Source organism: Netta rufina (genome assembly GCF_964035555.1).
Source record: "Netta rufina genome assembly, chromosome: 4".
Lineage (NCBI taxonomy): Eukaryota > Metazoa > Chordata > Aves > Anseriformes > Anatidae > Netta > Netta rufina.
The window spans coordinates 52,058,808-52,347,165 of NC_140127.1; the positions used below are offsets into that span (position 1 = coordinate 52,058,808).

Below are 288,358 nucleotides of genomic sequence, written 5' to 3' on the forward strand. Positions count from 1 at the left end.
TAAGTAATAAGTGCCACTGTTGTAATATACTAATTAATGCATTCTCAACTGCCCAACTGCTCCATACAAATTCACTGTTTATTACTGGTTTCTTGGTAAGAAGTGTTTGCAAAACAGAAAAAGAAAAAGATTCAAAAAGAGCATAATTTTGAATGACATCAGCCCTAGACTGATCAGGGAGAAGCTGGTACAAGATTCAATTGATTAAAGATTACAGGAATCTAATGAATGTCAGTCAACGCAGTTGTAAGTGGAGTAAATTAGTTTTGTCAAGCAAGTCTAACTGCACCCTTTAAGAGCAGAAGTTTTGTTGATTGAACAGATGTAATCCCCTCAGCTCTGTAAGGTATTTTACTTCTTGTGACATGACAAAATATGACCACAAATCATTATTACTCAATATGGATAAAATATATAGTAAAAAGATTTAAAAACAGCTAACAAATCTAATTTAAAAGAAAAAAAAAAAAAAAAAACAACAACCACAAAAAAAAAGCCTTAAAATCACAGCTCAGCTCAGCTGAATGCAGTTTTTTACATCTAGAATAAATAAATAAATAAATAAATAAATAATACAAACTATGCACCCAAAAGAATCAGAAAGGTAACGAAAAAATATTTCTGAACAATACTAAATTCAGAAATTCATCTAGACTGTTGGATGAGTATAAGTATAGTGGATCTGGTATTGATAAACACAGTGTTAAAGTATGGTAATAAAGTTCATATGCAAGTTTGTGTACAGTGCAGGAAAGAAGGAAAGAACTGATTCAGGACAGGAGGAAATGCTCTAGAACAGAAGAATGTGGACAAGCTGCAGCACTGGCCAGGATACCAGTCAGTGTTTGCTAAGTTAGCACTGGGAAGTCATACAACTGCACAGTGAAACAAGCCCAGGTGAGGGTCGAGGGTTATTTTCTCTCTGTGTCTTCCTACCCAGGTTTTGTGCTAGAACCCCAGCAGAAGGTTGCCCTACATCATGAGCACATGCCAGCTTGCTCAAATATAACCCAGGGAGCACTAACCAGGCACAGCACCACATTATTTCAAAGTGACAATATTCTGCTGAGCTGTTGGAAAGTAAGGTGGAGAGGTAACTTGTTAAAGACACCATGGGATATGAGAAATTGAAGTCAAATGCAAATTAATGTCCCAAAATCAAGTTGAATACCTTTCAGGATCACCCAAGTGACTGGACTTAGTACAGGTGTAGACAAAAGAAACATAATGGCGTGAATGGTGTCTGATGCATTCAGGATGTTAAAACAAGTGATCATGTGTCCCTGCATCACTGAAGATGGACATATGATTTCATAAAAACATAGTCCCCCCATTCCCAATCTGCGATGACCACCTGTCACACTGGAAAAATGTCAGTGTGATCACTGAGTCTTGGAAAAAAAGTTATAATTATTGCTTTTGCATCAAGCCTGAATTTAATATTTTCAGACATATTTTTATATCATATATTGATCAGTAAATAGTCCCAGTAAAACATGAATTTCTCAGTAATGGCAAAGAGAATTCTGAAATGTATAGAGGAAACAAATTTATCCAGCAGAACGTTATTTCATGAGAGTTAAATAAGAATTCTATTGTCATGGGTTAAGAATACAAAGACAAATATCTTGTTACTGTCAACTATTAATTTTGTAAAACAGCAGCACAAATCATCATATTTATGATGCTTATCATCTCCCCAGACCTGTTGACCATGCTAGTTTTGACCAAGTGTATTCTTCCTCATTCATTTATGACTGCATGGTTTTCCCATCTCCCTCCTAAGGAACGTATGTTACAAAATGCAGCGCAAGTAAATACACATATATTCAAAGCAGTGACTGAAATATTTTGCAATGTTGTTATTACAACATCCAGTCCCATCAATGCTGAGGCCCAGAATGTGCCTCAGTCCCTCAAAATAGTTCTAGGTTGCTTTTAAAGCAATATAGTGAGTTATGAACAGATTTAAAACAAAGATATTAGAAATACTATCATAGTCACTACAAAAAAAAAAAATGTGGATCAAAAATGTAATGACATTAAAATATATTGACATACCAAAAAAAAATCTTTTAGCCAAACATATACACAGGGCTTTCAGAGAGAACAAATAATTACAAGATGATCAGGAATTATGCTTGTATCAATCATGATTCATATTTGATTCATATGGTAAGTGAAATTAATTTGAGTCACATGCATAAGTGCAAATACTTTTTTTCCTGTAGGAAACTAAGAGTTGTTTGGACTGATTGATCATGATCATTCCCAAATACCTGGGGAAAAGTAATAACCCAAAAGGCCTAATTCAACTCTATTCAAGCTTGTTGAAAGAAGCAGGAAAGTTATTGAGCAGGTTTTTTTTCCCCTTTCTTCTGTAGCCAGTCTTCCCTGTAGATATCTGTCAGATCATTTCTGTGTTGTTGAATTTTGCCATGGAATTGGCAAAGGTCTCTTAAGATTTCAAATTATTTTTTTTCGGTAGCAATTGCAATACATGTCTTCTGCCACAGGAGGGCACACATCCCAGTAAATAAACACGTTGAAGTGGTGACTCCATCACAAACACTCTTCACCAATTTTTCTGGTTAGGATGACCTTGACGGGACTAGAAGCTTGGGGTACTTTATGAAGTCAGCAATATCTAAACCCCACCAGCTCTGTGTTAGTAGCACAAACAGATCAATCACAGCACTGCAGCTCTCAGATGAAAACAACATCTTGCCATTGAGGAGGTGACCATGATTATTTGACAGCCTCAAACAAAAATCTATACCTCTACATTCACTTCTGTGAAGAGCAGATAGATGAGAGTGTAACAATTTCATGCAAGAAAGGCAGTAGATTTTTTTTATTATTATTATTTTTTGATATCTACACTTTCAAATGCTGAACAAGCTAAAGGGCTACTGTTACCTACAGTTCAGCCTGTTTCAGCCCAGAGTTAACAAACCACCTTCCCAATACATGCTATAGATCTGTGTAGCTGATGGCACAATTCAATAATGTATGTATTTTTTCCCAGTTCTCTTGTATAAGCATACTGCATTGTTCATTTTCAGATATACTGGCAGTTAAGCATAAAAATAACAGTAGCTGTGTCTATGTAATGTGTGGAGTGGGAGGGAAAGGGGGACTTTGAAACAATTTCAGAATTAATAATGATGTGCTATTCTAAGCACTGCTATTTTATACTGATTTCACAGAAAGTTCAAATTTGTTTAAATGCTTTTTGTCAGATTAACAATGCTAGCTGCACAAAGTATCTCATGTTCTTCTCAGGAGGAGGGAAGGGGATTGCTCCATTTCACTTCCTTTCCCCTTCTTTCCCAACCCTCTCCTGTCCTTCCTTCTTCCTCCATTTCTGTGTCTTCTGTGTCATGTGAGAGATAACTGCTACCTTCACAAACTCAATAGCACTAAGATAATAGCCGGCACTCTAGTAATCACCTGAGCAACCAGCTGTGACTTTGTTCTCACCAGGGATTTCTGGTTATGTGCTAAACACTAGGAGTTTGTTCCCAATGAAGCCCAGCCTGAACAATAGATCTCACCCCTAAGTGTCTAAGTGAGATACTTCATCAACTTGACCTGACAGCAATCATCAGTCATGACACAGAAAATATTTCAGACTATTTACTGCTTAGACAGGTTGAGGTCTCCTCCATGATTCCAGTTAATCCACAGCATCAGTTAGGTAAATTTAGCTTCATTTCCAAGAATAGAGAGATGCAGGTTGTCCTGTCTCAGATTGTTCCAGGCAGCTTGAAAACAAATCTAGTAGATCTAAAATATAAGATACAACTTTGTTGGGATATTTCCCATTAAAGATGCAGCTACCCAGAGACCATCAAGATAAAATAAGTAGTTAGACCTTAGATTTCTTGGCAGAAATTCAATTCAATTCATCCGTAAGATGCCACATTCCCAGCCTGCTTTCATTGTCTCTTTCTCTGGTCCAGATATAATGTGAGCCAACAAACTGATCTTGTTTCCTTCTTTCCAGTCTGACACAACAGATACCATAGCATGCTCCATTGAGAAATGCTATTTAAAATATGCAGAAGAGGATTTCTGAAAGCTTTTTTGCTGGTTAAAAGTAAACATAAGGAACTGCAGCTATCACCATGAACAAGAAAGTGAGAAAGCATCAAAATTTCACTTCTTGTCAACATGTCTTTTCTCTCCAGTTTGTGTTTAAGCACATTGCTAAAATGAATGCTCTTAAGCCTTGTTTACTCAGCTTTTGTAAATTCAGTGTCCTCTCAGCAATGAGAGAGTAAAGGTTTGAATGTGTAATGAGAACAATATCTTTTTTTATTAATTACCTAATTAAAGCTAATAGCTCTGTAATTCCTATGATATATACAGCTATGTAGCTGTTACAAATTGATTTTCTTTGTGCCATTTGCTAATCACTTACCTCTCTTCAGGGGCTGCTGACATGATAGCATGTAGCTGAAAAAGAGAAAGGCAGCACCTGATAGAGAAAATACTCTTTTCAAGCAAGCTTATTTTTGTCCTACCATGTTTCAGATATTTTTTGTCATCTGAAATAAAGGAATTCAACTCCAAAATAAGTGGTTGCTCTTTAAAATTAACTGGAAACTCCAAAGAACACCAAAGAAAATAAAATAAATAAATAAATAAATAAATAATCATCATCATATTCTGTCTTTAACAAAGACATCTCATGTGGACCTGCAGGTGTGTAATGCCTGGAATTTCAGGGCTTTCACTTTGAGAACTCTCATGCTGCATGAGAGCTCCCTTAGAGAGCATGCTACTCTCTCTCTCCTCTTCATGCCTCCCACAAGTTAACATCTGCTAGCATTAGTTAATACCAGACAGCAGCAGTTGACATTCTCTAGAAAAGCACTAGCTTCTTAAAAATTTCTGCCTGGTGCTTCAGCAGTCTGCAGAGGTCTGCTTGCAAATAGAGCTAGCACTCACCTTCTCCTCTCCTCCCCAGATTTCAGTCCTACAATGTGCTTGCTGAGGTCCTACTACAGCCTCAGTAGGAATGTACCACATCTCTCACAGCTTCATCTAATGATGGCTTGTCCTCACCGCATACTTCTGTGGAGACGATGGTCCAGGCCAGGCACCAGGCTGTGCAATCTGCTGGGTTGTCTTGATGTAGACCAATGAGAAAATTCTGCCAGAGCACATTTCAAGGCTTCCTTCTAATCTCTGTTTTTGCTAGACTAAAATCACAAGTAATTTCCATAGCCCCATTAGGCAAGGTATTTCAGAAAGCACTGACAACCTATGCTATATGATTATTGCAATAATTATGTCTTTCATCGGGAAAGTATATGAAGAATTAATTCTAATTAAGTAGCTGATAGACAGAGTAAATCATTCATCAGTGCTAAAGTCCTGTAATAATTGTTCTGTTAGCATAAATGCTGAGGAAGAGAGTGTAATCAATGAAAACATTATTAAAGGTTTGTGTCACTGCTAGGAAACAAATTGGATAATTTCTTTTCTGCCTTTGTTTTCCTTACTTGCTTTTCCAATATTAGGCAGTAGTTGTCCTTGGCCAATGACTCATTCTACTGCAGCATCATTTGAAAAATAGGAGTGAAAGCAGTAAGTGCAACAATAGGAGAAAGAAGGAAAAGAGGAAAACAGATGAGCTATAGTCAGAATGTGACTGGTCTTCTCTGTTAAGAAAAGGGAAGAATTATTTTTTCTAGAAGGTGCCAAGCCAAATATAATGGACACGGCAAACTTATTATTCTATGGACTGTCGTCACACCTTCTGCATTTAATTCAAACCTTCAGATTTATAAAATGGCACATTATACCTAATTCTGGGATCAGGTACCCCTAAATTGTTTCAGTTCTGTTATTAAATTCTGCAAAAAGTAATTCAGATTTGAAAACTAATGGTAAAATCATTGTGATAAATATGGTTGTAATTACATATAGAACCACAACACAAGAAATTATAAATATTAATATAGGATTCATGTTAACTCAGAGCTATATATATATATATATATTTGCTATCTATGTTAAACAGACAAAGTTCTTAGAGCCAAAACTCAAACCCTGTACAAAAGAGGGAACCAGAGAGCCCACGGATACATTACAGATGAGGAGATTCCCCATGAAGAAATGGTGGTTGAGCAACCCATCTCTTTCATAATTGTTGAGCCTTTAGACAGACCGGTTTAAAACTTGAGTTAAAACACCACTGAAGTTTTTTACTTTGTGAATTCTAGAGTTTTTGTAGTCCCCTTTTTTTTCTCCAGATAGAGAATCATAATCTAACTCCAGGAATGAAAGCTTTATTGAGATTCTCCTTGTGTCCTGAGACTACGTATAAAGCCATAAAGTAACAGCTTAGCGGTTTAGAATTCAGTCAAGAATCCAGGTTTTATGTGCATATGATATGAGATGATTAAAAACAAGCAAATAAACAAACAAACAAAAAAACTTTGTTGCTATATCCAGTGTGAATGAAATGGAGAAAACTTATCAGGCTATCTAATTTTAGAGAGAAAAAAAAAATACAAAAGGCAACAGCAACAAAAGTAAGAAGTAATGAAAAAAAAATACATCAAGAACATTAAGGATTTAAAAGAATTTAAATTGCCAAGTTTACAAGGAAAGAGAGAAAGAGAGAAAGAGAGAAAGAGAGAAAGAGAGAGAGAGAAAGAGAGAAAGAGAGAAAGAGAGAAAGAGAGAAAGAGAAGAGAAGAGAGAAAGAGAGAAAGAAGAGAGAGAGAGAAGAGAGGAAAGAAAGAGAGAAAGAAGAGAGAAAGAAAGAGAAGAGAGAAAGAAAGAAAGAAAGAGAAAGAGAGAAAGAAAGAGAGAAAGAGAGAAAGAAAGAGAGAAAGAGAGAAAGAAAGAGAGAAAGAGAGAAAGAGAGAAAGAGAGAAAGAGAGAAAGAGAGAAAGAGAGAAAGAGAGAGAGAAAGAGAGAAGAGAGCAAGAGAGCAAGAGAGCAAGAGAGCAAGAGAGCAAGAAGGAAAGAAAGAAAGAAAAGAAAGAAAGAAAGAAAGAAAGAAAGAAAGAAAGAAAGAAAGAAAGAAAGAAAGAAAGAAAGAAAGAAAGAAAGAAAGAAAGAGAGAAAGAGAGAGAGAAAGAGAGAGAGAAAGAGAGAAAGAAAGAAAATGCTCATAAAGAAAAAAAAATGTAAGAATGTGGTAAGACTACTATAGGAGAAGTATTTGCTCAATATTTTTCCGATTTTGTAAGCATTTTTAGTTTATGACGACAGCAATAACTAAAAATACAGGAATTTAAATAGATATCTAGAATTTAAAAAATGGGAACTCAAGTAAAATCAAACTCAAGAAACAGCAAACCTGCAAACAAAATGTTTAGATTTTATGACACTGTTTCTCTGACAGGATACTTGTCAATATTATGTTTTTGCGGTACTGCAGTATCTAGTGCCACAGGAGACATAGAACATCCTGTAGTTACATTTTTCCACTACTGTGAATTGTACCCATCATCAAACTCATATATTCTTATCTGAAAAAAAAAAAAAAAAAAAAAAAAAAGTATATATATATAAACCTAGATAGAATGCAAGGGCCTGCTTGCTCAGACCTGCAAGTATAAACATAATTTTGGTCATTATGGGAAGTCCCACTGACTGCAAAAAGTATATGACACTCCCATCTGTCTTTGTAGAATCAAGGCTGAAAGTTGCCATAAAAAAAAAGATTTATGTGGCAACTGGAAGAAATGAAAAATTCTACAGTACACTTTTCTGATGTGAAATTGCAATAAAACAGCAGTACCTTTCTTTCCTTTCCTTTCAGTGAGTATACACTTTGCCATCACAAGTTATAAACCATCACTAATTCTGAGATAGTTTTTCAATTTTCAAATGTCTCATACACCATTAAGCAGGCTATCAGTTATCTGCAATACCTGGACATAGCTCAAGGTGGAACTCTTTTATTTTTTGGAACTCTTGACAGAAAAAAAAAAAAAAAATAGTAATGGTGATATATTTTGATAATATGAACAAAAATATCAATGTACATGTGTCATTCAGTAACATTTTCTTAAATTCCAAAACAATTTATTTCCCAAGAGGAAGAATGTAAACCCAGAGAAAAAGGATAAAACACCATTTTAATTCTTTTCTCTGACTTTATTTTTGCCTGTTTGTGGCCAAGTGGAATGATTCAGGAAAAAAAAAAAAAAAAAGAAAAAAAAAAAAGTTCTGATCCAATCCATGAAAACCAATGGAAATTGTCTCACTGATTTGATGACTATTGAATTCCACCATCTTCACACATGAGCCAGAGTAATTGTAGGTTAGTTCTATTGACATCAGCTTACTGGCAAAAAAAATATAGTTTTTCCCTTGAGAAATTCCACTGATACATTTTTTTTAAAGTTTCATTTAATAGAAGGCAGGATAATGTCAATATGACAGAGCTGAGGATGCAGCATGTGCCTTCTTGACACTCAGGACAAATGTTTTAAGTGTGATAATCTCTTTCATACAAATATTTCAGAGTTGCTGGCTCTCTGTTTCAACCTGTGGAAATAAGGTCAATGTACTGGAATTAAATTTCTGACATCAAAAGTCTTCTTAACTTCTTCCTTTACAATCCTAATATGAGATTAGAGAATGTTTGTTGTTCACAGCAATGCTACTTACTGCCTGTTTCAGTCACAATGGGCAGGCAATGTTTCTTGCTGCTTCATAACAGAGAAGGTGAAGGTTTTGTCTTTCTTGTGGAAAATTTCTTGCTATATAAAGCAAAAATTAATGTATCACTGGAGACTATTTTGCGAGTGATTATGTTGACACGGAATCATTGATTGCCGTACCATTTCTTGGATGACAGCAAAACTTTTCAGTTTACAAAGTATGTAAATAAAAGTGTACTTTAAAAAAATGCATTGTGAATTTGAATACAATCTGAATTCTGATTTGGTTTCAAAGTTGTGATCTTTGGAATCTTTCATCACTTTTCTTTCTTGGAGTGAGCCCTGGTGGACAGAAATCACTGAGTATGTCTCCCCTCCATAAGAGAAAGCAGTATAATCATAGAATCATAGAATATCCCGGGTTGGAAGAGACCCTTAAGGATCATCGAGTCCGACTCCTGGCACCACAAAGGTCTACCCAAAATTTTAGACCATGTGACTAAGTGCACAGTCCAAATGCTTCTTAAACTCTGGCAGGCTTGGTGCAGTGACAACTTCCCTGGGGAACCTGTTCCTGTGTGCGACCACCCTCTCTGTGAAGAACCTCTTCCTGATGTCTAGCCTGAACCTCCCCTGCCTCAGCTTGACACTATTCCCGCGGGTCCTATGTGATTAATGAATAAGGTGTGTGTGTGTTTAAATACAGGAAAATTCAAAGCCACTGCTCACAGTGAAAGTGTGTGTTCCACACAGAAGCTCTAATTGAAAAACAGTTCTTCATCTGCAGTACTTCCATGGTCAAGAGAAAAATTATTTGATCTTTTTTTCTGCTGTTACTCTTTGGTGGATGTTCTGGAGACGAATTCTGAGTTCAGAAAGAATTGGGGCAATGATCTTTCTTTCAAGCCCTTGATGGATATACAAAGCTTTCACATGCCACCAAATTAAGGACAGGCTTTTATGATAATAACCAAAGGCAGGGATGATTCGAAAGCACAAATTCAGGAAAAAGATGACTCTTCATAACAATAACCCATAAGTTCTCTAGCTACTGCTTCCCTCACTAAGCACTATGAAGTAAGATCTACAAGATTTTCCCCCAAGAAAACAATTACCTAGTTATCTACCTATGGGATTGTTGCTGCTCTTCCTCTAGACATTGACCTACAAGAATCTCTTTTCTAAATGTTCTTAAGTTTGGAATGAGACACCTTAAAATACTGCGATAACAATTTTTGCTTATAACTACTATATACTTTTTTTTTTTTTTTGAAGGAGGAGGTAGTAGTAGTGGTAATAGTTATGTCAGTGGTAGTAGTTATAGCTTTGCTTTTAAAGCATGCCTGTTCTGCTCATAGATGTCAGTTTACCTTTAAGCAAATTTACCTGCTTCCTGAATGTTCCTTGCAGCTTAGTGTGGAGTCATCTAATGTGGGATCCCTATGGGATCCCTAGGCCAGTTTTCACATTATCATTTGCCCATCTTCATTGTCTACGAAAGTGGTGGGAGAACGCTGTACAAGTTTGTCTATGGCATAGAAGATATGAGCCACAAAAGAGCAGTAGGAAATGAAATTATAATTTAAAAACAAAACAAAACAACAAAAAACAGTTGGGTTTTCTACAAGAATGTGTTCTGTGTCTTGAAGTGAAAAACACAGCAGGTTTCTCTCATATGCTTTTAAGTTGTTCATCTTGATATTTTTACCTAGTAGGAGACTGCCTTAGAGTGAGCATTATAGTCATTTTCAGATGATTTCATCTCATCTTGCAACATTTTTTTCGTTGTTCCAGAAGCAGTGAATCTTCTCTGTCTTTGCCACATATTCAGATCTTTATCTCCTCTTTTCTCATGACTGTGCTTTTTTTCCAACCATCTTTAAATATGTTATTTTATAATCATCCTTCTTTTTCTTAGACTCTTATTCTAGAGGTCAGCATCTCAAGCCAATGAGAGAATTGTCCAATTCTCTCCAATTCACACTAATTAAGGGTGAAATACAGCCAGGAAAAAGAAGAGGATCAGAGAATGAAAATTCAACTAAAACTACAAAAATTATGAGGGCAAAATGGGAAATTAAGGAAGAAAAGGCCCAGAAAAAAAAAAAAAAAAAAAAAAAAAAAAAGAGAGAGAGAGAGACAGAAAAAAAGAAAGTTCGTTGAAGTTAAAAAGGATTACAAGAGTCAATTTAAATCCTCACTGACATATGCCGACATCACCCTTCTGGGAACAGCACTGGAGCTGTGTGAGAAAAAAAAATTACAGCTTAAGGATCTTAAAATGGCAGCAGATCAGGGGCAAAACCATGATGATAATTTACACACAGGGTGAAAACAAGTCCTGGAAAATCAAGAGAGACAATCCCTGTTTATTTGGAGAAACAAAGCTTGTGATTCACTATATGAAATGTAGAAGTGGTGGGCCAGGGCTCAGCAATAAATCATATATCTAGAAACACTGTGCTAACATATGGAAGCAGACCTGGGGAAAGTAGTGAGATAATGAATTATGCATAATCTTTCTGTAATATTATAAGCATTTAAAAAAAAAAAAAAAAAAGGAAGTATAGTAATGAATATGCAAGTAACTTCCTACTGAGATGTGTATTGTAAAGTCCACTTAACAGCCTGATGTAACTGAAACCCTGCCTTTCACCTCAGTGAGCCCAGGGCCTATGCAGGGCGTTAGCTCAGGAGGAGACATGCTGCCCCATGCAAAAGAAAGTGCAAGTATGAGACTGCTGGTAAGCATCCCTATAATACTCCCCATCCTCTTTACCCATACCCAATATCCTGGCAGTGTGTCCCTGAAATCTTCACTAGGCTGAATTCTGCAACATAGATATATACATACATACATGTATATGTGTATTTTTACATATATACACAAGGAGCATGCATATATTCACACATATTTTAAATTGTTACTATGACTGAAAAAAACCTTGGAGCATATCTCTACCCATGGATTTTAAGTCAGTGGAAGGTCTGTACAAAGAGCTTCATACAGGATCAAGATGTAAGAGTATGATTTGTAGGAACTATGTGCATCCAAACAAATATGTCATTTCAGATATTTAGGTATAGATTTTGCAACTTAAATATTCTCCCATTCAGGAAAAACAAATAAATAAATAAATGACTTTAATTTTTCATTCTCTGCTAAGTATACATAGCCTAACCACTTCTGAAAGATGCTTTATAGTCAAACATGTTAGGTGTGTGTCAGGTAGGAACATAGCAGCAAAGTGTCTCCCATCTAGAAACGAGAACAGAAAACATGGGAGTTGCAATCACAGATATTTTTAAGAGAATACATGCTCTGCAGGCACATAGGCATTCAGAAAAAAAATCATTGGGTTTTTACTGAAATCTCTCCTTTTTCATGTGAACATACACTCCTGGCATCATCAGCCATGTTGTATTACATATAGGTACAATATAAAGGAGAGACAAGATTAATATCTCTGCTGAAATTATGAATATTTTTGGTTAAACTTTAATCTGTGCCATTTAAATTCATGAGTCACTCTTATGTGTAGCTGAGATTTAAGGAACTACATTTAAATCAAAGACAGTAAAATTACAATATTTTGACACAGAGAAATGGTTAGTGTTCAAAGTTTTCTACTTCAATAGCACCACACTTTTTTAATATGTTAAAATTAGCCACCAACTGTTATTAAAAATTATTCAGTGGTTTTTATGGCCTGATTTTGTCCCCACTAAACAAAAAGAAATTTAAACATAAATCTACTTCAAATAAACCCCTTAAACAGAAATTAAATCTCCTTAAAACCCTTACTGTATGTTTTATTTCCATTAAACTTCTCCCCTAAAACTTCAGCATAATGGTGATGAGTATTGGCTGGGATCAAATCTTCCCCATCCTTTCCATGCTTACATGTCTGTGGCACTATATCCAACTCTTTTCCACCTTATCTCAGAATTGGCCAACATCTGGCAATTCCTCTGACACCCCAATTACAAACTATCTTAGTGTTTATTCCAATGATTTTCCAGATACAGGTAAATCAACCCTATCATTTCTCTCCTCTTTTCTCTCTTCCCAGTATCTAAAAACCCAGAGTCCAAGTAGTACTTGGACTTGCAGTACAAGTAGTACTGCAGATGGCTAGTTTCCAAGACAGTTATCTTCCTAGTTAAACAGAAATGTGGGTGATGAATATAGGTCAGCAAAGCCTCTATTCTCTGAGCAGGTTGAGCCTTGTGGAAGATAAGGTTTAGTAGACCTTTAGTTTTCCATGGTAGAATGAGGAATGCAGCCTCACTGCATGCTCCTACCTGGATCTCAGGTGGGCACAATGTCTGTGGGGGGTGAAAAAAAAAAAAAAAAGATGCAAACTAGTATAAGTCAGTATTTCAGGCAGATGCCTAATAAATAGCCACCAGTTCACAGACTGAAGTAGTGATGAAAACACTCCAAGAAATTTCATCCTAACTTGACCTTGCTAATGAGCAGTTTGAAGTATGTGTCTATGTCAAAAAGACAATTTCATTACAATTTGTCTGAAAAGCATATCCTATTCTCATTGAGTTTATTTGTCCAAAATTATACCTCCTGGTCATTAAACTACAACAGGCAGCTTCTATTAATAACAGTATCAGTCTGTAGAAGCAATTCAGGTCTCTCCACTCCTCCTCATGGCTGATTTCTACTCCTTGTGCCTGTTCAGATAATTTGGTCTACAACCTGCCTCCCGTCACCCCTCTTCATAATAAACTGTGCATTGTTCCTGTGTGGCTCAGCCATCTTGCTCAATGTTAGTTGATGTAATCAGTAAAAACTGATCCAGGAAGAAAGGAGAAAGCGAGTATATTCACTGTTCAAGAAATATTATATATATAATAAAATAAATAAATAAATAAAGTCATTAGTTTGCACCTGCATCAGTTAATAGTAGATGGATGGGTTGTATGGCAGCCCTGGCATAAAGTCCAGACAGAAATGGTATACTGATCTGGGGGGTTTTGTTTGTTTTTGTCATCTACTGCAGCTTTGCCAAAGACCTCCTGCAATACAAAAGCATTGTCTCTGGTTTTGACCCCACTCCCTACTGTATAATTAAAGGCACTGGAAAATTGATAATCTGTTAATGAAGGAGTTGTGAGGCCAGGAGATACAGACACGGGTCCTGCAGAATAGGGAACTGACTCAGCAGGACTGGCACTGGTAGCAGAGATTAGAGCCAGGAGTGAGAAATAGTTCTTTCTCAGCAGCCACCCTCTCAGCATCAGTAGTTTCTAGCTTATGAGCCCCAAGAGAGAGAGATGGATCGACAGGAGCTGCAAGAGCTGTTTGTCAGAACCATTAGGTCTGATCCTGAACCTTCCCCTGCTCTTTGCCATTTACTGCAAAGGCTGTATGACAGAAGTCCTAGGAGATCCTAGCTGGTTTATGGGAAGGTAGGGATGGAGGTACCGCACTGGCCTGTCCCTCAGCTCTCAGGCTCCTGGGAGGTGCTGGGCATGACTGGAAACTTCTCCTGGACAGGTAAGAGAGCAGGATTCAGCTGAGCATCTAGTCAGTAGCTGGGCTTGGACACACAATGAAAGTTTTCAAGGCATGTTTCCAAGCTCTCCTGGGCCTAACAGAGGTTCTCACATTTGTCTCTTGTCCTGATTCTTTTAGATGGTCTTTATTTTTCTGCCCTGGAAGAAAAAAAAAAAAAAAAAAAAGGCCATTTCTTAAACCTGTTTTCCCAGAGGCACCATCATATTGGCTGCTGAGCTCAGCTCTATCCTCTGGTGGATTCCCTAGAATCGGCACAGGGCAGCCCTTTGTTCTGCCCTGTCAGAGACCACCCCTGCAGCCCCCCATCGCCAACACCTGGACACCTACACCCAGTGCACCTGGGCTTGGCAAGCTCATAGTATGGTACCAGAAACAGCCAGAGCTGCCTCAGGTGGCATAATGGTATTTGTCAAATGGATGTTCTCTGCAGGACCTCAAGAAACCTGACATGTACAGCACAGAAAAGGCACAGATTGTTTTGTTTTCAACTTTTCAGATATCTCTGTTCACAGAGAACGTGACAGGACATAAAGCCTATTCAAAACTCTCCAAAGAAAAAGGTGTTTTGCTTCTACAGCTGGTCTGGGTACACACATTGACAAGCAGAGACAGAGAGTCTTAGGAAACGAATTAACAGGTTCCCCCAGCATAGCATAAAAGAGGTTTACACAGTGGATGTTAAAAGTGAAACCAACAGCATGTAACAGAATGTCTAGAGAGTTGCCTGCATCTAAGAAGATAAAGAAGATATTTGTAGCATTTTCTTTACCCACGATGCCTTTTTTTTCTTTTTTTTTTCTTTCTTTTTTTTTTTTTTTTAACCTTCAGTGTCTACCTGGAGAAATCACTTTTAACTTTCCTTCTAGCACCTTAGAAAAACCCATCCCTGCTTCTCTCAGGCAGGCAGAGAAGCCTTTGTCATTGTGACCACAAAAACTGGTATGTAAAAGATCTCAAAATCACACCACACAGCATTATTTCACAGTCTAGACTCACCACTTTCGCACCAATTCAAGAGAGGTTACACGAGTTATATAAAGCTCTTCATTATAAGAAGATAAGTCTTACCAGAGTTTCATAATAAAGCATAGTGGAATATACTGATGTTTGGGGAAAAAAAAATAGTTTCCATAGCAATAGGAAAAATGTGAATAGTTTTCAACATCATTCTTTCTTTCCTTTATCGTTACTTCTAGTTGTAAAATACGTGAAGGAGGAACAGCTAAGGTGCCTCTACTCCCAAAAGAGACACGAGAATCCATCATTCGAACACATCGTCTGTCAAGGGCTGGTTTCTAGGACACGGGATTGGTTTGGCTTTAAATATTGCCTCAAGCAGTTCACAGGTGGCAAGGGACACATATAGCAAGAAGAGCAAAGCAAATGCCAATCTTCCTTAGACCAGCAGTACTGAAGAAAAAAAAAAAATCCAGTTTAATATTGTCTCCATATTGAAATGCTCCAAAGGCTCATTCTATTGTAGACATCAATCACACAGAGCCTCCTGCTACCATGGTTAAAAACCCACTACCTTGAAGTCTCTGTGAAGCTCTCCCAGGTATTGGTTGAAAGTAGTTTGGGACCATTCACTCCCTTTGTACAGCTGTGCAAGGCAGAGTCATCAGCATACAGGCATCCCAGAAGAGGTGAAGAGAGAGAGCTGCAAAGCAGCACCTTCCCCAATCTCCAGCAGGCAGTTCCTACTCTACCATTAAGGCTCCAGCACCAGTCCAGCTGCTGGATGAAATTTATAAGATCGTGGGGCTTCTGGTAGGTACCTGGCCTGAGAAATTTTGGGGGCAGCCAGCCTTACATCACCAGAAAAGGATGCTGAACCCCCCAAATCGTCTTTAGGCAGTCCCAGTCACTTTACAGAGTGTTCTCAGGAACATGCAACCCACTGGCTGCACAGAAAGATGGGACTGTGGAGGGGATGAAAAACTTGATTGACTAGAAGCTGGGAGAGGCTGTTTGCCACATGGTCTGTAGAAAAGGCCAGCTTTACTTAATGCTTGGCCATGATGTAGAGATACTTATGTAATTAACCTCTGAAGTTATAAAACCTTTGGAAGGATTTTTATTTCAGTAAAAACATACTGAGTTTTCTTCCTAGGTTGAGCTAAGAGGGTAATTATGTTTCCTATCATGTATTGATGCTGCTGTGATTTTAAGTGCATTATGCTACATCAGTATCTTCTAAGTATAAGCTAGTGCAGATCATGGGTATTTGTTTTTTCTTGTCTTCTTGAGAATTGCCTTTCTCTACTTTTTCCCTTTTTATTTAACCAATTTTCATTGCCCCTTTGCTCTCTTTAAAATGGTACATAATTACTTAAGGTCTGGGATCCAGCAGAATACTTAATCAGTTACTAATGTATGAGAGTTACACATTTACTAGATGGTAGTATAAAATTTAAAAATGCCACTTGGCTGGCTTCTGTTGCTAATTCTTCAATAATAATCAGGCATAAATTGTGCTACATTCTGCCATAGATGCTGATGAAACATCTGAACAGCTCTGGGCAAGTTATGGAGAAAACCCACTTGTTTAAGGATTCCTTTCCTCTGAGCATGCCACAGTGCACACAGCTTGGACAGGAAATCTGAATATATGCAGAGCAGACAGAGCTGGTAACATCATCCATTGTCAGGCACATGGCAGTTTCCATTGCAAGATCTTATTTTGGTTGCTTGTATCTCTCTCTTAACTATTTGGACTAAAATCTTCTATGCCAGGTTTTCTGCCTCGGGCTGAGTTTTATTGGAAGCAATGCAGAGGAAAAATGCTCTACTGTGTCTGAGAATAGAGCTGGTGGAGGAGGGAATGCACAGCTTTTTCCACATTAATGAAGCAGTTCAATTAACTAGACAGGAATCTGCTTGCCATTGTTTTCTGCAGCCATTGAGAGGTGCTGCAGCTGATCAAGGGGTTGGATCTGAGTGAGAATGGGAAAAAAAAAAAACAAAAAAAAAAACAAAAAAAAAACACCAGGATGCTGGAAGATACAGTGGTTAGCAGTGCTTGAATAAAGCAAGGTTCAGGTTTCTGCTTTGGTTTCGGGAAGACTATCCCCAGCTAAAAGAGAAGGATGAGAGAAATTGATGTCTCAAAACAGAGGAGGAGAGAGTATGGGGATGAGACAGAAAGAACCTACACTTGATGGGGAGAGAGGGCAAAGGGGCAGAGAGGAGCAAACTCCTGGGCTTGCACAAGGCAGCACTTCCTTTTTAGAGCCTGTTGGAGCCAGAGATCACCAGATTCCCCAGCCTTCATCTGTTAGCAGAAGCTCATCTTGTTCTCTTCAAATGGCTGCTCAGCAAGCAAAGTGACAAGCTGTTGTCTCACCCAGCAACAGTCAAGAGATTTGTGTGTTTGATCTAAAATGTTCAATACATAGATTCAACATGATTTTTCTATGGCAGTGTTGGTTGCCTCAGTTCTCGGAGAAATTAAATCTAGGAAATATGTAGGGGGGGGGGAATCATACAAATAGTTGCAGAGTCAATGACATCAAAGTTATAGAAAACTAGATTAAAAAATGACTTTATTTCCTACTACATCTCACATGGGATGGCTCCATTACACTTCTCTCAGCTTTTAGCTGCCAAATTCTGCTTACATGCTTTGAGTAGAGAGAAACCTCAAGTGATGGTCTCGAATGGGCAGAGGAACTGAGAGGAATGGCCTGAGCCACCCTCCTAGCATCGGGCATTGTCAGTCCTTTCTGCTTCCTCAAAAGTAAGGGGAGATTTGGTCTGGCATCTGCTGTTTAAGACTAAGCAGTTGGCAACCTTACTGTTAACTGTATGTGTGTATATATATTTTACCATTGCTATTAATTTTAATCTTCCCTTTTAAGCTCTTCCAACAGAAACAGATTTCTTTGAACAGATGTTTTATTTCCTACCTTTACAATTTTTCAGAGCAGCGGGCAGTGAAGCACTAGAGCCTTCTCTTACTCACCATCTGACATGGAGGATATATTTACAAATCACATTTTACAGGAGGCTTCCAGGCTCTAAACACCCGTAAGCAAAGTAATGAATCACAAGACATATTACTGTGTGCACAGGAAGCAACTAAAATCACAACCCCTGAAGAAAGTAACTAAAAAAAATAAACATTTCCGTGGTGGGGTGGGAAGTGATGGAGAGGCAGGAAACTCTAATTTCTGAAACTGTTTCAAGCTCACGCTGAGGTATTTCAAGTGTTGAGAGGAAAACAGGCAGCAATGCTACCTCCATAGGTGAAATCTTTCATCAAACAAAGGATGTTAGGCAGAGGCTAGCCACTTCATCAGGCTTCAGGTTCAATGTGTTCTTCCCCAGCTCTAAAGGAAATGTGTTCTGCAGTCACATTGGATAGAAAAAAAAAAAAAAAAAGAAGAAAAAAGAGAGAGAAAAAGGAAAAATAAAAATAGAGAGCAAAGGAAAAAGAAAAGAAAAAAAAAAAAAAAAGAGAGAAAAAGAAAAAGAAAAAGAAAGAAGGTGTTTATTTTAGTGATAACCATTTGAACCATAGTCAAATCTCCCGCAATTCACAGGCTTGTGTCCAAGACCTAGGCCCTGGGCAGGTGGAGATGCCATGTCTCCAAGATGGCATGTTAGCCAGAGAGGAGGGACGAGCCATCTGGCACTAGGAGAGCAGCCTCGGAGGAAGGGAGCCACTGCTTTTTCAGATACCAGGATGAAGGACTGGAGGAGGGGAAAAAGCATTGACTAGCCAGCCAGTTCATATCTAAATGCCTGCTGTTCCCTTTCATCAGATGGATGATCAGACTTAAAGTCAAAAGCAGTTTTCTTGGATATTTTTCTGCCCTAATCAAACAGTGGATTTCAGGACAGCCTGAACAAATGAATTCTAACAAAGAAGACAGGCAAGGCCATTTAGGGAGTATTAGTATTGTCTTTTTGTGCATCCTTCATGTCAGACCTACCTCTCCAAGACTTGCTGTCTATACCCCTTTAGCTCCATGTGCAGCCAGGTCTGCACTATTGAAATGTGCAGTCAGGGGTGTGACTCAGACCTAGTGATCTTATCAGAGATTTAACAATACAAATACATTAGGAGGACACAGATTTCAGGGCATATCAACAGTCACCTGGAGCACTGCACAAGTCTTGACATAAATGATGTTCATACAAGTGAAATAGCGTGAGAGCTAAAAATCAGCTAACGGTAAAATGGAGAAATACAATGGAATACCACAAATAGAATCCATCTCTACATTGGGCATATTTCTCTTTAATGAAGAGAAGAGAAGATCATTTCCAGAAGCTGCAGGAGGAAACAATAGTAAGAGTCTGCCAGACAATCTGTGACACAAAAGCCTGGAGTGGAATGATAACTGGAGAAAAGCACTTTATTCCATTTAAATGAAGTATTTATTTTTCCACCAGAACTCACGCAGCCATGATAAGCTGCAGATAGGATTTTGCAGATCTATCCTTATGATGGATAGTTAATGAATGGAATGCATCTTTTTTTAAAAAAAAAAATAAAACTGCCTTACTTTATTATTTTAGGTTGAAGCCTAGCCATCCCTGGCTAGGCTCCTATGTAGGACTCTCCGTGCTACATAGGCAGCATCTCTGGGGTGTGAGATGGCACATGGCAATAAACTCATGCAGGAATGCAAGTAATTCTGGTAACAGAGAAAGCACTTCCTGGAGCTCATTGCTATTCTGGGACTGCAGTTGTTTTGTAGTTTTATAGGAAGATTAATTCCTCCACTGCAATTTCCAGCAGATTCCCTGGAAAAAAAAATTAAAAAAAAAAAAAATCAGTTGCTTGAGCCATGGGTGACAGAGAGATTTCGCTCTTAAATAGCAATATCTGACCTAGAAACCTCTCAGAAAGGAATGGTGAACTGAAGTGGGAAAGGTATTTTTTATAAAGCAATGTAATTGCTATGACGTGCACAAGTGTTTTCCATACTCTCCAAGCCCACAGTGAAAAACAGTCCTCTAAGAGGCAAGAAACAGCAGTAGCAAGGCACAGCACTGATCTTAAGTGCACTATTGTGTGTTTATCCAAAGTGGCAAAGTGTTTTACCATGCAGCAGAACACCCAAGGCTTGTGTTTCTCAACCACGCAAATGACAAACATGGTGAGAGGCCCAAACGAACCTGCTGAAATTTAAGTAAGCACAATATTGTAATGATTTAAATTGACAATGAGACTACCTGTAGCAGTCTTTCATAGAATCATAGAATCACTGAATCAGGTTTAAAAAAAAAAAAAAATCAAGATCATCAAGTTTAACCACAAAAAAATAACCATTATTTTTTTCTTAAGCACACTTAGTACACTAATTAACAAGCACAATCAAGATATTATTTTTTTGTGAGTGAAGTTCCTTTCAACAGATATTTCCAAGCTGCAGAGAGAGATGGTTAACTATGTTTTCATTCCTTCTTTGTTTTGCTGTTAAACATAAGAGGATACAGCAGATGAAAACAGAGAAGGAAATTAAATAAACATGTGTGTGTGTGTTAGTAGAGAGCATACTTTTTCTTTATTACCCAATAAAAGTTTTAAAAGAAAAATGCATTATTTTCTAATGTTATTACATCTAATCTTTTCTTGTGGTTATCAAGGGGATATTCTGAATTATGCATAAGAGGAAAACCATTCACTGGAAATTGGAAATAGAAGCATTTCTCTGAATGTGGTCCACACTTTGAAAATCCAGAACTTTATGCTACATAATGTAATGAATAATCTTTGTCAGTACTGAATTAGTGGTACCCATATTAATTACAGTGGGCTACACCATAGATTTGCTCTGAAAGTTGGTGACCAGATTATTTTCTCTGCAGCTGCTCAAAAAGAATAACATAATGAATCACAACATATTGCTTTTTCTCTCCTATTTTTTTGGCATATGAGAAAAAAAAAATGAGAGAGGAAATAAAAGCTCTTTCAACTCTTTCCTAACCAGTGTACACCAAATAATTAAAGTTTTGTTTGACACTTTTACTAAAATTTGAATATTACAATTTAATATCATCATCATTGTCACTGTTTGCTGTAAGGCTTTTATTGGATACATCAGGCTACTCTTAGACTTTGTCCATCAGGAAGTTTACAAAATGCATTGTGAATTTTGAAGAAATGCAGTACTCAGGGATGCAGGTTTTGTAAAACTCAGTGTGTCCTTTTGTTTCAGAGATGTGCCAGGAAGCTTCTGCCTGAGGGTGAAACCCATTTCTTTAGGATGCAATCTGAGTAGAAGTTCTGTTCCTCATGCTTTGAAAGTAAATTGCTCCCAGTCAGGCATAGAGTTTGTTTGGAAGGTGCCATCAGACTGTAACCGAGAGTTACAGTTAGAACTTGTAAACTATCTCACAGTGCACGTTTCTGGCCACCAACAGAGAAAAAGGAGCCTGCCCTAGAGAGCCTCTATTGTAAACAGATATAGCTAGAAACTGCAAAATGTGAATTGTTGAAATATATATATATTTCACATTAATGCAGTTGTTTAATCTGCTGCAAACTAGTAGAACGTTTGACCAAGACCCTTGGTCTTAGATTTTAATAGTATATGGCAAATATGAACTTCTGCTGACTCTTTAGAAAATCTTGGAAATGTTTACACCTTGTAATAGCTCTTGATTCCTTCTGCTGGCCTGGTAGAAGTAGCCTATTCAAAATATATGTATATATTAAAAAACAGAAGGAAAGAAAAAAAAATGAAAGAAAAGAAAAGAAATAGCATTAAGATTCAAAGTAGTAAACCTTCAGAGAATGACAGAATGACTGAGGTTGGAAGGGACCTCTGAAGATCATCCAGTCCAAATCCCCTGCCAGGCAGGATCACCTAGAACAATGACCTTCTGTCACTGGTTTCAACTTCTATCTAATATAAATTTATACTTTTCCCCCTCTGCAGTTACAACAGTGCTCAGATCCAGGTCTCACTGTGGACCCCTGAAAGCACCACTTGCCTCGGTGTGATCACAGTAGAGGTATGGAAGAAAACTGGTGCAAAAGCTTTATTTTGTCTTATAAACTAATCAGACGATCACACTCAGGACACAGCTATGTTGAAAGTCCTGAAATTTTTGTTTGACAACCTTTAGCTTGAATGACCTTTAACTTGAAGCCAGGTGAACTTTAGCTTGAAAAAAAAAATCTCAAACTACAGGTGGATCATACTGTACGGTAACTTAGCCAGGTGGCATGTTCCTTGTCAGTGAATCTCACTGAGTGGTACAACTTTTTAGCACCTGCTGTTCAAGGCTCTATGTTTTCCTCTGGTAAAGACCTAGCTGTGGCATTGTGCTGCTAAATACATAAAAATAGCTATCCTGAACAGCTAGACTAGAAAAGTAGTCTAAACTGAAGGAAAACATGTCAACTCTTTTGCTCAGATCTTTCTGACAAGTTGTGGGAAATGCCATACTTCAGATCTGGGTCAGCTTAATGTTAACGCTTTTCACTGCCCTTTGGCTGACTCAGACCTTCTTCCTACAACATACCCACCACCGTCACGTTGCAAGTATAAATTCTCCTCCCCAGTAAATAACAGAAGGAGAAACAAGGAAAGTAAGTACATTAAAACTAACAATGTTAGCCCTAAAGTTCCACATTGATTATGGATGAGAAAAGAGATATATACAAAATAACAATAACACAATGACAATAACACAAGGCTGACAACAGACCCAAAGTAACCTGTGTTCTTCTGAAGAGAAGGCTGTAGTTCCTATATCATGTTGATCATGGACCTGACAGAAGAAAAAGAAAAAGAAAAAAAAAAAAAGAGAGAGAGAGAAAAAACAACAACAACAACAAACATTAAGAAGTACTATTCTCTCTCCCAGCTTCATGTCTTTAATGACCATACATTCAACCCAGTAATCCAGGGTGGCACATGACACAAGATGGCACAGAATTGTTTCAGATAAAGTATTTAATACCTGACACAGAGAGAACATCTTAGATCAGTGCTTAAAATTTAATTTCCTAGACATTTCAAATTATTCTTCACTTAATGCTAATTTAATACTTAAATATAGCTCTCTTCAGGGAAAGGGAGGAGGAGGAAGTGTGAGCGTGATGCCAAGAAAGGACAACTGTGTGATTAAAATGAAACAGCTAATGTAGAAAGTTAAAGCAATACATAAAACTGAACTTCTGGCAACTGTGCTTATTGATTATACTGGAAGCAAGTTACACAGATTACTCCACTGTCTTGAAAGTTGACTGTTAAATCAAATGTGATAGAAGTTAGTGCTGGCTCAGAAGGTAGGGGTGGTGTCACTGTGGCCCCAACCCATATAATCCTAATTTGCTTTTAGCTAATTCACATAACAGGGGTTTGGAATGCATAACGACTGCAAAATCAGGATGAAATGTGGTGGCCACTGCCCATTGAGCAGACATTGAACAGGAGAGTAGGTCAGCATAGTCTGTAACAAAATAAACATTCTACCCATAAGTAGATATATGTGAGTTAAATATCTCAGAATGGACCAAATCTCTAGGAAAGGAATGCATTATCTGATTACAAATTCTGCTCTGCACTACAACCATGGAAATACCATGAGAAATTGAAAATATTTTCTTTCTTTCCATCTGGAGTTATAGAAATTTCAGTTCTTCCAGTCAGTAGGTATTAAGAAAAGATATGTTCAGCCTTAGCTAAAATATTCAGTAAACCTATTTCTTAATAATATCTATTCTATAAATAAAATGGGTTCTAATTATTTTAAGCTGAAAGTGTTTACAGAAAGATGTAATGTTAAGACTTTTTCTTTTCAGTGGGCTTTGACATGGGCCTACAACAGAGTTGTGACATCCAAACTGCAGGCTAGGTCATAAACCAACGACTAAGCCAATCTAGAGCCTAACTGCCCAGGAAAAAGATGTAACTTTCTCTCTGTTTTCCAACTACACTTCTGAAGTGAAGCCTAAAGTCTCATCCGGATCCTCCACTTGGATGCAGTCTCACCTCGGACATACTAGACACAACAGGGATTGTAGTACAGGGCATCAGATATCCTGAGACACTTGTCAGTCCTACTTCTGCAAGCATACAGACACAACTTGATTTTGACAGCGCAGCAATTCTGTGTTTGTATCTGTCCTAAATGTGAGCGAGCACAAAACTGTACATCCTCTTACCAAGACCCTTGAGAAGGCAGAGTCACAGAAAGATTTAGTCTCATAGCATATCTAATATTCACCAGGATAAGGCTTTCTAAACCAAAAAAAAAAAAAAAAAAAAAAAAAAAAAAAAGTGGTGGCAGCTACTTTTTCTTAGAACAATGAAAGAGGCTGTGAGGGAGGAGTACCTACCAACATAACTCTGAGTCACTTACTCTGGAAGAAGGAGACAAAGGTACAACTTTCTGTTCTGCCTGAAAAGATGTAATGCCATATTGTTTATCAGAAAACCAGAGCTACTAAAATTACTCTGGATGAAAATTAACAATAGTAATAATCCTCAAACATGTTGCCAAATGTGAGATACTGAAGAGAAAAGACTTAAAAGGAAGTGAAGGAATGAGTGTACAGCCAAAACATTTAAAGTTTTTTCTCCTGTTCCCTATGCAGGACCCAACAGAGAAAGAGACTGCAGTGCAGGCTGGTCCCCAGAGCTTGCAACATCTGTAGTAGCCACTCAATCACTAAGGTGGATACAACGGCTCAAAAGCCACATTCTTTGTAGATATCTTCACCTTTGCTGATTTAATCTGAGAAGACAGATTCATTCAAATTAACTCTGCAGTGGGGCAGTGTGTCCTGTGCTGCATGCAACACACAAAATCTGGGGAAAGTTAGGAGACCAAAGATAAATTCCACCATTCCCCCAGCAAACAAAATAAAGAAAGAAGAAGTCTCGGCACTTCTATAATGGCTTAGCAGGAAGCTGCCCTGGTTAGCAGCCGAGTGAAAGTGTTCTCTTCTAATCTCAGAGAAGCCTGTGTGATCCAAGTTTGCTTCTACTTTATTCCTCTTCTGGACCTCAACAACACTGAGAATATCTTCTGCTCTCACACATGCTTACCATTTATCCATGGAAGCTGTTTTTTGCAGCACAACCCAGTACCTACAAGGTAGGTTTCCTCACGCAGAAGAAACCCCTGCATATTTTCAATGGTGACATTAAAATGTAACTGTAATTCTTGATCACATTGTCAGGAGAGTTTTCCATATTTTTAGAAACTAGCCAGCCAAAAATAGAAGAGTAAGTCTAATATTACTCTTCTTTCATGACATATAAGCTATTATTTAAAAGAAAAAAATATATACTGTCTAAAAATATTTTTTCTTCTTTTATTTTATACTGACAATTGCCAAATTAAACTGCAGATTGTTCTATCTTTTGATAGAACAATGTACAATAGAATTTAAATTATATGCTATTCCCTTTCAAAATTCAAGGCAGTGAAATAATCATCTGCTAGACACTTAAAAGTACAGGAAAGGAAAAGAGAATTTATTTTTAAAAATTGGAGGGGAGGAGAAAACTTCAAATTTAGTTTTTATTGTCTCTATCCAAAATTGTTTATGTTGGATTCTCAAAGATGTACAAGGTTTTGAAATGCTAAGATCAGAGCAAGAGGGGGAAATCAGGATGGATTCCAAGGAGAATGGAACCAGCAAGGGTTTCAGACTGGAAGTGTGAGTGCAGAGCTTGTGCAGTCAATCTTGATGCAACCAGATCCCCACTCCTTTCATGATATTGCTTTACGAAGGTCACTCAGCAGTTAGCTTAAAAGAAAAATAAAAAATAAAAAAAAGTGCTTGAAGTAGAACAGAATTTCAGTGTTATGGCTACTGCCATTATGTTTGGGAGACAAGCTCAAATGTTATCCCATTATCTTAGATTCTCAAGGCATAAAAAAGCACCATAAAAGCCAGGAGATGAGGCAAAATCACTACCCTGGAAGTTCAGTTCTTGAATTTCTAGACTGAGACTTTCATTTTTCACTTACCTTTTTTTTTCCTTTATCTGGTATAGGGTATATTATGTAATATATCACAGTATATCTCAAGAAAGAACTCGTGAAAAGTAGAAAAAAAAAATGGAGGAAAGAAAAGTTACAATATAAAATAGCAACAGGAAATGAGAAAAGAAAGATGCAGCATTTTTAAAACTTAAAGCTTTAAGTGTCCCTCCAAAAAAAAAAAAAATAAATAAATAAATAGAAAATAAGATAAAATAGAATCAGCTGTCCAAGCAAAAATTCTGACATATTTGACCAGCTTTTCTTCTAGTGTTCTAGGTCATTCAAATGTGAAGGGTTGGGGAAAAAAAAAAAAATATATAGATATATATAGATATATTATTTATTTATTCCTATAAACAGAATACAAGAGTTCTCATTGTGTTGGAACATGTGGCCTATAATGGCAAAGAAAGAAACTAGAATAACTTCTACTATTAAAGGGGAAGTAAATGTCTTTAAGCTCTTCTAATTCACAGCAGCAAGCTTATCTGGGTGAATTATTATGCCTGCCAGCAGAAATAATTTGAGAACTATTCCATAAGGTGAGTTAATTAAACTTAACCAACCAACAACAATGGATAAAAAGAGAAAACATGGACAAATAAAAATTTGGCAAGGTTGGAAAATGCATGATTAACTTCCTCTTAAAAATGTTTAATGCAGGGAGTGCATTCAATATCCCTCAAGGACGGAAGGGAAAGACAAAGAGCGGTAACGGAAGCAATGCAGTTGTGCAGAAAACACATTCAGCACAGTGCTGGTGTTCTGGTAGGGAAAAGTAATCAAGTGGGAAAAAGCCTAAGAATATTTCAGTCCTTCTATAGAAAGTAAAGTTTGACCAAAAAATCCTAAATCCTAAGCTAAACGAAGCCTGATCTTACGTATTCTTGCACTGTTGCATTCTTAAGGTAGTTTTATTAATATGTCACCTAACTGGTAGCTCAGACTTTTCCAAGCAGGTCCAGTGCTGACCGCCAGAATATCTTACCGTGGAAAGTTGCTAGGCTAAACAAAGTTAAATATTAGGCAAATATTAGGGCTTCTATGGCTGATTTAATTTTGTTTTCTTTCCAGTCTCTATTTCACACTGTGAAAATAACAAATACATACAAGAGAAGTAATCAGGATGAAAATAACTCTGTAGCTCCATTGCCAAATGAACTTAATGGTGTCATAAAACCAACATGCGCAAGGAAGATTCAGGTCAAGTGGAATTATAATAATGTAAAACCCAGGAGGAGAATTCAAGACCTACTCATAAACATGAAGGGAAAACTATCATTGTATTAAAGCATTGATCACTCCCCTTCTTTTCTCCACAGAAATGAGAATTTACAGATAATAATGTACAATTCTAGTACCGCAGTTTTATATACATGTACAATTCAGAAAATGGTTTGTAAGGTGTACCTCTGATAAACTACATTTTATTTGAAGCTGCGTTTCTTTTGTCTTTTACCACTAATGATCAACACCTGAATTCTTCCTTCTCTGTTTTCATCAAGAAATATAGGCCTATCTCTAGTCCCTCCCCATGCACACATATACATATACACAATCCATTTTAGACGTTTTTTGAGGGTTCAGCATTTGCTCTTTTTATCATACTGAGACAGACAACGCTTTCAGAAAGATTTTAGCCTGGAAGTAGGGATGTGGAGGCCTGACAGGGCCTGTATTCGTACACAAACAATGTTCACTAGGGTGGCAGCTAACCTTGCCTATGCACAAGGCCTGTGGAGAAACTGTGTTTATCTTCTATTAATGGAATAGTCATCTCTTGTCACTGAAACAGGTTCTTGAATATATCCTATTGTTTTGCTGATTCTAGCCTGTTTTCAGGGGGATCATCGGTTAGATGCTGAATACTTTTACGTGGTTACATCTGTAGCAGCATTATCAGCCAGTATGTATGTCCATATATTTTCAGAACAATTGGTTGCATTCACATCATGATGCTGCCAGGAAATTATTTCTGACAGGCAGCTTGCCATGTTTTCCCAGAGACAGGCTTCATGTCAGATTGAGCAAAACCTCAGGTCTTTCAGCACAAGTGCAACAGCAGATTAAGCACACACAGAGAATGAGAGACATTTCAGGAAGGAGCAGGGGGGATGAAAAGGACAGCTTTTTTTCCTAGAAAGCGAGTGCCTAGGAAAACCACCAGTGTTTTGTCAGTGTGCTGACAAGGGTGTCTGTTCATCCCACTGCAGCTTCAGGCAGGCAGTGCAATTGCAAGGCTGCAGTGAAATGGTGGAGTTCCCAGCATAGCAAAGTGGCTCTTTGGCCACTTTTCTCTCTGCTGTGGGTATAAAGGGTTGCAAAATTAACAGTTGCATCAGGTAGGGGTCATGTCCCATTTCACTGTATGATACAGAAGAAAGTTCTTCATTGCATCCCTTTTGCTCCCATTGTAATCAAGTCATGATTTCAGTTAAGGAAGGCACTCACCAGAGCAGTGCCATTTTCACTTTAACCATGTAAATACTGGTTTTGAACCAATATACCAATGCTGAAATATGAGCAGGAATGGATCATCTATAAATCCATGGGCCATTTAAAAAAAATGCAAGACACATTCTTCCAAAGCCTACAGAAGCACAGGGCTGCAAGGACTGCAGGCCTGAGGAAAGCAAAGGGTAGCAGCAATCTGTGCCAGAAGGCATCGCATGGTACTCCTGCAAGCACTTTAAAATCATCCAAACTTTTTTCACCAAAATGGATAATGAGGATTCGTTCAATACTTTTCCAGACAAATGTATTGATTCCATCAAATGTATTGATTTATATAAGTTCACGGACATCTAACAGTTTGAATTTTGCACCAATATCAACATAAGACTTGGACCAAAAGTAAAGTTTAATCCACAATCAAAGTCTTCAAAGGCATGAGAAGAGCCCAGATAAGCTGTGCTTACTTGGTCACTGACAGACACTGTTAACATCTAAGACAGAATGTCTATAATACATTTTTACAACATAGAACATTTTTAATTGATTCATTTCAGAAAACTTGTCAAGTAGAAACACAGATGGGGGTGGTTCTTGTAAACTCTGATAAGAAGCAAAACATGGGAACTAAAACAATAATGTTTGGCATTCTGGAAAAGCAAACTTGAAGACTGTCAAATATTGAGCTAAATTAATAAATACCATAGCATGAGCTCTTATAGCATACAACATTTATCTCCCCAGACAGGATTAAGTGAATAATTCATAAATGCTGCAGAATGGGGAATGAATGAGTGTCCTATACTAATTCTTGTAAAAGAGATTACCAGTATCTCATGGGGTTCCCACTATTCTCTGTTATGCTATGTATGAATGTCCTACTTTAGTTTCATAAATGACCACTCATGATTTTTGTTTTCTTTCTGTCCCATTATTATGTATTATAATGAGATGATTGTGTCCTGCAAAGTTGTTTTTTTTTTTTCACCTTGCATTTTAGATTTTTTTTCAGAATTGGTGTGGTATTACAATCAGTCATTTGTCATCCATAGAAACTGAGGTTTTCCTGCACAGAATTAAAACCTAATTCTCATTTTACAGAATAAAAAGCATACTAAAATCACTGTTTGGATCAGAGATTGTGAGGATAAACTTATGACCACTTCCTTTATTCTCAACTATGTGAACAAAGGCAGGGACTTCAACCGCTAATATGAATTTTATTACCTGTCAAATGAGGTTTATAATAGGTGCTTTTCATTGACAACATCACCATCCCCAGAATTATTTAATCACAAAGCCAAGTGAAGAAAATACTGTCATTCATTCAGCAAGAATCCAATTACTGTGTATGTCTTCTTGGTTTTATCTTGACTCTTCACGCATGAAAAAAGGGCTCCAGCTTTTGGAGCCACTGTGTCAGCCTCTGTGCAAGCAAACATTTCATGAAGCAGTGGTGCTTAGCACTGACTGACACAGTTGATATACTTGTACCATGCAGTGCGTTTGCATGACTCTGCAGCTTCCCCTTTTAGACTTTTCTGTCCATGGGTGGCCTGTGCCCAAATGCATCTGACACCTCAACATGCCGATTGCAGCAGGGGATACAGTTTTCTCCCCGATAGCAACACAGAGCTCCTGTCAGGAGGAAGACAGAGCAAAAGTGACGGAAGCAAAGCTACCAGCCACTCTCAGACAGAGAACTGAGACAAGGGGAACAAGCCTGCAGCAGCATTAACAGGTTTCTTTTCCTCCTTGTTCCTCCTCTATGGGAGAAAGGAATCAATTTTTTTCACTGCCACATTTTATTTGGGAAAGGAAAGTAAGGGAGGGATCCTGTGCTGGATGCTGAGTCACTGCTTTGATTTATGAGGCTGTTGCTGTTTCATCACTGCATATTGAGTAATGATGAAATGTTACCAATCGTTAGAGTAAACCGAACTCCACAGCCAGCATGGTTCTCCATAAATATATATGAGTGCTGAGCATGAGTCTAAAATAATATTCATTTTTGTAAACTGTTATTTTAAACACTTGTTTTAGTTAGCTTTTTATATTTGCCCTTTACTAGAGAAGAATGGAAAATGTGTAGTACTTTTTATCTGTTCTAAACTAAGAATTTTATAAATGCTACCAAAAATTAGTATCAGCTATATTTTACTGGTAAAGCGACAATTTTGGAAATCACTAGAGGAAATGAGAGGAATTATCTGGAGCTAAATTAATGTCTGCTTTCAGTTTAATGAAGAAAACAAGTCAATAAAAAGGGGACGCTGTCAATGGAGTGCATACTGTTCTGTACTGGAGGTGGAAAGCCTTTACTTTTCCATCTCTCCCTTCCTAGAAAAGCATTCAGTTTAGCTGAAACCCATTTTCCTTCCTGTTTTTCTTGCATTTGTCTGGAAAGAATGTACAGTTTGCCCTAAAATCAGCTCTGCAAAGACTTCCATTTTCTTCAAGACCTCTTTGTTTTCTGGGTCCTAAGCAGACTGCAGCCGTGCCTAGTGTTGCTGAAACATAAACAGATTACTATCTCAGCAGGTTTTAAAGCAACAACAAAGCTTATTAAAATTGAAACATTGCACAAACCTCATTCAATGTATTAATTCTGATCTTTATGTTCACGAACGCTGAATTTGGTTCATTGCAGAGCACTGCAGGGAAAATGAAGTGATAGTGAAAATGATCTTGATGGACTTCAGCTCACAGCAAGTATTCCCCTGAGAAGAGCCTACTTTTCAGCAGGCTAATGTTTGAGATATAAAAAGAAAAGCAGTATGTTTTTGGATTATTGGAAGTTAGTCATTATATCTGTATATATACACAGATATATCTGTGTCAAAGCAACTTGGTAAAAATGAAAGCTGTCATTACTGAACCTGATGGAATTTTGCAGCTGGCAATAGATGGGCTAGTTAAACTTCACCCATGATGAATATTGTATTTCAAAATCAGAATAATCTGCTTTTAATCTCTAAACATCTAACGCAATAGTAAGTCATTTCAATTGATAATCTACATTTTCTGTTTCTTTTCTCTCAATTAAACATGAGATTAGTCTCATGGTGTCTAAATGGATGTTGGTACCTCTAGAGAACTGAAAAAAAAAAAATAAACAAAAAAAATTGAAAAGCAATACTTAGAGAAAGATGTTTTTTTCATTTCCCCTTCATTTTTCCTTTTCTGGGGTAATGGAGTGTTTTTACTTCTCCAAAATCTTACCAACCTTCCACTCTATTTGCATTCTGTTACTGATTTATTTATATTTAGCATTTTTATTTGGCCAGCAGAACAAGCTATGATGCTGGATTAGAGCTTTATTCATAGTAGGATTTCAGATGACTCACAGATATATCTCTGCAGCAGCTGTTGCAGACCTTGTAATGCCATTAAGCTGTGACTCACAGAGAGATGTTGCACTGGAGCACTGTGGCTGTAGTCCTAGTGATCTCTACAACAGGGAAGTCACTTACTGTAGGTGATGGGAAAGCATCAGTGCAATTTTGATGCAGACTATATCCTGAACACATAATGCACACAATATGCACTTCACAAGTTTGAGACCTTTGCAGCAGTTATGTGGAAAACCACTGTAGAAAATGAGGAAATCCTGTTTTCAGAAGTCTGTAACTGCTTCCTGTCAAAAAAAAAGATTCTATTCCTTAGTCATAATAAAACAAACAAATAAACAAACAAAAATAAAACACTCATAAAATAGAAAAGAAACACTTCCTCACTCATGATTAAAAAATAAATAAATAAATCAGCCTTGTAGACCCACTCAGGACCATTAATATCCATGAGAACATTTAGAGGTCCCAGGAGAAAATAGATTGAATGTGATACCAAAAATTCAGCCAGTTTAATCTGCAGAGGATCAGAAAGCATCTTATATATTTCCAACACTATTTAAAAGCTACAGTTTCTGAGTTCTGGGGAAGAGTTATCACATGCATAGGCACAGATAATGCTTGGCCGTTTCAGCTCCAGTGCCAAGAACTCTACCAAGCTTCCACCCTTGACTGATGCCATCTGTACAGAAACAGTTAGCCCATCTTTACCCCTGAGCTGTCATATGTTAAACGGACACACTCAGCTAAATTCAGATTTAGAGCAGATAGACTGCTACCCCTGGGGATAGATACATAAGTACAGTCACTTGTCTGAAGTGCTTGGTAAGTATGAGCTGTGATCATCTTGTTTCTGCCAAGTCATCCAGTAAGACAGCAGGCATTATTTTAGACTAATGGAAGACATATAGCTGGCTCTTTGCACACCTTTCTAAATATCCACTGGTCAGCCAATTCTCATTTCATCTGATTTCATTCCACTGCCTTCATCAGAGTATATCTGAAATGAATTTGGCCTTTTTAGATATAAACAAAGCAATAAAGGACATACAGAGATTTAACAGACTAATCGTGTAACAAGTTATGTTTCTGAAACCCAGAAATAGCATGTAATTGTTATAGTGCAAAGATACAAAAATAAAAAGGGAGCAAAGGAGAATGAGCCAAATCATTTGTTACACTGTTGATTACCCAGACTGATAGAGATTTTTTGGCACGTCAAACATCTCAAAAATAAAACATGAATTCTCACCTCCCTAACACAGAAGAATGGGCATCTGTCATGTTACATTCCCTCTATCTACATAAGAGCCTTTCAAAGCCTTTCAGAGGCTCCTACCATGGAGCATTTTTTCATTCTGTAATGAACCCGGTACAAGGACATTATTTAGTTTAAAGGTCATGCAAAACATTAGCTGAGTACACTCTTCAAGAAAACTATTTCATAAATGCACATGGTTAGAATATTTCATAAGCAGCTAGTGTTACAAGGGTTTGAGTACACAGCCAATGACCTCATTCCTCAGACTTGTATGTATTTATTACCTACATAAAAGCACGTATGCGTTGTAAATGCTCACAATTATATCAGCATGACAGATCGATCTATCCAAAATAATGCTGTTCTATAGCAGTAAATATTAGCTCTGGGCAACTATGTATATGCCATAAATGTGTTCAAACAAATGGGTACTTTTAAACTGAACACAGGATGTTTTCGTTTGTTACATCAATTGTTCATAAGCTCCTGAAACTAAATATGTCTGAAGCTTCTCTTTTAAATGCATTATGGCTGCCTTTCTATCTAGCTAGTCCTGTAGCTCTCTTCCCTGTGATTCTGCAGAGCTAAATAAATGATCGAGACAGACTTTTTATTATATTAGAAAATAAAATACCATGTCCTGTACATGCAACATAGACTATACATAATCATATTACTCATTTACTAATTACATCATTTTAGAAATGAGAATGCCCCTCTGCCCTTCATCTTTTTTTTTTTTTTTAATTGTTCCAAACTACCATGCTTTAGAGAGAGCAGAAAGAAAGCAGGTAATTCAATAGGCCAGGTCATTGCACAAAAATACTGATTTACAGCATAACATTATTTGGGACTGTGTTTTGTTTTGTCAGAAGTGGGTTCTTGGTTTGTATTTTACTGACTACATACTCATATAACAGATTTAAAACTACTGAAAAAAAATCTGGGTAGTATTATTGTACCCCTAATTTCAACAGCAAAAATGTCTAGGATTTATCTAGGATTTCTTTCTGAGCTTTTCTTTTTACTGAGGTGTGGAAGATGTCAAAAGAAAGTTTTCACAATAGCATCATGAAAATGAGACTTATTTGGAAGCTCACAAAAAGTGGTGGGTGTGTGATAAACGTCTGAGATGGGCGGTGTGTCACATGTACACTGGAGCCTATGCAATTCGACAGGCCAGTTCTGTGACTTCCCACTCGTGACACTGCCTGTGTAACCTTTACAGTGAAACTGCCTATAGTTTTAAAGGCTTTCAAGAGCCAAAACCAAAAAATTCCACTCTACCGGTTATTTTCATTTTTCATGAAAACTATTATATAGATCATGAGTTTCAACACCTATCAGTCGCCAGAGGTGTTGGACATTTGGTTATTGCCCTAACAGTCTAAGAACTGAGACTCCAAAACAAGATTTGGACAAGCACCTGCACCAGTGCCAACCAGAACATTTTCCATGAGTCTCTTGAAAGCATGAGCTTCCTCATATACTGAATGATGTGTACTTTGGTAGCTAAAGACACTTTATGGATTGTTTTTAACTACTAGCCCCTTTTCTTTTGACTTGTACAGTGTACACAACTATTCCTTGCATAAAATTGTCACCAAATTTACTTCAAAAACATAGGAAATTTATTTTTTTTTTTGGTTGAATATTAACCCAGTGATTGCCCTTCTAATGCCTGGGGAGACATGGTAAAGGTCTAGCACAGAGGAGAATCCTGCTCTCTTCCTGTGGTCCTGGGTCAGGCTATCTGTCAAAATGTGTAATCTTCAGACACTGAGCTATCAAACTCTGACCGTATTGAAAATGCACGAGGCCAGATTTTCAAAGTCATGATTTGCCCAGTTTCAGCTGATTTTTTTTTTTTTTTCTCTGAGAAATGTCATAAAGCATTTCTCTGATGATCAGGTAAATCTCCTGCTTCTCTGCAAAGGCTCTGCAGTTTCTCAACTAAATGATTATTTAGCATGTTTGACACAAGAATTCCCCTACCGTGCACTATTTTCTCTCTCTCACGTGGCTTTCTGCTCGTATTTGGGTGCGGTGAAAACAGGGAGAGACAAGAAGGCATGCAGATCTGTTTCCAGGCTGCAGCCTACCACACTGCAGTACATGCTGTACTGCCATGATACTACAGAGAGTGACACCTGCTTGCTTGCCTAAACACAGAGCTGACTCGAGCAGGTTATTGCTTTGTCTGACAGAGTCTAGCCTGCTTTGGGTGGATTTCAAAATGATGATGCATTTTCACTTTAGGATTTTTTCTCTTTACTAACATTTGAATATTCCTGCCACCCTAGCTCCTGGTGCTATCTATATGGAAATTTAAATCTATTACAAGTACTTTTTGTAGCTGGCTGCCTGAAAGCATTTATCTTGACAGAGGCTCTCCCTATTCTCCCTTCCCATTCTCTTAGAGACTAAGATCTAACTGGATATCAACATTTTACGGATGCTATCAGGAAAATATCTGCAGCTGTTTTAAATCTAAACTTCAGGGGTCTAGTTCACCATCCAGCTATTCCATGTTTACAGTGTCATAACATCTTTAAAATCAAAAATGTTAAAGCCAGCATAAAACAGAGGAATGTAGCAATCAACTATACTATTGCCATCAGTGTAAAGCCATGTAACTTACATTTGCACCTACTTCTTGAAAGTGAAAACAATCACTGACTAGCAGAATTAAATGGTCACGCTTTATATTTTAAAGACCCATGTAATTCATTTGTCATGACCCTTTTCACATTTTCTTTCATGGTTTGTACTCACAGAAGAAACCAACCTAATGTAAACATCTCCGTATTGTTCTTCCTCTTTTTTTTTTTTTTTTTTTTTTTTTGTGGTTTTAATCAAATATTTGCATAAGCTTGTGATTAGCCACAAAGAGGAGATCTGGTTGGCCAAGCTCTTCCTGATCCATTTTATTTATGTGCCAACAGTGTTTTTGCTCCTGTGCTTTTTCCCTTCTGTGACAAATCTGCTTGCCAGAATGCCATACTGAAACCACCAGCACAGCTCTTTCACTTTCTGTCTGCTGAGCAATGGGTGCTTGTGTGTTTGTCGCAGCTTCACAAACATCAAAGGATGCCTGCAGAACCTTACGGCAGCAGTGAACCCAGTGTGAATGCCAAGTAGCCTGGCAAGAGATTGGATCTTTGCCTTGTTTTCTAGCAGAGAATTTATTTCAGGCATGGTGTTCTTTTTCCTCATAGTTTCCACAGCTGTGAATAACTGTCAAGAAAGGCACACGCAGACCTGAACTTTCATGTCCTCCTTTAGCTGTCTGCTTTTGTATTACTTTGCTCTTCTTGTATATCTTGCACACAAGGTCCTGTGGGTACAGCAGTTAGGTACTGGCAATCCTGTAAGAAATGGTCTACAAGATGAGAGACATCTTGGCCCACTCTTGCAGTGTTGAACACCTCCTGTAAAATGCTGAGCACTGTTGTTAGCACTATTAGTGGTGTCAGGATCCTGTTGCAGGGGGGCTGGCATTACCCAGATGAATATCAGGAGAAAAGCTTTGCTGCAAATAGCTCAAATTGCAAATAAATGGCATTAAAGCAGCCAGCAAGTGCTGCTTATGTAAGGTCACAAAACAATTCCCTTGGCAGGTTCAGGAAGACAACAGAAGTGTGTCACGTGTTAACGTATGCAATCCTTAAATGCATATCTTTCTAAATCATAAAGTTACCCTAAAATCAGTTAAAAAGGTAAAAGAAAGCTGCTATATTTGAGAATTTGGAAGCCAGGGTGACAGCTATAGAAGCATATGACACAATCAGAAGGAGACAATAATCAGTAATGGCAGTGGTCTCCAAGGTTTTCTTCTCATATAGCCTCTCTCTCTGCCTATATTTATTCCATTAGTATTATGTCTAAATCAAATTATACGAAGCCTATTTTGGGAAAGGATATGAAATGACTTCCCCTCCCTTCACATTTAATAAATAAATAAATAAATAAATGAAATATAATGCCTACCTGATTCTCAGAAAAGGATAATGGGGTAGATTTTAAGAAGTACTGGTACATTCACTGTCGTTTACCAGAATGAATGTTCCTACCAACACACTTGATTTCCAAGTGGCACTGATTTCCAAGGCCAAGATATGAAACGGTGAAAAGTTGACCATACATGCAGTGCACTATTGTGGACATCTATATTTGGATGCTTCCAACTAGCACAGTTCCTTCTTGCAGATGAGATCATTTTTGGGAACTAGCATGTCTGATGTTGACCATTCGATGCTACCACAAGGGGATATAGGAGGCATACCAGAAATCTTATCCTTGCAGATTTCTACTGCAAGCAAATGTGAGTCTGGGTCTATGCTATGGGATAACGTATCCCTAAGTCTTTTCCCTCCAGTGCTGTGAAAGTGAATCTAACAATGTATAAAGGAAATTTAGGCAAAGGAAATTGATGCTGTCTTTGTGTCTGGTTTGTTTCTCTTTGGTTACATTTCGCTTTCTGGTGCTTTGTTTACACACTCAGAACAGCCGACTCTGATACAGCAACTGAGGTGGTAACCCACAGAAATGCCTTCACAGGCTTCTATAAAGCACCCCAAAGGCTGAATTCATCTGATGTGTTCTGTGTGTTTAAATATCCACTTCAGGATTCTGAGGTTTCTTTTACTAAAATGTCTTCCCCCAGGAAAGCAGAAGTTTTGTCTTTCACAATGATAACGGATACATACAATATAAATTTACATTCACTTGTACGGGTCAAATATACTTTGTAATGAAAACCTCAAGTCTATTTCCACAGGTGACTTTTTAAGCTAGACTAATGGGGGTACAGAACACGTAATGACAAAACATCAGCAAATAGCAGCTAAATACTTCTTTATATCTTGCAGTCAGACATTAGTAAGTACATATTTATATTGAATAACTTTGCTGGCTTACTGCATGTATGTTAGTCCATTTTGGATGAGCTGATATAGCAGTCCATGAGCTGGGGATCTCGAAAGCATTTGCTGTCACTCAGCTGAGTAAAAATCTTGCTATAATAATTATGCCTTTCCTTATGTACAAGCCCATAGAAACATAACACATTCTGTCTAGAATTTATCTCTCTGAATTTGATGTTACATTTAGGCAGAGAAAAAACTCATTGGCTTGTCTGAGCTAAAATGGTTCCTTCCCTGTACCTTTTTAAATTTTAGATTACTTATTCATAAAATTTCATTAAAAACTTCCCATACCATGAGAGTATTTTATATATTAAACTAAAAACATATTGATTAAAATATTACAAGAGTTTGAGATCAATTGTACAGCCTCCAGTTGCTGCAATATCTTTTAAACAGAAAAAGATTCATGATGGAAATCAGCAATGGAAAGTAATTTCTTTCTAGACAATGCTGGAAAAGAAGCAGCAGTTACAGTATTAATATTCACTTCCACTATTGTATGAAAACTGGCCACCTGTTTTCTGACAGCATATCAAAAAGGAATATTGCACTACTTCATATACACTAATAGCATTACACAAAAAAAAACTTTGGATTACATTTTTTATATGTGTCAAGTTTGTGACAACTTCAAACCTACAGACCTCGTTTTCCCTTACTAGAAATGCATTCATCAAGCCTACAGCCCACATTTTCCATGTTTATACATTTACACATGCATTCATTTTAAAGGGAATAGTTCTTATGCTGGGACACTGCTAAAAAGTAGGATTGGTTTATCTTAAATAATGGAAACATATATCTTTAAAGTCCGAATAAAAAGAACATTTCTACCATTTGCAAGAACAGATTTCAGTTGGGTTTAGTAGTCTTTACCTTTAAAGGCCATCAGACATGAATTGGTCAGATAAGTTTGGCTCATCATAGCTAAGTTTAATCCATTAACTATAAAGTACTATATATTTTTGCCCTATGACTTGTAATCTGTCACAAGTTTCTTTTACTAGATAAACACTTCAGCTGTCATTGCAAGGCTTTTTCTCCATCTGAAACAACTTGTTCTTCATGGATATGCTTTTCTGCTATATTTTAGAAATGAAGTTCTGCCTTCTCTTGTGCCAAAAGGTAGTCTTACATTAAAGTAATAATAAATTGTTATTGATTCCATCAGAACTTCAACGTGTTTCAAAATACACATTGAAATCAAAATGGAACTCATTGTAGAGTATCATCCAATCTTTAAAGTATGGTATAGGCATACTGTTTATTTTACACCCTAGCTGGGAAGCTGACTGGCTTGCTTCCTTTTTCATCCCTGTCGTGCACATTACAAGCAAGTGATGATCCAGAAAAAAATAGTGGATTCCTTAAATATAGAGCATACTCTCAGCTTTAAAAGCTGCAGAAGCCTTTTCTGACCTGTTTCTATCAAAACAAGAATGGTGGCATGTGGAGATGGAAACTGCATTAGTGACACAGAATATATTTACCCTAGATGAGGTGAATGGATGGAGCTCACACCCTCATTTTCCAAAGGAAAGAAAGACAGAAAAGGGCCAGGTTACTCTGCCTGCAGGTCTTGTGGGGTGAAGAGACAAAGGGTAGAGGCTAGTAGGCTTCTCCTGGAGTAATCTTGCAGGTGATGGTGACTGTTACAAAATAAAGGAGTTTTGAATTTCCTACACTTTGGAGACATCTGGATGAAGTGACCGTTGCATAACTATATGGTTAATCAAGTTTAGCTTACCATTGAGACTTTGTAGAATAAAAGCTGCAAAAATGGAAAATTCCTTCAAGTGATAGAAAAAAATAATAGAACTTTATTCCTCGTCTTTTTTTCCAAGTATTATTCTTACTATAAATTCAAAAAAGACTTACATATATATATACATATATGTATATACATATATATGTAAAGGACATTGATCGTTCACAAGCCAGAGTAAAAAAAAAAAATATATATATATATATATATTAAGAATAAAGCTACCAATTTTGTGGCTGGGATGCTTTTTTTGCAATGTGGATAGAGATTGTATTCACAAATACGAACAAGCACTTGGCAGCATTGTCTTAATATCTTATGTAATCAAGTGGGTAAGTTTCCAGTTGTCCAGAGGTATCAGTAAAAGCTTTTCTTGCCAGGGGTCTTACAGAAAGAAAAGTTTAGACATAAAATTGGATTTAAAAGTGGATTTCACTGACAATCTGACAATCTTATTTATCACCAGCACTACAGTGATTTTGAGGAAAAATTACACGTTCACTGGCATGTATATGAATTTATAGTGAGTTTCTGTCTGCTTGCATCCTTTTAACAATGATGTATCTCTTATGAATTGCAAAACAAACACACAAAAAAATACACAATGTCCTTTGTCAGGCCCTATTTATGCTGGGAGAGTTATATATATACGCTGAGAATCCTAAATGACCAATTCAGTCAGGTTTCTATGGAATTTCAACAGAAAAATAATGCTGTTTCTTCTTACAGAGAAAAACTTGCTTGGCCAAGCCTCTATCCATGGCTGTAAATATGACCTATAGGAAGTATTTCTTCAAACTGGATGAGCATGTTCTCTTCATGTGTTTTGTTTTTCCAGTAGTAAAGCACAAATAGAAATATTTCTACAGTCTTTGTTCAGCAAAGCACACACACACAGATTGCTGCAGAAGGTGATGCAGAAGAGCATTATCTTGTAAAGAGGAGCCTCCAGCAGGTTTGCTGGCCTCTTGAAAAAGAGCTGCATTTATTTCCCAATGCAGTTTTCTGTGAAACAAAATATTCCCCTTTCCTTGTATCTGAGCTAGGCATTGAATAAAAACAATTTCTTGGTTCACTTTTCTCCGTGAAGCGCTACCTACTTAATCAATTTACAGAGATATTTACCAGCTTTATCAAACAGAAGACTTTGTTGTTGTTTAGAAAGAAGACTTTGTTGCTGTTTAGAAAGACTACATGTATCTTTTCATAGCATGTGTGCACACTCCGTAAAGATGCAGAAATCCCTCCTCTGCAATCTGTCTGTATTGTCTACTTTTTGGAGGACACGGTGTTGACCTTTAGGGGTCGTGTCAGACTCAAAACCCCTCAAGACCCCTAGGCCAAATGTAGTGTTTTTCTATTTCATAACTTCCATCTTCCTCTATGCAGGACTGTGCTTTTTGGCAGACTGCAATGGATGCAAGCCACAAACACGACAAGAAGACCTGCAGCTCCAAATACTACCCCCCTCTCCTGTTTTCTTTTCCATCTTCACACAGCGAGGGTGGCTGTTTTCACCGAGGCGCAGGCACAGCACGCCGGGGCCACGCTCCTCAGCCTGTTGCAGCTGCACAGAACAAGTGTCACGCCAACAGCCTCGAAGTAAAACCACCACTGCTGCCTCAGCCCGAGGCACCTGCAGCTGGGACCTCCTTTCCACCAGCCCGCCCGGCAGGGCAGCTCGCAGTCACAGCGGCTCAGGGCTGGCAGACTGCGACACTGGGAATTACGAGGCTGAAAACATATAAAAAAATATAATAAATAAAAAAGCTGGGCGACAGTTCGGAAGCCTCCCGTGAAGCAGGGCAGCACCAGCCCTCCCTCCGCAGCCTGACCGGGGCTCTGCAGCCCACTGCTGCCCCTCAGCCCCCCGCGGGGCTGTGACAGGGACAGGGACGGGGGCGGTGACAGGGACGGGGGCGGCCATTCCCCGCCCGCCCAGCTCGCCCAGCGCCGGGCAGCGGCCCAAGGCTTGGCACGTTCCATTCCCCTCCCGTCACGGGGAGGGGGCGATTTCAGAAACCCTCCTCCCGCTGCAGGAGCGGGTCCCGCACGCCTCTCCTTCGGCTGCTGCCCGCTGCTGAGGCCGAGCCGCCGGCTGGGGGGCGTGAGATGGCGGCGGGCAGGCGGCGGAGCCAGGAGGCGGCGTGAGGGAAGCGTTTGTGGGGGGGACGGGGCGGAGTTGGTAGGCTCCGGAGGGGCCGAGCGGGGAGCGCTGGCGCCGCGGCGGTCGGTTGGGAGCGGCGGCGCCTGAGGCGTGAGGCTGCCGCCGCCGCTCTGAGGGGAGCCCCCGCCGCCGCCGGCCACGATCGCAGGGCAGCAGGTGCAGGGCGGCCGCCTCACCACCGCCACCATCATCCCCACACGGCCGCCACCGCCCCGCGGCCATGCCGGCGGTGCAGAAAACGGTGTCGGAGATCCGCTCCCGCGCCGAGGGTAAGCGCCGCCGCCCGGCAGCCGCCTCCCGGCCGGGCCGGTACCGCAGCGCCGCGGGGAGCCGGGCTGAGGGGGGCGGCTGTGCGACGGGGCGGCGGTGAGGGGGGCTCCCGCCGGGCCTCTGCGGTGGCGGCCGGGTGCTGCCGCTTTTTTCCGCCTTGTCGGCTTGTCGTTGTCCTCCGGCGGCGATCCCAGCACGGGGAGACCCTACCTGAAGGGCTCGGGCTGTGCCGGTGTCTGTAATGCCCGGCCGAGGGTCGGGGTTTAAGCCTTGAGGCAGCAGCAGCGTGCCCATATCTGCCTTGCAGAGAGAATTGCTGCAGTGAATTATTACAATATAACGATTATTGCATGCCGAAATAAAGCGTGAAAATCACAAATACGAACGCAGCAGCGCATTGGGATAGCTTATTGTGTTGTGCTGCTGTACATCATGACAGTCGTGTCACCGGAATGACACGCGCTCGGTGAGGTGGGCATGCAGCCTTTATCCCTTTGGCTATGTCAAAGGTTTTGCACATAAATCAGGCCATTGCGCTGCGTAGAATAGCCTTTGTCTTTGTTTGCTCATGTAGGAAGTAAAAACTTTCTCCTTGTGTCTTTCAACCTTCTTCCAAACAGATTATTTTTTATATATATATTTGATTTTTTTTCCCTATGCTAGCAAGAGAGTGAAGAAAAAAATTGGAAATAAGATGTTATCTTGACCTTCTTTCCTGTTTATACCATCTTATGTGCCTTTCTTCCCCAGAAGTAGGTTTGCAAGGTTTCTGGCACTACCTATTACTTCCTAGGCAAGGTTAGCTGGCCAAGAAAGTGGAGGAATACATCTTTCTGAAAAGCAATAAGGAAGATGCATGCTTCCAGGGATGCTTTTGAAATGTGCTTATGGCCAGAGCAGCTGTGATGCAGTACCCACTGTCATTAGCAGAGGCGTATAATGGCACTGGCTAGAGGTCCAAACACTGCTTAATTTCAGTTTTTTTCCAGTCATTCTTTCCAGGTCAGTTGGTTTTCACTGAAAACTTAGCATCGATTTTCCCAATTTATTTGTGTTTTTTTCTTTTTTTTTTTTTTTTAATCAAATAATTACAGGAATCTTGAGGATTATTAAATGAGCAAACGTGACGTTCCATAAATGCGAATGTCTTTCTAAGAAGTACAGATGTACTGAAAAGGGGAAAAAAAAAATCTAGTTTATATGAACAGTGTTCAAGGTTGGATGACTGTAGAACAGGGATAGAATACAGGGATTAATAGGTTTCTCCAAAACACCTTTGTTAGGACTGAAAATAGATATGAAATTTCTTTTAAGAAATACAACTTTAAGGAAATGATGTGATAGCTTTTCACCATAACAATAGAGCTGCTACATTGTATCATGCTGTACTAGCCATACCATTACTCAAAGAGAAGACATTTAAAAATGTTACTGTGTCTCCACTCATAGATCAATGTGAACCTTCCTAGTTTGTTTCGTTTCCATTCAGTTCATTCACAATGGAATCGATTTCCATGAGATTTTTACTCTTTTTTTTTTTTTTTTTTGGTTCTTTTTGGCGTAAATAGCTTCCAAATTTATTCTGTGTGGACAGTGTGGCTTGTGGTTCTAAACAGTGCTTCATAAGTAAATGTCACTATTTTCTAAGAGGCTTGAGAGTTCTGCAATGTGAGTGATATCCCCAGCACTTGAAATTGACATAAAGTATCTGTAAGACCCTGGCTCTGGCCATGATCAGAGTCTCTTAGATAAGCACTGTGCAAAGTGATGATAGCGCAGCCTTCTGGGACCTCCACCGAAGTCTTATCTATGGCGTAGAGTAGGAAACTCTTTGTTAATGGCAAGGTCATTGTACATTCTTTGGAAGCCACTGTTAATACTGTAATCACAAAGAGCAGTGTTCATAAGCGTTGTAATAGCATGGGCCATTCCTTAGAGTAGCCTGAGACAGGAGGGGATCTGATAGAAAACCTAATATTACCTTCTTTGTTCTAGAATTTCTGTGTTGTATGGGGTTAAAACCTCATTTTTCTCTCCTGGCACTGCAGCAGCTAATTTCTGCCTCAGAGACCTTTTCCATGGATCATGAGTTACCTTATCAGTCTGGACTGCCTTGACATCATCTCAGAACTAAGCCCTCTCCGGCATAAAGAGATAGTAATACTGTTATTAGAGAAAATAGGCTGCTGTGATCAGATAGAATAAACCAAGACCTGTCAGAATGATGCACACATGTATCATTCCCAAGAACTGGTTGGCAGTCACAGAGGATGCAATACTATAGTCTGTAAATTATCACAAAATAAAAATTGTAGGTGTGTTAACGTCTGTAAGACAACACATGACCTGCATCAAGAAAAGAGCTTGGTTAAAAAATAGCTACTGTTTTGGCAGTATTCTGCCAAACCTCTGCAGGATCTTTTACTCTTTGTGGCTGATAAAAGATAACCAGGCATGCCTATGATCCTTTTTAATAGATTTTTGCCTATTATTCCTGTTGTAAAGAACACTTGCAGTTCACCTTAGGAAACACTGCAGTTCTACACAATTGGCATTTGCACCAAAGAAGTCTTGCTCAAGGCATGGAAGGTCTGGCCCTCCTAAACTGATTTAGGAAATCTCTACAATGTGTTCCCATCACCAGTAACCTTAATTCTGAATCTGTCCCGGGCTTCAGATGTTTGGTGCTATAGACATAGCATCCATGTCATGTATTCTGCAGTTGCAAAACCCATGAGGAAATCTTTGAGTAGTGTAGCTGACGTACAGTTAGTTAATACAGTAATTAACTATGCTTGTTTTAACTATTTATAGCTACATGGTTAATATATGCATCTATTAAATAATACGAGGTTGAATTATTCAAAGCTATTTTTTTTTCTTTTGATGTATTCTGGGAGAGTGGAATCGGGGTTGACAGCTTTTATTAGGGTTCTCTAATCTTCTGAAAATAGAAGCATTAATCCTTTCCTTCAAGTATTGATAGAATTCAGTGAACTATATTAGATTGTAGAGAAATTTGAGTTGCTGTTGTGCTGTCTGCCAGCAATATTAATAACAAATTCTTTGTATTGTTGGAGGAAAATGCCTGTGTGAAAGGTAGGTGAGGCTGAACTTGTGCAAGTTGCGATGACTTCCATAAGAAGAGTGTGATCTGAAATTCTGTAGTAATCATCAGATTATTTTCAGCAGACTGTCCAGTTTTGTAATTCCTAATATATCCTCAAGCATTTATACTACTGGACTGTTGGACTATGTAACATTTTATCAGTGTAGTGCTCATTATTGTCTCTTGAGTCTGTTCTTTTTCTTAACAATTTTGTTTTGCAGACCATGTTGAGATTCCCAGTGCTTCACGACTGGAAAAATTGGGTCTAGTTATCATGCAGGCTTGTCAGCCTCAGCGGTGCTGGCAGGTTAGAGCAGCTGATTGCAATTCCCCTCCTGTACTTTGACTCCTCAGAGGTACAGAGGGCAGCTTCTCAGTGCCAGTTGTGTTATCAAAGTTTTATCATGGCATTGGGACTAATAGCTCTGAAGGCACACTTTTCTCATAGTGATACCATCTTTAAACTGTGCTGTATTCTACAGGAACATGAGCTAGCAGACTTGCTAGTCTAAGAATTTCTTGGCTACAGAACCAGCTTTCAAAGCTTTTGAATACCATACTTTGAGAATAAAATGATTATAAAATAAATGATTAAGAGCAGTGTATTAAAATCTTTTTGGTGATTTGAGTGAGTTTTTTCTCCCTCCACTTTCTTTCCATGGTATGATCTATCTGTATTTATGGTCAAGGAAAAATTGGAAATATGAAAATTTTTTGTACAGTGTTTACTGTTTAGAACTTATTGTTGTTGTTTTATCTATTGGTTTAGAAACGTCATTATCAAAACTGATTTAGAAAGAGTCCCTGCAAATACCGTATGATGGAATATAGTTGCCTGTTCTGGTTTTTTCATCTTGGAAGCAAAGTATGGTCTTTAATGGGTTCTCTTATTGGAGAAAGCGCAAGTCAGTTGCTTGGCTTGTTGTTGTTGTTGTTTTATTGGTTATTTTTGTTTTGTCCCTGTAGCAGCATAACTAAAATTTATATATATATATATAATCAGACGTGATTCCCAAGTGCAAATTAGCTTTAAAACTTGCCAGTTCTGCATAATAAATTGTCAGAGTAGTGTGACTTGTTCCAATTCTTCCATATTTTCCAATTATTCTTTTTAAAGTGCTGACTTGCAACTTTTTTCAAGTCAGATGCTTTTCTGGCAGTGGGACAGATAAGGGGTATGCCGTAGAACCTGTATGATAATTCAGCTCTGGTTAAATATCAGCAGTGCTACAGACTGCAAAAGAGGAAGAAGGATCTCGCAACGTATTTATTCTTCCCAAATGACAGGTCTTGCTTAGAGCAGCACCATGGTTCCTGACTGAAGTGTGATAATTGCAGTTTTACTCCTGCTGGCTAGAAGACTTCAAAATTATTGCTGAGTGGTACTTTAGGATTTGCTGTTACCTTAGATAAGAACCAATATGGAGTGATGCTACTTTTAATGCTAAGCCCTCAAACAATGCCTTTCTGATCACTTGGTGTGATGAACAGACAAGAAACAAGTTAGGTGGGCTCCAGTTTAACATCTGTAGCACAGCAATAATCATGTCCTTTTTCAAAAGAAGGTTAAAATGATTGCTTCATTGTATGTGCTTACTCATAAACTTCACAGTATTTTTTTCATAATCAGATATATGCAACAGCTGATGCTTTGCTATTGACTTTGCATGCGTTGTGGTTTTTAGCTTTCCTGTCTGGGTTCTGTACTTCACAGTTTTCTATTTTTTTCACTGTCAACTTTCTGAATATTTGGGTCAGTGTTCTTGGAACTTTCTAATAGATTACAGAATGGTAGACAACTTGATTATTTATTTATTCTTACTGTGTGTTAAATGCATCTTTTTACACCCCCTTTGCTAAAAATGTAGCTACTTTCACCAAGAGGTGATCTGGTGAAATTTTCCTTCCATTCTCAAGCATGGATGTCCTTTCACTTGTTCTTGTGATTACTTGTATGCAACATTTTTGAGACAGGCATCTGCTTATTTCATTAGTAGGCTGAGTTCATGCAGATTGGTTTGATGCCAGTGGATTCTCGCTCTCCTTGAGGAAGAAATACAGCACTTAGTAGCTTCCTTTTTGCAACGTGGTCAGCTTTCGTGTAACCTGCTGCACTGAAAGGCAGTCAGCAGTTGAGCTCTAGCCTGTTTTTTAAAATTTCATAGAGATGTAGCTCTTAAAAGTCTAGGTGTGATATAATACAGTTAGAGTCAAGTTTGTGAGCGTACTTTGATGGATGTCCTACTTCATATTTGAATGTGAGTAGTTTAAATAATGCACATCAGACGTGATTTCCCATAAGGTGCTAGACTAAATGAAGCATTGTAATTGTAGAACAAATTTGTGGACTTGGTTTCTGTCACCTTGACTGTAGGTTGGCAGGCATTTCAATTTAATGTATGTACTACCATGGTGTGTAATACCCTTCCTTTTTAATTTTAGTGCCTGACACTATTTTGGGCCATTTTTTGTCAATTTCAAAAACAACTTGTTGTCAAATTCTTTATTCACCTACTGTAAATAAAGTGTCCTGAAGATTTCCATGCAGGTCGTATTTGAATAAGTTACTGTAATTAAGGAAAGCTTTTGGTGACTTAATCTGTTTATACTAGATGAGTGTGGGTGAGACTGCAGAAACTGGAAATGCTTTGTGATGGTTTTCTGAAGAAAACAAACAAACCCTGGAAATGAGACAGATATTTAATTGTAATTCTAGTGGATGCATCATAGAGAAACTCCCATTCACACTCAAGGTGGTAGCTATTAAATACTTGGTCCTTTGTCTTGTGAAACTAGTGGGAAACTTCACCTACATAACATAATGTGTAGGCTTCAGAAAAAAAAAAAAAAAGAAAAAAAAAAAGAAAAAAAAGTTCTAGGCTAGGTCTGCCTCACATGTAGGCTAGGGTGGTAGGGTGTCCCCAAAGATGTTTGGCATGCAGAGAGCCCAGAAACAGTGCCTGAGGCTTTGTTTGCTGTACAGCTGTGCAGCAAAGAATTTTCTTTAACCTCGGGCAGTTGTGAAAATGAGCAGCTTCACAGCAAGAAGAGCGTGTCCGATTTCTGACCAGGCGTAAGGCATCTGGTACTAACCGGGAAAAACACACAGCAGAGTAACTGAAACCTGGGTGTGCTGACTCTTGACAGAAGGTTTTGGGTAGGTAGTGGAAGCAAGACATAGTGATACTATTCCCAAGAGTGGTATATTGTAAAGAAATGGCATTGTGGGAGGGTGGGATGTAGCAGCTCTTTATCAAATGCTGAATTAAAATTTCAACACTTCTGTTTTCTCTGTACACTCTTTCTGATAATCACATCTGAAAGTAGAGCGGTTCAAAACGATTTCTGTGTCTTTTTTGCTTGGAAAACATTTTAGTCACTTAAATTAAGCATATTTGCCATCTTAGTCAACATAATAAGTTCAGTAATATATGAACTCTTAGGAGTCTTTATATGTGTGTACACATACAGACACAACCAAGGAAGAAAAATTGTAATTTCTTGATACTGAGTTTTGTGTGGGAGTGTAGCCTGTACTCTAGTGGATATATTTCAAAGTTTAGGCAAAGTGGGAGAGATGTGTAACCTTTAAAGCTTTGAAGATAGTCTAACACGCCCTTTGCTGGGCTACAAAGGGCTGCATGTGAGGCTCAGAACTTATTCCAAAGATATATTTTTAAGTAAGGATTGAAGAACGTGAATTCAAGATAAAAGAAAGGAAGTCAGTAAATGTTTATGAAGCTTCCAAGCGCCTTGTTGATGACCTTTTGTTTTAAGAAGAACAAATAAATACGTTATTACTAACATACAAAAATAAATATCTATAGTTCCTTTGTCTTTTAAACAAACAGGTAATACATGTTTGTTTAGCAGGTAATGTCTGCTAACATTTGCTTTAACTCTATCACTGTTAGTACTCAAGGTTTGTACTTCCAGAAGCTTTAAAACTAATGCCGCAAAATCGAAATAGTATTTTAGGAATGTGTAAACTCTTCCCTTATTTCCTGAAGTTAGTCAGGCTAGGTTGGTACTGAGAGAATAGTTTCCAACTGATCCACCAAAGTTCTCCCAGGATCTATTTGATATGTTCGTTCCTTCAACTGGAAGGTGTTGTATATCTGGGATGAAATCCATCACACTCGCCATGTGATGGATTCAGACTTGGTGTGACTGGTTGTGCCTCTGTGATGACTGACAACCTCACCTTCATGGTGATGTGCCTGTGTCCAGTGGTGTTACACCTGTGTGTGCTCATGGAATCGTGTACTGGAGGTCACGCACAGGAGGTGCCTTTCTATGGGTGGGTAATGACTGAAATAGGAAATGTTTGGAATAGGAATAGTTCCCTGTCTCACAGGGAACTATTTTTCTAACATTGAGACTAATGGTTAAACTTTTGCAAGGTTTGTGTAGGAAATTTACCTCTATTCTTATGCAAATTCTTAATTGTTACACTACAATAGTTGTGTGTGTAACAATTTAGTTTAAAAGAAGCATGAAGAGGAAAGTGTGTTATATGTATATGTGGCAAAGCAGGAAAATAGATCAAGAAGTATGGAATGAGTCATGTAAAACCTATAGTAAATGTCCCTTTATATATTTGATTTTCTTTTAAATTCAGCAACAAGCAATGCAGAAAAAGCTTACATGCAAAACTAGAAACTAATATGCTGAATGATCTGTTTACAATATGAAGATTTTCTGAGTTTACATTGCATACTTGTCAGATTACCAATAATACCAGTAACGAAAAAGCAGTTTAGCCCTGAACTTCTTGCTCTTTCCTTATGTTGCTGTTTGTGTATTTCTTTTAATGTCTACCTTTTTAAATAATTACTTGCCCCAGTACTGCAAGTAAGATCACTCAGATGAGAAAGGGGAAAGATATATTTATATTGTTATTATTTTGTATGCTCTCTTCTGGATTGAAATGCATCAACAGACCATAGTTAATTTCATATTGCCGTGAAGTGGCACAAGCTATTTGAGGGTAATCATTAATTGAGCAGATGTTACAGTTATTGTTCATTATCATAGCTTTACAAAGCTTCTTCACTACATACCTTTTACCTTCCTTTCTTAATCACATCTATAGTTTAAGTGGCTAAAACTTTATTTGTTTAATTAACATTGCTTTTATTGTAAGAAACAGATAGAGTTCACAGTCATGATAGACGTATTTTTGTTATTATGAAGTGCTTTGAGTCTTCTGTGTGTATGTATTCCTGTCCATTTATCTCTCTATATTAAAAATCCTTCCATGTCCACAGGCTATGAGAAGACAGATGATGTTTCAGAGAAAACTTCTCTAGCTGATCAAGAAGAACTGAGAACTATATTCATCAATCAGCCCCAGTTAACCAAATTCTGCAATAACCATGTCAGGTATTAACTCGTGTTTTTGTTATACTTTTTTTTTTTTTTTTTTTTCCAGAGTGTTGCATACTGCTTAGCAAAATTTAAGAAAAGATTCTGTTTATTCCACCTCTGCCATTTCCTCCAGCCACTAGTAGCAGTCACTGACTCTGGAGGGAGGAATGAAGTTCAATGACTATAATATCCAACCTGTTTAATATACAAACCTGATCTTCAAAATTTTTAAGAACTGAGTGGGGAAAGTTCTGCATGGGACCTTTACAGCTGCACCATTGGCATATCCCTAAGGGTATGGGTTAGTTGAAGTTCAGTTTATCTTTGATTTTCAAACATATTTCTGGTAGCTGGATGCCAGTGTAGGTGTGGTTTGCTTGAACATGTAATTCTGTGCTTTGGAAACTCTGCTTTTTATCAGTCAACCAACTACAAAGATGCTGTTGCTGCTTATGAAACTAGTTTTGAATTTCCAGGTTGGTCTTTAGGACTCTGCTGATTTTATTTTTTTTTAATTTTAAAATTTAATTTTATGAAATATACTGAATGCTCATAAGTAACATATATCTAGATCTGATAATGTCCTTCAGTTCTGTTGTTAAAATTCAAAGTAATTGAATGGCAAAGATACTCCTGTCTCAGGCAGGTGTGTTTTCCGAAGGTACATTTGATACATGCAGAAAATTTATAGATGTTAAGAATAATGTGGTGTCTTTTTGTCATGGACTTGAGATACTTTATAAAGCTTTTTGTTTGTGTGACTTATCTTGATTAAGTCACTCTTGACTGAGTCACTTACCTTTTCTGCCTTTTTCTTTGTTTCTTGACAGTGTTTAGCTCTGTATATGATATATCAATTCCACCTTTAAATTGAGTATTTTATGCAAAGTTAAAGTAAATGTTATTAACTTTAAAAGGAGTCCAAAATACTCTTATTAGTCTTTTGTCTATCATTTTTTGGTATCATTGTTTTAACTGTTATTTTTTTAGGATGTTAACAGTCTGCTCTTAAATGAGTGTAAGGCAGGTGAAAGGATGGGTGTTCAAATATTTTGTGTTGATGGCTTAGCCAAGATACTTACACAAGGATAAGCTATATTCTGCTCCTCCAGGCTTCAAAATTACGCAATATCCAATATTTTCATTTTTTTAAAGAGGTAAAATTTCAGTTCAGTGAAAGATACAGGGTTTTATATTTAATATTTTGATTTTTATTACTTTCTCTAATATATTGCATCATTTAAATACAGTTGATCCTATTAATTTTTTTTAGTCTTCAAGATGCATTAAATCATGAAAATTCATATGCGGCACAGAAGCCCCCACAGCTCCTCAGTTTTGATTTAGCACCCTTCTCATTATGCTGGCTTGACTGATAACTCTTGCTCAAGAATTTTGTCTGCACTTGAGTCATGGTGCAGAATTGCTCACCAAGTGCCTGCCATAGATTGCTGGGTAAGGTACTGTTCTGAGACATCAGAGCTGTGAGCTTAAGTCTTGTATTACCTGCTTCCTCAGTGCAACCACTTGCCTCTTCCTCTTCATTTTTTCCCTCTCCTTGTTGCCTGTAACGGAGTTGCAGCAGAGCTTGACTGCTGTCCGCAAAACACACAGAGGTGACAAGGAAATTTCTTACTTCAAAATTAAAACTCACAACATTTTTTGTGGATGATGGGTGCTTTACTTGGTTAGCTAGATCATAGAAGTGCGTGGAAATGTCTATGGAAGTCTTCAGATTTCTTTTTTAGTCAAAAAGAATCTGTTTGCTCACATGGAAATCACAAAAGATCCTGCTGTATTTGAAAGCTTGTATAACTGAGAGGAAAGGAATACATTTGAAATTTTTTCTTACTATTAAAATTGTACTTGGTTTTCTCTTTGTCTTTTAGCACTGCAAAGTACAACATAATCACATTCCTGCCAAGGTTCCTTTATTCCCAGTTCAGAAGAGCTGCTAATGCATTTTTTCTTTTTATTGCATTACTTCAGGTAAGATCAACAACAAGATGCTAATGTTTGAAACTTACTGAGAGCGCATTAACAAAACAAAAATTCCTCCTTTGCTTTAGATGTTTCAGCAAATGAAACATCTCATACAGACTTCTTTGCTGTTGCTCTAAGTGCTTGGAACAGCTTTGTAGGATGCTTCTGCAAAGGAAGCTCGCACTATTTTATAGAGGGAAAAAAAGAAAAAAATCAGAAGTTCAGGGTTTCGTTATCTTTCTCCATCTGGAAATCTGTGGTTTCTAAACATACAACCTCTTGACCCCACCTGGCATCTCAGCTAGTCCAGTAGTCCAGCAGCATTGCTTGTGGTGCCACTGTACTTCAAGCTAGTAGATGTAGAATGTGAGGCTGAAACAGTTTGAGACTTGGCATTATTGGATGAGAACCTGGCAGGTGGGTGATTTGGGTGTAGGAAGAGGAATAATAGGAAGTAATCATGGAGTTACAAGACCAGCATCTGCTATCAAACCATCAGTGACATCACAGAAACAGGAGTAACAAATACAGTGTAATGGAACTGAGGTATGAACTGGTGCCCCTTTGCTTTCATATTTTGCCTGGAAAATAATGTGTAATTGGAATGGGGTGTTTGGGTATATGTGTATGGAGGAATGAAAGGGCAGAAATAACTGGAGAACTGATAGGTCGCTTTGACCTGCAGCTGACTTATAGACAATTACTAAGTTTCTGCCTGGTTTCCATGTAAGTGCTTGAAAATGTAATCTAGAGTAACTCTGAAAACAGATATATATTCATCTTATTCCAAGAAAAATAGCATACATGCATATAACATTGTGGTTTCTTTCAGATGCCCATTGTGGCCATAGCAAAAAGAAATTTATATAATTCATAAATAATACTGTCGGTTTTTCAAAACCATTTATGTTTAGTTGAAGATGTGTTCTAACCACATCAAGGACTACTTATTACTCTACTCTTCTCTTGCAAAATCTTGTAGTCATATGGGCTGCATTGCCTGTTCTAAACCTATTAAGGCGGGAATACTCTACCCTATCAATGTAGCCTTTAACAACTCTAGTCAATATAAAGATAATTATGAATAGCTATCGATATATATCGCATAACTAACATCTTCTCTGCATTCATTTTATGCACACATGCACTTGCATTATCTATGCCTATACCTGCTTAGCAAAAGCTAATTTCTTCTAGTCTTAGCTGTTTGAAATTTGTCATATAACACATTTTTGTCATATAACACATTTTGTATAACACAAAATCTTTTAGAAATTGAAAACCAAAGGAATTTAAAATACCTTAGAGTAGTGTCCACTTTAACAAAAATCTAAACTGAAAAGAAAAACAATTGTATGTTACGAATAAGTATTTAAATTTAATTTGAAATACAAAAAAAAATGAAGGTGAATCTTCTGCAGATACTAAACCCTCTGAAAGTAACTGCTGAACATTGTTCTATCTAAAATGTAAACATTGTTTTGTTGTATCAGCTTTGTTTGATTAAAAGACAATACCTTACTTGGAAATAATCATCACCCTGGCCAAATAATGAAACCAGTTTTCATCTGTGTTTGCACAGAAAGTTCTGCTTCTTGTATTAAAGCATGTTTTGAACCAGGAATTCAAACAATTTTTTTTTTCTTTTTAATAGCAAATTCCAGATGTATCACCAACAGGCCGTTACACAACATTGGTCCCTCTTTTATTTATTTTAGCTGTAGCTGCAGTGAAGGAGATAATAGAAGATATTGTAAGTATTTAATAGCAATATTTTCTAAATGTTTTGTTGTTTTGTTTTGTTTTGTTTTCATAGATCATATTGGAGAAAACCTGTTGAATAATACTCTGCCACTTTTAAAGTTTTAAAAACAGCTTTTCCGCAGCTGTGAAATCCAGGTCAGTGCATCTGATGAGTCCTTTTTTAAGGTCAGATGCATAAAATCTGTGGTTTCACTGTTACAATTTTGCACAGTTTTGTAGACAAGCAAGGGGAATAGGCTTTTCAGTTTTTCCTGTTGTCCTGGCCCAGTGCAATTTATTGTTAGTCTTTAATATCTTGTTGATAAATGTGATACGTTGATGTTTCATGGCCAGGAACACAAATGGAATGCTTATCTTTGTTAGGCAGGTGTCCGCCTATGCCGAGCTTTCCTGGAGTCACTGTATACAGTAGTGGTTGTTTTGCTTTCTTGTTCTATTGAATGAAAATTTTAAAAGAGCCAGGATATTGTCATGGCTTGGCAGCGTCCATTCTAATTTCTCTTATTTTGTGGGTAGGGAAAGGAATGTCAATCTTTGTTTCACTTCCAACAAAGGTTGTTGAGGTTTTCTCAGTACCTTCTTGCCCGTTCTTTTTTGAAAGCATATCACAGAATGTCTCTCTAATTCAGGTAATACAAATGAGTTAGCTTTAGATTGCATCATTTGTATCTAAGGAATTAGTCTTGATTTGCCAAATCATTCTTCAGATATCAAGAGTTTCTTCATCCTTTTTGGTTCTGTACTAGTTCTGCAGATAAATTATATGGAGGACAAGATTTTAGATGTAATATATCAGAGAGTGCCTTGTCATGTGGAGGACAAGGTTCCTCGTTGTTGGTATTGTGGGCTGCTCCTCATGACTTTTGTAAAGCGTTGCAGGTAGTGCTATCTTTATAAGCACAAGAAGAGTAAGCTTCCTGGGAACATCAGGTGTATTGTGTTTGAACAGAATTACAGTGTATGTGTAGAAACGTGTTCAGGAAGAGGAGTGAAGAGCTACAAAGAAGTTCTGAAATGGAGAGTGGCTGGGCACTCAGCAGCCTTTTCTGCTGACACTCCACTTAGTCTACTCAGTTAACTTTGAGAATGGATGGTAGGCAAGATACATTGCTCCCCTGGGTTTTGTGAAGTTCCTGGGCCAAAGAGTTGAGAGGTCCAACAAGAGACAATGTTGTGTCCATTAATGTGTTCGTTCTGTTTTGCATTTACAGTGTTTGCCGCCCTATAGTCAGCTTCCCCTTAAATGTCTTTGTTGCTTTCCATTTACATAAACAAAATCCCTTTTAAAAAGACATAAAATCAATTCATGCTCTTTCAGATATTTTTAACAATTCTGCTGTTCATGCTTACAGACTTATACCATCTGTCAGTGTCTAGGCAAATATAAAACTGAGGCTCCTGCTACTGTACAGAGTGTCCTTTTTAAAATTATCTCATCTTCCTCCTCTTTTATGTCATTTTGTTTCTTTCTATCATTACGCTTTACAACATTAATTGTATAGTTAGGCGTGGAGCAGAAGTCAGCAACATGTTGTGGGTTGGGTCTTTTATTTGGTTGCTTTTGCCATGTATCAGCTTAAACAATTAAAGTTCTTATTACTAGTTACTACAGAATTACCTAAAGACAATTCACATATTATTTTTCCTTTTGTTAAGTTTACATTGCCTCAGCATGTAGTTAATTCCTAGAGTGCTTAGTTGAAACCGAATGAGTTGAAGTAGCTGACGGGGAGAACTGAGCTGCTAATCAACAGGCTTTGTGTGTGTGTGTAGCTGATGATAACGGGAATTTCTCACATACACAGCTGAGTTTTACAGACCATTGTCTGAAAAAGAAATCTTATTTTTTTCTAGTGAAATAGATATGAAATGTAACATTGCCTCCTGGTTATATCATGCAGGAATATTCAGCTGTGACAGCTGTACTTTTTTTTTTTTTTTTTCCTGGGAAAGCTTACCACTTACTCCATAGTAAAAAACATTCAGTATGTTTTCCTTCCATCCTTAATTACATTTTACTTTCTTTACACAGTGAGGTATCTCAGATCTTCAGGAATGGTTATCTTCATCTGATACTAAAGCAGGATTAATCTGCTTTTAGATGACAAACTTTATATATTGATATTATTTTGATAAGTGGATTTATTTATACTTTCAACTCAAGAACCAAATGTTTTCTTTTCTAAAATGTAATCCCAAGAAGTAGAAGATATAAGCAGAAGACATTATTCACTAACAGCATGTGTTTTCCATGTATGGTTCAGAAGCGGTAGCAAAACTTGTGATGTGCAGTGCAAAATTATTGACAGTTTCCAATGATTTTCACCCAGCATAGCTCAGAAAGCAACTAAAATTAAACTGTTACTTTTCAAGCTGGAGGAGATTCTCCCTCTGGGCAAATAACTACCTGCTTTGGTCAACTTACTGTGTCTTCTTGTCAATCAAAGGCTGTTTATCAAAAATCAGCCATCTTTTTGCAAAGAGTCTGATGATAATCTGTGACAAACATTTCAAAAATAATATCTTACCTTAGTCTTTGTAAAGTGATAAGGTGCCCTTTTAAGACCTGGCAGCTCAGAGTTATACCAGCATTTTATTAGAAATATGGCTCTTAAGTAGGTCAGCTTATTGTCATTTTCATTTACAATGTTGCTTCTGATTTTTTTTTCTGTTTAAGAGGATTGAATTCTGTACCTCTATTGAAAAATCTGTTTTAGTAGTCTCCTAAGCATTTTGTAGCTAATATGAGTTTGATTATATCATGAAAATGCTGCTGTTAGTAGCCGCATCAAAAGATTTTTATCAAAAAGCTTCTAATACCTATATGAAAACTGAGAGACATTGGGGTGAGGGGTTGAGTTGATTTTGTTTGTTTTTTATGTCTTTTTCCTGAAGTCTGCAGGTAGTTATATAGAAGTAAATTTAATTTACTCAGTCATAGCTTGACTATATCTGATGCTTACCTGAAGAATTCTTTCACGATCCTTGCTCTGTTAGAGTTGTCTCCCAGTTGCAAGGAAGGGCAAAGTTACAGAACGTAAATACACCACATTCTTGATCAAGGAATTTGTTCAAATAGTGATTGTGTATGTGAGAGTTACTAGAACACTTTTAGCCTAGAACTGAGTATGACTTTCTTGATGATCAAGACTATGCAAATAATCTATAGTTCTGTCTAAAATGCTTTAAAATCTGTGTATTAAATTGATAAATAGGAGGGAGTAATAAATGTGTTTTTCATCTTAAGTGTGAAAGTTTTATTTCAGCAGAAGCCTTTAACCACTGTGCATTTTTAATTCAGAAAAGGCATAAAGCTGATAATGCGGTGAACAAGAAACAAACTCAAGGTAGGAAATTTTTTAAAGCTTACTGATTGTGGTTGTGTAGGGGGGTGATCTTGATGTTTTTTGTGAACGTTAATAATATAATCCTAACTGTTGAGTACATGGTAAATGAGCTGGAATTTGATTGTGCAGATTTCGTCAAAATTGGGCACAAAAGTATTGCTAGCGCTGAGAAACTAGTTTAAGCTAATGCAGGATTCACATAAACATAACACTGATATCAGTGTACTCTCAAAGCAATATTTGAGTGTATTGTCAAATACAGTGTCAAAACAATAATTAAGAAGTTAATCAGTACAGTAATCCATAATTTTGCTTTCATCTATTCAGCAATTCTGTAACCCTGAAAAATAGCAATGTCAGTAGTGTGTTATATATTCAGCTCTACCTTCAGTTGTGTTTTAAACGCACAAAATTGTTAATGAAATGACACATGCCTGTATGGATTCTGTATATGGGTTTTCCTTCATATGTGTGTTCATAAAAGACCGTCTGTATCTCAGTTAACATTAGGTTATTAACTAATTCTAATTTTTTTATTAATTCTAAATTTTTGTTACTATTTGAAAAAAAGAAGAAAAAAAAAACTTAGAGGATTTTAATGTGCTAGGCTGCATTAGGGACAACTTTGCTTTCCCAAGCTGCACATATAGACACTAGACACTGTCATGCACTCTGATGTGATGAAGCAATGTGGTGAAGTAATTTTGCATAGGGCAGATGGAGCATGCTTTTGAAAGATATTTGTTAGAGACAAAAGAGAAAAATGGGAGACATGAATGTGAAAGCCAGGCTCAGAAGACTTTATGGGGCAAGTATTCTATAATATAAAAATCTCACAGCAACACCACTCTATTTTTTTTCCTCATAAGAAAACAGATTTAATTTAATGTCATGCATGTTAATTATGGTTAAAAGCTTTTTTACTTTGAAACTTTTTATTCCGATTACTAATTTCGTAACACCACATTATGATACAATCGATACCAGATTTAACGGATAATTAAACCCTCTAAACTGTTCTGATTCACCTCGTAATAAGTTTCTGTGGTACAAAATATATCATATAAAGAAAGTGTTGTATAATTTGGATGCTTGACCTGAACTTACAGAAACAAAGCATGCTGTAAATTTTTCAGTAAATGTGGTATGTTTTCATGGCATTCCGTAAGGAATCTGACACATACTGCAATTAGATTATACAACTGGAGAATTCTTTCTTTTATACTATTTTTTGTTTCAGTACTACGAAATGGTGCATGGGAGATTGTCCACTGGGAAAAGGTGTGTATTTACATTTTCAAGGTAACTTTTGGAGCAGAATACAGATCTAATGTTTGCTTTATTTCTCCAAATGTGTATCATTGATAAGAATTAACTGTTATGACGGGAAATATATCATCTTTTGTACTTTATTTTTTTGTGTTTGTTAATATTTGTCTCTTAAAATGTACTTTTAAATTAAGTTAGTTTTGACATCATGAGTCAGGCAGAACTACCATTTAAAGGCAGCCTTTAAATTCAGTGAAAAATCACCTGAGTAGTATTACTGGTGTAGGATTATTCATATATGGCAAAGCTGTACAGTTCCTTAGTATTACTTGGAGTTCCAAGGAATAAGCTTCTTTCTAGAAGCTAGTTACTTGGTGTATTTTCAGAAGTACTTGATTACTTCAGCTTAAAGCATAAGAAAGGCTGTTAAGTAGTAATTAGAGGAGGGGACTGTTAAAGGTAACTTTCAGGGAGTAAATACTAAGCTTTCCATCTAGTCTCTTGGTTTTGTTGGTTTCCAAACCTGAAAAATTGAACAAAAATTTGATCCACAATAATTTGGAGATAAGATTCAGGTGAAAATTCTGATGAAACCTTTATGGAAACCAGGGTAAGGGCTATAGCATTAGCACTATAGATTAATTTGATCTTTAACTCAACTTAAGTATTCTAAATATTAGATATATTTATTACAATAACTAACAAAATAAAAAAAATGAATTGGCAACAGCAAGATAAGGCCTATTGAAGAGATTTCCAAGTAATTCAAAGGCTTTGAGTGCCTGATGCCTATAGGCTTCTCTGGAAGTGTTTTAAACTTCTAACAGTCTTTCTAGCAATTCAGCAAGGTAAATATTTACTATGCTTAAAACAAAGGGATAACATATTTTGTTTGAGACCATTAACCAATTCCCAGTTTTCTTTCAGGTAGATGTTGGAGATATAGTTATAATAAAAGGCAAAGAGTATATACCTGCTGACACTGTACTGCTCTCATCAAGGTAGAGATGCCCACTGATGCTTATAGTGTAGAGGCTGGTTTCTCTACCCTGCATTTATTTATTTATTTATTTGTTTGTGATTGCTCCAAGGAAATAAGGAATAAACAAAAATCCTGCTTCTTTTGAGTATAATCTTTCATTTGGGAATTTATCATTTCAGGCAGTATTTCATTAAGTTGTGTCAATTGCAATTCTAAAACTACGCTGCCATTCTGTTTACCATTCATTTTTTTCTACAAAAAAAAAAAAAAAAAGAAGTATGTTATTTTGTTACTGAGTGTAGTGCAAAAAAGGTTGATTTGTCTAAAACTTGGACATCAAATTCTGTATTTTAACAGGCTGGGTTTTTGATATGTACATAACAAATTGTATCTTATATTTAAATTGAAATGAATATATTGCGGACAACAGAAATTTGTTTAATAGATACAGTCACCCGTTTGGTAGTTGAATCAGAGGGGAAAAAAACAAAACATGAACATAAAAAATGAATCATCAAACTGGCTTTGTCTTTGAGCTGAACAATCACTTTATTCATTAAGATATTTTTTGAATAATTTCAGCACTGAAAGCAAGACTTAATGTATAGTGTGTAATATAACTGTTTTTACATGGATCAGAGGTTGTTTATCATCATTTCCTTGGACAGTTTTATTTAAGAAATCCACATCTTACTATGTGGAAGATGAACATTTTTCAACATCTATTTGATCAGGTCAATTGACAATATGTTCTAAGATTTTTTCTTTTTTTTATTTGCTTTAAGATTATCTAAATAGGATCAATTGTATTTTGATTTAGTACTCAATGTTTACTATGCAATGACAGCTACCTTTTTCTGGTATGAGTGGCAGCATTATTGTAATATGTATAATTATGGCTTAGTTGTAAACCATCTACCACAGAAGTTAATGAATAGGTACAATTAATTAAGTTAGAATCCTACACATTTCTGTGACAAATTGTGGTGTATACTACATTATTTATGTCATGTTCCATAATATCTCAAAATTAAGTGTAGTAGTTTTGAAACATTTCTATTATTATCATGTTAAACAATTGCCAGATAATTCTGTAAATTCTCCCCCAGTCTGTCTTTGTTCAGTATTAATGTTTACTTCAGATGTTTTTCTATTCAATAGCCTCTATAAAGCTTTTACTTCTGCATTTTGAGAAGCATTTATAAGTTTTGGTGGTGCTACTCCACCAAGATCTTCACAGACCGTATACCATGCAGCAAGAACATTTTGGCCTAATAACAGCTTCTTTCATCCTAACTCTAGTGTCTTGCAGGCAAAACAGATTACATCCTCTCAGAGCACATTCTTTATAATCCTTCTGAGTAAACTCCTACATTTGTTTCTTTGCCTAGATTTCTTCCCTGTTTTGCCCTTTCTAATTTTTAGGGTATTTGCATTACAGTGTTCTCCAGCTGTAGTTGTAGACATAGAAAAATCCACCTATCTGCAAAGCTGCCTTTCCAAGCCTTATCCCTCGATGGGAATGCTGTATCTTGCGTTGATAAGTTGAAATAATACTTAGCTGCTACTGGGCTTATTGGGAATGTTACCTCTTCGCTTCACCTCGCTTTGCCTCACTCTTGTCAGAACAAACAATCCCAACCATGACTTATTCACTTTGAATTTTCCAGCCAGCTTTTCTTCTAGGATCCAGTTTGCAAAGGTGATTTCTTTAATACTGATTGCTTTTGTGGGTCCAGTTCTGGCATTTTGTTCCAGCTGAAACATATTCCTTAGTTATGTAACTGGGGGTCTGTGGAAGCTCTCCTGCCAAGAGACGACCTTGTGCTACTACATTACCTGCAATTCTGTGTGTGTACCACCACATGCTCTTCTTTTCCAGCTCTCATCTCCCCACGGCCCTGCATTCTGCAAGCAGACAGTCTCATCAGTTTTGCTTTGCAGGTGTTTATTGATAGTCATTTGCATTTTAGGCTTCAGCAGCAATGCAAGTCTGTGGGCTTGGTTTTATATCAAACTAATATTATTTGGTTCTTTTTACCAATAATTGCAGTTTCTGGAGAATTACAGTTTCCTAAGATAATTAAGATCCTGCTATTTTTTACAGTGGAAAGGCACAAACCTCTGAGACTTAATTCTGTTTTGTTCTTGCAAGTTCACTGAAGATCGAAAATAACAAAACTGAAACCAAATACAAAATCATTTTCTGCAAGCTGACTGGAAGGGTTCTTGTCGCCTGACTTTTCGGAAATGTTGGTGTAAACCTTAATGGTTTTTATGTACTTATTTTTGATAGCATATGGTGTGGCTAGAAACTTTGTCAGGTCAGAAATAACAGCTTTTTGTTTGTACTGTTAAATGTCAGTGTTTTCTACAGCTTAAAGTTGGTACCTTAAAGTAAAACAATCCACTAGAATAGAAATGGAAATATTTTAGTTGTTTTGCTTCTTTGACCTGATTAAAATAGATTTTGAAAAAATTGTCATCAGATGTTTTAATTAACATGTATTGTTTGTATAATAATTTCAAACTCTGTCTTTTTGTCTTTGTCCATTTGTTTTTGTTTTGTTTTGTTTTCCCCTATCACTTATTTTTCTGTTCTAATCATTTTCAAACTGGGATGTGTAGGTGGCAGTAGGGGAAGTAGTGAAAGTGACCAATGGGGAACATCTCCCAGCTGATCTCATCAGCCTGTCATCAAGGTTAGAATAAACTAGTTGCACAGGATACGTGTATGTGGGTCCTCGTATACCAAATATGAAGAACACTGATATGTTGATAATCTTTGCTTTACTGTCCATCTTTCTTGGACAAAACCCACACATTTATAAAATGAGAAAAAGTTCAGTTGATAAAAGTGCAGATCCTTTAAAGTGTAAATACATGGTAAGATTCCAAGAAATGAGAACTTGTTTCAGACCTTATTTTTAAACTTTTACGCTATCCCCATGAAATTTTATCAGACAAGCTGTCATTAAGTAAATACACAGTAAAACACTGGGATAAGTATGTCTAATTCATTAAAGCAAATTAAAAACAGACACGTTCATACCAACTCATTTTCAGAAAAGAATATAGTTCATTATTGATAGGACTGGTAGAGGACCCTCTGCACAAACATGAATGTTGCACAATCTCTGCCGCATGCAATGGCAAAAGCAGCATTGTTCTTGTGTACTGTGTCAAAATGCATGTTTCTTAGACATGTCAGCTTTATGCTATCATCTACGCTGTTGCTGGACTTTGTTTTTTTCCTAAAAAATCAATGGGCCTGCCTTGATCTAACTGCAATTTGTTTACTTTGGAGGTCACTGCTATCTGCTAAAGTAATTATAATTAAGCATGTGTATCACTTGAGACGTTTTTGCTGCTTTAGTCTTTCTTAAGTGCTCCACAAAAATATCGTGTTTATTACCAATTAGAATGTTAGAATTGTAGTAGTGTTTTACACAGGTGATGCCAGCCAAACAATCTAGACAGAAGCTATTTACATTTTTAGAAAAGTTTGCCAAGAAGAAAATACTTTCTAAGAGGAATTTATGATAATGATTTTGCACATTTTAGTGGTTTCATTTTGCAAAAATACTATGTTTGAATGTTTGAATAACCAACACCATTTTAGAATGATTCGAGGATAAAGTCACTTACCAGTAGCCACTGTTGCATTAACAAACTCAAAAAAACTCTTGATTTTTGAATTCCTTGCTAGAAAGAAGGAAAAAAAAATATTATCTTTAAAGTGGTATAGAGAGTAAATATTAATTCTTCTAAGTTGTAAAGGTTTTTCATGATAACTGGTCCTTTGCAGGATCTTAATTTATATCACAAATATAAATATTAAGTGCTCTGTTCTTATGCCCAGAAGATGGGAGCTGAGTGGAGTCTGAATGGATCTGATCTTGTTTACCATCTACTTGCAGAAAAGTCATTTTGTCCTTCTTTTTCTTTTCCTAGTTATCACCTCTATAATGGTTACATGTTTTCAAATCTATTAGTGTTATGCAACACATGAGATCACTTTTGTGTGTTACACACCAAAAAAAAAGTTTTCAAATTGCATGGAAATAATGGATATATTTCAAAACTGAAAAAAAAAAAAAAAAAAAAAAGCCCATAATATGAACTTTTATTTAAGAAAACCCTTTACAAGAAAATGTTCATATCTATCCTACTGCTGCATGCAGTAGTAGGCACTGTGATTGCACTTCATTCGTACCTTTGTATAATCTCATGTAAAAACTTAAAAATGAACAAATAAATAAAATCTATACAGCATTTTTATGATATAAGATGATAACTTTTGGCAAACTTTTCTGACAATGTGAAGTATTAGTAGTAGTTTTACAGATTTGACTATACATTATTCTAGTTCTGAAGATTTGATAAGGGGAAAAAAAATGCTGATTGCCTAAATAGATATTAAAAGATTAAAGAAAGTTCATGGATTTTGGCATTATAATATAAATTTAAGGATTTTTTTCTCTTAATAGTGAACCACAAGATATGTGCTACATCGAAACATCTAATTTAGATGGTGAGACAAACTTAAAAATTCGACAGGTAGGAATTTCATTTTTGAGAATATTACCAATATTTTACGTTATTATTGCTTATAAAACATTTTAAAACATTGATGTTCATTTTAGAAGGCTCTGAGATTTTAATAGATGAAGTTAAAAAAGTTATTGGTTATTGCTATCTCATAAATGTTTTCGTTCAATGCATTAAATAGAAGGAATGAATACTTATTTCTAAGTCATTTCTTGGACTTCAGGGAATTTCCTTTGGGAGAAGAGGTGGATTTGTAGTCTGAGTTGTTGCTTTGTTTTTAGAGGATAAAAGAGTGAGAAGCACTGCAGAAAGAAGCTGCTAGTGCCAGTATTGCATTTGAGGAGCAGGTAGGGGATGGTAGTTTTTGGCTGAGTGTGCAGTGACTGTGCAGGGACATTCTTGCTGAGTTATATGATTGGTTGTGACCCTGTCATCTTCATGATATTTTAAGATACCAAGGTGACTTTTTTTACTCTCTCTAGCATCCAGCAATATGACAGCAAAATGTAGTGGTCCTATTCTATTCATGTAGGAATGCTGCCATATCAGATTTATAATACATAGAATTTTATATTGGAAAGTGATTTTTAATGTCATGACAAACGAATTTTGTTTACAGGGTTTGCCTCTAACATCAGATATAAAGGACATAGAAAGCTTGATGAGACTTTCAGGCAGAATTGAATGTGAAAGCCCAAACCGACATCTCTATGACTTTGTTGGAAACATCAGACTGGATGGGCATGGGTATGTAAATGCAAGGGAAAAGATCTTAATAGATTCAATCTATCACTAGATACGTAAATGTTGTTAAACTACTAAAGTTAAAATATAAATTATGAAGTCTTTATTCTGTTAAGACTAGAGAGGTTAAAAAAAATATTTCTGATGTATTCTGTGCTAGTCTTCATTCTTCACAAGATTACAGGGGTAAAATCAGATGTCTGCAATTTGACTTTTTATACTAGGTGACCTTCAGAAACCAATAGATATCAATAATAGAGGAGTATGAATCAAATTCTAATAGTTTGGGGATTTATAGCTAGTAACTCACTTTGTAAGGGTCTCATTTCTTGACTGTCTCTATTATTGAAGCTGAATATAGGTAGTTTCTTATTTATTTTTTGTTGTTGTAGGGTTTTTGTTGTTCTTTTATTTGCGTGTGTATATAAAATATGTTTTTGGAGGGGAACTGAAGTAGTATGTGCTTCAGACTTTTCTAGTTTAATAGGTTTTCCTATTTCTCCATATGCAATATTATCCATGTTTCTGTTTTTAGACTGATATATATACTACTAACTATTTGTTAAATACCTTTTTTTTTTATATTCCATTTTTTATTTACTGATTTCTTACAGATGCATTCCGGGAGTTGTCAGTCGCAAGAGTGTGGATCTATTATAATTCCACTGTACTTGTCGTTAAGAAGAGAAAAACATTTACCTGTAATTCTTCTCTGAAGGTAATAGTTATAATAGATCCACACATCTGTCCTTCCTCCCTGGCTAGGGAGAAAACATGCTTTTATTTTTAATTGAATTATTTAATTTTAAATTTGAGTAAAAAGAAACATTAAATGTGCTCATGGCTATTATGCCTCAAGAATGTGTAGGAGCATGCCATCTGCTGGTCAAGCAATTTGTCATTTGAGAAATTCAGTTTAGAATATAGTTCCTGTGCAGTAGAATAGTTCCAGAAGTGTGGTTCTAATATAATACTTACCTTCAGTGAAAAAGAATTGCAGGTAAGTAACTCTTTTCAGACACTGACCTTATTTCCAAACTGACAAGTCAGGGATGAGTTCTCTTTCTCCCTATATTGACTGAGTCATTGTCCCTGGAGGTGTTCAGAAGACATGCAGATGTCTTAGAGGCGTAATTTAGTAATAGACTTGGCAGTGCTAAGTTGACAGTTGGATTTGATGGTCTTGGATTTCTTTTTCAACCTAAGTGATTCTCTGATTCTATAACTCTTACTACAATTTTTGGCTTCTTGGCTTAATCTGTAGACTAAAAGAGGCCAAAATAGTTTTCCTGGTATCTTTTTTTTTTTTTTTTTTTTCTTTTTTTTAGTGTGTTAACTTTCTGCAAAGGGTGCAGCTCTTTGTTATGCTCATAAACATATAGAATCATGTCAGCTGGTTTTAGGAGATGAAGACTGTTATTGGGAGAACGGAGAAAAGTTCTTTAGTCTGGATGAATTTGAAATTATGATTAAACAAATGACCCAGAGAAGGAGGAGTGAACAAGTTAAAAATGAGGACAGACCTAAAATAAACATTTTCTTGAAAGCTATTTTAAGGAAATTGTATACATGTATAACAAAACGCAGTCTGCATGATAACAAAATCACTTTGGTATATAGGCTTTCAAACTGTCTTAGTTAGTAGCTCTTAATATGGCTGGATAGCGTGCTGAAGAGACTGAGAACATCCCTTACTAAATATAAGCAAAGTGTGTTGCAGAGGGACCATTAGTTACAGAGTATAAAAGAAGAATCAGATAAGTTGGAGCAGCTTTGAGAAGGCTGAAGCCATGAAATACAGATCTGAGAGCTCTGTCAAGTTGTAGCAGTGTAAATAGCAGAGTAAATAAATAGCACAGCTCTGACAAGTCATAGCAGCAAGCCATAGCAGAGCAGTCACAGTGATGGTCAGTAGCATGACACCTGGCAGATCAGGGCTTTCTATGTTCCTGGTTGTCTTGCCGTCAATCTTCATCGTCTTGGTCTGTACACCAGTTCTACTGGAAACAACTGGCTGCAGTCATCATTCTGTTTTGATTGTATTCCTAATAACAGATCCTTGAGAATAAATTCCTGTCACAAGAGGTACCCATTTGAAGGCAGTCTTAGAACTCACATGAGTCTTGCTTAGAGCAGTCTCAGAACTCAGGAGGAATCTTAGAACTCATCAGACTCTTTAAGGAAAGACAGTCTTTTGGCATTTCAGAGAAGGTCCATATTTGAAAAGCTTTCCAATTTATCAGTAGTTAACTCAGTAATAACTTTTTTGGTTATATGCCTTTCATCTTTTATCTGTTCAATTCCTGTTAGTCTTAATAGACTGAAAAACCTGGTTATTTTTGGAATGACATGTAATCCATTATTTAAATGTCTAGATTTTGTGATGATGGGTGATCTAAAAGACTCTGAATCAGAGCAAGGGATGAACAAAAAACAGTGCAGAGCAATTTTTGTTGAGAACAGGAGTCTCTCTTCATGATTATTGGATAATTCAGACCCCAGCAGTTCCTTTCATGCCTGAAAGGAAATTTATTTTCTTTTAATTTTACCATGATACGAATACACCACAAATACAAAAAGAACACAGTTCAAATTTAGATAGCAAGTCAATTTCATTATGTTGTATATTTTGTATTTTTTCCCTGATTCTTTTTATGATGGCGTACATGCACCTTGAAGTATCCCCTGTTTTTGATGGTTATGTCATTCAGCACTTCAGTGGGAGGGGCAAATGATTCCTTAAACATTCAGGATGTTCCACAGTAATGTCCTAGACAGTACGTTGTGGTGGGGTAGAGTTTGTTCTTTGTTTGCTTTATATGGGAAAGCATTCAAACATGTTTGTTTTTTGTTTTTTGTTTTTTCTGGAACAAGTTCTTATCTAATTTCTGCAAGAACTTATTACAAAAAAAAACTTTACTCTGTTAATAATTGACACTGTTAATTTTAGCAGAGGAAGAATGTGTTGTTTTTTCTTTACTTGCAGTCTTTGCATCTTTAAAGCTTGTGTATGAAAAGAGAGAAGGGACATGAGGGTCCAGAAGAAATTACTATCTGAAATTTGCTGAGACTGACCGTATGCTCTCTGTGCTACCAGAAGTGTTACCAAATCTCATGGCTTCTTCAATTTATATCTTATATATCAGAGGTATAGCTGCTGTCTCTAAGCAGCTTATATGCTCTCCTAATAACATGTTGGTTTCAAAGAACTCTAAAGACGGTGGATCTAAGTGAGAATGGCAAACACTAAAGCACTATTGACAGGTCTGAACTAGTAGCTAGTTTTTATAGAAAGAAAAGGCCAAAAATAGGAAATGTATTATCCCAGGAAAAGACTGATAATTATCTAAAACTTCTTTATTTTAAGAAAACCTGACCTACAGTATATGAATAAAGTCAGTTGTCTACATTTAAGACCGTGGGACATTTCCAACATCTTATGATTTTTTTTATTCCTCTTTAGTTAGTGCAGTTCTAAAAGAAGAGCACAGGAAAATTGCAGTTTAAAGAATATGCAGAAAATGTTCTGGAAATTTTACATAGTTAATCATGTTGACAAAGAGAATGTGTTTGACTAGAAGAATGGATTAAGATGAGAATTCAGAGAAACCTAATTTGAGAACTACTTTGGAAAAACCAATTTTATAAGAGTAATTTTGTTTTGGCATACAATTAGAAAAGACTTTGTAATCTTAAATCCGAGGGAAAATAACTTTTGTAGTTTCAGTGTGTTTTCTAAGTGGTACCATATCTTTATCATCCATAGTCAAAATTAAATGGTAAGTAATATTACTACAACTTGCCCTAAAGTCTCAGGTTTTCTCTAAGTCAGCATACCAAAATAGTTAACTCTGAAAATGATGTTCTATTTACAAATGATTTTGTATTTACAACAATCATTGAAATTTTGAGAAATAAGCTAACAATTTTTAACAACTGTTCTTTGTATTTGTTAATTGACATTGATTTCTTTGATGCTAAAATACAAAACTGCTTCTTTCTAGTACTGTTCCATTGGGATCTGATCAGATTCTTCTACGAGGAGCTCAGTTGAGAAATACTCAGTGGGTTCATGGGATCGTTGTCTATACAGGACATGACACAAAACTCATGCAGGTTTGTCACTTGGTCCTATTTTGATTACCTGTTTTGTTACCTTTTTAGACTGCTGTTTCATAGAACAAAAAATTCTTTAAGAAAACATAGCTAGAATGAATATAGTAGATATCAGTAACAGTGCATCTTTCTTATGAAGTAAAACCAATAAAAACAAAGCAGTTACTTGTTAGAGCTGTTACAGTTACCAGTTGCTTAGTCACAGAGTAGTTTTTCCACCAGTAAGCATATTTGTTGATTTTCTTTTGTTACTTATGTTTTTGAAAACTATTCTATTAGCAAATTGGATCATTATAGTTTGCCTGTTCATCTTTTTTTATTTTTGACTGCTCCTAAACTGTCCCCTTGTGGAGCTTTCTTTCAAGTACAAAGGTAAGCATTCTTGTTAGAAAATAAAGTGAAACTGTATTTGCAAAATAAGAAGGGAAGAGAAACATTTTTGAATTATGAAGTTACTTTTCCTAGTGATGTTTGAAATATCAAAATTGGTTGAGCAAAAAGAATGTTTTCAGTTTGGTCATGCATGTTTCATTGCTTTTCTGATTTGTAAAGCAGTAATTTGAAAGTTAGATTGTATTAATTCACAATGGTTTTCTATAGCTCTGATAGAATGTACATATGCACATATATTTTAAATGTTTACTGTTAGCTGTTGGTGTTATGAGTGTTCTGTGTGATTGTTTAAAGTGCTTGTGACACAAATCTAAACCTCAAATTCCTGGGTTTATAAGCTTTCTTTCTTTCTTTCTTTCTTTCTTTGAGTGAAACAGTTATGCCATTTATGATGATGATATATTTGGGAGAATGCTTAGAAATAAGTGCAATAACACTAAATTTGGAGAATGAGAACTGTGTGTATGTACATCTTTTAATTTCAATAGCCACTGTTGTTTTTTGTCTCTTACAGAATTCAACAAGTCCACCTCTTAAAATGTCTAATGTGGAACGAATTACAAATATTCAGATTTTGATTCTGTTCTGCATCCTTATCGCTATGTCTTTGGTCTGCTCTATTGGTTCAGCTATATGGAATCGAAGGCATACTGAAAGAGACTGGTATCTTGATCTAAATTGTAAGCTGTAAAATAATGTATTAATGTTTTACTGTTTAGTTGTCCTGAAATCTTTCATATTTGGAAAGGTGGATGATTACCATCCTTTACGTGGTGTTGTTCTTTTTAATCAGTTTTTCTTTTTTGATTGTTTACTAAAGTCATTAGTAGTCATATCACAGCACATATTAAATTTACCTGATTGTGCAATGTAAGTTGCTGCTAAACTCAGGAAGGAAAGCTTCGTTGTTCAAGCCTCTACGTCTCTGCAGCTCAGCAAGTTCTGTATCAGCATTCCACTAACACAGTCAACTTCCTAGATACCAGACTGAAGCAGTTTTCAACTATTACTGATGTCTATATTTAAAGCTGCAGTGACTTTTAAATTCCCTTATCCTGGGAAATGATGTTGTGACTTTATAACGTTTTACTATATGAGAATCCAAGTATTGGCTGCCAAAGTCAGATCCTAGCGGGCTGCTCCTAAAAAAAAAGAGAAAACAGGCACATCTAACTTAAAAGAGAAAACAATCTCATCTAACATAATATATGGACAGCACTACTCACAGTAGATGCATAGAATCACAGGATGGCCTGGATTGGAATGAACCTCATCAGCCATCCAGTTCCAATCCCCCTGCCCTAGGCAGGAAGGCCACTCACTAGATCAGGTTGCTCAGGGCCTCTTCTAACTTGGTCAGAAACAGATGGCATTTAAGCTGTTAAAATTCTTACACAGAAAATTGCTATTTTCCTCTACTGCTTTTTTATAATTGTCATTTCATGTCAAGACATCTGAATTCTGCAGGACTTACTTTTAAAGGAATCAAAGCAGGTTGCTTTCTCTTAGTTACAAATACAATTATTTTTTTTTGTCTTGTTTTGCATCATCAGTTTAGTGTTGTTGGCATTGTTATAAACTTAAGTATTTTAAGTACACTGCTGATTATTGTAGTATTCTTAACAGTGTCTGGTATTCTGGACACTGTTAAAGCACCAGAATAGCTAGAAATACTATAGCATTTGTGTATTCCAATAAGTTTTAGGAAATAAATTTTAAATTCCAAGCTACTAGTGTTACTTAAAACTTTAAAAGGGAGAAGGAGCATAAAACTGCTTTTTTATTTCTGATTCTCCAAAATGTTTCATTAATCTCTAATTTCATCTCTCCTTTTCCTATGGTTTGGACTTACCTTTTTCATAAAGCTTTGTTGTTTTTATTGGGGGAGGAAGTAGAAAGGTGTGCGGATAGAAGGAGAATAATTTCATTCTGCTTGTTTCCCACTTAAAAAAAAGTTTAAAAAATTTGGTTCCTTTCTATAGATATTCCTCGATTATTATCTTAAAATTTAGGAAAGGCTGGAAAGTTTGCTTTTCAAAAAGTGGGGAAGATAGCAAAAATCTCCAAATTAGAACTCCACTTTATCTTAATAGAAACCCTTAACTGTTATCAAGGTTGTATTTATAGGCAAGTGATATTATAATTCATTCTCAAGTGTCTTTTTAGACGTAAAACATTATAAAAATTAGCAGTTAAGACAGTACACTGAATGTACTATATACACATGCTTTTAAGGATGGTCTTAAATGTTGTTGTGTTTTGTGGTTTTTTTTTAATTTGCTTTGTCTTTCGGCAGATGGTGGTGCGAGCAACTTTGGATTGAATTTCTTGACTTTTATCATTCTCTTCAATAATCTTATTCCAATCAGTTTGTTGGTTACACTTGAAGTTGTTAAATTTATCCAAGCATATTTCATAAATTGGGTAAATATTTTTATAATATACATTGATTTCTAGAACCAAATGATTTACAAGTTAAATGATGTCGTTTATGTATACATTTCTTAATGTAAATACTTAAGTATGCAGTTTATTATAACTAGGATCAGAGAAGGTCATGGTATATAGCTTTATTTAGTGTTTTTATATAAATACAGTATAGCTTTTTGGAGAACTTTTTCCAGTGCTTTGTACATTCTCACTAATACTGAGGTCTCAGACCTTCAACCAGAATGACCAGAAGAAAGTACAGTCCAGTGGAAGTGGAATTTTTGTCCAGTTTCATTTCTTTCTTCTGAGTTAGCTCGTGTTTTTCCCTCTTTTTTTTTTTTTTTTTTTTTTTGTACCACTGTAATTTGTTGGGTTTTTTGTACAAAACCAATGACTTTTTATCTTTTAAAAAATAGCTACAAATCACTTTGGTGTCATCTTTTCCCCCATTAAAAAAAAGGGATTAGTAGTCTTTAAATCAATTTAATCTTAATCCTGGACTATAGACTTCTACTATTTTAGACATCATCTTTATGTGTGCGTGTATATGGTGTTGGTATAGGGAATTTAGTCTGCCACAATTTGTAGCACTACGCTGCCATACTCTTGCAATGTTTTAATATTTTTTATTTTATTTAAAAATAAACTCTGGTATTTTTTGTGTTTTTTGTTTTTGAAAACGGGGAATAAAAGAAAGAAAACTTACAGTGTACTGTAAATAGTACCATTGTGTACTATTAAATTTATCTCAAGGAATATTTATCATATTATTTAGAAAGGATTGGTTGCAAATACATTAAAAATATTTAAGACTGACTTCCCACTAAGTATTACAATGAAGTATTTCTGCTTATTGCCAAATCTATTTTAGATACATGGGTTTAACAGTTTTTTGTTAATTCTCAGATTACTTCTTTATTACCTGTAAAATCTTAATCATATAGATTCTTGTTTTAAAGAGGAAATCTGATTTCTTTGAGGCATTCTTAGAAGTGATCTTCTTGTGTCTCTGTTTATTTCAACATGGCAGTCACAAAGTAGATACCTTATTTTTATGTTCAGTCTGCTGTTGTATATCTTTCTATTTACATACTAGATTTATTTATTTTTTGTAACAAGTTATGGAAGACTAATTTTAAAATATATATATAGTATGTATTCTATGTAATATATATATATGTAGTATATATATAGAATATATACTATATACATGTATATACACTATATAATATATATATACTTTTTTTTTTCTTTAGGACATAGACATGCACTATGAACCTACAGACACTGCTGCAATGGCCCGCACTTCCAATCTCAATGAAGAACTTGGACAGGTAGAAAAAGTTACTGGTTCTAACTCAGTGGGTTTTACAATCCAAATTATTAAGATCATGTGAGGACTTATTTCAACAAACAAATAAGAATTATATTCTTGCATTTTTACATGTTTACTTATTTCTTTTCTACTAATTTTGTCAGATTAATTCTTTATTTTGCTTTAGAGTTCCCTTTAAATACTGTAAAATCAATTTTGCAAGAGTTCACTCATGAAAGCTTGACTTCTGTAGAACTGTCTAGGGTATAGGGCACACTTCTAAAAGAACTGCATGTTACATTTGCTTTTTCAGCCAATTGTATTAAATATTTTGTTTTCTGTTACACTCAGTGGTGCTGGTAGACAGATTGTGTGGAAAAAATATTACGTGCTCGTACATGTATAACTGAGCTTCATTATAAAGCATATATAAGCATAGGTATACACGTTCTTGCATTTCCTAGCCTACATGTGTTTGTAACTAATTAAGTCTTTAATTTATTGTTTCGGGATGTAAAAGTTATTTATTGTTCTAGTAAAGCTACAAACAGAATTTTAACTGTTTAGCGAACAAGTCTCAGGGACTAAAGCTTAAGAGATCTGCCTCTTTGGAAAACAACAGTTGTAGGTTAACATGTTCTGACATTAGACTACAAAGAGTGGAGGACAAGACCTTTCCTTACTGGATTTATGAAATATGTACAGATAGCAAAAAACTTGGTTCTGTTCCTGACCTTAAAGGAAAGTACAATCTCCCTTAGTGGTGAAGAGACTCCAAATCTTAGCTTTTTTTTTTTTTTTTTTTTTTCATATTCATTTTAAACTGTTTTTTTTTTTTATTTTTTTCTCTTTGGAGTTTGGTTGTCATTCATATCCCCACTTTTCCACCTCAGCAGTTCTTGTCTTCTTTTTTTAAGTTTCTCATCAGAATTTCATTCTTTACCAAGGTCTAGTCAGATTTCTTTGGATCTCTGTTTTCACTTTTTCAACAGATTCTTTCTTCATCAAACTTTGTAAATTTCTGTAGGGAAATCTACCAAAGGACAATGTGCTAAAAAAAGAGCAAGTCTTTTCTCTGAAGTACATGTCAGCTTCACATAATGAAGAGAAGATTCTCCACAAGACGTCTCCAGGTTTTAAGAAAGGCAAAAGTTTAGTTTTGAAAAAAAGTTGAGAGTTTTTAGCTGCTGTTCCTGCCTTTTTTCCCCCATTGTGCCCACAAAGAGAAAGTGCATTTTGAGGTGTAAACTTGGCATGGAAGGTTTCTCTCAACTGCTGATTTGGCTAGATCATAATCCCTCAGAAATAGAATCTTTAAATTGGAGACGCTGAGTATATTTTAGTAATTTAGTACCAGTAATCTAGTACTAGATCTAGTTTTTAATCTAGTAATACATACCATTACTAGTTCCATCTATATAATGGATAATGCAGTTAACTCTTAATTAAAAATACAGAGATTTTTCATGAAAATAACTTTTAATGAATTAAAACTGAAGTTTGTCTTTGATTTTAATAGCCTTCACTGAGCCTCCATTGAGAATTTATGAGCCTTTTGTTTCATCATAGACCATTTCATTTCTTCATATATAAACTTTTTTCTTTCCATTGCATTTGAATTAGATTTAAAGATACACAGATCCAGTTCTTTTAGCTTCAAGTATTCAAATACTTCATCTAATATTTATGGAGTACTAATACTTCAAGAGAGGAAAGCTTTATGATGTTAGGGAAATAGGAGACCTAGAGCAAGTAAAAAGGTCGTTGATCTTTGCTAGTTTCTTGTATTTTGAAAGTATGTAGAGTAGGAAATAGTTAAGCATACCACCATGTATTGAAGTTAGCATAAGTTTCAAGTCACGTCAATCGATTGCCATTTTGGGAAATTAGTATCAAGACCGTGCATCTACTGCATTTACATACTATATATATTCATTTCCTATAAATTCAACAAAGACACAAAGGGTGGAAGCAAGGGATGAATGCAGAGAAACTGTCCAAGCAGTCAGGGGTCAGGTGAGGAAAGCCAAAGCCCTGTTAGAATTAAATCTAGCCAGGAATGTCAAGGACAGAAAGAAAGAGTTATGTAAATATTGATTTATTTGACCAGTGGACAACTCAGTATATAAGGAATTAGCTGGGTGGTGACACTCAAAGAGTTGTGGTCAATGGCTCAATGTCCAGGTGGAGTCCAGTGACCAGTGGTATTCCTCAGAGGTCAGTACTCTGGGACCAGCACTATTTAAGGTCTTTGTCAGTGACACAGACAGTGAAGTTGAGAGCACGCTAAGCAAGTTTAACGACGACACTAAGCTGTGTGGTTGGCATGCTGGAGGGAAGGGATGCCATCCAGAGTAACCTAGAAAGGCTTGAGAGGTGGGCCTGTGCAAACCTCATGCAGTTCAACAAGGCCAGGCAGAAGGTCCTGCATCTGGCTCAGTGCAATCCCAAGCACAAATACAGGCTGGGCAGAGAATGGTTTGAGAGCAGCTCTGATGAGAAAGATCTGAGGGTGTTGGTTGATGAGAAGTTCTACATGAACTGGTAATGTGCACTTGCAGTCCAGAAAGCCAACCGTATACGGGACCGCATCAAAAGTTACATGACCAGAAATTTGAACCACCAAAGGTGATGGTTCTTTCCCTCTGCTCTGCTCTCATGAGACCCCCACCTGGAGTACTGCATTCAGACCTGGTGCCCCCAGCACAAGAAAGATTTGGACCTGTTAGAGCAGGTCCAGAGGAGGGTCACCATCTGAAGATGATCAGAGGACTGGAATACCACTCCTATGAAGACAGGCTGAAAGAGTTGGGGTTGTTCAGCCTGGAGAAAAGAAGGCTTCAGGGATACCTTATTGCAGCCTTCCAGTACCTAAAGAAGGCCTACAAGAAAGCTGGAGAGGGACTTTTACAAGGGCCTGTAATGATAGGACAAGGCGTAGTATCTTTAAACTAAAAGGTAGATTTAGATTCGATATTTGGAATAAATTCTTTACTATGAGGGTGGTAAGGCACTGGAACAGGTTGCCCAGAGAAGCTGTGGATGCCCCATCCCTGGAAGGGCTGAAGGCCAGGTTGGATGTGACTTTGGGCAACCTGATCTAGTGGAAGGTGTTCTTGCCCATGGCAGGTGGGTTGGAAATAGATGATCTTTAAGGTCTCTTTCAACCCAAACCATTCTGTGAAGATTGTGGTACTGGTTTAAAAAAAAAAAAAAATATATATATATATATATATATATATATATATAGTATGTTAATAGCCTTGAATTATACTAGATATGTAAATAACTGTTGAATATTAACATATAATGAATTTATCATTCATTTAGGTCAAATACATATTTTCTGACAAAACGGGTACCCTGACATGCAATGTCATGCAGTTTAAAAAATGTACTGTGGCAGGAGTTGCTTATGGGTAGGTATTTTAATATATACTTATTGCTTTATCTGTATTCCTTTTTTTGCCTATATATATGTGTACACACTAAATTAACACCACAGTTAAAATAAACTTACACCTGGCAGTAAATACAAATAGGAGTCAATTTGTGACTATCAGATGGTACTTAGAGGAAGTATGAACATTTCAGTCATGGCACATCTTTTTGTAAACAGGAGCAAAAATGAAGTTTAGATAGGCTTACTGCTGTAACACAACTTCAGTATGCCTATTATTTTTTCTGTTGCTGTGTCTGGTAACTGTTGATGTTTTTTTCTTTAAAAAAGGTTTTTCCTCATATTTGAAAAAAAAGCTACTTTAGTAGTCCATGCTTCCTGTTTTATGTAGGCACATGCATTTGCACTAGACAAAACACAGGATGAACAAGAACTTGAATTACAATGCTCTAGCATTTAATCCAGATGGCTTTTATGAATGGTGTTTAAGTGTTATAATTCCTAGTATCAATACTGCTATTAAGAAACCTCTTGAACTAAATGCAAAGCGTTTTATTACTTACTTGTCAACAGTTGCAGCCAACTTCTTCAACTGAGTTTGTAAAGGCCTCAAACTTCTAACGCTTTTTACTTCAGAGAAATTCATTAGAGCAATGAATAGAGCTCTAGCACCTACATTGTAAATGTCAACATGCCTTACCAGTACATGAGATGCTGGACCTAGGCTGATCAGTAAGCAGATAATTAGACACCCGTAGAGCTGGGCAGAAACCAGGCAGAGGTTGTGAAATTAAGTTTTGGACTTGTGCTAAAAGTGATGTTTCGGCTTTTTATCATTTGGATCCCTTTGAAAATACTAAACTAATTTTGCAAAGTCTAACGTAAGCTTTCTGTTTTTAAAAACTTAGATCCTTAATGCATTAACCATAGATATTTTTAATTAACAGCTGTAATAAAATAAATTTCCAACCCTGATGTTTCATACACACACCTATATGTATGTCTCAAATTCAACCATGTGATCTAAGATGAAAAAAATACACTAACGGTAATGGCACTTAAAATCAATATTTGGTTTGTTTTATATCTTCGTCTGCAGTAAGTATAGCACAAATTCTGAAATTTCTCCTTTACAAAACCTGGATATGACTTTACTTTAAAAATAATAATAATAATTTGGTCTGATTCTTTTCCTGTACTTCATAGCTCCTATCCACATCTTTTTGAAAATATATAGATATCAGATGCTTGTCAGATAAGCATCACTGTTTGAAAAGCTGAGTTTCTTTTTACAATAAGTATCCACTGCAGTATCATATCTGTATTGATGCAGATGAGAGACTGGAAAATGGAAAAGGATAGAAGTAGTTGTGTCTCCTATGCCTCTTCTTTCTAATATATTCTAAATTGTGATATATTCAAAACTGTGTCATCACAGGGCTGAATCCCAATGTGCAATGGCTAGCTGTGTTTTTAAACATTTTGTGAACTCAGCAGATAAGCTGCATTACTGTAGCTTTGGATAATAGGGAAAAAGAAAAAAAAAACAAAACATACTTTTGCTTACAAACAAAAACATTATTAAAATGTATACTGAAATATAAAGCTAGAATTGTAAAGTGGGCTAATGCTTTTATATGAGGTGGTATAAGTTAGTAAATAGACATGCTCCCAATCAAACAGAAATGATCATTTATATTTTGTAGTCTCAAGAGAAACATAATATTTTTGCATATTTTATTCTTTTTAGGCACTATCAAAATAGTTGACATGCTTTTAAAACTTTTCTTGGTCATTCAGTTTCACTAACTAACTTCCCTATTATACGTGATCAAATTTTTGTAGCCTTTGTGATTCTTTTTATCTCCCTGTTTCTATTCTTCCTTTGCTTCTTGTGCAGCCATTGCCCTGAGCCTGAGGACTATAGTGTTCCTTCAGATGATTGGTAAGCTCTAAAAGTCATTTAGTATGTGGCGTTTAAAATTCAAGCTTAAAGCTGATGAGATAGATTTTTAGAAACACAGCTAAATGTGAAGTATGTTACTCAGAAGCTATGTTTCAAGTCGATGCAGGCCAACCAAGTATTACATAAATTTATGACATAAGAATTCTATGGTGTTAGGTTGTGTGCTCTGGAGAAGATTTGTTAGTATGGTTATTGAGGGTTACTGCTCCTATCCTGTGCAAGTCAGAATTGTTTGTGGGAGAGACTTTTGTCATTTATAAAGGTAGTTGGTATTATGGTAGCTTTAATCACAATTTTCTACTGTTATCTAGCAATAGTTCAGTAATAATCTCTAATGTGTTTGAAAAATAATCTGTGTTTGAAAGTGGAAAAAAATAATAGTTAATGTTTTCCTTCCTGCTGGTAGTTTTAGAGTATTAGTACTGCCTAATTTTTATCTGAAACTATAATTAAAATACACAATTACACTTGAGGCCAACATTAGTCTCTTAACAGGGACTTCAGGAAATGCTAAGTACAGGCATCCTTTCTGCTGCCATCTGCATGATGGCTTACACTTCCCTCTTATTCTTTCTTAAACTAAATATTTACAATCAAAACAAAGTGAGATAAACCCAGGACAAAATTTTATTTACAGTTTTTAAATAATCTTAATTGTATTTGTTGAAAGTCATTTGCAAGATACATCATCCAAAACTCTGTAATATGTTGTCTCCTTATATTTAAAAGATTTGCAATAAATAGCTTGATTTGATAGCTTAAAACTAACAATTTTTTTCTTTAGATTTTTTTTTTGAAAATCCCTCCACATTTCCAAAAAATTGTACATATACACACCCTAAAATCTTACCTGATCTGATGATCCTTATTTAATGTTATGACATGATCATTACAAACATTCTTATTTGTAATTACTTTTTAATCTTTTATTTTATAATTTAATAATATCACATTATTGTTTATTACAAGCAAAAGTGTTCTTAACTGTGCACAAATTAGTGGTTTCATTAATGCAATGTTTAAGTGAAATAAAGCACGTTTTTGTATAAGATATTTATGCAATAAGGCTATTTTCGATTAATACACATCAAAATTCCAATAAGCACATCTAAAATAGGAAAATGAACCTATGCCTGAATACTAGTTAAAAATAACCCTTTTGTAAGCTGTTAAATTTGTGTAAATATTTACAAAATAAATTACTTAGGAAAATTATTTTTTTTATATAAATATATTATAATTAAATAAATCTGACTAACATTTCTAGACTTAAAATGAATAATGTACCAAATTCCAAAGCTTTTGAATATTTATTTTTAGTACTAGAAATACATTCTGTCCTACTGGAAAACAGCAATATCTGCAAATATTTTTCAGTGTTTTTGGTACTGAGAATCTGAAAAATGTCCTGAAGTCTTTCAGTCAGAAAGCTTTAAACAGTCAAAGCTTGCCTTAAGCTCTAAATAAATGTAATGTATCTGAAATCTTTAACTTCTAGCACTACAATATCCAGCTGCTTTGCATAAAAAAAAAAATAGAAAAGAAAATCTTGGTGATTGAGGATGCTTTGAATTCCTCACTTTCATAATAGGCTTTTGGAAAAAGCAGTCCTTGAGTAGTTATACAGAGTGCTGTCATTTTGTATTCCTTTGTGATAAAGCAGGACTAAAACAGCTCACTTCGTTTTTCGTAGATCTTTAGACTGCTGTTGAGACAAGTGTGGCTTATACTTAAAATCACTGAATATATTCAGTTTCTTCTAAGATTCAAGGCAAAATCCAAAGTAAATGAAAAATAATGAACACTTTCCTCTAAGTGGGTTCACTTTTCAGTACTGTATTGTTTCACTGAGATTCCAAACTCAACTGGATTGTCTTGATACTCAACAATCAGCTGTAGTAACAGATCTTGCTAGAAGTAACTTCTTTTGAGCTCTCAGCTTCAGCCACAAGACTTATGCAATATGAAAGTTAGTGTGTCACTTCATTTCTCAAGAACTGTCTCCACCTTGTGTCTCTTCAATCCTTTGCTACTTCACCATTGTTGCTGTGTCTTTATACATCAGTTTAATAGTTTCCTTTTTGGTCACAAGCAGTAGGAAACAAACCATCCCTGCCCAGGCTTCCATAATGTTTGAACTCAGTTTGCTTACCCCTTTCAGGTACCTGACTTTCTTTTCTACAGACACTTGCAAACCTATTCCAAAGCTGCTAATTTCTCAAAGTATAACCTATCCAGGTGTATGTTGTTCTGAATTGTTCCAATAATCTTGTCCTGTGGAGATCAGGAGCCAGTCTTATAGTGTAGATTGATTTTTACTTGATCCTGCATTATCTAAAGTGAGCAGAAAAACTTCCCTTGATTTGATTGTACTTATATAAATCAAGTTTTATTAAAATTAGATAAAGTTTGGGGATATGAAACAAATTCCTTTTCGCTTCATTTTCTCAGCATGTGTGACTGCATCCTTTTATTGTGACATCTACAAACTAAAATTTGTGTTTTGACCCTAGCATAGTAACATAACAATTCATATGCAAATCATGTAAGAATATGCTAATGGTGATCTTTTTTTCTACTTTATTATTTCTAGGCAGGGCTCACAAAATGGAGAAGAAAAGACATTTAGTGACTCATCACTATTGGAGAATCTTCAGAACAATCATGTAAGTGATATAGAAACAATTAGTGTTGTTTTATGAAATTAGAACATTGCTCTCACTAAGTCAAAACATTATGTCCTCTGTAGGAAAATAAATAATGTACTTACACAAAATCAGCATGCCCTCATGCATACTTTTATATTATTCATTGTTGATATATGTTAATTGTATCCACTTCGAAATAACATCTAATCTTATCTTCTGTAGAGTTGATTTAGAATTTTCTAAGCCTGAAATACAACAGTCTTACATTCTTCATTCTATGGGTGTTTTATCTTAAGTCATGCTGTGCATACAATGTCATGATCTCCATCAAAGCTTTCAGGATCAGTCAATTAAGTTTCTTGCATGACATGACTAATTATTTCAGTGCCCAGTCTCTGGCAAGAATCAGGAATTAACTATATACATTGTTTTTATGTACACGCTTACATAAGGTAAGATCATCAGCTCAGATGATGAGATGAAACAGATGGCTGAATATGAGTGATCACTTCTTTAGTGTGAGGATGACAGAGCACTGGAATACGTTACCCCAAAAGGTTGTGGAGTTGCCTTCTCTGGAAATATTCAAAACCTGCCTGGATGCCATCCTGTTCAGTGTGGCCTAGCTGATCCTGCTCGGCAGGGGGGGGTTGGACTAGAGGATCTTCAGAGGTTCCTTTCAACCTTGGCCATTCTGTCATTCTGTGACATGTTTCTAGAGACCAATCTTTGTGCCAAAGAGGAAATACATATAACAGAAAGTTAGTAGGTTTATGATATAAAGTTTATGAACTTTATAAGTTCATAACTTATAAACTCATAACTTATGAACTTTAAGTTCATAAGTATAAGAAGCAGTACCACCATTACTATTTATTTTTTCATTTGTACAAGTGATGTTTTTTTTTCACACTTTACATTTACACTATTAATGTAGGTGTTCTTGTTCTATATTTGAAGAGTGTAAATAAATTACTCTTTTTTCCTTAAATTTTATCTTTCCCTGAGGGTAATTTCAGGGTAACTGGTAGGCAATCAAGCATTTTATTCGTACAAATGGGGCAGCCTTAAATGCCTGGTACGCTAGTGCAACCCTCAAGCGTATCTAAACCAGAGGGGGCTCTTTTATTTACCTGCACGGGCCAGTTTCAGTGCTAGTTATGTGGACTGTGTTGAAGACGCATCATCCTTTTGGTGCTGTTGTCCAGAAAGTCCTTGATGCACAGGTGATTGAATCTTTAGAGTTTTCTGGTAGATATATAGTATTAAGTCTGTATAATATTAGCAAGATCTAATGAGCTATTTGCCTTTTTTTTAATAAGAGAAAAAAAGCGTTTGTGTATATCTTTAAAATTCAGTCACAAATTAAAAGAATTCAAAGAGGTTTCACCAATATATGTTGAATGTGTTTGTAAGTGTTTTGGAAAAGAATCTGTAGTTCAGCCTTTTAAATACATCGTCAGAGCATCTGAGGGCCCTCAGTGGATGAGGACAGGAAATCGACTCCCATGTTTGATTATGAAAATCTTTGGATTCATCTGAGTATTACAAGTCACCCATTAGTGTTTTTGTACTGTAGAATTAGGTTAGGTTTTCAGATATTATTATATTTTATAAAGTAATATAAAGAAATACTACAAATATGCTATGAGAAATCTTGGTTGTGGTAGAATGCTGTTGTTTCTTTTCAGCAATCGTTCAGGGGTCAGTTCATTCATTTTGCAAACTTAGCTGTACTAATAAGGGGTATTAGTTCTTTTTAGTCAAAAACAGTCAACTATTTCTGCTTAGATACATTCTTTTCCCCTCTCTTGGTTAAATCATGTGAAATTCTTTCAACTTTGTAGATTTTGAAGTGCCTGAGATAGTCATCTTATTATCTTCCTTTAAAAACTGTCTGCCTGAACTTGTGGTATTTTCCAAATGGCTTTCAGGTTTGGTTGCTACATCTTTCCAAAGGTTTTAAGAACCTTTGTTAAGAAAGTATGTTAAGAAATAAGGTGTTAGGCAAAAGTAATGTTAGAAGGAATAGTTTCTAATAAGAACAATAACATTCAAAGAGACTTCAGTAAATAATAAAAATTATCTATGGAAACATTTTACATTTTCAATACAGCATTCAGATTTACCTTCCCTATAAAATGCGTATTTAAATTATTCTGGTTTTGGTTATTTGCTTTTGATTGTATGATAGTGAATGCCACTAAACTCTATCTACATTGCCTGTATTAAAGTACAGAAGCAAGAAATTATTTTGCATGTTGAAATTGGTGTACAGATAGATAATGTCTGTTTTATTTAATTGTTGATAGTTTAAAAGGGAGAGATATCTTTCATTAACATTCTCTTGGTTACTGTTTATCCATATTATTACATTTTAATTACTTATTTGTTAAATTATTAATCATTTCCTGACTTCTTCTTTTAGCCAACTGCACCTATAATATGTGAGTTTTTGACAATGATGGCAGTGTGTCATACAGCAGTTCCAGAAAGAGAAGGTGATAAGATTGTATATCAAGCAGCATCTCCAGGTGAGAGTCAAATAACTGAGTGAAAGTATAGTAAAGTTTGAAAAATAATAAAAACTATTTATTCAACAAGCAAATTTTATTTAAAATGTATTGTTTATTTTGATGCATCTTCTGAAATTAAAAAAGAAAACATAACCCTCAAAAAAAAAGTGTCAGCTAGAATCAGTTTTGTCTAAAAATATGAATGTAGATTTTTCTGATTTGCTTTAGAATATATATACAGATGTCCTGTGGATTATATGAGGACAAAGGGTAATTAACCATATAGCATTCATGTGCTGTCATCAGGTTGGTGGAGAAGTCCAAAGGAAGTGCTCAAATGCAAACCAGGAGATAAACTGTCCTTGCTTGTGAACCTATGCTATAACCATGGTAATTAGCACAAAGACTGTTTGTTTGTAATCAAAAATGAACAAGAAATGGGTTAGTAGGATAAAAGTAGTGATCAAGTCTACTAGAGACTGAGAAAAGATTACAGCACAAAGGTGTAGTTGAAGGCTACCTTGGTTTATAGACAGCTTTTGAATTTGGGACACAACGCAGCAAGGCAAAATCTTTGAAATATATGACTTGAAGTAAATATTCTTCAGTCTTCGTCATCCCTGTCTGCCCCGACTCCTAGATTGCCATCCATCTGGAAATTCTATCCTTCAAAAATTGAAAGACACGAACAGTGGTAGGGCCATAAATAAAACTAACTGGGCCATGGCAGCATTTTTTTTAGCAACATTGAACTAGTTCTGTTCTGATGTCTTAAACCATTTGGAGAGAACCAATGCCTATTGGAGACTGGGTTCCTGAAGGTACTGAAGTTATTATTATTTCCTGGAATGATTTATCACTCTTTTCTTCTAAATCACAACTTACATAAAAAGGAAAGTACCTTGTGCAGCTCCCTAGTGAATAAGGCACTTAGAAATTGTGAGGTTTGTTCTCTAAGCAATGTTTAGTCAGCATCCAAACAACTGAGTCCCTGAAAGTATGCTTAGGGGTAGAAAGAAGGCTGTCTCTGTCTTGTTTTGCAATGAAGCAGTGTCATTGCATCTACCGGAATGCATAATTTATTAGTTTGCAAGTTAAAATTTTGGAGAGTGTGCTCTTTTTGGCACAGCAATGTGTTCTTTTGGGGGCTTATTTTCTGTGAACTGTAAATTAATTTCATCACATTTTTAACAGGAGAAACAAAGAGTACTTACCAGCATCAAGTCTAGTCTTACAAATCTTTAAAGGAAAAAAGAAATTGAAAACATCCATTAAATTAATCCATTAAATCATGGGGTAAGCTAACAGTTTTCTTGTACATCTTGTAAAATAAGTACTACTGATTGACTTGTTGCAGATGAAGGAGCATTGGTCAGAGCAGCCAGGCATCTTCATTTTGTATTCACTGGAAGGACACCTGACTCAGTGATCATAGAGTCTGTAAGTATTTTGGGGTACCATTATAATTTGTTGTATTTACTATTGCCATATTAAATAATTTCTGAATAACTGCATCATAGTACGTATCTATTGAGAAGTTCTTTGCTTCTTTTTGTTTGTTCTGCTTTAGGTTTTTTTGCATTAATTTTCACCTTTTTTATTTTTCAGCTGGGACAAGAAGAGAGATATGAACTGCTAAATGTGCTAGAATTTACAAGGTAAGCAGCTTGTTGAGCACTTATTGTCTTTTTGTGAAAATTCCTTATGAATTTACCTTATGGGTAAACATTTGCATTTTTGATACTTGTACAAGCAATGTGTGCAGGCTTGGCTTTTATTTCTGTAATGAAACGTATAGCATGTGATCATACCATAGGCAAAATAGTGCACTTGATTAAGATCACGCTTCTGGTTTTCTTCCAAGGTATTTCCTGAGGCATATATTTTTTGTCATCTCCTTTCTGTCTAATATTTTCCACTTTTGCGTTTGCTCAATTTCAAAAACATTTGCTCTCAAAACCTCAAAAACTGATGTGAAAAGGCAGTACAGTAAAATATTTGAACTTTTAAATATATTTTTGAAAGCTCTAGCACCATCTGAAATAGAAAAATAATTGATATTTGCAAGCAGGGGAAAGCTTAAAATGTTAGAAAGAACTTGTGTTTGACTTGACTGATAGAGTGTAATTTTGCAATTACATTTGGCCTTGAATGTACTTGTTTATTACTTCTTTAAATAATCTAGACTAAAGACCAGTCCTTTCTGAGCAGCACCACTAGAGCACTGGCTAGTGGATTCTCTTGGAAAATGAGATTAACATATATTTTACTCTCAGTAAAAATTTCCTGTCCAAGCTACTGGAATTATAAAGGCCTGCATAAGATGCCATTTCATTTGTTGTATAAATCTTTCTAAATTGTATCTATGAATGCAGTCTGTGTTTTAAGTATTCACGTAGTTCTATTGCTTACTTTGGCACAGGATGGGGAAGAGAATTGTACGTAGAGGAAGCTCTTCTTTTATTAGAAAACTTCCTTCTAATTTTGCTTGCAGAAAGTGATCATTGTTTGCCTTTCCTTGTCCCCTTACATTTCCCTTGAGTTTACGTTGAGGATTCTAAAAGATCAAATAATAAATAAAAATCCAAAGCAATAGAAAAGGAAAGGAGCTGTAGATGGATAGGTTGTGTGAAATGAGAGAAATAGTTGCCTATAGTTGTAATAATAATGTAATAATTATAATAGTAATAATAATGCATAGCATAACAGAAGAATCAGCAGAGTGGGGAAAAAAAGCAACAGACTTGCTTTTAGTTCTGAATGTATTTTAATGAGTTCTTGCAATTAACATTAACAACTTCTATATTATAGAGGACATACTTGACATTTTTCAGACTTCCGCCATTGTTTCATTTTCCTGTAGGCAGTTTTTTCACTTTCTGTTCTGGAAATTTAGCAAGCATGTTGCACATCTGCTTGTTTATTGGTAGTTTGACATTTGTGTAAGTTCATACTTTATTCATGGGATAGCAGTAAAAGATTCCTATTTTGTTCCTACTTTTGCTCTTTATCTTCATTTCATAGATCTTAAAATTCTGTGTCAGTCTAAAACCATATTTTAAACAGTGATACTTCATGGATAATGGAGCATTGCTTTTGAAGCTTAGCCTCTGGAGGACTGAGCTTTTCAGTGGATACCAATCACCAAAACTTTACCATGCATACTGTTTTTATAGCTGTTTCGGTTTATTCCAGATTTAGCTTTGCTTGGAACTGACTTGTTGGAAGCACTAGAGGTCACCCTTGCTCCATAGCAGGAGAAATTTTGACTAAAAAACCTAACACCATATGTATGGGTAGCAGCATCTACCTTCAGAGTAGTAATCTGACAATTAAGTCTCCTCCTGAGTTAAGAGCTTCCAGGTGTTCTAAGGTGTTTTTTTCCCCAAGAAATGCAAACTAATTTCTTATTGCCTTCCAGTACAAACCAGATAAGACTCTTCAGCAAGAGTGCAACAGTGTCAATATTTGATAGAGTAGTCCTTCAGAGAAGTTACAGAAGTAAAACTTGCAGGAATGCTTGATAGAGTTGTGTTTTATGGTACTCAGTCTTTGCAGTGATCATAGGTGTACCTGTGAAAACAGAAGTATACAAAATGCTAATTATCCTTCGTAAGGCAGTAGCTTTTAGTCAGGCTTGTGAGCATACTGAAAACAGCTGATAGTTCTAAAGCAACTGGCAATTATTCCCGAAATGTAGTGCTAATGTCTTTGGAGTAATCAGTGTCCTTATGAGTTATACTCAGTTTCGCTTGTCTCCAACAGATACTTTGCTCAGATGCCACAACTGCTGTGGTACTCCAAGTTTAAGGAACCAAAGAGTTTTTCAAACCCCTTCTAACCTTGTGCTGTTCATGGCTCCCCATGCTGTCAGGAGAAGGAATTGTGAAAGGAAACGCTGTGCGCATTCTCATATTCTGTCACCTGAAATTATAAAAATAGAAAAACTGCAGCTATCTCTTGGGAGCCAAAAACAAGTCAAAATCAAGTCTGTCGTGTCAGTTAAGGATCCAAAAGCAGAGAAAATCTTATGCTTACTCTCATTCCTTTGCTGAGTACATGCACTGTCTTTTCACCTGGGCTAGGTAGCGTGAATTTCAGTATGTGATTCCTTGTTTCAGCAAGCATAAGCTATGTCCGTTAACAATGTAGAAATTGCACATCAGTGCAAGAATGTGTCATTATGCACACAGTTCTACTGATGGAGGTTTTGATTGTATCTGTTTTGTTAGAGGAATGAATTGAGTTTTTAGCACCAGAATTAATTTCACTGATGACTATAGACCTAGTAATTGTATTTCAATATCTGGAGTATGCATCATCTATTGATTTAATGACTGATCTTCCTCTGCATCCCAGGAGCACATCTCCATATTCTAGCATAAGTCTTCTGTGGTAGCTACAGGGTAAAGCTCCTTGTCTAGAGAAAAACATTTTTGATGTAGAATAACACTGTAATTTGTCTGAAATGCATCAATAGCTTGACAAGTCTTAGACCCAATCAGTTTTATGAATAATGTATATTGCCTTGGCTGTTGTACTGTGCAGACAGAAGGCCACCTTCTAGAGCATTTCAAATCTTATCTCCTCTCCATCATTGAAAGAGGGACAGAATGTACTGATCGTGTTCTGACTTCTGACTGAAGACTGATACTTGTAAATGTAAGGAAAAACAAACAAACAAAAAAAAAGTGGCTGACAGAAGAGGTACCAAAACCTTGGTAGCAATATTTGGTTTTTGTGTTTGTGTGGATAAACTCTGATGAAAATTTCATCTTAAGCTGTAGATAGGTCTTGCAAAATAACAAAGGGCCCATCAAGACTGTAAGACTGTTTTTGTCCCCTCACAATGATTCATCTGTGCTGTTACCCCTTGACAATTCCATGGGAATTACCAGCTATTGTCTCTCCTATGTGAAGAAAGTAAAACAAAAAAAATGGTATTGCATTGAGTTTCATGTAATAGTGCAATTTTATGATTTCTTATTTTACCACAAACCAGACATAAGACTATCACTGCAGTGAAAAGGCTCATAAAAAGAAGTCCTTGACAGTAAGTCCCACTGATAAGCTTTATTGCAGTTTTGTTAAGAAGAGTGTATGTCAGTCAAGATTCAATGTCTGTCTTCACAGCTCAAGTTTTGGAAAGCTACAGGAAAACATTGATTATTCTCTGGTGCATCTTCAGTAGATTGATAGGCATGCAGCTGTATGCAGAACTTCAGGATTGCAATTTTCTTGTATTACAAGACAAGTAAAAAACTGCTTAGTTTTTAGTTGTGAAGTGTGCATGTGTGTTTGTGTCTGTATAAACAGGAAATATATATATATACACACATATATATGCACATATGTTTAGAAATAAATAAATAAATAAATAGCAGGTTAGGTTCCTCCTCTGTTCCTTAGCTGAACATTCAGGCTGATGTAATGAATTAAGATAGCTATAAGCTAAACAATTATACCGGGAATCAATTGAATCTCAGGATTTTAAAGAAACTTTAAGCAACATAATTGCAGTTTAGATTATCTGAATTTCTTAATGGTTATCTTAGTGAATCCCTAACTGGACGCTGTCTAAGGGTTTTATCTGAGAGTTTTTAGATAAGAGATCAAGTAGAGAAAGAGTTGCAGCAGCTAAGGTCTTTTTATGCTGTCTTATGCAATAGTCACAGTAGAAATGTAATTAAATATTGCTGCTCAGATCGCTGCTTGAAGTAAAGTGCACACATAGGTGGAATAGGAAAATATTTTCATGAAGATAATATTCAGGCAGTTACTTCACGAGTAATTTTAAAATTCTTTCCTTAACCTATCTCCATATATTCCACTTATGGGATGTTTTCCTTGGCAGTCTGAACTTCAGAAACCATTCATACAATGCTATTTGATGATCTATAAATGGGATCCAGTTCCCAACAGGAACTGAACTTATAAAAGGACCATTTACTTCAATCTCTTTTGTGTATTTTACTGTGAGCTCTATGCATGACAAATTATTTTTGTTCCCTAAATAGTTCCTGTGGAGATATTAAAAAAAAAAAAGTTTGAAAGAATTATGGTATAAGTACACATTTTGACTGGATACGATATTGAATCTAAAGTAGGTTTGTTGGAGGCTCTCAAAGGAAAGACAAAGCAAACGTGACCATCTTATCCATCTTTTCTTCCCATTCCTACCTTGACTTCAGTCATTAGGACTGAAAGAAAAAAAACATAGATCTCGTTAACAACTGAGAGTCAGAGAGTAGTGAGGCAAGGCACCTTCTAAATCTCATCATACTTAAAATAATGTGTGAGGAGTAGGACTCTGAAGTATTTGATGACAGTAATGCGGCAATACCTGGGACACTTTATGTTTGGCTGGGAAGGAAGAAAATGCTGAAGTGGTCTTTATGATCTTCGTCACATATGCTTTATGCCATAAGATGCTTTTCTGCGATCAGTAGACAAGGTAAAGGTTCTTAAATTCCTTTTTGCAGGAAAAAGACCTACAGAGAAGTGCACAGAAAGACTGAATTAATTCTAGTTATTAGACAGCGAAACTGTTTTTTCCATCCCAGTCACCTGAAAACATCATTCAGAACAGCCTTGTTCCTTTTCTTTTGAATTATCACAGAATCACAAAATTGTCTAGATTGGAAGAGACCTCAAGATCATCGAGTCCAACCTCTGACCTAACACTAACAAGTCCTCCACTAAACCATATCGCTAAGTTCAACATCTAAACGTCTTTTAAAGACCTCCAGGGATGGTGACTCCACCACTTCCCTGAGCAGCCCATTCCAATGCCTCACAACCCTCTCAGTAAAGCAGTTCTTCCTAATATCCAACCTAAAACACCCCTGGTGCAACTTTAGCCCGTTCCCCCTCATCCTGTCACCAGGCACGTGGGAGAATAGATGAACCCCCACCTCTTTACAGCCTCCTTTAATGTACTTATAAAGAGTAGTAAGGTCACCCCTGAGCCTCCTTTTCTTGAGGCTGAACAAACCCAGCTCCCTCAGCCGCTCCTCGTAGGACTTGTTCTGCAGACCCCTCACCAGCTTTGTCGCCCTTCTCTGGACTCTTTCGAGCACCTCAATGTCCTTCTTGTAGCGAAGGGCCCAAAACTAAACACAGTACTCGAGGTGCAGCCTCACCAAAGCCAAGTACAGGGGGACAATCACTTCCCTAGCCCTGCTGGCCACACTGCTTCTTATGCAAGCCTGGATGCTGTTGGCCTTCTTGGCCACCTGAGCACACTGCTGGCTCATATTCAGCCAACTATCCACCAATATTCCCAGGTCCTTCTCCACCTGGCAGCTTTCCAACCACTCATCTCCCAGCCTGTAGCTCTGCTTGGGGTTATTCCACCCCAGGTGCAGGACCCGGCACTTGGTCTTGTTGAACTTCATGCAGCTGACCTCAGCCCATCGGTGCAGCCTATCCAGATCCTCCTGCAGAGCCTTCCTACCCTCAAGCAGATCGACACACGCACCTAACTTGGTGTCATCTGCGAACTTACTGAGGGTGCACTCGATCCCCTCATCCAGATCATCAATAAAGATATTAAAGAGGACCAGCCCCAGTACCAAGCCCTGGGGAATGCCACTAGTGACCGGCCTCTAGCTGGATTTGATTCCATTCACCATGACTCTTTGGGCCCGGCTATCCAGCCAGTTTTTAACCCAATGAAGCGTGTGCCACTCCAAGCCACAAGCAGCCAGTTTCTTGAGGAGAATGCTGTGGGAAACGGTGTCAAAAGCCTTGCTGAAGACAAGGTAGACCACATCCACAGCCTTTCCCTCATCCACCCAGCGTGTCACTTTGTCATAGAAGGAGATCAGGTTCGTCAAGCAGGACCTGCCTTTCAGAAACCCATGCTAACTGGGCCTGATCACCTGCTTGCCCTGCAAGTGCCGCGTGATGACACTCAAGGTAATCTGCTCCCTGAGTTTCCCTGGCACTGAGGTCAAACTGACAGGCCTATAGTGTTCCAGGTCTGACCTCTGGCCCTTCTTGTAGATGGGCATCATGTTTGCTAGCCGCCAGTCAACTGGGACCTCCCCCAATAGCCAGGACTGGTGATAAATGATGGTAAGCGGCTTGGCCAGCTCCTCTGTCAGTTCTCTTAGTATCCTCGGGTGGATCCCATCTGGCCCCATCGACTTGCGTACATCCAAGTGCCATAGCAGGTTGCCAACCATTTCCTCATGGATAGTGAGGGCCACATTCTGCTCCCCATCCCCTTCCACCAGTTCAGGTATCCAGAGAGCAACTGGTTTTGCCGCTAAAGGCTGAGGCAAAGAAGGCATTAAGCACCTCCGCCTTTTCCTCATCTTTTGTGACTAAGTTGCCCCCTGCATCCTGTAAAGGCTGGAGATTCTCCTTAGTCCTCCATTTTGCATTAACGTATTTGTAAAAACATTTTTTGTTGTCTTTGATGGCAGTAGCCAGATTGAGCTCCAGATGAGCTTTGGCCTTTCTAATTTTGTCCCTGCACTGCCTCGCAACATCCTCGCAACAGTCCTGAGGCGTGGAGTCGACTTCCTTGCCCTAGGCATCCTCCTGGGTAGACTTTCTACCTCTTCCTCAGCTACCGGTCTCTCAAGCTCCAGGGCCTCAAACCTGTTGCATAAGAGCACCTGGGAAAGTGGAGCCAGTGGGGGGCGGCATCACCTGCAATGTTGAGCAGGGACCTGTTTCCATTCCTCCTCAACTCCTAGGTCCCCTGCCTCTGCCCGACAGCAACAGTGCAGGGGGTTCACCCCCATTTGGGGGGTCTCTCCCCAGTACCTGTCCTTCAGCCAGCGCAGGGAGTTGCTCCACAAGTCTATCTCCCGCTCACGCTCCCCGATATCCCTCAACCTCTCGACCTCCTCCTCGAGTTCTGTCACGAGGCGGACCAGGTTGTCCACCTGCTCGCACCTCACGCACACAGTCTCTTTGCCCCCCGCAGGTAGTAGCAACAGGCTCAGGCACTCCCTGCACCCGGAGACCTGAACTGCTGCAGTTTTGAGCAGGCAGTCTGGGTGTGTACAGACTTCCTGGAGAGCGCACTGTGCCTGGTGGAGACCATTGCAGTTTAGCTAGTTGTAGATCACTGTTAGAGGAGGTGTTCATATGGGCAGGGGGGAACATTCTGCCCTTCCTGCTCACCCTGCCTGTGTGAACTGCCATGCTAACTGCTGCACCCTGTTTCCCCATCCTGTTAACTGCTGTGCCATGCTCTTCTTACATGCCACACCCTGTTTGCCCGTCCTTTTAACTGCCGCGCCACTCCCTTCTGACACGCCATGCCCTGTTTGCCCGCCCTATTCGCCGCACTCCTGGTCTCTCGCGCTCCCTAGGGGCAGCTTTTGAACGGCCTGGGTTGGGGCGCTGCTGGCTCCTCCTACACCTCCTTCTCTCCTCATTTACCTCCCTTGCGAAAATGTAACTTATGTGACTTATATATTAATATTCGTAGGTAAAATGTTGTTAAATATATTTATGAATTACCCACTTACTGGGCATTTATTTCTCTTTCAGCTCTAGGAAGAGAATGTCAGTGATAGTTCGCACACCAACAGGAAAGTTAAGACTCTACTGCAAAGGAGCTGTGAGTTTTACTGTATTTTCACTTTATCAAAGAACATGCACTTACACGTACAAAAGCAGAAAGTTGTTAGAATGGTAGAATTTCAAAACATTGAAAATGGTGAGGGGTGGGAGAGGATGATGCCTTTTTCAGTTTACATGATTTTGTTATGTAGTTGTTTAATGTGATGAACTAGTTTATTTTTTTCCTTACTAACTGCGTAAGAAGGTAAGAGACCTGTGCATTCTGTACTTAGGTGTTCTTTGTACTTTGACTAATGCCTTTATACTTCCTATTAATTGTTTCTTTCTGTACTCCAAGAAAATAGGTAAAGGTATGGTTTCATATCATTTACTTGCTGGGGTTGTTGAGCATGAATCAGTAGGTGGGAATAGTAATCTAGTATAAACAACTAGGTAGGAATTTTAGCCTATCATCGGTGTTATGCCAGAAGTAACTCCTGAAGATAAGATCAGAAGATAGCCTAATCACACTTACATATAAGAATGGTCGGGTTTCTCATTAGTTCTTGGACCATATCTAAATTCATGTTTGATAGCGGGAGGAGGGATGGTGATGCAAATCTAATTCCTGAATGGTTTAAAAAGCTAAAGTTGATGGAATATAAATGTCCATTCTGCATCTTCTCCAGAGAAGACAAAAAGCTTTCGTTAGCATTCTGTATATCAAGACGGTTACAAAAGGCTATGAATGACAGTTATGCAAAGCTAATTTTACATTTTGAGCTCAATATTGAAACAAAGACAGCATTTTAAAAGATCAAAATAATCCACATGGCAAGACAAAAGATACTGTACCTTTCAAAATGAAGGGAAATTACAGCAAAATATGTAGGAGAGACAAATTCTGCTGTGATGTAATTTTTAATTTTAGAGATTCAGAGGGTTTAGAGTGTCCTTTTTTTCTTCCACTGAAATAAATTTATTTATTTATATATTTGTACTGAAGTAATCTAATTCTGCATATTTTTCTGCCACTTTTTCCTATGTGTTTTTATTGTCTACAAAACACATTTTTCTATTAAATTGTTTTGTGTTCATTTTATTTATGTTGTAGGATACTGTAATTTATGACCGCCTTGCTGAAAGTTCAAAATACAAAGAAATCACCTTAAAACATCTAGAGCAGTTTGCTACAGAAGGTGGGTGATACTATTCAATTTAAAACTAAATTCAACTGTGGTTACTGTTCAACTATTCAGTTTTTCAATTTTCTGATGCTGTAATGTTTTCTTCACATGAAGTTAGAAAATTACATTTTACTAATACCTCCCTAAAAGATAATCTTCTTCTGAAAAAGCTTCAGTAGTAAGTTTAAAAGAAAGAAAACAACACTTCAGAGGCTTTTAAACAAAATATATTTTTCCAAAGAGCAGAAAACATATTGTACGATTTTTGTCTTAGTGAATGTTTCATCTTCCGTGATCATTTTAGTCTCCCTCACACAATGAATGCTGTAGCATAAGAAACAGCAGCCAAATTGAATTGAATATACCTGCATATGACTAGCACAGTGTTTCTAAGGCAGCTTTACAATATATTTTTTCTGTCACGGTAAGAGGAATTGTAATCACTAGTTTTCCATATGCTACTTTTTAGCAACCAGTCTTTCAAAGCACTTGCTCCATTAGGGCTCATGAAGTAGGAGTAGTAAGTAAAATGTAAGAGACTATGAAATTGGAACTATCGATACAAACAGCCAATTATTAAATAAAAGTGAATTCCACGGTATAGATGAGAAGGAAAGCAAACTGGAAAATTTTCTGTTTTGGTATTAGTTTTTCCATCAATGCTCCTAGTTCTTCCTTTTTACAAAGATAGCAGAAAGGGGAGGAGAAGAGGGAGGGCATGAATTATAGAGTTGTGCTGTGAAGTATCATAGTGTTTTCATTTATTTATGAGTTGGGAGAGAGTTATGGTAATCTGAAATTCAATTTTTTTTTTTTATCTCATCAGTTTTTTTCTAATACATTGTTAATGGAACATTAAAAGTGTTTTATTGTGTTTTAAGAAATAAGCTTATAGTTGAAAACAAACTTTAAAATATTTTCTTTACTTAAAATACTTTCCTTACCTTTTCATAACTGATGTCTGAACAAATGTTGTTATATCAGGAGAGATCCTTTTTCTGTTTGTTATTTTTATGGCTTTTCTGATTTTTTCTCTTGTGGTTTATTGTGGAATTACGCCTTTTGTTTGGTGTTGTAGTCACCACCTTCAGGCTCTTGAGTTTGTTGGTGACAGCAGAAACAAGCCAGAGATCTTTCTTTTGCTTGTTTTCTGTGTCAAGATCTCTACAGGAAACACTTGGTTAACCTTAAACAATCTTAGAGAGTTTCAAACTTAAAATAAATTTATTTCTTTAGAAGAATAAATTTCCTTCTTTGCAAGAAAGCTGAAAACACAACTAAAACCAAGTAAATTTGACTGATAATACAACATGAAGCCTCAGATGTATACTTTGACCTTATGAATCTAGTTATGTGAGCTAAGTGTCAAATTTGGGACAGTTTCTTAACAGTCAAACCACAATCGGTTAGTTTGGGTTGTAAGACTGTATGTTTGGTTACAGAAAAAATAAAAATATATCAGGAACTGTTATCATGTGTGAATTAATATGAGAATTTAAATCCAATTCTTAACTACTGTTTTCATTAAATCAGTGAAACAAATGATACCATTTTTCTTTGGCAGTCAGATTGGACTGAATGAAATAAAAATAAAAAGTGAAAAATCCTGCCCTTCTTTAAAACCAGTGCTCATATCTATTAGTGTTAAGAAATTTGTTCAAATGCTTTTTTATACTTCTTTTAAAGAGATGAAAAGATTTACTGTTCAGAAGTGAATTGCTAACCTTTCAAAAACATTAAACTTAATATTTAAAAAAAAAAAAAAGTACACCTCTCTCTGGAATCGATTAATGAAATTGGTATTTATTTTTGCATCAGATTTAAATTACAGCCAATGACGTTGCAAAGTTTCTCATGTGTATCCTTTCATGTGGCAGTACAGTATGTCCTTGGCATTTGCTGCATACTCTTGGTGTGTTGTTCAAAAATGAAGTGGTTAGCATGGCTGGCATTTATATTTAAGCATTTATTAAGCTTGAGTGTTAATGCCTGCTTGGATAAATAGAGAAAGTGTATAATTTTTCTGTGTTGTTGTTCCAGTCTGTTAAGAAGCAGACTTAATGATATTCTGTTTTCCACTTTTTATTTGAAAGATTCCTTTAAATTAAAATGAAAAGAGACTTTTTTTTTTTTAAATTAAAATAGAAAAAAAGGCTCTGATTTAAAAGGAAAAATGTGTTGAGTAACATGTTTGCTGATATTGTATACATGATGATTTCTTCTCTTTGTTTTATCACCTGCCTAAAATATTTTGAAAGAATCGTGGAAACCAAATTGCTATGAGTCATAATTCTCCCTCATGTCATTTCTCACGTCGTATTCATTTATTTGAATCTTGCTAACATATTCAAATTAAACAAAAAAATAAAAAATCATCTGATTTTTTTGTTCTGTAGGCCTATATGGTAAAAAGCAGTGTTCCTAATACTGCTCAGTTATTAACATATTAGAATTACAAGTGATTTATGTCCTGACAATATTATATTATTATCTTAAATTTCAGACATGTAATGCCCAGCCTCTTGGATTATTTCAGAATTGCTGCTGATGCTGATCTGTGCACAGCAGAAGCCTGTGAACAAATAAAGATTGTGTTTAGCCATCCCTAGTTAAGATGCTCTTCATCTCCTGGGAATAGTGGGTAAATAACCAAATAGCCAATAGTCCTGCCAATCCCCCTCCTCAATCTCTCTGCCTGCAAACTGTGGCTTCAAGAGATTTCATTTGGCTGGAGCAATGCTCTTCTCCATATATAAAGAGTTAATACAACTTCATGTGCTAGAAACATAAGAATCTCATGATACGTGAAAACAAACTTAGGACTTTGACACCTGTCTCTTTAAATGGAATTTAAGTCTGTATTGTCAGAAAAGAGATTTATTTATTTTTATTTTAGAGTCTCAGATTATCACTGTAGTGTTCAATAATAGGTTTATGGTGAAGGAAAAATTCTGTTACAAAGTATAAGTAGTACATATATGTGTCTGTGTATATATATGTATATATATTTACATGTATATAGTATTTACTAGATTAAACGTTGCCCATATACAAAGATTTTATTTTAAGAATTTGGAAAGCTGGAATAATCTGTGATACGGGAAAATAAATGTGATGGGATTCACAATTGGTTTCTAGATGGCAAATTTCTGACTTCAACTGATAATTTCATAAGGACCTTAGGGAAGAGGTAAAGGAGGGGGAAATTGTAACATTGTGGTGATGTATTTTAACACTCATTATAGAGTTATTACTTCCCATCATAGCAAAATTAAAGTTTATAATGTTTTTGCTCAGAAGTATAATTCAATCTTACAGTTATGATGTTCTTAAACATCTAATGTATATTATCTGTTCAGCAAGTGTAATTGGCTTCATGTTTCTTCTACAGTTTAAGATAAGTTGAACGTTTTGCAAAATTTTCATCTTTTCCTGAAGAGTAACACCTGTGTTAAATTCAGCTTCTTTGGAAGAGTTACTCTCCTGCATAAATTTCTCTTTCTATCACATTTTATATTTTAGATACATGAAATAAACTTCTTCAAGATGTGCAGCAATATGTTGAAAATCAGACACAAACAAACATCAAATACAGGAGAAAAAAACTTCTAATAGTTACTCATTGTAGACATATCAGGGAAGGAACTAAAAAATATTGAATCATACTATCTGCTTTCTCTTTAGGCTTAAGAACCCTGTGTTTTGCTGTAGCTGAGATTTCAGAAAGTGATTATCAAGAATGGTTAGATGTCTATCACCGGGCTTCTACAGCTATACAGAACAGAGCACTCAAACTTGAGGAGAGCTATGAACTAATTGAAAAAGTATGTGCATTTCTCTGGGTTTTTGTTTTCAGGGGGAGTAGCTTGTTATGTTTTTTGTGTTTGATGTTTTTTTTCTGAATTTGTCCTTACATGTACCATGAAGTCCAAGTCATTGAGAAAAAACGCTTTGACAGAAAAAGCTTTAGCAGTATACTGACAGATACATCATGTAGTCCTAGCAGTTGAGATGGTTGAAATGAAGGAAAGATTAATTTGATAAAGTTTTTGCAGCAAGTAACTTGCTTCCCAGAAAGTACTGATTTTGCATTGAGCTACTGTTAATTATTTTTTTCAAGGTTGCTGTTTTGTTGAATAAAATGGTTAACAGAGAAATAACATCTGCTTTGTTGTATAATGTTGTATAATGTAAAGTATAGTGAATGAGAAAAGTTAAGATTAGAAGATCATCAAGTCATAACCCACTGCTTAAAAGAGGGCTAATTCTAAAGCTGTCCAGCACTTTAATGAAATTGCGAGTGTCTCCAAGGAGGGAGTCTTCCCAGCTACAGTAGACAATTTTTATTTTTAGTGCTGAACTGTTTTTCTCCCCCTTTTCAGGAATTTATTTTTCTTTTGTTGCAGAAAGTGACTATTTACACTTGTTCTTTCACTGTTTACATCATGGGAAAAAATGGCTTCTCTGTAAGCCCTCTTCAGTTAGCAGAAGACAGAATGTGAATCACCCTGTTAGCTTTACTTTTGTGTCCCTGCACTGGGACAGCTTTTGCAGAACAAGATATTCAGCTATAATTGGGTGAATTTGTAGTGTTCATGCTATACAGTTCACAGTTTATCACAATACATAGATATTTAACACAAAGTTCATAAGAATATACTTGAAGAACTTTATTAGTGGTTACCTAATCTGATTCATGAATTTTAAGAACATTAATCATTTCATAAACATGAAAAGCTAAACAAAGGAAACTGAAAGATTTAAACTGAATTTAAACTGGAAAAAACTTCAGGTACCGAATATTTTTTATCCACAGAATCTTCAGCTACTCGGAGCAACAGCAATTGAAGATAAACTACAAGATAAAGTGCCTGAGACCATAGAGACACTCATGAAAGCTGACATAAAAATTTGGATACTTACTGGGGACAAACAAGAGACTGCCATTAACATAGGTATTATATATGCTTTTACTTAATGACTTTGTCAATAGATTTAGAAATTTTAGAAGTTGCTGGAGTGAAACTGCTTTCAGAATGGAAAGGTATCTTGTAAAAATAATGCTATTATATGGCTTTCCAGAATTTAAATACTATTTTAATTTTCAGTCTTCCAGTAGGGAGAGAGTGGGGAATGGTAGATTCTTCCTCCATTACAACAGTAACAGCAAGAAAAACTCATGTTATCCTAAAGAGGAGGAAAAAATGGGCATTTGTGCTTTTTGTAGCATCTAAAATGATGAAGAATATATGGTTTGGGTTTTTTTTTGCCAATGAAAGGGGAATAATGTTAAGAAAATGTAGTTTCCTTCCTATATTTCTTGTTCTTTCAAGGAAAGCTGGTGATGACCATGATCTTAACTAAGTTAAAGGATATAGTTAGTTCACCGGAATACTATAATCTTTACCATCAATCAGAGGTTTCCTTTTGTGGTTTCTTTTCATTTTAAATTGGGGGGGGGGAGAGAAGGAAATAATGAATTAACTAAGTCAAACAGTGATAAAGCTTTGTTTTTAAATAGTAATACATGAAAGCTGCATTTAAGAGCTAATACTCTTTGCATGTGAGCCTATCAGTATTTCAGTAATAAGTAGCCTAAGCGTGCCCTAAAATGTAATTTTGACTATATGGTTTCTTTTTATTAGTATAATTATCTTTAAACTTAAATAACTTTATATGTGCCCATGATACAGTTAGTCTGTGGTTATTTTCATTAGTACTTTGAGGTTTGAGGAAATACATGTCATACCGATATTGTCATTTTTTTATGAATAATAGCATATATTTATTTGTCTGGGCAGCCTGCATCACTAGCTCATAGCACAAATTCTGCTTAAAGCATCAAAGATAACAGAAAAGAATGGGAATGCAGTTTGCATTCCAGAGATTTCCAAAGTTAAGGGAGATCTATTTGCTGTTTTCAACTACCTGAAAGGAATTTACAGAAAATATGTGCCTTAGTCAGATGTGCTCAGCACAAGGACAAGAAACAACGGTCACAAACTGCAACAAGGAAAGTTCTGACCATTCTGGTATACTACCTACATGTCTAATTCTTATAGAATGCAAAGTATTTTTTTTACCAGTCATTTCAGATGGGGCCGTCTTCTGTCCCCCACAGAGGAAAAATAAATAATAAAAAAAATGCTTTGTTACATTTTAATGGACTTAGTTAAACAAATTGTTAAAAACAAAATGTTTTTATTAACAGGTCACTCCTGTAAACTCTTGAGAAAGAACATGGGACTAATTGTTATAAATGAAGGCTCTCTTGACGTAAGTAAAACATGAAATTTTCTGTGGGTTTTTTACTGCTTAAAATATCAAGATACCATGTTTGAAGTGGTTTGAAAAATAACTTGGAGCATTCATATATCTGGACAAATACAGAAAATTCTGCTAAACCAGTCGGGGGGGGGGTCGGGGGGGAAGGGGGACTTTTATTTGTTTGTTCAGGGTGGGGAGGGGGTGTTTTTTAATCTTCTCTGTTTTGGATTGCTCAACTGGAAGACACCATGTTCTCTGTTACAAAATGTTGATGAATAACTGCAAAACTTTTCTATGGCTGCCAGAAACAAAGTGTAGCTAATAAACAAATGGACTTCAGAATGATTACTGAGCTAATTCCATATAGTATAATGACTCTATCCATCCAGGCACAAAGCTAGGTGCTTGTAGTAGTACTCAAACAAACTAATCCTGAGTTTGTTTCCTGGTCCTTACATACCTAGTATCTGGCAAAAGTACTTGTGTGGTTTAACAGCTGGAATTGTAATCAGATCTTGAAGTACAGGTAAGGGTTAAAACCACCAACAGTGCTTCATAGAGAAGAGATTCTTTCGATAAGGTAAGAATGCAAGATTAAGTGAAAAATCCCATGAGTGGGAGGGGGAAATATAACTCCTGTTGCTACCTCTAAGGGAGCATTAAATGAGTTTAAAAGTGGAAGAATTCCCTCATCAGGAAAACTTACTGTTGAAAAGGCTTCAGGAGAAACCATTATACTAAGCTTGCCTTACTCTATATTATTTGGGTTGCTTAAGACTGGACTTAGGGAAAGAAAGGGAGAGAAAAGTGAAAGGGAAGTATGGGAATCAGCAAGATGGGAATGCTTTAACTGTACCATTCAGTGCTGGCATGTAAAAGTAGACTATAAAGTGAATTAAAAATACTTTGTACATTTTTTTTAATTAATAAGTATTTTTTTAAATATTTTGAGCAACTTAAAATAACATGTTTTCAACTTTGAAGTGTGAACTTAATCACAGTGACTTTATTTTAAATACGACTTATGTTAAGCAATATATTTTTCCTGATAAAAATTGAAAATAAACCCCCAAACATAGAACAGGCAGCAGCTATTGATTAATGTTTGGAACCAGTCTGATATAGTAAGTAACTTCTGACACTAATAGCTTGTGAGAGGTGATTTTCTTCTTTTCTTAGTTTACTTACTTGAATATCTTATGAAGGATTGTGATCACTGTTTGTTGGTATGAAAAAAATATTCTTTTTTTGATTCAAACCCTTAATTTTTGAGTTTTTCACTCCTCAGCCAATCTATAAGAATTAATAATACATTGACGAATGAATTTCAGAACTACTGCAATACTTAATCAATGGATTTGAAATACAAAGAATCGACTATTTTGTATGCGTCTTCATATGGCATGAAATAAAGTGAGGTAGTTTTATTTAACTGTTAAAAGGAGTCCAATAAGAACTCAGAAACCAAGCATTGCATGTTAACTATTTCTAGTGTGATGACTAAAAAAATCAAATGAATATATTTTAAGCAATGTATTACTTTTTTTTATTCTTAAACTGAATTATCTAATATGATAATAGTACTCAAACTGAATTTGAATACTGAATAATGATATTCAAACTTAAGTATCTAGATTGTGTAGAGATCTTTCTCTACATGCATGAAGTAAGTTCCCATTACATGGAAATGGAGATGTCATGGCAACTGAAATTGCATTTGCAAACTGGTCACTTGCAAATCCATCTGTGTTGAAGATATATGTCATGTTTTTTCAGGAATAAGTAAATGTGGTAATCAGTTTCAGGGCAAGAGGTGAGGTTTATTTAAAATAATAATAATAATAAAGTACTTTTGTGCCAATATTTTAGGAAGTAACTGTGTTAAAAGTTTTCTTCCTTGTTTGATGGTGTTTGTTTTACCATTTGGTTAATATATAACTTGTGTCCTACCGGTGGGTTTTCCCTTACTGGTATGGTTGGGATTAGATGTCAGTCTCTATTTTTAGCGTGACTAGTTGAGTCAAAATTTGCCTTGAAATCTCTGTGGGAGCAAAGTGGGCTTTAGTAGATGGTGAGAGAGGTTCTGTGATCACAGAGCCTTCAGTCAATGCAGCTGAAAGGGTGGATACAATTTCTATTTCTTTTCTGCATGCCAAAACAGCTGTCAAGAGACAATAATGATTAGTTGTAATATTATGTGTTAAGGGATATTGGCCAAAACTTTGTCTTTTTGCAGCATAGATCCACCCTTCATACTGAGACTCTGCCCTAATGTGCAGTGGAACTGTAATTCCATATGACTGCTGGACAGCCCAGCTCCCTCAGAACAGGGGGAACCGAGCAGCCATGAAACCTTGGAGAACAAGTGGTATCATGTTGTAAGAATCATGGACTGCCCAGAACTTCCCTGCCCCACAGTGTAACCTGTGTGGTTACAACCTTAGAGAACTGTTTTATGGCATTGCAGTGATAGTGGATTCTTCTTGACTTTGCTGTTATGTACCAGTGGTGTCTTCTAAAAAGGAACTAGCTCAATGCTGATCCTTCAGGGAGAGGCAGAGTCCCCTGTCCCTAAGACAGTTAACAGAACAAATGTATCCTCAATTTGGTCATTATTACAACCTTAGCGTGCAAAACACAGGAAATCAGAGTTAAAAAAAAAAAAAAAGTTTGTTTACTTTTGTCCCAGATTCATGAACTGTCTCCAAAAATAAATAATAATAATAATAATAATAATAATAAAAAAAAAAAAAAAGATCTCTTCCAACCCGAGAGATTTTTTTATATGAAGAAACAGCCTCATTTATGGAATTAAAAGAAAAATAAGTTCATCCACCCATTTTAGCATCCCTTAGGTGAATTAGAACTGGAATCACTTCCAGAAAACATTTAAATATTTCTATTTTTTTGCAACATTTGTTTTGAGACTCTGCTCCCAGGAACATCATCTTAGCTTCACAAACAAAATGTGGTTTCGGTAGTGAGTTCTTACATAAAAGAACACTGGAATTGATTTTTGCACATTAACTTCATTTGCTGCTAAATGTCAGTATATTACTGTTAGTCGTGGACAGAAAACAGTTTTATTCTTTTAATTGTGAGCTTCAAACTGAAACTAGAAAATAGTTTGATTACCCTTCAGTTTCATTGGGAAACACTTCATGGGAGTGGTGTAGAAGTAAATGAATGGATGTTTTGGTAATGCTTTTAATTGAAAGAACTGAATTTCAGCATAGATCTGACATAGAGCATAGAGCCCACAAAGGAATTTTACGGTTGGGGTAAGTGATTTGTATTGTTTGGAGGGGGCTGGTTTTTTTAACTTGTAGCATGCCAGGAGCTGCCTGACATCTCGTCTGTTTGTGGTTAAAAAACAAAAAATAAAAGCAATTTAAACAGGAGAGTTTATACTGCATGTATGATGGAGAAACAATAGATAAGAAGAATATGAAGGTACAGGCTATTGCATTGCTTAAGTGTTGTCAGAAGCTAAGCAAGCCATGAAGATAAAGAAAAATTGATACTTTTTTGTACATTGCAAGATTTCTTAATTTAAGAAGGCACTCCGCAAAACAGTTACAGAAGTTGTCCATTTTTAACACATGGTAATGTGTTACTAAAAAAAAAAAAAAAAAGTGTCACAGTGGCACCTCCTTTCCCTTGAAGTTTCTACAGAGGGGGAGACAGGGAACTTGAAGTGCAGAATTTCCCATCAGTCATATCTTCTTTTAGATAAACCAGTGAATCTTTAGAAGGCCAGTAGAAGCTAATTAGGCCAAGACCACAGACAGCAGCATGTCGAGATTATGGGATTGAGTTGGGTGGGAAAGCAGTATCATGCAGAATGCTTGAGATTTGTAATTCTCCTTGATGTTTTCTTTTTAGATGGTTACACCAAATTCTATTTACATATGCCTGATATCACAGGAGTAGCACAATTGTTTGGTTGTTATGTTGTTGTCATAGGATGTGACAATTTGTCAGATTGAATTTTTTTATAAGCACAAATTTTCATTGTTCTTGAAGCATATGTTGTATCTCTGTGAAGGCCATACATTGAAAAACATAAAACAAGCAACTTTATTTATTTTTTCTTCATGACAATCAATATAGAACTGTATTGTAACTATCTAGACCTACGCAAAGGCTAAATACAAAATACTGCTGTATGAATACAGATGAATACTGAATATAATCTGAAGTTCTTAGTACTGGCTCACAAAACAGAGACGTGAGCACGTATGAGTCAAACCTTCCTTTAGCAATTGAAAAAATGCGAAATATGACATGTAGTTGACACTGCCTTACCTTAAAACGTAAATTTAATCTAATGGGTAGAGCTTTTGGTTATAATGCATGTACTTGTATTGTGAACTATCTTTGAAATTTCTTTTACTTTTTTTCTATGTGTTTAGGACTGTTTTTTTTGTGTTTGTGAACAGTTTTTTTTCTTGCAGTATCTGTGAGTTTTCCTTCCCATAGGTATAAAGAAAACGCATTTTAGTAATATCTTTTTGCAGTCATTTATGCAACTGTTATTGCCATTCAAAGAGCATTAAAGGTTCCACAGCAATTTCTGGCAGTGTGAGAGCAATCCTACATACCTTTTGTACTGTGGTTTCTAATGGCACGACTGTTGCAAATTTGCAAATTGTTTTTTAATGGATACTATCTATTTGATAGCATAATCAAAAGAAAATTTCCTCAAGTGTATGCCAGTATTTCTGATTGCTGAAGGAATTATTAGACCTACAAATAGTAGGAATTAAAAATAATCAACACATTTTTTGTGCAATAGGGAACAAGAGAGACGCTTAGCCATCATTGCAGTACTCTTGGAGATGCTTTAAGGAAGGAAAATGATTTTGCTCTCATCATTGACGGTAAATCCCTGAAATATGCTTTGACATTTGGAGTGAGACAGTATTTCCTGGATTTGGCTTTGTCATGCAAAGCTGTTATTTGTTGCAGGTAAGGTTTACATTATTCTTTCACTACAATATATTTATTGAAAAATAATAATTAAAAATCTGTTTCTGTGTCAGAGCAAATATCTATATCCAGGTCTTCTAACCATGGAATAAAAAAAAAATGTAGTTGCTAACATTCTCAAATACAATCATTCAAGCAAAGTATTTCTGCAGTGAAGCCTGAAACAGGAGTATACCTGCCAAACCAAGTTACTGAGGTTGCATATATGCAGGAAAATCATATTATCCATAAAGAATAGTCTCAGCAAGATTAAGACACTGATCTTAACCTTAAATTGTTACTGCAGTTAACTGCAGGTTTCAATACATCTGGTTTCTTTTGTAGAGTTTTCTCCATAGGCAAGATTTTATAACCCTGCCTTTTCTCTAAGCCACAGATTACACTGCACAGAAAGTGCACAAAAATGTTAAAGGTACTATGTTGAGTGATTTGTATTTCCTGAAGTTGATGGAAACACCTTTTTATTATTATCATTATTATTCCTGGTTGTTTTGGAGTTCTTGTAATGCAATCAAGCATTTAATCTTTTCCTGTAAACATCTACTATTGGAGCTCTACGCTTACCTTAACAAGGGAAGTTTTTTGTGATTAAAGAGAAATATATACATTTTTCAAACATAAACAATATAAAAGCAGTTTGGCTTGCCTTTTAACATTCTTGTATTTATATTAAGGACTGTATAATTGATAGCTTGTGCGTTTTGGGACCTACTTGCATTTTTATGGCTTTAAACACAAAAACCACAAACATCTCCTGAGTAGTACATCACCTCTTCTACATTCAAATGACTGAACTAAAAGGGAAGTTGGGTGATTAGTAGCTAGATAAATACAAACTGCTCCTGTTGACTTTCAAAGAACTTGGCTTAGCCCAAGCGATTTATCTATCAGAAAGCAGAAGCGAGGACTTTTCTTTACAAGATCATTGGCAACACAGATAGGATATCTTTATTAGAAATGCAATAAAAAAAATCCAGAACTGTGGAAATAGCTGTTATTTTCATCAGTGTCTGAGGTAACTATTAGAAGGATTACCAGTTAATGCTCTCAGAACATTTTTCAATGTTTTAACCTCTGTAGTAGTATGGAAAAAGCTGTTGGGTATATTAAAACAGGAGCAGTAAATTCAGAAACAAAGTATTCAGGCTCATCTACAAGCCCAATATCCTGCTGTTTCTCAATATAAAAGTGCCGTAAATGTGAGTTCTTAGAGTTCATGTACTTCTGAAAGTTTTAGAGATGTCTGTGTATTTGTTACATGCAGTTCCATTTTGTTTTATGTAGGGTACTCTGATAATAATTGCTTTAGAAAAAGAATCTATGGAAAAGGAAGTCTGGATTTTGTACAAGAACAAAGTAATTCTTGGAATTCGGCATCATTTCTTCCAAAATTCAGATCTTCCTTCAATAAATTAAGCTTCTTGCCTATTATCTACCTATTTATTATCTATCTAAAGGAAGAGGCCTGGAGTGCATAAAAGTAAAAACTGTTGTAAATACACCTTAGTAGGCTGTCTTTTGATTAATAAGTAAGTAGAAGGTGCTTGTGTTCAGGTACAGAGTTTAATGATATTCATTAAAATAAAACATTCATCTCAAAATTGCTGTGTTCAAAGTAGACCTATTTTTCTGCCTTGCAAAAGGAAAAGTAAATGGGTTTGTAGCATCCAAATAGATACCTGGATCATATGATCTTCCTATCCTTTCTGTCAAGTAGTGTGTTCTGTTTGTGATTTTTAGTGTTGTTTTTTTTTTGTGTGTGTGTGTGTTTTTATTATTATTTTTATTTTTAAGCCTTAGCTTTGTAGTCAAGCTCCAAGATTCAAGCACTTCTTCAAACTAAGGTCTTACACTGATCACAGTTTATCCTGTGTATAAACATGCTTGTCATGGCAATGAGGGAAAGTTGGAGTCTTGTGCTTGTTTTGTTGTTTCCAGTTTTGCTCATTATAACAAATAAAAAGCAGTAGATGGGTGTAGAACTGCTATTTCAACACTGTTCCTTTTTCTTCTTTCCTCGATTTGAAACTACCTTTTGTGCTGTTTGAAGAGACATTATTGTTGTTTTTATTGAACTGTGAAACCATTGTAGGGTATTTTGTACGTATTGTTGCCTTTTATTGCTAACTTTTCTGTGATAAAACAACAAAAGGAAGGTTTCTGTTCTAGTAGCATTTTCCTTACCACTTCTGTATTTCCATAATACATTTAGATCATCTGGTTTCAATGCATGTCTAGGTATATGCTCTGACATACTTTGTGGTTGTTTAAAAATTGGCTGCAGGTTTCAAACTAAAATATTTGCTTGTAGCACTCACTGTTCCAGTATGTGCGTTTTTAATATCACATGTTTCAGAAAAATCAAAATTCTATCTTTTTTTTTTATTAATGCTCCATCTTCCATAAATAAAATTGCCTCTCCTTGTTTCTGAGCATGAAAACAAAAAACATTTTAAGTTTTAAAAAAACATTTAAAAATACTGATTTTTAAATGTTAAATGTTAAAAAACATTTTAAGATAATATAAATCACTTAAATATGGCATCCTGACTAAATGAAAGCATAGGCCTCTTTTCTATCCATGTAAAAGCACTGAAAATTTTAAGCAGTCGGTTTTAAAAGTACAAATTACATCACTTTCTTTGAAGTTTTCAGACTGTGTTCACTTGTTCAGAGGCATTTATTACCAATGAATTCTTAATAAGAGTAGCCATAACACAGATGAAGCTGACAAATACTCAGTAGACATTTCACTTCAAAAAACTGCGTATGTTATTAATTCCAAGCAGATGTTTGGCTTAAAGACTTAGACAAACTAAATTCCATCTCTGTATTGGCTTCTAACTAATGTGTGCAACAAGAATGTTGAATTGATTATTCTGTAGTAAAAAATGTACAGCTAAGAGTAAACAAATTGAACAGAAGGTATTTTTTATTGGTTTCATAAATTCAGGTGTATCCAGTGAACACTTTTGCTTTCACCTGGCAATGAAAGTGCCATCCTCCAGCTGCCTCTATAATGTTTTCTGAAAGGGAAATAGGCCACTGTTCCTGGAAAGCTGAAAAGATTAAAAAGTTCTCAGTTAAAGAATCTTCTGCAGAAGCTGGCTAGGGCTGGTCTTGAGACTCATCAGCAGTGTTCAAATAAAATTTAAAAAAATCTTAGAAATACCTCTTGATATGGTTAGACCATGAAAATTCTTTTGAAGGATTGTTGTCCAGAAGCTTTCATCCCAAGCTCACCACAAGGTTGTACTCATCCCAAGTACCCTTCTCAAAAATCTAATAGCATGTGTTACATAAGCTGATGAATAAAGTAACTAAATAGCTACCTTCTATACAGAGTCTGTATTATTTTTCACTTGTTTTATTTTATTTTTTTACAATTAAATTTTATGAAACCTCTTTCTGACTTACTGCACTTAAAGATTAAGAAATTTTACTTAATTAGCATAGAATAGGAATTGGGTTTCTTTTCAGCTGATGGGGCATCACCCACATTGATCTTTGAGGAGGTGTTCTCTGGTACATGGAGAGGAGAACTAGAATTACTACAAGGACATTACTGAAACCCAATGGGGATTAGAATACTGTATGTGAGCAAAGGCAAGCATAGACACACTTGTCATTTGTTCCTGTTTATTCTGACATCTCTTTCTTAAAAATCTTATTGTTTATTTATAAAATAAATATTCTAACAGAGGGAAATAAAAAGCATAAAAGTTAAATATGAAACAATCTACAGTTATGCAAAGTTAATACTGTTAGTGGCAGTGTTGGGGTTTCTTCCAGTACTGCATTTTAGGGGCCCATTGCTGTTTGATTTGTGTATCTCTAGTCCTATTAATAGCTTGCTTCCACAAATCCAAGATTTCTGTGAATTTTTTAGGAAATGTGCTTTTAGCATATAGCCTAAAGGCCAACAACAAGATGATGTCGCTGATTGCAATGTTAGTTAACCTGTTTTTATTGCCTTTTTGAGAAATATGTATGTTTAGCAAGTGCATTCATTTGAAAGTTCTGTGTTATTTTTTTCCCCTGTTATACTTTAGGGTATCTCCACTTCAAAAATCTGAAGTTGTAGAAATGGTCAAAAAACAAGTTAAGGTAGTAACTCTAGCAATTGGTGATGGAGCAAATGATGTTAGTATGATACAAACAGCACATGTTGGTGTTGGTATTAGTGGAAATGAAGGTCTACAGGCTGCTAATTCTTCAGACTACTCAATTGCTCAGGTAAGTCATTACACTGTAAAATACTACAATAAAGTTTAATATTGGATAAATATCAGTCTATACGTGTTCTAAATGTATGTTTGTTTCCCATTTTTTGCAGTTCAAGTATTTGAAGAACTTGTTGTTGGTTCATGGTGCCTGGAATTATAACAGAGTAGCTAAATGCATCTTGTATTGTTTCTACAAGAACATAGTCCTTTATATTATCGAGGTAATTTTACAGTAAAGTAAATTTTACTTTATAAAATTAAAATCTTATTTTGAGCTTCTGGTTATTCTATATGATTTTTAAGAAGCATTTAAATGTCAGTAAACACTAATACTGAATCTTCAATAAACCGATATTAGAATTATTTTTTTTTATTTTAAAAAATCCCAGCAGTAGTCTTACTACTAAGTACTAAATATCTAGTATTAGTACTGAATATTTGTACTGCAACATACTTATTAAAATTCTGTGCCTTTCACATCATTTCAGTACCTAAGTAGCCTTAAATTTACCAAGAGGTTTGTACTCTTAAGCTCTTTATAGAGCAGGTGTCATTAACTGTCTAATTTGCAAACTGAAGACCTTTTTCAGGTCACTGTTGAACTTCACAATGCTGTTCAGAACAATCCTTAGGGTTCTTATATGCATGCTTAATTACACAGAGGCATACTTTATACTTGTTGTTGTGGTAACCATGCCTCTTTAGACTCTATTTTATGAATTGAATACTTTACTTAAGGTAGCTGGCCTAGTTTTCTCACCTGAGATTTTAAGCAGAATGGGATCTTGTGAAAAATCCTGTAGTACGAGAGGACTGTACTGTGATAAACATATGCCTATTGGTTTGTATAGTTAAGACAGCATGTACAGCTGTAGTTTTCATGACCACATTGCAACCTTACAATTTTCAATATACCATTTAACAGTTTTATTAAAATGTTTTTCCCCCTTCATTTACTGTTCTTCTTTCAACAGTCTCTTCCTTTCTCCTTCCTTGCTTTCTTATAACCAAATATGTCTAATAACAATATTTATGTTTGATTGAAAGTTTAAATTAACAATGATGCTATGGGTTAAAAATGCAAAAATATTTCTGTTAGACATGATCTAAACATTAGGTTAATACTTTTGATTTTGATATTTATGCAGGTGATCTTATACTGTTGCAATATCTGAAAATACTTAAAACTTGGTATTTTATTATGCTTATAATAAATATATTCTGTGTAAGTGTAACCAAAAAGTATGCATTTTTCTTAACATGTTTTTAAATTTTTCTAAGTTTCCCTTTCTTCTTTATCATGTTATTAATGTAAATAAATTTCAATGCAAGTAGCAACAAGTTTATAGACTCTTTAGAAAAACTTACAAATATCTAATTAAATGATCTTACTTCTAAAAGTAAGCAGTAGCTCTTATATCAATATTTATTTTTTTCAAATTGTTCAACTTTTTAGTCAAAGCACTATTAATGTATATTTTGCGTTTATAGAAAAAGTTATTAAACTGGGCTTTAGAAAATATTCCTTATTTTTCTTAATTTGTCTAAATGTCATTGTCACCCGCAAACATTTATATCTTATTTAAGTTAAAAATTTAAATATCTCACCACTTGTATTCTTTCTGATAAACTTAAATGCAAGGTACAGGCATCACAGAGTAAAAATACAAAATACTAGAAAAAGTAATCTCTACTTGCTGAACAGATGGAAAGGCAAAGAGATCATTTTAATGTGGATTATGACCCTTTATATATAATGCATACAAACATTTTATCATATACTCCTTTTCTGGAAGACGAGAAGACTTCTACTTCAATTCCTACGTACCCAACATTTGTCAGTTCAAAATCTTTCACAGATGTTAATAGCTCATGTCAATACTGTGAGTGAATGGGCAGAAATTCATCACTGAATGTCTCTGGAAGGGACAACTGCCAGTCTTGAATCTCTCTTTTCAGTTTTTTGTACAGATCAGGCGTGGGAGCAGAGAGCTCAATGAGTATTTGTAAGCTGCTGCTTAATATGCAGAAATGCTACATCAGGAAAACGTCTGTGAAGCTTTTGTGACCACGCCTCTTCTGTCTTGGAATTTAGAAAATAGTTCTATGAAAGACATGTCTGGAAGTTTTTGTTTGTTTAAGGTTTCTTTTTGTCAGCTAACAATAATTCATAATATCTACCTTTACTTAATATATGTGTTATATTTTTAAACATCTGCACAGTACTAATCAAAGGAGTAATATAATAGATTCCATGTAGTCTAAAATACAACCTTTTTCCTAAGCAATTATGGGGTGATATGAACTGAGCGCCATTAGTTTCTTGGTTTAGAAAATGCTAAGGGTCTGAAGTAGTACTTCATGCGCACTGATTAGTGTTTATCAACATTTAAACTCCTATTGATAAGAAATTAGAAGTGGTCAGTAATAACTTTCCTTCCACTCCCTTACAACTCAATAGATATTTAAATATGTACCTTATCTTTAGTATGGAAGTAGTCCACATAACATCAGAAGTTATATACTGAATGCAGAAGTTATATATGCATGCAGCCTGTAGTGTTTGTGCCCACTTTCATGTATTACATGCATTGAAAACTTAGCAATGTAAAGACCTGCATTGAGGTCCATCTCATTTTGCATATGCTGCAAAGCTAAGTCTTTCCTATCCAAAGAAGGTCTGTACCATTGAACTACAAAATGATCTGAACCTCTACTTCTTCCCAACATACAGTCTAAATTGCTTCTCAGACACACATCTCCTTTCCTTCTGTTATAGTGGTGCTTGATTAGTAATTTGATATGCCCTAAGTATCTGCATCTGCCCCCAAATTACCTTGATGTACAATATGTCATAAAAACTCATATTTTTCTGATACAGCTGCCTTCATTCTCCATCATAATCAGGATGAAATACACTTGTCCATAATTAAATTTCCAACTGGGAACCAAGGAACTGTTTTTTGTCACTATTAATACTGTACTCATCTCTGTAGAGTTTGTTTGCCATGTAAGGTTAAGGTCATTTGCTAGGGTCAAAGGTTCGGAAGTTAGGGTAAGTATCTGACTTACTTTCCTCCCCTCTTGCATTTTGAGATGAGGGCTGTAGTTACCCTTGCTCCTACTTCCCCTTAACCTCTACCCTCTATGGAGCTGCTAATTATTTTGGAGCAGAAGTAAATCCATGTTTCTTCTTAGATGTTAAAAATACTCACTCTTATAGTAGCCTATCTGGTATTCCACTAAATAGTAGGATTTCTACTAGAGGGCACTAATCGATTTTTAGCTACATTTGAAGGGTTCGCTGCCCATTTTGTTGACAGATTCAACATGAACTCTCTGACCAAGAGTTGTGCCAGTTCCTTACACTGAAAGTTTTAACTGAAATGCCTGTAACTTATGTGCTTTCTTTGGAAGAAAGTAAATGCTAAGCTTTCAGGAAGCTAATGTTATTCGTTACAGGATTTCATTACAACTCTACAGTAAAACTGCAGTTTTCAGAGTTCTAATAGCTTGAAAATTTTAATTTAAATTATGTACAAAATAAAACTGAAAGCAACAGGGTATTTGAGGAATGAAGTGCTATATAACATTTCAAAGAGCCTTGTTAGCAACTTAATATATGGCATTTTGTGGTAAATAAAAATACTTGTATTTCTTTAAAACTGTCACTTAGCGTCACTTACATTTAGTAATAGAGAGTATGTGGAATAGATTCACTATATGTATTTAGGCATAGCGAAATCACAACAGAAAGTTCATGGTGGTTTTTTTCTTTGTTTTTGTTTTACAGATACTCCTTGGTTATGACAGCTCAAATATATGTCTACTTGTTTTAGTTTATTTTATTTCTAGTGTACTTCTGTTAAACTGTCTGAAATTACCAGCAAAGAGGCATATATGTTTATGCCTGGTTACTGAGTCATGTGTTCTTTATTAATACAGTCCTTTTCCATCACTCTAAACCCTTTCAAATTAAGAATCTTCAAAAGGAGTAAATCATGTAATGGTGTCTGTCCTTTATTCCCCTCTCAAGAGCCATCTTCCTATCGGGAGTAAAATAATGTAGGAACTACTTGTAATCAGAAGGTTGAAAAGAGAGAAGGCAATTGAGGAACACAACTTGTATCCAACAGTAGTGATGAGGTTCTGGATTAGATTCACACTTTTAGCTTAATGTAAAATATCAAAAAACTTCTGCTGATGTTTAGTAAGGAACACTCATTCCCTCCTACTCAACTGCTGAGAAAATGCTGCTAGTAAATGTCTTCTACATTTACCACAGTGGAATCATAACTCCTGTTTCAAAAATCCAAAATCAAAATACACAGGGTTTAATAAAAATCTGATTCATCAACTGCTATAAAGCAATTCTGTAAAATAATATTGCTTTTTCCATGAATACACTGTAACATAATAAAGAAGAATGCTTGTTGCAACAAAAGTTACTTAGCATTAAGACTTCTAAAACTTAACTGTATTTTATATCTTTGTATTGTAGGCTCTAATGATTGTAATTTTGTACAATGTCATGTTCCAATAATTGGACATAAATATATATACTTTTTATTGGTTATACAAACAGCAGTTTTAACTGGATTATTATTCTCCTTTTTAGTGCTAATAGTTGCTAACTTCCATTCTTTTTCTATCTCAAAGTATTTACAAAAATGTTCAGACATTCCTCCGTGTGATAAGAGAATATGAGTTTGTTCATAGGATCTGGTTATCTGGATGCCAGCCTGTGTACATATTGATAAACAGTTAATTTGTAGTAATTCATACTTTCATAATGAAGTCGATTGAAATGTGCAGTGTAGCACGGTCTCTGCACAGTGACATGCTTCTTCTCCACTGTCATTGAACTAATATAAACATGAAGTAAGAAGTATAAGAAGGCAGTCATGCTGTATGCTGGTACTGAAAAACATGAGAAAGTGTGTCAGCATTCTTTTCAAATTAATTTTTTTATTCATTAACCAAAAAGTGATAAAACTTATAAAACAGAAGAGATTTCCAACTGCTTCTACAATATTCTGTAACTGAGTCAGTGCTTGTTACATTTTAGTTGATTTAGTGCTCTGGTAAAGCCTCGTGATCTCATGAGTTGCTTCTGTGAAAAAGGAGTATTGGTAATAGTTTTCATTTCCAAACTACAGCTTGCTAAGAATTCCGTAAGTTAGGAGGTTTGTTAATGATTAGAAGATGAGTGCTTCTGTAGGTGTTTCCTCTCTTTTATTTCCTCTGTGTTTCTCAGAACTCATTAAGACTTATAATACAATACAAATGCAGTGAGCTAAATTACTGTTAACTGCTTAAAGTATAGAAAATTCCATCTGAAAATAGCTACCTCCCTGAAATGTTTTCATATTTAGAAATTTAGAATTGCTCACATACTGGACTAGATTGTCATCATTTGTTCTGAAAGCAAGTCATTTTTGTACTACTTTTTTCATATAGGTTTAAACCAAAACATTCTCAGCTGTGTTGTAAATGTGTTCTAGAAATACCCCTTTTTGTGAAGCTCAAGAAAAATCTTCTTATCAGACCTTGTAAGACATTTGAGTAATACAATTCTCCTCTTTTTCAGATCTGGTTTGCTTTTGTCAATGGCTTTTCTGGACAAATTCTTTTTGAAAGATGGTGTATAGGTCTTTACAATGTGGTAAGATAATTTTTGTGTTTTCATTTTGGACCATAATTATGAAAGTTTCTTGAGTAAGCAACTACCAAGCAATCCTTAAGCAAGTCCTCACCTCTCAAGTTTTATATGTTTGTTTGGTTTTTTAATCTATGTTCTAGATGTTTACAGCAATGCCACCACTAACTCTTGGAATATTTGAGAGATCCTGCCGGAAAGAAAACATGCTGAAATATCCCGAGTTATATAAGACTTCCCAAAATGCACTGGACTTTAATACCAAGGTAGATAAAAAAAATCAAATGTAATTAAAGCAGAAGTTAATGGCAATTCAGTATAATTATCTGTTTTATTTCTCACAGTTTAAAAATTGAGAGGATTTTTATTGCTACTGTTTCCAGATGTATACTTGTCTATAAATAATACAAATTGTATTTATCCAATTTTAGAAAGAGACAACAAGCATTTTTTTCAGCTCTGATTTTTTTTTTCCTCTACTGGCAATAAAGCTGTCTTCTACAGGCAGAAGTGATTAGACCTCTCTGTCATTGGTGTGTATGTATTTGTACTGTTATATGGAAATGGATTGCTGAAGCCTGTGGAGAAGTGTTGCAGAGGACAATAAAAACTGTCATTAGATTTGTAGAGGGAGGGACTTCGTACTATTCTTTGTCAATTTGGAGTTGTGATTTTACGGTTTAATTTTGAGATTTGGAAAAAAAACTTGGGGCAGTTAAAATGCATCACCGTGGATCAAAAGAAATCAGGCCACTTTTGGTGGAAAATGGTCAACATTCATCTTGGATGTGAAATTGGACAAGAATGTAGGGGTTATATATAAAATATGCATAGTTTCTCTAGACTTTTCCATAAATAATCTGTATTAAAAGAATTAAACTTTTTCTGGAATCTGCAATTTCATGAATACTGTGATGTTTGTATTAGCTCATTCTAATTTGATTTAATTTGATTTTTCTACATATAATTAGGACATCCGAAGTAATGTCATTATATAATGTACCTGGGAGACATTTTTAGTTTTTCACTGAATTAGCTATGCCTATAAGCGATGATTTGTAGTAGATGTGGAGAGCTGATGCAGCGTTCTGAGATTCATGTCTGTGCCAAACGTATTATGAAATTGGAGAGAATTATTTATCTAAACTATCCCCACTCACAGAAGCATGTTAGATTCTTCTTCTTCCTCGCTTCCTCTTTCCTTTCTCCCACAAAACCAAACCTGAAAATTGTAAGGAAACCAGGGAATAGTTTCTGTCACTTCACAGTGACTTAAGACTTTTACAAATATAAGACTTTTCACGGTCCATTGCTAAAGCCACTTCTGTGTTGTGATAGTTTAAATACAATAATGTATGTCATGAGATACAGTTGTTGGATTTTCTGTTTTTAAATTATAACTCTAATACAATTTTTATTATTGCACAGATGTATTGTTGGCTTCATTGGAAATTCTGAGGCTGTTCCCATACAATGCTCATTAGGAGTAAATGTCTACAAAATTCCCAGCTATATAAGTTGAATAGTTGGTGTTAAAGATTTGGAAACATGACTGCCTTGAATGTTGATGCAGATGTTTGTTATGGTAAAAGGGATCAAAGGTTATGAGGTCATGACAGAGGTTAAAGGATTAGCATGTGACAATAAGAGTTGGTCAGGAAAATGGAAAAGTAGAACTAATTTTTCTTGCATCCACCTGTGCTTTCTGTCAAATAAAAACTTCTGGTAATGACATAGCAAGAGGGAGAGACAAAGGTTAATGAGTAGCACAAGTTCAAATGTGCAAAGTGTTGGAGTGTAAATTGGATCATTCAGCCTAGTGTAGTTGTATAGTCTAACAAAGGGCTGAGATGTTGTGGAAAATGTTGTGAGGCAGGCAACTTAATTTCAATTGTTTGAACACCTTAATTCATAATACACATTAGTTAGTTACAACAAAGTCTATGACTGTCAAATGCATTGCTAATGAAAAAACGATTGCTATCCTGAAGGACACAGGTTACATATTTTTGATTGAGTCTTTTTATATCTTTGTACGATATATATTGTAGAAAGCATCAGTAGATTGTTTCTGCTTAAACTTAATACAGTTCTTTTTGAAAGATCTTTTTATAAAACATAAAATATGCTTGAAAGTGAAATTCAAATTATTTGGCAAACACATTAAAGGGAATTCAATATGATGAAGCTATGCACTTCAAGAATGGAGCTTGTAAGGAGAAATCCTAGGAAGATATAATTATTTGTCCTTTTCTGATTTCTTTGCATGTGGAAATATGTAGACAGGTAGACACAGAACTTGGGGTTATTGTTCTGTTATTTCTTATTACACAAGATGTAAATTATAAAAACTGAAGTAATTTTAGTTCCCTAATTAGAATGCAGCAATAGTTCCAGTTGTCTGGTTTAGCTTATTTTTTCTGATGGTATTCCCATATGCATACATTTTAATTTCCCTTCTGATTTGAAATTAAAAGGAGGAGATAATACACACTTTTTTTCAAAACATAAAAAATAAACAAATGACCCATGAAGAGCTAAGAGGCAGAAAGTGCCTGTCAGTTATATTACTTCACAGTGGTGGCCTGACAGAAACACATTTTGTGAATCTAACACACAGATAAAAAGAAAGGTCAGGGTTCACAGAGCTAGTTTATTGCAAATGGTTCTCATGGATTTCTCTTTTCCCTTAGGTTTTCTGGGTTCATTGTTTAAATGGCCTCTTCCACTCATTCATTCTATTTTGGTTTCCACTAAAAGCCCTCCAGCATGGTAAGTGTTATGAAAAAATAAAAATATAAATCTTCAAAGGTACTACATTTCTAAATACCTTTTTTCTTAGTAATGCTTTATTAATACTAACAGTTTTGTATGGTCAAGTGTAAAGATACCATTTCTAGAACTCAAGCAGATGCGGTCTATTTAAAATGTTTTACTTAAAATAAGTTTAAAAGTAGGAGTAATATTACGTACATGTAATCATGTACATAAAACTATACGAATATGTTTGAAGTAAATTGAAACAATATGGAGAAAATTGTTTTAATTATGTTATTGTTATGTTATTTAATTATGTAAGAGGTTGGACTCTTCCAACCTAGACAATTCTGAGATTCTGTGATTTTTATGTCATAATCAGTGTTAAGTACTTAAAAAATCATAAAATACTACAGTCCTTTGCATTGTCTCTTTTTCTAAGCCTTTATTGCCTATGTAAACCATCTCTCCTGTTACTTCAGGGGCATAACAACCCATTAGTTAACATCTGTATCAGTAGGATTGTGACAGGTGCAAGGGGGACGTCTTTGATGGCTCGGTGCTGTCACTCAGCTGCCATACATGCATCTGAAATGCAGAAGGAAATGGGACAGTTGGGAGATATACCATATTTGTTAGAGCTGACTGAAAGCACTCTTTCCAGTTTCTGGGAATACTTGTCTGTATGGGAGCTCCAATAGGGGTGGGCTGGTTTTGATTCCACACTGTAGAAAAATTCCAATTTAAATAATAACAATAGTGTGTATGCAGCAACCTTTCTGTACATCTAGTAGTTGTCTCAGTTTCCCTGATAACCACCAGGCAGTCTGCTCTGGTACAGGTGACAGAAATGTTTTCATGGACATCTTGGAACTGTAGGAATGGCATTAGGAACTGTAGGGACTGTATGTGGTTGACCTTATAGAGTGAGACAGTCACAGCTGCTTATGCCCAAAAATGTTAAAGGAAAAACTTCTTTCAGTATTCTATAATGACTTCTGATAGGTACCAGAAAGTAGGTAGCAGCCTGTTTTCTCTACAAAGGCATTTGGATGCATGTTCAGTGGCAGCTGATTGCCATGAAGAGGGTCATAGACAGCCCAGGAAAAGAAGGTCCCAAAATGTTAATTCATATGCTAAAACCACAGCCTCAAATCCAAACTACAATCCAAATTCAAAGCTGTAGCCAACCCGCATTAGAGATTGATGCATTACATAATGCAGAAATGTTTCAGTGTATGCAGTGATGCAGAATGGAGTTGATATATGAACAGCAAAGCTGAGATATTTGGATAAGGCTGTGGGGTTCCTGAGAGAGCATTCCCATGCAGGCCCCTCAGGCTTGCAGCCCATGACCTGCTGACAGTCAACAACTGGCCCTCCTAAAGTCTGAAAAAAATGCCTTGCCTTCCTCTTCCCTTCCTAGGGAAGGGCTGGGTGAGCAAGAGGAGCAGAAATGAGACCTTGGATTGTGTACATGGTGTGTGCTGTAAGTGTACAACCTGGAACCAACTGGTGCATGAGTTCTGCATGGCAGAGAGAGGAATGCAGGGTAGAAGCTGCTGATAGTCATCAGAAACAGAACTGTGTATATAAAGAAGAAAGAAAGAATACTGTTAGTTCTCAAAGGAAGAGTTTGCAAGCACCAGAGATTCACCAGAGAAAGGGATTACTGCCAACAGTTATTAGCTTCTACCTTTTTTTAGTGAAGAGGCAGTGCAGGACAATTCTGAGAGGAAAGGAAGGAGTAATGGAGGAAGAATGGGAAATAGCACAGCTTTGTGTGTTAAGAGTGCATGAGTGCTGAGCTCTAGCAGTCCCACCTATGGAAACAGACTTAGCTGCCTGCCTATTTCTCTGCTTTATTTCATTCTGCTCTTTACTGCTAGGTATATATTGCTAAGCAACAGAGGATAAATTTGAGCAGATATTGTTAGAACATTGAAAATCTAGAAGATCATGAAAATCCTCCAGAGCTCACAGCCTTTTCCTTCGAGTGTTTTCTTCTGTTTACTCTTTAGAGACAAGAAGGATAGGGACAAGTGAGACTAAGTGGAAAATTTCAAACTGTGTGCTTTGTGGTAACACCTACAAATAAATACATGATCAGAGAATGGCTATGGATTTGTAAGAATTGTTTGTCATGATTTGTTCCATTGGACCTAGGCATTGGACACTACACAAAACTAGAGTCTTTGCACTCCATGTAGTGTCAGCTGGATATGAAAAGCAACAAGGACATAAATCTTCACAGAAAATTCTGATGCAATTTTGTCAACATAGCAGTAAATGGTAGAAGCAAGATTTATACGTACAAGTACCCCCTCTAACTGCTGTAATATTAGCCATGTTCTCAGTCTTGTTTTCAGGCTTCCAGAACTCTTTTTGTTCCTTGTGGTGTGCAGGTCTATACAAAGAGAGGTGTTAAATAGGTAAAATGCCAGGAAGGCAATGAGTACCACCAGAGTTGAGTTTATTTTAATTTATTCTTCAATAAATTGGAGAACTTTCTTTTGTGGTAAACTAGCATCACAGAAATGCTATTAGAAAGGAGCTTTCTTCATCCATAACTAAAGTAAATTTCATTTCAAGCATCTGCTAAGATGGTATCAAAGCTGACATAATACACAACACAAATACGAAAACACACTTAATTAGCAACCTTTAATACACCATATGCTAGGTTAGGATGGTGGGGAAAAATAAATGTTTTCAGCTATAGATCACTTTTATCAGCTTGGCGCCTTCCTCTGGCCTATCCAATCCAGTGATTTAAAAAACAAACAAACAAACAAACAAAAAAAGAAAAGAAAAAAAAAACAAACATTTTATTCGTCTTTTGCACGAAGCAGATGTATTAAAAACATCCCTCCTTTTTCTCTCTCAGCATTATCACAACATTTGTTCCTTCCTGCATAAAGAGTATTTGTTATATTTTTATATGATGGAAGTAAAAAAGCAATATGATTAAAAAAAAAAAGCAATAGTGATTAATAATAAAGTAAAAAGCAATAGTGATTAGGACCTCCACAGCAGAGAAAATGTTCTGGTTTGCTTGCAGTATAGGAGCAATCTTGAGTGCTAAAAGCATTTCTGAACTGAACACACAAGTTTAGCAAGACCAATACTTTTAAATGAGAAAGTGGAATTCCCAGTAGATAGTTTAGTAATATAGTGTCCCATATCTATTAGGAACTGTCACTGAACTGAGATCAGGACAGCTCATGCTCTTATCAGTCATCATAAGTTCTGTTTGAAGCTTAAAGGTAGATTTTGAAAATGTTCCAAACAACAAGCACCTCAAAAATTAAAACCAAATATATATTTTGTTTTAGTCTTAATTTCAGAAATCCTGATTTGCAGAAAGAGCAAAGATAAGTTTCTATACCAAAATATCCAGAACCAGTGAAAATCAAATTCTTTAAATTTTCTGTTTACTCATATGGTACAAAGTACGCTGTTGCATTTCATACCTTTCTGAAGGTAAAATACTGTATCTCTAAACTTAAAATTCACTCAAATTATTACTGGGTATGATATCACTCATACTGGTATATTATGTTATGAAAAGCTCCCATTTCTAGGGTAATTCCAGAAATCACCGAAAGTTTTAAAGTACTAAAAATTGTAAAACTTGTATATCTCCTACTGTTTACTACAGTTCAAAGTGGCATCCTCTGCTATTACCTCGTGGAAGCTGCTGCTGCCTCTTTTGTACCAAAAATAAGAGTTCATATATATTTAATGCTGTTGTGGATACCTAAGTGTCTGTTTCATTTTCCCAGGTACTGTATTTGGCAATGGGAAAACTTCAGATTATCTGCTTTTGGGAAACACTGTTTATACTGTAAGTATTGCTACAGTTATACAATGCTCTATCAGCTGACTACCTTTATTGGCTCTATCTTTAACTCTTACTGAGATGTTTTGTTGTGTTTGTGGTGTTTTGTTTTGTTTTTGTAATCCTCTCTATGGAAGACTTGAATCACTGTAGTACCTTAAGAATAAGAAATAATACTTGGGTGACTTTTTGAAAAATCTTGAAGTGTCTTTTGCATTCTAATTCCGGATTCCAAAACAGAGTAGCTTAATAAAATAAAGATGCAGAGCATGCGTCTGTCTGTTACTGGAAACTGTCTATTTTTGAAATAGCAGGAACTGTAATTCCCCAATTAATACGTTGCTTAATTTAAGGTAAGTTTCCTCATTGGAGAAATCCTGGGTTACTGGATGTGGAGCTGGTTTGCGGACTTAAGAAGATGCAGTTCTGTATTTCCTCTGTTGTTAATAATAGGAACTTGAAAGAAAGGTATAGCTGCATGGAAATAAACTAGGGCATAGGATCTTTCTTTCAAGGCAACCAAAGTACCAAAGTTAATTACACTTGACTCACACCTAACAGCAATCCTCTTTTACACTTGTACTTATTAGTCATTATTGCTTTTTCTTTTAATCTTTATATATCATTGAATAAATTGGTGAAGCTAAATACCTGTTTCTCAGTTATTAGATATCAGTTTTAACCAACAGGTGAGGGTTTTCCATAAACTCTCTGAGAAGCAGAATTAAACTTGTGCTCACTCTCCTCTGTTCTTCAAAGTTGAACGTAATTAATTTTTCACAGAATTGCAGACTGGTTATGATTGGCAGGGACCTCCGGAGGGTATCTGGTCCAACCCATCTGCTCAAGCAGGGACACCCACAACAGGGTGCCCAGGACCATGTCCAGGTGGCTTTTGAACATCTCCAAGAAGGAAACTCCACAGCCTCTCTGGGAAGCCTGTGCCAGGGCTCTTCACCCTCCCAGTAAAGAAGTGCTTCCTGATGTTTAGACAGAACATCCTGTGCTCCAGTTTGTGCCCATTGCCTCTTATCCTGTCACTGGGCACCACTGAAAATGACCTGGCTTCATCTTCTTTGCACTCTCCCTTCAGGTTTTTATACACATTGATAAGGTCCCCCCACTCTTCTGAACCTCCATTTCTCCAGCCTGAACAGCCCCAGCTCTCTCAGCCTCTTCTCCTAGGAGAGGCGCTCCAGTCCTTTGGACATCTTGGTGGCCCTCCATGGACTTTTTTTCCATATGTCCAGGTCTCTCTTACACTGAGTGGGCCAGAACTGAACATAGTACTCCAGGTGCAGCCTCATCAATGCTGAGTAGAGAAGGATCACCTCTCTTGAACCGTTGTCAATACTTTGTGTAATACATCCAAGAGTACCATCATCCTTCTTAGCAAGGGCACATGCAATCCTGTTCCTTTTACTTCCATGTGAGAACATAAAGAAAATAACCAGAGCCCAATCTGTGTATTTCCTACTGGTGTGGCAGTTAAAATGTTTCTTCTGCCAGGCTGTACAAGGACTTTAAACTGTTTCAGGCCACACTGAAGAATTCTTTGTTAATACATTCTGCCAGAAGTTCACCCACTCTATATTTTTCCTGTCCCAAAAGGCAAGCACAGCACATTTTGTCAGCAGTAGTCATGTTTGATCATGTAGTCTATCATATGATGAACTGATCTCCATTAGGGATGGATTGAATATCCCGTGTGTTTCCTGTGCAAGTCTTATTTTATTAAGATGTAAGGTCACAGTCATTGTCATAGCTCAGTCCAGACAGTTGTAGCTCAACTGATGTAAATCACCTATTTGTATTATGATCTTGTAACACCAGAGAGTTTACAAGTCAGTCATTTATGTATTTTTCTGCCACTGCTTTCTCCAATATTGGGAAATACTTCAAAAGAGTATCTACCAGAAAAACCTATTATTCAAAGTGAAATGTTTTTTTCTTGGGGAGAGAGATTCTCTGCACCAGGTTTGGACCCTATGGATGTTTCATTGTTTACTTTACCTACAAGCTGCAACCTGGCTCAGTTCAGCCAGTTTAATTTGTGAGTTTTACGTATGTATATATGACTTGCATAATTACACCTATCCTAGGACCTGAGCCAAGTTTTCTGACAGCCGGCATCCACTTTCACCCTTAAAGCATCCTTTATAGTGGCCGTCATATGTAGTGGATTAACACTGTACACTTGTTGTTAAACCCAATTACTCAACATAGCACTGCAACCACAGTTGAAGTTATGTCCTGAAATGATCTCAGAAATTTATCCTAACTAGTAATTCTGCTGTTTTTCCTTCTGAAAGCAAGGCTTGGCACCAGGAGAAAACAAGTTCCATATGCTGTACGGAGAGTTTAGTGGATTACACTAGATGCTATGGAACTGAACGTTCAAAAAGTGCTGTTATTTGGACTGTTGCCCATCAACTAATGGCTGAGTCTTGAAATCTTAGGGTAGTGGAGAACATCTGAGTGTCATCTGTGATGTCGGGTGACTCATAAACAGTAAAGCTTTCTTTTTCAGATTTACAGTAACATTTCCACTGCCTTGGAAATCAGTTAACTTCCAATAGTTTCAATATAGTAACATGGAGCTGCACAGTACTCTTTGTCAAGCTGTATCCATAAACGCTGAATCAGAGATCACAACTGGCAGTGCAATTCTTCTGTCACTTTCTATAACTGGTTTTCAACATAGATGTCCTGGTTTCAGTTAGAACAGAATTAATTTTCTTCCTAGTAGCTGGTGGAATGCTGTGTTTTGGCTTAGGATGAGAAGAGTGCTGATAACACCCCGATGTTTTAATTGTTGCAGAGCAGTGCTTATACCAAGCCAAGGACATCTCAGCCTTTCGCTCTGTCCTGCCAACAGGCAGGCTGGGGGTGCAGTAAGAGCTGGGAGGGGACAGACCCAGGACAGGTGACCCAAACTAGCCAAAGGGGTATTCCATACCATCTGACGTCATGCTAAACAATATATAGGGGTGGCTAGCCGGGGGAGGGGGCCGGACTGCTCGGGGTTAGGCTGGGCATCGGTCAGCGGGTGGTGAGCAATTGCATTGTGCATCACTTGTTTGTACATATTATTATTACTTTCCTATTATCACCATTGTATTATTATTATTATTGTTGTTATTATTTTGTTATTATTATTTTCCTGTCTTATTAAACTGTCTTTATCTCAACTCACGGGCTTCACTTTCCATTTCTCTCCCCCGTCCCAGAGAGGGAGGGGGGAGGGTGAGCGAACGGCTGCGTGGTGTTTAGCTGCCAGCCAGGTTAAACCACGACAGTCTTTTTGGCGCCCAACGTGGGGCTCGAAAGGTTGAGATAACGGCAGATCTGACCAGAGTGTGTTAAACTAAAATTGGTGTAAGTATTAGACCTGCTTAATAGTCACTTGTCATAATGCTGATTGCTTTAATCTCAACTCTGCTGCGCCTGTTTTCCAAATTGAGTATTATAGTACATTATTTTCCGTATTTGCTCTCTGTCATGTTGTTTATCCTCTCCGGGCCCTGGTTTCAGATCATTATGGTACTGAGTGTTGTAGCAATGGCTTATGAGACGATGAGATATCTGGTCATGACTCTAACTTGGTATTTGTACTCAGTAACATCGTCGACTCTGTATTTTGGAAACTGTATCTTGGAAACTATTAGCAATTATACCTATTGTTTTTTTCCATTAGGGAGTCAATCTGTGGAGGGGAAAGGGGAAGATATTTTTTCTTACTTGATTACTCTCCCTTTCTCCTTCACCACCCCTGTATCCTCCTGGATCACTATGCCTTCTTCCTTCACCACCCTCTTACCTTCCGAGCTTGCTACAATAGCTCTCCAAGATATTGAATATCCTTGGGATACTCAGACCAGCATAGTCTTGTTGTTCTGCCTCCTGAATGCACTTCAGGTTCTGCTTAAAGTTAAACAACTACTTAGGAAGCTCATCCGGAGATCTGCCCGGAGGCAGTATAGTTGTGGGTGGCAGGGAGTATGGGAGGATATGGGCAGGCATCTAGAGCAGTTGGCACCCCCAGTGTTTTGGAAATTCACCCCTGAACAACTGCAAAATCCTCAAAAACTGGCGGAATGCTTGAGAAAAAGGTGTCATGATTCTGGCAGTTCCAAAGTAACACAAATCATTGTAACATGCTGGGGCCTGGCTCATGCCTATCGAGCTGCCATTGATACTGCTATCAACTTAGTGACAGACCCTGCGGCCACTCCAAGCCCTGTGACAGATCCAACGGCCACTGTGACCCCTACGGTGGACTCTGCAGCCGCTCCAGTCCCAGCTCCTGCAGCCGCTCCAGTCCCAGCTCCTGCAGCCGCTCCAGTCCCAGCTCCTGCAGCCGCTCCAGTCCCAGCTCCTGCAGCCGCTTCAGTTCCAGCTTCTGCAGCCGCTCCAGTTCCAGCTCCTGCAGCCGCTCCAGTTCCAGCTCCTGCTGCTACTCCAGTCCCAGCTCCTGCAACTGCTCCAACTTCAGTTCCTGCAGCCACTCCAGCTCTGGTTCCTGCAGCTGCTCCAGCTCCTGCAGCCGCTCCAGCTCCTGTGGCTGGGTCAGAGAAAAGAGCTGTAGCAGTGCAAGTTGACCCTGCAGAGGGTATTCCAACCCCTGTGGCAGACCCTGTAACGGGGTCAGAGAAACGAGCTGTAGCAGTGCAAGTTGACCCTGCAGAGGGTATTCCAACCTCTGTGGCAGACCCTGTAACAAGGTCAGAGAAACGAGCTGTAGCAGTGCAAGTCGACCCTGCAGAGGGTATTGCAACCTCTGTGGCAGACCCTGTAACAAGGTCAGAGAAATGAGCAGTAGCAGTGCAAGCTGCCCCTGTAGAGAAGGTGAAAAAATGGTATAGAGATTCAGGTCGTTTAGAACGCAGAGAGTCTTCTGCCAAATCTAGGTACAGAGACGACGGAGACGACGACGACGCTGGGCCATCAAGGGTTCAGGAGGAGGAAGATGAGGATGCCGAAAAATCAACAGTAACTACCCAAAGCCTAAACGAGCGTGAGTTACGAGATGTGCGAAAAGATTTTGGTCGCTGTATAGGTGAGCAACTTGTCACCTGGCTGCTCCGATGCTGGGACTCTGGAGCCAATTGTGTGGAATTAGACGGCAGGGAAGCCAAGCGACTGGGATCCCTTGCTAGAGACGCAGGCATTGACAAAGCAATTGCAGATGGAGCACAATCTCACAGCCTCTGGAGGCGTCTCCTCTCAGCTGTGAGGGAAAGGTATCCCTTCAAGGAAGAACTTTTATGTCTACCAGGCAAGTGGACCACTATGGAGAAGGGAATCCAGTACCTGAGGGAATTAGCCGTACGGGAAGTGATTTATGAGGATCCAGACCTCAGACAAACATCCAAAGATCCAGATGAAGTCAGGTGTACACGACCCATGTGGCGGAAGTTTGTACGGAGTGCACCATCATCATATGCCAGCTCATTGGCAATAATGGCCTGGAAAGAGGATGAGGAACCCACAGTGGATGAAGCGGCTAAACAACTCCGGCAGTACGAAGAAAGTCTCTCCTCTTCCTTACAGGCCTGCGTCTCAGCTGTGGAGAAACTTTCTGAAAAGGTTCACCAACTTGAAGAGAACCTATCATCCTCCCCACCTGAAACAACCAGTGTCCACCGACCAAAAGAGAACACTGTGGAGAAACTTTCTGAAAAGGTTCACCAACTTGAAGAGAGATTATTCTCCTCCGCACCTGTACAAAGCAGTGTCTCAGCTATCAGTGGTAGGCGTTCACCCACACAAGGAAGACAATATGGTGGGTACTCACCCCGTGCCACCCTGTGGTTTTACTTACGAGACCATGGAGAGGACATGAGAAAATGGGATGGAAAATCTACTGCGACCCTAGAGGCACGGGTACGTGAGTTGCAAAAGAAAACGATCAAGAAAAAGGGATTCTCTGAAAAGTTTGCTGCTCCAACGTCCAGCAGACAGTCCTTCAAACACAGAAATGAAGAAGATTCTGACCAGGATTAGAGGAGCCCTGCCTCCAGCCAGGGAGAGGAAAGGGACAATCGAGTTTATTGGACTGTGTGGATTCGATGGCCTGGCACGTCAGACGCACAGAAGTATAAGGCTTTAGTAGACACCGGTGCACAATGTACTATAATGCCATCGAGATATAAAGGACCAGAGCCCATCTATATTTGTGGAGTGACAGGGGGATCTCAGCAGTTGACTGTATTGGAGGCTGAAGTGAGTCTGACTGGGAATGAGTGGGAAAAGCACCGCATTGTGACTGGCCCGGATGCTCCATGTATCCTTGGCATAGACTATCTTAGAAGAGGATATTGCAAGGACCCAAAAGGGTTCCGGTGGGCTTTTGGTATAGCTGCCTTAGAGACAGAAGGCATTAAACAATTATCTACCTTGCCTGGTCTCTCAGAGGACCCCTCTGTTGTGGGGTTGCTGAGGGTCGAAGAACAGCAAGTGCCAATCGCTACCACAACTGTGCACCGGCGGCAATATCGCACTAACCGAGACTCCCTGATTCCCATCCATAAGCTAATTCGTCAATTGGAGAGCCAAGGAGTGATCAGCAAGACTCATTCACCTTTCAATAGTCCCATATGGCCAGTGCGAAAGTCTAGTGGCGAGTGGAGACTAACAGTGGACTATCGTGGCCTAAACGAAGTGATCTTTCCCTCACAGCCACCTGAAATTTCACCATCTTAAGCTGAAATTTCACCATCTTAAGAATCTAATGGCTTGTTATTAACCTACAGAATGGCCAAGAATTCCCAAGAAACCATTATTTCACCGTTATAAGTCCAGAACAACCTTCTTTTTCAATTGCTTTCTAGGTTCTGCACTTCCCTTCCCTTCACATTGAAAGTTCTGGGAGGGATGATCACTGCAATTGATGTATTCCTGTCCTTGCACAGGAAGGAATTCAAGCAAGTCTGGAGCACACATGAAGATTTGAGAGACTTTCAAATTTTGAGGGGGGAAAAAAATTTGCAATGTGAAGTTGTATGTACACTGATAGTTGTCACTCATTGTTTTGGAAAATCAAAATAATAAGGCTAAGTTACCCTTCATTCTTCTTACAGCTTTTAATAGATTTTTAAGAAGTCTACATTCATCACGTGTGCAAAAATCAGTAGGAAAGGGATTCAGCAATTAATACAGGTTCTTTTGATCCACAAAGTCCAGAACATGCACAGATTCATATCTTGTCTTGGAACTACTTCTTAAAATTTCAAATAAGAGTAGCATAAGATGAAAATACATGTACAAATATGCTTGAGAGGTCTTTGTAACTCAATGTTTTGTACAAAATACCAATTTAATATATTGTTTCCTGGTAGGATTCAGTGAGCTATTGTTAGTTTGGATCAAGGGGAGTAGGGAGCAACAAAACCATAAGGAATTAACTATATAGAGTGATTCTGCAAGATTCAAGGGAATCTGCATCTAGATCTTCCAAACCTGTCTTTGTGTAGACAGTCGTAGTCATCTCCTCAATAGCTACAGTGTAGCTGTCATCTCTGATTAAGTGGACTACAGCTTTCACAAACCTTTCTGTGTAACCAAAATAACATAGAATCAGCAACTATCAACTCAGTTAAAGGCAGACTTCCAGAGTTCTAGGAGGCAAGGGAAACATTTAAAATTCTTAATATAAATGAAGAGTTTTCCAAATAAAATGAATGAAGTTTATTAGTGGAAGCTAATTGTCAGTACTGTATTACTAGCTCATTACTTGGATGTACTTTTAAATCTTATACTGGCATTTTACTGTGGTAATTTCAAATGGGTTTTTAAACCTCAGATCTAAACTTACACATGTACCAAAAAGAGCAAAAAAACAGTTACCTGTGGTCTAAAAGAATTTTGTATTCAGCCTGCTGAGAGTTCTACATTTTTGGAGCAGGTTCTATTAAATCAGAGGGGCCATTCCATAATTTCTGCAGGTCCATAGAAATGATTTCACTTGGCTTTACTAACCTGGGTTTGGATCCTAATGCATTGGTGCATTCAAACCTATTGCATCGGTGCATTGACACACACAGTACTTTGTTGAATATTATTAAGGAAATCCCATTTAAATTGAAGATATTGATCATTCTTTCTCTTATTTCATTTATGCAAGTAAATGCGCATAAAGTACGAAAATAATGAAACCTTTTATTCAGTGTTCTCCTGAAAGATAACCAAACAAATCAATTTTGTATGTGTTATGTAAGATTGCCATTAAGTAAGAATCCCTCTTCTCTTTCTCTTTCCTTTTTTTTTTAAAAGTTTGTGGTTCTAACTGTGTGTTTGAAGGCGGGATTAGAGACCTCGTATTGGACTTTGGTAAGCAAATGTCTTTATCATATTCTCAAATGTGCAATAAAACATGATGGATAAATAATGGTGTTTTCTTCTAACTTATTATATTATGTCCTTATAATTTGCTGGTCTTCCCCACAGTATCAAATTAAATTGTGGTGACTGCATGGAAAGACAGAATATACATATACAAATAATAATGCTGACTACTGAAAATGAGGACTTTGGGATAAGGCTTAAAATAATCCTTAAACTAGAAAAATTAAGTGACTATAAACTGGTTGTAATTGAGTTTAAATTGGTTTAAAATTCAGTGACGTTACTGCTGAAAGTATCATCTTGCTTTATGTAACAGCTGAAGTACTGAACTGAAGTAACAGAATTAAAATACTAGGCATGGAAATTTCACCTAGTATATCAGAAACGCATTGTAAGTACCAAGTAGCAAAGATTTTTGCATCATAATATATCTATGATGATTTTGTTGTTTTCTTTCTTTCCTTGTTTCTTTTAACAGTTTAGCCATATAGCTATCTGGGGCAGCATAGCACTTTGGATAGTGTTTTTTGGAATCTACTCTTCTTTGTGGCCAGTCATTCCTATGGCACCTGATATGTCAGGAGAGGTAAAGTATATTTTAACTAATCTCTGAATGTGTGCAAAGAATATTGTCTCAGTTTTTAGTACAGGCCTCATCTTTATTGGATCCTTCTCCTAGCTAAGAGCTATATAAGATGTTTGCTTTTTATATACCTTCAGTGTGGTTGTCATGTTTATTTAAAATACAGTGAGTTTTTACTCTTCTGTAACAGGTTGGGTTTATGTGGTCTAGGAAGGAAGACTAGACAAGTAAGCTGCTTTACATATTTTTAGTAAGTTTTAATTTTCTACAGAGAATCCGAATTCAGAATTACAGCACGTAGTCGGTGGGAGATTTTTTATGAGGTAGTACATGTAGTTAATTGGTTAGTACATTGGTAGTACATCAGTTAAGGCTGTCCTTACATCTTCAATTTTACAAATTTGTTAACTGTTTGAAACTAGTATATCTCAGAAATTTGAGTTGCCACAACGTTGCATGAGCAGCTGATCATCGTGCATATGTTTACTTTTCAATTAATGTGCTTCTTCGAGTGCATTATTATTGTAATGTATCTTTAATCTTTTGACAGTAATTACTGGTTTCTCTTTCATTTATTATCCTATTTATGTAAAATACTGACTCTGACTATTTGCAATAGTCTGTAAAATACTCTGTAAAATACAGAGTAAAATACTCTGACTATTGCAAATAGGACTGAATCCACAAAAGATGCACAATTTCCTGTCAGGATCCAATGGAACTTTAAAATTCTCAAATCCATTCAGTTCCAGAAACATCTGACGCTTAGTATAAATTTCCCAGACACTCATGTCTGCTTCTGGGAATGGCCAGTATCTCCTGAGCTGAAAAGTTAGGTGTGCAGTCTTATTGGGAATCAGAAATTGAGAATACCTGCTTGTTTCAGAAAGATAGTCTTCTCAGGGCTTCTCTTCTCAAAGCTTATCAAGTAAATTAAGCCATACACCAAGTAGAAGAGTGGATGCCTTTAACTCAGCAATTTAAAATAACGTGCAGGATGTGGGAAACTTAAATGAATATCCTTTCCTTGCTTGGATGTAAATCAGAGCCACTATTCTCACCTCCCACATAAGTAGCTATGGGAAAAATAACATATAGGCATTTACGTGACTGCTACATTATAATGGAAAACACAAGGAATTAACTCAAGTACTAGGACACCTATGGAAAAAATGAATTTGAAATCATATAATTTCATGCTGGTTTTCCTGTCTATTATAACTTCTACCCCTCTATGTAAAGGTGAATTTTATGTTATCTTGTTGCCTCCATCACTCCAAAAAAAAATCATGTCCATTATTCTAAATTAAAGTAATTAAAGTTATCATACTTAAGCATTTTTCTTCATATTTATAAACTGTGTTTTTTAGAAGTATCTTAGAATGTTTCTGGAGTTTGTGGGGTTTTTTTGTTGTTGTTTTTAAGAGATATTTGTCAAAACTGTTTGTGTGTTGTCTGATTGTTCTTTAAGACAGAATAACCTTTGTAGCACAGTGGGAGCAACAGAATGTGTTATGCTTGGTATGACATAAATGTGGATACTTCATTGTTCAAATAGGTGAATATTTTACTTAACATGTATGCCATCTCTGGAATTGTGAATAAAAGATGGTGTTGAAAGGAATGCCTTTCCTACAAACTTTGAAAAATTGTTGCTCTTAAAGTGAGTTTTCTACCAACAAAAAATAAATACTCTTACATTTTGGATTCAATGTAACACCAAAGTAATCTGATCTATCCAAATTCCTTTATTTGCTGTGATAAAACTGTATCCATACTTGAAACGGATCTAATTATTTAGTTAGTAAGAGTTTGTGTGCTTGGTTATTCATATATGCATATATAGTAGCTTTAGATGTGTGTACATTCACACAGTTGTTTGAGGTGTTGCTTTCTGGTTGTGTTTTTTCTTTCTAAGAAAGAAGTCTTTAACATCAGAATGATGTCTCCTAACACACAGACCTTAAGCACTCATTTTAAAATCTTATCTGTCTTTTTGAACTGTGTTCTGTGTGGCCAAAGACAGTCCTGTTGACAAATACTGTGGCTCAGGAAGGAACCCATTTTTTTTGATTTTTTTGTGCTATCCTGGAAGCTTCCTCACAGGCAGGGCAGAATTCACTGGGTTTCACTGAAGCAAATCCATGCCTCTCATAAGTATTCAAACTAAAATGCTGTTTGTCAAATTTCTTCAAGTTATGACTCATACTTGAAGTGAACTATCCAAGTACATCTGGTAGAACTTAAGATAACAAGCTCACTTGTATTTCTGTAGCTTTTTGTCTATTTTGCTTTGGCCTGATCAGGTAAAACATGCTGAAGGGAATTTCTGTGTTGTTTGTTTGTTTTCTACAAATTGTAGCTTTATACATAGAAACTGCTTATTTCATGTAATATTAACTTAGTGGTGCAAACTGTTAACAATGACATGGGTCCAAATTCATTCTTTAATTTTACAGTACTGTGATTTACCTGGTCTGAAATTGGAATGCCATTTAAGTTGGAAAAAGGTGCCTCTACAGACTACAAAAAGAACGTTTTCATTGTAGACCCGAATAAATCAACTATATTAATCTCTTCTATGATGATATAATTTTCTTTCACATAGAATATTAGCAAGGAGAAGAAGTGGATTGTATGTTCAGTATTTTAAACACATTTGCAGTATTTTCTCACTTTGAAACCACACATAGTTTGCATAAATATGTAAAAGTAAATGGAAATCTCTTCATATTTTATGAGGTATTTTCCTTTGAGACTCTCCAATACACAGAAAACTGATCTGTGATGCTGAACAACATGCATTTCAAATCTATGATCCAGTGGATTTATATTTTTGTCTGTGTCGTCCTCTTGCAATAACTAATTGCATTAAAAATGATAAGTTTATAAAGTGGTGAAGTTATCTTGCTTAAACAAATGTGGAGGGGAAAAAAAACAACTTGTGAGATTCACACTAGTAACTCCTGACTCTTTTGGGTTTGATAACATGTGCCTGAGTTATTAGGGCTTTTTTTATACACCTGTCTGATTAATACAGTAGCGTAAAATTATATATTGAAAGAAGAAGTATGACACTGAGATTAAAATCAAAAGTTCAGTATCTGCAGAACTTCTTAATTTTATTGTGATACTGTAGAAGAGCACTTTAAAATTCTCCAGAGCCCCATCTTTTTCTGCTCTGTCTGACCCAGGGGATTATATAAAATTAAAAGAAATTGAAGTTAAGGAACAAAACATGTATTGTACAGAATTTCAGCTTATTTGATTGAGGCTTGCAGAATCTTTGTGAAAAACAATAAAACTCTTTGTTGGGTGATTTAGCTGTAGAAAAGATATATTAGAATATACTACTTTAACAGTATTAGTTCTTTAAATTTTGCTTCCGTCTTTATTATTGAACATTGCAAACTTACATGGAATTGTACTTGTTAAAATATTAAATATTCAGCTTTTGATCCCTTACAGAAGTTTTGTTGGTTTGTGTGTGTGTGTTTGTATGTTAAAAAAAAAAATGAATGTAACTCTAAATATTTTAAATTCTCATGAACAGCTCTTCATTCAGGTATTCAAAGGAGAAGTTTGTCTAAAATCTGATTTGACAGAGGAATTTATTTTAATCTAATGGAAATCAAAGTCAGTATTCAAGCTAGTATTCTAGTATCTTAGAATCAGAGGCTGGCAGGGCTCTCTGGAGGCACCTGCTCCAGCAGGGACACCCACAGCAGGGTGCCCAGCGCCACGTCCAGGTGGCTTCTGGAGATCTCAAAGGACGGAGATTGCACAGCCTCTCTGGGCAATCTGTGCCAGTGCTCCATCATGTGCTCAGTAAAGAAGTGCTTCATGATGTTTGGGTGGATCCTCTTGTATTCCAGTTTGTGCCCTTTATCTCTTGTCCTGTCACTGGGCAGCACTGGAAATAGCCTGGTGCAGTCCTCTTTACACCCTCCTTTTGGACATTTGTCTACGTTAGTAAATACCTCCTGAGTCTTGCGTTCTCTAGGCTGGACAGTCCACCTCTGTTCATTGGCTTCTGTTTCTCTTGGGTCAGGACATTGTCGCTGATGAGCTCCAGGAACCTAATGATTGTGCTTTGCTGTGTTCTTGCTTCAGCAGTCAGAGATGCTATTAATGGATATTTCTTGTCACTTGCATCTTTAAAAACAGATGAGTATTAGTTTAATAACTTTTGTGGAATTCAGCATAGTAAATAAGCTGGAATGACTTTTTTAAGGAAATTTTGATGGTGCTTTTCCTCAGTGTTAACAGGGGGAACTATAAATAATGCCCCCAGCATTCAGAAAGTAATGATTCCCTTGAAATTATTTAATGAAAGGCACTCTGCCTTGCTTTTAAGGTGTCTTTGGAGATAATTCAGTTGACAATCTGTATTTCTAAAAGTTGTCTTGAACCCCATAAGGTAAACAAATACTGAAGTCACTTCATTCTCAGATCTCTGGAAAATTTATTTCCAGATTTATGAAAAATGTCTAATACTTTGTGTAGTTATGTTAAGTTAGCCAGTTATTTTTGTCACTTTTTTGCCTACTCCTTATTCCTGTTACAATTTGGATAGCCCACATCCTGGTAACAAAGCTGTAGAACCACGAGAATTCATCTGTTCATTGTGGCTCTACATCCCCCTTGCTAGATCTTATATGTTGTCTTTCAAGCAACTCAGATGGGTCCCCTATAGAATCTTTTCAACTGAGGCGAAAGGAAAATCTAGCCTTTTCTTTGCAAATAATTTACATTCTCTGCATACAAGCACCATTAAAAGTAATGTAACAAATCTCACCTTGCAAAAATTTTCTACCATGTTTAGTATCAAAACCAGGTGGCTAATTTTCTTTAATTTTCTGATTATTTTTTTCAGAGCTTTTAGTTCACACTGCAGCACAACCTTCTTTGTCAAACTTTTGCTAAAAAAAACTTGCTTCTCTTCCTAAATTCTGGGAAACTTCTTTTTTCTCTCAGATTTTTGGGGAAAATTTCCAAGTATTAATATTTCTTATAAGGCTTTTTTTTTTCTTTATTCTTTTCTTGCTTTCTGCGTTTGAAAGCACTTTCATCCCTATTTCTGTCTGAAGTCAACAGAAATAATAACTGATAACGTCTCTTCATAACAGTTATTCCTGGCACCAAAATTTACCATTATGGGTTTGAGATCCTTTCTCAAACGCTAAATACTTTTTCATATAACCTAGGCTTTCATAAAATGCAAGGACAGAATTAAGTATCAATGAATTTAGTTCACAAAGGAAAAAAAAAAAAAAACAAACACTCCGAAGCTAGTCACAAGAACATCTAAAATGGTTCAGTCTTTTATTTAATCTCTTTCTGGACTCAAGTGCTTTACTGGGGTTAGAGATGAATGCAAATCTGATGATCCACAAACCTCAACTACCTCATACAGTTAGACCCGTATATCACTTTTTCTTTTTTTTTTTTTTTAAGCGTCCATTTATATAACAGTTAAATGACAAGAACACTCACTCAAAATGAACGTTACCCAAGAGCCAGGTTTAAGTTTCTCTGTGCTTTCAGGGTAATGCTTATTTTTGCTGAAAGGATGATAGAATAGAAAATTGAAATAGATGTCTTCTGCTGTTCCACTTTCTGTGGAGTAATCCAATATTTTTTGGACTAGAAGAAACGATGCTGGCTTTTGCTCTGAGTGACGAAGGTACTCTCTAGGAAAAGGCAGGATGTGTTCCAACAGATACTTAGAATATTAAAATATTAATTGAAAGTGGCTGAACTAAGGACACTTCTGTAGATGACAGACCTAAGTCTCAGTTTAGTCTCTGTATTGCTCTGTCTGGTTTCATTTATGTTTATATACTCGGTGTCACCACAATGATGCTTCTTTAAGCTTCAGGAGTTATAGCATGTGTCCTTGAGCTTTATTATATATGTACTTATTATTCATAATGTTATTTGTGTTTATGTGATTGGGACCATAATTCATCCCTCTGAGGGATACATTTCACCCTTTATTACCCATCTGCAGTGAGAAAAATCAGTGGTCTCGCTAATGGGCTAGTAGTATCCGTAGCTGAAGAAAATACGAGGAGCTAGGGAAAAAATGAAGGCATGTACTGTACTTTTGTTGTTGTTGTTGTTTCACAGGGGATTTGTTCAAGTAAAAACTTAGAGATTCTGCCTGCAAATATCCAGTTACCCGCTTCTTAACTGTGTTTTGCCTTTGAATGCATTTTCAGAATATGGGATGACTGCCTTTTTAATATACCTAATGAGCAAAGTTTCTACTGAATGGGACCTGTGAGATGTTTTTTAAACTCTAAAGAGCAAAGAAACACTACAGGCATGACTATAAGTCCTTGTAGGGAGTTCACAGCCCTGGGAGTTAAATGCAAATCTGTTTTAGTATTACAACAGTAAGAACTTTGACATGTATGAAGACAAACACGTGCAGATAACTAAAACTAGTGAAGAAGTCTCTGTAGGTTGTTGAGGACAGAAACGGTCGGTCTGATGGTGTTGAGGAGGTATTATTTTAATAGTTCTCTGGTTTATAGGAAGAGGGTATGTACATAGATGGTACCTGAAATAAACTGCAACTGTTCTTTTCATCTCTCTCTTTGCTTTTAGAAGACTATCGTTTCTAAAATCTGAGATAGCTGTTTCAGCAGAACATTTCATAGTGAAGAGAAAGGAAATATTTTCTGTTAGTTTTGGCATGTAATTTCCTAATAGTACATATACATGTGTGAATAAAAATATTTTACATCCAGGATTTCTAAAACGCCACTAAATCACGAAAGCGGATAATTTTCAGTACTTAAAAAAAAAAAAAAAAAAAAAAAAAAGAGAGAGAGAGAGAGAACCAGTATAAAAATCTGAACAGGCAAATTTATTTCATTTTTAGAAAGTCCTAATATTGAGCATGAGCTATGCAGACAACAAATTATTTATCCTCCCTGCAGGATTTGTTAGTTCTACAATAACCTAGGCTTTCCAGCTCTCATTTTGGATTACTTCTGAATTCCCCTGGGAGCCACTTTTGTGGCAGATTCCATTTGGTTTCACAAGGCCTAAAACTTGGCATAGACCACAAATCTCTCACATTAGGAACAATTTGTAAACCACGAACAGAGGCAGCCAGAGTCCGGCCCCAGAACAGGCTGCTCCTGTTAGTGCCATTGTCTGAAAAGGATTGGTTTGCCATTTCCCAGATGACCTGCCTATGTGTAGAGAGATGTGAAAAGTTAGAGACAAAAATGTTTTCTACAGAGTGAGGGGGGAGCTTTCTTGTACAGAAAGGAAGGAAATACCTCTGTGGGATTTTATTTTTCCCCTCTTCGTCCAAAAAATACAAAGAGGCCCTCTGTCTTTAATGCGAATGTCGGCTTTAAATCTTTTAGGTTTGGATTAACTCTGTAAAAGAAAAAAAATCTGACAGGCTTTCAAATATGACACAGAAAAACTTTTTTTTTCCTCAATTCATGTTGTTCATTTGTAAAGCCAAAGGCTGGATGGACTGAATAGTAGGCGCCAGTTGTTCCTTCATTCATAGTTAGCATTACAATGGTCAGAATTAACATCCTAAGACCTACATTATCACTTTTGCTGTTTCACCAGCAAACATTTAATACAGGGAGACTAATGCTAGAACAGCTCTTAGCTGTGTTCCTATAAATTACCAAAATGTTATTAATAATAGGAAGTAACAGTTCTAATTCCTTCAAGTTGCATTTTTTTTGCATTTTGGTTTTGTTTAGGAAACTGTTAGTCTCTCTGAATTATTACTTAATTAGAAAAGATATTGCAAAACGTAGTTGTGATAGACATTTCCTATAAGCTGATTAGCTGTTGTTTTAGGAAATTAGTATTTAATCATGTATGTCATAAGTCTTGTTTTGCTTATAAAAGGACTGTGTAAATACATTTTCTCCACATCCTGATAGAAAATTTTCCTTCTCTCTCCCCCCCTTCGCCTTGAAGCTGTGAATTGGGTTTTTTTGAACCTGTCACTGCTCACTATTTATACCTTTGCTGACAGCTGTTGGCAAAAATAATTGCTAAAATCTCAGGGCAGTATCTATGTCCTATAGCTGTCGGAAGTTTACCAGACTTTAAGTTCAAATACATACTAATACTTTACAGATACAATACAAAGAATCACTAGGAGTTTGAATACAAAAACAAATTGAATAAGAGTTTTTGCCTGTATGCGAAAGAGATTTTTATTCTGAAAATAATTCGTTTTTGTTTTTACACACATAACGTACCAAGTGTAATTCTAAAATATTCAGGGGTGTGCATTCAGAAGGCAGACTTCAGCTGCCACAAGCTACCTTCATTTTTCTGCTCATTGATATTAATAAAATTTCAGATTGTTTACTCAGGTACTAAGGTTTAAATTTCCTTAAAAGGAGTTAGTCGCACAGTAATGAAACACAGATTAGAAAGGGTATCACTGTTGTAGCAATGTTATTTCCAATCTCTGTGCATTAATTCCATTACAAAATTATTTTGAATATTGTCTGCAGAACAATCTGTCAGTAATATGCTTTGTTAATTCCTTGCAGCCATACTTGTATTACAAGGGTCAATTAACGTTTTTTTCTTTTAATGTCCATGTGTTATGATATTTGTTTTGGTTTTAGTTTTTAGTATGTTAACAGACAAGTTATAAAAAGAAATATTTATGTAGTAATATACATGTAGGACAGGGTATAAAAGTGGAAGCATACAACTACATAGAACAGTAACATGTTTTGCAAGTATTTCACCATGCATTAGCATGTTAGATCTTCATTTAAGACTAAGTTAAGAAGTTGCATACTTCCTTAGTTTATAATTAGTTGTTACATTTCATTATTAAGTATTTTGTTGCACAGGAACCTGTAGCAGTGTGGGAACAATGGAGATAGCTCAACTTCAATCTGAATTATAATGTGAAATGATTGTAACAGTGTCCAGTATCCATAGCAAGGTTCAGTATTCATTATACCTGCTAGGGTTGATTGCAAATGAGAGATGGTGCTCATGATGTATTGAAAAAGATTGGGGAACGGGAGCAAGGAGTTCAATAAATCTGAAATGTCTACAATCAGCATAGTGGTATAGAGCAGTGTTGTGGAGGGGTAGGTTCTCCTCTCAAATTGCTAAGCAGCGTGATCTTTCCACCAGCTTCTTAACATGAATTAGTTCTTACAGTCTGCTGGATTTCTATATCATGTCAAGGGATTTTAGAAAGGTGTTAAAGCTGTATTTTACATCAGAGGTTCATTTAAACTTGATTTTGATGCCCTCAATCAAATCATTAATATTTCTATGGTTATTTGTATGTTGTTATTTTTTTCTAGTTCTCATCATCACCTCAACACATTTTGTGCTTTTTCTTTCCAGGCAGCTATGATGTTCAGCTCTGGAGTATTTTGGATGGGACTTTTATGTATTCCTATGACAGCTTTACTTTTTGATGTAGTATACAAAGTGTGAGTACAGAAATGCTGATGTTTATGGGAAAAATTACTGACTTTAAGCATGTGTTCTAATTACTACTATAACAAAAGCAAATAAAGATCAGCTCTGGTAATTATATAAAACTGTTTTTCACCTTGTTTTAGACAAACCTGGTTACAAATGCTATTAATTTTAAATCCTTCAGTAATTGTAATGTGTTTTAAAAATAAAATATTTGTGTCTGCTTTGCAAGAGCAGCTGATAAAATATATTATTTAGACTTGCTTTATTACATTTCTTCTTTTAAAGTGTAATTCAGCTACCTGGAAAAAAGGATTTTTATACTGAATGCTTAGATAAGTGCTAAAACAATGTGATCTTTTACTTTCAAAAAGTAAATCTGGCAGTATTTTGTATTACAGGGTAAAAAGAGCTACTTTTAAGACACTGGTAGATGAAGTTCAGGAGTTGGAAGCGAAGTCTGAGGACCCTGGGGCAGTTGTGCATGGCAAGAGGTACTGTAAAAATCTGTAGGTCATTGTCTTTCATTTAAAAATAATAATAATAATGCTAAATATCATCAGGCTCATACATGTATCAAAGGCAAAAGGTTATTTTCCAAAATCAAGTAGAATTTTCAAGTAAATAGAGATAAACAAATTCAGTGTAGGTATCTGTAAAAAGGTTTCAGGTCTACTCAGCCTACGTGATTTTTCATATGCTTAGATGATAAAATTTTAATTCTGTCACTTTGTATTAACAGCCAAGGCAAAGGGAGTTTAAACCTGCATCATTTACTAATATGGTTATAAATTGGGCCTAAGCATATAAAAAATATAAATAAATAAATAAATAAATAAATAAATAAATAAATAAATAAATAAAAACTGCCTTCTTGGTAGCATATTGAAAACCAGCAAAATCTGTCCAGAATCTGCTGAAATTAAATAGAACAAGCTGGCATTGTATCTAATGCCAGTCAAGAGCAAACTAGTTTGACTAATTTATACGAGGTAAGAAATAACTTCAACTTGACACCCCACAAGAATTCTGTTATTGAGCTCCGAGCCAGAAAGCAATATATGCTTTGTTCTCTTTTGCAAAGAGAAAAGTTGTAAAAGAATAACAAAAAAAGAAAGCAGATATTAGTGCTAGAAAGTACTAAAAGGGGACCATCTTATAGATGTAAAAGAAACTAGGGTATTGTACCTTTTCAATGTTCTGAACTTGCATTCCCAAGACTTCTCCCATGTTCTCAAACTCAGCTATTTCCATTGTGTAGGCAGTATGCTATTCCTTCGTCCCACAGAATTCCTTCCACATCTTTGTTATTTAGGCAGTAGGAGCTTGGTGTTTTCACCAATGGTTTTGTAATTATTTCTTAATCTGACAATTAAATAGCTAGAAGGGCTTCATGAAGATTGCTTTAGCTACCTGCCCGAATATCTTCCTTAGATCCATTCATTCTCCACTAAGTCATTTGCTGAACCTGTATTCTTTGAAGTGTATAAGCATCTGCCTCTCGTGCAAAATCAATGGATGTTAAACATCTTAGTATCTTCTAGGGATTTATTTCATCAATGTTTTCTATTATTGTTATAAATTCAGGTAATAGAGCCAAAATTTCCTTCTTTAAGGAGAATGTTTCCTTTGTTAAGGAGATGGCCTCATGGACTGAATTACTTATACCTTCAGAAAGTCGATTGAACTATTCTAACTTTTTTGTTTTAGCATCTACGTTGCGGAAACCTGGGTTAATTAGTTAACAATGCAGAGTAATTAACTAAATTGGCAAGGAATGTCCTCAGCTTCAGTTCTAAATATGCACATGGGACTTTTATATTCTTGAGTGGTAGCACTTGTCGTGTGAGTCCAGTTAATCATCTTTGACAATCTTATTGTATATTCTTCAACACCAACTAATATTTTTCTAGTGTGCATAATTCTAGAAATACCATTCTATATTGTAATAGAAAAAGATTTGTTCTCATTAAATGCCAAGTAGCCTAAAATGCAGGCTCTCATAAGATACAAAACACTTTGATTAAGACAAAACTGAAATAGTAAGAAAGATAATTCAGGAAATGTTTCACCCTGTCCATTCTCATCTTAAAAATACTACAACACAAAATTAGAGGGTCAGCTTCCACAAAGAACTGGCCAGGATTCTTTCATTGGCTAGATGCTACAATTAGATGGCATTTGAATATTAGTGTTAATTTTCATGTTATTAGTGAAATATATTAGTGTTAATTTTAATTGCTTTTTTTTCAGCTAGAATATTTTTGTTTCAAAATTTTTAGAACTGTGCTGACCTGATATGGCACACATTTAAATACGTGGAGCCAGTCATTGATTGCACTCATTGATTCTTGTACGTCCCTTCCAACTCAGGATATTCTATGATTGTGTGATTCTATAACTAAGATGGTAAAGCTTTAACCTTTTGATGTTTTCCTGCCAGTCTTGGGATGGGAATTTTCTATTTAACTTCCAAATTTGCACCTTCATCTGTTTTCTTAAAACTAGAATAAAAATGTCATTTAGATTGAAATAATTTGAAGTATTGTTCTTTAAGGATCCTGATTGTATTTTAGCATATGTTTTTTAAGTAGGACAGGCTGATGCAATCTTAAGATCTGTCATCCTTCATATATTACCAGTGCTGATTTGAAAAGATATTTTAGCCATTACCACTGAAGACTCAGTAAGAGCATCCCTGTTGTTTCCTGTTTGGTAAAGAACGTGATCAGATTTTTTCCCAATAAATAGCCACAAATAATTTATTCTATCCTTATGTAGGTAATACATTGAAATGTTTTTTGTCACATATATTTAGCCATTATGTAAGAACATATCTTGAGTAAGAAGGTGTAGGTTTTACATGATGTTGTAGTTTAGCCTGGCAGACTAAAGTACCGCACATTTGCTCACTCCCCTGCCTGAAGGATGGGGGAAAGAATTAGAAAAAGGTAAAACCCATGGGTTAGGATAAAAACATTTTAATAGGACAGAAAAGGAAGGGAAACTAATAATAATAAAATGCTGATAAAAAAATATACAAAACAAGTGATGCATAATGCAATTTCTTACCACCTGATGACTGATGACAAGCCAGTCCCTGAGCAGCAGCACCCCACCCCTGGCCAGCCCCCACCAGCTTTATTGTCCAGCATCACTCCATGTGGCATGGAACATCCCTTTGGCTGGTCTGAGTCAGCTCTTCTGCTTCCGTCCCCTCCCAGCTCCTTGTGCATCCCCAGACACCTGGGTGGCAGGGCAGCATGAGAAGCTGAAAAGCCCTTGGCTCTGTGTAAACACCGTTCTGCAACAACTAAGCATCAGTGTGTTATCAACATTATTCTCATCCTAAATCGAAAACATGGCAACGTAACAGCTAGTAGGAAGAAAATTAACACTATCACAGCCAAAGCCAGGACACTAGCTTTTCTAATAGAAAGTAAACTTTATGTAGGAATAACATTTACTTGAGCTTAAAGAACAGACCAGCTTCAGTGAAGTAGCAAATTTATGTTACCAAAAGTATGATTTTTATAATTAAAGACATAGTAACAGATGTGACAAAGCTGTTTACACTTAAAATTGAAATGACTAAAATAAGAGCATATTTTTTGTGTACAAACCATGGTTCAAAAAAAAAGCTTTTCTGATACCTAGTATATAATGTTCAAGTAGAAACAACAATACTAATACTTATAGAAATATTTTTTATATTTTATAGACTAAAAGTAACATAATAGACTAAAAATAACACAAGTAACGGCCCTAACTTGTGTCTTTGGAGATACCATAAATGCTGCTTCATACAGTAATTGTTTTTCATTCAAGCCACTTTGAATTTTTTTTTTTAAACCAGCCAAATGGTTGATCAGGAATATATGAAGTAGTAATTTTTTTTCCTGTAAGTGTATATGATATGTTCAAATATAATTAATATTCAGATTTTCCTTATAGGTACGCATAATGAACATAGTCATATAGTTGCTGATTTATCATTGGTTAATTATGAAAACATGTTTTCTTGACTTCACATGAAGATTTTTAAAAGTTTAGGATAGCAACAAGGCGATTCATAATAAAGGGCTTTCACTATTTCCTCAAGTATAAAAACAGATCAGAATTTGACGCCTGAATAGCTGGAAGCACTTTTGTTTTCCAAAATATATTTCCTACTTTATTTGTATTTTCTGTACCAGCAATTGGATCTATGCAATGGAAACTTCATTATACATAAACTAACAAATGTGCATACTTTATATTCATGTAAAACTTAAGGCAGTATTTTCAGTGGTTAGCATTTAGGCAATCTGAATATTTCAGTCTGAAATAAGGGTATGTGGTGATGATACCAAAATGCTGCAGTAGGTCTGCTGTGCTTTTGTGCCTACAAAAATAGCTTTGTATTAGAAAACAGAATTTGTCAAACAAAAAAAAAAATCTGTTTTCAGTTAATTTTAAGAAAGGTTTCTCAGATGTGTTGCAAAGGAGATACAGTTGACACCTTAAAAATGTTTTCATATGGTCTTTCACCTCTTTGCCCTCCCATTTACGTAAAGGTATTTATTTATTTATTTATTTATTTATTTATTTACCTTGTGAGTCCTTATGGTTTAAACTTCAGTCCTTAATTTGTTTTTTAGTAATCTAGTCACTTTAGTAGTTGTAGCAGTGAACTAAAAACCTACACTACTTAGTGGAGCAGTGAAGAGGAAAATATTACTTTAAAAAAAAAAAAGCTTATGAAAACATGGAGAGTAAGATGTATCTCAGTACTCTGACCTCTCCATTCTTGGGACTTTGGCTCAGCAGATGCTGACTGCTTTCCTGCAATTGGTACCTAATTCCTTTTTACAAGTCCCATTCTATTCAAAACATGGCCAAAGAAACAGTTTACCACACCCATCCTCTTACCCTGTAGATTTTACAGTTAGCCTTCCTCTATGCATGTGGGGATATAAGTTTATTTCCCTCTTCCAACATAGAAGAGCCAGGCTCTGACCTTCTGGCATATTCTTTAAACATGAGATTGGACGGAAACAGAAAGGGGAAACAGACCACCAGTCTCTCCAGTTTAAGCCAATGGTTCAATTTTGTCTAGAAAAATTAAGTGCTCAATGAACGAAAAACAAGCATTTCTAATATAATGGTTTGAATGCTACTCTAGGAAGGGAAGGAATCAAGTTCCATTCCTACCATTTAGTCTGGCAGGTAGTTAGGAAAGGTAGTCTATTTAGCTAATTGGCGGTAATATTAAGGAGTAATTTGACTGATCATAACTCACTGAAGTTAGGCATGTGAAATCCATTATACATGCCACATCCTTACACAGAGACAACTTAGATAATCTAGCAGAACTAACAAAATCAAATCACTATACACTCAGAATGAATAAGTAAATTAAATCAGTTTTAGACCAGTTTACATAGGGAGTGACTGGATTTTCCAGCATTGGAAATGGTTAAATGACAGGTTTGTGTTTTTCTGAAACACAAGCTTTAATTCACATTGAATATCAAATTTAGAGCAAGAGATTAAAGTGTTTTTGTTGTGTTTTTTTTTTTTTTTTGTGTTGTCATTTTTCTTTTAATATAGTCCCTATGCATCTTCCATACATTACCAAAATTGTGAACTTTCTTTGCTATGGCTACTCCATCTGTTACTTATTTAGTAATGTAGAATCCTATTTGAAAGAACTTTAAATGTAAGAGAGATGAACTGCAATGAAACCTGACACATTCACTACAGTTCACAGGATTCAGCTGTCCCTTGAGCCTCAGTTGGTCTAAAACCAGTGTAATACTTCTTGTGTTTTCTATGTAGGCTGAAATGGAAATCCTCTTGGGTCATATCAGAGCATAATAAACACATAAAATAGCAGAGTCGGTAAAGTCGGCTCTAGAAAGGAGATGGGCTGAAGTGACCCACTTCCAGTAGTAATAGTAGCCCATTATTAGGGTATGACCTCCAGAAAAACAAACTCCAGAGTTTAATGGAAAATATACCTTGTTAAATCACTTTTCATGGAAAATATGAAACATTTTGATATGAAATACGTGAAATACTATACACAGAGCTGATAGCAACAGGTGTGACTTTCCCTCCATCTTCCTTTCCTATTCGACTCTGGGGTACTGCTTCAGTAGAAGCTAAGAGCCCAATGCCTTCCCTTTACACCACATGTTTCCAAAGGAGTCATGCTCAAATATTTACAATATTATTCACTTATTTGTTTTGTCAGTGCACGACAGTACTTCTGACAGATGTTTTGCATTTACTTTAACAAATAAAAACAATACAAGGGATCTGGACATCCTATTCTGCCCCTTGCACAAGCTTTTAATCATCCATTTAGTAATTAATTCAGGCACAGGTAAAAATAATTTTTAAAAGATCATTTCTCTTGTAATAACTAATTCTTGTTTAACGGACTCAAAGGTAAAGGGATACTGTAATTAGTGAGTAATTTTTTCACATATATCTGCTTTCTTTCTAGCTTAACTGAAAGAGCCCAACTACTGAAGAATGTTTTTAAGAAGAACCATGTGAACTTGTATCGCTCTGATTCTCTGCAGCAAAATTTGCTTCGTAAGTGTTCACTTACAAAGAAAAAGTAGTATATTTTAATAGTATGGAGGTAAAACACTACCTTTCACTGCATTTGTGTATAGTAAAGATTCAGTATCCTAATATTTGTCATGGTGGCTTTCAGTACATCTTTCTGGAATGCACCTTTTAAAATTTCTCTTTTTATTTTGTATCACAGCTTTGGATAGGACTTTTTTAACATCTTAGCATTATCTTTCACAAATGAATTAGTCAATAATTTTTGTTAAATTTTATAGTTTTTTTCAGTTAATTTTTCAAACTTTAAGCACCTTTAAGTTGTTTTAATTCAGTCTGCCTTGAAAAAAAGGAAGACGTGTTTGGAGTGTAAGTATTAGATACTGTGTTTGTGAAAGTGACATTGTGTGTGATCATGTTTGTATTTGAATGTAAACCCAGTTAGACTATATTCTTTGCCTGTGGTTAGGATTCTATTAATTCCTAAGATACTTTGCTATTTTACAATTGCAAAATTATGTAAGAAAGAGTGTAGGTTTTCTACCTACTAGAAACTAAAAAGAGACTTATTCACCTATATTGACCTTTGTTAAGTTCCTTTCGTTAAAGCTTCAAAATATTGAAGATTATGTGAAATCCAATTAAAACTTTTATTTTGGTTTGTATCTGCAGATGGCTACGCTTTCTCTCAAGATGAAAATGGAATAGTTTCCCAGTCTGAAGTAATAAGAGCATATGATACCACAAAACAAAGGCCTGAGGAATGGTGAAGGAACACAGCTCAAGATTTAGGCCTCATAAGTTACTTTTGTGAGACAGACTACTAGATCTTTGCTGGGAGCTACAACCATGTCCCAGTTATCAGAGATTTTAAGATCTATGATGATCTTATTCCATAAAGTTTGGATTTGTGTATTCAGTAGACATAAGCACTGTGCAACTATACTGTAACACACCATCTCTAAATTTTTTAACAAGTATTTGCTTAGCCTTTGTAAGCAGATTGGAATTTACCTTGTATCTTGCCAGCTTGCTTATTTTACAATGAAGTTGAATCAATACTGGTCATATACTTGGAAGGTAATGGTCAGATTGCTAAACATGCTTTACATTGACAGACCATTATAATCTGTGGAGGTTTTCAAGTGGTGATATATTTAAATACAGTTGATAACAAGCCTTTGATTTCAACAAGTGCTGAAAAAATAGTATCTTAATGGTGTTCACTCACCTTCTTTATGAAAGATTTTGAGTCAAGATGTTTATAGATATTTGTGTCAAACTAGCCTACAAACGTTTGCCAAAGAAGTTCCATAAATGTTTTCTGTTGTCAGAAATAATTTGAAAGGAAACGAACTCCAGTCCTGATTTCAGAACTGCATGCCTTGAGTCTCTGTACTCAAGAAGAAAGATTTACTGTGCAGTGAGTCTAATTTGTGTGGCCTTGATGGCATTTGCTTTCAAAACTGCAAGTATTGCACCCTTGGCCTTATAGAATCTTTTCCCTTATTTTCATTCAATAGTGCATATGTTGAAAATGGATACCACCTTGTAAAATTGAGTGCACGTTGTTTTTGTTCAAATTTTAAAGAATTGCTCTGCCTTACTTCCCTTCGTCAAACTTGAATTATTTTTGCAATGCTTAGTTTGATAATTGTATCTGCTTATACTGTAAGTTCAAAAGAAAGTTTGTTTTAATTTACTTTTTAAATTTAATTACATTTTCAACATTTTTATACTAAAGTAATGCTTACATTGAAACAGAGCAAACCATGCCCTTCAGTTGTGTGATATGTACTGTTTTATTTGCACTGAAGTCACTTCCTATAAAGATGTGAATTACATTGCAGCAGCCTCTTTAGAACTTAATGGTCAAGCAGAATACCTATATACTCACCTTTAATTAAAAAGAGAAGGATAGTGACTGCAGAAAAAAATACTTATGTTTTTTATTTAAAAAGGGGGGGGGGGTGTAAATTAAAAATCTATTACTAGGAAAATGGTGATGATAATGTTCTTAAGTAGTAAAAGTTGGTATTTCTCAGCTTACCACCCAATGACCATCAGGTTTCAAATAAGAGAAAGCTACGTTTTAATTTAAGAAGTTAGTTAAATCTTGTAGCTGTTTAGTCCATGTTCAATTCTGATTTTAAAAGCCACCGTAATTGCATCTAGAATACATTATTCTGTAGTAACAGATGTTTTTATTTTTAATTAAATTTCAGTGTATTATGTGGAAATGACAGTTTTTTCGTTGAATGGAGATCAGCTAGATGGAAAAGCAGAACAATGACATCCTTAGTGATCTGCTAGATTAAGAGTTTCCTCTTTGCTCTCCAACTCATCCAGTTTCAACTTAAAAGTAACAGGTCCTACATTCACATCTTTTTTAAACCTTCCTTGATCAGTCTTACTAATTTTTATAAAACCATTTACTAAAGGTGATTTTAGCTCTTTGCCTTTCCACAAACTAAACACTTGACATGTAATGTTAGTGCACCGTCCAACTTTCTTGTGCTCCATTCTTGGAGAAGCTTACAAATATACATGAAAACCCCAACAAAAGACACTATATGAAAGTACATATTTAGGAAGGCGTATCAATGGGAAGGCAGTCTGCATTTCATATGCATGTTATGCAATGTCTTCCTCTCGCTTTCCCGGAGTGATCTCTAAACAGAAGAGAAAACAGAAGACATAGGGACAAAGGGGACGTATCCCACTAGAAACAGTACTGCCAGTCAGTCATGCAGACAAGAACTGCCTTCAGAAAAGCCATTTCAGGCATAGATAAATAGATGGATCAATATGGGAGGGGCAAATCACTTGACCTAAGGCAAGAAAAAATTTGGGGGCATGGCCCTTTCCTAAAATGGGGTTCCCTATTTTCTGTCATCGAAGGGACAATGACCAACTTCAAAACATTTCTGAAATTAACCATGACACTGTTGTTCTTTTGTAATCCTTCAGTGTACTTAACTCATAAAATGGTCCAATCCATAAATACTCTCTTTCTGGCTAATTTTTATATTATTTTTCTGTTCTAAATGATTTATTTACTGATTTTACAGAAATTACATGAGGACTAGAAATCCATTGTAATGTATTGTGACAAAATTACAGGAACGCACATTATTTAAAAAAAAAAAAAAAAAAGCATCTCCCAGTTGTAAAAGTTTGTTGAAAATGACTCTATATATATTAAAAATGAAAACAGTTCTAATTTAGATGGTGATTATTTTTTTAAGGTAGTGTAAATTTATCACAATGTTTCATCTTTACATCTTTATAGAACTGAAAGTAGTATTTCACAAAGTACATTTTTCATTATTTTTTTTTTCCCCTTGTCTCTTTACTTTTTCCACAAGACATATGTTATTTATTGTCTGGTGATTAGTGATAGGAAGATACCGCTTCATGGAAATAGTAAAAAGACAATGTGGCAATTCTAACCGTGTTTTTTGATTTTTGTAAACACCTTAATTTTTTGATTTTTGTAAGCAACTTAATTTTAAAATATAAAATCATCCTAGCTATGTGTGCACATTTTTTAAATCAGGTCAGGTATACAATATGCACTTTATTTTCTTGTTAAGTACACAGTAATATAATCTATTATCATCTGGTTCATAAATCATATCTTTGTTAAAGTAAGGGGATTGTGCAGATGTTTATTGAAAGAAAAAACAGTTTAGGCAAAAATACTTATAAGAATGCATTTGTTCTTATTGTTTAAAAATTCAAATTTGTATTAAATACAGAATTCACATGGAATTTTCCATCTGTTTCATGTGCACTGTGTAATTGCAAGTTAGTATTAAAAATTAAACATCAAAAAGTTGAAGCAGTGCCACTTAGAAATCAGATATCTTCTATAAATACTGTTGCTTAATTATTTTTAAATATATATATATGTGTGTGTATGAGTGATTCAAAAGAGTAACAGGAAACAATTTTAACAAACCTATTGATAATTTGTATTTGGAAAATTTTCTTGCCAATTCCTAATTTTACACTTATTTTTGCAAGGCAGTTTCAACAGATTTATACTTGAACATCATTCTATTTGTATAAAATAAATAAAGTATTTTGAAACACTGAGAGATAGCTGAAGATTCCTATATGTCAACATACATCCATAAAATTCCCTATGTTACAAGGATGCGTATAAAGTATCTTAGGACATTTTCATTATGTTTAACTTCATCTTGAATGATTAGTAACTTGGAGTATGTGTTAAATTTAAGGAAAGATGTTGTTTCCCTTTTTTCTTCCATGTTGCGTAAAAGCACTTGTAGTTCTGATGAATTTATCATTCTGTCTGCATGAGGTGATATTTTTCAGTGTTCGGAGGCAATGCATGGTTGTTGCTCTTCCTGTTTTTTAATGCCTTTGTTAAAAGTCTCCTCATAATATAGCCAGAAGCTAGCACTCTGTAAGCAAATGAGTTTTTGTCAATTCAACTTTCTTGGTACTGGATGTTTTCATTGGTAGCAAAACTCAACAAATGAGTTTCTCCTTCCCCCCTCTGCCCTCGCTCCCCCAGTTTGTTCGCTGTTAACCAATAGATCTTCATTAAACAAAGGAATATTTTAGCATTCCAAACCTGGTTCCTGCTTATGCAAACCGTTACTCACATAGGCTTCAATTGGACTGTTTGTAAGTATAAGGACTGCTCAGCTGAGTAACGATGTGCAAAGCCGGGCACTTTGGAGGGTTGGGACTTTTGGAAGATTGCTTAAATAAAAGCATTTCCGTATATTGAGTGATTTGTAACTGCAAAGCTGCAACCAGAATAATATTTTTTTTTAAATCATATTTTATGGTGTTTCTTTATTGTAGAATAGAAGCCATAAATGCACTAATGTTGTTTTTCTACTTCAACTTAATTTTTCATTAAGATTTTCAGTGTTTGATATGTATGAACCGCTGCAGAAAGCAGTCACTATGTACAAGCAAAATTTGCATTCAAGGTAAAGTGAGGTTTTACAGCCCCACTAAGCCATTACTGCTGAAACTGTTGTGGAACTTATGAAGCTGCATGAATGAAGACTTTTTGAGTCGGTGTTTATGGTAGTTTCTCAGGTTTAGTTTTAACTGGATGTTAAATGCACTGTGTTTTATAAATAGTTATTCTCTTTTAGTAACACATTCAGTTCTATGCAGTGTTACATGTCACTTGGCATTTGGTGAATGTGCATGTTTTGAACTGCAAATTTTAAATGTTTTGTCTTTTAATTGTTAAAAAAAAAAAAAAACATGAATAAACTTTGCCATTAAATGAAAACTCGTAGCTGAAGTGATTGGTTGCAAATGCTAGGGATTGCTTTCAAAGAAGAAAACACATATGCCATTATTCTTGTTTTTAATTTTTCTAAAATAGGACATTTCAGAAATAGTATTATGTATCAGAGACTACTCATGTTACTTTGGTAAACCAAAAAGAAGAATAGAAAAATGTTTTGATTTTTTTATAGTTATTTTCAAATGTCTTGTTCTCTTCTCATGTGAAGTCCAGAGAGGCGTTAAAGCAAACAAGCAAAAAAGGAGTATGGGAGCCTGCAATTTAGTGATTTGCAGCAGAGCCCTAAGATACTTCTGGTGGTGATGCTGTATTTTGAAAGAAAATTATGCAGTACAAAAGTGGTAGAGTGGGAATAAGGGAACATCATCTCATTTTTCATATGACAGTGATGGACACTGTATCCCATGGCTACAATAGTAGCAGATACTTCTTTTCCCTAACAGTGCCTACCCACTCAATAAATACCAATATAGCCAACCCTAAATTGTGTTTGGGTTGTAGATAGATGACTGATTCTTTTTATACACTAGGCAATTAATTTCTTGTAGATTTTGTGTTCCGAGGCTCAATAAAGGATGCATCTTTTAAGCTGTTTCATGATGCCAGTCTTAAATGCTGGAGCTGGCTTAAGGAGATTCCACCTCACGGTATGTCAACTTCTCTACTATGCTGACAGTCATAAAGCCATTAAAATTAATCAGGTTATAATCCTTATAATGATACAGCTACCCTTTCAAATCCCTACCCTCTTTTCTTATGGAAAATGTTAGTTGTAAGCAAAATCATTTCACCAACCTGACTTACACTACAGTCCCCTGAATTCACAAGTTGGAGAGAATGAAAAGAGAAAGGCATTTCTTTCTAGCTCCATGAGTGAAGACAGCATATTGTGGAATTGCAGCCTCAATGTAATTGCAAATCAAAAACTTTGTATGAACGTTGCAGAGCAGCAGCCCCCTCAAAAGCAGGTCTGTTCTGCGTCATTCTGTTTAGCCTGCACAACACATCACAATACAAGGAAAAACAGTGCCAAGGATTGATTCCGTATCTTTACTGTCAAGCTTTAATAGCAGCAATGAAATCATTTTTAAATTGTCATATCATCTTATTAAATTCCTGGGGGACTAGTGTTACAAGCAGTCTGTTAGTTTACCTAGCCATTTTTGCTATACTGCTTACCTAGCTCCAAATAAATCCTTCAGAAATTCCTGCCAGCACACGTCATGTTTTCCTTGGCACCAAAGGGTTTTGATACATTTTGGAGATATGTGGTTAAAAAACCCTTAGTATAGGAAAACAAAATGAAGGGCTGATCTAATTCATGTCACTATTCATTATTCTTTGCCCATAGAAGGTGTGGTTTTTATACATGCAATTACCAGCTAATCGTAATCAAAGCACTTTGTGCATAATGTGTGTGAATGACAATAATCAGTTTCCTGAGTGTGATTCTTCTTTCATTTTGATATATCTTAGATTGCTGTCACTCTAGTAGAATATGAAATAGCTCCACGATTACAAATGAAAAAATTAAACCTGCTCTGTTTAAAAAAAAAAAAAAAAAAAGGCATAGCAGTTCAGCGAGTACTGTATAAATGTTCTTTTCAGTTCAAGCATATATGAACCCTTCAAACTGTTTCATTAGTCTTAAAATTGTGTATCAGAATAAATCATAGGAGCATCCATGCCATAAGGTCCTTTTTATTAGGAAGGAAGTTCAGACTTTAAGCTGGAGCCTAAATCCGTGTCGGAAGCGATGAGCCTGGGCAATGACCATTTCATTCTTGGGTCTGTATTCTTGCCAATTCCTTTCCTGTCCCTTCAGCTATATAAGTCACTGTCACTAGCTCCATTAACAGTAATTTACAATTCTTCAAGGCCAATCTATTTGCACAGCACAATCCCCACCTCACCTGGCATACAGGTGATCCGGTACAGCTATTTCAACTTCAGCTGATCGCTCCCACAGTCTCAACCCCCTGTCTGCAAGATTTGTTGCGCTCTGGCCACCAATCTTTAAAGTCCTTAGCACTCCATAAACTTTTAAGTCTGATTCGGAGGAATTATTCCTGTGTGTCAAGTTTTTCAAGCATTTTTATGAGGTCAAAGACATTATGCGGCATGAGAGGAGGAAGGGAGGTAAGTAGCTCAGACAGGTCTTTGCTGCTAGGTTGAATTCCACAACACACAGCAAACTTTACAGCCTTTACTTGGGCTGAATAATCCCAAAAATTTGTAAGACTGAATTCAAGTGCAGCAAAAATCATTCCCTATGTTAATACATCAAGAAATTTGACTTTTTTAGAGTCTGCTGCAACTATTACGAAACCTTGCATCTTTAGTGTACGCTAATAAATTGTAGTAGTCAATGACTGTCAAACTCAGTTTCTCAGTGTGTACAATGCATCTTTGAGGAAAACACAGAATTTCAGCTATCCATTACCCATGTCAATGGTACTGATGACAAATTAGTGCTTAAAGGGAAATAAAATTGTTCCTTCCTAGCCAAAATCGATCAAGTTTATGCTTCCAGCTGTAGTATCTGTTTTGCCTTGATTTACTAGATGAAAAATATTTCCACCAAGGATTTATTATACATTTGTAAACCATACTTTAATTAGCATAGTTTAATATCTATTTCTGCTGTATATGTGAATGACCAGTATATCACGCAGGATGCTTCCAAACAACACAGATGACACCTACTGGAATATTGGATTCTGAGGGTAAGTTTTCCAGAAAGGTATTTCTTGAACAGACCCATAGTACCTCAAATGCACAGTGGAACCAGAACAGATCCCTACAAAACATCTAAAAAGGTGGGCAAAACTTTACCTGCTCCCTTTCTTGAAGATTGCTTCTAAAAAGAATGGCAAGCACTTTTCAAGTAGTTTGTCAAGTATCTGACAGCTACTTACAGATTATTATTATGTTGTTGTTATATGTCATAAAACATATACACCATTGTGTATTGTTGTTTTAGTTTACAATTAGCAGTTACAATAAACAAGTCAAAACCTATTACTTAAAGCATCATTATATGGAAATTAAGTTGTCTTTTCCTTAGCATCTCCAGCAATAATGTCTATTGGATTGTAACATTAATTATGCAATAAAAAAACACAATCTTTTTTTCAAAATGTTTTTCCATAAATGGTAAGATACAGATTGCTAGATATTTGCTAAGAAAAAAGAAATTACTCTTAAGAACTAATTTTTTCTAAAATACAAAGTGAAATATGTCATAATTCAGACTAGAAGTGCTACAATGTTAATACTCATTGATATGCTAATACTTGTAAAATAGGCCAGCTATAACATACTTCAATAAATCGTATACGCAGGGTGTTTTGGGCTCATAAAATAGGAAAATTGATCCTCTGGTATCACAGAATCTGCCACACAGAATGACTGCATTTATTCACAACAATAAGTCTAAAGGGAAGCCCTTTAATGACTGCACGTTTTTCTTGTGTATTTTCCATTTGCTTGCTGCATGTGTTTGTTTTAGATGCCTTTTTTCTTCTTCCATTTGGTCTGTTGGCTTATTTGGATGAAGGAATGTAAAAGGGCAAACAAAATTTGTTCCTACGGCAGGATGTTTTAGATTAAAATTCCCAACTAATTAGTGTGGTTTTAACCACATTAAGTTTCAAGTTACATATAAAAAGATATTAATTAATTTATTAGCTAGCTATATAGAGAAATTTACATTATATTAAATCCGCACAGCAGGTGCACAGTTAAAGATGTAAATCATTTACAAAAGCAAAATTTACTGTTTTTAACAGGAAACAATGCAGTATAGTTACACCAGAAAAGTGAAAATTTGCTCATTGAACAGCATCTCCACAAAGACATACAGGTGACACTCGATTCCAACCACAGTTTATTGATACATTTTTTTGATGTGACTACTAAATAATTAGTGTTGTCAATGTCGTAAATACATTTTAAATTACAAGCCTGTCTTTACATTTTATACATGGCTAATTTTACAAATAGGACTTTAAGATCAGTTTGTCCAGCTTAGACGTGTTGCTGAGCAAGAGGCCAACAATAAATACTTCCTTCCGAAGAAGGCTTCAATACAATGCCAATTTTACAATTTTATGCTGAGAAGTTATTAGCAATATTATTGAATACATTCTGCCTTTCTCATACATAATTATTCGGCTGCTTGGGATTGGCATGTTTTCAACTAGCCTAATTCATACTATTTTTATCTTAGTTAAAGTTAACTAATACAAATATGCAGTGTAAGTTCAGGTATATTATCTGTATTTAAAAAATCCCACGCGCTTCCGTATCTATAGTAAAATACCTCCTCTTACTTTCATTGCTCGTGGAAGTGGAAGCAGTCAGCTGTTTCAGGATCCACAAACTCTTCGGTTTAGTACATGTTACTTCTCTGTTACTTCTCAGCCTGACTGCTGCTTTATAGCACTATTCTGATTATTGGGTCCGTGGAATACAGCCAGTTTGTTAACTAGGTTAATATCATTTAGGGTTAAAGCATCATTTATAGTTCCATGAAATGAGTAACTTTATCCCAATTTTTTTTCCATTTGTCTCTGAATATATTCTGAACGCATTAGACTGAACTATCAGAGCAGTCGAACTAAGGCTGGAACATTTTATAATTCATTTGTCACTGCAATCCAAGCTCAGGAAAGTACCAAAGGCTGGGTTTCTGAAATCTTGCACTTTTCAAGGGCAGCTCACCCACGGGAATGGTTCTAACTTCTGGCATTGCAGAGCATGTCAGCGTATGACACCCATGGCAGCAGTCCTTGTGCTCCCTAGGGCTGCATTATCCCATGGCGACTCCTTTCAGCTCTGGCCGAAATCAGAGCAGCTCTTCCCAGCTAGGGCAGGCTCCGGCTGCAGCGGGTACCCAAAGTATGGCGGTGACACCAGAAATCCCGGCGGCTGGTTCAGGTGGGCGGCGTGGGCTGGCTGGAAGCAGCCTGATGTGTAAGGCGGTGGTGGCGATGCCACGAGGCAGCCCGGCTCTGCCCGGGCGAAGGAGAACCTGCGAACCGACCCGCTGGCCGAACTGGAACTGGTGGCCGTGCTTGACTGCCTCGACGGCGTCCTGAAGCTGGTTGAGGCCAGGATCATGGGAAGAGTCTCGGTCTGGTAGCTCCGGAGAGAGAAGCGTATTGGCTGTGAAGGCTGCTTAGGTCTTAAACAGGTGCAGCAATAAACCGCCACCAGAGAGCCCACGATAATGAAGGCGACAAATATTGATCCGACTATGAGGAACGGCACGTAGATGGGCTCTGGGGGAAGAAAGAAGAGGAAAAGCCGTGCGTGTTAGCCTGTAGAAATAACCGTGCTCTTACTTAGAAATAAGAGCTTATGGAGCCCCACATCATTGGCTCAGTCCCGCTAGACACTGAGCCTCGCAGAGCTCCTGACCGCTCTCATTAGAACTAAATTAAAGTTTATACCCTAGGGCCACGAGGCAGAAGTTCTCTCTGTTGACGGTGTTAGCAGTTACGACAGTAGACTCCGTTTGCCACACGGCTATTAAGGTTTCACAGACTCCCACCCCTCTCCCACCCCCTCAGACCCCAAAATTGGGGCTGGCGGTGTAGCTGCCTGTGGTAACCAGGCTCGGGTGCCCCAGGTGCTGTTACACGCCGTGAGGTGGCCACAGGCGTGGTCCCGCGCTGGACCCGTCGAGGCACAGCCTCGGGCACCCGGAGGGGGCCGCTCCCGGAGCCCCCCCGGCCCCACCGCACCTGGAGCCTCCGGACCGGGCCGGGCCGGGCCAGGTTGCCCCCGGGGGTCCGTCCCCAGCCCGCCCCGAGCCCCTCGGTGCGGGCACTCACGGGCGGTGACTCCCGGGTCCGGGGTCTGCCGGTCGTTGGTGCAGCCGCCCTGCTCCAGGCGCGCCTCGGCGGCGGCGCAGCAGTAGCGCAGCGCGCAGGAGCCGCAGCAGATGGTGGCGGCCGCCGTGTCGAAGCCCTCGGGGCACTGGAAACCCTCGTGGTAGCCGCCCTGCCCGTCCACCCAGCCGTGGCAGTACTCCCCGCCGCCGGGCTGCCCGCCGCCGCCGCCGCCCAGCAGCCCCAGCAGGAGGCAGCGCAGCGGCAGCAGCACCAGCAGCCGCCGCCGCCGCCCCGCCATCGCCCCACCGCCGCCGCCGCCGCCGCCGGGGCAGGCAGGGGGCGGCCCCGGGTGCGGAGCCGAGCCCCGGCCGGGAAGGGGGGCAGCCCCCCTCCGTGCCGACCCCGCCGCCGCCCCGCGGGCGGAGCCGCCCCCCGAGCTGCCCCAGCCCCGCACTCACCTGCCGCCCGCCGCCCGCAGCCCGGCTTTCCCCTCTGCCGCCCCCGCCCCGCGCGCTGCCGTCGGGCCCGGGCCGCTCCGCGCCCCCCCCGAGCAGCTCCGGGGCTGCGGGGCCGGGCGGCGGCGGCGGCGAGCCCCGACGGGGCGGCCGCGGGGGCTGGCCCCACGCTGCGCCCCCCGCAGCGCCCAAACGCGGGGCCGGCCGGGCCAGGAGCGCGTTAAACATCGCTGAAAGCTCGTTGGGAAAGAAAATTCACAAGCCAAACATATTATTTATTGCTAGGACTCTTCGCTTTTTAACTCGTTTCCTCGATGCTTTTTCAGTGCAAACGCGTACCCGCGTGAGATTTACAGCCTCTTCTAGGCCTGTCACCTTTCTTTTCCAGACGGAGAGGGAGAGTGTGGGGCAGGGGAGGAGGGACGCATCTGTTCGTAGGATCGTCTGATCCTTTTCGGCTGGAGGAGTAATGGCGAGTCACCAAGCACTGGGAAAACCACAAAAGGAACTGCTTATTCATTTATTCTAGGGGAAAAATAATATATTTTAAATGAACTGAGCAGATCTGGATTTCTGGTTCAGGCAGAGAAACATTTCTCTAAATGATGCGTCCCTTGTGTGCTATCCAAGAGGCGCTCCTGCTTTCACAGCAGAAGTGCTTACGAAACCAGCATCACGTTAAAGTTGGGCTGGAGCAATGACTGAACTTTTACTGCGTCTCAAACCTCCTGCCATCGTTTACTGCTGGGGTATGAATATGTATACCCGAGGCTGACTGCTTGTCACCCATTTTGAATGCCCGTGTCACTAATTTCAAAAGTTGGCAGGTTCGGTGAAACAAAAGAAACAAAGTGTGCTGTGTACCAGCAATAAAACTCTGTGCGCTGAGAACCATCTATCAAGACCTTAGACTTCTGGCCAACCCCAAATACAGTCCACAAGCACAATATTTGTATTTGTTTTTCTTTTAACTAGACTATTCTGTCTTTTTTTTTTTTTTTTCTCTGACCTTTTTTTTTTTTTCCCCAATTTTGATTTCTTTAAACATGACCAGTACTACTGGATAGGAAGAGCAAATAGAAAATTGTATAAATGCAAAATATTTTTCATGGCTAGTTAGCAGGTGTAGGCACAGAAATAACAAAACTGGATGTTAAAGAAAACAGATTCTTAACACAAAGATGTGATATTCTGTCCCATTCTGCATTTTCATTTTGAAATGATGATGTGAATTAAACTTGTACCAGCTGTCCTGACTCTGACTTCCCAGTTTTTACAGGCTGATGTTAAATATTAATAGACTTTTGCATTTACTTCGCTGTGGTTTCAGAGCAAACACAGCCTCCACGGGATGTTTGAAAATGTATGGCATTTAGAGGCTTAATCCAGCTTCCAGGAAGGGCAGAAGGAACCTCGCTGTTGACCAGGACGCGACTTGGAGCTGGAGCTCGGCGAGGGCTGCACGGTGTCTTCACCCGTGCTCTGCTGTGCTGTAGGTCTGCAGACAACAGGTCCGTCCTGTTGGATTCCTGGAAAAAGTCACCTTTGGTAGGAATCACTCAGTAACTGTGTCCCAGTTCATACAGGAGTTGATCGTGCTGATTAATTCACCAGCTTACAAAACACGGAGGTCTGAAAAAAATCATTCCAACAGACATATATTAGATATTTAGCTGTTTCACTGCGGGAATGGAAGAGAGATTTTGCAGTGGGGGGAGCTGGAGGGGGATACACTCCTAATCCACAGCCATCAGCAAGCCTCTGACCTGGTTTTATGCTCCTGTGTTACACCTCCTGTGCTTGGATGGTTAACAAAATGTTATCAGTCAGTCTTTGTGCCCCTTTGGACAGAGGCTACTCTCTGCTCCCCTCTGGTGTAACCTGCAGGCAGCTCTATCAAATCTGAGCAATTTATTTGAATCCCAAATTGCCCCATCTTTCAAGAAAAACCCTGTAAGGGCTCAAGTATTTGCTCAAATGTGCATATGTGGTTGGTTTATATTTGTGGGAATAAATGGCATTTCACTCACTTGAGTGGTTTATCACACTTGTGCCAAATAGAAATCAGAGGCAGGTTTTGGTACTGCTCTTGCACAGAATGTTTGCACACTGCTCTGAATGTTTGAAGATACATGCACAGTTTTCCAGAGGACTGACTTCTCTGGGCTTATTTTTTCCCTTTCTCTGAAATACTGATGCTGTTGACAGAACGTCATGCAATGCTTGGCGCAGGTGAACTGAGTTGTTCTGACCTGGAAAGGCAAAATGTTTGATCTGCTTGCCTTTTGTAAAGGTTGTATCATCTGTGCAATCCCATACTTAAAGAATTTCAGTTGCTAGCATATTTCTTCCTGTCTATTTATATTATTGGTTTTAAACAAACAATTAAGAATACAGGGAAAAAGTCATCCAGACTGCTGGTGAACATTCTTTACCTGCAGTTTGAGAACATCATGTTGCTACAAGTACCTCGTTTAGGCTGCATTTTGTTGGGTAACATTCTTGCAAAGTACTCACAGTGATTTTGCTTATTTATCCTTAGCTGAAGCCTTCCAGCTTCCAGGTAATGTGCCCTCATCTGTTTTGAATGAAAAATACTGATATTAAATGCCCATATACCTATTGCTCTGATTACTGTTGTTGTTTATAAGGCTGAGTATTAAAACTAATAGAGGAGAGATTAGTCATATAAAAGGCAGAAGAGATAATTCTGTTGGTAGTTTAAGATATTATTATCCATCAGGCTTTTCTCACTGTCCCCACAGCAAACCCATGGGGAGAACTCATTATAGCAACGCTTTGGTGCAAGATCAAACGATTTTTCTTAAATTACTTCTGAAATCACCGTATCCATGCCTGCAGTAATTATCTCACTTCTGCCAAATTGATGGCTTGTAAAAAGAGGTATTAAAAACTCCTTAGTCAGATTCATCTTTCCTACTAATAATTTCACTACTCTTGGTTTTCTGGGTTTGGGCTTTTTTTTTTTTATTATTTTCCCACTGTGATAGTTCTGGGGTTCCTGCAGAGTGTAAAACAAGACAGTGAGCCATGAAGCTGTAGCAGGAGAGATTTATTGTCATTTCTTATTGCCATTTCAGGTGGGCCATACCACAGGCATAAAGACCTGTCAATTTGGTCCGGCTGCAAGAGACCAGCTACAGACAGCGTCATCCAACTCTCACAAATACATGTAAGTGCACACTTCCATGTTGGCTAGGATGAGGATAGGTTTGGCTCATGTCTTGCTTGATGTAATCATCAGGACAGGACATTTAGCTCATCAGCAAACCCATACAGAGCCTTGAAACACACTGGATGTGTCTTGGGTGGTTTAATTGAGGGAAACGTGCTTTTCTTTCTTTTGCCTTGCTTCTGGTTCAGTGTATGAGTCGTATCCTCACATATCAAAGAGGGAGGGATCACTTTGGGCTGTGTGGGTTGGGAGATGCAGGCTCTTGCACTTTGCAGTTTATGACTTATATCTGACTAGCAAGAAATTCGGGATGCAATGTGACCACTTGCACAGAACTAACCCACCGGGAAAGGCAGTTAGAGCTTTTGGAGGAAAATGTGGGAGTCAGGCTACCTCAGCCTAATGGCTGTCCAGGTAGATAAGATTAATCTGGATATAAATACCTCAGAGCTCACTCAATAATCAGGCTGCTGGGTTAGTGGGATATAGGTCCATACACGTGCACTGCTCCCTCACCTGGCACTGTAGCACTGCTGGCAGACGGGTTGTGTTCAGACCATCAGGTTCAGCATCATTATTCTCTTTCTCTGGCATCAAGAGCAGAAACTGTCTTCAAGACATCAATGTGTCCATTGGTGTTCAAAGGACATATTATCCCAGACCCCCATCTATCCCTTGGGAGGTCCCTTTTAGGAAAAGATTTGCTTAAATACAGCAACTTCTGTGCACTGGCTGTATCTCCTCTTTACAACCACAGTGCTGCCTGCTGCTCTCTGCTTCAGCATCCAGATGCACACAGAGCTGTTAGGGGCACAGGAGTAAGGCCAGATGTCTGGAAGAGATAGGAACTGGTGACCTTATGGGGCGTGCAATTACCCTTCCTTCACTCCAGCTACTGCTAAAAAATAGCCCGTTTTATGGCTACCAAGCAAAGTGCAACACAAATTCACAGCAATGCTGAAATTTATTCAATCTATTATTCTCTTCTATCGACAAGCACTGTGATCTCTTCTCCAGGTGTTCTGAAGAGGTGTTTAATTTGCCATTAGACCTGAAGTTCCTGTGCTGTTAAACTCAGAAACAAATTCTCCAAGTGACATTTCTCAATTCTGAAATATGTATGTATATATGTAATTAGTCTGATCATTAGTACAGTGAGAACCAAATAAAATAACATACAATTAGAATTAAAATTAGAAAAATAAAAAAATAAAAACAATAATAATAAAGAAAAGGCCAAAAAGGAAATGTAGAATTGACCATTTTTTAATATTTCTGACAGCTATTTTCAAAGCTTTGAATGTGGAGAAATACACTGAGAACTGAAAAAGACTGAAAAATGTCCACATTTTGATCACTGATTTAGTAGAAAAAATGTTTTATCAGCTACAGTTTGGCACATAGCTCCTCCTCTGTAACTTGCAGTGAAAGAATGAGTTGTTGCTTGTAAATAACTATGTTTTCTAACAACTTTCATAACTGTAACCATTTTCAAGCACTACCAAGTTTACCAGCTAGAGGGGGAAAGCTCAACATGCTATTGCCTTGCAATTTCCTAATCCCCTGAAGAGAAGACTTCGCACTGCAGTCATATTAATGAACAGTGCTACAGAAAGGGCAGAGAAGAGCGATAACATCAGCCAGACCTGCTTCACTCTGCAGCAGACTGTGTGCTTCTTTTTCCTGACAACCCTGAGAATCACTGACACACACACACACACAAAGAGGGAGAGAGAGAGAAAAAAAAAAAAAAAAATGTGAGAAAACATGATATTTGGGTATAGAAAAAGTGTTCCTGTGTTCCTACCAGGTCATGAATACAAATGTTGTTTTTCACTCTCACCAACTAAAAATTACATTTGAAGATTCAAAAAGAAAAGAGTAATGAAAAGAAAAACCTACCAATGCAATTCTTTTTTTCAAAATATGTAGTGTTCAACATGATGGCACAGTTTTAGTCCTAATTTAGCAATTTACATGTGCCTAAGTTTAAAGGTTTGAAGTTTTTTGGGATTTTTGTTTTGGTTTGTTGTTTGTTGTTTTTGTTATGAAACTAATGCATGAGTATAACTAACAATTAATGTGTAAAGAAACCTTCAGACAGATCAGTTGAAAAGTTCCCTAAGCCATAAGCAAGATTTATCCTTCACAGAAGTACAGGAGAACAAATTCTATAAGATATGCTAATCCCTCGCACAAGTAGATTGTTTTTAACAAGCCAAAGTTCTGCACAAATAGCTCATTAGTAACAGATCCTCTTGACCTGAAAGAATAATTCCTTTGTAGCACTGAACCCAGTAAATTAAATTGCTCCCTGACACTTCACTCAATTAGATAACTTTGTTAATATTTTAGTAGTACAAACATGAATTTGAAAAATACTTATGTTACTGCTGTTAACAATTTATTCTGAGCATTAAATAGCCACTGTCCAATGCTAGAAAACAGGAACAAGTCTTGCATCTTTGAATATGGGATTTTTCCCTCCATTCTTCTGGCTCAGGTCCTCATGAGCCTGCTTCCTCAGGCTGCATTTCACCCATCTGAAAACAATCCACTCAGGTTTACATTTATGTCATTTCAGATTCATTCAAGATACTTAGATTTTTTTCATTTGTTGCATTTGTCCCACCTTTGGTACAGCCTCTTAACACTTCCTGTGTACTGCTGATTCCCCCAAATACAGCCCAGGTCTGAAAATGCTAGCACTTGATGATATAAAATTAGATCTATTCAGTGAGTGATGTATTAGGTGAGTTTAAAGGCTGAGAAACATATTCTGTGTTCTGGCCACAAGTGGGCAGGATTTAAGGTAAAATGAAAGTAAGATTTGATGAAAGAGCTATTCCTCTGCTCCCACCAGTCTAAGGCAAGTCAGGGACTGGTTCACCCTGGCATAATTTTTGAAGAAACTGCAGAGGAACTTCCACAAGTTGTTGCTCCTGATATGCTGCATTTCCAGACCCCTAACCGGGGGCTCCAGCCCCTCACCTTAACCAAAAACCTCTCTGGCTCTGGCCAACTCCAGCTGCATCACAGCCCCACAGCAGCACCACATCCAGCTCCCATATGCATTGAGCAAGCTGTGGTGGCCATGTGCTCTACAGCTGAGTGAGGGCCTTGTAGAAGAAATATTGGGGGTTTCTGGTCTGAAGTGCACAGTCCCTAGTTTTACACAAACAAAACTGATGTGCAGGAAATAGGTCTTATATTAGACAGCCCAATACATAATAGTTTTAAACTTTGGGTCACTAATAATTGGCAATTGGCTTTAACTCAAGTCCTACATCAGGCACACTAACTTTCTTTCCAAAATATTTTGCTGGTAATATTTTTGACAGCAGCTGAACACTGAGCAGATGTCTTCATTGAGCCGTCCTTTTCTTGAAATAATACAGTCAAGTGAAAGTCTTGTGAAGTGTCCAAACTGAAGCCTGAATGTGCCTCTCTAAACTGTATTACACTGTATTAATGGGCACTGCATTTCGTTTGCCTTTGCGTTCCCCACTCACCTAACTTATTAAGGTCTCTTTACAAGTTCTTCCAAACTTGTCTGCATTGTTTGGCTGCCTCCTGAGATCTCTCATCCTCAGACAAGTTGATAAGCTGCAAACTGGCTCCCACCACCATCACAAACCCAGTTCAGCAGTGCCAGGCATGGTCTGTATTTGCCTCCTACCACAGGTTTCTCTGGAGCAACCTCTCCTGTTAGCCAGTGGTTGTCCATTGCCTTTGCTGGAAATGGGACATGAGATGCTGCATTTGCATCCCATGGCACCTTCCTTCACACTAACAGCTGCAGGACAGGAGTCTCCCCAGCTGGAGGGTGCCTGTGAGACAGGCTGCCTTGCAGTGTCCCCAGCACGATGGCTGTGAGGAGCTCTTCTGTCACTGCAGTGGCTTTCAAATGTTGTGCCTGCTCCTGTAGGGGCCTGGACCACCTGCTCCTCCACCTTTGTGTGTGAGTGCAATGACCACACGCTTGGTGGTAACTTGGTGCCACTAACACAAGCCTGCTGTTAGTGGCTCCCAAGTCAGCCTCAGGTACTGCTCAAGCCAAACAACTCCAGGTACTCCCTGTCCTTTCCCAGCTTGGTCTCCATAGCGGTTTTCCTTCTTGGGAGAAGGAACAAAAGCTTTATTTATCCCTCTCTGCCTGGTTGCCAGTCATCAGCTGACTGTCCTGTAGGTCAGCTTTAAGGAACATCTACTGACCCACCTTCAATGAGCTGAACAAAACCTGAGCCCACTTCACCCTTTGCAATTTAGAGCATTACCATAGTGCAGGTACAATACAGTTACAAAGTCTGGTTGCTATTGAGTAATAGCATATGTTGAGTAGGAAGTAGTCAATATGTATTTGCTATTACTATGTATTATGCACATATATATATATATATATTACATTATTATATTATAATATCTAGAAATATGTATTACTATTATAATAGTAATGACAAATATTGAATAAGAAGCTGTCTTTGAATGCAAAATAAGTACAGACTGCATGTAGGAGACCTAACAAGGACTAAATCTTTCAAGAACTATGAGTAGATTCATAAAATGTTTTGGTGAAAACATTAGTTATTTTGGAGAGTAGTAATGTTGACTTAAAATATATAGCTTTTGAATATGACTTACAATAGTTACATAGGCTGAATGTAGTCATGTGTTTGGGGAATTAATAACTTTGCTCCTAAGTATTACTTGTTATTCTTATATATAACAGCCTGAGGAAATTTTCTTTTCCTTATCTACATTTCAGTCTCTTTGCTTAGATTTCTTCTGGGACCTGACCTATAAAAACAACTGGATTTATGCTACAGTAAAGTTTACAGCAAACACTTAACAAATACTCCTATTTCAGATATGAAATTAATAGTGTTTAAATATAGTCTCAGATGTTATCGTCTTTGCTGTTTACTGAGTGAAGTAGTTTTCTAGCAAATGTCAAGGAACTGGCTAAAAAGTGAAAGTGCCATGGAAAGTGACTGCACACCATCATCTGTGGTGCAGGCCAGGGGTACTGCAGTAGCTGCTTACAGTTAGCAAAGGTGATGGGGGTGTCCATAACAGAAAAATGTCCCCAATCTGTCCCCTTTTCTGGCAGCAGCTTCTGTTGGTGCAGAGCACGCTCAGCAGAAGGGCTGTTATTATACAGAATATGAATGGTTTATGATATGAATGGCATATGAATGAACCATGTTGGAAGGAGGGAAGGAGGAGCTCAGGCCCTGGGCCTGGCATGGCCACTGGGCTGCAGGCCTTACAGCCCCGGCTGTGTGGTGGGTGGGTGGTGGGCCTCAGGTGTGGGTGGAGGAGGTGGGTTGAGGCCACAGTGCTCACTCGATGGTCTCTGGCTTTCTGCAGGTGCCTCTCAAGATGGCTTATGCTGGCTGCAGGAGGACAGTCTTGGGGTCACCCCAAGTACAGGCTATCCATGCCACAAGGCTGCACCATCTGCAGGAGCCTCTGGCTCCATAGGGACTTCTCACGTGGTGACAAGGAAGAGAAGCAGGAGGGTGCCTAGCATACTGTGCACATAGCTTATATACATAGTGCCTGGGCAACCTTTTACCCTCTCCCCAGTTCTCTCTCTTGCAAGAGAAAATGCTCAAGATAAAATACATCAAGGCATAGTCCTCCTTCAACTTCCCAGCCTTCAACTCCTTTTCTTCAGCTCCCCAGGGTCTTCTAACTTATGCACAACAGTCCTCTTAAATGGGTTTTTGAAGCGCACAAGATGGTTGAAAGGAATTGGGAACTGTTGCATGGGGCAAAAGAACTAGTGATACGTTCAGCTTCTGCTTAGCTGAATGTATCTGTATACATTTCTGCATACAGAAAATCCCCAGCACTCAGCAGAGCATCATCTTCTCTTGACCTAGCTGCTGAGATCTTTACTAGCAAATAGTTACAAACTGAGCACATCCTACTGTGTTATTACTTTATTACCCAGACTGTTTGCTCTTCTGTACTAAAAATTGTTGGGTTTTAGAATAAAAGGCCTGTGGAACAAGGGTTGGTGTTAATATGTGCTGGGACGAAGCCTAGTACAACCAGGTCCAACAACTGGTTTGGGTAGTTAACTGACATCCCAATACATGTCTTAACGAATATCAGTAATAAATAGTAGGTTCAGCCTTAAAGTATTCTTTATTCAGTCGTAAAAATCAGTCCTAAATTAGCTGAATCCTGAGTCCCTGCTAACTTTACTCACAGAAAAGAAGCTAATGTTTGTCATCCAGACAGCCAATAGTCCCCTGTATTATCCACGTTTGGCTTCTTCCAGTGAGCTTATCTCATTTTGAATTGATGATGAATTATTATGAATTTACTCTGGACATCTTTAGACTTTTGGCTCAGTGTCCTAGAAATTTTTTCAGTGCCGGATTGTTGACTTCAGTCTTAATTAATGATCATTTGTTATCAGCTTAGTTCGAATGTTTGGTTTCTAACTTTCAGTTGTGTAGTCTAAACATTTCCAGAGCCTAGATAGACGGCTTTAACTTAAAATGTTATGATTTTGATATTGACTTGATGCCTTCCTGGCTGAGTGTGAAGATTTTATTCTTCCATCACTTTGATTAATAGACCTATTGCAAATCCTGCTATTTAGAGTACCAAGGAGTGAAACAGCTAAATGCCACACAGATTAACCTGGTTAAGAGTTAAATTCATGTTTCTGTGAGAAGCTTTTTATTTGCTCTAAAGCTGTTTCACTCTTTAGTACAGTCTTCAAATTATGAATTACTGCATTTCTCCACAGCCACCTATTTGTCTTTTTCTTAGCATAAACTTCAGTTCTGCAGCTCACATGCTATATGGTTAATCATTATTACTCTATTACACAAGCACTTAAGAGTTCAGTTTAAGTATCAAGAAACTCTTCTGCAAAACTTTCTGCTAGCAAGTTGCATGGTCTTTACCCCTAAGAGCTCAGACAGGATATAAGCTGTCTGTTCTCACATCTTTACATTAAACATGGGTAGTTCTTCCATCACTACCCAGTCATCAGGCATTTTCAGCTGAATATGCTAGACCATTCACAGATTTCAAAGCAGTTTGTTCTCACACCCTCCCTCAAATATCCTGCAGGGATTACAATCATGCTTTTGGGCAATCACAGTCAAAATAGAAATGTTCAGATTCATTTTTACTAATACAGCTCATTTTGTCGTACTAGTTTGTAATCAAAGTCACATTTGTGTTTTGTGGACTCACTCCAATACCTTCTTATTAACTAACCAAGAAAATTTTATTGTTTCCTAAAAGACAATTTGGGTAACCTGTTTAACAGAAGCCTTGTTTGAAAACCTGTTTAACAGAAACCTTGTTTGAAATTAAAGACACTTTTCATATTCTCAAGTTCATTGTACCAGCAGGGGTATTTTGGTTAGTTGGAAAAGTCCTGTTGAGACTTAAGACACAGAAACAATTATCAGTTTTGAAAATCATTTAAAAAAAAAAAAAACTTTACGTCATTCCGTTTTGGTTGTCTGAGTCTCTTAAAACTCAAAGTCTATTGTTGTTGTTTTCATTATTACTGATGTTATTTTGTTAATATCTTTACTATTATTGCTTATGTTCTGAGATGATATGTTGTGTATTCGCTGTCTTCCATTTATCAGCAGTCATGAAATGGAATTAACTTCCTGTCTTAGTGCACACTTCACGTTTATGCAAAGAAAACTGTATTCACATTAGTAAGGGGTGAAAGATAAGATACATTCAGTTTTCTTTAGCAGATTTCTCCATCTCTCTCCCCCACTGTACAGGTCAGGGAAATCAGAAACTATTTATTTATATGTGTAAAACTTATGGCTATTATCTGATTATTAAATACGAACCTGCCTTACCATTAGTTGTTCTGATTACTTTCATGATGAGAAATGGGATGAGCTGTTAAATCTGGTCTTTACTGAAGTGTTTAGACCACTATTCATGGACAAGTCATGAACAGAGGGTTATCTCGTATGTTGGGTGCAAGCATGATTGTTTCAGCAATCACGGGCATATGAGCAAATGTGCTCGAAAGGGGATGTTTACATGAAGGTCTAGACATAAGGTTACAAATTCTGTCACCCAGCAAAAAGTTACACTACAATAAACAGATATCACAGTCCCTCTGTATTTATTCATTTATCGTCTAGTTGAAGATGTCCACTGATAGACTTATAATGAAATGTCTCCTTAGTATTATACTTACCTGCTTTCTTTTTTGCTCTTTCAGATGTTGGTTTGAATATCATAAAGCTGAAGAGCTCTCCTCTGAGGTACTTTCGGAGTCATACTGATGTTGGTCAGATAACCTGTCCTGAAACAGAAGATAAATTTTAATGAGTATCAGATTATTTTTCTTGCATCTAGCTGCTCCTGATACTATAAATACTACCTTTGGGGGTAGTTATAAAATAGGCTTTGATATCAATGTCCAAATAGTTTCTGTATCTCATTGACTAGCTCAACAGTATAGTGGAGTGTTATATGATATCTGTGCAGTATTTCCTACAAAGAGCTTTTTCTGTCCTACTGGGATGTCTGTAGAATAGAACAAGTTCTCTAAAAACTGTGTGATTTAAAAACTTTCCTTTTTGCTGTAATTCTGCCTGGAATTCAGTATCCATTTCTTGAGTAGCATCATTCTTTTTTTTTTTTTTTTTTTTTTTTTTTTCAAAATCTATCATTTACTACTGTGAATTCTCAGCCCTTCAGTTTAACACCAATAATGTGATGAGAAGTATCATCATTTGCAAAAGATGGGTAGCTCCAACTACCTGTGTGCCTCCAGCCCTGTACTGCTGACCCGTCTGCCTCTCATTCTGAGTCTGAGAGTCTGGCTGATGGCCACAGTGCCTTCAGGACATTGCTACCAGGCAACTGATGTTTGTAACATTCAACCAGCCCATGACCAGTCCCAGGGCATGTGAGCCTCCTTCACTCTGCTATGCACCTTATGTAAAGGTAATTTATGCTCAAGGAATTAAGGAGTTAGTCTCTCTAGTTATTTCTGTTTATTCAGCCACCCCATCTGTCCCCTTCTCCAACAATACAAACAACCTTCTCTGAATGGACCTTTTATTTGTGGACACCAGCCAGTTGATTAAGCTGGGCTCTTCTCAGGACAAGCTTCATGATGTTGTGTGTTATTCTGAGGTGGTGCTGAGATTTTGGGAAGAATCCTACTACAGACTCACGGTGCAGTGGGTTATCTCCATCAGTAGCATTGTTCTGTGGACTAATTACTTCATACTGTCTGAAAGACTCAGAAATTAAGGGACATTTCTGAGTAATTTGTCTCAGATTCAGTGCAGACAGAACTGATGTGATTACAGGTGAAGGTGATTACTACATCTCCCCAAAAATTGATGTTCCCTATGAACTTTAGTTAAATTTATATCTTCTTTTATACAAATAGCTGTGAACGAGATAGCTGTTTTCTGACTAGATACAGATGGAAAAGAATACGTACTTAAAGAAAATAATGTTGCTATTCATCATCTATCATCTCTAGAGTGGTCTGCTGCAACTGTTATCCCTGTGCAAACACCATTTGAATCTTCCAGGACTTCACAGCAGAAAAAAAGTATCATGGCATGACTAAGTAATGGATACCAAAACTTTTGGCCAAGGAGTCTGCATGAGTTTATAGGTAGAAAAGGGAGAGATTTTGTTTTTCCCCTGTGTTTTTCTTTCTCCTCTTGCTGATTCCCAAGACTCTCATCCTGCTCCTAGGCTGAGAGCTCTCCCAGAAGAACTGAGTGGGGTCTCCAAGACAAGGGTCACTCCACTCCCTAACCCCTACCCTCAACATCTCTCAAAGGACCTACAGACCATTACCCCAGATCCATGCTCACAGTATCTTTGCTTTGCTTCAACACATGGCTAGGAGGAAGAAAGGTGCCAGCCAGGGGAGGCTCCACCGTTGGAGCACCACCCTTGCATGAGCAGGAGAGAAATACAGCACAGCCAAACAAGGCAGTGCAAGGCAAAGAACTTTGATGAATTCCACGACCCCTTGGGATTTTGGCATCAAGTAATTTGTTGTGCACTTACAATCATAGTGATCCCATTGCATCTGTGCCTGGATCATCATTAGCTGCATTGTAAAGGTGTTCAGAGGTGCTCAGTGGCTGGCCAGGGAGGAGGGACACTGCTGTGGGGCGGTCTGGCTGCCTCTCTCCAGCCTTGCTTCGGGGCTCCCCAGCAATGCCCAGGCTTGGTGTAGTCAACAAGAAGCTTCCCACAGACCTGAGCTGGCTCCATGTCAAACACCCTAGGAAGATGGGCTTGGGAGGATGCTCCTCTCTGGCCAGCCACAGAAGGTCTGGACTACCTGTTCTCTGCACCAGCCTCTGGGGACAGCCAGGAAGATTTCAGGAGTGGAGAAACATTTGTTTTGCTATGGTTCTGGCATTTATGTGGGCAACGTGAAAACTGATATCTTTTGCTGTTCTCTTACTTGCTTTTATGAACTTGGATTCTTTTTTCTTTTTCTTTTTTTTTCTTTTTTTTTTTTAATTCTTTTTATGCCATGCTAAGTACATTCAACTTTAGTTTCAGATCAGGCTTGCTTTTGAAATGAAATCTTATATAAATTACAAAATTAAATCCCAAATATTCCTCAGGCAGTTCAATATTTACTTTTTTTTTTTTTTTCTAATTACATTACCTACAGGCATACTTTTAGATTTGTAGGTGTTTGGATAACTTAATTTAAAATAGCAAAACAGACTAGACTAGATAAGAGAAACTTAGGTCAAATTATTCTGGTCGTGACACATGCGATACATAATGCTGTGTAATTAGATATTAAAGTGGTTGCTGTGCAGCAGGATGTTTTATGAAAATAGGACAAATGTTTTTTAAATGTACCACTGGAAACCAGACAGATGGTAACCTATATCCCCAAGGAGGATAGCTGAATTCCACCAAGTTTTTGATACGAATTTGAACTGTAGTGAATGGGAAAGGAGGGAATTTGTGATTATAGCTGAGCTCTCCATTAGTCAATGTTTGGCTGAATGTGCAAAGGATGCTTATATGGTGCTTAGTCTGGACAGTAATGTTTTCTGGGGATTTGTGCTTTCTTGAGCAACAGCAGAGCAGATGGTGACAAAGCAGATCTAGCAATAAATCATGGAGACAGAAAACTTGAAGCAAGCAAGATGATCTAGATGAAAAAAATAGAAACTGGGGGATAATTGTTACACGAATGCAGCATGTATCCTGCTAATTTTATTAATGCTGAGGACAGTACTTAAAGGCTGTGCATTTTCATGTTGCTTGGCTGTTAAAGTCCCTATTAACATTTTTAATGAACATCCTTTGGGAGAAGAGCTTTTTGGGGCACATTCCAAAAAATTACAGGTACGTAGTGAAACTTCTGTTGACTGCACAATTTTAAAATGCCTGACAATCTTCAACAACAGCATGCTTTTTGAGACTAACCAGTTCTGTGTCCGCATAGGATTCTTGGTCCAAAACCAGTAGAGGCTTCAGCACTTCCTCATGTACAGAAGGAGCAAGAAAGAAACCTGAAAATATTCTACAATGCTTGGAGAAACAGGAAACATAATCTTGGTTCACTTATTTTTTCTAGCTAGCAGTCGGATGGTGATTTTCACTATGCTTCCTACTACGGAGGTAGCATGAAACCTCACATGCCAAAAGCTGCTTCTTCAGTGCCAGCCTGGCTCTGGGAACTGTGGGTCCTGTCCTCCTCACTGCCCTTTGTCTGCTCTCCTCTAGTCACACCAGTACCCACCACCCTCCCTGTCAGATCTGTAACCACACTTCATACTCCAGCTGGAATATATTCCCCAGGTTGAAAGCTGATGATGCAGAGGAAGGCAGTGATGAGTATGTCCTTCATGTCCTTGGAGGGGCAAAGGGACCCCATTTCCACTAGGCAGAATCTGGCTTCCAAGAAACATGATATGTTGAGATGAGCACCCAGCCTTAAACAAAGGATTACTGTTGCATTTTGTACACAATGCTACAGCTCCAGTAATCCAAGAGATGTATATTATCCATCAATTCAACAGATGTTTTTCCACAGATCTCCACAACAGATCATTCTCAGTGTCTTTCATGATGTGCAGCAGCACAAACATGCAATCAAAGCACAGAGTTCTTCCTGTACGGCGATTAGCAAGTGGTCATTAAACGCGTGTCTCCAGAGCATTTGTTGATCTCAAAGTTAGAATGATGAGGCACTAGGTAAACTGAAGGCAAAACTATTGAACAGTAAGTATTGGTATTTCTGGTGCAAAATCTATCATGAAAATGTATTTCAGCAGCCCTCAGAGAGACTAATTTTTAATCAATAATTATTAAGATAGAGCTATTGAGCTCAGATGAGCAATTCCCTGATATTGTAATGCCTCCATTTTCTTTTCCTGATCATGTATTGGAATGAGTTGTTGTAATGTGAAAACATGTAGAAAAGTGTAATAAGCAACTAATGGAAAGGACTAAAAGCCTAATATTTTGACCAGTTTTCAATAGCTTGTACCCCAACTTTGAAGAAGAGAGTAATAAAGCCTCACATCTATTGTCTGCTTAGATGCTTGTGTAGTAGCTGAAATTATACTTTACATAGTAGACTTTCAGGAAGAAACATTCCAATTTCTCTATATACAGTCCAATAAATTCTATGTACAAGACTTGCATACTGAGATCTGTTTGGTATATTATTGCTGATTTGTTCATTTCTGCTTATCATTAGGATATTTGGGTATTAGTGTAGAAGTAACATCCTTTGAATACTAGAATATGTGTAAGGAGACAGAATTCCTACTAAATGATGCATGCAAAGTAGTTTGATTATAAACTGTGTGGTGCAGGCATATAAATAGCTATGTGCTAGAAGTGATGATCTGAGACTCAGAAAGACAACAGGACAACTGGAAAAGAAAAAAAGCAGAGTGCCAAGAATGGGTAAACAGAATGAGTATCTCCATTACAAGGAGCAATGACAGAACAGCTTTTTAGCATAGAACAGAAAAAAATATGTAGGGAGGATATAGTCGAAGTGTGAATAGCACAGAGAAAATGAATCAGGAGCAGTTGCTCACTATATCTTCCAGTAGTAGCAGGTGGTGGCTATAAAATTAGAAAATTCTAATCATGATTTGGGATTGGACATTTCAAACTCTGAAAGACATATGAAACAGACACGCAAAAAATCCCTACTAGACAATTTTGTAGGAAAATACTCCATCCAAGGAAAAGATAAAACTTGATGTGAGTGGGAGCACAACCATAAGCAGTATTGCAAGCAGCTTGACTGGAATAAGCTTGCCAGACATCAGAGGAGGTGATTGCACTCAAGGTCTGTCATGATTTTCCCTTGCATTTGAGTTTGCAGCCTATAGTGCCACTGCTCATGGCCCTCCAACCACGATGGAGTCAGAGAAGCTGCCAGGAACGCTTAGTACACCCGCTTTTCCCCAGGTTGCATGTTGGAGCTGGTACTAGGTCTGTTTTGCTTCGACTTTCTCTCCTTCCCTGGGTATAGACTGCTTGTTTGAGCACCAAGAGAATAAGGGATTCCAGTGGCAGCACACACAACAGTTTCTTAGTGTTACGGCTTAGTTTTGTGTTTGTGTTTGTTTGTTTGTGTTTTTTTTTTTTTTTTTTTCTTCTCTCTGTTCTCTCTTCAGTTTTCTCTTTCTTCCTGTCAAAGAAAAGATGCATAGAAAATATGAAAGAATAGAAAATATTTAATTTATTTCTAGAAAACATTTATAAGGAATGCTGTTAGAAAAAAAGTTTAATGAATCACATCTCATATACTTTACCTAATGTTTCTTTCCTTACAACATTAAAAGATCATCATAATAATGGCGCTGAAGTTCCTGCATTTGAAACTTGTAGATTGTTTTACTATTTATTGCTGTACAATGTCAGGGTCATACTGACACCTTTGATTCTCTAGGAGTATTTGATCAAAATCAATGCAACCATACCTATTAAAGCTTGGCAAGGCAAGAGAAAAGAGAAGAAAAGAGAAGAAAAGAGAAGAGAAGAGAAGAGAAGAGAAGAGAAGAGAAGAGAAGAGAAGAGAAGAGAAGAGAAGAGAAGAGAAGAGAAGAGAAGAGAAGAGAAGAGAAGAGAAGAGAAGAGAAGAGAAGAGAAGAGAAGAGAAGAGAAGAGAAGAGAAGAAAAGAAAAGAAAAGAAAAGAAAAGAAAAGAAAAGAAAAGAAAAGAAAAGAAAAGAAAAGAAAAGAAAAGAAAAGAAAAGAAAAGAAAAGAAAAGAAAAGAAAAGAAAAGAAAAGAAAAGAAAAGAAAAAAGGAGAAGGAAATCAGGAGGTAATCAGGAGGTACCATGGTGGTACTTCATTTCTGAAGATAACCAAGTTTGGTGCACAGAGACTTCTTTTCTTGAATTTTAATTCTTCAGCAAAGACAATTTAAGGAGAGGATCAAGATATCTGGATCCATATCCAGTAGTATGTATTAGAGATAGCTCTTTTTGACAAGATTAATTCCATGTTAACGTAAAGGAAGAAAGCTTTGGGACACCTGGACAGGGAGTCCACTGAAAATGTACGTGGTGGTGGTCACCGGCAGGGTTTTAGTAACACCTGCTGTGGAGCAGAGGGAACATCCTCATGTCAACCATAAATGAGACCATTGTATTTTTCCTTAGAATTACTTTACAATCTGTGAAGTTCAGCATTTAAGTTTTAAAAGGAGATAATTAATAAATGAAAAAGTGATTTTTAATAAAAATTTGTTATGTTATTCTGAGACATAATAATGACAGAGGCTACTAAGTCACTTGCCCATAAGCAATTCTACTGAATAATTTAACTTATTTCATCTTACTGTTAGAATCTGGAAACATGATTGATAATTTTGTTTGGATGTAATAGTCAGGTTTGACTTGAAAGGTAATCAAATCAGTGAATGAGTAGTACAATTACAAAATAAACTCAAGGAGAACTATCCTTAAGGTTTGATTTAGTAAAATATTAGTTGCTGGTATAAAATTTCCAAGACTATCTTGTGCACAGATGTTGTTTTTAAGACTAAAACACCACGAAAAAAAAAAAATGATGTTAAGGTTATGGGAATGAGGCCCTTTTCACATTAAGGGTGATGTATGAACTGACAACTCATGAAAGGTGAAACTTGGCTTAACTTATCAGGAATCTACCTTTAGAGTTGTGCCTGGATGAAGCTATTTGATTGATTGCTGAAGTTTCAAGCAACCTTTAAGTTTCCTTTTGTTACTAGTGACAATATGGCCCAATCTGCTGCTCTCAGACTAACATAACTAAATAAATTAACTTTCCATTCAAAAAAGAATGTAACCTAAAGCAAGCTATGATTTATGTGAAGCAAATGCTGACTACAGACCATGGGGCCTGCAGCTCTTACCTCTGGCCAAATTACTTTTAAAACCACACAGGAAAAACCCTGAAGTTAAATGAATGAGTAGCACTTAAATTGCTAGGACCTGTGGAGATGCTGGCAAACATATCAAACCTTCTGAAAATGCAGCTTTCATGAAATGTTTGAATGGCTGAAGAAGTTTGTACACTGTTGGACAAGCTCTGCAGCCACACAAAACCTGATGCTCAATGTGTGATGTCCAGTGACACCACATATTGTGCAATTAAAAGCTCAAAACATGGGTACCTGGCTGAAGATGTGTCTATTTTGATGGCATCTGATACAGAAGCAGAAATCACTTTGTAGTTCATTCTTAATAGTCCAATTCTCTTTCTTTATGCTGTTTTTCCATTGAAAGGAAGTTTGGTGTTTGCTCTGCTGGACCTTTCTGGCACCAGAGAAGCAGACCCTGAAGTGAGAGTGCTGTGACTTATGTTAGATTAATAGCCAAACCACAGCTGAGAAGAAGAGAGACAAGTGAAGAATAGAAGAGAAGAGTAGAAGAAAAGCTGCAGTGTAGGAACCAAGGACTCAGCTGAGGTCCACACTCTGTCTTGCTGTCCATGCTCAGGTATGGCTCCACTTATCCTTAGACTCCTGACTTCCACTAACAAAGTCTTCTTCTCATAAGGTACTTAATGAGCCAAAAGGGCATGTGTCAGGGTCTTCACCCTCCTGTGGGATGGTGGAGACCCATGGAACCACACCACAGTTCTGGTAACACACTAACGTTGTTCATCTTGGTGCAATCTTGCCTCTGGCCTGGAGCATGTTTGAAGGTGTCCACATGATGGTGGGTGCTCTAAAACAAAGATAAGAACAACGGTAATTACTGGTGGCTTGCACTACACTGCCTGTGCCTTTTCCTCTGTGGGGATCCAGCTGTGAGTCTGCCTCGTCATAGCAAAGAGAAAAACTGTTTCTTTGCAACCAGTGTGTTAGTATTCCAGTCAGTCCTTTGTTGTATTCTCTTCAGACCATATCCATCCCTCCTTTTCCTTTAGGTTTATATTTGCTATGGTTATTATTAATTCAGATCTGCAGCTCTGTCTTTCAGATCTTCAAATCTGTCTATTTAATTGCAGACTGGAGAAACCCTGAGAAGTGTTGGGGAAGATTCCTCTGGTGGGGTAACAGCTTTATGGAAGATTTTTTGGGGAGTTAGAAGGGGGTAGTGGTGTATTTTCTGGTTGAAATACTCGTGCTTTTTCCTACCTGGGCAGAAACAGAGGAGGAGAGAGGCTTTCTTAGAGCTCCAACACCTGGAATCAAGTTCTTTTTTAGACTTTTTTTTTTTTTCCAGTTGCATTTCTAGCCTTGGAGTTGTAGAATGAGGCTTTTCTTACAATAGTTTGCTTAGGAGAGTCCCGACTAATTGTTTTAAAAGTGAAATTGGCAAAATATTATGACACTTCTTGACAGTTGTGCATATATCTCTCTTTAGGACCTTTAGCATTCCAGGAATGTCAAAAATACTTATTTTTGTAAGTATCACTATAGTTACACATTGTTCTTAGAAAAAAACTCATAATGCAAGTTGTTTGTCCTACTTATCCCCATTATCCTAGGCTTGATATCACGGCATCAAAACTGAGTATATTTGATGGCCATATGACCCATAAAAATACTTGAGAAGAGTTAGATGTCGGGCTAGACTTTCCTACAATGAAAATACTCAGTTGTATATTCTCGGTTTCTCATGGCTGTCATCCTTACTTCAGAACAACTAGTCAGCTGTGTCAGTAACTGCAGTCACATGGATTTACTCAAACAAAGGATGTAGAATGGAGTATGCATATGAGCAATTCATACATTATTCCATTGAAAGAGTTTAAATTGAGACTTCAGATGTCCTCCAGAAATTTTCTTTTTGTAGGGTGCACGGTGGCTGTGACAACATCTGTGCTGAATAAACAACAGTTTTCTTACACGTGTGCATTCTCTGAGAACATGGTGTGCTGGTTAACAAACGCACACCTCCATGCACAAAGTGTATGTTTATTGTTTCCATTTCCAAGTGTAAATACGTTTGGGATTTTGATTCTCATAAGTACCATCAATGGATTTACACTTCTGGAGATTAAAACTGGATTCCACAGAGCTGACTTTATTGCATATATGAAAATAAACATATTTCCAAAACTCTCATGAACAAAGCTGTAGCTCAGAGCAAATTACAGAGCCAGATTTGCAGACTCATAGCATCACAGAATGGCTTGGGGTGGAAGGGACCTTAAAGACTAATCCAGTTCCAACCCCCCAGACCATGTTGCCCAGTGCCCCATCCAACCTGGCCTTGAACACCTCCAGGGATGGGGCATCCACAGCTTCTCTGGGCAACCTGTGCCTCACCACCCTCATAGTGAAGAATTTCTTCTTTGTATCTAATCTAAATCTATATTATTTTAGTTTAAACCCATTACCCCTTGTCCTATCACTACACTCTTTAAGTCGAAGTTATACTTTTGAAGAAATCTCTTATTGTTTTCTGTCATCACAGATAACTATTTTAAATAGGTTCAGACTCAAAATGGGATCTGTGATCCAAGCTCTTGTCTTTCTATTCACACAGTCATCCCAGCTATGAAGGTCTTGTAGGTTAAATTAGGCCTTAAAAATTACTCCTCAATACTTCTGCCTTACAGTCCAGCCTTTCCCAATCATCCGTGTAGCTCAACCACCCTCCAAGGACTCACAGAGGAGCGACCACCTGGCACTGAGAGTAGATAAATTATTCTGTTCATGGTGCCTAGGAGGTAATAAAATGCAGTTCACTCCTTCAGATCTGAAAAGCCAATGGAGTTAGAGGAAGGAAACAGCAGTAAAAGCCGTATTTTGTCAAAAAGCCAGCAGGTATGTGATGATGAATACCTACAAATGGCAGTCTTTCAAAAAAGAGGATGCCATTTCCGCAGCCACCTTTAAGAGCAGGTGAGAAATAGAAATAACGGATGATATCTCTGTTACGTAGGGCTGCACCTCATTAATTTTCTTTGTGACCGGAAGAATATTTACACAGCGGCTTGCAGCTAAGGAGCTCAAAAAGCTTTAAAAACTCCAATTAGCCTCACCCCTGAGTTCAGGCAATGCTATCTCTATTGTACAGCTGGAACAACGGTGACACAGGGAAGTTGTTTATCAAACAAGTGCAACCAGCCCAGAGAGAAAGTAAAGCACAAGCCTCCAAACGCCTGCCCCCCGTTCCTGCACTTTGGCCATCCCTCTATCAGAGAGTCTTAATGAGCTTTATATATGTATGGAAATATCAATGCATAATAATCTGCTTTAGCATTCTGAGAGAGGGCTAATAACTGTAAGAATAAGACATAAATCATTGATTAAAATGTCAGAAGTGATGAGAATAAGAGATTGCTCCTGCCTTTGCTGAATTACATATGCAAATTTGCATACACTACAAAATTAACGTCTTTAAATGAATGAATTAGAAGCTTGTGTAGAAATGACTGAGCCATATTTGCATACAACATTTATTAGGGGAAGATGTGCTTATTTTTGGAATAAACAGCGAGAGCAAATCCCTGGAATCTGCTGGAGCAGCCTGTGCCTGCCGCTCATCAGCACGAGCCGTCTCCCCTGCCAGCATGTGCAAACAAATCGGAGCTGTGCCCTGAAAAGCCATAACTGGCAGATTCAGGGAAACAATGACACATCCCAAACATTCACAGGGGTTTGCTGCATTGTTTGCAGTCTGAATAAATTAAAGCCGTGGACTTTTTCTTGATATTCCTTTATTTTCAGACAGCCTCATTACTACCTTGACAGGCTTTGAATTCACCATCAGGACAGGGGCATCCATATTTATTTGAGCTCAACTCCATACACTGCCAGATGAAAGGCTGGAAAACTTTCCAGTAAGATCGACCCCAAAGATATTAGTACAAGGAAAAACTTTGGAATTAGAAAGTATAAATTATATATGTTTGTCCAAAATGACCACCTTTCCTTCTTTTTTGCTCTGGGTTATTTATTGAAATGAAGTGTTTATGGAAATATGTCTGTGCCCCATTTCCCTGTGTATGGTCTTTGCAGCAGTAATCCTCCAAGTATTTCAAGAGCTTTGTTCATTAATCAAAACTACAGTCCTTAATGAAATATATATATATATTTATATGTATATTTTTATATATATATATTATTATTATTATTATTTTCCCTATATATCTTACTGCTTTTTTATGTAAAGTCGGATGCTGGTGCCAGTAGGTTTCATTAGTAAGTGTGGTCTGGGTACGGATAGGCTGCGTATGCACATTTTGGTTCTGTTAAAATCGGTGCCTTAAAATGCCTGCACCAGATGCTTTACCTGATTAGCTGAAACGGAAAAGCGATCTTGCTCGGCCACTGCAACACGACAGAGGCAAACGGGCTCCAAAAGGAGTCTGACAGTGCCCTCTAGAGGTGCTTTGGGTTTTGGACAGGCCAAAATAATTGCCCCTTCAGTAAATCGTGAATGCCTGGAATTGCACTCCCCACGTGCACCAATTTGTGTTCATCCCTGCTCGGGCTGCAGGAGCTCCTTATGAACAAAAGGATGCTGCTGCCTGCGATGTGTGCAAGTTGAAATGCCAGGTGAGTTTGGGGTGACAGGGAAGTTACACGTACTGCCCAGGCATTGTCAGGTGGTATCCCATGGCAGGAGGGGGACTGGGGAAAAAACACTGCCCTAGTAGAGTCCAAATGTGCTTCTGTGTACTGGGCTTTCTCCTGATGCTGCACTTGGGAGAGATTTCAGAAGAAAGAATGAAACTCATTGCTGGTAGCCAGGTGATGGTGGGCCTTCAGTGCAAATCCTGAGCACCCTCCCCAAAAGTGAGTGCTAACATAATCCATCCAGATATAATCCAGCATCATTTATCTTGGAAGTAAATTATTATTTTTTAATATGTTTTTCTTGCCAAAGACATTTTCCTGTGACATTCTCATTTCTCAGGAACATAATACAACACAGATTGCCTAAGTACAAATGCATTTTGGGCATCTGGTTATATTATCAGTAGAGTTATCTACCTCTTACCTCTTCAGGAAAACTATGCATGAAGATGAAGGCTCTGGTTCTGTGGCCACTTCTGACTTTCCAATTTCTTTGGCATTCTGAAGTGCAGGACACATGAAAGTGTCCTATGTAGCCCAGGGTCACAAATCACCACCACTCCTCAGCAGAACAACCTTCAAAGCCAAGCTGCAGATCACTCAGACTGTGCTTTTAAATGGCATGAAGATACATCCTCTCAGATGTAACAATATTTCCTACTTTACAAATTCTAGCTTACTTTTGGCAGATTTTGGTATGTCAGTCCGTTCAAACACATTTAGCTGTTGTCTGGAGGAGCTAATTTTAAAAAAGGAAAGTGGGTCTGAGCAAGGAACAGGGCAATTCTCCTCACTGCTGTAGCACTTTAGTGGCCTGGTCACAACCAGGACCCCTTTGGACAAACCACAGAGCAACTACAGAGCAACTGGCTGGCTCCTGCTCTGGCTCCTTGACCCTCCAGAGAGCCAACTTTAGAAGTATGAAAATTCATAAACCTTAGGAAGTTCATATGTAAATAAATATATTTTTTTCCAAAATAGATCTTTGCCAGGTTTGATCTTTGCAGTGTCACCAAAATAGATCTACTGGAGTTTCTCAAGTAAAGATGCAGCCTGAAGAAATCTTCCTGAACTTTGTAATGACAGCAGCTTCCAACTTTTATTTTAGGTTAATCAAACACCTACAGAGTCTGTCTTTCTCATTAAAAAGGCTACATCCCAGAACAGGCCCAAACAAAACAACTTTCTCACCACCACCACCCAGAAACTATCCTCAAACTATAAATCCATAAATAAATAAAAAGAATAAAACATATGTTCAATCAGCTTACCTTTAAAAGGCAATCAAATTCCTGAAAATACAGTGTGAGCTACTGCGTGTACATTTTGGGGGGCAATCAATATGTGCTACACGTAATTTTTCCAGCTTTAAACACAGCCATATAACACCAGCAACATTCCAATCAACTTGTGTTCCCGATCACCGTAATGGACTGAATACGTCCCTCGAGCAATTCTTCTGAAGTTAGACACTAGATAGATTTGTCCCTTTATGTCCACTCATCAGGTTTTGCCAGACAGTTGCTAACAGGAAGGGGGAAGGAAATATTGGCAAATGTGTCAAAAAGTGCTCATATCTATCTGACCATTCTTAGGCTGAATATAATAAGTATTGACTTTTTTTTTTCTTTTTCTTTGGTATTTGGTACTACTAGCTTAGCATTTTCTTACCATATAATTATTATAATAAAAAACTAACAACCACAGAATCAATATAGATACAGTCCTTCAGTACTTAATTTTCTGCATTATCTACACTCATTTGTGCACTTGCTTCAAATGTGTTCATTTTTGTAAAAAGTTGTCTGTTGTCACTAAAAAATAAAAAGAAGGAAAGGAAGGGAGGAAGGGAGGAAGGGAGGAAGGGAGGAAGGAAGGGAGGAAGGAAGGGAGGAAGGAAGGAAGGAAGGAAGGAAGGAAGGAAGGAAGGAAGGAAGGAAGGAAGGAAGGAAGGAAGGAAGGAAGGAAGGAAGGGAGGGAGGGAGGGAGGGAGGGAGGGAGGGAGGGAGGAAGGAAGGAAGGAAGGAAGGAAGGAAGGAAGGAAGGAAGGAAGGAAGGAAGGAAGGAAGGAAGGAAGGAAGGAAGGAAGGAAGGAAGGAAGGAAGGAAGGAAGGAAGGAAGGGAAAGAAAGAGAGAGAGAAAGAGAGAAAGAGAGAAAGAAAGAAAAGAAAGAAAGTAAGAAAGAAAGAAAGAAAGAAAGAAAGAAAGAAAGAAAGAAAGAAAAAAAAAAAAGGAAATCACAACCTGCTGTTTATTCATACAAGATCTAGACTGATGGGATTCTGACCAGAGATACTGAAAAACAAGTATTTCATAACAGAAAGGAGTTACTTTAGATACCTATGTAGAAATAAGTGAAGATTTTATGCAGTTTCTGTTGTGACTGTCTCCTGGGCCCAAGTCACAAATCCCTTAAACAAGAGCCCGGTGCCTGGTGTCATGTAGTCACTGCCAGATGGGGCCACAGGATCTCAGTAGTATTCAGGATACAAAACAGAGTGACCAGCCTCTCTCAAAGAGACATTGTGGCAGCTACTAGAAGCTCAAAAGCCACAAACCCTTCACTTCCTCTATTCAATTTAACACTTGCTTTGAAAAACTGATAATCAAAAGAATACTTTGAGGTCGGTCTTGGTTTTCTCAAGTCATTCCAAATATATTATTATGACCAAATATGGTCTTAAATACAAAAAGGCTGCTATAATCCAAAGAAATCCCTCTCAGTAACTAGCTACTCTAGTGAAATTAAGTTCTCTCAGGGAAGCTCCAGTTCAGCATATGTTGACCTCCCCTCTAAGTACAACCAAAATCTAGAAACTTCCTACATCCCAAAGATCTGCTGTCTGCTAGGCTCTGGTCATTTCCACAATCAGGCCCACAGAGCAGTTCATAATGCTTTTTACACCATTGTCAGAGACACAAGGGTTTGTAGACAACAGCCACACAATCTTGTACGCACCAGCCACACGACAGCCTTGCTAGACAAGAGCTGTGGGTTTAAACTTAATAAGGGGGCTGTCATCCCAGACATCTTATTTACATTGTTGCTCCAACTGCAGACCATTGCTGAAGAGCTAGCAGGCGCTCTGACTGGTTTTCATGCTCTGAGGCCATGAAACTCCCAAAGAGAAACAATTATCTCCACTCCAACTCTTTGAGGAATAGATGCATGTTCTTAGCAGGGTAAAAGACCCTGAAATGGACATATTAGCCAACAGTCCTCTTGCAGTCTGGAAGGAGATGGCATCATTTCTGGGTGGTCATTAAATGGCTTTGGTGTCATCCTGTGGGATAATGCTTTCCCCTCTAATCTTTAGTTGCTTTTGTGAAAAGATTTTATTACATTTAGTTGCTGCACAGCTAGCAGCCGAGTTTCCAACATCTGCAACAATGCTACTAAACCCAGTAAGTAATTACAAGAATTTCCCAAAGCCCTGAAACCCATGCCCCTCCGTCATGAACAGCTGTTCCATTAGTTTAATAGTCTGCATAGTGCCCTCAAGATCCACAAATTGCTGCTTTATATTTCTGCCTTGGTAATGTGGATATATTTTGAGTGCTCCTTTGTCACCAAACCACTCTCTTTCTTCCAGAGAGAGTTATATGAAAATGGAGAACTCTTATACAAACCAAATGGCATAAATGGTCCATGAGATGTGAAACTTCCCCAGCAGGATTTAGCCAAATCCTGGCTAAGAGGAGCTCCATGTAGGAGGTAAGACTGCAAGGCACCTATGTGTTTTGTCCTCTTGGGCTCCAGATGGACATGGACTAGGAGGTGCCATGGAGATGCCATCACTCAGATGGTCCTCGCGGGCACAACAGGAAGGAGAGGAGTTGGGGAAAGATCTTTCCTTGTTCAGTTCCATTGCAGTCTTGTGTTTTTCCTCTAAATCAGCTTTCCTTTCCTGTGCTCTTCTAGAGGGTTGTTTTTTTTTTTTACACTGTGGTCAGCATATTAATGAAAGTGCAGTAACATACGAGTATTGTATAAAATAAGGCTGGTAGCTTACAAAAGTGATTACTCGTCAGTGCAAATCAGCAGGAGTGTACAAGCCATTTCAATAATACTTCCTGAGGTTGCGCTGCACATTATTACTAAATGTTCTCAGACCCAGAGATGGTTTTTTTTGCTTTTATTGTTCCTTATTTATTTACTTCTGAAATTATAAAAATACATTGAAAACACTAAAAGCACATGGAAACTTAAATACAGTGTGCTTAAAAACGTTTATCAGAAAACCTTTTCATTATAAAAAATCCATAACAACACTCAAATGTTTTGCAGGAAGATTTTTAATGACATTTTGTTTCAGTTAATAAATCATTTTCAAAAAGTTATAACATCTGATGCAACATATTTAGTCTAGAACAAATTGATTTTATCCTTAAGTTATTTAGTTTAGAAATTTTAAATTAAAAATAAAATTGTAAATGTGAGTCATGTCAACCAAAACACTTGGGTATCTTCTTCCACAGGAAATTTTGAGATGATGTGTCTTCCACAGGATGGAAATTCTACTGGAATTTTCCACCAACACAGAAATCTGTGTATGGCTGTCACTAAAGACAACAGCTGTGTAGTCAGCTCTGTGGGAATTTCTTGGCCCTAGCTTGCTAGCATCACCTCTCTTCTCCCTTCAGTGGCACTTTGATGAAGAAATAGTGTCTTGAAGGTCAACAGATTTGGACTTAAGGCACCATTTTGTGAAACGGCGTTTTGACCATGGGTACCAGGGTTCAAAGGGCACCCATCCTTTGAGGGTACCAACATGCTTTGCTCTCCACATTACTATAAAGGTCAATGGGTTTGTCCACTCCCTTCAGGTGTGAGCTGCCTTGACATATCTGGAGCTTTGCAGCTTGCCTGTGCATAGAAATCGCATGATTTTTGTCACTGCTGTAAAATCTGCATATTTCTATATTAATGCAGGAATTAAAAGCTGGCCTAGGTTTAGATTGTCACTCTTCATAATAAAGACCCATATTTCTTTGTTGAGAATGTAGCATTTAGGAAACAGTAACAAAAGGCTGAGAACAAAGAGGAAAATACTATACTAGTGAATGATGATACAAATCCCTGGTATACACAAACTTTGAATACTGTGCAGTTCAAGTCTCAGTAAGGACAATGACTGAAGAGGAAATATGCTAAAGTTGTCTTCATTTAGAGGCATTCATCACACACCAATACCTGGGTGATGATCCACATCTTCACTGGTAATGCACATCGCACAATCATTGCTCTGACACATTTTTATGTTTTCACATAATTATTCTCTCCATTTCTTGGAAACCTGTAAATCTAGTAAAATTACCAGTGGAAAAGTGCTGCTATTCTGTTTTGTCAGTCCTGGCCATTAGTTGATCATGCTTTTGGCACTGTCTGCTTCCACAATTTAGTGTCCAGGCTCACGCACCAGATCTATACAATCAGCTGTGACTTTCTTTCTCCTTTTTAAAAAACTAATTAATTGACATGCATGTTCATTTACAATTAAGAGCACCAGATCTACAGAACAGTCAAAGGAAACACTTTTTCTCACAAAGTATAATTAAATTGAGATGTTTATTACCAGAGGTTGTTACAAAGGCCGAAAGCACAAATGAGCTCGGATGAGATGAGACAAATTTGTGGAGGATGATCCCATCGGTGCTTATTAAGCACAGGGCTCAGAAGTTTCTAGCTTAGAAACTCCTTCAGTGTCTGGAGGGAAGTGCCATGCTACATGAGCACTGTTGTTCATGTGCTTTCGTAGGCATCCACTCTGGGGCACTTACAGAAAGCAAATATTGGGCCCAATGAAAGTGCATTCTTCCCAGCATGATGTCTCTGGTGTTACTAATTTCTGTGTGGGAGGATGGACACGCTACTCTTCTCATTCACGAGCAACGTGACAAGAAGGATACAGCTTCATCTCCTTGCACTGAATGGAGACCTGTTTGAAAACTGGGATAGAGCTGCCTTAAACAGCACCTGGGGAGCTTTCAGTGTCTGCTCTTGAAGCCCAGCAAGGCTTCACAGGGTTGAAACACTCAACACGTTTCTTTGGTTTATTTCTCTGCTCAAACCAGGACCAAAAAAAAAAAAAAAAGAAAAAAAGAAAAAGATAATCCAACCAAGCTACCTATAGAGATATCTACAAGTTCTCAGTTTAATACCACTAGTTACTGTAACACCAATTCAAAATGGATCCTCAATTTACAGATAGGAGATCCCTGATATAACATGTGAAGATTAGACTCCTGTGCCCATGTATATTAGACTGAAACCAATTTTTCATCTTGGCAGCTCTGCCTGTCTAGATAGAAAACATGCCATCTTTGTTTTGATCTCAAGTCTTGTGTCACTAGTTGGAGCCCTAAATCCTACTTAGAGTGATAAATAATTATAATCAATATATACCATATGCTTTCTCTCATATTCTCATGTACAAATTGCCCAAGTCCCTTAAGAACTGGTGTGGGAAAATATATTCTGTAGCATTCTTCATAACAAAATAGTTACAGCCTATTCTACATACTAGGAATTCAGTGAGACACAGCAAGAAATCAATAAAAACACAAATTGCTCCATCAATACGTACATTCATTTATACTCTTCAAGGTTATCTTTGCTATGCCAGCACAGAGACACATTTTCTCCATATATAGCCATGCATATTAAACTAGGCAAGAGAGAAAAGAACGGAAACAAAAGCTATCAGTACAAATCTAATCTAGCTAGCATGCACGTTCAAAGACTTTAGAGTTGGTTTTCCCCTTTGTTCAGCAGTCTGAAATCTGGGCACACTAGCTGAGATTGGTTCTCCTCCATCCCCTGTAAAATTATCATCTCCCAAGGCAGGTATAGTTAGCCATATAAAACACCTCCAAATTTATCTTGTGTATGTGTCATTCTGTCCCTTCATATAATACATGTGAACATGCCTATTTACGGATTAGTGACAGATGAACCAAGACAAGAGGGTTCAATTCTTGACTGTGGTCATCCATGACAAAGAAGTACAAGAAACACACATATAAGAATCTTTGGTATAATCCATCCACATGGATTTCTGCTGAAATTGAGTGATTCAGAAAGGAAAAAGAAAAAAGAAAATAAAAGAAAATAAAAGAACAGATAAACAAACAAACAAACAACAAAAAATGTAGATCTTTGGTGACACTCCAGTCCATAGATTATGAACTGCTGGTCTTGCAAATTATTAATATTATGTACCACAAAATACTACTTAGTTGCATAATTCTTATTGCTCCTTCTATTATTTGTACAATTTAATTAAAGCCCAACTTTCTAGGCCAGAATCATTCATACTTTCCTATTCAGTTCAGTATTGATGCAGTCTTGTGCCTCTTGTTGCTATTGTGTTTACTATTATGTGCACATTTTCTGCAAGGTCAAGCTGAACATGTATTTTCCAAAAGGAGCTGTACATTAAATATTTCATGGTTTATATCCATTCTTTTGGTAGGTAGATCTTCATGGAATGCCAAAGGAAAAAAAAAAAAAAAAAAAAAAAAAAAAAAAAAAAAGGTCCTTTAAAAAGGCTGTTTCCTGGTTGCTAAGTGTGCTAAGTGTATGGTACCATCCATCACTAGTGAAACCAAGGCATAGACATGAATTCTTTTGATACACTCTGGACATCTCAAATCTTAATTTAGGATCAGCCACATGCTGCTGTTGAGTGTGTCTCATGGGCTGGTTTCTGAATAGATCTCCAGGCTGGATTGACCTAGACCTTATATGATGTCATCCACCTGTTTTTCTCAGAACCTATGCAATTTTTAGTTCATACAGATTTTTCTTTGCCCATCAAATAAAATAAGACCATGAGATGTAGTCTTCTCTAATTCAAGTGAAAGCCTCACAAAAAGCTTCACAGAAACCACATGCAAGGGTAAAATGGAAGTCTGCGTTCCTGGAAAACATCTCACTGCTCTGGAGACACCTGAATGTGAGCACTCTTTTGCCATGCAACGCTAAGGTCACATCTGTTTCTTTATTTGAGTCTCCATCCTTTTGCACATGAGTTGCATTTTCATTAAGCCTTGCTTTAAATATGTTCACAGAAAAACCTCTCTCCAAGCTCTCCATGCCTAATTCTCAGCAAATCTTGCAGACAGTAGCAGAAGTCAGTACCAGAAAAGCCAGACATGCATATGCCATAGGAGGTGCAAAGTAGCACAGTGCTAAAACTGTAGAAACTTTGTGTTCTGGGAGAGCTAAACACAACAGTAAGCAAACTTGTTTGTTTCCCTCTTCAGAGGCTGAAAGCAAACTTCACAAGTGTTTTCCCCTACGTGGGGTATCTCAGCAGTACATGTGTTGTTATGATTTTTGCCCAGTCCATACTCAATATGGAAATGACAGTCTTGCAATTTCTGTAATCATCCCACAATCTGTCCCTCCAGATCTCAGCATTTAAGCAGACAGGGGCACTGCAATGCCCCGTGATTAGCTCTGATTGTGAATCTCCTTCCATAACAAAATGATAAAAGTGATCAATCACCTTAACAATAGTTAATAGCTCTTATCTAAAGCCATAATAATCCCAGCCTGCAGTTTGACTATAGCAAGCCATTACCCTATCAGCCCAGCCTTGTGTTTGAAGCAGCACTGTCCCCTCTCATCTAGCAGCCTGAAAGAACACCTTCCCATGGTCCCACAGCCATATTTCCACCTTCCTCCACCTCCACACAGTGAGTTCTGATCCTTTCTGACTTCCAGCCACCACCTTAACACCTCACTTAGCACCCCTGTGAGGCTCTTATAGAAAGCCCCTTTCAGGTCCATGGGGCCACCCCTTGCTGCATGGCAATTGTCTTTTACCTCACCAGAGGTCACATCAGTACCGGAGCCTTCCTTTTCAGACCTAATCCCCTCAAACCAGTGTACCAGAACCAGCATTATCCCACTGGTCTTTGTGCCAACCCTGGAGGACCTGCTGTTGGGCCAACACAGCCTGTAGCATCTTGTTCATGGGTGCAGGGATGCAATGACTCTGTCTTTCAAGCCCAGCTACTGCCTCTCTGAAGGACCAAGCAATTACAGATGACACCACAACTCTGGGAAGAGGAATGGTAATTCCACTAAATTGTCTCTGCCTCTCTGCTGTGCCTCAAGCCCATTTTTGATCATTTCTAGTTAGGATCATAACTACATTGGATGTTGAAGGATTTTTCCATTTCTGAAGGTATGAGATAAAATTCCCTGAGAAAGTGGGGACATGTTGGTGAGCTTGGTGGAATATCTTCATGTTCCACCAGTTTAAATGTCCATTTAATTCCTTTAATAAAGGCCAGAAAGAGAAAGAAATCAACTCACTAGTGCTGAAACATATGTAGGATCATAAAAAAAAGTGAAGATTGGACAGAAGGACTGTGAAAGTAGAGACAAATTTCTTATCTGAGACTAGGGAAAAACTGGGTGCAGAATGGTGGGGTTGATGCTAAACTCTGCCCAGGAGCATAATTTGTTCCTTTGGGAACATATGATGATCTAGTGCAGCTAGCTTCTGCTCAGCTTATCCTTGAGAAGACATGACACGGGGTGACAGACACAATATGGGCTGACAAAACTAAGGGAGCTTCCTGGAAGGCACTGGCACATCACACATCCTGTATCTTTGACAAGGTCCTTGTTTCCAAAAATACCACCCTCTGAGAATCAGACTTGACCTTTTATGTCCTTACAGTTAATATATCAATAAGTTCTATCACAGTTACATTCTCTTTTCTCCTGCAATGTCCAGAAATTGTATCTGCTCTGAAGGGTTGCTTCACTCACTCTGTGATTCAATAGCAATGACTTAACTAGTTGCTCTTTTGCCTTCCAGTTTAGGGTGAGGAAGAAACCTGTCTTGGAAGTGCTAGAAGTAGGACAAATAGATTTATTCAGTTTTACTCTGAGTTTCTTTGCTTCCTTTCCTAGCTTTTGGAAGATATACTCAAATTCTTACCAAACAGATTCAGTCTCTTTTCACTGTAATAGCCATTACATGATTTTAATTCAAAAATAGATCCCTCCCCACACCTTTGGCACATCTGCAAATCTTTTTATTTTCTCCTTAACTTATTATTTGCTCATACATTTATTTCACACACTCCCTTGGTAGAGATAAGCTTCCCACTGTAAACCCCAACATTTCCAGCTCATTTCCTTCTGCCTGTGGCTTTTATCTCCATGATATTATCAGTGTTTCTGGCCCCATAGCAGCTTGTCTACCTGTGTCCAACTTAAAATTCATAAATGTTCCATTTGATTTCAAGCTAATATTCCACTCATCTTCTGCAGAAGCATCCATTGTTCAAAGAAGGAATAGCTCTGAGCTGAAGATACTGTTGTCGTCTTCTTTGTCCATTCTGTGCACACGCTGCTGGTGTACGCAGTCTTGCAAAGTAACCTAATCCATTTCAGTTTTGCATATCTTCCCAAATATCAGGCATTATCTTTGCTTACATTGGTTTTCAGTGCATTTCTACATGGTATTTTTGTTGGCCACGACTGTATGCCACTCTCTTTTCATATAATATTCTGGATTGCCTTACCAGCCACAGTGTCACCTCTGTAAGAAATAAAGCAACTTCAGTTACTGCCTTTTAAAAATGTTATTTTCTCTGCCACTAATTAATTCTGATTTCTCAAACAGTTGTTCCTTTGAGCATTTTCACCTCAAATTCTTGTCATGATCTTATCCTGTAGTAAAGACTTGGGACCCCAGAATTGTCTTTTTAGCCTTAAATGTGTCACTGTCTATGTTTCTCTGCTTTGACTCTTGGATTTTTGAAGACAGATAGACACAAACACACATACATGCATGTGTATATATATTATATATATAGTATATGTATGCAATGTTAGCAACAGGTTTTCCTTCTGGGCAGGACAGTGTATCTCACATTTCCATGTACAATTTCCCATTGATCTCTCCAAGAGACGGTTAAATGAAAACCATTAAGCACATGAGCTGCCTCAGATCAAAGTGTTGCCAGAAATAAAATTGCCTTCTGATTATCTTCCTGCTTGCTGGCTTCCATATCTTGTGGATGGTGAAGTGAGATGGAAACCATCCCCAGGTGTCTGGCACGTTTTCAGAGAGTTTCAACTTGTAATGTTCACCTTCCAGCCTTCTTCTCAGATTGCTTTTTTAGCTGGTTCTCCTACTACGACCCTTTGCTCTTCAGTAGTCATGCAGAGCTGAAAAGCAAAAGAAATGCACAGTATTCAGTACCCAAGTTTACCTGACCAGCTACCACCACCACTGCTGCATATCAGCTGGTCTGAGCTGGTTCATGTGGAAAGCTTCCCTACAGCTTAAACCTCGCAGAGTCTGTTGCTTGAGCAAAGCAGCTGTGATGCTGACATTAGGCCTCATGAGTCAGAATGGACTTTCTAAGTCCTGGGGCCCAGCAGAACAGGTCTCAGTGAGAGAGTACCAAGGTCATAGTGTGATCTCCTGGGCTGGCAAGTGCCTAGTGGCCCATGAGCTCTGACCATCCCCTAGAGCACTCAGGCTGTTAGGAGATCACACAATCATGCACTGCAGAACATTTACAGTTCCTTCAGGTCTGGTGAACTTACAGCCATATCTTCCAGAGACATCAAACAGGACAGCAAATTTGGACTGGGCTAGGGAAACCAGGCACTGGTAGTTATACTCCATCCAGGCCAGGCCCAGTACAAGCCCTGGGGACTGTCCCTATGCTTTATTGCCTGCAGTGATGGACTCAGCTGTGCTGCTGGTCTCCTACAGTTGTCCCTTCCCTGCAGCTTTGTCCTTTGCCCTACTTCTTCATGCCCAGCCCCATCCTTATCCTTCAGGATCCTCTCTACAGCTTGGGTCTTCAAGAAGTTCCTCTCTCACAGCTCTTTCACAGCATCTCCCTCACCTCCATCTCATCTTGTTTTCCTGGGGGCTGACTTTGGCTTTTGGCTGGCTGGCATTGCCGAGTGCTGAGGTTGAGTTCTGCCACAGGCAGTGAAGCCCTGCTCATGCTCATCCTGCCATTGCCACAAGTACTAATCGAATTAATGCTTCGTAACAGAGTTGGTTTTGGCTAAGCCAAATGCTTTTAAAAAAAAATGTTTCAGGAGGATACTGGTTATTCAATTAGATTGCAGACAAAGCCTAGAACATCACTGAAATCTCACTTCACAGACTGACGTAGAGAAGCCAATGGAAACATTTGGCCCCTGCAACAAGACTGCAACCAAAACTATCCCCCCAGTGAAAACTTGTGAGATCTAACAACATTTTATACATAAAGACAGTGGTCAAGATAGGGCTGGTAGAGGGAGTTACATACATTCTCTAAACTGAGTCTCATGGTTTGTGGAAGATTTAGAGTTATTGAATAGCAGTCTTCAGACTACAGACACCTCATCTTGAACAACCCCAACTCTAAACCCACTCTGGGCAGGAGCTGTGGTATGTGATGTAGCCCCAGAACTTCCAAAAACTGTGCCACAAGAACAATGGCAGGATTTCATTATATCCAGAGGACTTACCTCTACTGCAGTGGTCCTCCCACTTTAAAATCACTCTCTTATGCCAAATTAAGAAAGGCCACTTGAGACACTGGGCCTTAGATGGTGGTGCTGGGACTAATTATTCTTTATTATTATTAAAAAAAAAAAAAAAAAAAAGAGAGAGGCAATATATTTTTGTCTTCTCTGAACAGACACTATTTAATCAAACTTCTCATCAATGTCATTCTGAATAACAACAGTCCAGTGGGAACTTGCAGCATCCTGAATTAAATCAAGTAGTATATAAATAAAACCGAGGTATTCTCAAAGTAAATACAACTAACCAGTTTTAAAATGGAAACTGGTTTTCCCTTTTTAATTGGGGTAACATTTTGCAAGGCCATTCCTGGGTGAGTTTCATATTCTTCCATTCTGTTCTGCTTTTCTTATTTGTATAGTGTTACCAAGGCATATATGAGATATGTTTCAAAGTACAGATATCAGCTCATTTACAGCTAATTATAATAGGCAAGTGGTGCAGTAAATGGAACACCCGATTTCCTCCCCTCTTTTTTTTTTTCTTTTGGTTGAAGCTTTTGTGATGTTCTCCAGGTGACTCCCATGCATAATGTAACACTAGCAATGCTGTTTGCATAATAAGCTATTTTCTACCACAGAAGCAGAAACATTTTATCACTATAGAGAAGGCTTGGATTATGAATACATTTTCATATAAGTTGACTTATGTGAAAATTACCAATAAATGCATTCTAGCCATAAGTAAAATGTTTGTTCCTACTTTAAGGAGCGGTATGATTTGAAACTTAGGGGGAGGGGAAATGCATATCCCACTATGGGAAATTATTTTATTAATACGATTCAAATGTCAGAGCTTGCAGTCACCTTTCAAGGTTCTGAGCTCCCTCGGTAGCCTCCAGTAGAGTCAATGAGAGTGGAAAAGGCTCTGCACCAGATAGAAGTGCTCTGCATCTTGCCACACCAAGCCACCAGTTCTGGAGTGTTTAATGTATAATAAAAAGCAAACCAGACCCTGCTCTGGCACCTTCTGCAGTCTCATAAATGTTTTTTGTTGCCCTCTTGTTTAAAATGCAGCTTCTTTTTCATATTGTGAGGTAGATGTTTCTTAATTATTCTTTATGGAAATATATTTATTTGAATTACAGCACCATTTTGACCAAGACCAGGAGTCTCACCTACCGACATGTGATACAAGGAACAGGACCTCTACAAAGCCAGTTCAGCAAACACCAAAAGGATAAGCACCTCCATGCATAAGAGCAGCCCCTCTTCACTTCCATGCTGATGCTGAAATATGGGTTAAAAGAGGCTCCACGTGGCCCTACACCCAGTTCGAGAACAGCACAGGGTCACAGCTTGCTTGTCTAGCCACAGACGAAATGTGACCCAGATGCATATAAAGCACCAGCACCAGCCTCAAAAACTGAGGCCCTTGAGACTAAGCTGGTGCCCTTTGAAACCAGCAGAATAGAGGGCTTTGGATCCAGCCATTTGCATTGGAGGGTGTCCCAGAACCAATTAATCGCCATTCCAAGGGTGTTTTTGATGGGATAGGTTAAAGAGGCATTCCTCAGGAAGTGCTGGAATGGCTCCCTGTTCAGTGAGGAGCCAGTCCCGCAAAATACATGCTGTAAGCGAGTCCTGGTCCCCCTGAACCTGCAGGGGCCTTGGTGGAGCACAGCTTGGCAATGTTCAGGTGGAAACAATTACACCCCTAGCTTTGAAACAAGGAATGCATGCACACCTCCGTTTTTCAAAGCTATCTATGGTCCAAGTCTCCTGCTACTGTAAATCAAGGTGGTTTTACTGACACCAGAGGAGTTCTGCTGATTTGCTGATTTACTGATTTACATGAGCTGAACGTCTGCTCCAATGCTGGTGCAAGATTATTTCTACTTAATAGAGATACCACACACAAAATAAAACTTTTCATATGGCATGTCAACAGCTCTCAACTCTACAAAACTAAAAGGCTAGCATGATAGCTGGGGGGTGGGGGGGAAGTGGTGGTAAAGATCACTGCAGATGAACAACTCTCATAACATTTTTTGCATCAAACATCATTGCATAGCTGTAAACATTGCCTAATGTCATAATTTTCCTGCAGATTTCATAAACTTCTACAAACTTCTGCAAGAAGTATTTCTGTAGAAATGTATTTCTGTAGAAATACATTGATTTCACCTGTGTTACACCACACAGGCTGGTGTGGATTTATTTGTGTTTTTTTTTTTCCAAGCATCTGTTTTTTTCCTAAATGCCTTCCAGGTGTATGCATTTCTCATGGAGTGAGGGATGTTTTGTTTAGAAAGCTGGGTTAAACCCTTCTCCAAAGGAGGAGGCACACAGCTGATTCCAGCTTCCCTGAAGTCCGCTGCTCAGATGGTGGCCCCACACCAGGAGTGATCCAGCCCCATGCCACCATTCTAGCATCACAAGTCAGCCCAGCCCCTGCCACCAGTAACCTGTGTCACATTTTCAGCCCCTCTTAGGTGAACATTGAACAGCAGCAGGTTTTGTCTCAGGATCTCGTTTGATGGGTAACACACATCCTTGCATGCCTCTCATGCCTGATGTCTCCTTCCTGCTGCCTCTCCCTCCATACCCAGGAGACTGGCTAATACAGCTGACAATGCCCTAGCGAAGCTTCTTCCCCCTTGAGAGTTCTGTCTGCTCTGTGTTTTGCAAAGCCTGATGCAGTCACCAATGCCATGGCAGCTCCTTTGTCTCCACTTGTGGGTTGCTGAGCCAAAAAGAAGCTCTGGCACAAAGAAGGAGCAGCCCAGGTTACCCAGTACAGGTGTTGCAATGGGTACCACTGTGAAAGCTTTGGGCAAGCTCCCCTACCTGGTCCTACCCCCTGGATAACACTTCTGTTGCTAATTCACGAAGTGACACTGGCCCCTATGTCTTTGCATTTTCCATGCAAAAACATTAAAAGCTATATTTATTTTACTACTGTTACACCAATTCTTGCCCCTAAGGTAGCAGCTAGTACTGTTGCTGGAGCATGGGTTCAAAAAATTAAACTAATTCACATGCAGACAAGGTGGCATGGAGATTAAAGGTGGGAAGCAAGCTACAGAGCAGGGGTGTTAGATCATGCATTCTTAGTTACACATTTACTATACCTATAACAGCTCACTTTTCTATTTTAAACCCTACTAAGTGGAGACTATTTAAATGTACTGCTGTAGTAATAAAGAAAAGGTCAACTCAATGTCTGTCTTGGCCATTAATCAATCTTGCCCATACTTTCTAATTATCTTGATTGCCTGATTGAATGAAGCATGGGACACAGATCATCTATATGTTCGTTGGTTGTATCTGCTCTTGGCACCTTTTTTTTTTGGAGACCAGAGAGGATATTTCCATACGGCAACTTTTTTCAAAAAGAACCCTGACTTCTCCCTCTGATAGCCAGCCCTTTTCCTGCCTTATCTCTCACCATTTTCAGTAGCAATTTTGACTGTTCCCTATAAAATTCTGAAGTGTCTTTAATCATCTCAGGCAGCAATTTTGTGTTGTGGTTTTTTTTCTTCTCCTTTTCAGTAATCTGGGGTTCCCAGCATTATTCTCTCTCTCTCTCTCTCTGATTATGAATTGTAGCTTTTTATTTTTAGAGGGAGCTTAATGCGATGCAATAACACACAAACACAGGAACAAATTACAGACATGAAAAGATCAGATTTTTTTATAATGGTAATTTCGTTTTACTCCTGGGTGCCCCATAGCCACAAGGGACCCCAGAACTCCAGCAAGAGCATCCAGATAGCTTGTTACCAAGGCACCCAGGACTGCACAGCAAGATCTCTATCCCCAGGTGACTTGAAGGGCCTTGGGGAAGAGAGTGGCAGGGGACAGGCAGCAGGTCACATCCAGACAGCTTAGATCCAGCCCAGGGGCTAGAAATGCATGGAACAAATGGGGCAGCTGTGCAGCTCCCATACGAGCTCTGGGAGGTGGTTAGGTCTCAGCTGTGCTCTGTGGAAATAACCAGGGAAACAGGAGACCTGCAAAGATGGAAATAGCATAATGCTTCCGTACTGAACTCAGTGGGAAACTGGGATGTTTGAAGGATGCAGAACTGGAAAAATCTTGCTGCCTTGCTTACCCAACTGGCAATTCTTGGCACTACCCCCCTCTGCTTATTAACCACCCATCATATATACATACATCCTCCAGCTGAATATCTAGAGAGCCTAGGATTCTGGTTTTTGCACCCTGGCAAATGGTGCCCATTGCTAGAAGTAAACAGCACATTCAGGTTAGCATGAGTTAAGGGGGATTGTTGTTGTATGACTTTGTCACATTTTCTATTCTCCCTGTGACAATCACAGAGTGATAAATGAAATGGTTCCTCTAATGGAGAATTACTAGGTGCAAAATTACAAACTTTAGTTTCAGTAATAGCGCATTCAGGCAATATTTACATGACAAATAAGAAAAACCTCTGACAGAGGAATCTTTCATGTACTTGTCTGGTTTTATCACTCCGCTCACAGTTTTATCTTGCATTTAATCATATTGCCCTTCATCTGCCATCCAGTAGCCAAAGTACTAAAATAGCCTTAATCTCTCTGTATCTCATTACAATGTGAGACTATGGTTTTGCAAAACTTTCTGTTAAGTATGATATATCTCAGCTGCATAAAATATATGCCCAAAATGCATACAGTACATGGAATAGTACTATAAATTCTAGGACCATCTTAAAAGCAAAAGCCCTGGATAAAATGATGCAGAAAATACAGACTGATGGGTAGGTAGAGTTATTAATAGATCATAAAGACAAATGAAAAATATCAAATGCAATCTTATTTAATAATGATCACAGAGAAATACACATCAGTGGGTCTAATGGCTCAAGACTTACCTTGAAGATTGTATCCCTCCTTCCTGAGAGCATATAATAGAAGTTTCCATGACATCTGTTTAGGGCAAATACAACTGTGGAGAAAACGGTTTTTTTTTGTTTTTCACCTCTAAATCTGTCGTCAGAATGACATAACATATTTTCAGGCCAGCACAACATGGCACAATAAGTCAACAATATTTATAAAGATTGCTATTTACTTGATTAACTCCTCATCAGTTTCAGGCCAAAGATATTCAACGCTGCATAGCTGTGGGCCTGTAATTGGATGTGATTGTTGTCACACCTTTGTGTTAAATATACTCTTCACCTGCCTAGGTTTTGCAAGTGGAAATCCCTTTAGGCAAATGTATGTGTGAATAACTAATTATTATTATTGCTGTTATTTTAGCCTCGGCTCAGTGGAGATTTACACTCTGAGGTGTAAATGGCAAAATGCAAGTGGCACTGTGGAACTCTCTGGAATGACCGAATTCAGGCTCCAATCCTGCTCTGCAGATAGCTGGCAATTTATTAGTTACACATTGCATTTGTCTACACCGGCTTCTGTATATTTTAAGATCTCTGCTTTTAAGTATCTCTGAGACCCCTGTTGTTTCAATTACTTGTCACTGTGGCCTGAGGTATCATTACTGTGCTGAGGATAATAAACAGCCCCTCCTATTTCTGCTGCTAGAGCTGTGACTAACTTAGCATGATCAAGAAGCAGCATAGGATGGAGAAGTGAGTGCCATATGGTGGGCGGTGGTCCTAAATCATATTCTGCTCTGCTAGCTTTGCTATATGGTCTTGGGAAAGACCATATTTTGTGTTTTTTTTTTTGTAAGAACTGAGCACTGTATAAGCCCACAACATGTACTGGCCGTGCAATATTGCTTAGTGGTGTTGAAATTATACGTCCTCTGCAGTTTCTTTGTTGTAATAGGGTTCAGGTATGATAGCAGGAGTCTATTTAATATAACAAATCTAGAAAAGAAACATGAAAGTACTAAGCTTCAGAGACATTTCATTTGTGTTAAAGCCTGTGGCTGGACATCAGTGCATGTTCTGGTGGGGAGAGCTTTAATACTTAGGAATCGGGGTGCTCCCCTTCTCACACAAGGTCTTATTGATTTACTGAGCAGCACTTTTGATAACAGGTCCCACAGCCCAGCTACTGAAGTCAGTTTGGATATATCTTCACCCAGTTCTTTCTGTGAATGCCTTACTAATGCTCTCTCCATAACTTTTTATTTTCTCACAGCCAGCATTAATGTTTTACCCATTTAACAGAGAATTTGGGCCGTGTAACTTCTACTAATTCATTATAACCAGGCTCATCCTGTTGTTTTTACAAGAACTGTGCCAGCCCTAAAGAATGCTCAGAGTTACATCTCATCCACATCTGTGCATCATCTAACTTAAATCAATTTAAGGGCAAAGAGTTATGTCCTCTTTTATTTGCTTTAAATGTATGTATACGATTCTAGAGAAGTTTAGCATAAAGAGCTTTCCTTTATGGAAGAGCAGAAAAAAAAAAAACACTGTAAACTCGGAGCTCACGCAGAATCCTGCTGTTACCATCCTTGCAATCATATCTTTCAGCTAATTTGTTCCCATTAAGTGTAATGTTACAGGGAAAAACTGCTTTGCAAACATTTAATGGCTTCTATCAGTCTGCACAAATGAAACCATAAGTTCCTGCCTCCTTAAGTTTCTTTCTCATCCCTGATATTCAAAAGAAGACCTCTTGGGTTGCTCCTACCTGCAGGTGCAAGCCCATGAGATCTCAGGTGTTTGAGCATTGCTTCTTTTTCTGTTGCTTTGTGGGCAGACCAACTTGTAGGCTCAGACTGTGAGCCATACAGATACATCACAAAACCATATTTTTTCCTTATTCTTCCTGTGATACGTTACAAGCACAGAAAACTTTGGGGGTAAAAGCAGACAGAGAGCTGAGATTTCATAAATCTCAAAATGCTCAGTGTGATTTGTTAAAGGACAATAGTCAGCGTCCAAAATCTCTGATGCTGCCCTCCCCTATGAATTTTCCAACCCCAGACTGTTTGCTTGGTGGGATGAACCAATAAATGAAGTATCAAAAAATAAAAGAAAAACAAGCAGGAGAGTAAATATAAGAAGAAAAGAAAGAGGAAAGATGTACAAAGAGGAAAGTAGAAAGAGGAATGTAAATATGTTCATCTTGCTGGTTTTCATTCTGGAATAAGGACTGGTTTGATCTAAATAGGGGATTTAACTAGTACCAAGTTGGGACTGAATTTGTAACAGCAACAAAAAGACAGAATCATATGAACAGTGCTCATGGTCAACAATGCCTTTGTGCTTTGTTCCTGTGATGTTGTCACCTGCAGGGTGAGTGACAAATCCTGCACACAGTCGGCACTGGAAGTTTGAGTCCTTACCACAGGATCATAATTCGTCTCACATTTATTTCTCCCCTCCCTGCCTGAAAATCCTATTGTATGAGCCACTGTAGCATGGCAGGCATAAGCATCAAGCTTGTTTTTCTCCATGTACAGAAAATTAACTCCTCCCTCTGTAAAGACAGACCAGCTTTTTTTATTCGGCACCTCAGCCAGATGTAATCTTGAGATGTTACAGACATTTTACAGAACACAAAATTAAGAACTGAGGCCTTAAAAAAAATGTTGTTTTTATATTGCTCTATCTGCAAAGGCATGCAGAACCTCAGACTTCAGAAGGAATAAACACCACTAATGTATTTTCTAAACTATCCATGATTTTCCCAAAATAACCTTTGTACATACATAATCTTTTAATTGTAGGTTATTTCCTGTTAATTATATAAAATATCTTGCTGTCTGACAAGCTTTTCACAAAAATCTACTACCCCTGAACTAATATTTGCTGATCTTTAACTATATAAAATACTGACTCCTAGATTCAACAAAGAGTGAAATAACAGACCTTAGAGCTGCCAGCGGAATAACGCTGTCATTTCAGGCCTGTCAGCAAGTGAAGGAAGGACTGTTCTGCATTTTGGGAAAAGAAAGGACCATTTCTCTAGCAACTCAGTTTTTACCAACAATTGTTTAAAGAACCTCATTAGCATGAGAAAAAGACTCCTGGTAGAAATGAATTAGCAGTCACAGTGCAGGTGAAGCAGGCAGATAATATATGCAAGGTAAATGGAATTTATTGTGAATATTGTCTATCACATGGCTGTCATCTCCACCTGCTTTTTTTCTGACACACACTTCCATGCTATATGAAAACAGCCCCACTTAAGTTTCCTTCTCCAGTCTTTTCCCATGCATTAGGCAGTGCTGTCATACATGTATATTAAGCTGCACCTTGGCACAAGCTCGTGTGTGTGTCATCTCCAACACCCCTTTGGGTTCCCTTGGTCCACAGCTCCCAGGGATGCTCACAGTCTCTCACTGGTCCACTTAGGGCATCCCATGCCAGCCAGAAGTGGAATGCAACAATCATATTATGAACATTTCTGGTATCTGAGTCAGGAGAGAAGCCACTGAGGCACAGGTCTGTGTGCCTCTAACCGTGGGAGAATACAGAGAAGGATACTGTTGTACGAGTCCTCCACTTAATTCTTAAAACACCATGGCCTACAGACCTAAAGAAAGATCTTGCTAGAGCATGGAGCAGTGAGGAGGAGTGAAGACAAGGACAGCCCTGCAGTGTTCTTAGGAGATCAGATTATTTATGTATGTAGCAATGTCTGCTGTAAGAAATGGCTCAGAGGATGGGGTTCTCTGCTGGTAATTAGTAGTCATATCTTCCCTAGACCAAGGGGATACACCTCTTATTTTCTTGTGACTGGGATCCCAAATACCAGGTATTACCATCATTATCACCATCATCACTTTGTATGAAACCCTTGGTAACTGCTACTCGTCCAAAACTTTGGTCAGCAGTGGTTGTTTGGAGGAAGACTAGGAGGAAGATGAAATCTTCCAGCCTTTCCCAGGTAGATGCCCACAGCTCCTAGTCACCAACAATACAGTGACTTCTTGGCATGGACAGTGTACCCATGTCTCATGTTTAATACTTAGCACTGATAGTATGCTGTACGTATTTCTCTGCTGCCTTTTGGGTGCATTACACTTCGGACCTCTCAGGCAGTCAGTGGTGGTAAGTCCCACAGCACGACGGTGTGTGGCATGTAAAGGCTTGTTTTAAACTTGCTGCTTGAGTGGAATGCCCCTCAGTTTTCCCAGTAGAAGGAACAGTGAGTAATCATTTACCTTTTCCACACCACTCATGGTTTTATAACACTATGTCAGGTTTCTTTCAGTCATCCCTTCTCCAAACTGATGAGTCTATGTTTATTTGGAAACTCTTCATATGGAGGTTTATAGAAATCTGGCTGAGTCCTGCATAATTCACTTCATTCTTTGGAAGATGAAAAAAAAAATCTAGATATTATACTGTATAATCTGAGAAATAATATTTGATCATGTAATTAGACTGTATCATAGGCAAATGCACTAGGGAACAGAGTTAATGTTGCATGTACAACCTTAATTTTATTTCCTGACTTTTAAATGCCGAATTAGGCAACTTTAACATTTTCTTAATGCAATTTTTGTATGGAATATTATATAGCCTATTGCATATGCATGCATATTGAAATATGGAATACATTAGGCTGCACCACACAGATTATGGCACACACATCTGAGTACTAGATGTCAGCATCAGTCTTGATGGCAACAGCACAAACAAAGTTACACAGGCTGTTGTAGAGTGCTGCTCTTAATCCTTTTGTGTGTTACTGCCCTGTTGTTTATTCTCTATTTACTATAGGTCTTATAGAGCAGTTTTACAGAGAATTAGCTGTAGAAGGATTTATTTTTTTAATTGAACTGATGCTGCTTTTTACAGCCTCTTTTTTACAAAGGTAGCCTTATTCAAGTATTTAGGCTTCGGTGACTTAAGAGAAAAAGCACATCCTCAGAAGTTTTAAAAATTAAAAAAAAAAAAAAAAAAAAGTAAACTAACACTATAAATCATAAGATAATTCTCCAAATGTATGATGTCATGCCTTTACTTCCTGATCTCCAAAGACCTCCCCGGGTGCAAAGACAGAACAATAGCAGGCTAGGAATCTCCCCTTTCAAGTGGAAAGTGTAAGAAGTCCTTCTCTAGCTACAAAGGGACACAAGATGATTGACTTCAAGGCTGACTTGTAAAGGATTAGACACTGTCCTTTCTGCATCTTGTTCTGCACTGTAATGTCAGGGTCTCTCTGAAGCTATGCGACAGTTTTAGGGGCTAGAAGAAATTCTGTGCAGAGATGCATTGCTGAGTGAACTGTAGGGAAGACGCTTGGGTGAACCAGAACGCAGGATTGATTGATGTAGCTAATCTAAATAATTCAATATTCAGTCATCAAATAAAAAATAAACTGCATCATACACGTGTTGTCATGGATGTGTGACACAAAAGGGGGCTGTTGGACATGAGGTTTTATTTCCCTGGTCAAAGACATCTAATGCGTGTCAGGATTACAAAAGGTTAATATCATATGACAGGAGCAAGAAATCTACTGTCTTCGGAGGTTACTCTTGAAGAATGTCACCATGGACTGGATGGAATATACCTCTAATAAATCACAGCAATGTTCTTCCAATAAACTAAGTGATTTTTGAAAAGGGCAAAAAAATCAAATAACGTATTCAGCTAACAGGATTTGATCAGCCGATCATCTAGTGAATATTAAAAAAGCTGATCTGTTGAATAAATTATTCAGTGAAAGCAGGCAAAATTAACAAATTATATATTTGCTGAACAACAGTTAAACTGTTCAGCATATATATCATAAAATATTTATTCATACATATTTATAAATAGTTCTTACACATTATTTTTTTTTTTTTGCTTCATCCAGGTGAATAAAAATGCTTTAGTCTTTTTTTCTTTCTTCTGTGCAAAGTGGAAATAGCCTGTCTTCAGAAAGCTTGATCTCAGGTCGGCCTTTCACAGAAGTCAGCCTCATTTGCATTTTTAATCAGATGTCTATGTAAGTGAATCAGTAAAATCCTAACTGTGCAAGTGTCAGGTTTTAATATTTAGTTTTCTTGTTTTCTGAATGTGTCTGCGAGAAATTGTAAAGAAAGAAAGGGCATGTCTGTGTACATACTTTGCCCAGATGTGATTGTGCAATGTATTTTCTTTCAAATCCAGACAGCTTTCTTGTTACTTGTATTTTCCAGGAGTCACAATGTCTTGCTTTCATACATACATGTGGTCTGAAAACAACAATTAGGTAAGCTAAAGCCCTTTCTTTGGAAAGCATGGTTTCCTCCATCATTAATAGAGCTGAGCAGGAGGGGGTTTTATTCCACTAAAAGAAAATGGTCTTCCTTCAAGAGCCACTCTTCTACCAGATGAGTGAAAGATTTGGGTAATTTTTTAAATGGTAGTCCAGATTAAAATAATGTAAATTACCTAAATTCTCATCTCCTTTTCTTGTACTAAGGCTGGCAAAATCAGCACCCAAGCCAGCAGATATTTCTAAGGATGCTAGGTGCTATAAGATTGCCTGAACTATAAATGAAGATATTTGGGGACAGAGCATTGGCTAAAGTAAACTGTCACTGCTCTGTTGACATCAAGGGGTGTGTGTCCCTCCCATTTTAAGACTTAAACCCATTGTCACATAGCAAAGAAACAAGAATATAATAATGAAGATGCTGAATAATGACCAGGATGTAAAGAGAGTCTCACAATACAGTAATCATGAGAGTAAAGCTGATATATGCTCCATTTATTATTGTAGCATTTTCTGAGCCAACTACAGACATGCCATCAATTTTATTTCAGATTCTTAGCATTTAAACAAGTAAAAGCATACATTTATACAGGAAGACATCCATTTGAGGTGTTGTTCTAAGATCACCTTAGATGTCTTTTGGGTGGAACTCCTCTGTGTGCAGAGGTGGGTGATGCAGCAGGTCAGTTTCAGCTTCTGCAAACACAACATCTGCACATTTGCCACTGAGCAAACTTGGTTTCACCTTTTTCTTTTTCCCTCGAAGGAGATGCAGCTTGTGATGGATATTCCCAGGTGCACAGCATTTACAGGGTGACAGAATTTCTTCTTGCTTGAAGCCACAGTGGTCTCCTGGCCCTGCTCCCGCACAATTTTGCCTTTTTGTACTTTTGTCTCTTTTTTGTTTCTTTTAATATGGCATATGGTTCTGTTTGTGTTCTGAAGATTTTAACACCTCTCCCAGTGGAGTCATTCTGTGCTGTACCACTCAGTGCATGAGCGAGGTCTCAGGGGATTCCAGATTTTACCCCTTGCTTTTCTCTTTTCTGGACTGTAAGTAATGATTTTGCCCCCAAGGGCAGCTTTCTGGGGGGTTTCCCACAGGATTACCAGCATTACTGCTACAAGATTATTAATGTAGAGGAAGCCCTTTATTTCATCTCCATGAAGTGTTTGAACTACACATTTAAGAACAAGTTGTTGTCATGATTTAATGTCACTTTTAGGGGCTGCTTGAGAATGGAAGAGTGATGAAGACACATGCAGGGAAGATCTTACACCCTTCAGTTCCTAACAGGCCCTATTTAAAGCTGGGAAAGGCATCTGTTCTGGCATAAAGCACACCTTCAGCAAAGGACCAGGTGTCACTCCTGTGCTTCCAGCACCAGCAGTATCTGCAGGAATCTGCCAGACCTATGTTATTCACCAAACTGAGTCTTGTCGGCTCTGCTTTTGTACACACGGCATGACTGAAGGTGTATATCCTGTTATGTCTGAACCACCATCAAACTGCCCAGCTGGGTGAACTTAAGGAAGATTCTGCTTCCAGCTGTTTTCCCCAGTCCAACCCATCTGTGTTTTAACCATGACTGATATGCACTGTTTGCTTGATAAAATTCACCTGAACTACCACCAAACTGTGCTACTGCTAGGTCCTAGGGTAATGCTTCAGTACTAAACATCAGTGTCCCTACTTGGGAACAGAAAGATTTTCTACTCTAATAGAGTTCTAGGTCAGTGTGACTTCTGTCCTACAAGGATTGCCTTTCTGAATGCCAGATAATAGGTTTGAGAGTACAGGAGGTAAGGGGAATAGGGGAACAGGCGGTAGTCACACTGGTTTGGTGGAGCAGCCTGATCCTCACCCTACAGAGCATCGGCTCCTTCAGTCTGCAGCAATCAGACCTTCAGAGGTGCTGCTCTCAAAGCCTGAAGTACCTCAAGAAGAGATCTAAACACCACCGAGCAGTTATAAGCTGGCCAACGTGACAGCACTACGCTTGTGCAAGAGCTTAGGGAGGGGATGCTATTGAAAACCTAACCCAACAGGACAGGGTGAAGTTATGAATGAGTTATGTCATCAGCCTTATTCATGACATATTTCTAAAAAATTCTAAGCAACGGGTCCCCTATACGACTTCTACTGTCTTCAAACTGCTCTATGTAAGCTACCTTTAATTAAAATGAGCTTTTCATATGTCCACAATTGGTTCCTTAAAATATTAATAATTTTTCCTACACTGGGTATCAAAGCCATTTTTCCTGTGTGTCCTTTAACTACATAACTACATTTAAATAATTCATTTATCCATTTTACAGCCCTCAGGGAAAACAGTTTTTTGTTGATTTTTTTTTTTTTTTTTTTTTACACAATATGGTCCCACTTAAAAGATAGGGCATTTCCTCCTCCTACAGTTATAGGATATTTTCTGTCTTGCCAATGTTTACTCAGCGCAAGAATCCAGTTAGTTACCATTTTATTAAGACACAAATGTAGCATGGAAATATGTGTCTGCCTGTATATAAATGCCCTTTCCACTGCTCATCAATCTTGCACTAATTAGAAAGAGAAAAATATTTTAAAACCAATTAATGTCATTGAGAAGCATTCCAGTAATTCTCAAAACACAATGTAGCTGTGATGGATATATTTCAATTATTTCGAAGCATTTTCACAAGGAACTGAGTAAGCACAAAGGAGAACCAGGGGCTAAAAGCCCATGGCTCAGCGGACAGCCCTCCAACATGGGATGTGGATTAAGGCTGAAGTGAGGCCAGTGATTCGTGTTCCCCCTCCAAAAGCTCCTGAGTCACCTGATTGAAGTGCAACCTTGACAAATATGCACAGCGTTGTCTCTCACAGTTGGAATCACCAAAGAGGCTAAAAACAGAACCATGCGCTGCATAATCTCTAACCTCAGGGGACAACAAAAACAGAGAATTGCTGTGTCAATCTCATTTCCTTGTTAGGCTCATTATCATAAATGCAGGCCTTTGGTTTTGAATGCCACACTTCAATAACATTTACCTATCAACAGCTGCTGAAATATTGAATTCCACAGTCATCTTTTCCTTTTGATGCTCTCCCTTTTGTTTCTTTATCCATAAACATGAGCAACTGAGCTAAGCTTAAATTAACTAGCTGAGGTTAAATGTTTAGGGCAGCAAATTACGGCTAGCCTGCTCGCAGAGTGGTTTAGATTACAGGGGAGAGTTGCCAATCTCAGCTCTCATCATGTACTCCAAATGTGCAGAGCAATATTGGCAGTTCATGGCCAAATCCTGCACGCTTTCGTTAGCACCATAGCTCTGCTTCCATGAATAAGTGGCGCAAGATTTAGCCCCTGCTCGGAAGATAGAGATGAATCACACTTTTGTTCTTTGAGTACCTCACGGTACCGTCAACACAGGCATGATCAGTGATTGATAGCCTGTGTCTAGATTGGGTATTTTTCTATATACTGACAAATATTCTCCTCGCAGTGATTTCTAGGAGCAGGAGAGCATATATTGCAGCATTGCTGGGTTTCTTATTTTTTGTTGTGCCCTTTGTCTTTGTTTTGAATAGCTTTTTTTTTTCTTTCTTTCTTTTTCTTGAGGGTCAGTTCCTCCGCATCCTTTTTTTGCTCACTCAGAGTACTCTGAAAAAATCATGTTACAGATCTCAAACCCTTAGTGTCAGTAAACCAAGGGAAACTTGCATCAACAAACAGGTAGGCAAAGACTCAGTCATCGCTTCAGGGTCAAATCCCAAGTGGTTGAGCAGTCTAAGGGAAATTAAGGTGTTTGGCTTTCTTGAAATGAGCTGCTGGTATCAGCTAAGGCAATTTGTGGGGGATAATCAAGGTTGAGGACAACACGCTAACTGTTTAATCCGGTGTGCAACCAAAACGGGATTGTAATTCAGAGCTAAATGGTTAGTAATAATTTAATGACCACATGCTGTTGCCCACGAGACCCCTCTGGTGCTGTAAAATATGTCACAGGGACCTGCAGTGGTGTGTGGAAAAGGGATGCCCACCCCATGATGGCTTGCACAGATGCAGCGGTGTCTATCACCCCAAACCTTGACACCATCACTCAACTCAACCTGCTTTTTTGCCACTTCAGGGACTTGCTCCTTGATTGCAAAGCCACGTTATTCCACCTCCAAAAGTGGCTGCATGCCTGGTTGGAGCTTCTAAGGAAAATGATGTTCCCCTAAAAAGGGGCAATCTGCAAAGCCAAAAGCTCCATGGGGTTTAGCTGCAGGAGGCAAGCAGGTTAGGCACAACACACAGCCTTTGGGCCACAAACTGGGGGAAAAGAGTCATAGGAGGAAAGTAGGGAAAACAAAACAGAATGAAACACATTTTTAGGTCTACAGCCCCAGAAGAGCCACAGAGAGCAGAGCAGAGGAAAAGCCAAGACAACTGAAGGGGCATTTTGGTAGTCATGCGATGGGCACTGTCAAAAACCTCTACAGAAGGAAATTCAGTGCATACACTGTGGGCTTTGTTTTCCTCCTGACTGAGGTCCCCAGCCCATTTCGGATGTTTCAGACCTCATTATTCCCAAATCAGCTTCTCCCTTCATGTCCACACAGACCCAGCTTTGCCCTCAAGCCAGCTGAGTTGTGGGGACCCACAAGGAGGCTCATGGCAAGCAAGAGCTGTTTCCTTCAACTCGGTGAATTCGAACAGTTAATTTGGGGACGTTTATTTGAATTTATCTGAATCTAACTATTAAGAGCCTAATATTAACTTTATACGGTTTTATTGCCCTACTGGCCTCAGATAGCTGTGGGTTGTAGCTGTGGCAGATGAGACAAGGACAGGAGGTGGAGGACATGGATGGGGCCAGCTGTTGACCAAACAGTGGCCTCCGTGTCCGTTCTTCAACAGCTTTCCGACACTAAATTGTTGAAGCTCATCACCTAAACATGTCATTTTGAAGTGGGAGCAACGTTTCTCTCCCAGTTATTTCCATTCTATCTTTTGCATTACAGTACAATATTTTTTTTAAAGCACAGGCAATCAAAGAGTCAGTTGGAAAACAAAGATTTATGATTGATTTTGCTTAAGCAAAATAGCGATTTCTATTACACTAGCCTTTATTTAGAGGCTTTTGGCTGCTACAATGAATCGATCTATCCCACTTGTCAAAAAAATCTGAAGCAGAAGCAGCCCTGCTCCCCGTATGCTCCGCGTGAAATAAAGCCCAGCCTGTGGAAGTTAGCTCGACTTTTCTGCCGGAGAGGGGCCAAAGACTGCGGGAGTTAATTACATCAGTAGAGAAGGGTCGCTTTTCATTTCCAGCGAGCCCGACTCCGACTAAATAAATAAAGCTGAAATGGGAGAGCGATGACCACAATAAGTAGCCGAAACTCCACGTGATGACAGAGGAATGATTTCCCACCGCCACAGCTTAAATATAACTAAGGTGTTCTGTAATTTTACTTCCAAAAGCCAGAGGGCTTATTGTAATCCTGATAAATTATAGCAGCAAGAGCAGGAGGGAAGTGGGACAGAAAGAGGGAAATGTTAATGCAAAATATAAAATTGCCTCGCAGAAAAGAATGGGGAGAGCGAGCGGTTTGTTATCGTTTATTTTTCTTCAACATATCATTCAGTTTCAGCTGTCTCCCATCTCCCCCAGATCTCCACCATTTCTCAGAAACGTCTCTCGATGGCATCTCATTCTCCGGCTGTCTTTCACCAGCATTTCATTATTTCTTAACTGTCCCTGAAAGGGTCTGGGCAGGCGGTGGAGGGGAGAGGGACGTGGCTGCGCCCCGTGTCTCCCTAATTTTCAGCGGCTGCCCAAAGGCGGGCAGGGTGGTGCGTGTGTGCGGAGGGAAGAGGGGGAAGGGGGAGCAATGAAAATAATGCTAAATGTGATTAATCTGCCGGATTCCTGGAAATCTGACATGCATGAGTTACGGCGAAACCTCTTTTTATTTCGCCATGAAACGCTTTTGCATAATGAGGAAGAAAATGTCCTCTGTGCCCTAATCAACTCTGACAGGTCCTGCGCGCCCAAATACTTTTATTTATGGCATTATTTATTTCTCCCCTAATAACGGGGGGGGCACACACACACACACACACACACACACACCACGCCACTCTTTCGGCGGGGGACCGCGACCCTCAGGGCACCGCTCCGCTGCGGGCCGCCCCGTGAGGGGTGATGGCGGTGGGGGGGGGGGGAACCCCACAAAGTTTTAGGGTCTGCCCACGACGGCCCGGGCCGAGCCGTGAGGGGCCGCGTCGAGCCGGGCCGCCCCCCCGGCACCCTCCGTGAGGGGAACCGGGGCGGGGGCGGCCCCGCCACGTCCCGCCTCCCCGCCCCGTTGCCATTAGCAGAGATCGCCCCAAACACTCGGCGGTCGCCGCCCGTCTCCCTCCAGGCATTGGCGCGGCCGCCTGTCAATCAGGCCGGCGCCCCGCCGCGCCGGGGCTCCGCCGTGCCACAGAGACGAGCCGCGGCGGCGGCGGCAGCGGTGGCGGCCACAGCCCGGCCGGGGGAGGAGGAGGAGGAGGAGGAGGAGGAGGAGGAGGATGGAAGAGGAGGAGGAGGAGATGCGGGCGGCGGAGGAGGGGCCCAGCACCCCCAAAATCTACAAGCAGCGGGGTCCCTACAGCGTCCTCAAGACCTTCCCCGGCAAGCGGGCGGCGCTGGCACGGCGCTACGAGAGAGCCGGCGCGATGGTGGAGGTGCCCCGGGGGCGCGCCGCGGGGCAGCCCTTCCCGCACGCCGCCGAGCCGCTGCCCTACCCGCCCTTCCCCAACGGGCCCGCACGCCCCGCCGCCGCCCACGGGCACCCCCGCACGCCGGCACCGGGCTCCGCGGGCCGCTACGGCCCCTGCCCGCCGGGGGGAGCGGCGGCGGCGGCGGCGGGGCCGGCGGCGGGGGGAGCGGGGGGCGGCGGCGCGGAGCTGAGCGCAGGTACCCGCAACTCCTCGCCTCGGGCTCGGCGGGGCTGTGGGGGGCTGTGGGGGGCTGTGGGGTGCCCGCCCGAGGGGGAGGAGGGATGGGAAGCCCCCCCCTAAGCACCGCCGGGGGACCCCCGGCTCGCAGCGCCGCACGTCGGGGGGGCAGGTCCCGAGGAAAGTTGGCGTTGAAGCGGGGGAGGCAGCGGGTTAACCCCACCTCTGTGTGTCCGTCTGTCCTCCCTGTGTGTCCGTCTGTCCGATCTGTGTCCGTCTGTCCGCCCCGCTGTCCCCTCTGCCCGGCCGTCCCGGGCGCGCTCCTCACGGTTCGACGGGGCGAGCGGCCGCCCGGCTTGGGGGGGGGGGCGTGCAGCCACGGCAGCTCCGGGGCTTTTTGGGGGAAAGCGGCACTTGGAAGGGGTCTGGGGGGAGAGGAGGAGGCTTTGGGGTCCCCGTGGGGAGAGGGGGAGGCTGGGGATGGAGAGGGGAGGCAGGCGGAGGGGCGGCGGTTCAGGCGGGGGGGAAGCGGCGCGGCGGCTTCCCCGGGCACGAAGCGCGGCGAGGAGCGGGAGAGCGAAATAGAGATGTTGGGTTTGGGGTGGTTTTTTCTCTTTTTTCTTTTTTTTTTTTTTTCCTGGAAGGTGTAAGATAGCGAGATGCCGAGCGCGTATCTTTCTCCTGGTGATGGCTCGGAGTTAAAAACCACGTAGATCTTGATATGCAACCTAAATTTGGCATCAGGAAATGGGAAATTGCATCTTTAAGCAGAGTACAATCAAAAATGAATTACAATAAATCCTATATAATTGCATAGGTCATTCTCTTTAATGAGATTTTATTAACCTGACTGTCAAGCTTTTGAGTCAGGCAGATATTTTATCTTCTTCAACTGATAAAAGTGTCAGCTATAAACCACCATATAAATATTCATAAATCTACACATCTGTGGCAGCCTATCAGCATCATTCTTTTGGACATTAAAAGCATTCTAATTACTTTCTGTCTAGCAGAGCTGAAATGCTGCCTGTTATAGTATGTGCTTGGCAGGCATGATTGCTTTTGTTTGCCATCACAAATAGCAGCATCCTATTTTATATACTGATGGTCCGGAATATATTCAGGGTTTGACTGAACAGGATGAATATTATGAAGCACCATCTGGTTTTGATAACATCGGGTATATTAACTCATCTGTTAATTTTTGACACATCATTGATTTATTTATTTAGAAAAATTGGAGCCTGTTTTGGTATGTTGCTGTTTGCCTTTGTAACAAATGTGATGACATTTCTTTACTAAACAGGGCGATATGCTAGTTAATAGGATATATGGCTATGTTTTAATGTGTGTTTTCACTCACAAGCAGCCGTGTATGGGATGAATTTGTCGTGTCTTGTTACAAATAATTCGTGCACTTTACCAAAAAAGTTTAATACTTGAATAGATCAGTCTGAAAATTCGCTGCTCTGATGGGCGGTCCCAGGATCCATAGCAGAAGGTCATATTTGCCTTTTTTTTTTCTTGAAACTACTGCTTATTTTAAATGCCCGAATGCTGTTATTTCAGTATTTTTGTGGCCCACAATCAAAATGCTGCTGATAAATGTGACACCTACATTTCTTCGCAGAAGCAGATTACGCCATGGAAGACATTCAGCTGTCTGGTAGATGATATATGAGGCCATATTCATAGCAAAGCCCGCTGGGCTTTGATGAGCAGAAGTTTGGACTTTCTCCTACCTCTGTGGACTGTGCTAACCAGGAGCTAGGGCTGGCTTCAGAGTTTGTCACTGATTTCAGTCAGTGCTGAAAAAGATAGTTAAGGAGTGTCTGGTTTTGTGCACTGAAGTTCTTTGCAGTCCCTGCCCCACCACCTGTGCATCTGGGCTTCTCTGTAGATCCCAACATACCCTTCTTATAGCTGAGACATGGCTACCAAGCGAATCAGGCGAAACTGAAGAATGCAAACCAAAAACTTGCTATGGTGTGCAGATGTGGAATTCTGTACAGGTTGTTACCACCAGTTGTGTGCTGCCTGCTGTTGCTCTGCAGAAGGCTGACAGTTGCCACTGGTGGCTTGCAGGGTTTTCCCACTTGGCTCAGCCATAGCACATGGCAGAGGCTTCCTTGAATTAAATGGTAGAGGGCTGCAGATCACGCTTCTGTGGGGACACCTGTTTCGGTGGTTCCCTTCTTTTTGCTGGTACTTGACATGTGCAGGCCACAGCGAGCAAGCTGGCTGGCAAAGCCCCATCCCTGGGACGTCTAACTCCAGACTAGCAACTTGAACATTTGATGCATTGATTCTTGATCTTTAGGCATGATGTTTCTGGCACCTGGGGATTCAGAGCACCAAGTTTGCTTTTGAGAGTGGGCACTTAAAACATGGCCACAAGGGGAGGAGTAGGGATGCTACCATGTTTCGAAGCATTTCCTAATGGCTAGAGCTCATGCCAAGAATTAATGGCATCATCTTCAGTCCTCTGAGAGACTGCCCTGGCCACCAGACTCCAGAATACTGGCAGGGAGAGGGGCTGTGGGAAGGAAGAGGAGCAGGGGGTCACCCTGCATTGTCATCAAGAAGAATCTCGCTTCAGATCCCATCTCGCAGCCTGAGAAATGTCGTCTCACAGTGAGAAATGTGGAGCTGTGCTGCACAACCCTTCCCTCTTCTCCAGCAAACAGTGACTGCTGCTATGCAGAGTAAGCCACTCATGCACATTCAAGACATGGTCTCCTTTAGACACATTTTCTCCTTTAGATTATGAGTTGTTTATTAGTCTCTTTTCATACCCTGAAAATAATCCAAATAACATGTCTTTGTCTTTGGTAGCATTTACATTAAGCCGTATCACAGTCAAAAACCAACTCCTTTTCTTAGGGATAGCACGATGAAGACCTTACACTGTGCCTTGCTTACTTGAAAGCAAAAAAAAAAAAAGATGAGCAGAGCTGTCTTAGAGGTGTCATCCCAGTGCTAAGAGCTTGGCATGTTTAACGAGACCAATTAAGCAAGTTCTATCACGTCCAGACAGATTTTTTTTTATGAGAATAGAGAAGGTGAAGATCATCATCTTGCCCTTAACCAAGAAGTTGGAAACACTTATCTGGAGTAGACAGATCAGTTTTGAAATGGCCAGACGTGTGATCTTTATCTGCTGGAGTGTCTTCATGCAGAACACCCACAAAAAGCATCCCTTAGTCGGGGTGTCAGATGCTCTTGATTTTGTGACTTGGGCATTTGCAGCAGGGTTTGTATCTCAACATGTAATGAAAAGGTTTATATACAAGGGCAAAGCTATTTGGGGGTACAAAGATGCTACCCTGGAATCTAAAGCAATAATAATACAATAATACAACAAATGGAGAGAGAAAAATCTGAAACACTGCAAGGTGAAAGGTGAGATTATTGTTAAGGAACTTGGATCTTCAAATCTTAGTGAAAATTCATAAAGGGGAGAACGTATGGTATTCAGACCCCCTCAATAGTTACAAAGACATCTCTTTGGACCGTCTGACCGAGGTCAAAAAGGAAGATACGGAAAAAGCAACACCTAAATCCTGATCCACTGAAACCCAGCACGATGCTTTATTAGTAAAGCTTTCTAGGCTTAGTATTGAAAAGATCTTCAGGTGTAGTGAAACATGATTTATACCCACCAGCTTTTTCAGATACATCCATGTAATTCATCAGGTTGAGTTTCAGATATTTGCTCCTACTAAAACCTCGGTTTTGGTCTGGCAGTTGGATAGCCAAGAAACCTCCTGTTTCAGCAGCAGCGAGAGGTAAAGATGAAAGCTGTATCTGGGAGCTGGTACCTGATCTGCCATGTGTTGACATCTGATTGCTGGCACACTCAAAGGAAACTGCCTGGTTCAAACTGCTTACGCTTTTAGCAAGTTAATCACGATCTGTTGGCACTTGATGGGCCTAATCTGGCAAGTCCACCTTCAGGCACAATTGGGGTTAAAGTCAGTACAAGTTCTGTAAGGCTAAAGACTGCGCAGGGGCTGACACATTAGAATTACATGGTTGGTGAGCATCATAATAAGGAAGAGGAATGTCACAATAAGAATTTAATAAACGGTTTACACTATTTCAGTCTGGTACAGTCATTTCAAGAGAATCTTGCTTTCCTAAAAAATATATACATTACGTTAAATCAATTAAGAACCCTAGATCAGTGATTATTCAGTAGTGTTCACATAAAAATAATTTTTTGTCATTTCTTAGCGATTAGACATTGCACACTGCTTGCATTTCTAATTGCAGTCACTCTGTAAAAGCTGAAATCCCGAGCTCCACAATAAATGCTAAATGGGCAGCATTTGTTTTTATTTTTTCTCCATCACAAGAAATAACCGTAGTTATCGTTCTCATTCAGGGTTGTTCAGAGCATGGGTACGTGTGCTGTTCCTGGTGTACCAGCCACTTCTCAGTGGTACACGCTTCAGCCAGAATGTGTCCAGAACGTATGCCGAGAGCATCCCTCCCTGTTGCTGCCCAGTGGTACCCACAGAAAGCATCTCCGAATCCTTGTGCTAGCACTGCAGAATAACCCTGCCTAGTCACGACTCTCCTTTTTATATCTTCGAGTATGGGTTAAAGTTAAGAAGAAAAATAGTAATTGCTGTTATTGTGCCTTTGTAGTAGATCTGATACTGAACTGAAGATTAAATCAATGCTGTCATTTCGGTATAAAATCTCAGTTGCATTTTAAGCCATTATCACAGTGAATGTGCATAATGCATTGAATTTTACAACAAAACTAATCATTAATTTTATCTTTACTGATGGTAGTGTGTATTAGAGCATTCTTCAAAACTGGTATTTGAAATGTCAGGTTACTTTTTGCCATATTTTAGCAGAAACCATAATATTAGCATAACATCTCTTAAACTAATCTAATCCCTTTTCAGTTGTTTCATTCATATTTTGTCCCCTTGCAACAAGGAGACGCAAAAAAAATGAGTAACTGTTTTCTCAACAGGGACCATAATGATTAAAATACAAACAGTAAATATGACTTCAGGTTTGGAATCGGATTATAGGATTAAAATGAATGAAAAACTGCTCTGTAGTAGGATTGCAAAGTTCCAATCGATATCATCCTCTCATATTTTTAAAGGGAAAATGTGTGAAGTAAAGACATGAGGCACAGAAAGCACAACTCGAGGTTGTCAGGGATAGTTTGGTTTCTTGGTCTCCTTTTGTTTTGTCAGTAGCTCCCAGTTGGAAAGATGCAGTGATGCCAGGGCTCCATGCTTTTGAAACATGTTTTGAAACACGAAGGGGAAGAAGTGATGACGGGTATGGAGGCTACCAAGCCCCTGCTGCTGCAGGAGCCAAGTAGTCGCTGCCCAGTGCTGGCACCCACTCTGCTTTTGCAATATGGATGGAGCACATTAGTTTGCATTTTTGATCATAAAGAGATGTGTCAGAGGGATCTGTCCTGCTTGGTGAGTGGAGCCCATGTAGGAACCGAGGGTGCGGTGTGACTCGCTGGCACAGGAGGAGATTGCAGGGCTGCTTTAAATGGTCTCAGGCCCCCCCCCCAGTCCTTCCCAGGCTGCTGGTCTCTCTCGGCTTATCCCTGGCCACCTCATAGCCCAGCACTGCACCTTCCCTTCTTCTGTCCATTTCACATCCTTGTTCTTACCTCTTACCTCAGAAGGCGATGTCCTCGGGTTGTCTCCTCCAGCTGCATTCAAGACGTAGAGCATTTGTATGCTACCCCAGCCCTTTTCCTCTTTATAGACAGCTGGAGAATGGTAAAAATCCAAATTAGTGTCATTTCAGATATGCTTCAGGACAGCTGTACTAACCTCGGGATGATGTAGGTTTTCCACCAGGAAGCGTATCTCCTGGCTCACGGAGAAGTACCGTGAGAAGTACCACCTCTTAACGGACTGAATTCTGAAGGTTTCTGGTCTTTACACTGTATCAGTGTGATGAGGCTACGCGTTTCATCTCTAGCAATAAGGTTAAGTTAAATGAAGGTTTGGGGTGCTTAGTTTCGTGCATCTGTAGCAGGCTGCCTTTTGAAAAAGGGAACGCGTTTGTCACTTTCTAAAAGTCAAGCCTGTCTGAGAAGAGCTCTCCAAATTTGGCAGCACTTAAATCTACCACTTATTTATTTATTTATTTATTTCATGCAAAATGTTAGGCACCTAGAGGAACTCAGCTATGAGTAAGCCATAAATGAGGTTTTTTTTAAAGTCATTATTGTCATCGGGGAACCTGACAGGTTATACCATAAGTCAGAGCCAAACGTCTGGGTCATTTTATGTGTGGTCCAAGCACTGTTAGGGCAGCTTGACTCTGCATAGACAGGCACTGCAGCAGTAAACCATCCTACTATTACTGAGGTTTAGACCATTGACACCTCCTGTCAGCCAGGGTAGGTCTGACCAGGTACGGCATGGCACGCTTATCCTGCCTCCAAAACCCAGCTGCTGTCCCCAAAACCTGCTGCACAGCCCCACAACCACATGGCATGGTGGTGGCCTGCACACAAGCTCATAGGAAGCCAGGAGACAAAGCACTGGTCCTCAGACCAGGGGAGCTTCATGCTATACATTCGATGCCTTTAAGAGGTTTTTGTGCCTATTACTCCTGACGTATTTGGAACACAAAGGAACAGAAACAAAGCCCATAAAATCGGTGTGGGTCATGGGAGGTGGTCCAGGCCCAATGTCAAGCAAGTGCAGCAAAGATGAAAAGGAGAAAAAATGAAGCTCGGAAGCCTTGTCAGGGAGGAACAGGGCATAGGAAGAAGGTGTAGCGCAATGTCCTGCAAATACGCACAGGCCATGCCCACCAGCGGCTTGAAATATGCTTCAAAAGAAATACTTCCTTGAACTTTTACTTGTGGCAAATTGAGTGGAATTTGTATTTTCTTCCCCATTTCCCTGCCTTAATCCCTCTGAAAGAACATGGCACGAAGCGGTGACTATCATCACAATGCATTTCTGATTAACAGCAAGGGCACAAGGGCACTCTCAAAATAGAAGCAAAGTCAGGATTGTTTTAAATCACAGTGTTGCAGAAGTATTAAAGCAGAAGCCATAATTTTAATGTGTTCAGAAATAAAATGCATGCTACTGTAAATGGTTGTGTACGTTCATCTAGCTGCTGCTGCTGCCTGGCATAACCTTCTGCGTTAGGTTTCTGTGATTCATCTTTTCTTTTGTTTCAGAGAGTCGAATGATTCTGGATGCCTTTGCCCAACAATGCAGCCGGGTTCTAAGTCTATTAAATTGTGGTGGAAAACTACTGGACAACAATCACTCTCAGTCCATGATTTCTTGTATAAAGCAGGAAAACCCAAATTATAGTGAAAGACAAGAGCAATGTCAGCTTGGGAAAATGGTCCATAGTCAGACGTCAGACATTTTAGACATAGAGATGCAGTATATGCAAAAGAAACAACAAACCTCAGCCTTTCTGAGAGTTTTTACTGATTCCCTTCAGAACTATTTGCTTTCTGGGAGCTTCCCTTCTCAGAACACCTCGTCAGTAAATGATTTTAGCCATTTGGCAGATGTGGATCCGCTTTCAACCTCTCCAGTGCACACTTTAGGTGGATGGACATCTCCAGCAACTTCTGAATCTCATGGTCACCCATCGTCTTCTACACTTCCAGAGGAGGAAGAGGAGGAAGAGGAAGAAGGTTACTGCCCTCGGTGTCAAGAGCTAGAACAGGAGGTAATTTCATTGCAACAAGAAAATGAGGAGCTTCGCAGAAAACTGGAGAGCATTCCAGGTAAACAATCCCCTGCCACGTAATATTTCCAGTCAGTGATAAAAGTAGTTTGAGCAGTAATTTGTTTTAAGTTTGGGTTGGTTTTTGAGGTTGCAGTCATAGTTATCAAACGCTGGCATTTGTCTTCATCCAAAATTCCCATAGCTGTTCCCACTGAAAAATTACCTGCTGATACTTGTCTATGTGAACTGTGAGTTCTAGGCTAATGAGCAGTGTTCAGGATGGGATGTACTTGCAATCCCAAATTCCAAACGTCAGGTGGTTTGTCATGGTAATTTCAACCATATGCTTTTATACCTAATTACCTGTGTTGTTCTGTAAGTGATGCTGCAGTTTATAAAACCTAATTCCCTTCTGGGGCTCCTATTTTGGTTACTTAAAGAAACTATTCAAAGTTATGTCCATACTTCTAATGAAATGGATTTAGCTTTTATCTTGAACAGTATCTCTTAAATTGCTCTTAGCTCAGCGAGAAGCATAAATACATCTCCTCCCATTCATCTTCCAATAAAACCTGAAAACAAAACTTGGTAACAACTTCTCCATTGCAGTGATACCTAGCGCTGGAGGAGGGGAATTAGACAGGAAAACCTTATCCAACAGAAAACCCCACTGTGAAATGCTTTTCATTCCCCTTTTAATTTAGAATTTCTCACCGTTACAATGCACTGAGGTACTTCAAGAGTGGTATCAGATGAGAACAAAGTATCTTAAACCATATCCTCTAAACTTTAAGCACAGGCAAAAATGCACCTCAAATAGTGATAGTAAAAGCAAATTGGAGGCTAGCAAAGAAAATTTGTATAAAACACACTTCTTTTCCAACATGTGTAAATGCTAGGGAGATACAACTTCGCTAGCTAAACTTTGCAGTGCTGAGGGTAGATCCATGCAAAGTTCATTAAACTAATCCCTAAATGGCAAGAAGGTACAGATAATTTAGCACAGTCAGCAAGAGAGAAAATACTCCAAACCTGCTAACTATGCAGAAAGTTAGAAGCCAGAAGCCAACTACTGCCCGAATATGTAGATGCAGTTTCAAAATCTGAGCAAAAAGCAATCAGGAAAGGAGCTGTAGTTTCCATTATTCTCCCCAGCTATCAGTGAAGTATTATTAATTATTTGTCTTGTCTTTTCCTTTTGTGTATTGGTCCTTTGGTGGTACAAGCAAATCCCATAACCAACACTTGTCAGGACAGAGAAAACTCAAAATTTAGAATACTTCCCCATACTCCTCTCAAAATTTAGAGTCACCATAACTCATAAAATTTTAATGGCTTTAGTAGTGATTTGTACATCACATTGAAACACCATTTGACAAAGGGAAAGCTACCAAAACTACCAAAATGAGTTGAATCTGTCTTTGTAGCTCTTTACTCCCCTCTGCTCATTTCTTTAAAATTTGAGCAGTGGAAATTAGTACAATATGTTCATATCTGTCTGACGAAAGGCAGATAGTCTCTGTTCCACTGAAACAGCTCCCAGAAGGCAGCTTTTCCTTCTGTGTGCATTTCTTCCTACCCATACCTACTTTGTGTTTGGCTTTATTAATTTAGTAAGTGATCCAGGTTGCTTTGGCTGCCCTGTTCTCCCACTGTTTGCTGCTTCGTCGATTTCTGTATCATCTAGAATTTTTTCGATTGTTTTTAAATTAACTTCCCGATCCTGGTTAGTAATGTTGAATGTTGTTGAGGCTGCTATCAGTCCCTGTAGAGCCCTGCTAGAAACACATCTATTCATGATGATTCCCCCAATGACAAATACTTGAGATGTCAGCAGCAGTTTCTTAATCAATGTGTGTCACAGTCTACTGATGTTGTATGTTGCTGCTTTGCAGTCAGATAACACATGGTAGTAAGTTAAACATCCTTCAGGGGTCTGGGTATTTTATACCTGTTTAACCAAACTTTTTCAGTCAAACCTGTAATCTCATCAAAGAATGGCCATCAGGTTAGTCTGACAAGATCCACCTTGCAGAAACCATTTTGACTGGCATTAATTACATTCATACTCCTTAGTTCTTTGTCAGTTGAATTTTCATTGCATTTTCCTGTGTTGTGCCAGGATTAATGCCAGCCTAAGCATCTGCTTCTCCCCTGGGTCATCACAGTTATCCTTCTCACTTTAAAATAGAGGAAAGTTACATAAATGTAGGCTTTTCTCACCCCCCAGCAATAATGAAATGCCTTGTTAGTGGTGTATCAAAGGAGGCAGAAAACCTTAAACGTGCAAGGATGTATGACTTCACCAGCCAACATAAAATGATCATCAAATGCCTCTGTTGTCTGGGTGACACATGCAGATAGGCCTGAGGCGTCCCAAGTGTTGGAGGAAACATTAAGAACCACAGAAAGCCCCATCTGATTCTGGCGCAAGGTCTGGGCCTCCACTGGGTGAGTTTAATCAACTCCAGGCAACGTCCGATTATTTTTGTCTCAGGTGCTGGTTTTGCTCCAGTGAGGTTAAGCTACCAAAGCAGGTGACAGAAATTGTCCTGTGGCTTGAAATGCCCAACTGTACATAGGCAGGGGCTGCACCCAGAGCACTTTTGCCGATCAAGCCATTGCACGCCTCAGGTGGGATCCAGAAGGCCCTCTTCAGAGGATTTCAGTGGTGTTTGCCACCGTCTGTCACATCAGAGGCATTTTGGAACACCAGCTTTCTTCCCTGCTCCTTTATTCATCTCATTCTGAGTGTCCAACACACCAAGCAAGACAACGAGTGCAGAGAAAAACCTCTGTGAAGGCAACTAGGTTAGCGTGGAGGCTGCCATACTGTCCCGCCAGGCCACTGACTGAGTGCTGTATTGACTTGGTGTTGACTTAGCCCTTTCAGCAGTGAGCAAACTGGGCTCCAACTGCTGTGTCAGGCTTTTTTGGGGAGCCCGGGGGAGCGGTGGGAGGTACACACGAGGTACACACGGTCCCCACAGCACAGGGGCTGAGGCTCACATGAGCAACTCTATAAACAGAAGATAAAAGCACCAGCCCGTCCCTTCTGTTCTATAACTGTCGATGAATCATTTTATCCTTTTCCTGAAATACTTTGCATTTTTTTTCTCTTTACTTTCCATATGCAAAGAGCCTTTCAAAATCCATGAGAGTTTGTGTTCTAAAAATACCTGCCCCTGCACATCTCTGACTGGAGCTCTGCGGAGCATTTGCATTGCTCACAAAAAGGCGGCCAGGAAGGGAAGAGTGTTTCCTCAGCAAATCTGAAGGCGATAACTTTTGTGTTTTTTTTAACAGATTTTACAGAAAACATACATTCCTGTACCTTTTGGACACAGAAAATAAGATTTTTTCTGTTTTCAGCCCTGTGGTCCTGTTGCTGTAGGAGCCCTCCAGTACCTTAAGATCTTTTTACCCATAGCCTAGCATCATCCATTTGGCAGATCACCACTGGAAGAAAATGATTACATGGGAGAAATATTGCTTATATTTTGTTTGTTGGTGTTGTTTTTTTTTTTTCTAAAAAAAAATACCCATTTGATTTGACTGAAACAATATCTAAATTTGTATGAAATCTTAATTGTTTCAGCTATGGAATATATAAAGAAAAACTCTTATTTCAGTGTTTTTGTTTGGAGTGATGTGATGTCTTGCAATTTGTGCAGTTCCCCTGTTTTGTTTCGTTTTTTTAGGCAAAAGCATTATCTGAACACTTTCAGTTTAGAGTTCAAGTGAAAAAAAAAGGTTTTTATGCGGTGTGTTGTCTTATTTTGGAAAACAATTTTAGAAAGATTAGGTAATTCCTGGAGGGACTTTGGCAAACCTGCCGTTATCTCTCTAAGGTTCTGAGACCATAAAGAACCGAGTAAATCCATCTATATGAGGGGAAAAATGTGGTGTAATCTTTTTGCTCTGTATAAAAATTGCCAGGGCTGCCATCCATTCCCAAAAGTTAAATTAAAGACTTATTTGTGAAACTGCACGTAAGACCTGGATCTAGACCGTATAATTTGAAAGAACATTACGCCATTCTTTGCTGTTGTCAGTCAGATTTTCTCACAGCTTTCAGCCTAAAAAGGAGGAAATATTTGTGGGTGGTCAAAGCAAAGGCCTGGAGTTGTGTGTGAAGGTTTGCCCCCAGTACTCTATGCTTTGCTGCACAATTTCAGGCAAACCAGCCTGAAAGTAGTATAAAGATACAAGTATGATGAAGCGACGTGTGATAAATACAGGAATTATTCTTGCCTCGTTGGCCCAGCAGCAAAAAATGTTTCAGCGAAAGGAGGAAGAACAAGGATGAAAAAAAAATGTCAAAAGTAGAGGTGATAACGTAAGGAGAAGATGCTGGTGGCAGCTGGAAGTAGCCAAGGCAAAGCGGGATTTGCAGGTAGAGTTAATATCAGTGTAATTGAAAAAGTCAGACAAGTTTTCCAGAACGTTTTGTGTGCCCAGGGCTTGACTTTTTTTTTTCCTGACTATGTCGAATGATCTAATAAAAGATATTACTTTTCCCTACAAATCCTGTCTCCTTTATACTTTCAGAGCATCGCATTTCCAAAGACTCTACTACAGCAACAGCACAGATAAAGCAGCCATCAAGGGTTATGACGAACGCTTTTTCATGTCTTTTTTTGTTGTCCTTTTTTCTTGATGTTCGCGTTTAACCAGTTCCTTGGTTTCCCTTGATGTTCGGGATGTTTTGGTCTGATCTCTGGCCTGTTCAGCTTCAAAGTGTGAGGTTCCCTTAGTAGGCGAGCCTTGAGTGCAGCCACTGCCAGCTTTACCAGGACTCTTCTGCAAGAGAGCCCCTTTGAATCTGCCTGCTGCAGCTCAACCAGCCTGAGCTCAAAAACATCTAAATGCAGCAGACCAAGGCTTTATCATGTTGTTGGTTTTTTTTGTCCCCTTCAGAGTAAGGTTTGCCCTTGTAAAAAAAAACATAAGGATTTGCATGGGCAAGGTTTTATCTTTTTTGCCATTTTGCAGGGAGTTGTGGTTGACCTGTCTGGGCTTCGGTTTGGGTTTTGCAGGTCACCTTTAGTATTTAGTGACACAAACTGCTGTCCCTGCTCATCGGGGGCTCCTTGGTTTCACTGTTATTCATTAGTGGTTCAGATGTGTAGTGTTTTATAGGTGAGGTCCTGGTCCTGAAGACTTTACAGTTGAGACTGAGGCTTGAAGAAGAGACAGATCCACTAAGGAGAAGGAAGGGGAAGAAGCACAGGCAAAAATAAAAGCCAGAGGAGGTTGGGAAGGGGCACATTCTTCTTTCTGGTAGAAATCTTTCTCCAAAAGAAAAATAAGAGAAATTAAATGCCTTTTCAGATTCAAATTTACAGAAGTAACATGGTTTTCCACTCCACCTGGAAAGCACAACCGAGAGAGATTTTAGAAGTAACAGGATATTTGCTATCTCTTTTTTCTCCTTTCCCTGCTTTCGGCAGCAGCGATGGGTCAGTTCAGCCAATCTTTAACGCCTTTGTGCGTGTAATATTGATTCTTCGGCTCTTGGCTTTCTGCTGGCTGCTCTCGCTAAAAATGTGCACTGCTTTTATTTTGCCATCCAATTACAAGAATCCAAATTTGCCAGGTTTTGAGCACCGAGATCAGATACTCGCTGCTAACCCCCATCTCTCCTTGCCCCTCTTTTTCCAGCTCAACGCACCCCAAAATCTCTTTGCAGCCTGTCCATGCAGCTTTCAGCTTGCTATTGAAATAAATGAGTGTATGAGCTAAAGTGATACAAGCCGTGTTAGACTGCACACTCGTCCAAATCTCAGGCAGGGAAGGGGCTCAGTGAATGCGATAAGAAATTCACCCTGCCAGCAGGTCCCATATCATATGTCACGTCTTTTTGACAGTCGAGCATCAATTTGGAAATGCCCTGAAATGAACTCCCAAGTGAAGAATGACTCAAGGTCAAGCGAAGGAGGACGCATTGCGATGCTGAGAGAGCCTTAACGAACAGCTGCCATTCGGAGCGGGATGGATGTGCATGTGCACGCTTCCTGGCTCTCCTCCTCCCTGGCAGCTCAGAAGTAAATGGGCTTGGATGCTCGAATCGGCGTTCTGCTCTGCGAGGCACCGGGAGGATCGCTAGCTAGTGTCAGTTACAGACCACCACGTCTCATTAAGCAACAGAATAACCAGATTTCTTGCCGCCTGCTTACTTGGGGGGGGGTCAGAGCTCCACCTGCAGTGGCTTACACTGGAAGCCACATTTTGGAGAGGCGAAATGAGAGCCCTCGTTTTGGCAGATACCAGTACAAGTGATGGTGACTTGATAAGATTTATTATGAGCAGAAAGAGTGCAGCCCAAACCAGTAATAAAATACCCCTGGCACTTCATAAAAGTTTGGTTTCATGGAACCGACAAGAATTATCAGAGTTGAAGGTAGGAAAGAGTGGGTGATAATTGGGAAACATTATGGCTTCATTGAAGGTCCCCAAAGATTATCTAGGAGACAGAGATTCATGCTGGTTGCAGAAACAACCACCTTAGAGGGAACACAAAAGCACAGTTAGAAACATAACAAACGGGGTAAAGGGGAAGTTGGTGGTAGTGAATAAAAAGCAGAGGTTAGGAGCAGTAGAAAATTAGTAATTTAAATCTGGAGCCATCTGTGGAGGAAGCATTCTTTCCCTAGGAAATTAAAGGGAAAAAAATAGGGTTCTGGCAACAGTACTGGGTGATTATCAAGGGGAAGTGGTGTTTTTTGGTGGTAATGTGCAACTGCTCGTTGAATATTTGTGAGCTGACACTGGAGTAAAATGACACAGTCATACCACCAAACAACAACACTGTACAGGGAGAAATATTTTTCATTTCCACCTTGTCTCTGGGTGTTAGCACAAGTTCAGTGGCTGCTCTAGGTGGGACTGCAGCCTCAGCTGTCTCCTGCAACACTCCCCAGACAGCCTTAAGGACAAGGACAACTAAAGTGCTCAGGAGCACCAGAGTTGCGACTGGTTTTGGAAGTGGCAAACAGATGCTGACTCCAGTACAAGCTGATGTGTTTCAGTTCAGGTTGCAACAGAGAGTGGTTCACAAGTGGATTCAGGAGTCCCTCCTGAAAGTGTGATGGTTTAAAAGTCATGAGATATGGACAGCTCACCTCAAGAGCTAAAAAAAATGAGAGTGGACAAAAGGGGCCCTGACCCTGATTTTGATTGTCTTTTGGAATATTTGGGATGCTCCAGAAGACTGAAAGGCACAAATATTCTATAATTTATTTTTGCAAATGCTCTATAATGTATTTTTCAAAAGGATACATGAGATAACTGGGATGATCATAGGCTTGCTGGCCTGATGCTGATCCCAGGCAAAATAATTGCACAACTGATTCCCGATTCAACTGACAGAGAATTAAAAGAGAATAATGGAGATGGTACCAGTCAAGATCCTGCCGAATGGTTTTGATGAGATGAAAAGTTTGGCTGATGAGGATATTGCAGGTCTTCAGGGTGTTACTTAGCATTATGTAACAAGGAGTGATTTTAAAAAATGCAAACACATTTGTAACTGGGAAATTGCCATGAGGCAGATGAATTTATAGAGCAATTCTTTGCGAAACTGTTTGTAGCCTGTGTTTTTAATGGTTTCATCAGTGTCCTGGAAGAAAACTTGCAATCATTACTGAGAGTTTGCAGGCAGTGCAGAGGTAACAGAGTGAGGAAGATGATGGGTTACAGACCCATCTGAACACTGTGCATTTAGCACAGAGCAATGTCACCAAATGTTCAATATTACTACTAAATATTGAATATTGGCTTCATTTCAGCCACTAGGAAATGGATGCTGGGAAAGGCTTTTGGAAGCCGTGGTGGGTTCCCAGCTGGATACTGATGCTCAGGGCAGCCGATGGGCTGGTGTGGCCTTTGGTGTACAAACCCATAGGTGGTGTAGGGATTTTGTAACCCTGCCTTTTGTACGCAGCACAGCCGGAGGCCGACACACCAGTCAACGCTTTATTAGAAATTAGGATATTCCGCAGAGCAAGCCATGACAAGCTGTGCCAAAGGACCGCTGTTACAACATTCGCAAACAAAGTTTTCTGCCCGGAATAACAATAAGGTCTCGTAACTTTGATCAATTAACAATGAAGTCCTGCCACCTCTAAGCATGTCCTGCTTAGTCACTGCTCAGCATCTTAGCATGGGCAGCTTTCCCCGGCATACTAAGTACTCCCCAGCACCTCCTTCTCGCTGCTGAGCTTACCCAAAGATCCCGCTCCTTTGTCCCTCCCTGCAGGCCAGGTTGCTTTGCCACTCTCAGCATCTTTTCTGAGTCACTCAGAGGAAGTAAAGGCCACGGGAATTTCTTCCTAATGGGCAGGAAAATTGCTGCCTCCCCTCAGGCTTTCTACTAAATCATAGCAAGCAACTGTTATTTCCACATTAGCATCTTTCGCATTGGTTACAGTAAGCAGAGAGCCCTGTTGGTAATGTCACTGATAGTGGGTACATGCATAAGCATGCAGAGAATCAGCTCTCCAGGTTGTGATCCTGTTAACTCTCTAGAGACCACATCAAAGTAAAATAAATACAAAATGAATGAGCAGGCAGGTTTAAGTGATTATCCGTACAGTTGGGAGCCACAGGCTCTTACAAAGTTGCACTTGCTGTGGGGTTTGCAGGAAACAGTTCTTACCTCTTGACAAAGAGAGTATTTGTAGAGCCCTAAATAGGATGCAGAAGCAAAATGGAATTTTTGACTCTTGGGCCTTGCACTGCCCTCTTTGGGGCTTCCTTTTGGGGCTGGTTAATAAGGCTGGCCAAGAACCCTGGCTTTGCAAGTAGCATCTGGTGTTTGAAAGGCTGGCGTTGTTTGCACCAGGAGCAGCCAGTGTGATGTGTGATGGTGTTACAAGTCAAAAGTGCTCAAAGGACTCCAGCCATCAGAATGATAACAAAATCATACATTTTTGTGCTTGAAATGTTACTGCTTTTGTGAAGATAGGAGTGTTTATAAGCTTCAGTCAGCTCTTAGCGCCTTCGCATTTCTCACCAGCAATGAGAAAGCCTTGTATCAGCAGCATATGGTTAAAGGAGAGCTGCATTTCTTGGGCCAGGGACACAACGGGTTGGATATTTACCTGTGTACTTTCCTTTCTCACTTGTGCCCCATTCATTTGGAAGAACAAGTGTAAATCTATCTTTGAATAGTCTGCAGTGAAATTACTTTTTGTGAATAAAATGGTACCCTGCTGTGAGATCAGTTCCTAAAAACTAGAAATTTTTGACACATTATTCAGGTAATAGGGACCGAGTATGGCTGACAATCATCACGTTATCAACAGGGACTCTTGCTAATAGAGGCAGCTGGACAGGCAAGTGCAAACTTCACAGGCTGTTTTGAATCCAGCTTCATGAGGACCTGAAGCTCCCAGGTAGCAGTGATGCTTTTGGCTGTATGTGCAAAATGCACGTGCTAAACAAAAAGGGACACATTTAGGGCAGCAGAAACAGGATTCTTCTCAAGTATCTCAAGTTTCCCGAGTGTCACTCAGCTCTCCTCCAAGTCCAAGCATCTTGTCTTTCAGGCAGTAATGCAATCACCCATCCTGGCCCTTTCCATCCTCACTGTCACCTCCCAGAAAATCCCAGGGTCTCACAGGAGATGCCTGCGGTAACTTCCACTCAAACAGGAGTTTTTGCTGACCCTGTCACATGGATTGTGAAGTTACCCGGGACAAATCTTTGAGATCCGTCTGCTTCTTCCCTGGACACCCACTTAATCACAAAGTAACATGGGCATTCCCAGGCTAATCTTAATTTTGGGCACATCATACAGCAAACACATATAAAAGTGGTGTATTTTGCGTAGGGCACAGTTTCCTTTTGCACTTACATACAGGCTACTAGAACACCTCCAACTTCATGCTAAGAATTCAGGTCACTAAAAGGAACTTTCTCCTATTCACCAGCTTATGATGTCCTCAGTCAGCATTTTATTTTCTGTAGGGTTTCAGTACTGGTTTATTTAGCTCTTCAGGCAAGTCACTTGGTATAGGACCGTAGGGACTTGGTTTTGCTGAACAAAATGTAAAGAAAGGGTCTCCAGACAATGTCTCATCTTTCTGCCCATACACAGGGGCAAAAGAAGAATTTTTTTCTTCTTCCTCCATAACCTTTCTTCTGTATAAAATTGGGGAAAAAGAATCCAAACGCTTTCTTGCCACACCCTCTGAAGAATATTTAGTGTACTAAAACTAGCTGTGGTTAACATGTTTTTCTCCTATATTCCACTTAAGAACTTGTACTGAATTTTTTGATTGCTGCTATATGCTAAATACACAGCTCTCGTTACAAGACGGATACAGAACAGGTTGGTGAGACTGTTAAGCTTGATTGCCCTTCTGACTTTTTCAAAATCGAAGCATTTTCTAAAGCCATCTGATGACACTTAAAAAAGCCTTTTTTTCCATAAAAAAAAAAAAAGCATCTACACTCTCCTGCTTGTATACTTCAGCATAGCACCTACACCAGTGGTCTAGCAATAAGCAGTGAAGCATCTACACCAGATATATTAAGTGGGTACAAGTCTCTGGAAATGCTAACTTTGTCCAACATAAAGCCCATAAACTCACATGGCAAAGTACAATACGTCAAATGAAACAGGAGTAAGTACATTGATTGCTCGTCTTTACAGATACATAGCACATGATGAAACACTGTAGGAATTTGTTACCCATGTGAGGCACTCTGCATAGGTTCTGTATGCAAACTACTGAACATAATGCTGCTTTGTCCATGTTCAAAGCAGAGAAGGTACCTAGGCAAGGGCATAGTTACTGTCCAGTTGAGTGCCCAGAGAATAGTGCAAAATACTGGGGGAAGACCACTGTAAAGCCTGCCTTAACACATTTTCAGTGATTCAAGTGCTTGCTTTTAGATTGCCAGCTTAAGACAAAGCCCTAAATGCCAGATTTTACAGGTGTAAAGACCAAAAACCAAGGAATAAATAGAAAAAGAAGGAACACTAGATATTTTTTCTGGATATTTATTTGAAGCTAACATTATCTCTGAATACTGTACTGAAACAAAACACACAAAATAAGTCTGAGAAGGTACCTTAAAAATGATGCTTATTTAGTCTTGGAAAAGTCAGTCTTAATGTTGGGTTAATATCTGTTTAATTCTCCTACTGTGTTTCAGGCTCAGGAGAAAAGCACTGTATCTCAAAAATACTCCAGAGTTAATCAGGGATGTGGCAGCATCTGTTTAAGAGAGACCCATAATTGAATCATCCCTAATTAACCTATCACCTCAGCAGAAGGCAATGAGATATTGGTACCACCACTGAAATGGATGAGAGCAATGGGGATGGAAAGAGGGAAGGATGCAGGAAAGAGAACGAAAGCAATTTGTCTAACACCTAGTTTTATAACAAATTTGGGAGGAGGGTGGGAAAAGAAATTAAAGTATATGAATCATTAAATCTGCTCAGTATAGTTAATCAGACTGTAGTTTCTAAAATATATGAGCATATTTACATGTTAATCAGCGCATGATTTAGGTCCAAGGAATGTTTTCTCCCTTGTATGGTTTGGCCTGTTTACAGTATTTACAGATTTTTGTTATTATCATTACCGCTGACCTAATTTATATTTGTAATAATTATAATTTCAAACCAGAGAAAGCCTTTGAAAACTAGTGGGCAGAAAATAAAAGCAATGTCAGAAATCTCAACGTAGGAAATGTGGCATCTGTTGTGTATTTATTGAATGAAATGACAGCACAAATCAAAATGAGGTATATTTCCTATTTGAAATAAATCTCACAGAAGTACACAGATCCTGAAGAACACTGCTTGATTTAATATTGTTGTTCTATTTTGTGCTAGCTAGCTAATATACAGTAATTGCAATTTGTTTCATGCAGTGCCCTGCCAGACTGTTTTAGATTATCTGAAGACTGTACTTCAGCATCACAACCAACTTCTGGTACCGCAGCCAGCAGACCATCCGACTGAGGTAGTATGCAGCAAAGACAAGCTACATATCCTTGTGTTTGAAAATTCATTGAAAACTTGTAGGCAGATAAATCAGGAGGTGCTGGAAGAATACATGTAGTAGTAAAATATGTAAAATCTTTTATTAAACTGTCATTCTTAGCTACAGTAATCCCCAAAATGGAAAAGCGTCATCACTAGTGTAATATAGGATGACTTAGTGAGCAGTGCATAACTCCCTTCATTTGCATCCACTGCACTTGCACGGATAATTTTTCTCTCCCCTTGCCTCTGGAGCATCACTGGTGGGTCATAGGTGGACTTCAGGCTAGGGCTGGGTTGGTGAAAAATGTAGCTGGAAGCATGGAGCCCATTGTGGTCTCCCCTTTGCCCAGAGAGTAGGAAGGTGTAGGGTGGCTGCACACGGGGCATTCATCCTGTGGGGCCAAGGCACTGCCAGACATGGGAGAGGGAGGAACTGGAGAGCATGAGGTTGAAGGCTGGGCTTGGACAGCACAGGGAGGGGAGAAATGTTTTGTAAAGAAAAAAAAGTGGGGCTTCCTACACCTTCCCACAAAGTCTCCTGTTGTCAAATGCATCCCTGAGCTCTAAAATACACCTTACTTCCTTTGTTTTGCCACCACAACCATTATAAGACTTCAGAAAGTCTTTGGAGCACCCTTTTCTTTTCAGAAAGGATCCCAAGCAACATGTTGTGTGTTGGCTAGTTTGTGCTTAATGTGGATATTAGGAATTTTGCAATTATGTTCCTTTTGAAGGTGCATCAGTGAAAAAAAAAAAAGAAAATTCAAGTCCTCTCCTCTAGAAAATAGACATACAGATGTAGGTATCAGCTTTAGTGTAACTCATGTTAATTTTCCTCCAATATGTTTCTATCCAGGCATGTAAAAATGCCTCAGATTAAGTGGTTTTGTTGAGACTTCTCTAGTTGAGACCATCTATATTTCAGGATCTCATTATGCATGCTATCATATATATAGTCTGTACTTGTCAGTACCCAATATTCACGCTAACAAAACCATAGGAGGGAAGACAAAAGTCTAGTCTGACCTCCTATTGCTCCTCATATAAATTATATGTCGTGCAAGCCTCACATAGTCCAATATTCCATCATTTTGCTGAAGATGCTTTGTAGCAGTTCAGGCTTTGCATTGGTTTGCTTCTCCATTCAGTTTTTACCCCATGCAAATTGATGTATATAATGGTTATATATCATTAGCTGTTATCACTCAAATATATTCCAATATTTCATGTTCCTTTTTTAATGCTCTTCTGCTTAACTGAAATTTTCCAGCACTGTAAAAGTAAGGCTACTTTGTAATGCCCCACATGGAATAGCTTGTCATGATGTGACAGAATTTTTTATTCAATTAAACACATAGATGCTAATCTTTTATTCATAAATTTAATCATGTACAAATACAAGCATGAACGCATTTTTACTGTGGCTCTTCCTCCAGGATCTGCTTATTTCATTTCTGGAAGGTTTTCTGTTTGTTCTAGTGTAATGACTGCTGGACGCACCAAACTGCATCATATATTTACCAAGGATCTTTTGCCCAGAAGTGCTTTACTTTCGCACAAAGTAATGAAAGTGTATCCGTAGCAGGAGCGCAGTAATTGTTTAACAGAGTATCATAACACTATATCAAGCCTTTAGAGAAGAATGAAGAAAAATATCCTAAATTTCAGTGGGAATAAGAGAGAAGTGTAATAAAATTTGGGCTGAGGAAATTAGGCAAAATTTATTACCTTCTCCATAGTTAATAGTAATGTGAGCTCTCATGAAATTTAGATGTCAGGCCTTGCTGCGCTAGGCTTGGAAGACCATATTTCCATCAGTGTAATGCATTTAAACGGTAGCTTTTAGGATAACGTGCTGCTTAGCAAAGCCACAGATGAGCATCCAACCCTAAGACACGTGAGCAAGCCTGGAGCCCTGCACTGTGCAATGACTTGCGTTGCGCTGCTTCTGCCTCTCAGGCTCAACAGCAAGGCAATACCCACAGTTAGCTGCAGCTCGTACTTCCCACCAGTACCAGTAAGAAAGGTTCTTGTGGAAAATAGTTAGATTCATATAAAAGGGATGTTGAGCAAGCTGCTAAACATGCATATATATATATATATCAACATGGGGATCAGGTGGTCCTGTGCATTGCATCTCTGATGGAAAAAGGCAAGGAAATATTAGTGTCAGCTCCCACTTGGTTGAGATCGTTGGCCATCAGAACAAAGCCCTTCTCCCCCTTTATGTTGTGGCTTCCATTGTTGAGTTTTGGGTTTGCTTGTAGGTGACTTTGCAGCAGTTTGCACCAAGCCCTTTGGGTTTACACCAAGGTGAACAAGCAGCGCCCCATCACGTAGGCTGAGCTCCCAGCAGTGCTCCCCTACGTTGGGCGATGCCAATGTCCCAGTTCATACAAACAGACTCCCCCTCATCAGTCTTCACTAAATTCAACCTTCTGCGTATTCATCAAATTTGCAAAAGAAAATAAAAGCAAATACCTTCAAAGATGCTCCTAAGCTGCCTCCCAGCACACTTTTATAAACATATGAAAGGAGGCAAGGGAAGTCCTTAAAATAGTTTTCAGATATCAGAGATGCAAAAGCAAGGAGGATAACTTTGCAACAGTTGGCCACAAGCGCAGCAAGCAGGTGATTGCTTGTGTTGAACCCCAGACACAGGTTTTTCTCATTTCTTGTGAACCCCTACCTAAGCTGAGTGCTATATGAAGCTTGCACTAATTGGGCCTCCAGATCTGCATGCTTTGATAAACAGGTGTAGCTGTACAAGTGGATTAGTGTCTAGGAGTGTGTGGTTTGGGTTATTTGTATACTTTATTTACTTGTTAACAAGCAAATTAACAGTGTTTTCAATAGAAGATAGTATTAACAATATCATCTTTTATTAATCAACTAATCCTGAACTATTTTATAGGCAGCAAGAACTCAAGTAATACAGTTTAGGTACAACTGAATGAGAGGGCTTATAAATGTGTGTGGATTACAGGAATTCCCATAATTAGTCCTGCAGCATTCATTTGACGTTGGAATATTGAAGCACACAAATTACAAAGGTTAAAAGCAAAATTTCTTTCCAGCTGACATGGTGGCATTTCCATAAAGCTGTAATTTGAGTTAATATGGCATTCATTAATAGTAATGAAGCTTTTAGTTTTCATAGTTGCTTTATTTATTTTCTTTATACTTTTCACAGTAACATAACTGCTGTCAGATATCAGGTGTGCACTACAGAAGTAATAAATTTATTATAAAAATAGAGCCACCTCTGAAGTAAGCTGTCAGGTGGTATGAAGTGATCCATTTGATCATGCTCTTCAAAGACCCTTTTTATGCATTTTAACATATTAAGAAGAAAGGTTATATTTGAATAGCATATCCAGTCACTAGTTCTTAACACTTTTTAACCTACTTGTTAAAGGGCAGATTATCAATGGCCATCCCTCAAAATGTGTGCCTTGTACCTCGCCAAGTTGTAGTTGTAGAAAATGGAAATCTAATTTTAAAAGTACTTAGAAAAGGCAATTTTTGTTCACCATGGTGTGTGTTTCACTGTCAGCATCTCAGCTAGTTAAAATGCATATTTATTTATTGCAAATGACGTCTTTACCTGTTTGCCTTGTAAAATAAGCAGCGGAAATATTTCATTTTTCCAGGGGAGCAAGCAGTTGCTGAACAACTATCCTGTCTACATCACTAGTAAACAGTGGGATGAGGCTGTAAACTCTTCCAAGAAAGACGGACGGCGACTCCTTCGATATCTCATCAGATTTGTTTTCACAACCGATGAGCTTAAGTACTCATGCGGCCTTGGGAAAAGGAAAAGGTCAGTGCAGTCAGGAGAGACAGGTCCTGAAAGACGTCCTCTGGATCCCGTAAAAGTAACATGTCTCAGAGGTACTGCATCCTTTCGCTCAGTGTCCACCATATGTGATCTCATTTCACCACATTGGCTCTGGCTCAGTAGAAGCGTTTGGCTGACAGTTGCAGACCTAGACGGGGTTTCAGAGACAGGTGGCAAGCAGCCAGAAACCCTCCCCATTTTTTTTAATACATACATTCATATATGTATGTATTATGTATATGTATATAGATATTTGAATGGGAAAAAAACAGGGCTGCTTATTTAAGGAGAGGAGACAAATACAAGCTGCATGACACCAAGGTACTTGAAAGGAAAATCAGACAATCCTGGTTGCCTTATTTTATAGTAAAACAACAGGGCATTCTTTGACACTGATATACAGCAAAATTAACAAAAAGAATATTTTTTAGCCAAACGTGTAGTTAGTGCAGTACATTATTGAAGTCAAAACCTTACCAAGATTCCGCTTGAACTTTTTATAGGGTCAAGAACATCTACAGGTTAGTTAGATACAAAGTGTACAGAAATGCAGTGTCAAGGATTTAACTTCTTCTTTGGAATGCTGATGCAACATCAACTGCAAAAGTTAGGGAATCACTTTCCCTTATGTTTGGCCTCAACAGGAGGGGAGTTTTGCAAGTATTTCACAATGTCAAAGAGAGAGGATGTTGGACAATACAGAAAAGGGACCTACGTTGGGAAGAAATTGCTGCAGTGGCAGTTCATACTTCGGTTTTCTACATTTTTAAGACCTGTTACTTTATAATGAAACATACAAAAATAGGACTTTTTAAAGCCCAGTTGAAACATTTTTGTAGTATCAGTGTCTGCATTTCATAAATGCAACTGCTTATCATTTCTGCAGTTAATTTATAGTGCTCTATGAGCACATACATAAAATTTAGATTGGACTGACTACAAGACTGTTTTCCTAATCAATGCAGTGTAAATTGCTAAATTTTCAGCAGCCGGCAATAATATTCTTAGTCATTTAACAGGAATCCAAAGTGGTTATACGTAAGGTGGAGCCTCTTCCCATTTGGGTTAGAAAAAATTCAACAAGGCCAAGCAGATCATACATTTAATTGTAGCACATTGATGTAACCAGGTAATGAACTCAGTTTTTACATACAGACAAATTAGGCAAAGGTGCTCTTCTTATACTACAACTATTGTAGAATACTCTGCCAGACCTTATCCTCCATCAGAGCCCAATAGAAGGGCAAGTCCATTGCACAGCAAGCTGCACAAAGGTCTGGAGCCACATTCAGAGTCTCAGAAGGTCTCCTGGAAATGGAAGGCCGAAGAGATGACTACTATTTACTAAATGGCCTTACTTTTCATCTAATGATTTGGGCACAAACAGAGAGTTAATACCCTTTTCTTCCTCTTTCATACCCATTTGTCCTACTAAGACTAACAGTTATTCCACCCATAGATGAGCATATGCATATAACTACTTGCCTTTTGGGGGCACTAGACAGACTGAAGGTGTGAAGTATTCATTAGAGAAAGAGAAAGGACAATTGCCTTAATTTTCAGAAGCTTTAACAGGAAGCCAAAACGCTCAGTATAGTTAAGAAAGCCACAGAGACAGCTGTCCCTTTGGACGCTTCTGTGGGTGGGAACACTGGGAAGATGACAACTTTCTACAGGGCCAAGAGTTAGCCACTGACACCTACCCATTTGCAAGCCCAGGTAATGCAATTAATTCCCAGCATGTCCAGTGATGCCTTCATGCCACAGCAGGACAAACAAACTGCTACTTTCTCAGAGCAGATTAAACATCTATAAACACTTTCAGTGTATTCCTACAATTGACCGATGTCTGGAACCAGCTTTAAAACAGCCTGGCGTACGTAAATTATCAGATTACTCCTTCACATTGTGACCATTTCTTTGAGAAAAATGCCAGTCTGAAGCCTCTTGTGAACGTAACTAGGAATTACTGTTGCCTATGTGGATTTTAAGGGAAATGAATTTAAAACGAAGATAGCTATCACTTTTGCAGACACACTGCTGGAAGAGCTATGCAAAAATCACATCCTAATTGTCCAACAGATGAGATACCTTGCAGGCATAGTAACTCATGTAAAAGCACAGCTTTCCCTGGTCTCAAGATGATGTAACAGTAATGAAGTTACCTTGTGCCACTTACTGTGCCGTTGGCTTGTCAACAGGAGAAAATGGAATTTAAAAATATCCTGGGAGACACAATACAGCATGAGGGAATAACTAATGTTATAGAACAAATAAGAAGCTGTGTTTCCATATAAGATACTGTGTATCCAATATATCTAATAAGGTACCCTCACATTTAAAATTGTGTTTGGATGTTTCTATGTCCAAATGCACCTATTGGAGATCCACCTAGCAGTTACAACTCCAGAACTGGTAAGGTGCCTTCTGCAAGTGTAGCCATTGCATGTCAAAGAATCTGAACAGAAATTTTAAAAGCTAATCATCACATACAAATAGCTGTTTGTAGCAGCAGCTACTTAAACGGCCAAATTACTTGCAGTACAATTCACTTTCTCACACACTGAAAACTATTGCATGGCTCCCCAGACTAGCCTTCTCATCTCACCCATTTCTAAGCCCGGTTTAATCTCTGAAAAATAACTGTTAGATTCCAAGAGATGGAAGGAGCAGGACTTAAAATAAAAGATACTCCAAACAGAAAGCAGCACTGAACTGAAATCACAGGAGTGACGTTTTCAAGCAGGTCATGGGCTGCTGCAACCTGCAGATGTTCAAGCAGTCAGCAGAGGGAGATGATGAAAGTCCGTGAAATTAACCACATTAAGACACACACAAACACAAAACAGACTTCAATGAAATACATCCCAGTTCGTTTTAACTTTTGCATGTATTGCAGGTGCTGAATCATAAGTGTTACTCAGAAGTAATTCTTTTTCTTTCTGCAAGAAGGGGTTTTCTCTGCAGATCCCCTCAGGTATAAGAGCAGACACTGCATGTGGAGAAGCACACTTGTGCAGAAGTACGATAGCTCCAACTGGCATTTTCATGGCATTTCCCATAAGGCTTTACCTCCGTTTCAGTAGAACAATGGTGCCCCTGTTTCTTTTTTCCCATGAGCTTTTGATGTCTGGGCAATACCAGGTGCTGCCAAGACAAGCTGTTTTTTGTATCCTTGCCTGTTTTCCTGCAGAGTTCATTAGAATGCATTGTACTTCCAACCCTGACTGGTGGATGCCATCCGAAGAGCAAATAAACAAGGTCTTCAGTGATGCAGTAGGACACGCTCGGCAAGGGCGTGCGGTGGGGACTTTCCTTCACAATGGGAACTCATACTATGAAGGGACTGACCATCCAGGATCACAGGACGAAGTTTTCAATAGAGGTATGCAAGACGGATCTGGCGATTGACAGCAGTGAGAGGAAACTCATGCAACAGTAGCAAGCAGTTAATTTAGAAGAGACTATTTGTTAAGCATACTTACCCTGAAGTCATTTAAGAGTCCAAAGCATGTTTGAACACATACTGCATACATTTCAGCTTCTCCATCCTACCATGTCCCCATTTACAGAAAGAAATCCATTTCAAGACCTGCCCTATGGGACTTCTCAGTGCCTATTATTTGCAAACCCTTCATAGTACCCCCAAGGGGAAGCTGCAGTTCATTCCATTTAGTTCTAGAGGAAAGATAATTTAAAAATTGTACAAATTTCAAAAGAAACAACAGCTACCATCTTGTCTGCCCATTGGTAACAAGCCCAGGTCTGGACCCTCAGACAGAACAACCAGGTACTATTTGCTTTTCCTGAGTAGGAGATGTAAGAATGAGTCCGCGTGCATGTGACCAAAACCAAAAAATGCTCATTTCTTAACAGCAAGCAGTATAATTATAAATGCTACCTTAAAATACCACACGAGATGGAAAATTCAGGGACTTCCTTTAGCCAGCTATGCCAGGAAATTAAGCTTCCTGGATAAAACATCAGCACTCATCAGCAACAGAATCCTTCAAAGACCCAGAACAATAACAGGCACTTCTAATAGATAAAAATTGCTTTGTGTATCGGATAGACACTATATTTATCTAGATTTCTAAGGGATTAGAGTTGATCATGACAGTTTTCATTAAAAAAAAGATTGCTAAAAACAAATCGCCATTTCAGAAGACAGGTTTTGCTTTGTCTGTTGTTATTCTGCAGCCATATTATGTAGCTTTAGAGGTTTTAAATTGCCTTTTCTTGTTTTTGCTTTCATTTGTGTTTTATATCCATTCTTTGAAATAGATGAGGCAATGTGCTGGTCTCAATAGTCAGATGCTCAGTGGTGCATTCAGGGAGGGGTTGAGTTAGAAAAGCCTAATTTATCATTTTGTTGTAAGAAAAGTAAACCTGGGACCCAGACTAAGCTGTAAAAAAGGACGTGTGTTAGAGCAGAAGCCAATTTACAGCAGAGTGCAACATGGGAAGCAGATGCCAGCTCAACAGAAAAATAGTCCATCCATTAAAAACATTTACTTTCAAAGGCTTGGGAGTCCCTTGTCCCTCCAAATTGACGCACTCCAGAAATACGTAATGCCAAAGAAACAATACCCTTTCCTTTCAGCGTCAGGGTGTTTCGATCTCTGTGCCCTGGCCAGTTGCTCAGGCTGGTGCTGGTGTTCGCCACAACCACCTGGCCCAGCTCTCCTTGAGGCAACGCTCCCCGGCCGGCAGGGACAGGGCACTGGTTTTGGGAAAGAAAATCCACTCCGCTTGCGATCACCTTTAGTGCTACCTCATCAGTGTTGATTCTGCTGAACGTGTATCTCATGCTCCCCAGCTTTCCTCCCTGCCCCATGCACACTGTTAGAGAAGCTACTAATTGCTCCTTCCGCCATCCTCCTCTCCTTCCCGACCTCCTCCCCGCACACTGGGCAGGGGGGGAAGCACCCAGCCCGTGCCTGACCATGGATGAAGGACTGGGGCAGCCTCTCAAATGCCAGCTTACCCACACCATCATTTCTCCCTGCTGTCTGCCTCCCCTTTGCCTGCTGCCATGAACGGCACGCAACTCCAACCACAGCAGACGGAGCCACGCTCAGTCAGGATATGCTTTAGGCCCTTAAATGCCCAGTACCTCTCAGCTCGTTTTCATTTTGCTAATTTTTAAAAGGGGGTCGAAAGGCACTTATTTGACCCAGACAAACCAATTTATCAGAGAACAAGCAGTTTGGTCACACTGCTCCTTCCCGGGCCAAGGGGGTTGGGGCAGCATCCCTCGTGCAGGCAGGAGGCGACTCTCTTTGACCAGTCAGTGATGTGTGGTGGCTGAGGGGGAAGACATTCGGTGTATAAAAATGTCACAGTACAGATATCCTTTAGTAGCTTTTCCGTGTTGAACTTAACACTTTTTTTTTTTAAGAGAACTATAATAGAAGATGTTACATTGCTCAGATGGTGTAAGTCTTGCTGGTATATGTTTAATGTGGTGACACTTGCCAGAACTACTTGGTAAAACATGTCAGAGCGTGCGAGTCAACATTATGCTGTAAATTTGTCCACAGCGATATGTATCATGCTGTATTTTTGTAAACATTGTGATGGTTCCTTTCAAATGGTTAAGCATATGAGATTAAAAACACAGATGCTTCATTTTTAATAGTTGCAGAACAGAGTTACTGGACTGGACAGACCTCTCTCACTTAATAACCTAAAGATTTTGCAAATAACTTGTAAGTCTAGCTTTATTTTTAGTGTAAGAAGTGTAACCAGCGTCCTGGTACCGCTCACAATCCTGTGCTCTCATATTGTGCAAAATAACCAAATGTATAGTTTCATCCTGAAAGCCACTTTAGCACTAGAAATGGCTTGGCAGGTTTGGACCGTTCTTTATGAACAAAATTTTGCCCTCAGCTGCTTCTGTGCAATCACTGGTGACATGAATAGTAGTCACAGACAGGCATCAGAAGACAGGAGCTCATCTCTTTTTTTGTTCATGCTTGTTTTTTTAACAATAATAGACCACAGCAGCATCTCTCTTGTTTTTAACTGCCATCATGGCCACTTGACTCCTCACCCACCCCTTTCGTTTACAAACCCTTTCACAACTACTTGTTCCAATTAGCTTATTCACGAGGCATTATGAATCCATGCAGATCGAAGCATCTATGTATCCACAAGATGTTAGGTATAACGCTACGGGACCCGAAATAATAGATAGCCTGTAAGCCCTCGCACAGCGAGATATCCATATTTAAGCACTGTGCTTTGTAAGTCAGCACATCCCTCCTCTGAGCTGGATGCGGATGCAGGCGGCAGGCTGGCAGCAGAAGGAAGCTGCTATCTGTCATGTCACTCCAGCAAGTCCCAGGAGGATAGATCCTTGTCTTATCCTTCCATACTCTTTAATCTTACTGTCATTTATGTATCTGCCTTCTCTCAAACTTTGTGTAGCAGTACCGCACGCCCATCTGTGCCAACATGCCTTCGCTATATTTTCTATGACAAATATTTGTGGAGAAACTGTGATTAAAAAACCATTAATCCCGATATTTTTATTGTTATGGTGTAGTTAATTCTATGAATACTTTCTAATGATGATTGTACTGTGTAGAGTAAGTACAGGTTAGGGATAGACCTTTACCAGATATTGTACAAAAAAGTGCATAGTGTAATATAGACTAGTAAGGTTTTTGTGACAATTTCTATAGGATGTGTGAATTGTTTTCTATGTGGCAACACACATTTCTTTTAAAAAATATAAAAATCTTAGAGAATTTTTTAAACAGTCAATATTTTTTAATTATAAAGACATTTGTTACCTACAGTTTACTATTTCAGGTGTTAATCCTAATTTGAATATTGGTTTTATTACTACATACCTCCAGTTCCATTTGTTCTGTTGCATTAACAATGCACAATAAAAGTTGGTCTCTGGTTAACCTGTCTGTCTCTTTCTCCATGCACACTGGTACGTCAGCGTGGCAGCGGCCACAGTCGGCTCTAAGTATAAATTTGCTTTACATTTGGATTTATACAAAGGGCTCTAAGTATGGATTTGCTTTACATTTAGATTTATACAAAGGGCTAGAGCAGTGGTCTTTTTCATTAAATGCTTGTTTGGTATGAAGTGCTGGCAAGCGCAGGGGAAGATTATGAAGAATTCAAGTATGAATATCATATAAATCATTCCTGCCTCAAAACATGACAACATTTATTTATTGATGGTCAGATAGAGCACTCATAGAAAGTACCCATTTGCTGCCTTAAGACCTGGATTTTCAAGCAGTGAAGTTTCAATCCCATTTTAATTCAAAATTTAGTGCTGGGCAAACATCTCCTGTTCTCTTAACCAGTTGAGAAAATCCCAACTCCAGATGATTTGCAGAGAAATTATGGCCTGTACAGCAGCACACGTCCACTCAGCAGAGCACGACAGGCCCAACTGCAGGCTGGTACCTCCTCTTAGAGAAGGGTGCCAGATAATTCCAGTACAAAATCATGGTGCTGGTGTTTCCCTGTGATATCGCAAAAGTTTAACCCCTTGGGCTGATATTTTTAAGGTCATAGGGCTGCGAAGCCACAGTCCAGGTAAGTGCAGGTGATCCTGAGAAATGCAGTATAGCACTGATCCCCCTGAAAAACAATATACACACACACATGCACACACTGAACTTCTCTTAGAAAAGTTGTAATTAAGCAATAATTTGGCTGTGCTTTTGCCATGTTACAAGGTTGGTCCAGTCAGAGGAGTGTAGCCAGTGCTGCTGGCACTTATTTATGTCTTTGCTCAAGTACCGGGATAACCCTGAAGGGGACCTCCCAAGGTCCAAGTCACCTGTTAAATTTCATGGGTAAGGAGTAGTTTAAGTTTTACTTCATTTGCATTAAAAATGCTCATTTTTAACATTTTATAATATTATAAAAATCACATTATACAAATTTTTGTTAAAAGAAGGTGTCTCAAATTGCTTAACTAGCCCCTGGGAGCCCAGTTACACAGGAACTCGTGGTTTCAGTGTCAGCTTCTCTTTATGTGTGGCCTGTAGCACTCATGCACTGGACCCACATTTCATTCACCTCACAAGGAGCTTCATCTGGAGGCAAATCCTTCTTCTAAAGCAGGGGGAAAAATTCTGGCTGTGTATGCCATGCAGGCAGACGAGCAGTGAGCAAGACAGGGTTTTGAGGGAGAGGGTGGCCTCTCTCCAAACAAGTCCTTAAGATGCTGCCTTCACCGTGGTCTCGCCTAGTTAAATCGAAAGATCTGTCTTGGTCAGCTCCTAACAAGTTCATGTATGAAAATCCGTCCAGGGAGAAATGGTCCCTGTTGCAGCACAGAGTCCCAGGGAGTAGTCGGCAGATCTCAGTGACCTGCCCCATGAATATAAAAACTTCTCCGAAGACTCATCAACACCTGAGGTGCATAAAAGCAGCTCCTACTGCGGATATATAAAGGAAGAAATAAACAAGTAGCTACAGATTAATTACCTGAGTCAACAGAAAAAAAAATCTTCACATAATTTTGGTGGAGGGGGGACCCTTTGTTATCAAAGACACTTTAAACCCTCCCACTCTAGCAGATGTAATTGCCACTACCAAGGCAGTCTGTAGAAAAGTAGAAGGAAACAGGCTTGCTAATGACTCAAAGTAGTTACCCATTACAAAAGTTAACATTAAATTTAGTTCCCATCTGGGAACAGGGTCAGTAATACAACAAAAAATTCTAATTAAACCTGACAAAAATGCCCTGTAGCAGTAACCTGAGTGAAAACCCAAAGAGTTTTCTTGCAAGATGTGTAACTCTAAGAGCCAAGAGGACTATTTATTGAACTAACTGAAGGAGGGATTTTTTTTTTTTTAAAGGAACACAACTCAGGAACACTCCCAATAATGATCTGTGCTGGGGTGACAAATCATACCCTAACCTGATTTCTTTTTGAATGCAGAAAACTGGTGTCTGAAGCACTAGGGATATGGTTTAATGGGTGATAGAGGTGGTACGGGGACAGCTGGACCAGAGACTCTTGGAGGTCTTTTCCAACCTTCATGATTCTATGATTATCTCCATGTATTGAAGAACATGGCTCTTGTAACAATCTGAACTTGATTAATCGAAGTTTCAAATGAAGAACAACTTATTTTTCCTGAAATACTGTGCTTGACCAACTTAATTCTGATGTCTAACCCCATATGGACAGATATTCTGCCTTCTTCCAAGTTTCTCCACTTTATCACCCAGGCTTCTTGCATTTGTATATTTCCTTCTATAACCACGTCCAGGTTTTATTTCAGCCCAGTTAGAAATGTTTTTTTTTTTTCCATAACCAGACAGACCACTCGATTTTGTCAGCATTAATGATGAAGAGGCACTTCAGTGAACCAGTCACTATATTAAATCCTCTCTAAGCTAACTTCTAATTAACCAATTTCAAGTGAACGATATCTGGCATTTTCTTAAGCAGCTTGGACAGCTTTGCTGGTATTGTGAAATTATTGTTAATACACAAGTCTAATACATAAACCCAACCTCTTGAAGCAATTTGAAACACTTGGCTATCTATACACGGATGAACAAGCCGTCTCTCTGAGCCAGGACTGGAGGTTCGGATTGGAGATGGCACCAGTGGGCATCTGACACAGGCACCAAGAATCAACTCTACTGGGGAAGGAGTTTCACTCTTTGGGGGTCAGGTGGAAAGGATTCAGTTGCCACTGAAGTACAGAGCATTAATACATACCGCTTGGTTACCCTAGGCAGGTTGCTCGCTCATGGAGCACGCAGTATTCAATGACACACACTCTCCACACCACACAAAGGCAATTTAACAAGTAAAAATAGATGGATATAACCTTTGTTTTGCATCCATAAAATGCTGCTCTGTGCACTTCGAATTCAGACACATGGCAAGTCGCCATCAACTGCCTAAAGCCAGTGTCTTTGTTTACCTTCCAAACACACATAAAATAGCTTAAATTAACAGAGCACAACCTTTACCAGCTATGTAACATTTTACTGAATAATTACAGCTTCCAGACATTTTACAAGATGTACCAAATTCAATTATAATTACAGGAGAAAACATATGCAGCGAAATACTTAAATATCTACATCTCACAAATCAAACTGACTTCTCCATACTAATCTGAAGTAACCAAGACAGAATGAGAAAGCCAATACACCATAAAGCATCGGAAGGGGGAAGAAGTGGGGTAGAAAATACATTTGATTAAAAGGCTGCATGGAAAAACACATTTCAGTTTTGAGATTGCCCTTTGAAAGCTCTGCCACCAGTGAATACCCCCACCGTTGGCTTTCAGATTTAATAGTTTTGGCAATAGCCAAAAAGCTTTCCAAATACTTTAGACATTTTTCAGGTACTTCATCTCACATCCTTTTCCAGTCTTTATTTTGAAGAGAATCTTACCAAAAAGCTTTATATTACATCATTTATACAACATAGCTTTTTTTTTTTTTCTGTCTTCAGATTTGAAGCAGTTGGTCAAAACCTCAAATGGTTTAAATACAGTCTAAATTTAGGTTACAATAATCAAACTTATCTTAGATTAAGTGAGTGTAGAGCTGTATTCCACTACTTTAACAGACCCCTTGTCCCCATAACAGAACCACAAACACCGATAATACAAAAATATGACCAGGCTTACTGTTAGTGTAACACTTCTAAAAAGTAACCAAGACCTTCTATTTTAATTGGTGCTTTTCATTTACACAGAAAAAAAAAAAAAAGAAGAAAAGAAAAGAAATTGTCCTTAAGAACCGAGTGTAATGTAGAAGGATGATTTTCTCCATACCTATTTTTCATTTTCTGTGGTATCTTATAAAATGTATGTCTTCTTTACATTACACATTGAAATTTCTCTTTAATTCCTTCCCACAATGTCATGATTTAACTGGAAATCTTGCTTATCCAGAGACACTTAAGCAACCTGATAATACAGACTAACGTTCAGTAACAGTTGTAATCCACTGCAACAATGCTGTAGTCCTTACAGTACTCCACCCATTTTTCTGTACTTCTGTATGTTTTTTCAATCCTTTTTGGCTGAAAGAAGCAATTCGTTTCCTCTTTAATTCACTCCAGCTACCACTTCCACAATTAAAATTCCTCAACCTCCACTCACCAAACACACACTTCCTCAACAAAGATCCAGACTGAGATTATGCCCTTACCCTTCAGTTTTCAGAGGGCAAACAGGTGCACATTTGCAAGACTGAATACCAGATTAGGCAACGGATAAACTGAGTCACTGAATTTCACTACAGAAAGACAAGTTTTCACTACAGTAGGGGGTGGGGGGAAATTACTCAATTCTCTTAATACTGTTTAAAAAAAAAAAAAAAAAAAAAGAAATTCTGTTCTAGGCATTCTGTTCAAACGTTATTTTGTATTGCTCCTCCCCTCTCCAAACATCATTTCTTACCTCTGGCCACATTTTCTAGATTGTATTGATATATCCCTATTCCCAACACTCAACACCTTAGGTTTTTCCTTCCTTTCATTCTTTCCTTTTTACCACACATTTTGTTATAGTTTCTATTCTTTTGCTTCAGCCTGAAAACCCAGACTGATTGACTGCAGTTTCTACAGCCCAAACAACCACATGGCAGTTTTTATTTTCCTCAGAACGTCTTCCAGAAATCAGACTATTGTGCTTGAAAGCCTGGATTCCTATTTCTTTTTATATGCAAGGCAGCTACAGTCTTCTTTTGATCTTAATTATTTCTGTCTCACTGACAAGAAAGGAAAAAAAAGACTAAAGCTAGACAACCCCTCTACAAAAAATCTGTTTGGTACATCTCAACTTCTCATTTACATTAAGCAGGCAAACTGCGGAAGAGATAGATGTTAGTTGTTCTCTCTATTCAGAGCTAACACTAAGAACAGAAGCAGCACAATATTTAAGCTAGGAAAAACGTGCATTTTCATTTTACACCCACTTCTGCAGTGTAAGCCCTTAGGTATGCACAGAAGTTCGGCTCTGGTGCAGGAGTCAATATTAATCAATTGTCCTATTCTGCCAAGCCAAAGTGCCTTAAGAACATGACGACCAAATGAAATACTTTTCTTTCAAGTCTTAGACAATATGCTTCTGTGAATTCTTTTGTGAGAAACGCATCTAGATCATCTTTAGCACAAGGATTACTTAATTGAGAATTTTTGAAAATTGCAGCACTCCTTTTGATACACAAAAGCCTAAAAACTCTTTGCAGGAAAGCCATATTTGATGCACTCATCACTAATAGAGGGACTTTCATAATGTATAATTTTTTCTTTGTTAAGCAGAAAATAGAAGTCAGCTAAAGTGATAACAAATAAGGAGGACATAGAATTGCAATCAGTGTATTACGTAGACAAAACAAATCTAAAACTCTTCCCTGTTCTCTCCCCTTGTCGAAGGGAGACCAACAAAAATCAGATCTCTAGATACAGTTGAAAAAGCATCACCTACCAGGATCAGAGAACGCCAGTAGTTTTGGCTAGCATGATTTGAAGCTTTCAGAACAGTGATCACTACTGTAAACTACCAACGAACAAGAAGCCAGTACAAAAATCCAGAGACCAAGGGTAGAATTTAGCCCTGCTATTAAGACATAAGCTCCATGTTATGGCTTCCTCCTTTCCAAGTAAGAGATTAAATAAGAAAAAAAAAAAAAAGTAGGAATTCAAGGACTGAGAAAAGCATGGGCTAAAAAACCTTCATTTTGAGCACAAACCACAGCAGAAAAAGGATGCAGCATGTCTTTTAAAACATGTTCTCCTGTTCCCCAAGTCCCTGCTCCTCCTAGACCAGAACCCAAAGCAGTCTCTGTAACACACTCTGTAGCACACTAAAGGATTTACTAGCACCACAGGCTTAACAAATGCTTTAGAAAGTCAGAGGGGTGGGACCACATGAAGTACTGAATTCCAAAGTTTATAAACAATTTAGGCTTGAAATTGACTCATGGGGGCAAATATAATCACTTCAGAATTTTATCTTTATCTTACAGAGTGTAGGAAAGCATATTACTAGTGTCCAGCCAACTTTGACTTAAAATATGTTATGATCACTCAGTATATTGAAACACTTAAACAATTTTTATACTAAAAGCATAATTTTTACAGAATTATGATATATGACAACAAATAAGCAAAGGGCGGTAGTACTTTGAACACAATTTGAAAAAATAACACCTGTAATGCCAGTCTACAAAAATAATTATTTTAACATACTAATTTTTTATTGAAATATTTCCTAGAATATAACTGCAGTTAGCTAACCCTCACTCCTTTTCCTTAACTACACACCTTTAAATCAGTCTTAAAGGATCATCATGCAATTGTATTTGCGATGAAGAAAAAATCCACTCCTTCAGACTTTACAATTTTTCTTCAATTCTGAGGATTCTATCAGGTAAACGGATTATTTGAATATTTTCCTCCAAAACACTAAAACAAAAGTAAACTAAGTATGGACCCACATCACCTCAAGCTTTAAGGAAAAAAAAATAGTAAAAATGTCAAAACTTTTAGAAGCAATCTATAGATTATAATACATATTAAAATGTAACAACTTGGAATTACCTTGCCTTTCCAATCTGACAGGCTCAATAAATCAATATTTTCACCCAACTGCAAGACAGGCAAGCTTAAAAGGAACTGCCAAAAACAGTCATCCAGCCTTTTTGGGGTACACCACCATCCAGATCAGTTTTAAAAATGGAAACAGGTCCTCAAACTACACAATTAATTATGTATCCAAACCCAAGTTCTAGGTTCTTAAATTTAACATATTGCAATGACATAATCAAGAATGTAATCGGGAGAGAAAGATCTAAATTTTTTATTGGAATGTGAACAAAAGGTATGTAGGTGAGTATACTTCTGACTCAGGTAAGGAAATTAGGATGAGAATTCATGTGAATTACATCTCTGACGAGTAAGAGAACATTTTTATAGGCTGTTGGAGCAGAGGTCCTGTAAAGATATACTCATGCCTCCTCTTTAAAAAGATATTGGAACACTTCAGTATCTTTACAATGTTTACTAACTTTGTGAAATTTCTGCCCTGCAACAGGGCAGACTTTATGAAATTTGTATCCTGTTGGCATCGCTGACACCCGCATACAAACCATTTATATCACATTGACTATCGCCCCACACTAAGAAGGTTTTCCCAATTCTACTCCTCTTTCAGTTTTTAACATTTCCGCAATAACAATTGTTAAGTGTTTATTCAAATTCAAAATCCACGTAGATATTCTAGGCAGTAGGAAAGAGGTTATGCATTTATCAGATTCCAGTGCTCTTCATGAATAAGACTAACATCAGCACACTGCATAATGACTTGAGATGAAGTTCACATGGAGGTGCAAGGAGATAGATAAATGATGTAAAATGTAAGGTAAATGACTGAAAACATAATTGCTTTAAAATTTAAAGTAATATTTACTTGATACAGTACACTTGCAGATTACCTTTGAACTCTTTTACTAAAAGCATTTTTAATCATCAGGCTTAAATATACTAATTCTACAATAGGGGAAAAGAGGCAAATGATGCCTTCTGGATCAGCCACAATAAACCAATACACTACAAATAAGCCACTGGTGAATAGGAACTATGGGCAAGGATACCAAAGAGATCCACAGTCACCACATGTGAAGTCCCATCTTTAAATAAACTCTGGAATGTTATTCTACCTAAAATGGCCAGCATGCAAAGTGCTTTTCAGTTGTCAAAAGGCATGCTACTTTCAATTTTTATAATTCTCTGGTAAATTATATTTAATACCAAAAAAAAGTCTAAAAAGCTTTTAGTGAAATCTGGACATACTGGTCTCCACAATTATTATTTGCTGCAATGCTTATAATTTAATCTTAATAAATTATTTTTGATGACTTGTGTTTCATGTCAGCATTTCTTCTCTCAGCCAGTCAGTCATTACTCAGCAGAGGAGTCACTAGGAAGTTCTTATTACCACCTCTCACTCATCAGCAATTTTCATTTTACTGAAAGGTTTTAAAGTGCATAAAGGATTTTCCTCAGAGTTACTTATATGTAGTTATTTCACTTATATTTCAACGTGCACGACCATAGCTTCTATTAAATGACTGGTTCTCAAAGAATCTGGTATGACTTGGGTGCCCGCTGCAGAAAGCCCTGAAGCTGATCTTGTATAGTGCTAGAATTGCAAGTTTCAGAGTTATAAATTCTAGGCACTTATCTCTGGATTGTTGAGGACCACTGAAAATTCTTTTCCTTTCCCAGACAAGTAGGGTCAATTCTTAAAAAACACAAAGTAAGCAGTTTAGAATTCAGATAATGGATAATGCCTACAGGTAAATAAATAAAAATACAATGTATTCATTTGTTTAATTATAAATATTTCTAACACAGTTTTGACTGTTATTAATTCCAAATACATTTCTTACATCTTCTAGCAATGACCATTTCTGGCAATACCACCTATTAAAAGTATAAAAAGCAAAAAAAAAAAAAAAAAAAAAGCCAGGTAACTTTTAATAAACACTACCATAAATATCTCCCAGATTACATCTGAAGATATTTACAAAAAGGAGAACAAGTGTAAAAGTAGGAAAAAAATTAAACAGAGGAAATTCACTGAAGTCTCTACACAGTAATTTCTTCACAGTAACTCAACATACTCTGGCTAACCACATAAAGCTGACACCACCGAGGAGAAAAACTTGATTTTTCTGAAGTGCTGTTGGTAATCACAATGGTGGCAAAAAGATTCCAGGTCATGGTACTTAAGAGAAGGCCAGCGCCTGTTTGAAAGAATTTATCTCATAGAAAAGAAGAACTGTGAAACAATCACACAGTTGAAATATAACAATTAGTTTAAGGTTGGCAGGTTCCACTGGAACAAACTCTTCCTAGCTAATCTTAATATCTCCCAAGAACCTTTAATGATATCTTGAAAGAAACTAAACAAGTGCAAACTGACTGCAAAGGGACACAAATTGAAAAACTAAATGTATATTGTATATTTTCAGGCAGTTTTATTTGCCTAACTAACCCTCAAGTCTGAAGTTCTGAATTGCAGTAAATATGCTCAGACAGATTCTCCAGTGGACTTTAAGTCAAGTAGCTTTTCAAATTGATTTTGCCATGGAATTTGTTGTCTGCAACTCTAATGCTCTTCCAGAAACAGAAGCAGTGCTAACAGCCCAGGAAGCCTACAGCTAAAGTAAGCAAGGTATGGTGCTGAGGTCACTGCAATTTCAGAAGCTTTTCAGCCATTTACGTGATTTCTTCAAAAATGGTATCAACATAAAGATTTCTTCTGTCAAGTCTATAGTATCTCCAAATCCACATGACGAACATCAGGATTTCGTTGCTGAAATTAAAAAATATGTTTTTAATTGAAAATATTCAAACATTTTTGCACATGGATACAAATAATCAATTCCTCATATAATATTGGCAAATGCATAACAAATCCCTTTTTCTTGTAATCTCTGGACTATTTTGAAATAAGAATAACTTCAACAAACACAGCTTTTGTTATAGCAATTTTGAAGACTAAGTCATCTTTTTATTTGACAAATACTCTTTAATTTCACCACTGAATTAGCTCTTATGCTTTATATAGTATTAAACAGCTCTTTTGATTTTAAAAAGGCAATTACTTTTATGTAAAACTGTCCAAATAAAACTTTCTTAAAGTCATATGCATGTGTTTAACAGGCACTTTCCTGAATAATGGATAACTTCTGAAATGGCATTCTGTTGAATGCCATTGGATCTATTTATAAAGATTTAAAATATTATTTCCATTAAGAAATATGCATTCTCTGATGGGGTAGAGATGTTATCATCACTACATGAACTATACAATCTATGACAGGTTTATTGAGAGTCACCTACTTCAAACTCATCCAGCCTGTGAGTATGACTTGTGTATTCAGTAAAGCATATTCAACGGCAACATAATCACTGAAATCCCTGACTATACCAAAAAGTAGTATTCATGTTAATAAAATAATTAGTTATGAGCCTGCTGCTCAAAAACCATGAGGAACTGGATCTGCTGATGCAATTACACTCGAAAACATTTTGATTTATAAACAGCACCACTCTAGGGAAATAAACTGAAACTAGAATATTTATCAAAAATTATAGGCAAGGATGGACATACTCTTGAGCAATGTCTCCCCATGAAGAGAAAAGAGAGTCATAACAGGACTGTATTTGTCTGGCAATCAGTATACTTACAGTTCTATATTCACACCAGAAAAGGTGTAATTAACAGCCATGAAATAAATAAACAATTAAAAATAGCAATAATCATTTGTTACATCAATCAAAGGATATTTAAATTGTATAACAAAAAAACATAATGATAAGAAGTAATGACAGGCTTTTAAAAGCAGTAAGCACTGTGCTGCTTCAACATCAGCAAAAGCCATTGAGTAATTAGAGCACTGAAATGGTGATACCAGTTTTGACTACATGCTAAGTACCATGTTAAAAAAAATTAAATTGAAAAAAAATTGCTACTTTAGAACCAAAACAAAATTCAACAGCATGTAAATAACCTGACACTGAGAATACCCTAGCATTTACAGAAGCACTGTGAGTTCTCATTTCATGGAAACTGTGTTATGCAACAGTATAAAATTGACCAAAATGCAAAACAGATCAAAGGCAAAGGGTTTGCTGCTGTTCAGAATTTACTTAGTGAAACCACAAGAAAATTGGCATTAAGATCATCAACCTTTTTCCCTCTTATGTTTACAAACACAATCACAAGAAATAGAACCAATGGTATTGCATACTCTGATATATTTTAAACATTTCCTATTAAGTAGCTAATTTTTACCTTTAGGTCTTTCTCAAGTCTGTCTACTTCAGCTCCCAGTGTGTCAATGATATTCTCACCATGCTTAAGCATGAATGCTTCTAACTCTTCAAGGGTCTTCACTTGCTGAATTTCCTAGCAAGAAATCAAATTTAAGACATTGAGAAGGTGAGAAAGGGGGAGGAGGGGAAAATACTTATTCTGAGTACCACGTGATCAATTCATCTTAAAATCCACCATTACTGTGAATGATGATGTAAATACTGCTCCTCAACAATGTAAAAAAACCCTCAAAGACAGTTGGTAAGAACTAAGACTAGGAGACCAAGTGCATAACAAACTGAAAGAATAAGGTTAAGAAAGACAGGAGGCTACATCCACTCCTCATCTCCCAAAAAAACAGACATCAGAAGCACCAAAGAAGGTATCACCATGTTATCATAAGCTTTCCTTACAGTTCTCACACCAAGAACCAAGCCGGCCAGAAGCCACCCTATGCCCTCTAATATCTTTGTCACCAGTTAGATGATACAGCTGCAATGCAGGACGAATACGTTATTGGTAATAGACTGATAATAATCAAATAGACAATTTGTCTTGTGCATACAACTACAAAACAACATCAATTTCTCTTCTGTCCCATTACTCTAAAACTGAAAAGACTAATAATGTACTTGAATGAGCTTAAAAAATGTCCCCCAACCACACTAATGTATGACTAAGACAAGGGCAAGTCTAACAAGCAAAATAAATGAGATTAACCTGAATGACAGCACTTCAACTCATAGATTTCACACCTTTAGAATAAGCAGTGTTGGTAGCAATACAGGATAAGCCAGTTATTTAAAAAACAAAAATGCACACCAAAAGGCAAGCACTATGTCTGCCCTTGACTATGAATGATGGAGTCCTGCTGAAAGGGGCTTTTCTTCAATGTTGGCTTGACAACCAACACAGGGTTACTACATGGAGCTACAATGACCTGTATATGAAGCAGTTGTCAATCTAGAACCAACCCAAGAAAAGAAACAGTGAAGGTTCTACGCAAGGGAAGGGAATAGTGGGTAAAGAACAAAAATTAGCAAGGACGCAAAGGAACTGGGACTCAACAATTTAAAAAAAAAAAAATCAAGCAAACCTGCATTGCCCCAGTTACACAAACTTAATAGCACACTTCCTTCCAAAAACATATTAAATTGAAATCCAATCCACACACAAATCACATATTGCACTATATAATATACATCTTTTATTATTATTAAAGGGTGGTGCTTTTTATAAACTCACACACTGACTAATGGCTTAAAAATTTGCAGCAATTAAATGTAAATTCAGATAACTGCTAAGTCGTGTTTAATGGACAGACATAATATGTAGACATCTAATCTTCATTTTGAAAGGGTAGCAAAGAAAAATCTTACAGCTACGCATACAGATGCGTATAAGAAATTGCTACCAGTGAAAACAGATGGATAAGCAAAAACATTTTGCCTACTTAAAACTCTCTGTAGTTTAGACAAATCATTCTTTACTTCAAACTTCATAGCTTTGCCAAGTAAAATTCAACTGAGAGGGGTTTTGCATTTCTGTATTGAACAGAGGGATTAAAAAAAAACTTCTCTGAACTACTCTAGATTCGGAGACAGACACAGATGTTTAATGCTGTCAAAATGCTAAGTCATGTGATGCAAGCAATCCATACTCAAGCCCAGTCTGAATGGCAGGACCTGTAAACTGTAACTGCATCTTCAGCACCCAAAGTGAATGCCTCTGCCAAAACAGACGCTTATTCTCATGTGACAGGCTTCTAGTTTTAACCAGAGTTCTTGCAACTTAATAAATACTTATTTGATGAACTATGTTCTTAATAACATGATTTTAGATAAGTCTGCATTTTCTAGTGAAAAGCTGAATTAAAAATCTGCCCTTCTTCCTACCCAGCCCTCACTAAGCTTGTTTCTATAATGGCTCTATTTCAGCAGCACATTAACACGATTCTGTGTGCAGATGCAGTGTTCGGAACACATTAACACAAAGTAAAGACATCTACAAACCTTCAAAATGAAGAAGTCATTTTCAAGTCTTGAAAAAACTTTTTTTAAAACATACTTGAAGTTAGAAAGCAAAATCAAATGCTGGAGGTAACAAAATCATTTTGTTTAAACATACCTGTAGCAGCTGTTCAATGTCTTGTTTTTCCAGGTAAGAACGAGTAACGACCCGCCCATCAAAGTCTACTTCTGCCTTGAATCTCACTTTGCTCATTCCCATGTCTGTGGCTTTCACATCATGAATTGCTCTGAAACGCAGAGTTTTTAAAGAAAAGTAGAACACCACTAAGTAAATAACTAGCTAGTTTGACTTCTGGCGTTAACAATATTGATACAGTAACATGATCAATTAATTTTAAAAAGGTCACTGCCTTTGACTAACGTATCCTCATTTTGTTACCACACATTTCCATTAAATACTTTATATTTATTTAATCAGTTGCACCTCTTCCACAGATACCAGCTACACCAACACAAATATCCCACATCCTTGAAGGGCTCACTACAATAAGAGACAGACTACAAGAAGCAAGGTAGATTCAGAACTAGATTAGTAGTATTTGAAAAACAAGCTTTTAAGTTCAACTTATTTGCTACTACGCAGGGTTTTTTTGTTCTTGTTTTGCCTTCTCCTACTCTAGAACATAATTTATTCTGCAATGAAAAAAATACATACAACTACTGAAAAATTTTCAAGTATCCTCAATTCTGACATAAAGAAAAATGATACATTGCCAGATATTGGAAGTACTCATTGCAATTCCAAAAGCGTCCTTTCCTAGATAACTACACAGTCTGTAAAGATATGATTTGGAGAATTTCCCATTCTTATTATTCCTATTTCCTATATACTTAATATATGAAAAAGTTGTGGATATTGTATTTGGAACTCATTTTTACAAGTTTCAAAATTTTGAAATTCTTTATTCCAACATTTCTGAGGCAAAAGAGCAAAACAAATATCTGAGGTCAACTGCAGACAAAGTTCTCGTGAATGTTTTATTGACAGAAAAATTCAATCGTAAATTTTTAAATTCTAACGTAACATTTAGACAAAGCAATAAAGCTCACATGATAGGAAGTACTATTTTTTTCCCATTTGTTTTACTAAATTGTGCAATTTCACAGCATCTTTAGAATTAGCATGCCCTTTTCTCTTAAGCAAATTTTCTCTTCCCAACCAGAAAGGTTGCTTCCCATCTGAATGCTTATAAATTAGAAATAACTTCACAAGAGGTGCAGGGAGAAAGCAGAAGGCAAGTATTTCTGAAGTAGCCTGTTTCTCCCTACAGAGAGCAGCCAACAGAGAACAGGAGGCCAAAGTTTATGATGATCAGTTACAGAAAGTGTTCGTGGAAATTCTCTTATAATACTCTAATTCTATTTCTTTGTGTGTCAAGAACTTTAAAAAAAAAAAAAAAAAAGAAATAGAATGAACTAAATATAGACACAGCGAAAAAAATCATAGCAAATATTTAAGCAGATTAGAAGTACTATCAGCGTACTGGTAGCAATAAAGAATTTCCAGCTCCAATCAAATTTGTACAGCAATACTGTGGGACGCTACCAAATCAAAACGATATTAACTGGAGTTAACTTAACTTGCATCAAACCATCTTCTCATACAAGAGGGTATTTAAGGTAACAGATGTGTTTCAATGAGGGTTATTGAAGGGAATTCAAATCCATGAGATTAAAAAATGTTGAAGATACATCAAGAGCTAAGAAAGAAGATAAAAGATCTGTCAGACCCTAATTAGATGATAACTTGGTAACAGAATTCAGTGGAATGATGCATATTCTGTAAATGCAGAAAAAAATCTACCTACTCATAACCTGCCCAGGGAAGATAAGACCATAAGTCAAGGGGAGAAAATCACAATTCCAAATACAAGCATACCAGCTAAAGCTTAAGTTACAAAGCTTGTGGGTGGCTAGAACATGCTGTGAACTCAACTAAGGAAAAAAGCAAGTTCCACACTTGACTATTGTCAAGAAGTTCAATTTATGAGTTTTGAGCCATCAGTAGTAATTTTTCGTGTTTAAAAAAAAAAAAAAAAAAAAAAAAGATTTTACAACAGAACAGTAGCACGATTACCTAATAGTTTTTACAATTAATTAAAGTTGAGGATGAAACTGTCACCAAAAATAGTTGACGCCTAGGGGCCCATGATTACATTCCATAAAAACAGGATGAGGACAGTCTGTACCAAGTCATATATTTTATCTCACAGTTCCAAAAGCTTAACCTCCTAACGTTTCAGTTAAACTCAACACAAAGGTATAGGCACCAAAAATTTGTGAACAAGAGTTACAAATGGAATGTTCATGTAGCAAAAAATAAAATCAAGTAATTTTGTAGCCAAGAATAACTGTGAAAGACCATTCTAGTTCACAAATTAAGGGCTACAGCTAGAAATTATTAAGCAAAAGGAAAAGAAATGGGAAATAAATGAGTTTAAAAAACAGAAACAAATTGTCCAGGAAACCGACAGGAATGGAAAAAGGCAATCGCTGTTGGTGATAAAATCAAAAGAAAATAAAACTTGGTTTGTAAGGATAGCAGAAACAAAAGATAACCTGGAAACAAGCCTTCTACTAGATGGAAATGACAGAATTGCTACTAATGATACCGAGTAGGAAGAAACATGTAATAAGCATCATCATCTTAATCTGAAAAAAGCTGAACAATAAACTAGTAAAAACACTTCTCTTAGTAACCAACAAGCATACTGGACATTTAAAAGAAAAAAAATGTTTCTAATTCATCAGGCTCTGTAACTTGTATTTGACAGTCAGAAGAACTAGGAATAACTGTGAAAGCCAATTAATTTTTCATCTTGCAACACTACTGAGAGTGGGAAAAAAAAAGATTAACACTGTGCAAAAATTTAAGAATTACAAATAAGACAATCCATTTCATTAAAGACAATTTCACCTGACAACCAAAGGCAAAATAGTGAAAAAGGTGGAAAAAAAATATATATTAACAGCATTAATATCAGTCATTAAGGCTTTAGTAAATGTAGGTCTTGTCAAACAAACTCTGTAAAAAAAAAAAAATTCAAGTTTTAGCTGAAAAAAGATTAGCAAGAGAGATCATTTATTTTAGTACTACAGCAGTTAGTACTGTCTGATGAGTCAAATAATTTATAATTAGTAGTGGAACATGATGTTCAGACAATCTATTGACAGAATAGTAGATTATGAATGGTGATGGCATGGGGAAATAAAAATCAGAGCTTCTGGATCCTTTGGTCAATTTGGATCTAAAATATCTTCTGATGAATACTAAACAATTCTCCTTCACATATATCCTCTTCATATCTTGCAGAAACATTAAAGATTGCAAACCCTCTCTCAAAGAACGAGAGGACTGTTATGAGAAGAAGCAACTGCAAAAAGAAGGATTGCATTGAAAACTCAGGTATAGTCAGTTCCTTACTAAGTCTTCACTTTGTTATTATCCTATGTGCTTCTTTAAAATTAAGTTAATTTCTGTTATAAAAATGCTTTCATCAAGGAGATGAACTAAATCTGCTCTGTTCATAAGTTATAGCTGCCTAAAAAACTGAGTATAACGTAAGTGGTGTCTGGGACAGGAAAGATTTCAAGATTCCAGCTTGGGACAAGAAAGAGCCAACAATCTGTGTACTTTGGATATGAAATTCAGGAACAATTGAAAGAAGCTAATTTTCATGTCGTCATGTTGTGTGTCATCCCCCCCCCATAACTTGGGAATGACCACAAATAATAATAATAAAAAGAACTAAAATACTGTGGACAATTTACTTGGAAATACATTTCTGACTAAAGATTAAGAAGAAAACAAAAATGTTTTTGCTTCTAAATTAAGGTTAATAACGTTAAAGTAATCTAAAACAGCTCCTTAAAAGCATTTAAAGAGGATTTCAGAATTACGATGAGCTATAAGTTTGTTATTTCAAATTACAGATATCCAAAGGAAGAGAAATTAGCACTGAATTCATTCTGTAAACATCTAGCATGCAGAATCTCTTGGAACACTACTGCAGCACTTCACTGCCAGCTGTAACAGAATCCCATACACTGAATGTTAACAGTAACATCGAATTAAAACATTTAAGTATTATAAGCTATGAAAGCAACATTGTGGCATCGTTTCTGTTTGCATTTCATGTATTTGAAGTTACTTTTATATTTGTCATGACCTCATTAAGTCATGCGACAATTCTGGTAATTAATGTAGCTGTTGGAACACATATGCAATTTCATTTCAGCTGTGGAGTGTATGAGAGGTAAGAGCATGCACTTATTACATTTTTAGCATAGAAGTTAGTAATAATTAAGTCTAAAAATCCCAGTATAGAAAACTGAAAACAATCTCACCAGATTTCTCCTATGTAAGTGCTTGAACTATTTTTTCAAATGTTATTTTCCTATTTTTTTGCTGTTCTTAGTAGAGTTTTTGAATTATAAAGATTCTCACCTTACTACAGGATCACTTTCCAGTAATTCAGTAAGTCGCTGCAGCTGTTCAGGCTGAATGGATCGTCCCAGCAGGGCTTCAGTGTTAGTGTAGATAAGAAATGCTGACACAGTTCCTAACAAAGTTCCAACACCTAGAGACCCCACGCTGTCATAATATGGGTTTCCTAAACAAGACACCTCAAATTAGTTTGAGAGCATTTCTAAAACATTCCAGATAATTCAGATTTCACACTGAAAGTACTACAGTTTGAGTGTCTTGTTTTGCTTTTTGTTTGTTTTGATTTAGGTATTAGCAGTTATTTACTACCGAGGGACACAAATTTAGAAGAAAAAAGTTATCTTAAGAAGATCTCAAGTACCTCCTCTCACTCAGCTAGAAAACATTATACTCTCCTTTCTCCTGCAGGACTGATGAGTAGTCTTCAGTTTTTTGGGGTTTCCAGGTATAGACTTAAATTTATGAACATAAAATTCTATAAATTTAAACACAGGTAGTAGCACTACTAAAAGTCTTTGCTCTTTTATCAGTAAAGCAACATTGTTTTATAAAAATAATTATATAGCCATTACTTTGATGGAAGACAGAACAGACTTCCTGCATGATTTTTCCTACCAACTCAAATGCTTGCAATTATTAACCATTCCTGGAATACAGTATTTACATAATGGATGTTAAACATGTATTTACTGAAATTCAGATTGGTAAAAGGAGTACTGTATTTTTTAACTTTCTGAAGGAAACTAGAGATGAAATTAATTTTTATACAGAAGTCTTTGTTTAAAAAAACTTGCAACTAATTCATTGAAAGCCACAAACACAAAAAGACATTAAAAAATATTAAAAAAAGAAGTCAAAGCCTCAAAAGAGGCAAATAACCAATCTTCCATCTAATACAATTTAACTGTGTAAAGACAGACTTTGAATCAGTTACAGATCATCCAACCTGCACAATTTGGTTTATCCAGAATTGTTCAGGAACAGTTATTAAATAAGATAATGCTAACACCACTATGTAGCAAAAGGAAGGGAAAAACTGCCTCCTGAAATTCTCCCCACATGCATGTGGGGCTGCATACCACTGAATAAGGTAGTTCAAATTATGTAATACCATTAAGTCATTTACATATGTGACTATAATAAACATACTTCTAAAATCTCTCAGCTTGTCCAGTAAAATAGCTCAAAAGGAAGCTAGTTCCATTCACATGCAAGTACTCTTTCAGGTTTAATCCCATCAATAACTGACATGAAAAAAAATATATATTTTTATTTTATATATCTTAAATTCAAACTACTGGAAATCAGATCAGAGAACAGCATAAACCTCTGGAAGCCCACACAGTGCAAGTACTGGAAAAGAGCAGAGCTAGATTTAGAGTCAACCAGTATAAGCCAAATAATCTGTGTTCATATAATGCACATTAAGAATATTCAGCTTGCCTCAGTTTGAGGCAGAATTTCACCTGTTAAGGAAGTCAGACCCATACAGGTAGCAGCTACAGCCACACTCAGAACTGCTGCAGCATCCTCCAGTAACACCACATTGGTACTAGGATCACGACTCTGAACAACTGTGTAAACAAAAAAAATTACATTGCTTTGGAAGTCTTAGCTTTACTACATTGTGCACAGTACTTTATAAGCAATATTAATACTATCAAATTAAAAAAAAATAATCTGTAAGTATATAGTTGTAAACTGAATTTTTATGTGTGCTCACACTTGAAAGCATTCATAAGTACAAAGAGCAAACCCTGTGCAAATTATGGAAACAATTATGGAAGCTTCTCCAAAACATTTGAAAAATGTAAAGCAGCATTTATCCAAAAAAATAGAAGTTCTTCAGTAAAAATATTTAATTAGCGCTACTTAAATCAACAGGTTTTCACCTAATTTGTAAAATGTATTTGTTACTAGAATAGAGAAAATAGATCAGTAAAACAAGGGGAATCAGGAAGGAAGAAGAGACAAAAATGTTTCCATTATAAAGCAGCTACTAGTAAATAGATTCTGTTTTAAATAACCACATACCTTACTGCTATAATGACACATACCATATTGATAAAATGACAGACCCTTGGCTCGAGCACTCCTGCGGATTTCATTTATAGCAACAAGAAGGGTAGCTGAAACAACACCAATGTAGTAGTTGAAAATGGTTAGAGGCAAAAAAAGAAAAAAACACAGCTTGTTTTCATTTTGAAAGGGAGGAATCTTTTCTTTGTATTATAGCAATAAATCATGAAGAAAACTGATACTTTGACAAATCAGAAAGTAGCCTTCTTTTCTACATACATTTCCTCAAAAAAATCAACAACAGTTACATACACTGATAGTTAAATGCCAAAAAGGCATTCTACATAGGCACTCACATAATGCATTCTTCAACTTCTGATTAGATAAGTTTGATAAGGAAAGTTATCCCACTTCTTTTGTTCACCACAATTGTCACCAACAAAGCTTAAAACTTTACTGTTGTGTAAGCAAGGACTAATTGTTACTGTAATTATTCACAGCATACCCTCAGAGATTTAAGAATACTGAAATAAAAATATTTCTTGGAACTACATACCTCCTTCAGATACCAATGACCCTGCTAAAATGCAATATGCCTGTATGGAAGAAAAACAAGAACACCTCTCAGTTACTGTTATATCTATATTTGTACATCACCACAGACTGGCAAAATGCAGCAATTCCAGAACAACATTACACACTATAAACAGAAACAAATGATCCAAAACCAAACAAACAACCACCAATATTTGAATTATGCAATATAATGTAAAATAGAAAAAGGTGAAAAGGGAAGATAAAGGGTTTAAAGAATAGCTAAAATGTAACAAGATTTTTTTGTCTTCAAAACATTGTCATTAAGGATGGTTTAAGTTAATTGTGTTAGGATTCAAACTGACTCAGGAAGTGAATTTCAGATGGTATTATTATTTTCTATTAAGTCAGCAGTGTCAAGTACACTGTACAATAAAGTACAATAACAAAACAAGATTAGCTTACCCAGAGAAGAGATTCTATAGGATGAGGGTGGAGTAAACCCATGATCCCGTGATACCAAGAAAGTCCTGCACCCATCATGAAAATGCCCACCCCACTAATCAGGGAAGCAATATAGCGCATGTTTGTGAAACCATACCTAGATGAAAACAAAGAAAATTATTTAGGACAATAAGCTACTCTATCTCTGCAGACATATCTACAAGTTTTTTCCCTGATATTTTTTTTTTTTTTACATGTCTTAGATTATCAAGACTGCATGTCTATTTATGATACAGGTGCTAAATCCAACATAAAACATGAAAAAAAAGGTATTTGAAAAATAGTATCTAATACATACAAAGAAATCAAGCATTGATATTTATTTCCTTTTTAAATAAACTTTTTACACAGCAGTACTAGCTCTTGTGTGGAGATTAATGTTTTTTGTGACTATAAAAAAAATATATGCAGCTAGCCTACATTTTTGTTTTGGTATTAATGTAAAGAGAAGAAAACTTGCAAAATCTTTGGGTAGTACAGTTAACTGCAAACCTTCAACATTTGCAGTCTTTATGAGTAATATTACTTCACCTCTTCCCTCTAAAGTGTACCTTTATTTTTTTTCTGATATTAACTGCTACTACAAACAGAATATTCCTTCGGTAACATTTAAAAAGCAATAGTTTGAAAGACAAACACTAAGGAAGATGTGAAAAACTTGAGTGGAAGGAGATGCAAATAATATTTTGACAAATTTAAGACAAATTTGAAACACAAACTTGAAAAACACATTTTTCAAATTACCTGTAGAGCTCTTAATGAAGATAAATCTTAACTAATTCTGTAAATCAGGCATATAATGAACTATTGCTTGCAGAAATAATAACTTGCCCAAATATGTGAAGCGTAAAGCATTTTAAGACCAAGGAAATATCATGGAGACTACAGCTTGTAATGTTCATGATGCTGTAAGAATATAGAATTAAAACCCCTGTTACTAAGATAAAAACAGTACTTTAAGTCAAACACATCTCCTTACAACACAAGTAACTTCCTTGCAGAAAAGCACTTTGTTGAAAATAGCTGACAGGAATGATTTTTTTTAGTTTTATTTAAAAAAAATGTTGCTGTTCACATGAGCAATATCTACAAAAGAAAAAATCTATTCCTTTAAGTTATCCATTGGAAGAGGCAGATGAGACCAGAATAACTTGAAGGAATAAAGCCAATTAAAATAGTACACATCAAAAAACACACCACAACAAAAATCATGAAATATAACATGCATCAAACCACTGAAGCTAAAACTCCTGCAGTTTGGCAGAAATCAGCATTCTTACTTTTTTCTACCATAAAAGCAGAAACACTGCATTTCTGATCAGTATGAAATGGCACATTTAAAAAGGATAAGTTGATGCACAAAGAACTCATCTTACTCCTATATATGATTACTGAAACCATTATTTACTCCAAAAGCTTACGGATGACTAGGGTCAGGTGTCCTTGCAGACTGACTGATGCCCAAAGCTAACAGTGCCTACATAGGACAAAAAAGAAAAAAAAAAAGTTGAAAAAATATTAGAAACATTCAATTTCAACTAAACTTGAAAGAGAAATAGAAGTAGAAGCAATATACTGATTTACACGTGCTTTCTTACTGAAATTTTATTACAGCTGGAATATAATCCTCAACCCTATAATCAATGTATCCATATATATACACACACACATATCAATCCAATAACCCTCTCCCCCCCAAGAAAATTGTTAATTATAACTTTCCAGATTTTAGAATTGCGACTACATCTACTACATGTGATCACAGCAGTTATCACTGTGTAGTTATAGCACAACATTACATTTTGTACAGTACATGTAATCACAAGAGTTGTCACTTCTTCATTGTGAAAGAATGTAGTTCTTCAGGAAACAAAACTATTTTAATATACCCCTCTCGAAGAGGAATTACACAGAGCCTACAGTGACGACATATAATTTTGAAGCAATAATCTCATACTGCAGCTTCTTTCACTACTGAACTTAATATTCTCCATACTGAACAAAAATAATATTTTGAAGGAAGAAAACCCTTGCTATCTAAGTGGAATATCTGGGACATTTAATTAGGCATGGATTAAAATATTGATGCAGTAAATTATAAACCTAGGCCTCAAATTTGCAAGTACATGCTTTTATTTTAGGAATGTGGTTACATCTAAACATAATAAGAAGTATTAGAATTGACTGAACACTGTAGGTTTTGCAGTAGGCAAACTGCTTTGAGGCAGCAAGGCTTCTCCTGTGACTTCCCCAAAACCCACACTGTTAAATATTTGAACACAAAACCAGCTTCCCAATGAAACCTTTAACTTCCACATTTAAAAAACTGTATTGCTTTTCTACTTGCAACTGGTAGAGAATTCCACTATCAAACTTGATTCACCTATACATCGATGAATTTGGACAAATGAAAATTGCATGCTTTAAAGCTGTCTCCCCATAAATTTCCTTAAGTATATTCACTTGAGTTAATAGCAGCATTCTCTTCACTTTACGGCTGGAACATCTGAAAGGTTGTCTAAGACCATTTACAGAAAAAATAAGAAACACACCAGAAGTTCTCAATACAGTCCTTTCAGACCAACAAATGTACGAAGTATAAATGAAGTAGAAAGGCGGCCTCAATTACGTTAAAACGATTGAATTCTGACCTAAGGTTCTGGACATTCTTCAAATTTAAGGAAACACATGACAGTTCCATTTTATAGCAATCACAAGCTACCCAAGGACTCCCTTTGTTTGAACTTCAAGAGGGTTCCAGCCACTCATCTTCAAGTACTTTGTTTGTTTCCAAAGACTTGCTTTATCAAAAACAGAAAAAAGGATTCCCTCTACACTAGGATGAAGTGAGATTTCAAGGTCTCCTGATGTATGTCTCAAGCATGCTAAGGAAAATAGTGGAAAAATCAGCATAAATTTTGTCCCTGCACACCAATGCTACACACCCAGCTCTGAGTCTGCACACCACCTTATCAAAGTAAGTGTGCACTGCATGTAGCCACTAAGGCAATCTAGTAAAAGAAACCATGATGCTCAAATTCTCACCATTCTTTTACCAACAGATGACTAACAAGTCTATTATTCTCTTACCATAACTTGAAATACTCTTACTGTCAGGCAACATTTAAACAAAATAATATAGAGGTGTATTTTATATGTCATCTTAGTTTCAGCTCCTGCTGATGATCCATGAAATAGCTGACTGTAGTTCTACTTACTACAACTCCTCTCTTTCCACTTGCTTCTAAAAACCTTTTATAATCTACGTTCTGACTTGTCTCATTCTTACCTTAATAGAAATTAAAATACATAATTTAGTTTCTGAAGTACCAGGACACACACTCAGTGCCACTTCAAGATGACAAATACATCATTCTTGTCTGGGACAGGCAGGGATCAAGCAGAGAGGAGTGAGCACGTAAACCAAATCACAGGCATTTGGTTCTGACGCTGCTTCCAAAAGATAAGGCTGGTCACATTATGCATATGCATTGTGACAAACAAGGTTAAGGCTATTTCCTAATGTTTGCATCTTTGAGTAATATTTTAACCCATTTAACCTTTTTCAGTGCACTTTCATCCTATTAGACAAGGGGAATGTAAGTTGCTACAGAGGTAGGGAACAATGACTGATATGGGGGAAAAAAACCCACAGTATCTTGAAATAAAAGAACAGAAGTAACTGGGGAGGGGGACAGAAATAATGTAGATGTATTACAAATAGAATTACGTCAGCAGAAACACTAGTTAAAACCAGTTTTATATATAGTTACAAATGACTCTTTCTAAACTCTGCATTTAAGGTTTCTAGACTAGGTCAACTATTCTACTGTTAGTTTATAAATTCTTCAAATTACTGACATTAGTATAAGGAATAAAAGAACAGCCACAGAAGTCTGTAGGAATCACTAATAGAAACCACTAGTTTTGGCATCTAAATGTGCAACAGGGTAACAACAGCTTGGCATTCAGATTGTGGAACAGCAGGAAGAGCTCTGCGTTCAGCAGTGTTTCTAAGTAATGTGCATTTCTGACAAAATATGCCTTCATCTGTCTACAGTTAGATAAAAACTGTACATAATAACATTCCATTTAAAGTGATATTTGCACTTGTCTCCAGGAAACTGAAAAAGAAAAAAGTACGTGTCCACTACAAGTGCACACAAAAGTACATCTTGCTCCCCCTGCATGCCTGTGTAGCTTGTCACACTCTGGGCAGGCTTTGTAATCTGTATTACTAAAACCACCAATTATTTAATAATTGAGCAACACGCATAAACACCCTCTCCCAGGTGTAACTGTTCAGTTAAAAACACTTTAAAGGAACATTAGATTAAATATTAACTTTTTCTTCTTAAACTGTATTACTAAGCAGCACGTAAACCATACAAGTCAGTACAAAAAAAACAATCACAGGTATTTAACAGGAAGAACAATGTAAGAGACATATTACACAGCTGAATCTGAAAGGCATTTTTAGTAAGAGTTGCTGCTAATAAACTCAGAGTATCTAGGCTTCTTTTCCAGACCAACATCATTTACATTCTACCTTTGAAAAGAAAAAACATTCTGCCATTCACTCAAATCCTTCTAAATAAAATGCTTTCATTTCTCTGGCATTTACTATTTAGACATTTATTATAGGCAAACTAATGAACACTAGCAAACTGAATTATTGCTTTCAAATGTATTACAACTACTATAAGTAATTATTTTGCAAGAATAAAGACAGATACAAGTGTTAACCTAAGCAGCATAGAAAAACACTCACCTGGTTGCATGTGTCTGCTAGAGAATGTATAGCTTCTGAAAACATACTTGCAGAACCCGTGTAAACCCAAGCAAGTAGCTTGAAGAAAAAATTCAACCCATTTCTGAAAACAAAGAGAAGAAATAAGCTAAAGAACACCAGAATTTCAGTCTTTAGTATTTTCAGTAAAAACACAAGCACTATATAAACATGCATTACCTGCCAGCAAGTAGTGAAACTAAACATTAGTTCATTAGAGACCTGTATGGGCAGATAAGGCATACACACGTTCGGCACGTTTATTGTGCTAAAAAACCTTTCAGCAAGCAAAAAAAGCAAAGATATACAATTAATTTTTCCAAAATCATTAATTTCTAAGCAATCCTGAATAAACTACACTTCCTTTCTGACTTCACACGTCAGAAAGACTAACTGCCTATCTATATATGCATCAAGATTTTTCCCCTCAGTGGAAAAACAGCCTTAATTTCCTTCTCTCTTATTTTAGTCCTTTGCCTCCTATCTAGCCCCTCCTACTACTGGAGTGGAAAGTTTCTCACTCCAATCTCAGCTGGAAAATTCCTAATAGGAAGATGCCAGATGGGAAGATAATGTAAAAATTATCAATGGGGCTTTCTCCACAGAGATGTCCAATGTGCCTTGTCAAGTATTTTTTTTAGGTTAAAAATAAGCATTATGTTACAGTGTATACAGAGCAGAGTAACTATTAATAGTAAAATTTAATTAATTACATTCTGATAACGGATGTTCGAAGTATGAATCAGTAGTCTGGTCATTACAGTCACAGCTTATGGTCTGATTTCCTTTGTACTATCTTCTCCTCTTTCCCTTTAAATACATTTCAGTTTAGATTATTGTTGATTTTTAAAAGTATTCAAATTACATTCTCTTAGAAATGTGTGTATGCTCTCAAATGAGAGTATATGAACTTCTTGAAGAGAGAGGTAGCAATCTTTTCTATATCTCCTTCCATACAAAGACCTGAATATGCTGTACCATATTTGTTTTAGTCTCAGGAGAAAATCTTAACTTTTACCAAAGCTAGGTAAAGTCTGAAAAATATTTCCTGCAATGTTTTGAACATCATGCCAAGAAATAAAATCTAAAATCCAAAAACTGCTACTTCTAAAATACACAGTATTTTCCAGTAAGCCTCTCTTCTGCACCTAGAAAATAAGCAGTTTTGTTTAAAACAACTCTTTGCATTTGTGTTCCAAAATCTGTAAGGCACACATTCACCAACAAAATGAAAAAAGTATTGTTTTTTGAAGTGTTGAAACAAATATGCAATACATCCTCCTTGTTGCCAGAAGTACTGCCAATTTTAATGTAAAGCCTAAATTTAGTTGGTAACTTTAAAATGTACTGATGCATGGGGAGAATCAGGGTTTCTTTGAAAAAATACACAAATGCAAAAGCAGATCAAAATCACCTATTTAAACCAAGTTTTTTCGATTTAACAATTTAAATAACAATTAGAACAAATTCAAATACAACAATCCAGAGAGAACTCTAAACTGGAAAAATTAAAGAGCATTAATACCTCCCATTATACATTTAACATCCTGAATTTGTTTCAAAAATAGCCATGTGAAAACCCTGACAGACACACGGAGAACAGGAATTACAGGGAATTGAGAAATATATATGGTGAATTGTATCATCATGTGATTGTCCACAGCAGTTTGTCTTACAGCAAAAGTTATCAGTCTGATTTACATAACTATTCTTGTCTACCTACATAAAGCATTTATACTTATGAAGAAAGCATGGTAAAAAAAAGTCAAAATTGAAAATCAAAACATTCAGATTCATTACAGATCTATGAAAAAAAGCATTTAGGTTCTAGATTTGAGAACTAACCATATTTCATCATAGCTATTTCCAAACAAGCAGCAACTTGTCATCAAGTATTTGAGAACTGCAAGAGATCAAGAGATACTGTAACTTCTTTAAAAAAATAAAATAAAATAAAGTTCCACAGAAAAACTGTGGAACATCCATACTAGCAGTAACTATATTTTTTAAACTTAGAAATCTTAGAAAACTTAGTAAATTCAGAGGGAAGTTTTCAGTCAAATGAGTTTCATGTTTTTTCCTTAGGCAAAAAGCATGTAGTTTTGTAGGAAAACTTCAAGAGATATTTCTTTCTCAAAGTCTTGTTTCTCATCACACACACACAAAAAAATCATTTTTCCCTAAGTTTCTATTTTGCTCTTTTATATTGATAGTGTCTTAGCAAATAAAAATTTCATAAATAAGTTTTATTATAAATATTTTCACGGGTTATAAGATGCAAATTTTAGCCATTCTGAACTTTCCAGCAATCCTGAGAAAAATTTAACATACCTTTGTCTATTTTGTGCCAGATAGTCACTGGGTTTATTTGTCAGGATTACTAGTTTCATTATGTTTCATTCAAATTGTAAGATGTGTGAAAAGCAGAAACCTCCTAAAACACCCCCTTATCAGTTGAAACACACTGAATAACACCAGAAAAAGGAATAATTTTCTGTTGTTATATAAAGATTGTTTAAAAGCCTCCTTTCACAAGACAGCAAGGAAAAGAACAACTTTAAATGTCTGCCTCTTCATGTCCTTCAAGATGTAGGGCTTTGCTTTAATAAACTGTTTAGCGTAATCACGTTCAAAAAATTTGCTCTTCTCTAATCAGTGATAACACATCTCTCACCTCCATATATTGATGAATATATTTACTGAACATCTTTCCCAACAACAATGAATAAACAAATCTATTAATTTCAGTTACACAAAGGTATCTTTAGCTTGAATACACAGACTGTAGTTTCCTTTTCCAGGATAACAAAAAAATCAATGTTTTTTAATAATTGCGTAAACAAAACTTTTCCTTTTTAAACTTACATGCAAATAGCTACCATTACCACTTTCCCTGGTCCCTTGAAAAACATAGCTGCTGTACTGGAGCGTGGCTGTATAAAGAAATAAGAGATTATTAAAACAAGCCACTGAAACAAAATAACCAAATCTTGAAGACTTCATGAAGTATCTACTGAACAATTTATTAAATAAAATCTTTGTACACAGTATTGCAAAAGTGAAGATACAACTCTTGAAGCCTACTAATTACTACTGAATGTTTACCCAAACTGCAGTGGCATCGTATACATTACTACAAATGGATGGCTATAAAAAAGACAAACAACCAACAGAGCCTCCAGCCTCCACCAGGGGCCACTGCAACCATAACAACTGAAGCCAGCTGTGCAGCTGAAAGATTAAGATATCAGTCTACCGTGACAGAGTACCTACATGTAAATCTACAGAATAGGTGTGCCTAAGCAAAGAGGAAAGGCCAAAAGTAATGCAAGGTGCAGAGCAAAGCGTTGGTGTGTTTTTTTTGGCTAAAGAAATTTATTACAGCTTAAAAACAACAATGTATTTACTACACATCTTTATGGACTATAGGTAGAATCCAAATGAAGCTGCAATTTTATTAAGAAGGCAATTGACAAAAAAACTTACCAGTGGATTACACCACCATAGTTGGAACTCATTTAAACTGGCAACCCATTTACCACTGCATTATAATCAGAGCTACAGCTGGCATATTACAGTTAAAATAAATCTTCTAGTAATATTCAAGTTGCTTATGCAACTGTTTTGTAACTTTTTTTCCCTTTGAAAGGTATTAAGTATATCTCAGAGCATTTTTCTTACCAAAATCATTAAAACAACTCTTACCTTAGTATTTCCAAAGAACTCTCTGTATTCCTTCAACAGCCTTTGGTTTCTAAATAAATCTGCAGTAAAAAAAAATGTTATCATGAGTATATACTAGTAGCTAGTAGTTTCAGGAATTTCTGTTTTTTTTTCTCTCCATACAGCAGCTAACTTCTATTAAGAGCAAGATGGTCTTACTGAATTAAAATGTTTTAAAGGGATATTTGTTTGTGAAAAAGTCCTCCCAATATTGTTCATCAGAAATACATATTATGTACTTGCACAAAATGCAAAATATAATTTGCTATGATCCCATACATTGTTTCCATTTCTGCCAACAAAGGATTACATGCAGAGGGGAAAAATTCAAAATACACTATTTTGGCTAAGGTTTTTTTTGGCCTTTCAGTTTCCTAGGGTGGGGGTGATGACACCTTTAGAACCAAATTCACACATTCTACTGCCCCTACCTCAACCTTTTTTGCCATGATGGGGAGAAGGGAGGATGTTTCATTGCAAGTCTCTTAATTTCAATATTTTTCCTACCCGTGTATGGTGTTCAATAACTTCAAAATAAACAAAGGTATGCTACGGAAGAAGATGTAGTCCTACAAAGTTGTACAAAATACTCTGAAACAGCCAGTGGAGTACAAGGATAGTCTGTACAAAAAGGAAGTTACCAGTTACAGTATACATTGTATCAGAATGCTATTATGAATAAGTAGGTTTTTTAATGTATCTTTTTTTTTTTCTGTATTATGCTCAAGAATTATTTTGTTTTACTATCAGGAAGTTCCAGTTGCAGAATTGGGAGAGAGAGAGAGAGAGAGAGAGGGAAAAAGACTTTTAAGTGCATAATTGGAGTAAGTACCTTGAAGAGGTATTACCTCTCCTGAGATTTTAACTGACCAGACAGTCCAAAATCCATTAAAAGCTATACTGATTTGACTGTAGCTGCTATTGATGACAATAATAATTTCATTTTAAGCACAAGGATGACTTTTGCTTAAGATGATGGGGGGGGGGGAGGGTCCCCCCTTCCAAAGCAGAGACAAGCTGAACTCATTTCAGGGGAAAAATAAGTTGATAAAGATATTATATCACGACTTCGATTTATTTTATGCCTTCTGAATATTCTCCAAAACCATTTAAGATATTTATTTTTATCTAAGATGCTCCCATCCTCAAAAAAACAAAGTATGACTGTAAACCTCAACTGAATGTATTTTCTTGCTGTATCACAGAATTAATAAATTATAAGATAGTTAATAGATAACAACTGCATAGATAACAATGTGTTATACTATGCTATAAAATCTTTTTCAGTAATTGGCAATTTCAAATCTGTATGTTCTCAGTGAAATAACACACTCACCATCTAGTGGATTTCCAGTCATACTTTGTTGTTTACACTTGAATTTGGGGGGTTGGTCTGTTCTCCCATGTGCCTGGTGACAGGACGAGGGGGAACAGGCTAAAATTGCACCAGGGAGGCTTAGGTTGGATATTAGGAAGAACATCTTTACTGAGAGGGTTGTGAGGCATTGGAATGGGCTGCCCAGGGAAGTGGTTCAGTCACCATTCCCGGAGGTCTTTAAAAGATGTTTAGATGTACGGCTTGGTGATATGGTTTAGTGGAGGACTTGCTAGTGTTAGATCAGAGGTTGGACTCCATGATCTTCCAACCTAGATGATTCTGTGATTCTATACTCACTTTCTCTGTACTTGATCTCTTCCTCTTTGCGTCGTTTTCTTTCTCTAGCAAGAGCCTCTGGACTACCCCAAACTTCAAGAGATCTGCACAGAGTAAAAGTACCATAACAATTGCTCTACTTTATGCAAGATACACTTGATAAAACAATGACCTGTAACTTCTTTATGGTTTAACTGCATTAAAAATGACTTTCCTAAAAACAGAACATCACATTATTCTTTCTGACAAGAAGCCACATATTACTTTGCAGAACAAAAAAAGGGAGAGAGGATGCATGGGACAAGTTTTTCATCTTTGGACACAAGAAACATACCCTCCAGTTTTATATATGCCATATAATTATTACAAAAATAAGGATATAAAATGTGTTCAGATAAAAAATAGAAAACATTATTGCCCTTTTACATTGTAAACCTGAGTTCTAAAAGTTCTCTTTCATATAATGCATTTTATTAAATGATTCAAACATTTCCTTCAAAAAAAAATGACCTTACTTTGCCTCTACATCCGACCTCAGGTACACAGTGAAAGTCTCAGTGTCATCATGTGGGCTTCGTCGTTTAATTTTCCTCAGCTGGTCTAAATCACTGAGGAAAGCAGAGAAAGTTTAATGGAAAAAAAAAATGCATATTATTCTAATTCTACTTTTGTATCTGTGTGATCTTCCACAGTTTCATTATTAATTCACGGTACAAAAAAAATGAACTTGTTTACTTGAGCCAGGATAGATACAACACATAAAAAAGCAAGCTGTCAATAGGAAGTTATTGAAAACCACTTTGTTTTCCACAGTCAGAAGTGCAAATCATGTCCTCATACTATGAACTATCATACATGGAAGACAGAGCAATAAAACATTTCCAGTGAATGATCTGAATGTAAGTGATTGTATACAAGTACTCGATTAGAAGGCTAACAGATTAACACTTCTAAATGAATATCAGAAGTCACATGACATGAAAAGTTAACAAATGCATCCTTAAAAACTGTGCGACCAGGGTAAGCTGCAAAAGGTGGGAGATAAAACTACGTTGGGGAGCCAATAAATTCTCTGTGATGACCTACGTATTAGGACATCTAAATTTCATTTAGAAGCATCTTTAAAAAAAAAATAAAAACAAACAGACAAAAAAAATACCAACACCAAAGAAAACAGTAGAACATTTCACTTTTAGCCCAACCAATCTAGTCTTAATCTTTTTTCTTTTTTTTTTTTTGGTCAATTCAGCAAAACGTTATTACTGCAAAGTATGCCAGTTCATAGAATCACAGAATGGTTTGGGTTGGAGGGGACCTTAAAGCCCACCCAGTTCCAACTCCCCTTCCACAGGCAGGGACACCTCCCACCAGACCAGATTACTCAAATCCCCATCCAACCTGGCCCTGAACACCATCCACAGATCCTCCAAGCAACCTGGTCCAGTGCCTCACCACCCTCAAGTGAAGAATTTTTTCCTACTGTCTAATCCAAATCTACTCTTTCAGTTTAAAACTATTATCCCTTGGTCTATCACTACACTCCCTGATGCCAGCTTTCCTGTAGGCCCTCTTTAGGAAGGGGAAGGCTACTCTAAGGTCTCCCTGGAGGCTTCTTTTCTCCAGGCTGAACCACCCCAGCTCTCTCCATACGAGAGGTGGCCCCCTATGAAGCTTTACCAGTCATGGTTTAAAAAAGGATTTAAGCATAATGTCAGAGGATTTCCCTTGGTTTGGTAACATATGCTACACATGAAAACTGGGGAAGAACAGCGACAGCAGAAAAAGTTATGAACAAAGTCACAAAGCCTTTAGATTTAATATGGGTCACACACAACATGCATCACATCTGACAGACAGCTCAACTGACACTACTCAGTAAGACTTCCTGGCAGGAATGACACATAGTAAAAAGACAGTAACTATGAATCAAGTAAAAAATAGTTAGGTTGCAACGAACCAGGTTGTATTTTATCTCAAATTACAGACCTCATGTAACATGAAGTTTCTAGTGATTAGCTGCTCTAGAGGCAGACATTCCCTAGCTAGGTTTATGGTCATATAAATATAGGTAAATTAGTTTAAGAGGCTACTACAGGGATAATGCAAACTAAGTGTGAGCTCCTAACCACAGTTACACTTAGTAAACAAGAGCTATATAACTATGTATACTGCAAAAGCTTTGGGAAAGCTTTAGCAGTTGCTGAGCTAAGTCACTCTACAATCATTATTACTTTTGAAACACATACAAACAAATATTCACAATTTAAATTTCAACTTAAATCCATCATACCTGGATTTGAGACAAAACTCATTTATGGCTCTGACTCCAGTGATGAAGTTATTCTGCGTGTATTTTGGTCCATACTCTCTTTTTTTGAGGACTGCTTTCACTTAAAAACAGAAATAAATGAACAAGTCAGTCACTGACAGAGACCGAAGCAGAAATTCCAAAGAGGTAATTCAGTCTGACAACAAATTGTGATGGCTCTAAGTGGATTTCTGAAAAACACTGTTGTCAGTGAGGCAGAAAACTTTCAAGAAGAGACAGAAACGCTCACAACTGTGTAAGTGCATAACAGTAGAATGATTTTACCTCAAAAAATGCTACTTGCAGTGTTGTAGTTCAAGGCCCTCAAACATCCCACATACTTAACTGTCAGCTATGCATCCAACTTTAACATCAGGGATGGGCTTTGGCTGTTAAGACAGCATTCAATTATGGCAGTTTGAAAAGCTTTGCTCTGGCAAATTAAATGACAAAGCACGCTATTTCTTTTTTCCCCTACTATTTACGTGCAGAAGTTGGAATTGGTTAAGGTTTTTAATCTTGCAGACCACAGAGAAAACTCAGATGGCTGCATGTGTCATTTTGCTCAGCTATTATTGTCAAAATTAACACACTTAATATTAGATGTTTTTAACAATTAAAATGTATATTCTTCATTTATAATTCTTTGCATGTGTAGAATACATACTGCATCATATTTTCATGCATAAGAAAGGATACCACAGCTATTCAGAAATAGATAATAAACTCTGAAATAAATGGAATTTTAAATTTCTTCCTTTATTTCCTGCATGTCTTTAGGTACATATATATCTTTGTCTTATCTTCAAAAGAAAATCATATGCTTATTTCTGATAAAAATGTTAGGCACATTGCAAGAAGAGTTACAGCTGCTGAAAGATACAGCATAAAGAACACATCTGAAAACAAAAATATGAAACTTTGCCAGTAAGAAGACTCATGAACACATGAATTTCTTGTGTATCACAGCATCTCAGCCAATATTTTCTACAGCTAGTCCAAAACTTCTCATGAAATCATAGAATACTTACAGCATCTAAATACTAAGAAAAAAAAATCCCACAATTTCCCATTTTCTTATTTCTGTGCTTTGAAAGCTTAAAGGTAAAATATATTGCTTGACACTTAACAATTTGCAAACTATGTAGATACCAATATTTACCATAATGATCTGTTTTTTGTCATCCAGTTTGAGTTGTGAACAATTGTGTTTAAGTACTTGAGTACTCGCATTCATCACATGATGCTCCTGAGCAAAGATGACATCAAACTAGAGATTTCATAAGAAGGTCCACTATTCACTACGTTTAAAACTGGATGAACATTTTTTTTTTAAGCAGGAAGAACGCTTCCCACCTTTCCCGATTTAAAATGAGGATATACACCCAAAGTATTAAACTTAGTATAAAATAATTTGTGGATTTATCAAACATGAATGCACCTTGCAGAAACACAAGTAAGTTTCACTAAAATAACACACTATGCAACAGCGTTACAATGGTTATAACCCAACAATCCTACCCCCTAGTTCAAATAACTGCCTAAAATCGATGACAAAAGTGAGAAAAGGAAAAATCAGCTTGGTATTTTCAATTGAAGGACAAAGTCCAATAAAAGATGATGTATAAACAACATTATAAATAGCACAGAGTTTTTTAAGATTAGCGTTCCTTTAAGAATAAGCTTCTATGTCACAGCAGCATCTGAAGACTTCCACTTCACAGACAGAATCAATATCTTTAGCAAAATCATTCTTGGTTGTGAGTACAGAGACAAACCCCCTTCTCACCAAAATATACATACATAAAATATATAAATTTCACAGTCTTACTCTAATTTCTCCAGTCCACCTTGTATGTTCCCCCTGCCTTCATGCCCTAAGTGACAATAAACCCAAAGAAATTAACATAAGGGATGCAGACAAAAATGTATGGAGAATAGGAGACACCAACCTCACCTTGTTAGTGAGGAATATGGAAATTTGATGTTTCTTTAAGCTACGGAAAAGGCAGGAAGGAATTCTGACAGAAGTTATTGCATACTAAGTCAGTTCCAGTGCAAAGAGATTTATTTTAAAGGAGTTTAAAGAAAAACGGCAATTTCTGTTTTGATAAAGTTCCTTCCATTCATAGGAGGCTAGGACTGATCAAAAGGAAAAGAACTTATAGCTTAACTCTCATAATAATGTAATAAAAAATAAATAAAGATAAGAGTGAAATCAAGCATGATAAATTAACAACATGAAAGTAAGATATGCTCTTGTTTAAAAACTTAAGTGTTTAAAAAACAAAAACCTATATTTATTACAGGCACAAACAGGGACACTACAGGACCCAGATTAGGCTGTTCATGTGGTCAAAATATATTTAGAAACAACACTGATTAGATTAACTCAGCAATAAGAAGGAACAGAGGAAGACTTAGAACAAGGACTAGGGGAAGCTCAAATATTCAGCTTAGCCCCATTAAATCTGATATGGGAAATGGACTTGCCTAAAGAGATGCAAGGAGGACAGATTGTCATAACAGATGAGAAAACAAGTTTGTCTTTTCCTGACAAACACATCAGCTGAAATGAATTAAAGAGTCATAAAAGAGTGGATAATTAGAAGGAACATTCCTACACACTTTTTTTTTTTTTTTTTTAAGTCATTTTAAAAAAAAGCAGGCACCAAACAAAGCTGGCATACAAGCACTTATAAAAATGTTATTCTCACAACTTTTTACACAATCGAACAGAAACCAGTTACTCTACATACTTCTTTTTTTGACTACTTGTCAACAGCAACAAAGTTTTGATACATAAGATATTTCTTTACCTTTTACTTGGATTGGGTCTTTCCGTAAAGATTGCTTTTGATCTGCATTGCTGGTACCTTGTCCTGTAAAATAAAAATAAAGCTCATGGCAAATATGGAAAAACCTTCTTTTCTTTTTAGTAAAGAGTTTCTTTGATGTAAGAATACAGCTTAATATTGCTTTCCATGATGATACAAAAATACCTGCCAGATTTCCAACATTTGAAACTCTTAAAATATGAAACATGAATAGTAAAAAAATAAGTAACAACAAAAGACATTTAACATAGTACTGAAACTTCTAGCAGCTTCAAAAGCAGTCCAAACATGCAATCTGTAACAGAACATATATTGAATTTTTAAACTATTTTAACAGTGTACTTACAATTTGGGGCAAATTTTATGCAAAATTTAGACTAGTAAACAGAAAGAATTCTACACGGCTTATGACTGCTCATCAGCCAAGTCTCATAAAGCTTTCAAGCTGCTATTCAATTTTAAGGGACTGAAACTATTTAACTTACAGAAATTCACTCTTTAAAATAAAGAATATTTAAACTAGAACCCACAACTCTTATGTCACAAATTTGAGTTATATTTAGCACAAAGTATTTTTGCTTTGGAAATTTGACAATATGACTCTAGAAGAATTCAATAAAATATAACTTACAATACCGTGAAGTGAATCTTAATATCTGAAAATTAATAAATTTTGGTAATTTATTCTAAAGCCATAATTTGGTAAAAAGTGGTATTTGGTAATTTAGTTTAAAGTGAAAATTTTAAGTAGAAACTAGAAGTACTACAGGATACTTTAGACAAATATTGCATCTTTTCTCATGCATTTTGACAGATTTCAGAATAAAAGCATATGATATTAATACCTTGAACCAACGAACACCTTCTTTTGTGCCCTAACACTATAGGTTGGCCACATATCAACAGTCATCAACAAAATTAGAAGGGATGTTAAAAAAAATGAAGATTTTTTCCAAGCAGGTTAGCGTTAATTAACGAGCTAGCTTAACATGATACTCAAATTGTGCAAAGGTCAGATATTCTTCAAGCTTGGACTCCATAACTATCTTTTCATCAGGCAATTAACTACTGCCCTTACAGCAACTGAGGAGTAAGGCTAAGAGCAGCCCAAGTATATTTTCTCAGGAAACTATAGGTAAGGAAAACACTTTCAAATGTACAAAGCTGATCTTATTACACAAGAAATAACGTTTGATCCCGTATATGAAGCATGGATACAACTATATGTATCCCAAAACAAGCCTCAAAGCAATTATCCGTCTACACATAATATCTCCAGGGGGCAGTTCCAGGTGCACTTGCCAGCCCCCAACCTTCAGGAAAAGGGGTGTTGTTGAGGTAGCCACTTGGTGCAGTTCCACTTAAGGCTTAGCATGATTTAAGGCCACAAGACCACAAAGGACAGTATCTCTCCTCCAGCCATTATAGAGACAGCAAGCAAGATCAGCTTGAGGATTCATCTGAACCCCAGCTCAGAAAAACAAGAGCACAATTCATTTTTAACAAAGCAAGCCCGAACATTATTAATGCCAACACAAGAGAGGGATAGGAGATGATGGGAACACTCCCTCAGACAACAGTCACCAATTATACAAGTTCAGAGCAATCACAAAAGCAATGGTGCTAGACTGTTTTCACGTGTCCAAATTTCAAGAATACCAGAAGCTGCACATTAAGAACCAAGGTAAAAAACAACAACTAGAACTGACTCTACAGCCTTTTGTGGCATTTAGGCAGGTATCCTCTGAAAGATTCTCACCCTCTAGCATCCACCTGCAGCTTAAGACTTTCCAAGAAACATTAATGGTCTGAGGTACTGTCCTCTTCTAAAATCCAATTACAATCTTCAGAAACCATATCTAGTTTGTTACACTTTGAGCAATATCCAAGATCTGTTGTACTTCCAAACATCAGAAAAATAATACTTTTTGCTGACTATACTTCCTAGCTTTAAAGACTAGCTTTTTAAAGACTGCTGCAAAGCCTCCGGAATTTACAAGTTACTAAAGTTAGAACTTAGATCTGCCAACATGACAACTAAAGAGAATAAAATGTTATTGAATAAACCACTTAGCTTTAGACAAAAGCACACAGAGAGCAAGCTTTTGTTTTGAAAAGCATTTGTAATCGCTTGAGCATGCTAGTCTTTCAAAGATGCATCTGTGCAGTCCTACACACAATAAACACAAAAAAAATAGGAGATGCTAGGATGGATCAAGGACAAGACAGTTCTGCATTTCTTAAACACCTAACTCGCACAAGATTGACAAGAAAACAAGATTGGCAGCAAGTAGGGTCAGAAGTTATGTCCATTATATCAGGTGTTTAATGTGGATGCTGCAGGTGTGACAGCCATCACATCAGAAAGCTCCAGCAGAAGAAACAGCTCAACCATCTTTCAGCAGTCTTCTAAAGCCTGATCCAGAGAAGTCACAGTACTCAGTATTCACCCTAATTCAATCTTTATCACTAGTTCATTTAACACAACAAACCTGCAATAGTACGACAAAAATTCAAGTAAGCAAGAAAAGCAGCAAAAGAAAAGGGATGCATTCCCTTTATCCCTTATACAATCTAATACCTGCTGACATCAACACGTTTTTATCATCACAACTAAGTTTGATTAACTCTAAACCTAAATCCTTTAAATAATGGAAAAACAAAGGAATAAATTTCAGAATTCCTTAGTGCATTTGGAATTAATATACAGATGCCAAGAAGCAAAAAATACTAAGAATTCTGCAGCTGTAATGTCACACAGTGGAATTTAAAAAGTATCAGTTGTGACATACACTTTTTTTTTTTTTTTTTAACTTTTATACAAAAGTTTTCTTTATTTTAGTCCAGTATTACCTGTTCCGACTTTGTTCACAGTTTCTTCAGAGGTTGGTACATTTTTATCTTCTGATCCAAGATCTTTTTTCTGACCACTGGAGGTATAAACTCTCACTTGACTCATCAACTGCACAGGCAGACGATTGCATGGTAAAATACATGGCAGACTCACGCTTTTCATTGAAGCTTGCCATCCTAACAGGGGGAAGGAAAATAAGACTTTTCAGACCACCATTTTGAAATGAAAATGGAAGGAAAGTGGCTCAGAAACACCAACACAGGTTATAGAAAGTTAATGTTTAAGTACTGACCTGTGCTTATTTTACCTGGGTTTAGGATTTACAAAACAGACACACAAACACAGTACACTTCCATTACCTCCTTTTAAACATCCACTTTTAAAATCCCATCTAATGCCAGTTTTTCCCCCTTTATACAACCTGCTACATACCTCTAGATGATCTTAAGAAAAAAAAAATACTAAGCTATTTGATTAAGATTGGTTTACTGATATATTCAGTACTCTTCTAGTCATACTGCCTCAAGATCTTCAAATACAATCATTAGTGAACAAACACAAACCACTACAAAACTATTAGCCAGTGTTGCCGTTTCATTTCACTGTGTACACTCTGTACAAACTATGTTACCCATTAACAAAACGTGTAACATACACGGTTCAATTTCAGAGCACCTGCTAAAGAAGTTACCCACAAAGGTGTGTTATGTTGTACAAAACCCTTTAATGAAGAACACTGTAAAATTCTACTGTCTTTACAACAGACTAGATTACAACATAAGTGAGTAAAAAGTCAAACGGGAGGTCACCCTGGGGAGGCAATTTCAATTTTTAAAGACAGGCCAAAAGCGGAGTTGGATGCCCTACAGACCAACCTGTGCTAGCAAGCAGCTTGCTTTGGGCAGTACAAAGCTTCTGCAGACACTCAGTGTAACTCCTCCAACCTGACATGCCACAGGCAAACTATTTGCTTTGGAAAGCATGCATTAAAAGAAATTAAATACATATATATATATATCAAGCAATGCTGGTAAATCAAGTCATACAAAGTATGACTAATCATACATGAATAACGCACTACTCAACAAAATAACTACGTTTCAGATAACCGTGGATCCCACGAAGGTACAAAGAACTTTCCTTTTACTTTTATCCTTTACATTGTGGCACCTACATGTGTGCAGGCACTGACTTGAACCTTCCAGAAAAATAATTTCACTTAAAAAAAAAAAAAAAAGTCAAATAAGCTCTTATGAATGCTAAACTGTTGCCAATGTGGCACAAGCCCAGCAAGCCACCTGGGTGCCGCTCAGGGAGCTCGCTGATGACGACTTAGGAAGGAAAGGCTGCGGCGAGCACCTGCCAGACGTGAGCACTGCTGCTCCCGAAGGTTTGGTGCCACCGGAGCGCTTCGTTAAAGGAAGGTTATCGGCATGTTTAGCTGACGGTTTTCCTATTACTCTACACAAGTAGAAGAAACAAATAAGGAAAAAAAATATAGTGCTGCGATGCAACCTAAGTGCCTTTACGAGATCTGAGCAGAATTTTAATTTCAGGGGCTCCGTGGCCTGCAGGACAGGCAGGGCCCTCTTCACAAACCCCAAAAAGCAGGGCTTTATTTCACCTAACTCCTACAAATTTGGCCTCCCACCCCTTAACCCAGGCCTGGCGGGGGGGGCAGGAGGCCGAGGCAGGACGCGACCCTCCCACCGCGGCAGCCCCGGAGCGCTGCGGGGGGGCTCGGCCCGGGCCGGGCAGGGTCCCCCGGGGCCGGTCAGGGCCCTCCCGTGCGGCACTCACCGTGGCAGGCTCGGCGGAGCGGCGCCGCCTGGCCCCGCAGGTACAGCCCGTAGAGGCTGCGGCAGCCCCGCCGCTGGGCGGCCAGCGCCGGCATCATGGCGGCGAGCTCGGGCGGAGCGCGGCCGCTCCCCGCCGCACGCCAGCGGCCGCACAACGGCCGGCGATTCGCATCGGAGACACCGGCGGCGGCGGCAGCGGCGGGCTCCTTCGCCTCCTTCCCGTCCTTCCCCTCCTCCTCTCCCTCCGGAGCCCGCTCGGACGTGCGGCGGGGCCCGGGGCCGCCGCTGACTCACCCGGCGCCCCCGCCGCGCCTGCGCCGAGCCGCCGCCGGCCTCCCCTCAGCGCCCGGCCCGGCCCGGCCTCCCCTCAGCGCCGCGCTTCTCCCCCGCGGGGTTTGGCCCCTTTGGCCCCCCAAAAACTCCCTCGGGGTGCTGCTGGCCGAGGGGCTGAGCGGTGCTGAGGCGGTCAGGGGTGCGGGCCGGGGCTTAATGGCACCCCGGGAGCGCCCCGTCCTCCCCCCGTAGGGAAGAGATAACAGGGGAGCGTGCAGGACGTGCGGTGAAGTTGTTTGCAGACACCACGTTAAACACGCCTGCCGAAGCTGCTGACAGGATTTCCCTGGGAAGTTTGCAGGATTTCTGTGCGAAAACCCTCATCTCTACCCCTAGCGCTGTCTTAAAACACACCTCCCGGGTCGGTGCTAATAAAGCATAATCTAATAAAAACCCTGTTTCTTTCCCCAAAAAGAGGGCCCGGCGGCTGAGCGGGCGGCAGGTGGTGACGGTGTCTGCCTGCGCCGCCTCCTGCTGCTGCTCGCAGCCGGATTTTCGCTCCGGAGCCGTGAAAGTTGCCACTGTAAGCATACAATTAGTCTCACCGGCACCACGTTACACTCTCATAAACAGCGTTTTGGCAACTTGAAGATTTTCCAGGATAGCTTAGGTAATCGCCTACATGACTCTGACAAACTGGCCCCGGCTGCCTTGTCTTCATTTGCACGCTGGGAGGAACACGGAAACTCACCAGGAGTTAGTCAGCTTGGCAGGGAGCTTTGGTAAATAATGTATCCGATAATCCACAAAGCATTTGACCACTTAGGAGAATTATTATGATGCCTGTCTTTAACATACTCGATTAGATTTCCAACTAGATTTACTGGCACATAACTTCTTTAACAGTCAAAAAGTGATTGGTATTGCCAACGTACGTTTACCTATAAACTCAGTGGAGGCAGATTGAAGTAAAATACTTATGAAATAATTAACTTAACACCCATCTTCCCAGTAGCCCAATCACAGCCATACCAGGTGAATCAGGAGCAACAGATGCTGTATCATTACCTACCAGATGTACAGCAATTGAGTTAAATACTAAATTAACTGCAAATTGTAAAGTTACAAAGGTGGAGTCATTTCACCAATTTAGGTGGTATGCTACATTCAACCAATGCATGGTTTGCTGGCTGCTTGTTATTTTGGCAAGAGCCTAACAGAAAAAAAATAATAATTAAAATCGTTGTTTTTTAAATTCCTATCCATAAATGTTATAAATATGGATCAGGAAGAAAAATAACAAAGCTAGAATAGCATAGACAATAGATACTACTGGTATGGAAGTCGACCGGAATTTACATGATCAAGGGCTCCAAGTGAACTGAACCTACACTGATGAAGGCTGAAACCTGTACAAGTCAACAACCAAAACATCAATAACAGCCTGATCAGCATGGGATAACCAAATACATAAAGCAACTGATACTGAATTGCCACGTCTCACAGTGTATTCCTGCAGCATCCCAAGACAGAATCCCAAATCCTTATTTATAACATCACGATCATTAGTTGTCAGTCACAAGCAGTGAGTGGAAAAACCCACCAAGTAATAGAGAACTGTTTACATGTTTTAGTACATCTAAACTGTATTAAATAAGTTTTCACCTACAACAAAAGACTAGATATAGCCATAGTGAATGGGTAAGATATTGGTTCTCACTGAGGGGCAACACTTACTTTCAACTGTCAGAACTGCATCCTAAGGTTTCCACAGAGAGTAACAGTTATTCAGTAGCTATTTTAAGCCCTTATGCTATGAAATCAAGCCAGTTTAAAAAAAAAAAAAAAAAAAAAAAAAAAAAAGACAACAACAACAAAAAAATACTAATTCATGTTCGATTTTCTACATTTTGAACTGATAAAAAAAATATTTAAAATCTCCTCAGAGATCCCCATTATGAGAGGGGAAAGCAGAAGGCAGATCATTTCCCTTAATAATCCCTTACAGGATTTTCCATTCATTAAGTGATGCTGCAGAGCAGTTGTATATTAGTGAATCTGACAGAGGCCACTGAGCCATCAGAGAACTCCTCTTTCAAGGTTATATGCTGCACCAATGCCTTCTGAGCACCTGGCAAAGGGACAGAGCAGGTTACCAGCTGCACCACACAGCCACCTGGAAATACCTGTGGAGACAGCTGGGGCCAATCCTGCCCAGCAGCACCACTGATGAGGATGTTTACCCTTCTCCCTTTGCTGATGTAACTATCACATGAAGATTTTGATATATTGCTCATTGAATGAGAAAGGCTGGCTACCATAAAAGGGTCAGTTCCTGATTATTTTTTTTGGCAGAAAAAGCTTTTTTTAAAAAGGAAAACACCATAATATTAGAACTGTGTTGAATAAAGCGTGTTACCTTTTCAGTAAATGTTTCTAAGGATTTTAAGTTGCTTTACAGAATTACAAAATCATTCACAAAGTACAGGGACTGCATAGTCCAACCCTTTTAAGATTTAGAACCCAATGAGAAGCTTGCAAAATTTAGCTGTAAGCAACTTTAAGTAAAGGCAGACGAGTGAACTGAAATACAGACCTTGGGAACCTACTTCTTCTGCATTCCTGTTTGTTTAAAAGAAGTTGATAAGTGACTGAATTACTGAAGCTACAATGTGACCTTGTGCTGAAATTCTCCAATGTTACTGCTTATCAAAAAAAAAAAAAAAAAAAAGTCTGTGACTTGGTTAAGTCTAATATACAGTGAAGGATTTTAGCGTTCTTTATTTGAGAAGTGATGCAACAAAGCCAGTTGGAATATTTCCGACTCTGAAATTCATTAACAATTTCAAGTACACTGGAGGGGATTTACATGACCTCAGAACAGCCACAAGATCTCAGGTAAGGACTTAATATAGTTTAAAGAAATTGCTGTGGTATTCCCATAACATTGATATGTTAAATGAAAAACACACCGGCAGTGTTTTTAAACGGAAGAGACTGTTTTGATTTTGTAACTTATGATCCTACTCACATTTTGCTAACACAAAATGTGTACTGATAATTTTGTGTGCATTTTTTTTTCCTAAATGTATGAATACAGAAAGGGATCCAGTGATCCTAAACAGCCTTTAAATTTTCCAGGTAACATATTTAAATTAATGGAAAAAATATTTTGTGGCAGGTTGATGCATGGGGGAAATGGCTCTTCTGAAGCAGAAAATGACAAATGTACAACTCCACTCCAAGTCCTGTACTACTCCAGGTCTGTAAGTATTTAATTGCCACTAGGTCAAAGATCAAAATAAACTGGAAGTAAATATTTTTAGTTTCCTGCATGTGGGCAGGAGTTTGTAATTATTCACATGCAGTTCATCCACCTAAACATCAGCACTCAGCTTCTTGAACTTCATCCAGCTACAATCACCAGTCCTTTTTGCTCCCAGCAATAATCAAGAGGTCCCCAACATTGCTCTTGGTCCCCTCTCACCACAGGCTGACCACCTCATCATTTCCTTAGGCCTCCAGGTGACACAGGCCTGATCTTCTGGGAGGCAAAGCAGGAGTCAGTACTGGTGGAAATAGGAGAACAAGAAGAGTAGGGTGGGGGTGGAAAGGGAGTTCCAGAAGAAAGGAGAGCAGAAAGCAACAGGAAATAGGGCAGGGAAAGAAAGGAAGGAATATCAAGGTAGGAGAAAGATGAGATATGGGATGGAGATGGACAGCAAGCAGGGAGGCAGATGTATCATTTAGTCCTTCACTTAGTGCACAAGACATCAGGACAGCACAGGTTCATCTCCATGGTTTGGGAACCCTCCACTGCCACTGTTGTTGGTACACACTGGAGAACTGGGCAGTGGTGCACCCCCACCCTGGTCAGGCCCTCAGAACCCTGTCAAAGACTGGGGCTCACCAGGAGTGAGCCTGGAGCAGATCTTCCAGAGGAGGGGGTGTAGTAAGTGGTAACAGGTGGATTTGCATTAAAAACCAATAGTTTAACATGCCAACACAGACACTTAATACTCTTTAAATATAGTTTTTATGAAGGAAAGTATTATGCTTCTACAGAACTTGCTCTCCCATTGGCGAATGGGGACACTTGCATGCCTAAACAAGAATCAGTGGGACTTGTACTGGGTCACATGTAGCTATAATCAAATCAGGGAAAAGATTCACACAGTTGT

The 288,358-nt window shown here is 37.9% G+C and overlaps 4 protein-coding genes across 6 annotated transcripts; 2 read left to right on the forward strand and 2 right to left on the reverse strand.

The window, feature by feature from the left end:
* Positions 1-42,091: 42,091 nt before the first annotated feature.
* Positions 42,092-152,907, forward strand: ATP8A1 (ATPase phospholipid transporting 8A1). Of its 3 annotated transcripts, none has more exons than XM_084286413.1 (37): positions 42,092-42,327; positions 50,708-50,822; positions 52,697-52,796; positions 54,445-54,543; positions 57,856-57,901; positions 59,142-59,182; positions 60,098-60,171; positions 64,643-64,712; positions 65,323-65,450; positions 69,452-69,563; positions 70,471-70,636; positions 72,253-72,380; positions 73,643-73,720; positions 77,032-77,120; positions 79,002-79,046; positions 81,661-81,733; positions 84,144-84,249; positions 85,589-85,671; positions 85,840-85,889; positions 93,745-93,814; positions 94,871-94,955; positions 98,628-98,767; positions 99,760-99,898; positions 101,155-101,219; positions 106,009-106,181; positions 110,255-110,438; positions 110,539-110,649; positions 116,019-116,093; positions 116,231-116,353; positions 118,781-118,859; positions 122,630-122,691; positions 130,960-131,016; positions 131,510-131,617; positions 140,993-141,081; positions 141,472-141,564; positions 147,564-147,655; positions 148,304-152,907. In XM_084286413.1, exons 1-37 carry the CDS (start codon positions 42,279-42,281, stop codon positions 148,399-148,401), a joined length of 3,495 nt encoding a protein of 1,164 aa, XP_084142539.1. In that variant the 5' UTR covers positions 42,092-42,278; the 3' UTR covers positions 148,402-152,907. The 3 variants fall into 3 exon arrangements, with proteins under 3 accessions (XP_084142539.1, XP_084142540.1, XP_084142541.1); XM_084286414.1 differs by lacking the exon at positions 60,098-60,171 and adding an exon at positions 62,781-62,854; XM_084286415.1 differs by lacking the exons at positions 42,092-42,327; positions 50,708-50,822; positions 52,697-52,796; ... (1 more) ...; positions 57,856-57,901; positions 59,142-59,182 and adding an exon at positions 62,781-62,854 and having other exon boundaries at positions 60,106-60,171.
* A 4,862-nt stretch (positions 152,908-157,769) lies between these two features.
* SHISA3 (shisa family member 3) lies at positions 157,770-159,074 on the reverse strand (the record flags this gene model as incomplete). Its single annotated transcript, XM_084286392.1, has 2 exons — positions 157,770-158,221; positions 158,777-159,074. 2 exons carry the CDS (start codon positions 159,072-159,074, stop codon positions 157,770-157,772), a joined length of 750 nt encoding a protein of 249 aa, XP_084142518.1.
* Positions 159,075-212,629: 53,555 nt separating this feature from the next.
* On the forward strand, positions 212,630-239,967 carry BEND4 (BEN domain containing 4; the record flags this gene model as incomplete). Its single annotated transcript, XM_084286808.1, has 5 exons — positions 212,630-213,017; positions 220,200-220,766; positions 232,601-232,692; positions 236,369-236,609; positions 239,750-239,967. 5 exons carry the CDS (start codon positions 212,630-212,632, stop codon positions 239,965-239,967), a joined length of 1,506 nt encoding a protein of 501 aa, XP_084142934.1.
* Positions 239,968-247,253: 7,286 nt separating this feature from the next.
* Positions 247,254-284,185, reverse strand: SLC30A9 (solute carrier family 30 member 9). Its single transcript, XM_084286098.1, has 18 exons — positions 283,906-284,185; positions 282,105-282,281; positions 279,234-279,296; positions 276,397-276,496; positions 274,622-274,714; positions 274,128-274,210; positions 272,435-272,493; positions 271,595-271,662; positions 268,712-268,814; positions 265,362-265,417; positions 263,902-264,037; positions 263,459-263,498; positions 262,941-263,012; positions 262,350-262,457; positions 260,884-261,049; positions 256,534-256,663; positions 254,386-254,499; positions 247,254-252,900 (listed from the first exon to the last, which is right to left on the reverse strand). The coding sequence occupies exons 1-18, from the start codon at positions 284,000-284,002 to the stop codon at positions 252,856-252,858; spliced, it is 1,710 nt and encodes a 569-aa protein (XP_084142224.1). The 5' UTR covers positions 284,003-284,185; the 3' UTR covers positions 247,254-252,855.
* Between the last annotated feature and the right edge of the window lie 4,173 nt (positions 284,186-288,358).

Excerpts from the sequence above, each read along its gene's own strand:
- ATP8A1 (XM_084286413.1), top strand. The coding sequence starts at position 42,279 with ATGCCGGCGGTGCAGAAAACGGTGTCGGAGATCCGCTCCCGCGCCGAG. Across the intron at positions 70,637-72,252 it reads CTGGTATCTTGATCTAAATT|ATGGTGGTGCGAGCAACTTT; the intron begins GTAAGCTGTAAA and ends GTCTTTCGGCAG. Across the intron at positions 141,565-147,563 it reads GCAGTTGTGCATGGCAAGAG|CTTAACTGAAAGAGCCCAAC; the intron begins GTACTGTAAAAA and ends CTTTCTTTCTAG.
- SLC30A9 (XM_084286098.1), bottom strand. The coding sequence starts at position 284,002 with ATGATGCCGGCGCTGGCCGCCCAGCGGCGGGGCTGCCGCAGCCTCTAC. Across the intron at positions 282,282-283,905 it reads GCTCCGCCGAGCCTGCCACG|GATGGCAAGCTTCAATGAAA; the intron begins GTGAGTGCCGCA and ends TCCCCCTGTTAG. Across the intron at positions 265,418-268,711 it reads TAGCAGACACATGCAACCAG|GCACTGTTAGCTTTGGGCAT; the intron begins GTGAGTGTTTTT and ends TGTCCTATGTAG.